We start from the raw sequence: 220,138 nt of genomic DNA on the forward strand, positions 1-220,138 counted from the left end.
CCCATCGTACCGAGAACATTTACTAACAAGTTTGATGTGAGACTGATCAAAAACGGACATGTCCCTTTTTGTAGTGTTTTTGTGAACACTCGGTTTGCAAAACCAAAAACACACTGACGTGAACAGCCCCATAGAATACAAGACATATATGTTTTTGCCATAAAAATTACAGACAGAACATGTATGTGAAAAATGGTTGTCTGAATAAGGCCTATGTCTTCCATAGGTTCCTGTATAAGACTTAATAAAGCATGGTGTGTCATTATCCAAGCATTTTCATCAGTAACCACAAATAATGATCCTCCCACTTTACAAAATAACTTACCCGACCCTCTACTAAGGCATGCCAGCATGGACTGCATTCTCTCCTTGCTGATTTTTCAGTGTATTAGACACTGATGCTATACGATTGAAAACTTCTGCTTACTCAACAGGAGCAAATGCTTTTGGGATGAGGGCAGGTTTTACATAGTGCATGATGGAGTAGGGAGCTGTGCCTCTGAGCAGTCCAGGCCCAGGACCCTTCCGCAGCCACTATGGCGGCTATGATGGTAGTTGTTACCTTCCACTATCTCTATTAAAAATAATCGAGAGCCACCATGTAAAAGCAGCTCCTGCCATCTAAACAAGGTCTTGTATTACATGGTGTCCCATTTATTTAAATGCAGTCTGTGTAATACCACACTTCCCCGGCAGCGGCTGTGGGATTTGAAGTGGTTGTCAAGAATTAGAAAAATAGGGCTGCTTTCTTCCAAAAACCTGTGAGATTTTCTCCCATAACTATGGTTCTAAACTGTGGGTGTTATGATGTATAGCGGGATTTTTAGCCACAAAGCTGGGTAGTAGAAAAGACATTCGAGCAGGTTAATCTAGACTGGTGCAAGAGTAAATTCAATATGTTTCTAATAACCAATGAGATTCCAGTCTGTTTTTCAAAGGCCCCTTAGAAAATAAAAATCAGACATCCTGAAGTCTATGGAGCTGCGTTTTCTCAACATGGCTCCATAGACTGGACAAAGAAGAAAGGGATTGCCATGGGACCTCCATATAGACTTTGGCGGACCAGTATAGATTCTTTTTTTGGGAGGGTAATAAATGGGTAAGAGGGAATTTGTTTTTTGGTTTTTTTTTACAAATAAAGGACTTTTGTGCATGTTTCTTTCAACTACAGGGTTAGTAATGAGGGTGTCTAATTGACACCTCTCCATTACAAACCACTGGGCTTGATGTCAGCAGACATTACATAGCTGATATCAACCCCAAAACCATTACCCATATTTCCAATGCACCAGGAAGAGCGGATGCTAAGGGCCAGAATTGGCACATCTAATGGAGGCGCAATTTCAGGAGCGGCTGAGGGCTGGTCTTATTAGTCTAGGAAGAGGACAATTTCCATGGAACTCCCCAGCCTATTCATATTAGCCCGCAGCTCTCTGCTTAGCCTTTGCTGGTTATTGAAAATAGAAAGGACCCCAAGTCAGTCATTTTTTAGGGTCCTCCCTTTTTAATAACCAGTAAAGGCTAAGCAGACAGTTGTGAGCAGATATTAATAGGTTGGTGTTGTGAATTCTGCTCTTGGGCTCCCTCCGGTGGTTGTTGGTGGTAGTGCAGTTGTCTTGGGGTTGTAATCCGGGCAGGTGTTTCTGCTGATTGCAGCTCCATTAGGTATTTAGGTGTGCATGATCCATGAGTCCATGCCAGTTGTCCACTGTACTTGGAGGGATTGCATCTCTCTCTGGCTCCTCATGCCCTGCTGCCAATTCAGCTAAGATAAGTGTCTGTTTTTTTGTCTCTGTGCACACATGCAGTGTGCTTTGCAATTCAGTGCAATTCATTGTGTTTTTGTCCAGCTTAGACTTTGTTTGGATTTTTCAGTCATGCTGGATTCTCAGGAGATGCAGATATACTTTCTATGTCTTTAGTTAGATGTAGAATATTTGTATTATCTGCTGTGGATATTTTTAGGATTTTAATACTGACCGCTTAGAATTCTGTCCTATCCTTTTCTGTTTAGCTAGAAGTGCCTCTTTTGCTAAATCCTGTTTTTCTGCCTGCGTGTGTTTTTCCTCTTATACTCTCAGTCAATATTTGTGGGGGGCTGCCTATCCTCTGGGGTTCTGCTCTGAGGCAAGATAGAATTCCCATTTCCATCTATAGGGGTATTTAGTCCTCCGGCTGTGTCGAGGTGTCTAGGACGTGTTAGGTACATCCCACAGCTACTTCTAGTTGCGGTGTTAGTTTAGGGTTTAGGGTTTCTCCCATGCCTTAATTGGTATGGGAGATTTGTGGATGATATTTTGTTAATTTGGCAGGGGGAGGTGACAAAATTTCCTGATTTTATGTCCTATCTCAATGACAATCAGTGTAATCTACGCTTCACCAGTGGCATTCCTTCAGATGAAGTCTCATTTTTGGATGTTCTCCTTACAGGCAGTAATACAACACAAAGGGTTAACACCTCACTCTATAGAAAAGACAACTCTGGTAACACGATCCTGATGTCCTCGAGCTCACACCCTCGCCACACCATTCATGCCATTCCTAGGGGGGAACTTACTAGAGCGAGAAGAATCTGCTCTAGCGATGAAAAGTTTCATAAAGAAAGTCGCATTATTTCTGATAGACTGCTGGACAGAGGGTACAAACAATCTAATATAAAACATGCATTCAGACAGGTTTCCAAAATTCCACGTACCAATTTGTTACATTCTGAAAACAAAAAAGTAAATGCTGCTTCTGAAGCGCACATTACATTTTCTACTGCGTACAGCAGTCAATACAACAAAATCAGACAGATTATTCTAAAATATCTTCCTGTAGTCAATCAAGATAGTTCTTTGTGCACAATTCTCCAAAATGGTTGCAGGGTAGTGGCCAAAAGAGGTTGCACACTGGGGAATATTTTATCTCCCAGTATGGTGCACCCGAAAAAAACTCCCACATCATGGCTATCAGTGAAGGGTTTCTTTAAATGTTCTGGCAATAGATGTAATGTCTGCCAATTTGCAGACAATAAGAGAACTTCTTTTTCTTCAAATCACAATGTTACTTATAATATAAAATCATTTATCAACTGTGATTCTGATCATGTTATATACTGTATAAAATGCAAAGCCTGTAATATTTGTTATATAGGTTATACCACTAGGAAAATCAAAAAGAGAATCTCTGAACATATAGCCAATGTAAGGAATAGAAATCCAGGTTATTCTGGGGCCACAAAACATTTTATCTCCGTGCACCAGGGAGATCTGTCAGATTTTTCCTTTTTTGGCATTGAAAGGGTTAGTCAGTCACCTAGAGGTGGAGATTGGAGGAAGCAATTGGCTCTGCGGGAAGCCTTTTGGATTCTAACTTTAGACACCAAATATCCACATGGTATGAATTACAAAAATGATCTTTTTTACATATATTGAACAACTAATGAAATTTTTGGTAATTTAAAATAGATATTAGTGTATTTCTAAGATATTTGATAAATAAGGTAAAGTTTTATCTCCGTGCACCAGGGAGATCTGTCAGATTTTTCCTTTTTTGGCATTGAAAGGGTTAGTCAGTCACCTAGAGGTGGAGATTGGAGGAAGCAATTAGCTCTGCGGGAAGCCTTTTGGATTCTAACTTTAGACACCAAATATCCACATGGTATGAATTACAAAAATGATCTTTTTTACTTATATTGAACAACTAATGAATTTTTTGGTAATTTAGAACAGATATTAGTGTATTTCTAAGACATTTGATAAATAAGGTAAAGTTTTATCTCTGTGCACCAGGGAGATCTGTCAGATTTTTCCTTTTTTGGCATTGAAAGGGTTAGTCAGTCACCTAGAGGTAGAGATTGGAGGAAGCGATTAGCTCTGCGGGAAGCCTTTTGGATTCTAATTTTAGACACCAAATATCCACATGGTATGAATTACAAAAATGATTTTTTTTACATATATTGAACAACTAATGAATTTTTTGGTAATTTAGAACAGATGTTAGTGTATTTCTAAGACATTTGATAAATAAGGTAAAGTTTTGTTATGTGAATTTAGCTGCAGCTTTTTCCAATGAAATTTAATTGCTATGTCTGTGATTGGTTCCTTGTCATATATAAACCTGTGTATTCATGTCATATTAGTTCCTATGACTAAGGGCGCCGTGGTGCGCCAGAAACGCGTCAGGCAAAGAGAGTTCCTCTCTCTTTCTTTTTAATGTTGTTTTTTAAAATGTTCTAAATAAATTTTGATTATTTTACTCAAACTGGATGGATGTGCTGGAAATCCCCATTTCTCCCTTCGTCATGGGACCTCCATATAGACTTTGGCGGACCAGTATAGATTCTTTTTTTGGGAGGGTAATAAATGGGTAAGAGGGAATTTGTTTTTTGGTTTTTTTTTACAAATAAAGGACTTTTGTGCATGTTTCTTTCAACTACAGGGTTAGTAATGAGGGTGTCTAATTGACACCTCTCCATTACAAACCACTGGGCTTGATGTCAGCAGACATTACATAGCTGATATCAACCCCAAAACCATTACCCATATTTCCAATGCACCAGGAAGAGCGGATGCTAAGGGCCAGAATTGGCACATCTAATGGAGGCGCAATTTCAGGAGCGGCTGAGGGCTGGTCTTATTAGTCTAGGAAGAGGACAATTTCCATGGAACTCCCCAGCCTATTCATATTAGCCCGCAGCTCTCTGCTTAGCCTTTGCTGGTTATTGAAAATAGAAAGGACCCCAAGTCAGTCATTTTTTAGGGTCCTCCCTTTTTAATAACCAGTAAAGGCTAAGCAGACAGTTGTGAGCAGATATTAATAGGTTGGTGTTGTGAATTCTGCTCTTGGGCTCCCTCCGGTGGTTGTTGGTGGTAGTGCAGTTGTCTTGGGGTTGTAATCCGGGCAGGTGTTTCTGCTGATTGCAGCTCCATTAGGTATTTAGGTGTGCATGATCCATGAGTCCATGCCAGTTGTCCACTGTACTTGGAGGGATTGCATCTCTCTCTGGCTCCTCATGCCCTGCTGCCAATTCAGCTAAGATAAGTGTCTGTTTTTTTGTCTCTGTGCACACATGCAGTGTGCTTTGCAATTCAGTGCAATTCATTGTGTTTTTGTCCAGCTTAGACTTTGTTTGGATTTTTCAGTCATGCTGGATTCTCAGGAGATGCAGATATACTTTCTATGTCTTTAGTTAGATGTAGAATATTTGTATTATCTGCTGTGGATATTTTTAGGATTTTAATACTGACCGCTTAGAATTCTGTCCTATCCTTTTCTGTTTAGCTAGAAGTGCCTCTTTTGCTAAATCCTGTTTTTCTGCCTGCGTGTGTTTTTCCTCTTATACTCTCAGTCAATATTTGTGGGGGGCTGCCTATCCTCTGGGGTTCTGCTCTGAGGCAAGATAGAATTCCCATTTCCATCTATAGGGGTATTTAGTCCTCCGGCTGTGTCGAGGTGTCTAGGACGTGTTAGGTACATCCCACAGCTACTTCTAGTTGCGGTGTTAGTTTAGGGTTTGCGGTCAGTACAGGTACCACCTACTCATGAGAAAGTCTCTCATGCGGCTCCAAGGTCACCGGATCATAACAGTACAACTGGCCAACAATGAGTTAAATGCATCTCAGAAGAAGGGAAGAAAGAGCCATTTTTTTTTCTGTAGCCTGCTTTGTCTTTTCTTCCCTCTTTTCCTCTGGGTGACTGAGGAGTCTTGTGCTAGCATGGATGTTCAGGGATTAGTTTCTCGTATAGACCAGCTTGCTGCTAGGGTACAGGGTATTTCTGATTATATTGTTCAGACTCCGCTTTTAGAGCCTAGGATTCCTACTCCTGATTTGTTTTTTGGGGACAGGTCCAAATTTTTGAGTTTTAAAAACAATTCTAAACTGTTTTTTGCTCTGAAGCCTCGTTCCTCTGGTGATCCCATTCAGCAGGTTAAAATTGTCATCTCCCTGCTGCGTGGCGACCCTCAGGATTGGGCATTTTCCCTGGAATCTGGGAATCCGGCCTTGCATAATGTAGATGCCTTTTTTCAGGCTCTAGGATTATTATATGATGAACCAAATTCTGTGGATCAAGCGGAGAAGACCTTGTTGGCCCTGTCTCAGGGTCAAGAAGCGGCAGAATTGTATTGTCAGAAATTTAGAAAATGGACTGTGCTGACTAAATGGAATGAGGATGCTTTGGCGGCAATTTTCAGAAAGGGTCTTTCTGAATCTGTTAAAGATGTTATGGTGGGGTTTCCCACGCCTGTTGGTCTGAGTGATTCTATGTCTCTGGCCATTCAGATTGATCGGCGCTTGCGGGAGCGCAGAACTGTGCGCGCTGTGGCGTCCTCAGAGCAGATGCCTGAGCCTATGCAGTGTGATAGGATTCTGTCTAGAACGGAACAACAAGGATTCAGACGTCAGAATAGGTTGTGTTTTTATTGTGGCGTTGCTTCTCATGTCATTTCAGTCTGCCCAAAGCGTACAAAGAGAATCGCTAGTTCTGTTACCATCGGAACTGTACAACCTAAATTTTTGTTATCTGTGACCTTGATCTGCTCATTGTCGTCATTTTCTGTCATGGCGTTTGTGGACTCGGGCGCCGCTTTGAATTTAATGGACTTTGAATTTGCCAGGCGTTGTGGTTTCCCCTTGTAGTCTTTGCAGAACCCTATTCCTTTAAGGGGCATTGATGCTACACCTTTGGCTAAAAATAAACCCCAGTTTTGGACACAGGTGACCATGTGCATGGCGCCAGCCCATCAGGAAGATTGTCGTTTTCTGGTGTTGCATAATTTGCATGATGCTATTGTGCTGGGTTTTCCATGGTTGCAGATACATAATCCTGTGTTGGATTGGAAGTCTATGTCTGTGATTAGTTGGGGTTGTCAGGGGGTTCATAATGATGTTCCTGTGATGTCAATCTCCTCTTCCTCCTCTTCTGAAGTTCCAGAGTTTTTGTCTGATTTTCAGGATGTATTCGATGAGCCTAAGTCCAGTTCCCTGCCACCGCATAGGGACTGTGATTGTGCTATTGACTTGATTCCAGGCTGTAAGTTTCCTAAGGGCCGACTTTTCAACCTGTCTGTGCTGGAACATACTGCCATGCGGAGTTATGTTAAGGAGTCTTTGTAGAAAGGGCATATTCGGCCATCTTCTTCACCGTTGGGAGCGGGATTTTTTTTTGTTGCTAAGAAGGATGGCTCCTTGAGACCCTGTATTGATTATCGCCTCTTGAATAAGATCACGGTCAAGTTTCAATACCCTTTACCTTTGCTTTCCGATTTGTTTGCCAGGATTAAGGGGGCTAGTTGGTTTACTAAAATTGACCTTCGGGGGGCATATAATCTTGTTCGTATTAAGCAGGGTGACGAATGGAAAACTGCGTTTAATACGCCCGAAGGCCATTTTGAATACCTTGTGATGCCATTCGGGCTCTCTAATGCTCCATCTGTTTTTCAGTCCTTCATGCATGATATCTTCCGGAATTATCTTGATAAATTTATGATTGTATATTTGGATGACATCTTAATTTTTTCCGATGATTGGGAGTCTCATGTGAAACAGGTCAGGATGGTATTTCAGATCCTTCGTGATAATGCTTTGTTTGTGAAGGGGTCTAAGTGTCTCTTTGGAGTGCAGAAGGTTTCTTTTTTGGGCTTCATTTTTTCTCCCTCATCTATAGAGATGGATCCGGTTAAGGTTCAGGCCATTCATGATTGGATTCAGCCCACATCGGTGAAGAGCCTTCAGAAATTTTTGGGCTTTGCTAATTTTTATCGCCGTTTCATTGCTAACTTCTCCAGTGTGGTTAAACCCCTGACCGATTTGACGAAGAAAGGCGCTGATGTAACGAATTGGACCCCTGTGGCTGTCTCTGCCTTTCAGGAGCTTAAACGCCGATTTACTTCTGCCCCGGTGTTGCGTCAGCCAGATGTTTCTCTTCCATTTCAGGTTGAGGTTGACGCTTCTGAGATTGGGCCAGGGGCCGTTTTGTCTCAGAGGAATTCTGATGGTTCCTTGATGAAACCGTGTGCCTTCTTTTCCCGTAAGTTTTCGCCTGCTGAACGCAATTATGATGTCGGCAATCGGGAGTTGTTGGCTATGAAGTGGGCGTTTGAGGAATGGCGACATTGGCTTGAGGGAGCCAAGCACCGTATTGTGGTCTTGACCGATCATAAAAATCTGATTTACCTCGAATCTGCCAAACGGCTGAATCCTAGACAGGCTCGATGGTCCCTGTTTTTCTCCCGTTTTGATTTCGTGGTCTCGTATCTTCCGGGTTCTAAGAATGTTAAGGCTGATGCCCTCTCTAGGAGTTTTTTGCCTGATTCTCCTGAGGTATTGGAGCCGGTCGGCATTCTGAAGGAAGGGGTGGTCCTTTCTGCCATTTCCCCTGATTTGCGACGGGTTTTGCAGGAATTTCAGGCTGACAAACCTGACCGCTGTCCAGTGGGGAAACTGTTTGTTCCTGATAGATGGACTAGTAGAGTGATTTCTGAGGTTCATTGTTCTGTGTTGGCTGGCCATCCTGGTATTTTTGGTACCAGAGATTTGGTTGGTAGGTCCTTTTGGTGGCCTTCTTTGTCGCGTGATGTGCGTTCTTTTGTGCAGTCCTGTGGGACTTGTGCGTGGGCCAAGCCTTGTTGTTCCCGTGCTAGTGGGTTGCTTTTGCCTTTGCCGGTCCCTGAGAGGCCCTGGACGCATATTTCTATGGATTTTTTTTCAGATCTTCCGGTTTCCCAGAGGATGTCGGTTATCTGGGTGGTTTGTGACCGGTTTTCTAAGATGGTTCATTTGGTGCCTTTGCCTAAATTGCCTTCCTCTTCTGAGTTGGTTCCGTTGTTTTTTCAGCATGTGGTTCGTTTGCACGGTATTCCGGAGAATATTGTGTCCGACAGAGGTTCCCAGTTTGTTTCTAGGTTTTGGCGGGCCTTTTGTGCTAGGCTGGGCATTGATTTGTCTTTTTCTTCCGCATTTCATCCTCAGACAAATGGCCAGACCTTGCGAACTAATCAGACTTTGGAGACTTATTTGAGATGCTTTGTGTCTGCTGATCAGGATGATTGGGTGGCTTTCTTGCCATTGGCCGAGTTTGCCCTTAATAATCGGGCTAGTTCGGATACCTTGGTTTCGCCCTTCTTTTGTAATTTTGGTTTTCATCCTCGTTTTTCTTCGGGGCAAGTTGAACCTTCTGATTGTCCTGGTGTGGATTCTGTGGTTGACAGGTTGCAGCAGATTTGGGCTCATGTGGTGGACAATTTGGTGTTGTCTCAGGAGGAGGCTCAGTGTTTTGCTAACCGTCGTCGGTGTGTTGGTTCCCGGCTTCGGGTTGGGGATTTGGTCTGGTTGTCTTCCCGTCATGCCTCGGTTTATTGGTCCTTATAGGATTTCTGAGATTATCAATCCTGTGTCCTTTCGTTTGGCCCTTCCGGCCTCTTTTGCCATCCATAATGTTTTCCATAGATCTTTATTACGGAAATATGTAGTGCCCGTTGTTCCCTCGGTTGATCCTCCTGCTCCTGTGTTGGTTGATGGGGAGTTGGAGTATGTGGTTGAGAAGATTTTGCATTCTCGCTTTTCGAGGCGGAGGCTTCAGTACCTTGTCAAATGGAAGGGTTATGGCCAGGAGGATAATTCTTGGGTTTTTGCCTCTGATGTCCATGCTGCTGATTTGGTCCGTGCCTTTCATCTGGCTCGTCCTGATCGGCCTGGGGGCTCTGGTGAGGGTTCGGTGACCCCTCTTCAAGGGGGGGTACTGTTGTGAATTCTGCTCTTGGGCTCCCTCCGGTGGTTGTTGGTGGTAGTGCAGTTGTCTTGGGGTTGTAATCCGGGCAGGTGTTTCTGCTGATTGCAGCTCCATTAGGTATTTAGGTGTGCATGATCCATGAGTCCATGCCAGTTGTCCACTGTACTTGGAGGGATTGCATCTCTCTCTGGCTCCTCATGCCCTGCTGCCAATTCAGCTAAGATAAGTGTCTGTTTTTTTGTCTCTGTGCACACATGCAGTGTGCTTTGCAATTCAGTGCAATTCATTGTGTTTTTGTCCAGCTTAGACTTTGTTTGGATTTTTCAGTCATGCTGGATTCTCAGGAGATGCAGATATACTTTCTATGTCTTTAGTTAGATGTAGAATATTTGTATTATCTGCTGTGGATATTTTTAGGATTTTAATACTGACCGCTTAGAATTCTGTCCTATCCTTTTCTGTTTAGCTAGAAGTGCCTCTTTTGCTAAATCCTGTTTTTCTGCCTGCGTGTGTTTTTCCTCTTATACTCTCAGTCAATATTTGTGGGGGGCTGCCTATCCTCTGGGGTTCTGCTCTGAGGCAAGATAGAATTCCCATTTCCATCTATAGGGGTATTTAGTCCTCCGGCTGTGTCGAGGTGTCTAGGACGTGTTAGGTACATCCCACAGCTACTTCTAGTTGCGGTGTTAGTTTAGGGTTTGCGGTCAGTACAGGTACCACCTACTCATGAGAAAGTCTCTCATGCGGCTCCAAGGTCACCGGATCACAACAGGTTGGGAAGCGCCATAGTTATTAGCTCCTTCCCAGACTATTAAGACCAGCTCACAGCCGTCTGCTTTCCCTTAGCTGGTTATTAAAAATAAGAAGGACCCCACGCTATTTTTTAAAAAATGTATTCCTAAAAAGCTGCCGGATAAGATCCACAGAGCTTATTATATATATGACGGCTGTCTATCTCTCTCTGTCTCTATCTAATGATCTATCTATATTTGTATATAAGATTGTTTTAATACTTCGAAAACTAGCTTTAAATTACATAAAGATTACTGTATGTAAAAGTTGATGTTAAAAACGCACTGCATACGCATGTCATATGGATGCTCGAAAAAAATTGCATTTTACTCTCATGAGACTCGTCCTACTTTTCTGATTAAAGATCGGAGCAATTTTTTTACGCAGATGAGAGCAAGCCCTAAAGGTACCTTCACACGAAGCGACGCTGCAGCGATAGCGACAACGATGCCGATCGCTGCAGCGTCGCTGTTTGATCGCTGGAGAGTTGTCACACAGACGTTGCAGCGTCCTCGCTAGCGATATCGTTTCGTTTGACACGCAGCAGCGATCAGGATCCTGCTGTGATGTCGCTGGTCGCTGAATAAAGTCCAGAACTTTATTTGGTCGTCCGATCGCTGTGTATCGTTGTGTTTGAAAGCAAAAGCAACGATACCAGCGATGTTTTACACTGGTAACCAGGGTAAACATCGGGTTACCAAGCGCAGGGCCGCGCTTAGTAACCCGATGTTTACCCTGGTTACCAGCGTAAAAGTAAAAAAAACAAACAGTACATGCTCACCTGCGCGTCCCCCAGCGTCCGCTTCCTGACACTGACTGAGCTCCGGCCCTAACAGCACAGCGGTGACGTCACCGCTGTGCTTTCACTTTCACTTTAGGGCCGGCGCTCAGTAAGTGTCAGGAAGCAGACGCTGGGGGACGCGCAGGTGAGCATGTACTGTTTGTTTTTTTTTACTTTTACGCTGGTAACCAGGGTAAACATCGGGTTACTAAGCGCGGCCCTGCGCTTGGTAACCCGATGTTTACCCTGGTTACCAGTGTAAAACATCGCTGGTATCGTTGCTTTTGCTTTCAAACACAACGATACACAGCGATCGGACGACCAAATAAAGTTCTGGACTTTATTCAGCGACCAGCGACATCACAGCAGGATCCTGATCGCTGCTGCGTGTCAAACGAAACGATATCGCTAGCCAGGACGCTGCAACGTCACGGATCGCTAGCGATGTCGTTTAGTGTGAAGGTACCTTAAGACGTAAACCGCTTTAAGTGCAGTGGCTGCAACCATATGGTACTAGTCAGCCTAATAAATACCTTTTATATGCTTATGTCACACAATTTGAATTGATAGCAACAATCAATGTGGAGTCAGTAAGTCAAGGCTATGATTCCAGCTATAGCTCAATCATAAACACACAGTTATGTTCAAAATAATAGCAGTCTAACATAACTACTTCATTACTAGGTGTAGGCGAGTAATAAGCAATCAATAGTCATGACACACATGCTGCTAATTGGGTGTAATTGATTCATTTAACTAAAGGGTGCTATAATTAGTAGAAGTGAGGAGTTAAATTAGGTCATTCATTCTGTGAAATAACAGGTGGCAAATATGGCACTTATTTAAAGGTGGGAGACAGCAAATGTTGTACCTACTGGTTTTAGTCCTTGCTCACTGAGTAAACTGGATCATTCCAGACATTGTACCAAACGAGAAAGAACTTTGATCAAGAAGTTGATTGGAGAGGGGAAATCATATAAAGAAGTGCAGAAAATAATTGGCTGCTCAGCTAAAAACATTTCCAACATTTTAAATTGTGTAATTGTTATGGAATGAAAAGCGATAATGCATTGAATGCAACTTTTATTAATTGCAGGGAAAGCGATGCAGAATTTGTTGTCCTACAGGAATAACAAAAAATCATGTTACATTTTTTATGTTTATTTCATTATACAATTGAACAATAATCGAAAAGGTTATTAAACAGACATAAAATTTAGACTCTAAGGCCACTATTTGGTCATGAAATGACATGGCAAACATCAGGACTACACAATCGTGGTCTCAGGGTGCCAATGGGGATGAAGAGGGAAAAGCCACTCTTTTAAACATTTATATGATATAGTCATTATTGATAGCAGCATCTAAGGGGTTAAACAGATGTGGACGGTGACAACTCTGATCGTGGCTGATGCAGCAAGTTGTCAGCTATAATGTACAACCGATAGCTGCTGGATTGTCACCTGTATGGGGATGCTATTCTCTTATACCTCAGGTCAGTTAAAACACGTATTGACGGTCATTAAAGGGTTAAGGTCATGGAGTGGCCTAGCCAGTCTCCAGACCTTAATCCCATAGAAAACTCATGGAGGGAGTAGAAGCTTTTTTAACACTGTCCCAAATTTCTTGAGATGTGTTGTTGCTGCTATCAATTTCTAAATAAGTTATTTTTAAAAAATGTAAATGAAAAAATGTGTAATTTTCAGCTTTTGATATGTCTTCTATAAAATGTGGCTTTAAAGAGAACTTGTCAATAGTTTTTTGGCATATAAACCCTGCCCATCACGTTCAAGATCATAAGAATGGGGTTCCTGCAACCCCTTTATATCATCAGATGTGTTTTCGTTGTCATTCTATAGTTGGCATTCTATAGTGCCTGAAGTATTGCAACTGCTCCCTGGAATTGGAGAGCCCACTGTGCCTTATTGAACAGTTAGTGATTCCACTGCACAGGCACAAGACTTTAGAGACTACAATGATGACGGAGAGATATCATTTACGTAGATGCATTTATAAGAGGCGGCGTTTGAATGGATCTTGACGGTGCTTATCTCAATTTGGAGATACCCATCGGACCCGATCGCACAATTTATCTACAATGTTGGACAACTGTAAAGCACTTTTTCTGAGATATGCAGGGGCATGTCTGAAGATATAAAAAGGGTTGCAGGAATCCAATTATGCTCTTACAGGTGATGGACAAGGTTTATAAGCCAAAAGACTGGTGAGGTTCCCTGTAAGGTATTTTCACACACACACACACACACACACACACACACACACACACACACACACACACACACACACACACACACACACACACACACACACACACACACACACAAACTAACGTGTAAAAGTTTAGGGTCACTTAGAAATGTCCTTATTTTTGAAAGAAAAGCAATTTTTTCCAATGATGCTAACACTAAATGATTCAGAAATACACTCTATATATTGTTAATGTGGTAAATGGCTATTCTAGCTGCAAAAGTCTGGTTTGTAATGCAATATCTTTATAGGTGTATAGAGACCCATTTCCAACAACCATCACGCCAGTGTTCTTATGGTACTTTGTGTTTGCTAACTGTGTAAGAAGGCTAATGTATGGTTAGAATAGCCTTGAAAACACTTGTGCAAGTATGTTAGCACAGCTGGAAACAGTTTGGCTGATTAGAGAACCTATAAACCTGACCTTCCTTTGAGCTAGTTGGGAATCTGGAGCATTACATTTGTTGGGTCCATTAAACTCTCACAATGGCCAGAAAAAAAATAACTTTCATGTGAAACTCGACAGTCTATTCTTGTTCATAGAAATGAAGGCTATACCATGCGAGAAATTGCCAAGAAACTGAAGATTTCCTACAACGGTGTGTACTACTCCCTTCAGAGGAGAGCACAAACAGGCTCTAACCAGAGTAGAAAGAGAAGTGGGAGGCCCCCCTGCACAACTGAGCAACAACAAGTACATTAGAGTCTGTAGTTTGAGAAATTGACGCCTCACAGGTCCTCAACTGGCAACTTCATTAAATAGTACACGCAAAACGCCAGTGTCAACGTCTACGGTGAAGAGGCGACTCCGGGATGCTGGCCTTCAGGGCAGAATGGCAAAGAAAAAGCCATATCTGAGATGAGCTAATAAAAGGAAAAGATTAATATGGGCAAAGAACACAGATATTGGACAGAGGAAGATTGGAAAAAAGTGTTATGGACAGACGAATCCAAGTTTGAGGTGTTTGGATCACACATAAGAACAATTGTGAGATGCAGAACAACTGAAAAGATGCTGGAAGAGTGCCTGACGCCATCTGTCAAGCATGGTGGAGGTAATGTGATGGTCTGGGGTTGCTTTGGTGCTGGAAAAGTGGGAGATTTGTACAAGGTAAAAGGGATTATGAATAAGGAAGGCTATCACTTCATTTTGCAACGCCATGCCATACCCTGTGGACAGCGCTTGATTGGAGCCAATTTCATCCAACAACAGGACAATGACCCAAAGCACGCCTCCAAATTATGTAAGAACTAATTAAGGAAGAAGCATGCAGCTGGTATTCTATCTGTAGTGGAGTGGCCAGCTCAGTCACCAGATATCAACCCCATTGAGGAGTTGTGGGAGTAGCTTGACCGTATGGTACGCAAAAAGTGCCCATCAAGCCAAATCAACTTGTGGGAGGGGCTTCTGGAAGCATAGGGTGAAATTTCTCCAGATTACCTCAGCAAATTAACTGCTAGAATGCCAAAGGTCTGCAATGCTGTAATTGCTGCAAAGGGAGCATTCTTTGACGAAAGCAAAGATTGAAAGAGAAAATTATTTCAAACAAAAATCTTTTTTTCGAACCTTGTCAATGTCGGGACTAGATTTTAAATTCATTTGGCAACTCATTTGATTAATAAAAGTATGAGTTTTCATGGAAAACACAAAATTGTCTTGGTGACCCCAAAATTTGGAACGGTAGTGTATATATAAACACTGCTCAAAAAAATAAAGGGAACACTAAAATACCACATCCTAGATATCACTGAAATATTTCAGTTGCAAATCTTTATTCATTACATGGTGGAATGTGTTGAGAACAATAAAACATAAAAATGATCAATGTAAATCAAAATGAATATCCCATGGAGGTCTGTATTTGGAATGATACTCAAAATCAAAGTGGAAAATCAAATTACAGGCTGATCCAACTTCAGTGAAAATGCCCGAAGACAAGGAAATGATGCTCAGTAGTGTGTGTGTGGCCTCCATGTGCCTGTATGACCTTTCTACAACGCTTGGGCCTGCTCTTGATGAGGTGGCGGATGGTCTCCTGAGGGATCTCCTCCCAGACCTGGACTAAAGCATCCGCCAACTCCTGGACAGTCTGTGGTGTAACGTGACGTTGGTAGATGGTGCAAGACATGATGTCCCAGATCTGTTCAATCGGATTCATGTCTGGGCAAAAGGCGGGCCAGTCCATAGCTTAAGTGCCTTCATCTTGCAGGAACTGCTGACATACTCCAGCCACATGAGGTCTGGCATTGTCCTGCATTAGGAGGAACCCAGGGCCAACCGCACCAGCATATGGTCTCACAAGGGGTCGGAGGATCTCATCTCGATACTTAATGGCAGTCAGGCTACCTCTGGCGAGAACATGGAGGGCTGTGTGGCCCTCCAAAAAAAATGCCACCCCACACCATTACTGACCCACTGCCAAACCGGTCATGCTGAAGGATGTTGCAGGCAGCAGATCGCTCTCCACGGCTTCTCCAGACTCTGTCACGTCTGTCACATGTGCTCAGTGTGAACCTGCTTTTATCTGTGAAGAGCACAGGGTGCCAGTGCCGAATTTGTCAATCCTGGTGTTCTGAGACCATCCTAATGGAGTCAGTTTCTAACCGATTGGCAGACACATGCACATTTGTGGCCTGCTGGAGGTCATTTTGCAGGGCTCTGGCAGTGCTCCTCCTGTTCCTCCTTGCACAAAGGCTGAGGTAGCTGTCCTGCTGCTTGATTTTTGCCCTCCTACGGCCCCCTCCACTTCTCCTGGTGTACTGGCCTGTCTCCTGGTAGTGCCTCCAGCCTCTGGACACTACGCTGACAGACACAGCAAACCTTCTTGCCACAGCTCGCATTGATGTGCCATCCTGGATGAGCTGCACTACCTGAGCCACCTGTGTGGGTTGTAGAGTCTGTCTCGTGCTACTACGAGTGTGAAAGCACAACCAACATTCAAAAGTGACCAAACATCAGCCAGAAAGCATTGGTACTGAGATGAGGTCTGTGGTCCCCACCTGCAGAGCCACTCCTTTTTTGAGTGTCTTGATAATTGCCAATAATTTCCATCTGTTTTCTATTCCATTTGCACAACAGCATGTGAAATTTATTGTCAGTGTTGCTTCCTAAGATACCAAATGTAATTATCAAGACCAAAGTCAGCGCAGCCGTCTACCAGGTAATTTTAGAGCACTTCATGCTTCCCTCTGCCGACAAGCTTTTGGAGATGGAAATTTCATTCTCCAGCAGGACTGGCACCTGTCCACACTGCCAAAAGTACCAATACCTAGTTAAAAACAACATTATCACTGTGGATAATTTGGATTTTAAAATCATTTTTCAGCTAGTGTTGTATTCTAATTTACTGAGATAATGACTTTTGGGGTTTCATTGGCTGTAAGCCATAACCATCAACATTAACAGGAATAAACACTTGAACTAGATCACTCTGTAATGACTCTATATATGAGATTCACTTTTTTGTATTGAAGAACTGAAATAAATTAACTTTTTAGTGATATTCTAATTTTGTGAGATGCACCTGTAGATAGGGAATATATTCATTGCTCTAAATGTGTGTATATATTCATCCTTTTTGCCTATATAAAGCCTATTACTTTATATAAAGCCTATTACTTTCTGTGCCTGATTACATATCACCCTTCTGAGTGCCTGCTCTGTAGCGGGGGTGGAATGGAGCATGTAAGAGCAGCTGAGTAATATGGCGCTGACCAGAGCACACAGCAGCGCTGCGCTCAGCGGAACTAGCAGGAGCTACTGTGTGTGGAGGCAGCAGACAGGAAGGACGGCACGGCCCTCTACTTCCGGGTGAGCTTTCACTTTCTCTTCTTTTTTTTCTTAGTGCAGGAATCACTTCCTGAGGTCAGTGCCCCCTCGGAGGACGGTGTGCTTGTGTGGCGTCAGACATTTTCTGACTGCGGGAGGTTGTTGTGTACAGAAGCTGGCAGAAGTGCCCAGACGGTAAGCGCTGGCCCGTGCGCCACCCCTCTGTATACGTGTCGGTTAGTCAGTGATATCGGTGTTCGGTCCTGACGCAGAGTTTTCTGCTCTTCTGACCAGCGGACTTTCCTACACTCGGTAGCGGCGCTGTGGGGGCCACGGCGGTGCGGGCACACGGTGCAGTGTCGGTGTGCGGCGCACATGCAGCCCTCGCCCTCGTCGTTGTGTAGTCCTGCTGACGGTTGTGGTCGGCTTCCCTTTTGCAGCCCTCTCTTTTCCTGGCTGTCCGCCCAAAACAATACAACTAGTTAGCCCGCAGCCGTTGAGCAATTCCGAAATGACGCAAAGGACAGTAAAAAAAGTCGCCTAGTGTGAAGAGTGGAGTAGTGATGTCACTGCGTGATGTCATCGGTGTGGGCAGCCAATACAGGAGAACCTGCTTTACTACCACAGTCAATAAGTTACATAAAGAGACCAAAGTACAGGCCTCAAAAAGTGAGCATAGAGGTGGTAACTGCTTGTCGGGGTCCGCCATCCGTATAGTTCCCCGTCCAGCCTGTATAACTGCTAATGCTGATCCCTCCGCCCTTGTTGGAATAGTGTTAGGTTTGGCCGATTTGTAAAGATTAGAGGATGAAAATAATAGTAATTTCACTTCTGAAAGTAATTCTTCTTAATATAAGGATATAGATCCAGACATTTGGGCCCCAGATTCACTGAGCAGTGTTTTTTTTAAATGCTGCATTGGCGTTTTCATGCGATTCCCAGCCAACTTTACCAACTTTTTGTAAGGTGGGTGGAGCTTAGATGGGGCGTGACCAAGCCCACCCAACATATTCATAATTTATTCACGCCAGCCCCTAACGGATCACATTTGTCAGTGCACGACAGCTGAAAGATGCTCCAAATTCAATAATGGGCACACACCTCATGAATTTGGCGCATCTTACTGTAGAGCACACCACCAAAACTGGCGTACAAAATACCAATCTTAATGAATCGGGGCCTTTTGTTTTTGTCTTAATTTTTAGCTGAAAAAAAAAAAATCTTTTTCCACTTGGGTTTCATAAAAAATGTAACACTGTGACTTCTACATCCTCTATATATCATAGTACCTAGCAGAATGAGCTGTGAGTCAGTGAGATGTGATGGTTCTAGTTTACCTTCTTCTCCTGGCAGTCAGTTTATGACCTGATCTGCATTGATTGGGCCATAAATCAGCTTAGAAGATGGTTCAGGAGAAGAGAGATCAGGGTTACAATCCCTGCAATCTGCTACCTCTCGGGCATCTTCGTGATTTGCTTATTTTGCAGCTATTTGCTGTGACACACTGAGGCTAAAAGAAAAACTTTGCAAAAATGCTTTCTAGCCACAAATACATGTATGTAAGTAATTATATAATACCTTAATGGTGAGCACAGCCTTTAAAGGGAATCTGTCTGCAGTTTTTGCTGTTTAATCTGAGGGCAGCATGAGGTGAGGGCTAACACCCTGATGTCAGCAATATGACACTTATTAGGCTATGTGCTGTTGGTTCAATACAATTAGTGTTTTATGGCTACCAGTGTAGCTGCCAACATGCCTCGTGGTCTCGCTCCGCCCCACCATTCATCACCTGCTCTGTCAATATGCAATGTACACAAAAAAGCTGCTATTCCGAAGTGTGGGCAGGGCCAGCATTCTGAGCTCTGCTACATCAGCAGCAGAGAAAACTGTCTATCACATTTGCACTCCAAGTGATATATCGCTGGAATCAGGGTCTCTGCCCCTACATTACTCTATCAGATGAGGTAGCAAAAATCTGGTGACAGATTCACTTTAAGGCTACGTACGCAATGTTTTATTTACTTGTCAGTGGTTTTGTCAAGGATTGCATCTGAAAAATGAGACATTAATGGATGGAGTCAATATGTGCTCTGTCGGAGATCATTTTCTGCCCATATACGCCAATGAGTCAAGCTCCAAGACGCAGTTGACTAGGTTTTGGTGCCGGCTGCATGTAGGAAAATACTGACTCCATCTTCATAATTATGAGTAATGAGCGACCGTGCTCGGATACGGCATTATCCTTTCGTGTGTTAATAGAGTATCTGTTTGACAGCGGCAACACATGCAGGGATAGCCTAACACACAGGGAATCGCTGCATGTGTTGCGGCTGTCGATCAGCCGCAGGGACTCAAACATAATATTTGAACACGCCCAAGATACTTTACTAGCACACGAGCATGCTTGCTCGTCACTAATAATAATAATGACAATGACCTCAATGGTACAAGCATCCAAATTCCATTTTGAGTTGAAACTGCAAAAAAATGAAAAAAAAAATAAAATCTATCTCTCTTAAGGTGGGCGCTTTAGTATGAATTGGTTGTCATACTTGAAAAGACCCCAGTGAAGTGCAGGCCGGATACGATTGTCCCAGGTCTCGTCTTTGGCATTCACAGCAAACATCTGTGCCCAGGGAAGCTGCTGCTCGTGTAGTTTTGCAAGTCATCCGTCTGATTGGGAACTACATGTAGAGGGACGCTCCGTTCTGAATCACAGAGGGGGTTCCTTAGCTCTCTAATGCTCCTTTTTTCTGATAGGGCATAAGGACAGGGGTTTTCTTCATGCCCTTACCTACTGCAGGTTTACAAATAACAAGTAATTTGTCAGTTGAAGCATCTCCTCAGTTTTTGCCCCTGATCTTTTACATTTACTGCAATTTTAGAGGCTGCTTTTTCTCTAAGCTGCCTGAGCCTGTCCAGGCACACCTTGCAAAGCAGATGTAGCCAGCCTCTCCCAGCCGTAAACCTGGGAGGGTTGTCAGGTGCAGCACCGAGTAGCTACCAAATCCCTGGGGAATGTCTGCATTTGTGAGAAAGATGGCAGCGTTACTAATTCTTATTAAAATATGTATTTAATCAAATATTTGGTATTTTATAAGTATTTTGTGTGCGGTATATATTTTGGTTCAGAAGCCACCTAATGTTTGGAGTCCTGTATTAGGATTTAATTTTATGGTTTCTGTACCTCATGCGCCTGTATTTATTGCACGGTGAACTCCTCAGCGAAAAAGTGTCATTGTCCTCAATAACACAAGGCTCAATATAATCCTAGGATGAGTTGGCCAAACTGCCAAAAGGATTTTTTTTTTTTTTGTGAATCAGGTTTATTAAGTTGCATATGAATATACAATGTAAATCAAGGTATTAATAAACAGATGTAAAAGGATATTTATTTTTTTAAATATCTAAGATATGCACTACTGCTTGTAAACTAAAGAGTACAGTAGACCACCTGAGTGTCAAATTCCACACCTAATGTATACTGGTTGCTCTGAACAACGAGATCACATATTACCCAGATTGTTTTGACATTAGATCCATTTTATTGCACTCGGCAAAAAAAAAAAAAAAAAAGCACTTTTTTTTTCTGCAGCAAAGCCTGATCTCTTGGCAGGAAAGAAGCTGGAGAAAAAAATCATGTTTTCCTTTGTTTTCGTCATGCTGATAAAGTTTAGTGTTGGAAAAGTCCTATTCTGTAGAATCAGGTTTTGGCCCAAAAAACGTAGCAAAACCTGATACTTGCGTTTTTGGTGCATTTTTTTTTTCACCACCCATTCATTTCAATGGATGAAAAGCGCTAAAAGAAATTACATGCTCCATTGTGCAAAAAAAACATTCAAAGCACAAAATCCTTATAAAAAATAAGCTGTGTGCATGAGATTTCTGAGATCTCATAGACTTTGCCAGTACTATAAAATGCAGCTGAAGATTTGCATAAAAAATATGGCTAAACCGCCTAGTATGAACTTGGCCTAAAGATACTTATCAGATATAATGTGTGTTTTTGAAAATTGTTACAACAAACTTTCCCCGTCTAGGTAATAGATGAGAAGAATACAAACGTGATTAATCCATCAATATGTCCCGTTAAACAGCAAATGGGACAAAATTTGTTCTTCACACACATCCTGTAAGTAATTTAAATTTTGCTAAATATAGAACACCGTTATTTATCAGTCATGCAATAGCATGACACTGTGTAGTATAAAGCCCAGATAAGGGAATATGATACAGTTGATATTAAATAATCTACTAAAGGAGGACATAGCCAGGGCTGCCACTAGGAATTTCGGCATACTGGCAAAATTTGCGGGGCCCCCTTAAGACTCTGCCCAGGCTTCACCCCAGCCCCTCCTCCACCCCTTGAACTGTCCACAGTCCCACCGCTCTCCCTTGGAAAAACTCCACTTCTTACCAATCGCACATTAACCGTTCCCATCACCAGATCACACATATAGCCAGCAGATTTTGTTTTGGCCAAAAGATTTTTCTAATCTGCCACCACAACAAGGCAGACTCTTTTGGCTGAGCTCTACTCTATCCTATAAAAAATTTGTTAAAATATGCAATACAATTTAGGAATATTTTTTTTATTTTTTAATTTTTAAAATGACCAATAATATCACATCCAAAGGGACAAATACCACCACACCATGACCGGACACCATATTACCACCACAGTGACCTATACCACCACATACAAGGAACAAATACTGCCACACCATGTCCAGATCACATATTACCACGACAGTGACCAAAGAATAGCACATACAAGGAACAAAAACCACCGCACCATGTCAAGATCACATATTACCACCACATGGTGACCAATAATACCACATACAGGGAACAAATATCGCCACACCATGACCAGACTACATATTACCACCACAGTGACTGAATAATAGCACACACAAGAGACAAATACTGCTACACCATGGCTGGACAACATATTACCACCACATAATGACTGAATACTACAATACTGATCATGAATAAAAAAAAAAAAACCCAATACTATCACCAAAAGTGCCATTATACACATGAGATCTGTACTAAGTATGCAGTGTCTGTCTACAGGTAATACAGTGATCACCGGTGACATTATACACAGAAGCTCTGTATATAGTGTCAGTGTAAAGGTAATACAGTGATCACTGGTGACATTGTACACAGGACTGCTGTATATAGTATACAGTGTATAGTGTCAGTGTACAGGTAACACAGACTCACCAGTGACGTCTCTAGGTGAAGTCCTTCAGCTTCCCTTTTCATCTTAATCCAGCGCAGACCTCCATCACGTCTTCCAGCCAGGAGTTGTCTCTGCAGGAAATAACTTATCTAGAGCTCCGCTTGCCGAACACATTACTTAATTTTACTTAGTGTTACTCTGCACAGTAACAGGACCGCCCCCCATTTAAAACAGTATCCTCAAAAAATAAAATACAGTACAGACCAAAAGTTTGGACACCCCTCATTTAATTTTTCTGTATTTTCATGACTATGAAAATTGTACATTCACACTGAAGGCATCAAAACTATGAATTAACACATGTGGAATTATATACTTAACAAAAAAGTGTGAAACAACTGAAAATATGTCTTATATTCTAGGTTCTTCAAAGTAGCCACCTTTTGCTTTGATAACTGCTTTGCACACTCTTGGCATTCTCTTGATGAGCTTCAAGAGGTAGTCACCGGAAATGGTTTTCACTTCACAGGTGTGCCCTGTCAGGTTTAATAAGTGGGATGTCTTGCCTTATAAATGGGGTTGGGACCATCAGTTGTGTTGTGCAGAAGTCTGGTGGATACACAGCTGATAGTCCTACTGAATAGACTTAGCTGCTTTTTTCTTGCCATAATACAAATTCTAAGTAAAGAAAAACGAGTGGTCATCATTACTTTAAGAAATGAAGGTCAGTCAGTCCGAAAAATTGGGAAAACTTTCAAAGTGTCCCCAAGTGCAGTTGCAAAAACCATCAAGCGCTACAAAGAAACTGTCTCACATGAGGACCGCCCCAGGAAAGGAAGACCAAGAGTCACCTCTGCTTCTGAGGATAAGTTTATCCAAGTCACCAGACTCAGAAATCTCAGGTTAGCAGCAGCTCAGATTAGAGACCAGGTCAATGCCACACAGAGTTCTAGCAGCAGACACATCTCTACAACAACTGTTAAGAGGAGACTTTGTGCAGCAGGCCTTCATGGTAAAATAGCTGCTAGGAAACCACTGTTAAAGGGCCACTGTCACCCCCCCCAGCCGTTATAAACTAAAAGAGCCACCTTGTGCAGCAGTAATGCTGCATTCTAACAAGGTGGCTCTTTTAGTTTTAGGTTCAAGTATACCCCAAATAAAGCGTTTTTATACTTAGCCACAATACCGGTCTTTAGCCAGGGAGGCGGGTCCTCACTCCCCAGCTTCAACCGCTACTCTGCCGTCACTCCAATCTTCCTGCGCTTTCGGCGCCGCCCCCTCAGCGCTGTTTACGTTTCAAAACCGGCGCCTGCGCTGTGTACTACTGTGCTGCGCAGACGCAGTAAGCTCTGGCCGTCTGACGTCCCAGCCAGGCTTGCAGACTGCGCCTGCGCGGGCATTGCGGCCAGCCACCTTTGGAATCCCCGCCCCGCACTGTTTTATGCATTATGCCTGGCCTCCAGTCTATGATGACTATGATGACCTGGCCTCCAGTCACCAGACCTGAACCCAATCGAAATGGTTTGGTATGAGCTGGACCGCAGAGTGAAGGCAAAAGGGCCAACAAGTGCTAAGCATCTCTGGGAACTCCTTCAAGATTGTTGGAAAACCATTCCCGGTGACTACCTCTTGAAGCTCATCAAGAGAATGCCAAGAGTGTGCAAAGCAGTCATCAAAGCAAAAGGTGGCTACTTTGAAGAACCTAGAATATAAGACATAATTTCAGTTGTTTCACAATTTTTTTAAGTATATATTTCCACATGTGTTCATAGTTTTGATGCTTTCAGTGTGAATGTACAATTTTCAATGAGGTGTCCAAACTTTTAGTCTGTACTGTACATCACTGCAGTAATAATATCCCTTAATTATCCCATATGTAATAATATACCCCATCCTGGCCCCATGTATCTCATTCCTGGCTCCAGCCATATGTTTTCCCATTCTGCCCTCATGAGTATTCATTCTGCCCCCCATATGATCTCCCCTACCTGCCTCATCTGTCCCTGTGATCCTGCCCCATCTATCCCATAATCTTATCGTCCAATCTGTCTCCATCGTATCAATCCTGCCCCATGATTCTGTCCCATAATCCTACTGTCTCCATCGTATCCATCCTGCACCATGATCCTGCCCCCCTGTGTCTCCCATCCTGCCCCGGGCTTTCCGCATTCAGTAAAAAAACAAACAAACACCTTTCTCCTTACCTGGCCGTGCTCCAGCGCCGACATCCATGCCAGGCATTTCAGTGCGGACTCTCCGGCGAATGACAATGCCGGTGACGTGCGTGCTGGCGTCAGCGGTCAGCCTCCAATTGGCTGGCGGCTTTAACTATTGCCTGACGGGCCCGCAAGGCAAAATAACTTGCGCCTCAGGGCCGGACCCGATGGGCAGATGAGACGGGGCCCCCTCTGCCCACCTGGTCCCATACGCCAGTCAGGGCAGTAATGAGCTGATGGCGGCCCTGGACATAGCTGTCTCTAAAGGGTCAATTAATTAATGAGGACATAGGTACTTGAAAGGGTCAAAACAGTGAAGACTGATAGGGTTTACTTCTATTGCTGCTTCTCCTGGCCTTGTCCTACTCTTTAAGCTTCATAATTTACAGGAATCCATTTTGCATGTAATACTCCAACTACATCATCATCAAGACAGCAGCACAGATATTACCATGTGTTAAGAAGCTGCACACAGTGTCCCCATCCTCCCAAGTAGTGATATCTACCTGAAGCAGGAAGTCTCACACAGATGACAAAATTGAGAGAATGCAGAGAGCCCGACTTCTACTAAAAGGCCATAGTGTTAATAAATTGGAAAGGGAATATTTTGCTTTTCCTAAAGATATATTTTATTTTCAATATCTTTTTACTTCATAAAGTTTCTTAAAGGAAACCTGTCAGCAGGATTGTGCACAGTAACCTACAGACACTGTCAGTTTGGCGCCGTTATACTTATTACAATGATACCTTGGTTGCTGAAATCCATCTTGTGGTTGTTTAATCTTTAATTTCAGTTGAGTTAAGGCCCCGTCACACTTAGCGACGCTAAAGCGATTCCGACAACGATACGACCTGTCAGGGATCGTTGCTGCGTCGCTATGTGGTCGCTGGTGAGATGTCAAACAGTGAGATCTTCCCAACGACGCAGCAGCGATGCGGCGACCTGTAGCGACCTGTACAACGATGTCACATGGCAGCTATTATGACGATTCAGACCTCGATGAGGGACGTCCTGTGTGACGTTGTAGTCAACGAGGTCGTTGGTAAGGTGTCAAACACAGCGATTGTGTGCTACCCAGCGGGACCTCAACGATCAAAAAAAGGTCCAGGCCATTCCGACACGACCAGCGATCCCACAGCAGGGGCCTGGTCGCTGCTACGTTTCAAACATAGCGAGATCGCTACTGAGGTCGCTGTTGCGTCACAAAACTTGTGACTCGGCAGCGATCTCGCTAGCGACCTCGCTTAGTGTGACGGGGGCTTTAGATATGCTCGTGCTATGGGCGGGTCTTCTTGTGGTGCTCTGCTGAGGTATTCATCAGTATGGCTTCTGACATGTCAATGATCCCCCCAGTGACCTGCCCCCTAGTTTACATAGTGTGTGTGTATATATATATATATATATATATATATATATGTATATATATGTATATATATGTATATACTCGAGTATAAGCCGAGATTTTTGGGCTGAAAGTGCCCCTCTTGGCTTATACTCGAGTCATGATCGGTGGTGGGGTCGGCGGGTGAGGGGGAGAGGGCGCTGAGGCATACTCACCTAGTCCCGGCGATCCTGTCGCTCCCCCTGCCCGTCCCACGGTCTCCGGGTGCCGCAGCCTCTTCCCCTGAGCGGTCACGTGGGACCGCTCATTAGAGAAATGAATAGGCTGCTCCACCTCCCATAGGGGTGGAGCCGCATAATTCATTTCTCTAATCAGCGGTCCCACGTGACCGCTGATAGAGGAAGAGGCTGCGGCACCGAAGACCAGCTGTCCGGGGGAAGGAGCGGGACGCCGGGAGCAGGTAAGTATCGCATATTCACCTGTCCTCGTTCCACAAGCCGGGCGTCGCGCCATCTTCCCGGCATCTCTCTGCACTGACTGTGCAGGTCAGAGGGTGCGATGACGCATATAGTGTGCGCCGCCCTCTGCCTGATTAGTCAGTGCAGAGAGACGCCGGGAAGATGGCGCCGAGGAGCTGCGGCAAGAGAGGTGAGTATGTGTTTTATTATTTTATTGCAGCAGCACAGCTATGGGGCAATAATGGACGGTGCAGAGCACTATATGGCACAGCTATGGGGCAATAACGGTGCAGAGCACTATATGGCACAGCTATGGGGCAATAACTGTGCAGAGCACTATATGGCACAGCTATGGGGCAATAATGGTGCAGAGCACTGTATGGCACAGCTATGGGGCAATGGTGCAGAGCACTATATGGCACAGCTATGGGGCAACGGTGCAGAGCACTATATGGCACAGCTATGGGGCAATAACGGTGCAGAGCACAATATGGCACAGCTATGGGGCAATAACGGTGCAGAGCACTATATGGCACAGCTATGGGGCAACGGTGCAGAGCACTATATGGCACAGCTATGGGGCAACGGTGCAGAGCACTATACATATGGCACAGCTATGGGGCAACGGTGCAGAGCACTATATATATGGCACAGCTATGGGGCAACGGTGCAGAGCATTATATATATATATGGCACAGCTATGGGGCAACGGTGCAGAGCATTATATATATGGCACAGCTTTATGTGGAGTATCTATGGGGCAATGGTGCAGAGCATTGTATATATGGCACAGCTTTATGTGGAGCATCTATGGGGCCATAATGAACGGTGCAGAGCATTATATGTGGCACAGCTTTATGTGGAGCATCTATGGGGCCATAATGAACGGTATGGAGTATCTATTTTTAATTTTGAAATTCACCGGTACCTGCTGCATTTTCCACCCTAGGCTTATACTCGAGTCAATAAGTTTTCCCAGTTTTTTGTGGCAAAATTAGGGGGGTCGGCTTATACTCGGGTCGGCTTATACTCGAGTATATACGGTATATATATCTTGGAAAAAAAATCCCTGTCTGATCGCAAATATAATGTATGTAATCCTTTTCTTTCATGTTATCCATAACTTAAAAAAAAAAAAGAAAATTTAATCTGTTAGAAGCCATACTGATGAATACCTAATTAGTGCACCACATGAAGACCCTCTGAACAGGCCACCCCGGAGCACGAACATATCATTAACTGAAAATAAAATGACAGGTTTTTAGCATGTAAAAAAAACCCATACCAGTAAGAATCATTTCAAAGTTCTCTCCACCTTTTAAAGGGGTATTCCCATCTCCAAGATCCTATCCCAATATGTAGTATTCGCTATGTCTTTCCTCGTGTGCTGGCATTGCAGGACCTTAGGTATCCATGGTTATGACCACTAGCAACAAGCTGTAACCATGGATACCTAAGGCCCTGCAATTCCTGCACATAAGGAAAGTGACGTAGCGGGTTGTCTTCTGCAATGACACCAGCTCTTATAAGACTTACATGCCCACAAGGGCTATCGCCCCATCCACTATTCAAAGACCTCATTTCCATATCATAAAAAGACTTTAGAAATACTTTTTCTAAAGATCTGTTTGTTTAATGTAATAAAGGGCCTGTTAGGCAGGGTATTTAGATAGGTAGACAACTGCTGATTGTTGTTGGGGCATGGGAGGCCTGACAGGTTCCTTTTAAGAAATAAGCTGAAATCATTTGAGTTGGAAAAACAAAAATAACATCATTACATAAGTGTGAACACCCGCTTACAATATGGAATGTGGTTGACTTAGGAAATAGACAGTCACATTTAGACTCATGTTAAACAGTAGTCCATACACAGCTGCCATCATTTAACATGATTCTGGATACCCCGTATAAAGTTTAGCTGTTCTACCGTAGTATTTTTTACTTGACATTTCCGTAGTCCTGTTTTATGGCAAATGGTCCATAAACAGCTTACAACACAGCAAAGGGATATCATGGTTGAAAGGAGAATGGTACAAAACAATTTTGAAGGCTTTAGATATACAATTGAACACTAGCTTTAATTTGGCACAACAGTGACATTGCCTAGCAATAGATGGCAAACAAAAATTGGCCTGGAAGACTGCTAAGAGGAGCTGAAGGAATTTCTCGCAAATACTGGTTGTGTACTGCATGTGACAATCTCTATTTGTCTGGCCTATGGAATAGTGGCAAGACAGAAGCCTTTTCTTACAAATAAAAATATCCAAGCCCAACTGCGTTTTGCCAAAACCTACGTAAAGTCTGCCGAAAGCATGTGGGAACATGTGTTATGGTCTGAGACCAAAGTTGAACTTTTTGTCCATATTTCCAAATGTTATGTTTGTCAGAAAGCTGAGGCTGGGGTCACACTGCGTTACGGCAGTCTGTTAACGCTGCCATTAACCCCTATTATCGGGCGCATCGCCAACGCATGCCATAATCGGCATGCGCTAGTGATGTGCCGTCATTCAGTGACGGAGCCTTGAACGCGGGCTGCAGCGTCTGAGGCTCCGTCACCCCTAGCACAGATGAATCATCTGCGCTAGCGGTATAGCATAACGCGATGGCATGTATGCTATAGCGTTAACGCAGCCCGACAACGCTATGCCTTGAATGGGATGGTTTAACGCAATGTGAACTTGGCCTAACACTGCGCATCATGGTGGAGTCTGCCTTTGGGCTGTTTTTCGGCAGCTAAAACTCGGGATTTAGTCAAGGTAGGGGGAGTTATGAGCAGTTCTAAATATCAGTCAATTTTGCATAAAAAAAATTCAGGCTTTTGTTGTACAGTAGATGAAGAGGAATTTCAGCAATAGCAAATCTGTGGGTTGACCTTAACAGCAGGGCTGTGGAATTAGTAAGCCAAACCTCTGACTCCTCAATTTCTCTTGGCTCCACAGCATTGATCACTACTGAGCATGAACATAAAGTGCAGCACAGATTCATCTCCACTAAAAGCCGAGAGCCTAACATCAGGAGCAGAACAGATTTTTATAGGACAGTACATAACTTTCTCAAATTGTTATGGAAACATTTACAGCACATCCTGCGTTGTACTACTGTACCCAATGTATTTTAGATTTTAAGGAGCCTGTCCATGTTATACTGACTCCACAGCCCTGCTGATATAGGGTGTTATACAAGGAGATGCCCTCAGTCTGATAGATTTGGAGCACTACTGCAAGGAAGAGTGGGTACAGATTGCCTATTCTAGATGTCAAAAAAGACTTAATGCTGTCATAAATTCAAATGTACTTCAGCAAAGTTTTAATTAGAAGAGTGTGCATAATTATGCAACCACGTTATATTCTTTATTTTTCTTTTTCCATCCAAAACTATTTCATTTTTTTTTATATAATTGAAACGTACAGATTATGGGTGACATTCAGGGTATGTGCACACGTCAGGATTTCTTGCAGAAATTTCCTGAAGAAAACCGGCCATTTTCTGCAAGAAATCTGCATTTTTTTTTTTTTTTTGCGTTTTTTCCCCGTTTTTTTCGCGGTTTTCTTAGCATTTTGCAAGCGTAATTAGCTTGCAGAATGCTAAAGTTTCCCAAGCGATCTGTAGCATCGCTTGGAAAACTGATTGACAGGTTGGTCACACTTGTCAAACATACTGTTTGACAAGTGTGACCAACTTTTTACTATAGATGCTGCCTATGCAGCATCTATAGTAAAAGAAAGAATGTTTAAAAATAATTAAAAAAATAAAAAAAAATGGTTATACTCACCTGCAGACAGCAGATCTCCTCAGCGGCGTCCGTTCCTATAGATGGTGTGTGCAGGACCTACGATGACGTCGCGGTCACGTGACCGCAACGTCATCGCGGTCATGTGACCGCGACGTCATCGCAGGTCCTTCACACACACCAGCTATAGGAACCGAAGCGGCAGTGTGAGAGGTGGGAAGACTGCGGGGGCCATCGAAGGTGAGTATATCACTATTTTTTATTTTAATTCTTTCTTTTTTTTTACCAATTATACGGTGCCCAGTCCGTGGAGGAGAGTCTCCTCTCCTCCACCCTGGGTACCAACCGCACATGATCTGCTTACTTCCCGCATGGTGGGCATAGCCACATGCGGAAAGTAAGCAAATCAATGCATTCCTAGGTGTGTGGAATCCCCGCAACATTTGCACAAGATATGCGGAATACACTGAAAATAATGGGAGGCATATGTAAGCGTTTTTTTCGCGTTTTTTTCCCCCCAAAAAACGCAAAAAAATACTGAACGTGTGCACATGGCCTCAAGGTGGAAAAATGATACTTCTTGTTACGAGGGTTTTTTCACTATAATGGGTGTGTAGGCTTTTTTATTTATCTCCACTGTATAGGCTATAATATATTCATGTAGTTTAAGTAATAACCTGGTGCCTCACAGGTTTGTGTCTGCTCACTATTGCTTATATGCCTGCGCTTGCTCTTATAGCAGGACCCTAACAAGCAAACACTTGTAGTTAACTAGGCAGTTCATTAGAGATATATGGTTTGGTAAAATAATAATTATGCAATATGTGTTACTAGTTAATATGTATATGTTATTTACATATTAAAGCGGTACTTCAGCGGATTTAGTGTTATTTTGCCTCTGGAGTGGTGCTTCTAATCTAAGGTCTCTGCCCCTACCCTCATACTTGCCGATCACCGTTTTCACCTTCTATCACCTCCACCCCAGTCGGTCTCCAGCAGTTTGTGACCTGCCTGCTTGCTTCAGTGTTTGCTTAGCGAGCCAGAGGTCCCTTTCAATGGAAGAATATGAATGGCTCCTGCATTTCCTGGCAAAATCGCAGTTTGCTGAGGGAGATTGTAGCAGTCCGATGATTTCCCATGTGGGTACATTCTGAAAATGCTTTTCTTCTGTTTGTAATGGTTTTTACTATGAAATCCTTCCCCTTTTAAACGGAATCGGTGACTTTAATTCCTGCTGCCCGAACACAGGCAGCATAAATCTAGAGGCCGGCCCTGTTTTTGCAGCCATGTACCGTATGTTTCTCCCTACGTCACTCACCTTGATTGTCAGGTCTTTCCCTTGCACTAGTCTTCATAGTTGCATCATTCCTGTCCTTTTATATTACGTTTTCTCTGAAATGCTGATGCGTGATGTACCAAATAATGTACTGTAAGTTGGGAAAAAAACTCCATGTTGGGTGAAATGGTAAAAAAAAAAGCTTTTTGTTTTTACAGCATGTATTGTGCAGTAAAAATGACAGCACAATATGACAATTATAGCAACACCAGTCTTATATATATTAGTTGTTAAAAATGCAGAACATTATTTAAAAAAAAAAAAAAAAAGTGCCACCATTTTGTGAGACTTGTAACTTCACTTTATTGTCCATGATCTGAGGGCTTGTTTTTTGCAGGCTGAGCTCTGCTTTTTATTGATGTCCTATTAGGGGACAAACAACATTTCTCAGGCGCTTCATTGGAGCACACTGGAACCATGGGTTGTATGCCGACACTAAGAATACGTCTTAGAAAAGAAAGGTGGCTCCTCCCCAACAAGCTTACACGTTTCCAGCTGACGCTCTGCTTTTCTGTATGGCTGGCGGTCAGGTTTCTGTAATTTCATTTCCAAAGCCTCTTTTGCTTTTCAACGGTGTTATTCTCCTTCTTCATTTTTGGCTCCTGTTTTGACCAGGGCTGACTCCCAAGGGCCAGGTTCCTACCTTAACTGTCTTTGTCCAGCGAGACCTGACTTGTAGGCCATAGGTCAGGACAGCCCTTCTGGGCAGGGAAACCTCTGGGCCACTGTATTAGACCCCCTGTTTCTGGGAAACCTCAGTCAGTCTGGCCTTGGACGCACTTCATTCCTCTCATTTGTGCCAGTCAGAGATATCTCTCAACTCCGGATTTCTGGCAGGGTGATTTTTTTTTTTTTTTTTTCCATTCTTGGCAATCTTTTTCTTGAGGCAAGATCCAAGTGATAAGCTCTTACTTTCTCCTTCTCTGGGACCGAATGATCTTGCATTCAGCTCCCCCCTTTTTCTCTACTGTGTTCTTCACCAGGAGATTGCTCTCCTTCCTTCCTTTAGGTATTTTGCTTCTCACCAGCCAATTGTGCAGCTCTACCTCTCTCGGATGCCTTGTTTGTCATTCTGGTTTGAGTTCTTACCGCCTCTGGGGCTGCGTTGGTTTCGATCTGCGATTGCAGAAGAACAGTCTAGGCTAGGGCTCTCCTACTGGGGCTCGGTCCACTTCCCCCTTGTGGTAGATGCCTCATGGCTCATACGCCTCCAGGCATATAATCTTCTCCTTCATAGGGCTGCTGCTTAGTGTTACGTCAAAATCTGTGCGGAGCTCTTACCTTTGCATCAGTGGTGCGAGTCTTAGTAGAAGGATACTGAAAGTGTCAGTTGCTCAAGTGGTAACCCATGGAATTGCTATCCTTCCTTCTGACATACTATTTATTTTGTTGACCCCAGTGATAGCTTTTAGGACATCCCATGGTTTCTGTGTTTCCCAATGAAGCACCAAAAAATTAGGATTTTTGGTACTCGCTGTAACATCTCATTCTTGAGGCCTTCATTGGCGCACACAGCACCCTCCCTTATTTGGGGGGTCTTGGTTTTGTTCCTCTTGCTGCATTTGCACTAACTGGATGTCAAAGTGGTAAGCTGTTGTGAAGAAGCTTTTTTTCTCGAAGATGTATTCTTAGTGTCAGCCTCCAGGTGGCAGCATATAACCCATGGTTCCTGACCAAAAATCCTCATTTTGAGCACTTATTACTGTGGGGGGGTTTTTTGCGTTTAACTTAGTGCATTTTATATTTTGATAGATTTGACTTTTTCAGACATAACAATAATAAATATATTTAGTTTTACATTTTATTTTTCAAATGGGGAAAAAGCGAAACTTTTTTTTTCCAATTTTTTTTTTTTTTTACATACTTGTGATCATTTATTGCTTATACTGTTCACTAGAATATAAAAATATTTCAGTTTATATTTTAATTGTAGTTCACCAGTGAAGGTCAGCTTCTGGCTGAGCTTTCCCAGGTGAACTAAATCGCTGCCACGGAGGCTCTCTGCTAATCGCGAGCTGTCATTAGATGGGTGAAACGATCGGAGCCAGTTTGTGAGCACATCAGCAAATGGGCCATTTAAATACCGCTGTCAGTGATTGACAGCAGCATCTTAGTGGTTATTTCCCTCCAGTCTCTGCTGTTAGAGATGGATGCCAGCTATGTAACACCGCCAATGTAGGTTCGGTATAGCCTGAACACACTACATACAAACGTAGCAACCTGTGATGGAAATGTGCGGGCCGGGTCGTTCACTGATTCTGCTTTTCTGTTATCTGTTCAATCAATTGCGAAAATTGCTTTGAGAGGCCTCATTGATCGTTATAGGGTCTGCTTTTAAGAATGGAGAAAAGGTCCAGCATGCAGAACTACTTCTGTTCTTAAAAATAAACCACTGACAAAGCTCATAAAAAATATTTCTGAATCAAAATTGCCGTGTGAATTTAAAAATTTGTAGCAAAAATTATTTAGGTTGCCTTCGTTGTGGATATAATGCTTGGAAATTGTGCTAAAATTATGTTGCGGAAAAATCTTCAGCAAATCTGCAAGGTTTGAATGTAACCTTATTTATTGTTGCTTTGTTATGGCGGTGCCTAGGAGTGAACAAAAAACTGCATATTGATTGCACTCTGGGGAAAACAAGACTCCCTAGGTATTACAAATTGGATTTAGTCAAGACCTTAATAACAGGTCCATTATATAAGTGCACACACATGCATATAGATGTGGGAACATCACTACACTAGTGCAATACAACTGTCTCTATGGCATCTGATTTTTTTTTTTTCTCTTTTTTTTTTTTTATCCACCATTAGACTTAAATGGGCGAGTCTCATCCAATTTACGGAAAAAACTACTGCATGCTGACTTTTTTTTTTTCCCCCACACGCAGATTCATCAGTAGGAAAAAAGAATAATCTGCACTGCTACACTGAAGCACATCGGTCTGAGAGGGCTCTGGTTTTTTTTCATAGATAGCACTCGGACTGAAAATACAGTTGTGAGAACAAGCCCTTATAACGGATACCTGATGAGATTAAAAAAAGTATTTAAATGGTGAAATGCCCCTAAAGAGCTTTCATGATTTTTTGGGGGCACACTATGTGAATTACTGTCACGCGCCTAATAATTCTGTACACAGTGTAGCTCATCTAAATGGGCCATAAAACAAAAATATAAAGATAAAAAAATGAAATGTAATCTTAGCCAAATGTAACAGGAATGCATTAGTCTTGTTGTTGTACTGTATTCTGATTGCCACATCCTGTTTCCTGCTTTATCATTGTCATACACGCGAACCTCCGTTTATATTTTGCATGATCACTGTAAAAGTTGATGTTTAGTGTTGAGCGATACTTTCCGATATCGGAAAGTATCGGTATCGGAAAGTATCGGCCGATACCGTCACAGTATCGGAATCCAATCCGATACCGATACCCGATCCCAATGCAAGTCAATGGGACGAAAATATCGGAATTAAAATAAACCCTTTATACACTTGTAGGTTCATTCTACATGAAGGAAAACAACTAAGAATATTGTAGGATGTATTGGGGGACGTGGCGGAGATATTAAAGGGACAGAGGTTTAGCCCAATGTAATAGAATAGCAGGATTTTTTATTTTTTTTTATGAAGTTCGGCGTTAGAAAGAATTTGACTATGTTTTTTTTTTTTTTTTTATGTCAGATATTGATGTTTCACTACTTCCACGCCCTTCACCTTCTTTTTTACTTCTCCCACGCTTTCTTCTTAATTATCCTCATCATCAGCTTCTTTGACATCAACTTCTTCACCTTATTCATCTTCTTCTTCATCTTCTACCTATTATTTTTTGGGTTACATTGTTCATATTCTTTTTATTTTACTATTATCTTCATCATATTCAACTTCTTCATCATATTCTTATTTGTGACAGGCATTCCCGTAGTTGTTATCTATAAAAGTTTGAAGATTACACCTTCCGTTCTGCCTGTCACAAAACAGTTACATTTGTCCGCGTTCAGTTTGGCCTGCAGCATCAGGCTTTATCCAGGGGCACCACGAGGAGGAACGGACTCACCCCCATACACTGCTTAGTCTTCTTCTGCTTATAATTTACATAATATTTTTTGCTCTGATATTTTGTGTTATGCTTAATGTCCTTCTGCTCTTTGTTCTGCAGCCTCTTGTTCTTCTGCTTCTCGGTCTTCCAGGTCGTCGTCGTCTCCAGGGTCGTCGTCTCCGGGGTCGTCGTCATCGGGGTGGTCTTCAGGGTCGTCGTCTCCGGGGTCGTCGTCATCGGGGTGGTCTTCGGGGTCATCGTCTCCAGGGTCGTCGTCATCACGGTGGTTGTCGTCTCTGGTGTCGTCGTCATCTTAGGGGTGGTCTTCTGGGTCATTGTGTTTAGTCTCTTGAACTTGGAAATGTAGCAGAAGGTACAAGAAGGCTGAGAAAATGCCGAGAACCAGCTGATGGAACTGGAACTCGGATGGCTACCCGAAGGTCCAAGAGCCAATGGAACTACCGAGGACCAGCTGACGTTACTGGAACCCGGTTACTAAGCAGGAGGTACCTGTGCTGAAAGCACTACCAAGGACCACCTGACGTTGGTGGAACTCGGATACCCAGAGGGAGGCACCTAAGCCAAAGGCTCTGCCCGGAACCAGCTGACGGTACTGGAACCAGGATGGGGAGCAGAAGGTACAAGAGCAAAAGACACTGCCGAGAACCAGCTGACGGTGCTGGAACCCGGATGGGTAGCCGAAGGTCCAAGAGCCAATGGAACTACCGAGGACCAGCTGACGTTACTGGAACCCGGTTACTAAGCAGGAGGTACCCGTGCCTGAAAGCACTACCAAGGACCACCTGACGTTGGTGGAACTCGGATACCAAAGGGAGGCACCTAAGCCAAAGGCTCTGCCCGGAACCAGCTGACGGTACTGGAACCAGGATGGGGAGCAGAAGGTACAAGAGCAAGTGTCTGCGTGGCTTTTGCAGGACACGATGCCGGCTGCACAGCAGGGGAACAGCTGGCGGTGCTGGACCCCACTGACACATTGGCGAGGTGTTTTTCTCTGTGCAGCTAGCACATCTGGGCCCCAACTGGCGGTGTGTTAGAGCCCAGGGTCAGCAGGAGGAGGAGCAGGAGGAGGAGGAGCAGGGGGAGGGGAGTGTAGGCCGAAGCCTGCACTGGCGGCAGCTTTGGGTCTGTTGTGTCTGCGTGGCTTTTGCAGGACACGTTGCCGGCTACACAGCAGGGGAACAGCTGGCGGTGCTGGACCCCACTGACACATTGGCGAGGTGTTTGGCTCTGTGCAGCCAGCACTTCCGGACAGCAACTAGCGTTGTTGGAGCCCGGGCTCTGCAGGTGGAGCAGAGTGTAGGCCGAAGCCTAATTGAACCGATTTCAAAAGTCACCTTTAACCCCCCCTCAGGGGTTACAAAGTAGAAGAGCCACAGCTTATGCAGCAGCAGTGCTGCGCAAGTCAAAGGTTGCTCTTGTAATTTTTCTCCTTGCACACGCTGAATGGAACACGTATAACATTCAGCCCTTTATACAGTCAAACTGTGTAATGGAGGCGCGAGTTCCCTTTGTAATGAGACGCAGCACAGGTGTCAAGAATCCCACCTTGGTGCTGGGTGCAGCCTCCCGAGCGTTGTTATTTGCTGTACAGGAGTCTGCGCTGTCGTGTTATCCCCTGGCCTAGCGCCGTTAGCGCTGCCCATCTTCTGGCATCATGTAATGTCGGCCAGTGCGGTTCGCGATGACCATGAATCCCAGCCCCGCAGTGTCTTAACATTGTTAAAACACTGCGGGGCTGGGATTCAGGGCCTGGCGCAGCACATATGTTGGCCTCTCACACTCGGGTCCTTACACCCGCTTCAGACTGTGCGGCGTCATCTGATCCCTTATCGCATGCCACGGCCATGAAGCCGCACAGTCCGAAGAAGGCGGAAGGAGAGGAGGGACAGGCGAACTGATGCACTGATCCTGCCCATGAATCACACCCTCGCAGTCCCAATAAATAAGACACCGAGGGGCGTTGTGTGGGTCAGGGCGGCCGCAGAGGCGCAGCCAGCCAAACAATGATGCCAGAAGACGGGCAGCGCTACCAAGGGGGTTGCAGCGTGTCATTACAAAGGAAAGTCACACCACCGGGACGGTTAACTGGTCACACAGAGGACACATTTCAGACGTGTTTTCAGTTCCACATGTGCGAGGAGAATACGTTTCTGAGCCACCTTGCACACATGCAGCATTACCGCTGTACAAGGTGGCTGGATAACGTAAAAACGCCTGGGGGAGGGGGGACAGGTTCCCTTCAATTTCAGTTCTTGTGTCTGCGTGGCTTTTGCAGGACACGTTGCCGGCTGCACAGCAGGGGAACAGCTGGCGGTGCTGGACCCCACTGACACATTGGCTGGTGTTTTTCTCTGTGCAGCTAGCACATCTGGGCCCCAACTGGCGGTGTGTTAGAGCCCAGGGTCAGCAGGAGGAGGAGCAGGAGGAGGAGGAGCAGGGGGAGGGGAGTGTAGGCCGAAGCCTGCACTGGCGGCAGCTTTGGGTCTGTTGTGTCTGCGTGGCTTTTGCAGGACACGTTGCCGGCTACACAGCAGGGGAACAGCTGGCGGTGCTGGACCCCACTGACACATTGGCGAGGTGTTTGGCTCTGTGCAGCCAGCACTTCCGGACAGCAACTAGCGTTGTTGGAGCCCGGGCTCTGCAGGTGGAGCAGAGTGTAGGCCGAAGCCTAATTGAACCGATTTCAAAAGTCACCTTTAACCCCCCCTCAGGGGTTACAAAGTAGAAGAGCCACAGCTTATGCAGCAGCAGTGCTGCGCAAGTCAAAGGTTGCTCTTGTAATTTTTCTCCTTGCACACGCTGAATGGAACACGTATAACATTCAGCCCTTTATACAGTCAAACTGTGTAATGGAGGCGCGAGTTCCCTTTGTAATGAGACGCAGCACAGGTGTCAAGAATCCCACCTTGGTGCTGGGTGCAGCCTCCCGAGCGTTATTTGCTGTACAGGAGTCTGCGCTGTCGTGTTATCCCCTGGCCTAGCGCCGTTAGCGCTGCCCATCTTCTGGCATCATGTAATGTCGGCCAGTGCGGTTCGCGATGACCATGAATCCCAGCCCCGCAGTGTCTTAACATTGTTAAAACACTGCGGGGCTGGGATTCAGGGCCTGGCGCAGCACATATGTTGGCCTCTCACACTCGGGTCCTTACACCCGCTTCAGACTGTGCGGCGTCATCTGATCCCTTATCGCATGCCACGGCCATGAAGCCGCACAGTCCGAAGAAGGCGGAAGGAGAGGAGGGACAGGCGAACTGATGCACTGATCCTGCCCATGAATCACACCCTCGCAGTCCCAATAAATAAGACACCGAGGGGCGTTGTGTGGGTCAGGGCGGCCGCAGAGGCGCAGCCAGCCAAACAATGATGCCAGAAGACGGGCAGCGCTACCAAGGGGGTTGCAGCGTGTCATTACAAAGGAAAGTCACACCACCGGGACGGTTAACTGGTCACACAGAGGACACATTTCAGACGTGTTTTCAGTTCCACATGTGCGAGGAGAATACGTTTCTGAGCCACCTTGCACACATGCAGCATTACCGCTGTACAAGGTGGCTGGATAACGTAAAAACGCCTGGGGGAGGGGGGACAGGTTCCCTTCAATTTCAGTTCTTGTGTCTGCGTGGCTTTTGCAGGACACGTTGCCGGCTGCACAGCAGGGGAACAGCTGGCGGTGCTGGACCCCACTGACACATTGGCTGGTGTTTTTCTCTGTGCAGCTAGCACATCTGGGCCCCAACTGGCGGTGTGTTAGAGCCCAGGGTCAGCAGGAGGAGGAGCAGGAGGAGGAGGAGCAGGGGGAGGGGAGTGTAGGCCGAAGCCTGCACTGGCGGCAGCTTTGGGTCTGTTGTGTGTGCGTGGCTTTTGCAGGACACGTTGCCGGCTACACAGCAGGGGAACAGCTGGCGGTGCTGGACCCCACTGACACATTGGCGAGGTGTTTTTCTCTGTGCAGCTAGCACATCTGGGCCCCAACTGGCGGTGTTAGAGCCCAGGGTCAGCAGGAGGAGCAGGGGGAGCGGAGTGTAGGCCGAAGCCTGCACTGGAGCAAGTTGAAAGGAAACCTTTAACCCCCCCCCCCCCCAGGCGTTTGTAGCTGGAAGAGCCATCGTGTACAGCACTAATGCTGGAAAAGGTAAACTTAGCTCTTTTAATTATGGTCCTTGCAGATGCTGAACCTAACACTTATGAAATGTGTCCCCTCACAGCGTTCAACCGTCCGGTCGGTGGAACTTTCCTTTGTCATGTGACGCAGCACAGCCGTCATTTTTACCCCCTTGTCGCCGTGCGCCGCCTCCTCAGCGTTGTTTGAATCTGTCCCGGAGCCTGCGCTGTTAGGTTACCCCTTGGCCATGCACACATTTTGCGCTGCCCGTCTTCTGACATCATTTGCTGTCAGGCTGGCTGCGCCTGTGCGGGTGCGCTGTCCGAGATTCAGCCTCGCGGTGTCGTCTAATGTAATCCCACCGCGGGCCTGGGAGCCGTGTCCATGCGCAGTGCATATCCTCGCCTCTCACTCCCCTCCCTACGGCTTCTAAAGACTGTGCGGTGTCACGGCCGTGGCATGCTATTAGGGACCAGCTGACACCGAACAGTCATTAGAAGCCGTAGGGAGGGGAGTGAGAGGCGAGGATATGCACTGCGCATGGACACGGATCCCAGGCCCGCGGTGGGATTACATTAGACGACACCGCGAGGCTGAATCTCGGACAGCGCACCCGCACAGGCGCAGCCAGCCTGACAGCAAATGATGTCAGAAGACGGGCGGCACAAAATGTGTGCATGGCCAAGGGGTAACCTAACAGCGCAGGCTCCGGGACAGATTCAAACAACGCTGAGGAGGCGGCGCACGGCGACAAGGGGGTAAAAATGACGGCTGTGCTGCGTCACATGACAAAGGAAAGTTCCACCTACCGGACGGTTGAACGCTGTGAGGGGACACATTTCATAAGTGTTAGGTTCAGCATATGCAAGGAGCACCACGAAAAGAGGCACTTTTTCCCTTTGCATCATTACTGCTGCACAAGGTGGCTCCTTCAGTAACAAACGCATGGGGGGGGGGGGGACACAGGTTCCCTTAAATTTAACTTGTTGTGCCTGCGTGGTGGTCGCAGTACACGTTGCCGTATACACAGCAGGGGAACAGCTGGCGGTGCTGAACCCCACTAACACATAGGCGAGGTGTTTGGCTCTGTGCGTACAGCACTTCTGGACGGCAACTGGCGGTGTTGGAGCCCAGGGACAGGTGGAGGAGGAGGAGGTTGGAGGAGGTTGGAGGAGGTAGGAGGGATTGCCACACACACAGCAGGGGAACAGCTGACGTTACTGAACCCCAATAACAGAGGAGGGACTGTTGACTGTGCGTACAGCACTTCTGGACGGCAACTGGCGGTGTTGGAGCCCAGGGACAGGTGGAGGAGGAGGAGGTTGGAGGAGGTTGGAGGAGGTAGGAGGGATTGCCACACACACAGCAGGGGAACAGCTGACGTTACTGAACCCCAATAACAGAGGAGCGACTGTTGACTGTGCGTACAGCACTTCTGGACGGCAACTGGCGGTGTTGGAGCCCAGGGACAGGTGGAGGAGGAGGAGGTTGGAGGAGGTAGGAGGGATTGCCACACACACAGCAGGGGAACAGCTGACGTTACTGAACCCCAATAACAGAGGAGGGACTGTTGACTGTGCGTACAGCACTTCTGGACGGCAACTGGCGGTGTTGGAGCCCAGGGACAGGTGGAGGAGGAGGAGGTTGGAGGAGGTTGGAGGAGGTAGGAGGGATTGCCACACACACAGCAGGGGAACAGCTGACGTTACTGAACCCCAATAACAGAGGAGGGACTGTTGACTGTGCGTACAGCACTTCTGGACGGCAACTGGCGGTGTTGGAGCCCAGGGACAGGTGGAGGAGGAGGAGGTTGGAGGAGGTTGGAGGAGGTAGGAGGGATTGCCACACACACAGCAGGGGAACAGCTGACGTTACTGAACCCCAATAACAGAGGAGGGACTGTTGACTGTGCGTACAGCACTTCTGGACGGCAACTGGCGGTGTTGGAGCCCAGGGACAGGTGGAGGAGGAGGAGGTTGGAGGAGGTAGGAGGGATTGCCACACACACAGCAGGGGAACAGCTGACGTTACTGAACCCCAATAACAGAGGAGGGACTGTTGACTGTGCGTACAGCACTTCTGGACGGCAACTGGCGGTGTTGGAGCCCAGGGACAGGTGGAGGAGGAGGAGGTTGGAGGAGGTTGGAGGAGGTAGGAGGGATTGCCACACACACAGCAGGGGAACAGCTGACGTTACTGAACCCCAATAACAGAGGAGCGACTGTTGACTGTGCGTACAGCACTTCTGGACGGCAACTGGCGGTGTTGGAGCCCAGGGACAGGTGGAGGAGGAGGAGGTTGGAGGAGGTTGGAGGAGGTAGGAGGGATTGCCACACACACAGCAGGGGAACAGCTGACGTTACTGAACCCCAATAACAGAGGAGGGACTGTTGACTGTGCGTACAGCACTTCTGGACGGCAACTGGCGGTGTTGGAGCCCAGGGACAGGTGGAGGAGGAGGAGGTTGGAGGAGGTTGGAGGAGGTAGGAGGGATTGCCACACACACAGCAGGGGAACAGCTGACGTTACTGAACCCCAATAACAGAGGAGGGACTGTTGACTGTGCGTACAGCACTTCTGGACGGCAACTGGCGGTGTTGGAGCCCAGGGACAGGTGGAGGAGGAGGAGGTTGGAGGAGGTAGGAGGGATTGCCACACACACAGCAGGGGAACAGCTGACGTTACTGAACCCCAATAACAGAGGAGCGACTGTTGACTGTGCGTACAGCACTTCTGGACGGCAACTAGCGGTGTTGGAGCCCAGGGGCAGGTGGAAAAGCAGAGGAACACAATGTAGGCCGAAGCCTGAGAAAGTCGAAAGGGAACCTTTAACCCCCCCCCCAAGGCGTTTGTAGCTGAAAGAGCCAGCTTGTGCAGCACAAAAGATGCAAAAGGAAAAGGTGGCTCTTTTCATCATGCTCCTTGCAAACACAGAACTAAACACTTATAAAATGTGTCCCCTGAAGCCGTGAAACCGTCCCGGAGGTGGGACTTTCCTTCGTAATATGACGCAGCACAGCCATCATTACTACCCCCCCGCCGCCGTGCCCCGGCTCCTCAGCGTTGTTTGATTCCGTCCCGGAGCCTGCGCTGTTATGTTATCCCGTGGCCAGGCACACTTAGCGCTGCCCATCTTCTGACATCATTTGGTGTCAGGCTGGCTGCGCCTGTGCGGCCGCGCTGGCCGAGAGCCCGCCTCGCAGTGTCTTCTGATGTAATCCCACTGGGGGCCTGGGATCCATGGCCATGCGCAGTGCATATCCTCGCCTCTCACTCCCCTCCCTACGGCTTCTTTTCCAGACTGTGCGGTGTCACGGCCGTGGCATGCTATTAGGGACCAGCTGACACCGAACAGTCTGAAGAAGCCATAGGGAGATGAGTGAGAGGTGGAGGTTCAGATATGCACTGCGCATGTCCATAGATCCCAGGCCCCCAGTGGGATTAAATCAGAAGACACTGCGAGGCGGGCTCTCGGCCAGCGTGGCCGCACAGGCGCAGCCAGCCTGACACCAAATGATGCCAGAAGACGGGCAGCGCTAAGTGTGCCTGGCCACGGGATAACATAACAGCGCAGGCTCCGGGACGGAATCAAACAACGCTGAGGAGCCGGGGCGCGGCGCCGGGGGGGTAGGAATGACGGCTGTGCTGCGTCATATTACGAAGGAAAGTCCCACCTCCGGGACGGTTTTACGGTATCAGTGGACACATTTTATAAGTGTTAAGTTTTGCGTGTGCAAGGAGCAAAACCAAAATAGCTACCTTTTTCCTTGTGCAGCATTACTGCTGCACAAGGTGGCTCTTTCAGTAACAAACGCCTTGGGGGGGGGGGGGGACAGATTCCCTTACATTTCAGTTGTTGTGTCAGCGTGGCGGTCGCATGACACATTGCCGGCTACACAGCTGGGGATCAGCTGACGTTACTGAAACCCAATAACACTGGGTCGTATGTTTTGACTGTGCAGACGGCACGTCTGAGCCTCAACTGGCGGTGTTGGAGCCCAGGAATTTAAGTTCAGGTGGTAGAAAGATGACCACAACAGGAGACCTGGATAACGTATACAGTGACCTAATTATTTAATCAGGAGGAGGAGTGGCAAATTCCTGCGAGATCCAGGCCTTGTTCATTTTCAGAAAAGTAAGCCGGTCAACGTTATCGGAGGATAGTCGCATGCGACGGTCAGTTAGTACACCACCTGCAGCACTAAAGACACGTTCCGATAATACACTGGCCGCAGGGCAAGACAGCACCTCCAATGCATACTGGCTTAGCTCTGGCCATGTATCCAGCTTTGAGACCCAAAACTTGAAAGGGGAAGAGCCGTCTGGGAGTACAGCAAGAGGGCAAGACATGTAGTCTGTCACCATCTGACGGAACCGTTGCCTCCTGCTGACTGGAGCCGTCTGTGATGGTGTAGACTTTTGTGGGGGGCACACAAAACTGTGCCACAGTTGGGCCATACTGGTCTTGCCTTGGGCAGAGGCACTGCTTCTGCTCCCTCTTTGTGCAGAGCCTCCACCACTGCCTGGACGCACTGAGCTGCTTTGGAATGCAGTAGCAGCACTTCTCTCAGTTGGAATGGAGAAGATGATGGAACTGACCAGTGTGTCTTGGTACTCCCGCATTTTTCGCTCCCGGTTCAACGGTGTGATGAGGCTTTCTACGTTGTCCCGGTAGCGAGGATCGAGGAGGGTGAACACCCAATAATCAGACATGTTGAGAATGTGGTCGATGCGGCGGTCGTTTCTCAGGCACTGCAGCATGTAATCCACCATGTGCTGCAGACTGCCAACTGCCCAAGAAACGCTGTCCCCAGCTGGAGGCGTGATCTCTGCCCGCTCGTCATCACCCCACCCTCGCTGTACACACTGAGTACTGGACAATTGTGTAACTCCCTCCTCTGGACGGATGTCTTCCTCCTCCATTGACTCCTCCTCATCCTCCTCACAAACTGTCCCCTGCCTACGCGTTTGTGAGGAACCACGTGGCGCTGACTGTCCAGAAGATGATGGAAGTGGTGAATCCTCATCCTCCACCTCTTCCACAACATCATCCCTTAGCGCTTGCAGTGATTTTTCAAGCAGGCAGATAAGGGGGACAGTCATGCTGACTAGTGCATCATCTGCACTCGCCATCCGCGTGGAATAATCAAAGGGACGCAAAACCTGGCAGACATCCTTCATAGTGGCCCACTCTGTGGTTGTGAAGTCTGTACGGCGCTGACTGCGACTTTTTTGCGCCTGATACAGCTGGTACTCCATTACAGCTTGCTGCTGCTCACACAACCGCTCCAACATATGTAACGTGGAATTCCACCTGGTAGGTAGGTCACATATGATGCGATGTTCCGGCAGGCGGTGTCGGCGCTGCAGAGCCGCAATGCGCGCTTTTGCCGTGCTGGAACGCCGCAAGTGAGCACACTCTAGGCGGACCTTGTGCAGCAGTGCATCAAGATCCGGATAGTCCCTCAAAAAACTCTGCACGACCAAATTGAGCACATGTGCCAGACATGGGATGTGAGTGAGGTTGCCGAGGCCCAGGGCTGCCACCAGATTTCGGCCATTATCACACACTACCATGCCTGGCTGGAGATTCGCTGGCTCAAACCACACATCGCTCTCCTGCTTGATGGCATTCCAGAGCTCCTGCGCTGTGTGGCTACGATTCCCCAAAAAAATTAATTTCAAGACGGCCTGTTGACGTTTGGCCACGGCTGTGCTCATGTCGGTCGTAACAGGTACACGTTCATCACGGGTCCATGTGGAGGTGGACTGTGACGGCTCCTGCAGCGATGATTCTGAGGAACTGGTGTAAGAGGAGGAGTCAATGCGTACAGAATGGATTCCTGCAATCCTTGGAGTGGGCAGGACACGTCCTGCGCCACTCGCACGGTCTGTACCCGGCTCAACTACATTAACCCAATGGGCAGTGAGGGAAAGGTATCGCCCCTGTCCATGTTGACTGGTCCACGCATCGGTGGTGAGGTGGACCTTGCTACTGACGGCGTTCAGTAGCGCGTGTTTTATGTGTCCCTCCACATGCTTGTGCAGGGCAGGGACGGCTTGCCTGCTGAAGTAAAAGCGGCTGGGCACATTGTACTGTGGGACTGCCAATGACATCAAGTCACGGAAGCTGTCAGTCTCCACCAGCCTGAATGACAGCATTTCCAGTGACAGAAGTTTGGCAATGCCTGCAGTCAGAGCCTGTGCTCGTGGGTGGTTTGACGAGAAAGGCCGCCTTTTCTCCCATGCCTGTACTACCGATGGCTGTAGACTGGGCTGGGAGTGTGTGGATGACTGGGAAAGTGGTGCTGCGGGTGGAATGACAGCGGGTCTCTGGACAACAGGGCCAGAGGTTCTTCCACGGCGATCCTGGGAGGAAGCCGAACCAGCTGCGTGTGAGCTAGAGGAAGAGGCAACACGAGCTGAAGAGGTGGTAGCTGCCGCTGTTGGTTGGCCTAGCTCTTCAGTGTGTTTGTCTAACTCCGCCGGGTGCCTGTTGCGCACATGTTTCCACATGTTGGAGGTATTGAGGTTGGCGACTTTTTGACCTCTTTTGATTTTTTGATGACACACCTTGCATCTGACATAGCAAATGTCATCTGCAACTGGGTCAAAAAAGGACCAGGCACTGCAAGTCTTGGGAGCCCCCCTTTTGACTTTTGGAAGAGACATGCTCCTTACGGGTGCCAAAGCGGAGGCTGCAGGATCCGCAGTCTTCCCCCTCCCTCTCCCTCTTTGGGCCGTACGGGGAATCTCTTCCTCAGAGCTGCTCCCACCACCTTCCTGTCCCTGACGCCAAGATGGGTCAAGGACCTCATCATCTACACTACCCTCTGCCCCCAACTGCTCCTCCTGGGTAGTCTCAGCAGCAGAGCACGCACCAGTAAGTGGCACCTGAGTGTCATCATCAGCTGATGCGGCCTGCGAGGTGGTGACCGGAGCCACTGGCCCACCCGCCTCTTCAGAGGAAGACAGAAAAAGCGGTTGGGCATCACTGCACCCTGCCTCTTCTTCCATTTCTCCAATGCTGCTTGGCTGGCCCCCTGTTTCCAAGCCAAGAGATGATTCAGAGAACAGAAGTAGAGACTGCTCCTGTCCTGGGATCTCTGTCTGCCTGGGCAATTTTGCAGGTGGTGAAGAGACAGATGGCTGCTCTCCAGTGCTCTGTGTCTGAGAGGATGTGGCACTAATGGAAGTTGATGCATTAGCTGCCATCCATCCCACAACGGCTTCAATTTGGTCTTCACGCAGCAGCGGTGTACGGCGCTCGGCGACAAAGCTGCGCATGAACGACTGTTCCCTTGTGAAAGTGGGTGCTGATGACTCACCGGTGCCCGCAGCAGGCACAGAATCCCCACGTCCCCTCCCTGCTCCGCGCCCACGCCCACGCCCACGCCCACGTGCCTTACTCACTGCCTTCTTCATCTTGGTTGACTGATAAAGATAAGCAGAAAAGTACTAACGGCTTTGTGTGCTTATTCCTGAGCAACTCCTCCTAACAGGTATAAGACACACTAATTTTCTAAAGTGTGGACTAGACTTGAATATGAGCTAATGTGGCCTACACAAATGTAAAGTGGTGTGTAACTGGTGTGTTTGGTGAACTTTATTATTTATTTATTTTTTGGGGGCTGAACTGACAACGGATAGAGCTGCAATCACACGGAGACCGTGCAGACAGCCGTAAACGGCGCTGCAAGGCCCAAAAACCCTCCTCTACTTTATCCTATGTAGTGTTTTTCCACAAATTAGCTGGAGACGGGTGGAAAGACACTAATAGGATTTTTTAAAATAAATTAGCAGCAGACTACACTACTTTGAAAAAAAAGAAAATTGATTTGGCGGTATGACGCAGTGAAAAACCCTGAGCTGGAGACAACCAGGCTATAGCTGCTCACAGATTACAGGGCGAGCTGCAGTCACACGGAGACCGTGCAGACAGCCGTAAACGGCGCTGCAAGGCCCAAAAACCCTCCTCTACTTTATCCTATGTAGTGTTTTTCCACAAATTAGCTGGAGACGGGTGGAAAGACACTAATAGGAATTTTTGGAAAAAATGTGCAGCAGCCTGCACTACTTCAAAAAAAAAAAAAAAAAAGGACAGTATGAGGCAATGAACCACCCTCCCTGAACTGAATACAACCAGCTATGGATGGCCTATGTGGCTGCACTCAGACTAGAGAGTGGGCTGCACTCACACACACACACACAGAGAGACCTTGCAGATCGCTGTGAAAACAGCGCTACAAGGCAAAAGGAAGGTGAATAGTAGGTGAACACAGCGGTTGCTAAATTAGCCTTTGGAAAGCACAAAGAAGCAAATCGCTATCTCTAAACTGTCCCTCAGTCAGCAAACAGCGTCCTGTCACTAACTGAATTCACAGCAGAGTGATCGCAAAATGGCGCCAGCGACTTTTAAACTGCATCATGACATCATTTCAGCAGCCAATCACAGCCATGCCAGTAGTTTCATGCCCTCCATGCTGAACAGGATGTGCCCACACTTGAAATCATTCTCATTGGCTGAATTTCTGCATTTTGAATCTGGGAACTTCCGATTCCGGTATCCGATACGCGGCAAGTATCGGAATCCCGGTATCGGAATTCCGATACCGCTAGTATCGGCCGATACCCGATACTTGCGGTATCGGAATGCTCAACACTATTGATGTTTATTTTGGTGGAGTCAGAATAAAATGGACCAACTCTCCCTGACTCTGACTTCACAACCCTGGTTGAAATAAATGACAAGTGCATCAATAAGTCGTACTGTGCCCCTAACCAAAGTTATTACATCTTGTGTTGCAGGTACTCCTTAAAGGGTTTGAGCAAATCTGTCAATTCCTGAAGTGGAGTATGAGAGTTCTATAGAAAATCAAATGCCTTCAAGTTCTTGAAGTAAAACAGGTAAAGTGTCTTGGTACTAATAATCTCAGGGGCAATAATTTCTGCTAATGCCCATGACAGATCAGTCAGGCCTGCAGTAGGTAGAGGAGCAATGGTTGTGCTTGCCAAGAAGGTGGTGTCGATAAACCAGACTTCAGCTGCTTCATCGACTCGCGTACAATGATCAGTACGAACAAGAGTTGATGCGAATTGATTTGCACAATCTAGTTCGTTGACCATATCGGTAATCTGAGGCCAATGAACGGGAGCCCTGAGAACCACGTCTTACCTGACTGCATCCACAGCTATTTTTCTAATTAGCCAGCCTGTCATCAAAAGAGATGTTTTACAATTAAAGCGAACCTGTCAGCGGGATTGTGCACAGTAACCTACAGACACTGTCAGGTTGGCGCCGTTATACTGATTAAAATTGAGCAGTCACTGATCCCTCAGACGGATTTCAGCAACCAAGGTATCATTTTAATCAGTATAACGGCGCCAACCTGACAGTGTATGTAGGTTACTGTGCACAATCCTGCAGACAGGTTCCCTTTAAGAAGCGTTTCTTGCAGCTCCTGTTAAGCAGACACATTGCACTGTTGTGGCCAATGGACCAGGTGTTATGAATCGATGCACACAGACTCTATACTGTGGTGAAATGAAAGTAAATATAAGGCTACTTTCACACTTGCGTTTTTCAGCTTCCATCACAATCCGTCGTTTTTTGAGAATGCAGGATGCTGCATTTTCCCATAGACTTGTATTAGCGACGGATGGTCATCCGTCGCGTCCGTTGTGCACTGGATGCGTCGTGTTTTGGTGGACCGTCGGCACGAAAAAGTTCAAGAGAACGTTTTTTCGTACGTCGGGTCCGCCATTTCCTACCGCGCATGCGTGGCCGGAACTCCGCCCCCTCCTCCCCGGGACTTTACAATGGGCAGCGGATGCGTTGAAAAATTGCATCCGCTGCCCACGTTGTGCCAAATTTTCACAACGTGCGTCGGTACGTCGCGCCGACGTTACGCGACGGACCCGTACCGACGCAAGTGTGAAAGTAGCCTTAAACAGACTTTGCATTTCATACACTAGTTATACAACATTGTTAATTACAGTAAAGGGTTTGCGTCAAGTTCAAAAGCGATCACTTAACTACAGGATAGGAGATAACAAGTGGATATGTGATAAAAGACCATTTAATATTTTTATACTGGATTTAACGTCTGTACATTTCTACAACCACTCAGCCTTGGTTTGTGATATTATCATGGTGTGTGGTGTTTTGCTCATTTAAGTAGAATACATGGTTGTCTATTTATCACTGAGCCCCTTCCCTTGTGATAAGCTTTACATTTTATCATCAGCAATGCCTTAGACAGACTTTCTTGAAGATATTTGTATATGTGCATGTAATGTACTCTGAATGTTAATATTATTATTATTATTATTAATAATAATAATAATTTTATATAGCGCCAACATATTCCACAGCGCTTTACAAATTATAGAGGGGACTTGTACAGACAATAGACATTACAGCATAACAATAATCACTGTTCAAAATAGATACCAGGAGGAATGAGGGCCCTGCTCGCAAGCTTATAATCTATGAGGAAAAGGGGAGACACGAGAGGTGGATGGTAACAATTGCTTTAGTTATTCGGACCAGCCATAGTGTAAGGCTCGGGTGTTCATGTAAAGCTGCATGAACCAGTTAACTGCCTAAGTATGTAGCAGTACAGACACAGAAGGCTATTAACTGCATAAAGTGTATGAGAACATGATACGAGGAACCTGATTATGTTTTTTTTTTTTTGTTTTTTTTTAAATAAGCCACACAGGGATAGTTAGGTTAATGCGTTGAGGCGGTAGGCCAATCTGGACAAATGAGTTTTTAAGGCACGCTTAAAACTGTGGGGATTGGGGATTAATCGTATTAACCTAGGTAGTGCATTCCAAAGAATCGGGGCAGCACGTGTAAAGTCTTGGAGACGGGAGTGGGAGGTTCTGATTATTGAGGATGCCAACCTGAGGTCATTTGCAGAGCGGAGGGCACGGGTAGGGTGGTAGACTGAGACCAGAGAGGAAATGTAGGGTGGTGCTGAGCCATGGAGTGCTTTGTGGATAAGGGTAATAGTTTTGTACTGGATTCTGGAGTGGATGGGTAGCAAGTGTAATGACTGGCACAGGGTAGAGGCATTGGTGTAACGGTTGGTGAGGAATATAATCCTGGCAGCAGCATTCAGGACAGATTGGAGGGGGGAGTTTGGTAAGAGGGAGGCCAATTAGTAGAGAGTTACAATAGTCCAGACGAGAATGAATAAGTGAAACAGTAAGAGTTTTTGCAGAGTCGAAAGTAAGTTCTAGAAATGTTTTTGAGATGCAGATAAGAAGAGCGAGCCAGTGATCGGATGTGGGGGTGAATGAAAGCTCGGAATCAAGGATGACCCCAAGGCAGCGGGCATGTTGGTTTGGAGTAATGAGGGAACCACACATGGAGATGGCAATGTCGGGCAAAGGTAGGTTAGTAGAGGGAGAGAACACGAGGAGTTCAGTTTTTGACAGGTTCAGTTTCAGATAGAGGGAGGACATGATGTTAGAGACAGCGGTAAGACAATCACTGGTGTTTTCTGAAAAGGTTGACGTGATAACAAGAGAAATGTATAATTGGGTGTCGTCAGCATAGAGATGGTACTGGAAACCAAATCTACTGATTGTTTGTCCAATAGGGGCAGTATACAAGGAGACGAGGAGGGGGTCTAGGACTGATCCTTGAGGAACCCCAACAGTAAGGGGAAGGTGAGAGGAGGAGGAACCAGCAAAAGATACAGTGAAGGATCGGTCAGAGAGATAGGAGGAGAACCAGGAGAGAACGGTGTCCTTGAGGCCGATGGAGCGGAGCATAGTGAGGAGGAGCTGATGATCCACAGTATCGAATGCTGCGGAGAGATCCAAGAGAATTAGCATGGAGTAGTGACCATTAGATTTAGCTGTTAGTAGGTCATTAGAGACTTTAGTGAGGGCAGTTTCAGTAGAGTGTAAGGAGCGGAAGCCAGATTGAAGAGGGTCAAGAAGAGAGTTATCTGAGAGATAGCGGGTAAGACGGGAGTGGACCAGGCGTTCGAGGAGTTTAGAGATGAAGGGAAGATTAGAGACAGGTCTATAATTAGCGGCACAGTTTTGGTCGAGGGATGGTTTTTTAAGTAATGGATGGTATGATGGCATGCTTAAATGAGGTGGGAAAAATACCGGAAGAGAGAGAGAGGTTGAATATTTTTGTTAGGTGAGAGGTGACAGCCGGGGAAAGGGACTGGAGGAGATGTGACGGAATGGGGTCACTGGTGCAAGTGGTCGGGCGAGAAGATGCAAGGAGCCTGCTTACTTCTTCTTCTATAACTGGTTCAAAGTCAGAGAGTGAACTAGATGCAGTGGGGGAGGGAGGACAGTGCATGGTATGAAGAGATTGGGAGATGATTTTCTGTCGAATGTGGTCAATTTTTTCTTTGAAGTAATTGGCCAGATCGTCAGCACGGAGATCCGTGGTTGGGGCCTGATCTCTTGGGTTGAGTAGGGACTGGAAAGTGTCAGAGACTTTTAGGGTTATTTGACAGTGAGGTGATGGTGTTGAAATAAGTTTGTTTGGAGTGGTGAAGGGCAGAGTTGCATGTTTTTAGCATGAACTTATAATGGATGAAATCTTCGGGTCGATTAGATTTTCTCCACAGACGTTCGGCGCACCTGGAGCACCGCTGCAGGAAACCTGTTTGCAGCGTGTGCCACGGTTGTCGCCGTCTGTGCTGAGTTGTTCTATGTATAGGAGGTGCAGCTTCATCCAGCGCACTTTGCAGGGTTTCATTGTAATGCTTCAGAGCAGAATCAGGACATGAGATGGAGGAGATTGGGGCCAATGAGGACTGCAAGTTCTTGATAAGTTTCTGGGTGTTAATGGCCTGTATGTTTCTAGAAGTGTGGAAAGTGGGGGTGACCTGAGCGGGTTGGCAGTTCTTGATAGAGAATGAAAGAAGGTTGTGGTCAGAGAGCGGGAGAGGGGAATTTGTGAAATTGTCCACTGAGCAAAGTTAATATACTAACCTAGCGCCGCCTTCTCCAGGATCCAGCAGCATTCCGCTCCTCCCAGTAATATCACCACTTGGCAGATTGTCCAGGTCACGCTGTGCTTTACGTAACTTGGAACTGACTATTACAGTGTTAGGCTATAAGCATCAGATCACGGCTCCATAGGATTGCATTATAAAAGAGACTTCCGGCTCACACATAGGTATAGAGTGAGCCGGAGAGTCTGACGAGCAGTGACGTCACTGAGCAGAACGGCGCTGGATCTCGGAGAAGGTGGCGGTAGGTGAGAATATTAATACACTACATTATGTGCACATACACACAGATTTATAATTTAAACAAATCTTTGTGGGAGTGCTTCTTTAATCTGCCAGCTTCTGAAAGGGAACCCATCCGCACGTTTTTACATATGGCACTAGTGCTGTGGGTGCTACAGCTGTGTAGACGCTTGCAGCTCAAGCCTCATATCCATGACTTGCACAGCTTCTCACAGGGCACTGATAGCCCCCAGGTCACTTCAAGCCTGATTTGCAAATTGCTTCCACTTTAGATTTTGTTATGAATGGCTCATCAATTCACTGCAAAAAAAAAAAAAAGGTATTGGTTTTATTAGATCTCAGCATGTACAGGCATAACACTCCATGTGTAAAAATGTAGGACAGATTCCATTTAATAAAGTGATTACAAAAACTGATTCCTGCTATTCACAGCACTGTCCGCAGCAGTCTATATATGTATATTCCCTTGGTCAGTGTCTGAATACATTGACAGCTGTGTCCTACAGTGTCATACTCTGCACAGACACCCTGCTGACAAGGAAAGCGCTAATATTCATTTGTCAGTTTATTCATACATTTTCAAGAGGGATAACACAAGATTGGCTAAATGCAACGGAAAGTTTAAAAAAAATAAAAATAAAAAAAATAATGGTGGCATAAACACAATTTTAGTAGTATTTTTGAAATTTCACCTTCGTTCATTCTCATTTCCTAAGTTTATAACAAACAATTCTGTGCGTATCCTTCCTGTTACGTGACCGCAACTTTTACTAATATGGCAGGAAGTTGATGAATGAGTCTGTTGACCCAGCCCAATGCTAAGCATGTGGAGAGCGAAACATGAAGCAATAATTATAGTAGTGACTCTACGTCTGCCAGAAGCAAAATAAAGATGTTGTAATGGCTTCAGCGTTTCACAAGCGCTCCTCTTCTCTCTTCCTTGTCAGACAGATGCCATAAAGGACATGGGTAAAGCCGCTGTGGGAATTCTCCGCAGCCTCTCTGCCCTAGTAACCAAATTGCTCCCACTTGTATCAATTTAAATGACAGCAGTGAATTGGGGATTTGTGATCAATTCATGTACAAATGAAGCTTTGAATGTGAAAAAGGGTTTTGTAAAAAAAGTGCTTTTATGATTCATTATGGCCAAATGTCAAGTTCATTTTCATGTTTAGAAATAGTAGTTGTGCTGATTACTTAAATCAAGCATTTATTAAAATACGGTATTTAAAAGCAATTCTGCTATATATGCAAGTTGTGATATAAGCGGAGTGTATGGTGTGTGAATTGGAAGGTAACTGTATAAAAACTTTGAAAAGGAAGGTTAGGGTATGTGTCCACGTTCAGGATTGCATCAGGATTTGGTCAGGATTTTTCATCAGTATTGTAAGCCAAAACCAGGAGTGGGTGATAAATGCAGAAGTGGTGCATGTGTTTCTCTTATACTTTTCCTCTAATTGTTCCACTCCTGGTTTTGGCTTACAAATACTGATGAAAAATCCTGACCAAATCCTGATGCAATCCTGAACGTGGACACATACCCTAAGGTTGGGGAATAAATGAGTTAACACTGCTGCACTTTCCCATTGTGTGCTAGTCAGGATTTTCAACGTAACATGCACAATATTGCCTTACAGCATGAATCCCTGCTGGAGAAAATAGTGCTGGCACATGAAAAATGTCAGCTTCACTGCCTTTTATCTAGACCAGTGGTCCCCCAACCTTTCTGACCTTGAGAGCCACATTCAGCTACTGCCCTCCTTCACAGTAGTGGCACCCAAAGCCCCCATTACGGGTATAATGGTAACCAAAACTTTTCCACACAAATCACCCTAAAGCAGTATACCAAGATCCAGGGGTTCCCACCACACCCCCATTCAGCATTCTCCCATCACGCACTCCCAGCACAGTCACATCCAGTTTCAAGCACCTCCTCTGACCGGTAGTGTCATCCTGTCTCCAGAGTACCATACTTAAATTATCTCTAAACCCTCAAGACCACTAGATGTGTACCCAGGTCTGCTCTTCTCTGCAGTGCTACTCAAAGTTCACCATTTTGAGATGTGCTCTTCATACCAGTTTACTAAATCTGGAGCTAATGCACCAAGCTGGCAGAGAGCCGCGAGCCACAATTCATGGGACCGCGAGCCACATGTGGCTCCCGAGATACAGGTTGGGGACCCCTGATCTAGACAGTGAGAACATGCAAACAAGGTGGAAAATTTTCATAAATCTGCTGCACTTGGTCTTAAAAGTGGCATCCGCTGCAGTGTTTGGGGACCATCATATATTTGGCATTCTGTATTTACTCTTGGGGCCCGATCCATCAAGACCAGTTCACGCTTGTCATGATGAGGGGGCATTTTGTAGTCGGACTCTACTGGTTCATGAAGGTGTAATGCACGCCTTTTCATAAATCTGCAGCATCCGACAAGTAGCGTAGTGTGCACTGCACCAGATATCTAACTTCAGTCAGGGAAAGGAGTGAGTTTAAGTGTAGGGAACGCCACAGCTCATCATAAATTAGCCAAGCTGGGGTGTCACACCCCAGCTATGCCCATTTTGTCTAAGCTTGGAGAACCTGGCGTGAAAACGCCAAAAGTTACCAAATTTAAACTGAGTTGCACCTAAATTTTCTGTATTTTCAAAGTTTTATGCCAGAATTCTTGCTTGAATGCTTTGATGAATCGGACCCTTTATTTTTAAACATTGTAGCCTGAAATTCGTCATTTTAGATGTTTTTTGTTTTTTTTATAAAGTCCCTTTCCTTTTTTGTTCTGTAGTATCAGTTGCCGTTTTTGGCGCCACATTAACCAATTAAATGTGCACCCAATTCATGAATTTAACGCAAAGTTCAACTTCAAGCTCCAAAAGTCTTAAATTGCAGCAAACTACAAGTGTTCCGAAAAATACGCCAGAGCTGGACTGGAGCGAAGTTGTGCTTTGTGACTTTAAAAAAAAAAAAATAAATAAATAAAAATTGGTGGATTGGGTGAAAATATCTAGAATTTCAAGACTCCGCCCACAAAGCAGAAAGGCAAAAAAGAACTTGAAAAAAGCGCAAATGGAATAATTGCGTACAAACAACAAAAAAAAGCGCAATAGCAATGATGAATCAGAGCCTTTTTTCCACCACTGCAACACAATATTCTGATATGATTATATTGTCATGTGATCAGTACTACCGTATATATAAGTGCTCAACTTCTGTGGCGTCTTATGGAATTTTTTTTTCTCACTTTTTAGGCGTAATCATATGGATTTCGCAATGGCAGGAGACTTCATAAGTCATTGCCGGTCTTCTGAAATTTAATTGTTCCGTACTTTCTGACTAACAAAGCATGCAGTTGCTGGAGGACTCTGATATGTAAGCAGTTGCTATGTTTTGTTTTATACGTACAATCCTATTTGCACCCTTAACTTTGTACAGTCCGTTTTATCCATGAAAACAGTTACATTTCACATTGGATGTGAAAAAAATGCACATAAGCGCTGTTTTATGGAGGCACTGTCTATATTGCTCCTGATGTCTTGGTTTGGGTGTGGGCAGGTAAGCCTGTGGCCTCTGGACCATAGCTGTGAACCTTACCTATACCTGCAGGCTTTGAATTATCAAAGTTTTTTCAGCATTTTAATAACACTAGCCAAGCCCTTTGACTGCATGCAGTAGACAAGGCTTCTGAAACCTGTTTTATTCACATTTAATACATTAATTAAGACATTGCATTTTACTGTATCCAAATAACTATTATCCATTGGAGCCTAAGAATATTACCATACAATGCACAAACGGACGTGCATAATACTTTTATCAGGTATCAAAGTGTTGCCAGACAGTATAGTATCACATAAACCACATATACAGAAGGGATAATAAGTATTTGACACACTGCAAATTTTGCAAGTGTTCCCACCTACAAAGAATGGAGAAGCCTGTAATTCTTATCGTAGGTACACTTCAACTGTGAGAGACAATCTAAGGCTACTGTAAGTGCACACGTTGCAGAATTGCCGCGGAAATTTCCGTGGCAATTCCGCAACTCCTGCCACGAATATATCGCATGCGGAATTGGCATGCGTATTCCCGCTAAACACTAGCGTTTTGCAAGGGTTTTTAGCTTGCTGAATGCTAGCGGTTTCCAAGTGAACTGTAACGTCGCTTGGAAAACTGATTGACAGGTTGGTCACACTTGTCAAACGTAGTGTTTGACAAGTGTGGCCAACTTTTTACTATTGATGCTGCCTATGCAGCATCAATAGTAAAAAATAGAACGTTAAAAAATAATAAAAAAAAATTAATGATATTCTCACCTTCCGGCGTCCCCGGCAGTCTTCCCGCTCCTCGCGATGCTCCGGTCCCAATAATGCATTGCGGCAATGATCTCAGATGACCTAGCGGTCTCGTGAGACCGCTACGTCATCACAGGTCATTTTCGCAATGCATTATTGAGAACTGAAGCATCACGAGGAGCGGGAAGACTGCCGGGGCCGCCGAAAGGTGAGAATATCACGATTTTTTTTTTTTTTTTTTTAACTATTATATGGTTCCCAGAGACTGGAGGAGAGTCTCCTGTCCTTCACCCTGGCTACCAACCGCACATGATCCGCTTACTTCCCACATGGTAGGCATAGCCACATGCGGAGAGTAAGCGGATCAATGCATTCCTAGGTGTGCGGAATCCCCGCGATTCCGCACAAAGCATGAACATGCTGCGTTTTTTTCCGGAATGCGATTCCGCCGCGGAAAGAGATGCAACATATGCACAAAAATTGCAGATTGCATTCTAATAGGATGCTTAATGTGTGTGGTTTTTTCGCGGTTTTATAGCGAAAAACCGTGAAAAAAACGCAAAAAATCCTGAACGTGTGCACACAGCCTAAAAATAAAAAACAGAAAATCATTGTATGACTTTTAATTAATTAAATTGTATTGTATTTTATTACATGGAATAAGTATTTGATCACCTACCAACTAGCAAGAATTCTCAGTCTTTATTTAAGAAGTCCTCCTACTCTGCACTCATTACCTGTATTAACTGCACTTGTTTGAACTGATTATCTGTATAAAAGACACCTGTCCACACAATCACATTCCAACCTCTTCACCATGGCCAGAATCAAAGAGCTGTCTAAGGACACCAGGGACGAAATTGTAGACCTGCACAAGGCTGGGATGGGCTACAGGACAATAGGAAAGCAGCTTGGTGAGAAGGCAACAACTGTTGGCACAATTATTAGAAAATGGAAGAAACCCAAGATGACTGTCAAATCATCTTCCTCGATCTGGGGTCCATGCAAGGTCTTGCCTCGTTTGGTAAGGATAATTCTGAGAAAGGTCAGGAATTAGCCCAGAACTACACGGGAGGACTCGCTCAATGACCTGAAGAGAGCTGGGACCACAGTCTCAAACATTACCATTAGTAACACACTACGCCATCATGGATTAAAACCCTGCAGGCCATGCAAGGTCAATCTGCTCACGCCAGCTCTTGTCCAGGCCCATTTAAAGTTCGCAAATGGCCATGTGGATGATCCAGAGGAGGCTTTGGAGAAGGTCAGATGAGACCAAAATAGAACTTTCTGGTATCAACACCACTGACAGTGTTTGGAGTAAGACAAAGGATAAGTACAGCACCAAGAGCACCATGCCAACCATGAAGCATGGAGGGGGGAAAAAAACATACTTTGGGGGTGCTTTTCTGCAAAGGGACAGGACGACTGAACCGTATTGAAGGGAGGATGGATGGGGGTCATGTATCGCAAGATTTTGCCCAACAACCTCCTTCCCTCAGTAAGAGCATTGAAAATGGGTCATGGCTGAGTCTTCCAGTATGACAATCATCTGAAACACACAGCTAGGGCAACTAAGGAGTGGCTCCGTAACATGCATTTTAAGGTCCTGAAGTGGCCTAGCCAGTCTCCAGACCTGAATCCAATAGGAGATCTTTGGAGGGAGCTGAAACTCATTATTGCCCAGTGACAGCCCCAAAACCTGAAAGATCTGGAGATCTGTATGGAGGAGTGGGCCAAAATCCCTGCTGCAGGGTGTGAAAACTTGTTCAAGAACTACAGGAAACATCTGACCTCTGTAATTGCAAACACAGGTTTCTGTACCAAATATTAAGTTTTATATTTATATTGTATCAAGCCCTTATTTAATGCAATAAAATGCTAATTAATTATGTAAAAATCATGTGATTTTCTGGATTTGTTTTAAGATTGTCTCACAGTTGAAGTGTACCTACAATAAAAATTATAGACCTCTCCATCCTTTGTAGGTGGGAAAACTTGCAAAATCGGCAGTGTATCAAATACTTATTTTTCCCTACTGTATAGTGCCAACATTCATTTACTAAATCATGCAGCCTTATGGTGCTCAAAGAATATGATCATACAGAGATCAAATAATAGTGCCATAAATTGCAATAAATAATGCAGACCTGAATTCCTAAAGTAATACACCACACAGAGCTAAAGTACCGTATTTTTCGGATTCTAAGACGCTCCGGATAAGACGCACCCCAAATTTTGAGGAGGGAAATAGGATTTTTTTTTAATGAAATGGTGCTTCTTATAATCCATGCGTCTTATTGCTTACCGGGGGTGGTGGCTGCGGTGAAGTGGGGTCCCAGGGTCGCTGCTGGAGGCGGCAGGAGTGGGGTGATGCTGCAGGCCTCAGGCTGGGATGAGGGGGTGTTCTGATGTGCATCGTGCTGCTGCGGGTGTCTCCGGTGCTGCGGGGGCTCTGCTAACATTTTGTGAAAGGCCAGAGGCCCTGTAGTTCCATGGTTTCCTCTGTGGTGGACTCCAGGAAAATGGCTTCTGGGGGCGGTGCAGATGGAGATCTCGGCACCAAGATCTCGGGAAATCTCGGCAGAGCTCCCGCAGCAGCTCCGGGCACCCCCTCCCTTATCCCAGCCTGCGGCCTGCAGCAACGGTACTGGTAAGGTATGTCCGCATTATAAGACGCACCCCCATTTTCCCCCCAAATTTGGGGGAGGAAGTGTGTCTTATAATCTGAAAAATACGGTAATAGCTCACACATTGCCGCTATATGGTGAGCAAGTAAACATCACTCAAATAAAATATTGAGTACCCAAATGCCATGTAATCAGTGCTTGGATATACCCAAGTAAACACCGGGTTGCTGTGTAATCATGTATGCTTGTTCTTTGGAAGATCAAATCAAATGCTGACCCTTATCTCTTCACTTGATGTTTGGAGAGAGATGGACTGGCAAGATTTTTCCAGTCCTTGTCAATGGGTCCTATACAGATAAGTTGCACCAGAGGTTTCGAGGGTTATGTTCATACTGCAGTTTTGCTAGGACAGTGACTCAATCAGGGCTTCTGTCTGAATCCTTGGGGAAAAAAGGGTAATCAAGCGTATCCACTAACTTTGATTTTCATGAGGCACTGTGTGTTGTCTCTGCCCTCTGCTTCATTAGTGTTTGTCTTCTTCATGTAGGCACCACGATAAGGTTGACTGTGCTTTTTTGTTCCCGCCTCAAGAAGGCTGATCCTGCTCAAACAAAGCACAAGTCATTGGCTCCTTCAGTGGTTGCACCTGAATGCTATTTAGAAGGAACCTCTGACTGACAGAGCCAATGACGTTTAGCAAGAACACCACATGAGCATAGCTTTCCACCTCACTTTCTGAAATGCTGACCTGTACATTCTGCAAAACCTAGTCAGCCATTTTTACATGTCATTCAAGGGCCTCTGTCGTCACAGGATGACTGTTCAGTCCAAGTACAGGTGCTCAGTGGAGGGGCCAATCATTTTACATACACCTTCCACCTGCTTGTTTTCCCTCTATCTCCACCCTTCTCTGGCCCTGTGAAGGCAGAGCTGCCAATCAAAGCATTGGGTGGAGTTTGAGGGAAAACAAGCAGGTGGAAGGTGTATATAAATGATTGGTCCCGCCATGAAGCACCAAGCGGCGGAACTTCATTTTAAGTCATTCTGTGCGGAGTCCCTTTAAGAAGAACAGTCTCTATTGATTAATTTTTGACAAGCTGATGTGTACTGTTACACAATGATAGTAAAGTATTCATTAGTTACCAAAGTTGCTATTTGAATGACTTTTGTTTTTTTTGTTATTTTTCAGGATCCAGTTAAACAATGAAGGTATGTTAGTGTTCTTTGCCTACATGTTTCATCTGTTAAATGATAATAAAAGGGCAGAATATTTATCTATGTAATTTTTTTTATTCTAGCACATTATAATGCGTGGAAAGGACAGCTATATATCCATGAGCAGTTAGTGTGCGATATTTCTTTACAGACTCCAAGTTCTTGCAGCATTCCTGCTCAACTGTGAGTGTGAATTGATATTTTTCGACTTTTTGCAGCCATTATTTTCACAATAATCCAAAATTGTTCTTGTAAATAATTACCGTAGCTGTAGTGCCATTAAAAATAAATTGAGCAGAAACTGAACTGATGGACTTCCAAACCCTGTTGAGCTGCAAGTTTAGTAGATTTTGCTCGAGGACAGCCGTATTAGAACTGCGCCATTTTGGTGAGCCATGTACAGAACTGCTCCAGGCCCTTCATAAGAGCTGCAGCCACTGCATGCTCATAATCTCCCAGTTTTGTTAGAAGACATCTCATCTTTTTATTTATTAATTTATTTTTTTTATTTTGTAGGATGAGTTTAAAACTACAAGCTTTTAATGAATATTGTGTGCAATGTTTCCTTAATTTTTTTACGACCTTTCTCTGGCAAATTAACGTGTGTTTGCTTTTGGCTGCAGTGCAAAAAAAACAGAGGCTTTGTTGTTCTACCAATTATTTAATCCGTGAGCGACAACCTCTGTACCATGAGCTATCACTACACGGAGCGGGCCCAGAAGCTGAGCCGCTCATTGGAGCGTTCCATAACACCGATACCACCCGACAGTAACCAATGTGATAACATGCTCCGATTTCACTAGTTTAACCTATTAAATGTTACTTTCGACATGGTACCCATCACTTGTGAATGTGAGGCTTAAATCTCCCCCCCCCCCTTTTTTCCCCCCAAACTTAAATAGCAAAATGTCAAAATGAACATACCGTATATATTCGTGTATAAGTCGACCAGAGGATAAGCCGAGGCACCTAATTTTGCCTAGAAAAGCTGGGTAAACTTATTGTCTCCAGTATACGCCAGGTATGCATTGTTCCCTAATCCCAGTTCTGGTATGCATGGCTCCTTATTCCCATCCTTGTATGCATGGCTCCTTATTCCCATCCTTGTTTGCATGGGATGCTTATCCCCATCCTTGTATGCATGGCCCCCATAAGAAAAGCTTTAAAAAAAAAATCCTACTTGCCTTCCCTGCGCGCCCTCGCAGCATCTCGTTTCAGTGCCAGCTGCTCCTGTGGCTGGGCGATCACGTGTCCCTGCTCATTAAGGTAATGAATATTTACCTCTCTCCATGCCTATGGGAGTGGAGAGAGGTGAAAATTCATTACCTTAATGATCGCCTGGCCTCAGGAGCTGCTGGCACTGGAATGAGATGCTGCGAGGGCACGTAGGGAAGTTAAGTAGGATGTTTTTTTTTTTTGTTTTTTTTTATACTGGAAGCCGGCAGCTGTAACTGTGCGCGTTATAAAATAAATGAATATTCATTGCCAGTGCAGTGAAAATTCATTTATTTTTAGCAGCGGGCGCAGCCACCGCCGCTCCCCTGCCGTGAACTGGGACAATGACTCAGGTATAAGCCGAGGGGGGCATTTTCAGCACAAAAAATGTGCTCAAAATCTCAGCTTATGCACGAGTATATACGATATTTGCTATTTCTGTGTCTGTAATCGCCATGTGTGACCAATAGATTGGTCCAGTGAATCGACTCACACCAACTCTGGCCCTCAGACATGTCTATAAAGAATGAAAAAAAAAAAAAGAAAAGTTTTGGAAAATGACAGCATAATTTTTTTTTATCACTAGAATAAAAAACGTTAAGCGTATGTTCCCACGGTCAGTAAACTCTGCGAGTTGGACGCTGCATACATCTGCAGCGTCCAACCCGCAGCAGCCAGATGTTACAGAATAGTGGATGGGGTTTCAAGAAATTCCATCTCCACTATGCCTGCTGGGACACCTCCGGCTTCCCTGCGGAGACAGACATGCGGTACGTCTTGCCAGACCACAGCATCTCTATTTATCTTGCGGAAGCGCTCAGTCTCCGCAAGATAAATATAACCAGTCCAGTGTATTGGGCACGGTGATTCCGCACGGTTCAATGAACATATGCGGAATCGCTGGCGTTCAAAGGCTGGCAGCTCTTTTAACGGAGCGGACATGTGCTGCGTCCAAAGCGCTGCCTAATACTGACCATGGGGACGTAGCCTTAGTTTCAGATCGATATAATTGTACTGATCTGACGAATCATGTTGCGAGGTCACTCTTACACTCTTTCTTAGTCCAAAAAACGAGCCATCATATGGATATTTACATGGAAAACTAAAATAGATACGGCTCATGGAATAAAAGAGGCATAAGCAAAAACTTAAAATCGCCTGGTCCTTTAAGGCCAAGTTCACACATTGAACCACAAATCCGCAGCAATTTACAGCACAAGTCACACGTTGCTAAATAAAACCTGGACAAAAGTGAAAGCATGGTGTGGATTTCAAATCTGCTGCATGCTCATCACTATGTGGACTTTTTTTTTTTTTTATTCTAGTCAGTGTCTTTTTTTTTTTTTTTTTCCCCCTTTTTATTATTGGAGCAGGGAAAAATCCACATGATTTTGCAGATTTATAATCCAAACCCAAAACAGAGATTTCTCCTACGCCTCATTGGGGGACACAGGACCATGGGTGTTATGCTGCTGCCACTAGGAGGACACTAAGTTAACACATAAAGAATAACTCCTCCCCTGCAGTATACACCCTCCTGCTGGCTCTCAGTGAACCAGTTCTTGCTTAGTGTCTGTAGGAGGCACTTGGGTCTGTTTCAGATCCCACCGTTTTTATTTTCTATTTTTTTATTTTTCTTTCTGATTTTCTCGTTAACGGAGTGAATGGGAGCGACGGATCCTTTCTAGGTTCCGATCTCCCCCGAATCATCAACAGGCAAGTACGTGGAGCGTTCCTCCTGTATCCTTTCCTGCGACGTTGGATGCCAGCCCTGAGCTCACCTTAAGGGCGACAGTTCCTTCGCGTTCCGATCTCCCCCCTCCATAACAGGTGACCACATGGAGTAGCCCTCCCATTTACGTCTCCTGGACCCAGGTGCATAGCCGGACTTTTATGATTGGCGTCCGTGCAGCCCCCCACTGCATCACCACTGATCCAGCGGATGACGCAAGGTGGCAGAAGCTCTCCACCCCCTCCCTGTCTACGGCGACGGTGGATTGAGCACCGGCCCACCGCACCTACTGTAAGTACACTGCGGGGGCCGAGGCGCTACGGGAGGGTCCTGGTCCCCAGGGTATGGAAGGTTCCTCACAGGGCATTAAGCCCGGGTCTGTGGGTGTCCGCAGGGCATTTTTCATTAAAATGTGCGTGGCTGAGCGATGGCACCGCTCGCGAGGTCGCAACCGCAGGCTGTTTAAAATTTACTCCCCGGCTTTTCCATTCATGCAGGCCGGAGTTGTAGCCATGCCCACCGGCATTTACCGCCGCCAACCCTTTCTAGCGCTTCTCGTTCTGTGAGAAGCGCTCTCACAAGATCTCGGTGGCCATCTTGGGACTCCCACAACTCTGATACTGCAGTGCTGCTCCAGCCCTCCTAATCAGCACTCAGGACATAGATATCGCGGACCTCCCCTGGGGACTCAAGACACAGGACCTGAGTAAGCTGCACACACACACAGCTTAACCCTTCCCCTGCCAGTAAGCGCTCTCCTCAAGGCCACGATGTCTCAATCAAGGCCTCACAAAATGTCTGGGAAAACCCACACAGTATTTTTTGCTGCATGTACTTCTTGTAAGGTCTCATTACCCCGGGGTCACAATACTGCACTGTGCACAGTCTGTGAACCGGTGCCCGTTCAGGAACCTCCTATTACTGATACCGAACCTAGTGAGCCTGGTCCCCCTGAGTGGGCAGCCTCCCTTACCCGGTCTATGGCATCCCTGACAAAAGCGTTGGAATCGTTCCGAGACCCCTCTTTCAATCAGGGCACTCTGACACACAACGCTCCTGATCCTCAGAGCCCCTCGTACTCTAGGGGTCGTACCAGCTCTCTCTCTTGCAGGAAAAGGGCTTATGCCATATCCCCAGACCGTCATCAGGTTTCGGGATCTGAGCGCTCCACTTCTCGCTCCCCTTCCATCAGGGCTAGCAGAACTCCTGTTTCAGAGGACGATTCTAACACGTCCTTAGATCAGGAATTCCATCACGATCAGGAGACTCTCGTCTCTCTCATTGAGTCAGTAAATAAGGCTTGAGGAGGCACCTTCATCTAAAGTGGATCATGCTGTCTCCTTTAAAAGAGCCAAGCGGTCCCACAGAGTGTTCGCCACTCATCCCGAATTTAAGGATATCGTTGAATCCCACAGGATCTGTCCCGATAAACGATTCACAGGGCAGAAGTCCATGGAATCAAAATATCCCTTTGCCCAGGACCTAAGAAAGAATTGGGCTCAATCTCCCCTGGTAGATCCTCCGGTATCTCGCCTGGCTACTAGGTCCATTTTATCATCCTCAGAAGGGGCCTCTATTAAGAACCCAACCGATCGTCAGATCGATAATATGGTGCGTTCAGCCTTTGAAGCTTCAGCAGTCGCACTCTTCCCATTGTTCGCGGCTACGTGGGTGGCTAAGGCCATGACCCACTGGGCAGAGGTCCTGTCTGCAGCGGTACTGGATACCGATCTCCCTCCTGAGATAGCAGACCTCGCTACTCAGATAACCAGAGCCGGAGATTTTGTGGTTACCGCGTCCCTGGACGCTGCTAACTGTGCTTCACAAGCAGCAGCAAATGCCATCACCATCCGGAGGTCCCTATGGCTCAGGGACTGGCGTGCGGATTCGGCCTCCAAGAAGTCATTGACTTCTCTCCCGTATCAGGGCGACCACCTTTTTGGCGCAAAGCTCGACCAACTAATCTCCGATGCCACTGGAGGGAAGAGTAAATTTCTTCCACAACAGAGGCCCTTTCGGAACCAACAGCAACAGGCTCGGTCCCGATTCTTCCGCTTCAACTCGAATTGGTCCTCTACTTCCACATCTTCTGCACCGGGCCGGGCACATTGAAGGGATAGAGGTCCTCAGACCTCTTACAAACCCTCCCCTTCTTGGAGAGGCAGGCCTAGGCAGTCAGGAGCCAGAGGGTCCAGACAGGGCAGGTCCCCCACACAATGGCTCCCTGCGGTATCCGGAGGACTCCCTCAAAGTAGGTGGCCGCCTGCTTTCTTTCAGCGACGCGTGGCTCTCAGTTGTTCACGACGAATGGGGCCGCAATCTAGTGTCCTCCGGATACAAGATAGAATTCTCCTCTTCCTCCAAATCGCTTCTTCCTTTCTTCTCCTCCCAGGGCAAAGACAGCAAAGTTCTTCCAGGCCATAAGTGCCGTAAAGGAAGACGGGGTTATCATCCCAGTCCCTCAAAGCGAAAGGTTTCAAAGTTTTTATTCAAACCTGTTCATTGTTCCAAAGAAGGACGGTACAGTACAGCCCATACTGGATCTAAAACTGCTGAACAGGTTTGTCAGGTTGCGACGGTTCCGGATGGAATCGCTTCGCTCTGTCATCGCCTCCATGGAAAAAGGCGAGTTCCTGGCGTCAATAGACATCCAGGACGTGTACCTCCACATTCCAATCTTCCCTTCTCACCAAAGGTTCCTTTGCTTCGCAGTTCAGGAAGATCACTTCCAGTTTGCTGCTCTGCCCTTCGGCCTCACTTCCGCCCCCAGGGTATTCACCAAGGTCATGGCGGCTGCCGTGGCCATCCTTCATACCCGAGGTGTGGTGGTGCTACCGTATCTAGACAATATCCTTATCAAAGGCCCCTCTTTCCACACCTGCAAGGAAGCCGTGTCCATCACAGTCGATACCTCCTCTCGCCTGGGTTGGAAGATAAACTTCCAAAAATCTTCCCCAGTACCAGCTCAGCGAGTTTCCTTTTTAGGAATGATACTGGACTCGTCCAGGGGTTGGTACTTCTTCCCCCGGAAAAGATCTCAGTCCTACAGCGGGAAGCTCAGAAGCTCTCCCAACCCCACTCACTCTCTATGCTTCTGCATGAGAGTCCTCGGCAGGATGGTAGCAGCTATGGAGGCGGTCCCATTCGCTCAGTTACACCTCCGGCCATTACAGCACGCTCTCCTGGCCGTGTGGGACAGGAACCCGCTCTCTCTCGATCGTCGCTTCCTCCTTCCCCTTCGAGTCACGCAGTCTCTCAGGTGGTGGAAACTGGAATCCTCCCTGAATCGAGGAAAATCCTTTCTCCCAGTTCATTGGCTTGTGGTGACAACATATGCCAGTCTTCTGGGCTGGGGTGCAGTGTTTCACCATCACACTGCCCACGGCCGCTGGTCTAGTCAGGAAACCCACCTGCCCATCAACATCCTGGAAATTCAGGCAGTCAGATTGGCCCTTCTTCAATTCCACCCCTTCCTGTCAGGCCGTCCCATCAGGACTCAGTCCGACAATGCCACAGCAGTGGCATAAATCAACCGGCAGGGGGGAACACGCAGCAAGGCAGCCATGAACGAGGTAGGTTTTCCTCGGCCCAACGGAGAATGTGGCCTATCATTGATCTCAGCGGTTCACATCCCCGGAGTGGAAAATTGGGAAGCAGACTTCCTAAGCCGTCAAGGTCTCGACTCCGGGGAGTGGTCTCTCCATCCGGAGATCTTCCACCAGATCTGCTGTCGCTGGGGAGTCCCGGACGTGGATCTGATGGCCTCATGGCTAAATTTCAAGGTTCCCGACTTCATAGCTCGTTCCCACGATCCAACAGCCATCGGGGCAGATGCACTAGTACTTCCGTGGCACCAATTCCGGCTTCTGTACATTTGTCCCCCGCTTCCCTTACTACCGAGAGTCATCAAGAAGATCAGAGCAGAGGGGATACCAGTAATCCTGATTGCGCCAGAGTGGCCGTGCAGGGCCTGGTACGCCAAACTAGTTCAACTAGTCGCCGATGTCCCTGGCGTCTACCGAATCGCGTGGACCTGTTGTCCCCGGGCCCCATTTACCACCAGAACTCCGAGGCCCTGTGTTTTACGGCATGGCTGTTGAGTCCTGGGTGCTAACTCAGGCAGGGTTCTCTCAAAGGGTCATTTCTACCATGATCAGCGCTAGGAAGCCTACATCTATGCGTATTTACCATCGCATTTGGAAGACCTTTTTTCTCATGGTGCAAAGACCGAGGACACTCTCCTCGATTTTTCCATCCCTTCCGTCCTCGAATTCCTTCTGTCGAGTTTGGATTTAGGGCTCGCCCTTAGTTCCCTCAAAGGGCAGATTTCGACCCTGTCAGTCCTGTTCCAACGGAAGATTGCCAACAGATTGCAGGTGAAGACGTTCATTCAGGGGGTTTCCCATGTGGTCCCGCCTTATAAGATGCCGTTGGAACCATGGGACCTTAATTTGGTCCTCGATGTCTTGCAGAAGGCTCCTTTTGAACCCCTGCAGGACGTTCCCCTGTCTCTTCTGTCCTGGAAGGTTGCTTTCCTGATTGCGGTCACGTCCATCCAACGAGTTTCAGAACTGGCGGCTCTGTCCTGTCAGGTTCCCTTCCTCATTTTTCATCAAGATAAGGTGGTTCTGAGAACTTCCCTGTCTTTTCTACCGAAGGTTGTCGCATCCTTCAACCTTAATAAGGAAATTTTGCCTTCTCTTTGCCCGGCACCTGTCCACCGCATCGAGAAGGCTCTTCACACACTGGATTTGGTGAGAGCTCTTCGGAGATACGTCTCAAGGACGGTGTCTTTCCGCAGGTCAGAGGCTCTGTTTGTGCTTCCGGAAGGGTCTGGCCGCTTCCAAGGCTACGATGGCAAGGTGGATTCATTCTGCTATCCAGGAGTCGTACCGAGTGAGAGGTCACCCCGTCCCAGCAGGGATTAAGGCTCACTCCACTCGGTCGGTAGGTGCGTCTTGGGCCATTCGGCATCAGGCAACGGCAGCACAAGTCTGCAGAGCTGCGACTTGGTCCAGCCTGCATTCCTTTACAAAACATTATCATATTCATTCTCAGGCCTCAGCAGATGCGACCGTCGGCAGACGAATTTTGCAGGCAGCAGTGCCGCATCTGTAACTTGTGGGTACAAGTAGCAATTGCAGTGGATTGTTTCCCACCCAGTGACTGCTTTAGGACGTCCCATGGTCCTGTGTCCCCCAATGAGGCGTAGGAGAAAAGGAGATTTTTGTGTACTCACCGTAAAATCTTTTTCTCAGAGCCAATCATTAGGGGACACAGCACCCACCCTGTTAGCCTATGGGCTTTGGTTTTTTTCTGTGTTGTCTTGGTTTTGACATAGTTCATTCTTGTTAAATGTTAAGCTCCTACTGCTTTGTTACCGAACTGGTTCACTGAGAGCCAGCAGGAGGGTGTATACTGCAGGGGAGGAGTTATTCTTTATGTGTTAACTTAGTGTCCTCCTAGTGGCAGCAGCATAAGGGTACCGTCTCACAGTGGCACTTTTGTCGCTACGACGGCACGATCCGTGACGTTCCAGCGATATCCATACGATATCGCTGTGTCTGACACGCAGCAGCGATCAGGGACCCTGCTGAGAATCGTACGTCGTAGCAGATCGTTTGGAACTTTATTTCGTCGCTGGATCTCCCGCTGTCATCGCTGGATCGGTGTGTGTGACACCGATCCAGCGATGCGTTCGCTTGTAACCAGGGTAAACATCGGGTTACTAAGCGCAGGGCCGCGCTTAGTAACCCGATGTTTACCCTGGTTACCATCGTAAATGTAAAAAAAAAAAACCGTACGTACTCACATTCCGGTGTCTGTCAGGTCCCTAGCCGTCTGCTTCCCGCACTGACTGACTGCTGGCCGGAAACTAAAAGCAGAGCACAGCGGTGACGTCACCGCTGTGCTCTGCTTTCACTTTACAGCCGGCACTCAGTCAGTGCGGGAAGCAGACGGCTAGGGACCTGACGGACACCGGAATGTGAGTATGTACGGTTTTTATTTTTTTTACATTTACGATGGTAACAAGGGTTAACATCGGGTTACTAAGCGCGGCCCTGCGCTTAGTAACCCGATGTTTACCCTGGTTACCCGGGGACTTTGGCATCGTTGGTCGCTGGAGAGCTGTCTGTGTGACAGCTCCCCAGCGACCACACAACGACTTACCAACGATCACGGCCAGGTCGTATCGCTGGTCGTGATCGTTGGTAAATCGTTTTGTGTAACGGTACCCTAACACCCATGGTCCTGTGTCCCCCAATGATTGGCTCGGAGAAAAAGATTTTACGGTGAGTACACAAAAATCTCCTTTTTCCATGACATGTGAACATAGCCTAAGGGGTTAGAAATGTTATATTTCATCACATAATTTCATTTCCTTTCTACTTGTACTTGTTTTTTTTGTTTTGTTTTTAAACTACTTTATTGCTTTATGACTTTTATTCCTGTGCTAAATTTATTGAACCAGGCCAGCAAAGCTAGATGTGAGAGAAGTCATCCAATTGTCTGAATTAAGAAAAAAGTTACCAGAAGACATATTCCAGAAGACAGATTTTACAGGTCAAGAAGGTAAAACATTTAGCAGTGGGTAACATGTTTTGTTATTTAACCCCTTCCTGACATCTGACGTACTATCCCGTCGAGGTGGGGTGGGCCCGTATGACCGCCGACGGGATAGTACGTCATACGCGATCAGCGGCGCTCACGGGGGGAGCGCCGCCGATCGCGGCCGGGTGTCAGCTGATTATCACAGCTGACATCCGGCACTATGTGCCAGGAGCGGTCACGGACCGCCCCCGGCACATTAACCCCCGGCACACCGCGATCAAACATGATCGCGATGTGCCGGCGGTGCAGGGAAGCATCGCGCAGGGAGGGGGCTCCCTGCGGGCTTCCCTGAGCCCCCCGCAGCAACGCGATGTGATCGCGTTGCTGCGAGGGTCTTACCTCCCTCCCTGCAGCTCCCAGACCCGGATCCAAGATGGCCGCGGATCCGGGTCCTGCAGGGAGGGAGGTGGCTTCACAGACGCCTGCTCAGAGCAGGCACTGTGAAGCAGCCTGCACTTTCCTCAGATCGGTGATCTGTCAGAGTGCTATGCAAACTGGCAGATCACCGATCTGTATTGTCCCCCCCCTGGGGCAAAGTAAAAAAGTTAAAAAAAAATTTTTCCAAATGTGTAAAAAAAAAAAAAAAAAAAAATATTCCAAAATAATGAAAAAAAAAATAAAATATTATTCCCATAAATACATTTCTTTATCTAAATAAAATAAAAAAAACAATAAAAGTACACATATTTAGTATCGCCGCGTCCGTAACGACCCAACCTATAAAACTGCCCCACTAGTTAACCCCTTCAGTAAACACCGTAAGAAAAAAAAAAAAAAAACGAGGCAAAAAACAACGCTTTATTACCATACCGCCGAACAAAAAGTGGAATAACACGCGATCAAAAAGACGGATATAAATAACCATGGTACCGCTGAAAACGTCATCTTGTCCCGCAAAAAACGAGCCGCCATACAGCATCATCAGCAAAAAAATAAAAAAGTTATAGTCCTGAGAATAAAGCGATACCAAAATAATTATTTTTTCTATAAAATAGTTTTTATCGTATAAAAGCGCCAAAACATAAAAAAATTATATAAATGAGATATCGCTGTAATCGTACTGACCCGACGAATAAAACTGCTTTATCAATTTTACCAAACGCGGAACGGTATAAACGCCTCTCCCAAAAGAAATTCATGAATAGCTGGTTTTTGGTCCTTCTGCCTCACAAAAATCGGAATAAAAAGTGATCAAAAATGGTCACGTGTCCGAAAATGTTACCAATAAAAACGTCAACTCGTCCCACAAAAAACAAGACCTCACATGACTCTGTGGACCAAAATGTGGAAAAATTATAGGTCTCAAAATGTGGAGACGCAAAAACTTTTTTGCTATAAAAAGCGTCTTTTAGGCTGGTTTCACACTTGCGTTTTTATCTGCATGCGTTTTTTAAAAAAACGCATGTGTGAAAAAACGCATGTAAACGTGGTAAAACGCATGCGTTTTTAGACGCATGCGTTTTTATAGAAAAACACAAGAAAACAAACAAAAAAAAAAAACCCTACCCCTAACCCTACCCCTAACCTGAAATACGTGGCACTAAAATATACGTTTATATACGTATATAAGTGCCACGATATTTCAGTGGCCACGTATATAAGTGCCACGTACTTAAGTGCCACGTACTTAAGTGCCACGTACTTAAGTGCCACGTACTTAAGTGCCACGTACTTAAGTGCCACGTACTTAAGTGCCACGTACTTAAGTGCCACGTACTTAAGTGCCACGTACTTAAGTGCCACGTACTTAAGTGCCACGTACTTAAGTGCCACGTACTTAAGTGCCACGTACTTAAGTGCCACGTACTTAAGTGCCACGTACTTAAGTGCCACGTACTTAAGTGCCACGTACTTAAGTGCCACGTACTTAAGTGCCACGTACTTAAGTGCCACGTACTTAAGTGCCACGTACTTAAGTGCCACGTACTTAAGTGCCACGTACTTAAGTGCCACGTACTTAAGTGCCACGTACTTAAGTGCCACGTACTTAAGTGCCACGTACTTAAGTGCCACGTACTTAAGTGCCACGTACTTAAGTGCCACGTACTTAAGTGCCACGTACTTAAGTGCCACGTACTTAAGTGCCACGTACTTAAGTGCCACGTACTTAAGTGCCACGTACTTAAGTGCCACGTACTTAAGTGCCACGTACTTAAGTGCCACGTACTTAAGTGCCACGTACTTAAGTGCCACGTACTTAAGTGCCACGTACTTAAGTGCCACGTACTTAAGTGCCACGTACTTAAGTGCCACGTACTTAAGTGCCACGTACTTAAGTGCCACGTACTTAAGTGCCACGTACTTAAGTGCCACGTACTTAAGTGCCACGTACTTAAGTGCCACGTACTTAAGTGCCACGTACTTAAGTGCCACGTACTTAAGTGCCACGTACTTAAGTGCCACGTACTTAAGTGCCACGTACTTAAGTGCCACGTACTTAAGTGCCACGTACTTAAGTGCCACGTACTTAAGTGCCACGTACTTAAGTGCCACGTACTTAAGTGCCACGTACTTAAGTGCCACGTACTTAAGTGCCACGTACTTAAGTGCCACGTACTTAAGTGCCACGTACTTAAGTGCCACGTACTTAAGTGCCACGTACTTAAGTGCCACGTACTTACGTGCCACGTACTTAAGTGCCACGTATTTACGTGCCACGATATTTCAGTGCCACGTATAACCACATAGTTATAGTATTTATAGTACGTGGCACTGAAATACGTGGTACTGAAATATCGTGGCACTGAAACACGTGGCACTGAAACACGTGGCACTGAAACACGTGGCACTGAAACACGTGGCACTGAAACACGTGGCACTGAAACACGTGGCACTTAAATATGTGGCACTTAAATATGTGGCACTTAAATACGTGGCACTGAAATACGTGGCACTGAAACACGTGGCACTGAAACACGTGGCACTGAAACACGTGGCACTGAAACACGTGGCACTGAAACACGTGGCACTGAAACACGTGGCACTTAAATATGTGGCACTTAAATACGTGGCACTGAAATACGTGGCACTGAAACACGTGGCACTGAAACACGTGGCACTGAAACACGTGGCACTGAAACACGTGGCACTGAAACACGTGGCACTGAAACACGTGGCACTTAAATATGTGGCACTTAAATATGTGGCACTTAAATACGTGGCACTTAAATACGTGGCACTTATGACTGTCAGAAAATGTTCATTAAACGGTTAGAGGTGAGGTTAGGGGTAGGGTTAGGGTTACCGTTGGGATTAGGGTTAGGGGTGTGTTTGGGTTAGGGTTTCAGGTAGAATTGGGGAGTTTCCACTGTTCAGGCACATCAGGGGCTCTCCAAACGCGACATGGCGTCCGATCTCAATTCCAGCCAATTCTGCGTTGAAAAAGTAAAACAGTGCTCCTTCCCTTCCGAGCTCTCCCGTGCGTCCAAAAAGGGGTTTACCCCAACATATGGGTTATCAGCGTACTTGGGACAAATTGAACAACAACTTCTGGGGTCCAAGTTCTCTTGTTATCCTTGGGAAAATAAAAATTTGGGGGGCTAAAAATCATTTTTGTGGGAAAAAAATATGTTTTATTTTCACGGCTCTGCGTTGTAAACTGTAGTGAAACACTTGGGGGTTCAAAGTTCTCACAACACATCTAGATAAGTTCCTTGGGAGGTCTAGTTTCCAATATGGGGTCACTTGTGGGGGGTTTGTACTGTTTGGGTACATCAGGGGCTCTGCAAATGCAACGTGACGCCTGCAGACCAATCCATTTAAGTCTGCATTCCAAATGGCGCTCCTTCCCTTCCGAGCTCTGTCATGTGCCCAAACAGTGGTTACCCCCCACATAGGGGGTATCAGCGTACTCAGGACAAATTGGACAACAACTTGTAGGGTCCAATGTATTCTGTTACCCTTGTAAAAATACAAAGCTGGGGGCTAAAAAATCATTTTTGTGAAAAAAAAAAATAATTTTTATTTTCACGGCTTTGCGTTACAAACTGTAGTGAAACACTTGGGGGTTCAAAGTTCTCACAACACATCTAGATAAGTTCCTTGGGAGGTCTAGTTTCCAATATGGGGTCACTTGTGGGGGGTTTGTACTGTTTGGGTACATCAGGGGCTCTGCAAATGCAACGTGACGCCTGCAGACCAATCCATTTAAGTCTGCATTCCAAATGGCGCTCCTTCCCTTCCGAGCTCTGTCATGCGCCCAAACAGTGGTTACCCTCCATATATGGGGTATCAGCGTACTCAGGACAAATTGGACAACAACTTTTGGGGTCCAGTTTATTCTGTTACTCTTGTAAAAATACAAAAGCTGGGGGCTAAAAAATCATTTTTGTGAAAAAAAAAAAAGAATTTTTATTTTCACGGCTCTGCGTTATAATCTGTAGTGAAACACTTGGGGGTGCAAAGCTCTCAAAACACATCTAGATAAGTTCCTTAGGGGGTCTAATTTCCAAAATGGTGTCATTTGTGGGGGGTTTCAATGTTTAGGCACATCAGGGGCTCTCCAAACGCAACATGGCGTCCCATCTCAATTCCAGTCAATTTTGCATTGAAAAGTCAAATGGCGCTCCTTCCCTTCCAAGCTCTGCCATGCGCCCAAACAGTGGTTTACCCCAACATATGGGGTATCTGCGTACTCAGGACAAATTGCACAACGTTTTTTGGGGACCAATTTCTTCTCTTACCCTTGGGAAAATAAAAAATTGGGGGCGAAAAGATCATTTTTGTGAAAAAATATGATTTTTTATTTTTACGGCTCTGCATTATAAACTTCTGTGAAGCACTTGGTGGGTCAAAGTGCTCACCACACATCTAGATAAGTTCCTTAGGGGGTCTACTTTCCAAAATGGTGTCACTTGTAGGAGGTTTCAATGTTTAGGCACATCAGGGGCTCTCCAAACGCAACATGGCGTCCCATCTCAATTCCAGTCAATTTTGCATTGAAAAGTCAAATGGCGCTCCTTCACTTCCGAGCTCTGCCATGCGCCCAAACAGTGGTTTACCCCAACATATGGGGTATCTGCGTACTCAGGACAAATTGCACAACATTTTTTGGGGACCAATTTCTTCTCTTACCCTTGGGAAAATAAAAAATTGGGGGCGAAAAGATCATTTTTGTGAAAAAATATGATTTTTTATTTTTACGGCTCTGCATTATAAACTTCTGTGAAGCACTTGGTGGGTCAAAGTGCTCACCACACATCTAGATAAGTTCCTTAGGGGGTCTACTTTCCAAAATGGTGTCACTTGTAGGGGGTTTCAATGTTTAGGCACATCAGGGGCTCTCCAAACGCAACATGGCGTCCCATCTCAATTCCAGTCAATTTTGCATTGAAAAGTCAAATGGCGCTCCTTCCCTTCCAAGCTCTGCCATGCGCCCAAACAGTGGTTTACCCCAACATATGGGGTATCTGCGTACTCAGGACAAATTGCACAACATTTTTTGGGGACCAATTTCTTCTCTTACCATTGGGAAAATAAAAAATTGGGGGCGAAAAGATCATTTTTGTGAAAAAATATGATTTTTTATTTTTACGGCTCTGCATTATAAACTTCTGTGAAGCACTTGGTGGGTCAAAGTGCTCACCACACATCTAGATAAGTTCCTTAGGGGGTCTACTTTCCAAAATGGTGTCACTTGTAGGGGGTTTCAATGTTTAGGCACATCAGGGGCTCTCCAAACGCAACATGGCGTCCCATCTCAATTCCAGTCAATTTTGCATTGAAAAGTCAAATGGCGCTCCTTCCCTTCCAAGCTCTGCCATGCGCCCAAACAATGGTTTACACCCACATATGGGGTATCAGCGTACTCAGGACAAATTGTACAACAACTTTTGCAGTCTATTTTCTCCTGTTACCCTTGGTAAAATAAAACAAATTGGAGCTGAAATAAATTTTGTGTGAAAAAAAATTAAATGTTCATTTTTATTTAAACATTCCAAAAATTCCTGTGAAACACCTGAAGGGTTAATAAACTTCTTGAGTGTGGTTTTGAGCACCTTGAGGGGTGCAGTTTTTAGAATGGTGTCACACTTGGGTATTTTCTATCATACAGACCCCTCAAAATGACTTCAAATGAGATGTGGTCCCTAAAAAAAAATGGTGTTGTAAAAATGAGAAATTTCTGGTCAACTTTTAACCCTTATAACTCCCTAACAAAAAAAAATTTTGGTTCCAAAATTGTGCTGATGTAAAGTAGACATGTGGGAAATGTTACTTATTAAGTATTTTGCGTGACATATGTCTGTGATTTAAGGGCATAAAAATTCAAAGTTGGAAAATTGCAAAATTTTCAAAATTTTCGCCAAATTTCCGTTTTTTTCACAAATAAACGCAAGTTATATCGAAGAAATTTTACCACTATCATGAAGTACAATATGTCACAAGAAAACAATGTCAGAATCGCCAAGATCCGTTGAAGCGTTCCAGAGTTATAACCTCCTAAAGGGACAGTGGTCAGAATTGTAAAAATTGGCCCGGTCATTAACGTGCAAACCACCCTTGGGGGTGAAGGGGTTAACATGGCTTCCTCCTTAAAACATAACCTCAAGATATAAATCCGTTAGAAAAGATGAAATATGAATAAAAACCATCTTACAGATTTGAATGTGTATCACTTTTATTTCAGTAGAGAATATTTCTGAAAATTTCTTCAAATTTTCAAAATTAGCTTAAAGGCGCATTCTTTCTTTAAAGTATTTGACGCCAATGGTGTTTCAGTAATACTCCATACTGTAAACTTTCATTGATTTATTCCTTGTAATTTGACAGTCTGCATACAGTACTCATCATGGTAGTACCATTATTCCGAATGTCAATAATGCCTAGGGATGTTTGATAATACATCCGAACCATGACTAGCCTGGGGGATGAGATTCCTTGACAGGCTAGTCTTGACTTATTCACATATGTGACGCTGCTGGAGCGAACTTCAATCTTCAAGCACTGCTTTAGAATTTACATTAAACACATCAGAATGCAGGGAAACCCATGCATACCGTTATGTTAGCAGTTGGGGAATCTGAGGACCTGACTGATTATAGTGATGTTCTTCATACAGTTTTGTTAATATTAAATAGTTTAGAGATGACCTCCCCTTTAAAGTGCCACTCTAGTTTTTTATTTTTTTTATTTTATTTATTTATTTTTTATTGCAGCTCTGGAGTGGTTCTAAGATTTATGCCCCTAGTCTCATACGTATCCCACCGCCATCCAGTCCTCTAAGGTCCAGTCCTTATGGTCTTTGGCAAACTTCAGCTGATTTTTATAAAACTGTGCAGTGGTCTCTTTTTTTTTTTTTTTTTTTTTTTTGTCAAATCTGTTTATAATGTATTATCTTGTCTTGTTTTCTTATCATGTTTGCTTTTTTCCAGTATTTTGTGAAAATGTCTACTACAGTTCTTATCCTGTAGTATCAACAAATATAGTAGAGTCTGAACTGGACAAAGTGCTGAAGTACTTGAAAGATCAGGATTTGGTAAGTAAAGGGAACAAGTTATTTTTCTCTTTCTCCTTCTCTGCACATTTATTTTAGGTGATTGACTTGGGGAAAATATAGATTTCCTGTGGTCAACATGACCAGAGTTGACAGTGTTTTGTTTGGGAGCCATAGGAACATCACATCAGTCTTGCCCACATCATTTTGTGGCTGCAACACGAGAACAATTAGCATGTGTGTCAGTGGCCATAATGAATAAAAACTTCCTGTAGTTTCAGGAAACACATGCACATAACCATAATGATCAGACCCTAAACCTATCTTTTTTGTATTGAAGCATCTAATGACCATGTGCTAAAGTGACTGGGAGGGGAGGGGACTCGGGGTCATCTGTGACAACTGCAAAAATGAAAAAAATGGAGTGCTGACTTCAATATATGATCAATATCTAAACATTATTAATTAACAACACCTTGTGTGTACACAATAGTCACTTCTATTAAAAAAGAGGTGGACATAAAGAGAATGTTTCACCCTGGGAATAACAATCAACAGTGCATGATGGTATGTAGTTATGCACCAGAAACAGTAATGTGGAAAGAGAGCAATATTTGAAGGTACAAATGCCATAATTGTCCTATCATGCAATTCCCATATGTTCTAAGCCGGAACGACTACAAATGTATCAGCAAAGTGCATGTGCATGTAAACAAACTAAAGGAGCTTACCCATCATAAAGTGACTCCCAGGAGACAGCCCCGACTTGAGTTTTGCTTTATCAGAGGGGTATTCACATAAGATCTACTGTCTGTCTTTTATATGAAATCGGACTAATCACTGGCGTATTAGCGCATGTGCCGTGCATCCCTCCACAGAAGTATTGGTCACATGATCGGCGTCTCTGGTAGAGCACACATCAGAAAGAAAACTCTCCTTTGCGTCAGACATGCGCATTACCAATTAGGCCAAATGGAACAGAACGGCAACGAGGAGACAGCACATGTGCATATCAGTTGCAATTTTTGTGCAGTCTGCCATTTTCTGTATGATCAACATAATAGTATGAACATAATCATGTCAATTAAGTTACAGCTTGAAAAGAGAATAATCTGACATCTCTTTTAATTATGGGTCTTGTGTTATCAGCTGTCTAGAGAGGTGTTACCTGTCATTGTAAAGGTACCTTCACACTAAACGATATCGCTAGCGATCCGTGACGTTGCAGCGTCCTGGATAGCGATATCGTTTAGTTTGACACGCAGCAGCGATCAGGATCCTGCTGTGATATCGCTGGTCGTTGAACAAAGTTCAGAACTTTATTTGGTCGTCAGACCGGCGTTTATCGTCGTGTTTGACACCAAAAGCAACGATACCAGCGATGTTTTACACTGGTAACCAGGGTAAACATCGGGTTACTAAGCGCAGGGCCGCGCTTAGTAACCCGATGTTTACCCTGGTTACCAGCGTAAAATGTAAAAAAAACAAACAGCACATACTTACATTCGCGTCCCCCGGCGTCCGCTTCCCACACTGACTGAGCGCCGTAAAGTGAAAGTGAAAGTACAGCACAGCGGTGACGTCACCGCTCTGCTGTTAGGGCCGGCGCTCAGTCAGTGCCGGAAGCGGACGCCGGGGGACGCGAATGTAAGTATGTAGTGTTTGTTTTTTTTACATTTTACGCTGGTAACCAGGGTAAACATCGGGTTACTAAGCGCGGCCCTGCGCTTAGTAACCCGATGTTTACCCTGGTTACCCAGGGACCTCGGCATCGTTGGTCGCTGGAGAGCGGTCTGTGTGACAGCTCTCCAGCGATCAAACAGCGACGCTGCAGCGATCGGCATCGTTGTCGCTATCGCTGCAGCATCGCTTAATGTGAAGGTACCTTAATTCTGCCTCTGATAAGGGAACTACTGAAAACTGCTCCTGAAAGGAAAGGCAGTAGCTTTTTTTTAAAAAAAAAAAAAAAAAAAAAAAAAGTTGCCAATGTAAAAATTGCACAATTACGATAGAGATATGTATATATGTATATATGTATATATGTATGTATGTATATATGTGTATATATGTGTATGTATGTGTGTATATATATATGTATATATGTATATGTGTATGTATATATATATATATATATATATATATATATATATATATATATATATATATATATATATATATATATATTTTTATTTTTTTTTTCCTTTATTTAGAAAATTTCAATAATATAGCGGAAAAGGAAAAAAGAGTAAATATTTTCCAGAAATAGTAAAAGTATAGAAAAGTAAACCACAACGATAACACTACAAGGCTGCGGATTTGCGAATCAAAATGGTTGTAAGAAGAATTTAAAAAACAAGGGGCAGTGGTAGGGAGGGACACGGGAAGAGAGTCAGAAAGTCCTGCTTAAAATATAGAGATTAACTAAGCGATTTGGGAGATCAAACTCAAATCACGGCATCAACATTACAGAACAGACTATATGTTAAGAAAAAAGAGAAAAAGGGAATAACAAAAGAAATTTGTAGGGAGACAGAAATTAAAGATTACCGGTTGTGCTTATTTGGTGATCTTCTGTGATGCGTTTTACCAGGCTATCCATGCGCGAAACGGCCGTCGTCCCTCCACTGTATCTCCCTGCCATGCTCTGCTTTTTATTGTAAAGCCACTTTAATAAAGACCGGACTCAACACACGGATGGTGAGTGCTCTTCCTTTTTCTTCTATTTGTTCATATGGATAAACTTTTTTCTGAATGAGCACCCCAGATCCGGAGTGGTAGTAATTAACGCTCCTAAGCCGAAGGGAAGTGAAACAGGAAGCTCAGGCTGAATAGTGCGCATGTCTTTTGTTTCTTTGAGTTATTTATCCATGCGTTTAGAGTCTTTAGGTTTTTAGATCCTGAAAGTCTAATTTTCTCATATACCGATTTGGTTGGATTCTTTTATCCATTCTTTGCAAGTAGGGGTCTCTACATCTTTCCAATGTCTTGCAATAGTTATTTTAGCTGCTTTGAGCAGGTGAAGTATCAGTGAGCCTTTCTCAAAGTGTAGATTTGAAGGATCCAGATTGAATAGAATGAAACGTGACGTTAATGGGATGTCTACGTTTAAGGTTTTCTTTATATGCTCTCTAACTCTCTCCCAGAAACTTTTAATTTTTGTGCATTCCAACCAAATATGAGATGGAGAACCCTTCTCTTTGGTGCATCTCCAACAAAGAGGGGAGATTGAGTTGTCTATTTTATTCAATATGTCAGGTGTTTTATACCATCTTGATATGATTTTATAGTTAAGTTCTTGGAACCTCACTGAAGATGTTAGGAAGTGGATGTTTTTGAAGATTGTATGAATTTCTTCTGGGAGAAATTTTGTGTTTACCATTACGTGTTTTTTAATATGATTGTTTTGGAGGAGTTAAGGAATAGGTAAATTGAATATTCCATGACACCTGGCAGCATCTACTGTAAATAGGGGATTCAAAAGCAAGGAGCTGCCAGCGCCATGAAGAATAAACATTCTGTGTATTTTCTCCCTAGCGATGGGGTGTAAAAAATATGCAACAGAAGGGAATGGGCCCCATACCAGGGCCACCGCACAGCAATGGAAATGCAATATTCCCTTGCCATACCTGCAATTTGATTTCCACACCAGCCACAGATATATTTGTGATTGGGGGACATCAACGCTTTTGTACGTTCAAGTGCCAGGATTTTTGGCATTAGGAAACCACAAAAACATAATGTCTTCCCAAACTATGGTTATATCACAGTTGTGTCCGAGGATGGTGAAAGTATGTTTGGAAATATGGCAGTTACAATATTCCACTAGAAAGTCCCTGTGGGAAAATGACACATTAGAATTATGTCCTTGCACCTATCTTCCGCTCACCCAACAAAGAGAAGAGGTAAGGCCTGTGGATGAGACCCTTTTTAATATTTCCTTCTGAAAAACTGATTGCCAGACCCAGGAGATAAAACATGCCTTGTACATTTGTCCAAATTTCTGTGTTTCTTGAACAGTGTGAAAATGGATCCCGCTCACACACCAGGGTGTTGATAAAAATCTTTCATTCGGCTTTATTTGGAAGAATTCTTTTTAAAATGGTACAAGATCAATTAGGACGTCTCAGACAACATTGCAAATGTAATATATTTGCAATGTTGTCTGAGACGTCCTAATTGATCTTGTACCATTTTAAAAAGAATTCTTCCAAATAAAGCCGAATGAAAGATTTTTATCAACACCCTGGTGTGTAAGCGGGATCCATTTTCTCACTTTTCAAGTTGCCGAGTGCCGTGCAGCAGCAGGATTCCTGTGCTCCTATCCTGGACTGCAATTATGTCTCGGGTGAGCTGATTTTTCACTTATTCACAAATTTCCGTGGCGCTTTGCTCCGCTACAAGGTCTCAGCTTCCAGCCATAAGACATTTCTGCATTGATCCCCTTCTTTTTTCGTTCTGTTTCTGCATTATGATTATTTAATCCTTCTGGAATTGTAAGCACTGTACTTTTTCATATATTACAAATAAAATGCAATAAGTTTGTTCCTTCCTGACCTTGATAGTAGAGGAGAGAGTATAATCTGCCCGTGACCACAAGTAGATAGATCACATACATGCAGTCGCGTGACCGCCCACGCACTCAGGGAATGCAGACACTGCAGACTTTTCTTCTTAGATGGCACAACTCCTTGTTATATGCATCACAGTACAGTCACCATCCGATATATCCAATGTGTATATCATACCTACACATTATAGTTATCTTACCTTGACATAGATGATCCTCGAAGGCACAATGTTACTTATCTGCCGGACTAGATTCAGTGTTTATTTCCCTGTTTACTTGTAATTACTTCTTGGGTTTGACGTAGATTTTTCTTCTTAGAATAGATTAGCGGAGGTGTTTACTTTCAGTTTCGGTTTAGGACAAAGAGAAAGTAAAAGTTTATCTGAAGTCTGCAACTCTTGATTTTCATTTTATACTAAGGCTTGCTTGTATTAACCTGCTCCCGACATTGGACGTACCGATACGTCCTACTTAGCAGTGCGTTCCCGTAAATGGACCATGCAATCACAGAAGCGGTGCCTGCAGATCGGCTTAAGTAATAGACCTGTTTTAAACACCCTAAGGCTATGTGCACTCGATGCGGATTTGCTGCGGATCCGCAGAGGATTTTTCCGCGCAGAAACGCTGCAGATCCGCACTGTGATTTACAGTACAATGTAAATCAATGTAAAAAAAAAAAAATTCTGTGCACATGGTGTGGAAAAACCAGTGCGGAATTGCTGCGGATTTCAAAGTGCATGTCACCTCTTTTGTGCGGATCTGCAGTGTTTCTGCACCCGTCCATGATAGAAATCCGCAGTGGCAAAATCCGCAGTGGCAAACACTGTAGAAAATCCGCATCAATTCCGCACAAAATCGACACAAAATCCGCATAAAAACCGCTGCAAATCCGCAGCTGCGGATTCTGCCAGGAGATGCGGATTTTGTGCAGAAAATTCTGCACCACATTTCCTACGTGTGCACATAGCCTTAATGCTGCAATAACAATTGCAGAATTTAGAAGGCAGTGAGAAGGGCTCCCTCTCCCATCTAATGGGTGCCCCCACATCGTCATTACGAGGGCCCGATCGTTGCTAAGGCAACTTGAGGTCAAATGATGACCTCTTCGTCTGCCATCTACGGTGCACTGTTTAGATCAGAGGTCTCAAACTGCATTCCTCAAGGGCTGAAGACAGGTCATGTTTTCAGGATTTCCTTGTACTGCACAGGTGATAATTTAATCACCTACACACAATGATTACAGCACCTTGTGCTTGTTAAGGAAATCTTGAAAACACGTATGGTTTGGGGCCCTCAAGGAATGCAGTTTGAGAGCCCTGATTTAGGGTATGTGCACACGTTGCGGATTCTCTGCGGATCCGCAGCGTTTTTTGAGGTGCAGAAACGCTGCAGATCCGCAATTGATTTACAGTACAATGTAAATCAATGAGAAAAAAAAATGCTGTGCACACTTTGCGGAAAATCCGCTGCGGAAACGCTGCGGTTTTTAAGAAATAGCATGTCAATTCTTTTTTGTGAATCTGCAGCGTTTTTGTACCCACTCCATTATAGGGGTGAAAACCGTAGCAAAAGCGCACAAAAAAACGCTGCGGAACTGCACAACATAACGCAGGTGCATTTTCTGCCAGGAGAGACAGAATCCGCACAAGAAATTCCTAAGCCTAATCCGCAACGTGTGCACATAGCCTTAGACCATCCCAGCAGCATGGTCTGTAAGTGACAGGTAGAATGCCTGGCAGAGCTAGTGAGTGTGTGTATAGAGAGAGAGAGATAGATATAGAGATATTTAAAAAAAAAATTTAACAAAAGAAAAATACCAATAATTGTGTATATTTATTGAAAAACAAACCAAAAATGCACATGTTTTTTTATTTCCACATCCAGAACGAACCGACCTATAAAACTCTCACTAGTCAGCCCCTTCAGTGAAAACATGCCGAAAAACTATGCTTTTTCATTAAACCCCTGAACGAAAAGTGAAATAAAAAGCTACCAAAAAAAACGAATGTAAATAAAATTGGTATCTCTCAAAGCTCTATCTTGTTGCACAAAAAGAGGGATTTTTGGTTCTTACCGTAAAATTTCTTTCTTGCAGCCTTCATTGGGGGACACAGGTAACCATGGGTGTATGCTGCTGTCACTAGGAGGCTGTCACTATGCAAATAAAGAAGTAACTCCTCCCCGGCAGTATACACCCTCCGACAGGCACCAGGCAACTCAGTTGGTGCAAAAGCAGTAGAAGGAACAGGTAATATAAAACTCAACCTATGTACCAACCCACAACAACGGCACATTAGCTAACACGGTACAACTTCAAGGGAGGGTGCTGTGTCCCCCAATGAAGGCTCCAAGAAAGAGATTTTACGGTAAGAACAAAAAATCCCTCTTTCTTTCTCGCTTCATTGGGGACAGAGGTAACCATGGGACGTCCAAAAGCAGTCCCTAGGGCGGGTATTGCAGAAAAAGAGGAGTTAGGTCGGCCGGTGAGAAACCGCCGCCTGCAGTATCCTCCTACCCAGGCTCGCGTACGCGGAAGCCTGAGTATGCACCCCGTAGAATTTAACAAAGGTGTGCATGGATGACCACGTAGCGGCCTTGCAAACCTGCAAGGCCGAAGCTTGGTGACGAACTGCCCAGGAAGCTCCCACTGCCCGGGTAGAGGGAGCCCTCACCCCCGAAGGAGGCTGTTTGTCCTGGGCACGGTATGCCTCCAGAACCGCCGAACGGATCCAACGAGCAATCGTGGACTTGGAGGCGGGAAGTCCCTTTCGATTCCCATACGACGAACAGAGGATCGGCCTGACGAAAAGAGGCAGTTCTGGCGAGGTAAATCCGGATAGCCCTGACCACATCCAACTTGTGAAGCGATTTCTCCAAGGGATGAACCGGGGAAGGGAAAAAGGAAGGGAGGACAATGTCCTCGTTGATGTGAAAGGATGAGACTACCTTCAGTAAGAAGGAAGGAACCGGATGAAGAACCACCTTGTCCTGATGCAGGACTAGAAAGGGAGAACGACAGGATAATGCCGCCAGTTCTGACACCCTTCTGATGGAGGTGATGGCGACCAAAAAGGATACCTTCCAGGATAGAAGCGAGAAGGAAACGTCCTGAAGCGGTTCAAAGGGCGCCCGCTGGAGGGCGTCTAAGACGAGGTTGAGATCCCAAGGCTCAACAGGAGAACGGTAAGGGGGAGCTATATGAGCAACCCCCTGGATGAAGGTCCTCACCTGAGGTAGGGAAGCTAGGTCTCTTTGAAAAAGAATGGATAGAGCGGAAATCTGACCCTTCAAGGTGCTAAGGGAAAGACCCGAATCTAGGCCCATTTGAAGGAAGCTGAGAAGGGAAGGAAGGGAAAAGGTCATAGGAAACAGATTGTTGTCCTGACACCACCGGAAAAAGGCCTTCCAACACCTGTGGTAAATACGCGAGGAAGCTGGTTTCCTCGCCCTTATCATAGTCTAGATGACGCTATGCCAAAAACCCGCGTTCTTCAGGACCGTGGCCTCGACGGCCATACCAGTAAATTCAGAGACCGAGAATTCGGGTGCGAGAGAGGCCCCTGCAAAAGAAGGTCCCGAAGCCTCCACGGAACGTCCGATAGCATGTTCACCAGTTCTGCGTACCAGGCCCTGCGAGGCCAATCTGGTGCTACCAAGAGGATAGGGACCCCTTCTGTCTTGATCTTTTTTACTACCCTTGGGATCAAGGGGAGAGGTGGGAACAGATGGGGCATCCGGAACTGGGCCCATGAGATCACGAGAGCGTCGCATCCGACGGCCATTGGATCCCGAGTTCTGGAGACTTACTGGGGAACCTTGTGGTTTGCTCGGGAGGCCAACAAGTCTACGTCTGGAACGCCCCACCGCTGGCAAATCTGGCTGAAGATTGCGGGAAGAAGAGACCACTCGCCCGCAACGATGCCCTGGCGACTTAGAAAGTCAGCCTCCCAATTGTCCACCCCTGGAATGTGGACGGCTGACAGAGAGGGGACGTGATCCTCCACCCATCTGAGAATTTTTGCCACTTCCGTCATGACTTGACTGCTGCGAGTCCCTCCCTGGTGGTTTATGTATGCCACGGCCGTGGCGTTGTCCGACTGAATGCGGACCGGCTTTCCCGAGAGGAGGGGCTCCCAGCGGATGAGGGCTAGGAAGATGGCTCTGATTTCCAAGAGGTTGATAGGGAGGCATGCCTCTTGAGCCGTCCAGCGGCCCTGGGCTGTGAGGTGGAGAAAGACCGCTCCCCAACCCTGGAGACTGGCGTCGGTGGTAATCACCTGCCAGTGGGGAGGGAGGAATGACCTCCCGCGCAGAATGGAGGTGGACAGCGTCCACCAAGAGGGACTGCCTCACCTTGTAAGAGAAGCGAAACGGACGGTCCATGGAAAACGGATTCCTGTCCCAGGCAGATAGAAGGGCCAGCTGGAGGGGACGAGAGTGGAACTGGGCATAGGGGACCGCCTCGATAGAAGCAACCATTTTCCCCAGAAACCTCATAGCGAGGCGGAGAGACGGAGGATTCGGGCCCTTTAGTGCTCTGACACCCCGACGAAGAGAAAGGAACTTCCCCTTGGGGAGGAAGACCTGAGCCTGAGAGGTGTCGAATTCCATGCCCAGGAACTCCAGACGCTGGGTTGGAATCAAGGAAGACTTCTGGTAGTTGATTAACCAGCCGAGGCGAACTAGCGTGTCCAGAGTAAGCTGGAGGCTCTGGCTGCAATCCCAATGAGACGAGCCCTTGATCAAGAGGTCGTCGAGGTATGGGATTACTAGGATCCCCTTTGAGCGCTGAATGGCCATGACAGCTGCCATGACCTTTGTGAAGACCCTGGGAGCAGACGCCAGCCCGAAAGGGAGTGCCGTGAACTGGTAATGATGCTCCTGGATCGCGAACCGGAGGAACCTCTGATGCTGTACGCAAATCGGAACGTGAAGGTACGCATCCCGAGTGTCCACTGAGCACAGAAACTCTCCCGGCTCCATGCCGAATCCGTAGATGGCGGTTCAATCGCTTGGGATCCAAAATCGGACGTAGAGAGCCTTCCTTTTTTGGAACCACGAACAGGTTTGAGTAAAAACCCGAGAACCGTTCGCAAAAAGGCACAGGTACTACGACTCCTGAGGTGAGGAGCGACTCGACGGCCTGGAGAAGCCCTTGGAGATGAGGGCTGAGTGGGAGGACGAGAGAGCATGAAACGTCTTCCTGGGGGCAAAGAAAATTCTATTTTGTAGCCTGACGTGACGATCTCCCAGGCGTCGTCGACTACTGAAAGCCAAACTTCTGAGAACAGAAGAAAGCGGCCTCCCACCCTGGAAGGGGTTCCAGGTGGGGGCGACCCGTCATTTATTAGAAAACCTGTGGCCCCGAGATCCCAATTGTTTTGCGGGGTGGCTCTTGGCTCTCCAACGCGGTGGAGGCCTGAAAGGTTTTCTTCTGTCCCCTTGTGATGAGGAACGGTCCTGGGTGGGATTTCCTGAAGAGGCAAAGGACCGAAAGGGGCGAAAGGACTGAGGGCCCCTCCTGTTGAAGGAACTTTTCGGCTTGGACTGGGGTAAGGAGGTACTCTTACCACCCGTAGCGTCCGAAAACATTTGATCTAGTTGGGTGCCGAAGAGTCCGGAACCCTGGAAAGGTAGACCAGTGAGCGATTTCTTAGAAGCGGGGACAGCGTTCCACGCCTTTAGCCAAAGAATCCGGCGAATGGCGACAATATTGCCGTTAGCCCTGGTAGAGCAGGCCGCTGCATCAAGGGAGGCATTCATGAGGTATTTTCCTGCCAGCGAAATCTGATCCGCTAATTCAGACAGTTCCTCAGCAGGAGCAGAAGCTAAAATGCCCCTGCGCAGGGTCTTGGCCCAGGCTGATACAGCCTTGGCTATCCATGACTAGGTGAAACTAGGGCAAAGGGAGGCTCCGGAGGCCTCAAATGCAGATTTTGCTAGTGCCTCGATCTGTCTGTCTGTGGGGTCCTTAAGGGAAGCCGCGTCCGGGATAGACAGAACTGTCTGAGAGGATAGCCTGGACACAGGTGGGTCGACCTTAGGAGACTCGGACCATTTGGAGACAAGGTCGGAGTGAAAAGGGTATAACACGTCAAGCAGTTTCCTGCCAGGGAAACGCTTGCCAGGGTTTTCCCAGTGTGTAGAGGTAGTGTTGTCAAACTCCTTGTGATTAGGAAAAAACCTAGAGGCACGTTTAATCCGTTTAAACGCAACGGAGACATCCTGAGAGCTCGCTTCATCCTCCTTAAGATCAAGCGTCTGAATGATAGCTGAAATAAGGCTATCGACCATCTCCTGTGTTCCGGAAGTCTGATCTGCATCAGAGTCAGATTCCGACTGGGAGGAAAGGTCAGACCCGACGCCCACCTGCGAGGAGGGGGAACGGGCAGATAGGGGAATCCCATCCAAGGAACTGGAAGAGGATCTAGATAAGGTCCGTTTTCTGTCTCTTTTGTCCGGTCTGCTTCTGTGAGGGTCTAGGACAGGTGCGAGCGAATCGCCGTGTGAAGCGTTCGTGGCACTGGTGGCATTAGAGAGAAACTGGATACGTTCAAATGCCTGGACCAGGGACTGAGAAACCTTAGTCAGGTCGGACACTGAGACATAGCAACAGCCCACACCGGGGGAGGGGGTGTGCACTCATCCCGGGACCTAGAAGCTTCCTGGGGCACTGACATGGTAGGAGGAACGCAGGACGGGCAGAAAGGAGAAGGCTGACCTGAGGCCCACTTTTTCTTACAGTGAGCGCAGGCGTAATGGATGGCCGAGGGGGCAAAGGCCGGGGTGGGGTCGGACATAGGTGGATATTACCTTGTCCACGGAGAAATACTGCCAGGTGGAGTACTTAGTAGCGCTGAGCCTGCTGACGGACAGCAACAGCGGTAGCCGCAGGTGCCTGTGTTCCCAGAGAAAATCCTGTGTCCCACGCGGTGAGCAGACGCTGACAGGGAGCAGGAAGCAGGAGAAAAGAGCGCGGAGACAGTGCGACGCTGTGGGCGTGCACAGACACCGAAGGTGGGATAGAAAGGAACGCCCCCTAAGGCCATGTTCACACGCTGCGGTTTTTACCGCGGAACCGCCGCGATTTTGATGCTGCGGGTCCGCAGCAGTTTCCATAGCGTTTACATTAACATGTAAACCCTATGGAAACCGCAAACCGCAGTGCACATGCTGCGGGAAAAACCGCGCAGAAACGCAGCGGTTTACAACCCGCAGCATGTCACTTCTTTGTGCAGAATCGCTGCGATTCTGCACCCATAGGAATGCATTGAACCGCTTACTTCCCGCATGGGGCTGTGCCCACGTTGCGGGAAGTAAGCGGATAATGTGCGGGTGGTACCCGGGGTGGAGGAGAGGAGACTCTCCTCCAGGCCCTGGGAACCATAAAATAGTGTAAAAAAAAGAATTAAAATAAAAAATGAAGCTATACTCACCTCTCAGCGCTGCCCGCGGCCGTCCGGTCTCAGTTGCTGTGCCGAACAGGACCTGTGGTGACGTCGCGGTCACATGACCGTGATGACGCCGCGGTCACATGACCGTGACGTCACGAAGGTCCTTGTCGGCACAGCCGCTTGCAGCGCTGGGGAGATCGCGACGTCAGAGGGTGAGTATAGCCAATTTTTATTATTTTTTACATTACTATTGATGCTGCATATTGCTGCATATGCAGCATCAATAGTACAGCAGTAATCCCGCAGCGGAAACCGCGGAACAAACCGCGATAAATCTGCAGGGATAACCACAGCGGTTTTGCCCTGCAGATTTTCAATTCCGCTGCGGGATTAACCCGCAGAGGAACCCGCAGCGTGTGAACATGGCCTAAGACGCTGAGAACGTCCCGGCCGCAATAACGCCGGCCGCCACAAGAGGGCGCTCAAGCACCAAAAAGAAAGAAAAAGCAGAGAGACAGGGAGACGCTGAACGTCCCGGCCGCAATAACACCAGCCGCCTCAAGAGGGTGCACAAGCGCCAAAAAGAAAGAAAAAAAGCCGGGAACAGGGAGAAATGGCGGGCGCGCGCCTGCAAGTTTGAATAAAGAGGGGGAAAAAGATGCTCAGCGTTTCTGCTCCCCTTCCTCCCGGCGCTGAGAATGCGGCCCACTTCCTCTTCGGTCCCCTTATCGGAAAGGAGGTCTGGTAAGAGGCGATCACTGCTGGGCAGGTGGTGGAGGGGAGTGGGGGGATGGTTTGTTGATTGAAGACTCCCTACCTGAAGATGAGGAAACATCAGGATCCCTGGAAGATGGAGGGTCCTGGAAAAAGTCCTCCTTCCCGTGCCGCGAACTCTCCGGCGCAGAAGACGGCGTCGACCCCTAACCAGGGGGAGAGGGTCACTGGAAGTGACCGCCGTCTTCCTCTCAGCCCTCTCCGAGGAGAGGGATGAGGAGGGGAAAACGGGCAGGACTGGCCACCGAGGAAAGAGTCACCCTGAACACCCGAATGGGTGACAGGGGACGAAGTCCTGCCCAGCGGGTCCGAGAGGGTGCGATGTCGGTGATACCACACTGCTCTCTCGGCCGCTCAAAGTGGGGAAAACAGGGTGAGAAAAACTGCACCCTGTTACCCTGAAGAAAATATCTGAAAAAGAAAGGGGAAATGATTTTAAAACAAACAACAAATCCCTGTAAAAGAAATGCGGATCTGAGGTTAGATCCAGGTCCGCCTCCTACAGACACTAAGCAAAAACTGAGTTGCCTGGTGCCTGTCGGAGGGTGTATACTGCCAGGGAGGAGTTACTACTTTATTTGCATAGTGTCAGCCTCCTAGTGACAGCAGCATACACCCATGGTTACCTGTGTCCCCCAATGAAGCGAGAAAGAAAGCAAGCCATCATACATCAGTCAGCGGAGAAATAAAAAACCTATAGCTCTCAGAATAAAGCGATGCAAAAGATTCTTTCTAGTTTCAAAGTTTATATTGCGTAAAAGCAGCAAAACATAAAAAAAAAAATACTGTAAGGTTAAGTTCACACTAAGCGTTTTTTTCAGCATGTTTTTTTTTGCAGCGGTTTTGGCATGTTACATTTCTCTTGTACATCCTGATAAAGTTTAGTATTGGAAAAAAAGTCCTATCCCATAGAATCAAGTTTTGGCATGAAAAATGCAGCAAGACCTGATACCTGTGTGTTTGGTTTTTTTTCACAACCCATTTAAGTCTATGGGTGAAAAAATTTACATGCTCTACGTCCAAAAAAACATAAACCGCATAAAATACTGATTACAAAAAACCGTGTGCTTGAGATTTCTGAAATCTCATAGGCTTTGCTGGTACTGTAAAACGCACCTGAAAATTGGCATAAAACCACAGCAATAACACCTAGTGTGAGCTAAGCCTAAAAGTGGTATCGATGTAATTGTACGGACCCGAAGAATAAAGCAGTCTTATCACTTTTACTACCCGATGAATTACGTTAAATTTTTTTTTAAAAATCCTGAATTGCTGGTATAATTAATTCCACCTCCCAAAAATGTGAATAGTAAGTGATCAAAAAACGTTGTGCCCAGAAATGCTTCCAATAATAATGTCAACTTGTCCTGCAAAAAAAAAGCCCTTACATGACACTTTTTCAGAAATATATAAAAAAAAATTATAGCTCTTAAATATGGCACTGCAAAAACTGTTTTGTAAAATTAAAAAAATATTTTTTTTTCACTGTGATAGTAGTCAAACATATATAGAAAAAAAACCCCTCCATAAATCTGGTATTAATGTAATCGCACAGACCCGAAGAATGAAGTCATCTAATCACTTATACCGCACAAGGAATGGTGTAAAAAATAAATAAAACTAACTCCTCACCTGCTGTTAATTTGTTCATTCGGCCTCCCAAAGATCACAGTATGGCTCGGCTCACGTTTATCCTGTGCGCTAAGCTGAGTGCTTACATCGGGGATTCCGTGTAAATCTATGAAATGCATAATTCAGACGAAACATGCGGCGGAAGATCCCCTATGAGGTAGATGAAGGCACTATGGACGCCATAGGACTTATGATCCAGCAGTGTCAGGCTTATTAGGCATGCATTAACCCCTTAATCCCATATGACGTACTATACCGTCGAGGTGGGGTGGGCCTTAATTCCCGGTGACGGTATAGTACGTCATACGCGATCGGCCGCGCTCACGGGGGGAGCGCGGCCGATCGCGGCCGGGTGTCGGCTGCATATCGCAGCTGACATCCGGCACTATGTGCCAGGAGCGGTCACAGACCGCCCCCTGCACATTAACCCCCGGCACACCGCGATCAAACATGATCGCGGTGTACCGGCGGTACAGGGAAGCATCGCGCAGGGAGGGGGCTCCCTGCGTGCTTCCCTGAGACGATCGGTACAAGGTGATGTACTCACCTCGTACCGAACGTCTTCTCCCTGCAGGCCCCGGATCCAAAATGGCCGAGGGGCTGTATCCGGGTCCTGCAGGGAGCACTTCCGGGTCGGAGCAGGCTGCAGATGAAAGCTGCAGCCTGCTCCGATGAAAGTATGATCGCAGATCTCATAGAGTGCTGTGCACACTATCAGATCTGCGATCTATGATGTCCCCCCCTGGGACAAAGTAAAAAAGTAAAAAAAAAAAATTCCACATGTGTAAAAAAAAAAAAAAAAAAAAAAAAAAAAAAAAAATTCCTAATTAAATAATAATAAAAAAAAATATTATTCCCATAAATACATTTCTTTATCTAAAAAAAACAAACAAAAACAATAAAAGTACACATATTTAGTATCGCCGCGTCCGTAACGACCCAACCTATAAAACTGGCCCACTAGTTAACCCCTTCAGTAAACACCGTAAGAAAAAAAAAAAAAGAGGCAAAAAACAACGCTTTATTACCATACCGCCGAACAAAAAGTGGAATAACACGCGATCAAAAAGACGGATATAAATAACCATGTTACCGCTGAAAACGTCATCTTGTCCCGCAAAAAACGAGCCGCCATACAGCATCAGCAAAAAAATAAAAAAGTTATAGTCCTCAGAATAAAGCGATGCCAAAATAATTATTTTTTCTATAAAATAGTTTTTATCGTATAAAAGCGTCAAAACATAAAAAAATGATATAAATGAGGTATCGCTGTAATCGTACTGACCCGACGAATAAAACTGCTTTATCAATTTTACCAAGCGCAGAACGGTATAAACGCCTCTCCCAAAAGAAATTCATGAATAGCTGGTTTTTGGTTATTCTGCCTCACAAAAATCGGAATAAAAAGTGATAAAAAATGGTCACGTGTCCGAAAATGTTACCAATAAAAACGTCAACTCGTCCCGCAAAAAACAAGACCTCACATGACTCTGTGGACCAAAATGTGGAAAAATTATAGGTCTCAAAATGTGGAGACGCAAAAACTTTTTTGCTATAAAAAGCGTCTTTTAGTCTGGTTTCACACTTGCGTTTTTATCTGCATGCGTTTTTTAAAAAAACCGCATGTGTGAAAAAATGCATGTAAACGCGGTAAAACACATGCGTTTTTATAGAAAAACACAAGAAAACAAGAAAAAAACAAAAAACCCTAACCCTACCCCTAACCTGAAATACGTGGCACTGAAATACGTGGCACTGAAATATACGTTTATATACGTATATACGTATATAAGTGCCACGATATTTCAGTGGCCACGTATTTAAGTGCCACGTATTTAAGTGCCACGTATTTAAGTGCCACGTATTTAAGTGCCACGTATTTAAGTGCCACGTATTTAAGTGCCACGTATTTAAGTGCCACGTATTTAAGTGCCACGTATTTACGTGCCACGTATTTACGTGCCACGTATTTACGTGCCACGTATTTACGTGCCACGTATTTACGTGCCACGTATTTACGTGCCACGTATTTACGTGCCACGTATTTACGTGCCACGTATTTACGTGCCACGTATTTTTCAGTGCCTGAAATACGTGGCACTGAAATATCGTGGCACTGAAATATCGTGGCACTGAAGTATTTACGTGCCACGTATTTTTCAGTGCCTGAAATACGTGGCACTGAAATACGTGGCACTGAAATACGTGGCACTGAAATATCGTGGCACTGAAATATCGTGGCACTGAAGTATTTACGTGCCACGTATTTTTCAGTGCCTGAAATACGTGGCACTGAAATACGTGACACTGAAATACGTGGCACTGAAATACGTGGCACTGAAATACGTGGCACTGAAATACGTGGCACTGAAATACGTGGCACTGAAATACGTGGCACTGAAATACGTGGCACTGAAATACGTGGCACTGAAATACGTGGCACTGAAATACGTGGCACTGAAATACGTGGCACTGAAATACGTGGCACTGAAATACGTGGCACTGAAATATCGTGGCACTGAAATATCTGGCACTTAAATACGTGGCACTTAAATACGTGGCACTTAAATACGTGGCACTTAAATACGTGGCACTTAAATACGTGGCACTTATATACGTGGCACTTATGACTGTCAGAAAATGTTCAGTAAACGGTTAGGGGTAGGGTTTCAGGTAGAATTGGGGAGTTTCCACTGTTCAGGCACATCAGGGGCTCTCCAAACGCGACATGGCGTCCAATCTCAATTCCAGCCAATTCTGCGTTGAAAAAGTAAAACAGTGCTCCTTCCCTTCCGAGCTCTCCCGTGCGTCCAAAAAGGGGTTTACCCCAACATATGGGGTATCAGCGTACTAGGGACAAATTGAACAACAACTTCTGGGGTCCAAGTTCTCTTGTTATCCTTGGGAAAATAAAAATTTGGGGGGCTAAAAATCATTTTTGTGGGAAAAAAAAAATGTTTTATTTTCACGGCTCTGCGTTGTAAACTGTAGTGAAACACTTGGGGGTTCAAAGTTCTCACAACACATCTAGATAAGTTCTTTGGGAGGTCTAGTTTCCAATATGGGGTCACTTGTGGGGGGTTTGTACTGTTTGGGTACATCAGGGGCTCTGCAAATGCAACGTGACGCCTGCAGACCAATCCATTTAAGTCTGCATTCCAAATGGCGCTCCTTCCCTTCCGAGCTCTGTCATGCGCCCAAACAGTGGTTCCCCCCCACATAGGGGGTATCAGCGTACTCAGGACAAATTGGACAACAACCTTTAGGGTCCAATTTATCCTGATACCCTTGTGAAAATACAAAACTGGGGGCTAAAAAATCATTTTTGTGAAAAAGAAAAATAATTTTTATTTTCACGGCTCTGCGTTATAAACTGTAGTGAAACACTTGGGGGTTCAAAGTTCTCACAACACATCTAGATAAGTTCCTTGGGGGGTCTAGTTTCCAATATGGGGTCACTTGTGGGGGGTTTGTACTGTTTGGGTACATCAGGGGCTCTGCAAATGCAACGTGACGCCTGCAGACCAATCCATTTAAGTCTGCATTCCAAATGGCGCTCCTTCCCTTCCGAGCTCTGTCATGCGCCCAAACAGTGGTCCCTCCCCACAAATGGGGTATCAGCGTACTCCAGACAAATTGGACAACAACTTTTGGGGTCCAATTTATCCTGATACCCTTGTGAAAATACAAAACTGGGGGCTAAAAAAAATCATTTTTGTGAAAAAAAAAATAATTTTTATTTTCACGGCTCTGCGTTATAAACTGTAGTGAAACACTTGGGGGTTCAAAGCTCTCAAAACACATCTAGATAAGTTCCTTAGGGGGTCTACTTTCCAAAATGGTGTAACTTGTGGGGGGGTTTAATGTTTAGGCACATCAGGGGCTCTCCAAACGCAACATGGCATCCCATCTTAATTCCAGTCAATTTTGCATTGAAAAGTAAAATAGCGCTTCTTCCCTTCTGAGCTCTGCTATGCGCCCAAACAGTGGTTTATCCCCACATATGGGGTATCGTCGTACTCAGGACAAATTGCACAACAACTTTTGTGGTCTAATTTCTTCTCTTACCCTTGGGGAAATAAAAAAATGGGGGTGAAAAGATCATTTTTGTGAAAAAATATGATTTTTTATTTTTACGGCTCTGCATTATAAACTTCTGTGAAGCACTTGTTGGGTCAAAGTGCTCAACACACATCTAGATAAGTTCCTTAAGGGGTCTACTTTCCAAAATGGTGTCACTCGTGGGGGGTTTCAATGTTTAGGCACATTAGGGGCTCTCCAAACGCAACATGGCGTCCCATCTCAATTCCAGTCAATTTTGCATTGAAAAGTCAAATGGCGCTCCTTCCCTTCTGAGCTCTGCCCTGCGCCCAAACAATGGTTTACACCCACATATGGGGTATCAGTGTACTCAGGACAAATTGCACAACAATTTTTGGGGTCCAATTTCTTCTCTTACCCTTGGGAAAATAAAAAATTGGGGGCGAAAATATCATTTTTGTGAAAAAATATGATTTTTTATTTTTACGGCTCTGCATTATAAACTTCTGTAAAGCACTTGTTGGTTCAAAGTGCTCACCACACATCTAGATAAGTTCCTTAGGGGGTCTACTTTCTAAAATGGTGTCACTTGTGGGGGGTTTCAATGTTTAGGCACATCAGGGGCTCTCCAAATGCAACATGGCGTCCCATCTCAATTCAAGTCAAATTTGCATTGAAAAGTCAAATGGCGCTCCTTTGCTTCCAAGCTCTGCCATGCGCCCAAACTGTGGTTTACCCCCACATATGGGGTATCAGCGTACTCAGGACAAATTGTACAACAACTTTTGGGGTCTATTTTCTCCTGTTACCCTTGGTAAAATAAAACAAATTGGAGCTGAAATAAATTTTGTGTGAAAAAAAGTTAAATGTTCATTTTTATTTAAACATTCCAAAAATTCCTGTGAAACACCTGAAGGGTTAATAAACTTCTTGAAAGTGGTTTTGAGTACCTTGAGGGGTGCAGTTTTTAGAATGGTGTCACACTTGGGTATTTTCTATCATATAGACCCGTCAAAATGACTTCAAATGAGATGTGGTCCCTAAAAAAAAATGGTGTTGTAAAAATGAGAAATTGCTGGTCAACTTTTAACCCTTATAACTCCGTCACAAAAAAAAATTTTGGTTCCAAAATTGTGCTGATGTAAAGTAGACATGTGGGAAATGTTATTTATTAAGTATTTTGTGTGACATATGTCTGTGATTTAAGGGCATAAAAATTCAAAGTTGGAAAATTGCGAAATTTTCAAAATTTTCGCCAAATATTCGTTTTTTTCACAAATAAACGCAAGTTATATCGAAGAAATTTTACCACTAACATGAAGTACAATATGTCACGAGAAAACAATGTCAGAATCGCCAAGATCCGTTGAAGCGTTCCAGAGTTATAACCTCATAAAGGGACAGTGGTCAGAATTGTAAAAATTGGCCCGGTCATTAACGTGCAAACCACCCTCGGGGCTTAAGGGGTTAAAGTGCGGTCAGCCACAGTTTTGTGCTCTTTTTCTGAAAAGGACATCGCTGAACAGAGGCCAGACTGAGTCCAGAGAAAGGCTGCCGTCACACTAGCAGTATTTGGTCAGTATTTTACATCAGTATTTGTAAGCCAAAACCAGGAGTGGGTGATAAATGCAGAAGTGGTGCATATGTTTCTATTATACTTTTCCTCTAATTGTTCCATTTCTGGTTTTGGCTTACAAATACTGATGTAAAATACTGACCAAATACTGCTAGTGTGACGGCAGCCTAAGGCTAAGTGCACACGTTGCGGAATTGCCGTGGAAATTTCCACGGCAATTCCGCAGCTCCTGCCGCGGGTATATCGCCTGCGGAATTGGCATGCGTATTCCCACTAAACACTAGTGTTTTACAAGCGTGATTGGCTTGCAGAATGCTAGCGTTTTCCAACCGATCTGGAGCATCGCTTGGAAAACTGATTGACAAACATAGTGTTTGACAAGTGTGACCAACTTTTTACTATTGATGCTGCCTATGCATGCCTATGTGGATAACCGAGCACAGCTGAATACCGGAATCTCCAACATGGCTAATTAACCCCTGTTCTGTTGGAAGAAATATACACATTTAACCCCTTCACGACATGCGCCGTACTGTCGTGTCGTGTCTCCCCCTTTGATGTGGGCTCCGGCGCGGAGCCTACATTAGAGTCGCGACATGTCATCTGTTTTGTACAGCTGACATGTGCGCGCAATAGTGGCAGGTGGAATCGCTATCCACTAGTTACATGCCGCTGTCAAACGTTGGCAGCGGCATTTAACTACCGCTTCCAGCCATCGGGCTGATAATGCGCGCATCGCTGACCTGGCCCCGTCACATGATCGGGGGTCAGCGATGCATCGGCATGACAACCTGAGGTCTCTTTGAGACCTCTATGGTTGTTGATGCCGTCTTGCTGTAGCGCCACCCTGTGGGCGGCGCTTATAGCAAGCCTGTAATTCAGCTACATAGGAGCAATCTGATGATCGCCGCTATGTACCAGAGCTGATCAGGCTATGCCAGCTTCTAGCCTCCCATGGAGGCTATTGAAGCATGGCAAAAGTTTTTTTTTAAAAAAGTTAAAAAATATGAAAAAAATAAAATTATAAAAGTTTAAATCGCCCCCCCCCTTTCACCCCATTCAAAGTAAAACAACAAACAAAAAAAATCAAACATACACCTATTTGGTATCGCCGTGCTCAGAATCGCCCGATCTATCAATTAAAACAAAGGATTAACCTAAAAAATTAAAAATGCCAGAATCACGTTTTTTTGGTCGCCGTGACATTGCATTAAAGTGCAATAACGGGCGATCAAAAGATCGTATCTGCACAAAAGTGGTATCATTAAAAACGTCAGTTCGGCACGCAAAAAATAAGCCCTCATTTGACCCGAGATCATGAAAAATGGAGACGCTGCGGGTATCGGAAAATGGCGCATTTTGGGTTTTTTTTAAGCAAAGTTTGGAATTTTTTTTATCACCACTTAGATAAAAAATAACCTATACATGTTTGGTGTCTCTGAACTCGTAATGACCTGGAGAATCACAATGGCAGGTCAGTTTTAGCATTTAGTGAACCTAGCAAAAAAGCCAAACTAAAAACAAGTATGGGATTGCACTTTTTTTGCAATTTCACCACACTTGGATTTTTTTTCCCGTTTTCTAGTACAAGACATGGTAAAACCAATGGTGTTCAAAAGTACAACTCGTCCCGCAAAAAATAAACCCTCACATGGCCATATTGACGGAAAAGTAAAAAAGTTATGGCTCTGGGAAGGAGGGGAGCGAAAAACGAAAACGCAAAAAACGAAAAAGGGTTGCATCTTGAAGGGGTTAATAAACCGGAGAAGTGCTTCTTCTCAGCAGCGGAGTAGGAGCAAACAGACACTGCGGTCTTCTGTCTCCTCTTCATTGCGGTAACCCCATGACATCGGGTCTGTCAATGGAAACGGGGATTCCAACGTTACTGATAGCGCTTTTCTAGCATTATTTGTGCTATACCCACAAAAAAAAAATCCAGTTAATTCTGCTCTCCCAAATCCAAGTGCAAAAGTGACTATTGGTGGAGGAGGGGGATCAGGGTCATCTTTGACAACTCCTATCTCCTATTTTTAATGGTGGGTCTTGGGTTATCAGCTGTCTAGAGAGGTGTTACCTGTCATTGTAATTCTGCCTCTGATAAGGGAACTACTGAAAACTGCTCCTGAAAGGAAAGGAAGTATCTAAAAAACATTTAAAAAATGCCCAAGTTGCCAATGTAAAAATTGCACCATTATGAGTTTTTTAATATTAAGATTAAGGAGTTTTCTTCCTGCTGTGCTTTAACCCCTTTATCCCCAAGGGTGGCTTGCACGTTAATGACCGGGCCAATTTTTACTATTCTGACCAGTGTCCCTTTGAGGTTATAACTCTGGAACGCTTCAACGGATCCTGATGATTCTGACATTGTTTTCTCATGACATATTGTACTTCATGATAGTGATAAAACGTCTTTGATATTACCTGCGTTTATTTCTGAAAAAACGGACTTTTGGCCAAAATTTTGTAAATTTCGCAGTTTTCCAACTTTGACTTTTTTTTAACTAAACTTGAAAAATTACCAATCAATTCAAAATATCCAACTCGCAAGGTAAAACTGTAGAAATATTAAAACATAACTTTTAATTTAGATAAAATCCATTGACCCCCAAAAAACTCAAACAAATATTCAACACCGTGTGGTTTGTACATCAAAAAGCATCTATTCAGAGAATGCTGCAAGTAACTGAGACAGTTTGCTAATAAGGCTCTCTTTCACAACACTATGAGCAGCCTCGAGGGTTAAATCTCACAAGAAAACCTCAAAAGAAACAACCAACACTACCAAAGGCTTAGTATATCGACCCCCAAATAACTAATGTTTGGGGGGGTGCTCCAATATATAAATAACTCTCCTTGCCCTGGTAGTTAAATAAAACAAACAATCTCACCCATTCCTATTGTTCCTTATGTTGAAAGGTTGCCACCGTTAGAGGGTATCCATATTTTCAGAGTGGGAGCTTCAAATGCGCCAACCATCATCCTACTTCCGGATCCCTTCAGAGGCTAAAACCTGTTCATCCGCGAGATTATATCTCCCAACGCGTTTCTCTTTGGCATGATCGTCAGGGGAGATGCCATTCACCATACGACAGGGAAAAACATATTGCATAGAGGCGAACATACCATTCCACGTTTGGTAAAATTGATAAAGCAGTTTTATTCTTCGGGTCAGAACGATTACAGCGATACCTCATTTATATCATTTTTTAATGTTTTGGCGCTTTTATACGATAAAAACTATTTTATATGAAAAAGTATTTTTGCATCGCTTTATTCTGAGGACTATCACTTCTTCATTATTTCGTTCATGATGCTGTATGGCGGCTCGTTTTTTACGGGACAAGATGTTTTCAGCGGTACCATGGTTATTTATATCCGTCTTTTTGATCGCATGTTATTCCACCTTTTTGTTTGGCGGTATGATAATATAGTCTAGTGTTTTGTCTCGTGTTTTTTTTTTTTTTTTTTTACGGTGTTCACTGAAGGGGTTAACTAGTGGGACAGTTTTATAGGTTGGGTCGTTACGGACGCTGCGATACTAAATATATGTACTTTTATTGTTTTTTTTTCTCTAGTCACCTTCCACGACGGCATATGGAGGTTGTCTCTTTGCCCTAATGGGGAACAGGAAACACAGAGAGGTTAAAAGGACCTCCCACTTGCCAGTGTCTTTCCTGTTCCCCATGGGACAGGGAGAGGTGTTCCATGTGCTGTAGTGGCCGGCGACTGCAGTTCCTCTTATGGGCTTTACCGGGCAGCTGGCGGTCGCTCCTTGCCTCCCCATGTGCTGCTCCCGTCGTCCTGCATGCAGGTACCTCGGGACCCCTTCCTGGCCTTCCCGGGCCCCCAAGAGGGTAAAGCAGGCCTGGGATCCCCAGCCGGGTTCCTCTCTGAGCTTCCCGGCTTCACCCCCTCCATTCAGCACGGTCGGCGTTTCCGGAAGTGACGTCCGGTCGCACGTGCGTCACTTCCGGTTTTTCGTATCTCCCTGAAGCCGGTACTTCCGGGTTTCTCCGGCCTGCGTGCCGGCGCTGTGGCGTCCCACACATGGATCCTGGAGGGGGAGTGTATGTCCGCTGGAGGCAGGTGCTGGGAGCAGAGCTCTATAAAATCCTGCTGAATCACCACTGAGGTAAGACTAATCCCTCAGTATGGACGGTTCTTTATGCCCTGCGTCTGCAGAGCCCAGCGCTGCCCCTGCTACAGTGAGTGTTGCAGGGATGGGATCCGGGAGGTAGTACCTTTAGGGTGTTAGCTGTCCTCACTCCTCTCCCTTTCTGTTTCAGGGAGAAAAGTCTGCCCCTAAAGCTGCTTATAGAAAGATGTGCCGGTCTGTACTGTTAAATTCCCTCCTAACTGGGATAAAAAAACTCTGCCAGCCATGCACAGACAGGATAATAAAAGCTGAGCAACCATCCCTGCTAGATGAAATACGCTCTTGTTAAACCTCCGCCACCACATTCCCCAGCTAAAAAGAGGAAGATTCGGGTTGTAGAATCTGATACTGATTCGGACCACTCTCATACCTCATCTGTTGGCTGGGAAGATCCAGTATCACCTAAGGCTGAGGTCAGGAAATACCTCTTTTCCTCAGATTATATTGAGGACCTAGTATCTGCTGTTCGTAACACGATGGGACTAGAAGAGGAACCTGAACCACAGTCCATACAGGATCAAATGTTTGGTGGGCTCAGATCGGAGAAGAGGGTAGGGTTCCCAGTACACGCTAACATTATTATGATTGAGGAGGAATGGGAACTGTCTGAGAAACGTCTTAGTACCCCTTCAGAGATGAAACATAGATTTCCTCTAGAGGGTGATTTTGTTAAGCTGGACATTCCCAAGGTTGATGTGCAGGTGGCCAGAGTTGCCAAAAGAACAGCGCTCCCTTTTGAGGATTCTTCACAATTGAAGGACCCTATGGATAGGAAGATTGAGGGTACGTTCACACAGGACTTTTTTGCTGCTTTTTTTTGCTGCTTTTTTTTATGCTAATTAGGTGCGTTTTTTTGGTGCGTTTTTGGTGCGTTTTTTGGGTACGTTCACACAGGACTTTTTTGCTGCAGATTTTTGCTGCAGATTTTTGCTGCTTTTTTTTATGCCAATTTTCAGCTGCTAGGACACCTCATAATGGCTCTTTACACCTTACTACCAGGAACTCCCTCACAATAGATCACAATCAGGACACCTCACAATGGCTCTTCACACCTCACAATGGCTCACAATGGCTCTTCACACCTTACTACCAGGAACTCCCTCACAATAGATCACAATCAGGACACCTCACAATGGCTCTTCACACCTCACAATGGCTCACAATGGCTCTTCACACCTCACTACCAGGAACTCCCTCACAATAGATCACAAACAGGACACCTCACAATGGCTCTTCACACCTCACAATGGCTCACAATGGCTCTTCACACCTCACTAACCACACCCCTAAGCTCTTGGCTGTGAGATCCCTTCCTGCTGGCCATGATTTTCTGCACAAAAAAAGCAGCAAATAATGCTACATGCGTTTTTTCAGCGTTTTTGCAGCGTTTTTTTCATCACCCATTCAAGTCAATGGGTGAAAAAACGCTGCAAAAACGCAGCAAAAACGCTGAAAGAAGTGACATGCCCTATGTCCAAAAAAAGCAGCAAAGCAGAAAAAACTGATCAAACAAAAAACCAACGTGTGTGCATGAGATTTCTGAAATCTCATAGGCTTTACTGGTACTGTAAAAAGCAGCTGAAAATTAGCATAAAAAAAAGCAGCAAAAAAAAGCAGCAAAAAAGTCCTGTGTGAACGTACCCTGAGTCTCCTAAAGAAGTCATGGGAAACCTCTACATCTGTCCTTAAGGCTAATATCGCCTCCACTTGTGTAGCTAGGGCTCTCTCCTGCTGGTTAGAAAAATTGGAATCTCACATATCTCAAGGTACCTCAGGTGAAATGTTGGATTCACTCCCTATTCTACATAGGGCTACTGGTTTCCTGGCGGATGCTTCTCTGGAATCTGTTAGAGTTGCCGCCAGATCCCTAGTGCTTTCCAACTCTGCCAGAAGAGCCCTCTGGCTTAAAATATGGAGCGGTGATATCACCTCTAAAGCCAAGTTGTGTGCCATACCCTTTAAAGGAGAATATGTTTTCGGTCCAGCCTTAGACGACATTCTTGACAGCTACTGACAAGAAAAAGGCGCTCCCTGAGCAAAAACAACCTAGAAAACGTTTTTTTTGTGCCCCACTGTCTCAGCCCTCTCAAGCGAGAGGTAAAGGCAAAACCGGCAGATGGAGCTACGCAAAAGGTAGATGGAAAAATATTTTTGTCCCTCAACAGCAGCAGCAATCCCAACAGGACAAACAATGACTCTGACCCGGTGGGGGAAGACTCTCAAAATATGTGGGTCAGTGGGGAAAACATCACCAGTTCCCACTGGGTCCTCAATGTTATCAAGGAGGGCCTATTGATCGAGTTAATTTCCCCTCCCCCTCAGGGTCTAAAAATTACTACCCTTTCAACAAAAGATCACAATTTATTGACATTAGGTCTCAGAGATCTTCTAAAATCAAACGTGATCTCCCTAGTTCCACAATCGGAATGGGGTCTAGGACATTCTTCCCGATTATTCCTGGTACCCAAACCATCAGGGGATGTCCGTATCATTATAAATTTAAAGGGTCTAAATCAGCATGTGAAATATCGCAAGTTCAAGATGGAGTCTGTAAAATCAGCCATTCCTTAAATAGAGCATCACTCCTTTATGGCAACCATCGACTTAAAGGATGCATATTTTCACATTCCTATTCACCCGAGACACAGAAAATATCTCAGGTTTGCGATACAGGGGAGTCGTCAAGTGGAGCACTATCAGTTTGGAGTCCTTCCCTTCGACATTTCATCAGCACTGAGAGTGTTCCCCAAGGTAATGGCAGAGGCGGTGTTATTTATCCAGAGACAAGGTGTCTGTATAGTGCCCTATCTGGACGATCTCCTGATAGTAGCTCCCACAGAGGTGACCCTGATATCCCATGTTTCAACCACTTTAGAGATATTGAGGTCTCTGGGTTGGATTCCAAATATAAAAAAATCTCAGCTTCAACCCTCAAAAACCAAGAAATTTTTGGGAGTGGTTTTGGACTCGGCAAAACAAATGTCCTTTTTTCCAGACGATCACAGACTACCATTAGTAGTAAAGATCAGAAAATTCAAAGAGATGAGATCTCCTACTCTCCGAGCTCTTAGGCTCCATGACCGCCTGCATACAGTCAGTGGCTTGGGCTCAAGCCCACTCAAGAATTCTTCAAGCCCACATTCTAGACAATTGGGATGGTCGTCCTGGCTCTCTAACCAAAAGGATTCACACACCAGGGCGAGTGAAAGCATCCTTAACATGGTGGATGAAATCCAGAAACCTCCTCAAGGGTGTGAGTTGGATTCAGTTCCCACTAACCACGATCAAGTCAGATGCCAGCAAGAGGGGCTGGGGAGCCATGATAAATCATGTTCCTTATCAGGGTCTTTGGGACCAGTCGATCAGAGGGAGATCGTCAAATTTCCGAGAACTCAAAGCCGTGGAAGAGGCTCTGTTAGCAGCAAATCGTCAGATTTCTGGACAGCATGTTCAGATATACTCAGACAACATGACCACGGTGGCTCATATCAAACACCAGGGCAGTACAAAATTCATCAGCCTAAAAATCTCTGCTCGAATTTTTGGTTGGGCCGAAAAACACTTACTGTCCCTGATGGCAATTTACCTGAAAAGTGCTGCCAATATTCAGGCAGATTATCTGAGTCACCAGGATATTCACCCCGGCGAATGGAGCCTGGATCATCAAACATTCAACATGCTAGTAAGCAAGTGGGGTCTCCCAGAAGTCGACCTCTTTGCCTCTCACCAAAACGCAAAAGTCGAAACATATTTCTCCTTGAACCCAAGAGGCAATACCAGAGCAGTAGATGCCTTAGTTCAAGATTGGCATTTTCATCTAGCCTTCGCATTTCCACCAATCCCAATTCTTGCAAAGGTGCTACGGAAAATATGGATAGAAAGGACCCCGACTATTTTGATAGCTCTATTATGGCCCAAAAGAAGTTGGTTCAACTTGATCATCCAACTACAGGTGGACAGGCCGGTAATGTTACCGGTAAAGGACAATCTCCTCTCTCAGGGACCCATTCTCCACTCAGACCCTCAGAGATGGAACTTAGCTTTGTGGTTTCTGAAGCCCAGGTATTGAAAGCAAAAGGGTTATCGAACCCTGTCATAGCTACCCTGCAAAAATCCAGGAAACCAGTAACAAACGCCATTTACAATAAAATCTGGAAAAAGTTTTCATCTTTTTGTCTACCTAACCCTCCAGACCCTCTCAAGCCGAATATACCTAGGATATTAGATTTTTTACAAAAAGGCTTGGAGATTGGTCTGAGACCCAGTACTCTGAAGGTCCAGGTCTCTGCGCTCAGTTCTGTCTTTGATCAAGATCTAGCAGGTCATCCCTGGATCAAAAGATTTATGACCTCAGCAATTAGAATGAACCCTAGAAAACAAGTCATAGTTCCTCCATGGGATCTCAATGTTGTGCTCCAAGGTCTTACAGGTCCACCTTTTGAACCTTTGTCTTCATGTTCTCCACAAAATCTTGCTTATAAAACTATTTTTTGGTAGCCATAACTTTGGCTAGAAGAGTGGGTGAATTACAGGCCTTATCGATAAGAGAACCTTATCTACTGGTTAGAGAAGATTCAATAGTGCTTCGGCTTGATCCTTCTTTCCTTCCAAAAGTGGTCTCTGAATTCCATCGTTCCCAAGAGATCGTTCTACCAACTTTTTGCAATAAGCCTGCAAACTCGGAAGAAAGAAAATTCAACACTCTTGATGTTCGGCATATTCTGCTACATTACTTAGATCAAAAACCGCTCTTAGAGTTGATCATAACCTTTTTGTCCATCTCTCAGGACAAAATAAGGGGAAGAAAGTAGCCAAAAGTACCATTGCTACATGGATCAAAAAAGCTATAACACAATCTTACCTTGCTCAAAATAAACTACCTCCAGTAGGGATCAAGGCCCACTCAACCAGATCTACATCAGTTTCCTGGGCAGAAAGAGCAGGCGCGTCTCCGGAGCAGATCTGCAGGGCAGCAACGTGGTCCTCACTCCATACCTTCTCCAAACATTATAGATTGGATGTATTATACAATAAGGACTTGGTCTTCGGCCGTAAAGTTCTCCAGGCCGTTGTCCCTCCCTAGTGCCAAATTAGTTGGTATTCCTCCATATGCCGTCGTGGAAGGTGACTAGAGAAAATAGAATTAGGCTTACCGGTATTTCGGTTTCTAGGAACCTTCCACGACGGCGCTAATTTCCCACCCTCTATATATTCCTGGATTAATTCTGGGATGCAGAAGGTAAACCGGTGCTATGGTCTTAGTTGTAAGTCACTGGCAAGTGGGAGGTCCTTTTAACCTCTCTGTGTTTCCTGTTCCCCATTAGGGCAAAGAGACAACCTCCATATGCCGTCATGAAAGGTTCCTAGAAACCGAATTACCGATAAGTTTAATTCTATTTTTTTATTTAGATAAATGTATTTATTGGAAATATATATATATATATATATATATATATTTATTTACGCATCGGGTATTCTAGAATATGTATGTAGTTGATTTATGAAGATTTTAGAATAATACATTGAATACACAGGATTCGGCCGGCCGCGACCAATTAGCGAAGCGTGGTTCAAATCCCGCGCCAATTCTCGGCCGGACTGAGCCTGACGCTGATTGTTTGCGGCCGGCCACGTAGTATATAGCACAGCCCACGTAGTATATTGCACAGCCACGTAGTATATTGCACAGCCACGTAGTATATTGCACAGCCACGTAGTATATTGCACAGCCACGTAGTATATTGCACAGCCACGTAGTATATTGCACAGCCACGTAGTATATAGCACAGCCCACGGAGTATATAGCACAGCCATGTAGTATATAACACAGCCCACGGAGTATATAGCACAGCCCACATAGCATATAACACTGCCACGTAGTTTATAACAGCCCACGTAGCATATAACACAGCTCACATAACAGCCCACGCATGCAGTGTCTAACACAGCCCACGCATGCAGTGTCTAACACAGCTCACGCGTTTACCGATGCCCCTCGCGTGCTCTGGTCCTAAGAGTGCATTGCGGTCTCGCGAGATGATGTCATTATCTCGCGAGATCGCAATGCATGGAGCGGTCACCGGAGCGTCGTGAGGAGCAGGAAAGGCCTGTTGTGGATCTGAGGGGCCGACGGACGGTGAGTATATAACTTTTTTTTTATTATTATTATTTTTAACAGTAGATCTTTTTACTATTGATGCTGCATAGGCAGCATCAATAGTAAAAAGTTGGTCACACAGGGTTAATAGCAGCGTTAACAGAGTGCGTTACACCGCGGCATAACGCGGTCCGCTAACTCTGCCATTAACTCTGTGTGAGTGCTGACTGCGGGGAGTATGGAGCGGGCACTGACTGCGGGGAGTAAGGAGCGGCCATTTTGCCGCCGGACTGTGCCCGTCGCTGATTGGTCGTGGCTGTTTTGTCGTGACCAATCAGCGACTTGGGATTTCTGTTACAGACCGATAAAGACTCTATCTATCTATATACAGGGCTGCCACTAGGAATTTCGGGGCCCCATACTTGCAATATTTTTGGGGCCCCCTTGAGACTCCACCCCTGCTCCGCCTCCATCACGCGAACCTTCCACAGTACCATTGCCCTTTCTTGCAAAAACTCCCCTCCTGCACCACGTCCTCACCATCACACATTACCAGTTCCCATACATAGCCAGTATCTTTTGTATACTATTTTGGCCGGGCTCTACTCTGCTGTAACTTATTAAACATTTGTTAAAATATCCAATACAATTTAGGTATGTTTTTGTTTTTCAATTTTTAAAATAACCAATAATACCACATACATGGGACAAATACCGCCGACCATGACCAGACACCATATTACCACCACATAGTGACCTATAATACCACATACAAGGAACAAAGACAGCACAGTGACCAATTACTACAATACTGATCATCAATAAAATAAAACACAATACTAATATCACCATAAGTGCCATTATACACAGGAGATCTGTACTTAGTATACAGTGTCAGTGTACAGGTAATACAGTGATCACCAGTGACATTGTACACAGGAGCTCTGTATATAATATACAGTGTATACTGTGTGTGTACACGTAATACACTGACTCACCAGTGACGTCTCGAGATGAAGTCTTCCATCTTTACTTTTCAGCTTCATCCAGCACAGACCGCCATCACTTCTTCCACCCAGGACTCATCTCTGCAGGAATTAACACAGTTATCTAGAGCACTGCTTGCAGAGCACATTACTTAATTTTTCCCGACTTCTACACTACACCAGATGAAGAAAAAAAGGTGACATAGTGTCGCTCAGTAGAGTAACAGGACCCCCTTCATTGAAAACAGTATCCTCTAAAACTAAAATACATCACTGCAGTAATAATAGCCCTTAATTAGCCTCTAAAGTAATGGTATTTCCCATCCTGGCTCCCTTGTGTCTCATTCTTGGCTCCAGCCATGTTCTCCCATCCTGCCTCCATATGAGCTCCCATCCTGCCTCCATATGAGCTCCCATCCTGCCTCCATATGAGCTCCAATCCTGCCCCATATGAGCTCCAATCCTGCCCCATATGAGCTCCAATTCTGCCCCATATGAGCTCCAATCCTGCCCCATCTGAGCTGCCTTGTTACCCCATCTGAGCTCCCATCCTGCCCCATATGAGCTCCCATCCTGCCCCCATATGAGCTCCCATCCTGCCCCCATATGAGCTCCCATCCTGCCCCCATATGAGCTCCCATCCTGCCCCCATATGAGCTCCCATCCTGCCCCATATGAGCTCCCATCCTGCCCCATATGAGCTCCCATCCTGCCCCCATATGAGCTCCCATCCTGCCCCCATATGAGCTCCCATCCTGCCCCCATATGAGCTCCCATCCTGCCCCCATATGAGCTCCCATCCTGCCCCCATATGAGCTCCCATCCTGCCCCCATATGAGCTCCCATCCTGCCCCCATATGAGCTCCCATCCTGCCCCCATATGAGCTCCCATCCTGCCCCCATATGAGCTCCCATCCTGTGGCTTTCAGTATAAAAAGAAAGTTAAAGAAAAATCTCCTTACCTGGCCACGGCCCAGTGGTGCCCTCTCCCTCATTTATTTGAGGTGTGGATGCGACGACGCATGACAGTAACGTTATACGCCGGCGACGTGTGCACAGATGTCAGCTGCTGACCTGTGATTGGCTGGCATCTGGTAACTATTGCTGTGCAGAAATCCGGTGGCTTTCTGTACCGCAATATATTGCAACTGAATGTGCCTCCTCAGATGCACATTTATTTGAAAATTGCGGGCCAGGAAACCAGATTGCGGCACCACTTCTTGACGGTTCGGGCAACTGCCTGTTATTTTTACAAGCAGTCAAGCAGTGTCACTGAACCGGTGAGAGCCCCCTGAATCCCACCACTGCAGACAGTGTCTTAGGGTATGTTCCCACAGTCAGTAAACACTGGTGGTTAGACGCTGCATACATCCGTCATGTCCAACCCGCCGCGTCCAGATGTTACAGCATAGTGGATGGGATCTGAAGAAATCTCATCTCCACTATGCGTTCACGGACGCCTCCGGCTTCCCTGCGTATACGCACATGCGGAGCGTCTTTCCAGACAACAGCATGTCAATTTAGCTTGCGGAGACGCTCTGTTTCTGCAAGATTAATATCACCGTCCAATGTATTGGACGCGGTGATTCCACGCGTTTCAAAGAACACAGGCGGAATCACTGGCGTTCAAAAACCGGCAGCGCTTTGGACGGAGCGGACATGTGCTGTGTCCAAAGCGCTGCTGGTTTCTGCCTGTGGAAACATACCCTTAGGGTATGTTTCCATGGTCAGTAAACACTGTGGAATGGATACTGCATACAACTGTGGTGTCCAACCCGCAGCGGCCAGATATTACAGCATAGTGGATGGTATGTCAAGAAATCCTGTCTCCACTATGCGTGCATCGGCAGCTGCAGCTTCCCTGCGGAGACAGACATGCAGCGCGTCTTTCCAGACAGCAGCTTGTCAATTTATCTTGCGGAGATGCTCAGTCTCTGCAAGATAAATGTCCCCGTACACTGTATTGGATGTGGTGATTCTACACGGTTCAATGAACACATGCGGAATCACAGCACGTACAAAAGTAGGCAGCGCTTTGCATGGAGCAGACATGCTGCGTTCAAAGCACTGCCGGTTACTGACCGTAGGAACATACCTACAGTGTGTGTGTGTGTGTGTGTGTATGTATGTATGTATGTATGTGTATATATATATATATATATATTTTATTTTTTTTTTTTTTGCAGTGCACTGTCAGATCAGCGATCTGACAGGCAGTGCAGGGAGGCTTCCCGGCGCTTGCTCTGAGCAGGCGCTTGAAAGCCACCTCCCTGCAGGACACGGAAGGCCCCCCACGGCCATTTTGGATCCGGGCCTGCAGGGATGAGGTAGGAGACCCTCTGGGCAATGAGATCACATCGTGTTGCTCCGAGGGTCTCAGAGAAGCTTCCCTGTGCCGCCGGAACGCTGCGATCATCTTTGATCACAATGTGATGGGGTTAATGCACCAGGAGCGCTTCACATGCTCTGGACGTGTCCGAGGTTGGCTACTTTCTGGCTGGTGATTATCAGTCGAATAGAGGGGGCTTATAGGATGCATGGCCCCAAGGGAACCAGGTGGTATTTGTTGGTATATGTAGAGGAAATAAGTGTAGATAACAATTTAAAGATAGCAATTGCTAGACTATTGTACATGGCTCGGAAGGTCATAGCAAGAAACTGGATAAAAGAGGATCCACCTTCGAGAGGAGAATACCTTCATTATGTGAAACATGTTATTACCCTAGAAAAGGGAGTTTACCAGAAAAGAGGGAACGTGGAGTTTTATGATAAACTGTTGATGCCTTGGCTGGAATTGGAGTAGGGGAAGAACTCTCTGGGAAGTTTTTTCCTGTTAGGATGTTTGTTTAGAAAGGGACAGTAGGAGTCATCACATAATACTAAAGTATATGCTGGTATAAGATATGCTAAGGAAAGAGCGTGAGCTGTCTAAATGGGGAGAAGGGGGGTGTGTTGGTAATGTTGGGATATATTGCGGGGAGGGGGGGAATCTTTTCAAAATCCCTGTGTTGTAAAATGTTTATTGTGATTTTATACTTAATAAAAATCTATTTGAGTTAAAATACATAAAAACCATTAAGGAGTTATGCAATAGGTAAATAAATTGGATATCACTGGACACCTGGCAGCATCTACTTAAAAAAACAAGGAGCTGCCAGTGACAGGAAGAGTACATGTCCTGTGTATTTTCTCAGTAGCAATGAGGTGTTAAAATGTGCAGAAGAGAATGGCCCCATACCAGGGCCATCCCCTGAAAATGCAATATTTCCATGCCATACTTTCAATAATCTGATTTCCACACCATCCACGGATATATTTGTGATTGGGGGACATCAAGGCTTTTGGCATTAGGCCAAAACGTAATGTCTCTGCGCTTATGGTGTTATCATAGTTGTGTTTGATGTATCTAGGATGGTGCACGTATGCCACATTTCTGTGGCACTTTGCTCCGCTTGAAGGTTTCAGCTTCCATCCATAAGACGTTTTTGCATTGATCACCTTCTGTTTTCGTACTGTTTCTGCATTGATTTTGTTGTAGTGTACTTTTTCATATATTACAAATAAAATGTAATAAGGTTGTTCATTGCTGATCTTGATAGTGGATGAGTGTAATCTGCCCGTGACCACAAGTAGATAGATCACATACATGCAGTCGCGTGACCGCCCACGCACTCAGGGAATGCAGACACTGCAGACTTTTCTTCTTAGATGGCACAACTCCTTGTTATATGCATCACAGTACAGTCACCATCCGATATATCCAATGTGTATATCATACCTACACATTATAGTTATCTTACCTTGACATAGATGATCCTCGAAGACACAATGTTACTTATCTGCGGGACGAGATTCAGCGTTTATTTCCCTGTTTACCGGTAATTGCTTCTTATGTTTGATGTAGATAAAAATAAGACTGCGTTTCTTCTTAGAATAGATTAGCAGTGGTGTTTATTTTTACTTTCGCTTTGTCTGAAAGCTGAAACTGAAAGTTTGTGAGGTCTGCAACTCTTCATTTTCATTTTATTCTAAGGCTTGCATGTACTAACCCCTTCCCGACATTAGACGTACCGTTACGTCCTACTTTACAGTGCGTTTCCGCAAATGGACATATCTGTAAATTCTGGCGATTGTACAAACACAGGGTCAGTGCCCTCATGGGGGGCTACCACTCCCTTCCAATAGGTGCCCGTCCCCATGATGTCATCGCGAGGGTCCAATCGTTATATCAACCCAAGGTCAACTGACGCTCTTTCGGTCTGCCAGCTACGGTGGCAGATTTTACGCTCCCAAATTTAAATGTCCCCTCCCTTTTTGAGGAGGCCTAAACCACATATAGCGTCCACATGTTTGTCGTCTCTGTAGAGAGCCCGCTTAATTTTCAGGTGTTTGTCTCCAGCAGCAAGAACTTGGCATAATGTACTGGGCATTACAATATACTGGGCACTTCTGTGGCAGAATTGCAGTTTTCACTCGGCAACATTCACTGCTGTTTATTTCTGGAAAACACACATGGAGTCAAAATAGTCACTACATCTGTAGATAAATTCCCGAATGGATATAATTTCCAAAATGGCGCCGCTTGAGGGGGGTTCTGCTCTTCTAGCACTTAAGGCTCTGCATATGGAGTCCGCAAACTATTCTAGGAAAATCTGCGCTCCAGGAGGCAAATAGCGCTCTGTCCCTCCCGAGTCTTGCAGTATGGCTAAGTAGTACTGTACAGCCACATATGGTGTATTGCCACGTTCAGCAGAAATCATCACAAATTTTGGTGAAATTTTTGCCCTGTGAAAATGTAAAATTTGGGACCAAGACAAAATTTTAATGTTAAAAATGTACCGTATATATTCGAGAATAAGCCGCTGGAGTCACACTGCCGTATTTCTGGTGCGATAATCGCAGCTCACTGCAGGGACTAGCCGGCACCTCTCCTGACCCGATCACGACAGCATGATGGATTACTATTCAGCTGTCAAGCTCAGGTCAGGGGAGCAGTCAGCCAGTACAAGTTTAATGTTGCGATTCTCGCAGGAGAAATACGGCAGTGTGACTCCAGTCTAAGCCGAGACCCCCAACTTTGCCACAAAAAAATGGGAAACTTAATGACTCGAGTATAAGCCTATTGCAGCAGCTACTGGTAAACTTAAAAAATAAAAATGGGTACCAATAAAAGTAAAATTGAGATATCAGTAGGTTAAGTGTTTTTGAATATCTATATTAAATCAGGATCCCCATATAATGCCCCATACAGTTCATGATGGGCCCCATAAGATGCTCCATATTAAAATATGTCCCGTATAATGCTGCACAAATGCTGATTATGGCCCCATAAGATGCTTCATAGAGATATTTGCCCCATATGCTGTTGCTGCGATTAAAAAAAAAAATAAAGAGAATGACATACTCTCCTCTCGTCGCTCGGGCCTCGGCACTTGCAATATTCACCTGTCCTCGTTCCACCGCCGGGCGCCGCTGTGTCTTCCGCATCCTCTGCACTGACATTCAGGCAGAAGCCGCGCACTAAACACGTCATCGCGCTGTCTGACCTGAGCGTCACAGCAGAGGACGCGGAAGACGGAGCGGCACCCGGCGGTGGAACGAGGAGAGGTGAATATCGCGCAGTGCTGCTCACCCTCCCCATTATACTCACCTGCTCCCGACGCGGTCCCTGGCAGCTTCCCTGATGGTCTTCTCCGGGCGCTGACAGCTTCCAGCGTTGAGCAGTCACCGGTACTGCTCATTACAGTAATGAATATGCGGCTCCACCACTATGGGAGTGGAGTCGCGGCCATATTCATTACTGTAATGAGCAGTACCATGTGACCGCTCAACGCTGGAAGAAGCTGTCAGCGCCCGGAGACCATCGAAGATGCAGGGACCGCGCCAGGAGAAGGTGAGTTGAGTATGTCACAGCTGCCGCTCCCCCTCCCCCGCCGACCCCCCTGGGACAATGACTCGAGTATAAGCCGAGAAGGGCACTTTCAGCCTAAAAAATGGTCTGAAAATCTCGGCTTATACTTAAGTATATACAGTAACGGTATACGGTATCATTTTTTCACTGCTCAATGGTATAACATTTTGTGATACTTCTGTGATGTCAGTTTGATCACATGGCTGTATGGAAGAAGCTGTACATGCATAGCCCAAGATAGAAATGGGAAAATCTTGGTGTGACAAGATCATAAAATACTGAACCTGTCAGTCATTCATTAGTTTCACAATTGTCATCTCTCTCTGTTTTAGGCACTAATTAAAGTATTAAATGATCAAGGCTTTCTTATATTGGTGAACTCTGATATACTTCCGAATCACACAGGTAACATTTATCATTTGAAGTTTTCTGTTTTATTCACTTTTTTTGTTTTATTTTTTCCCTTCTGAAACTAAAAACATATTTGCTTTTCAGGTGTCTTTGACGGAAACTCCATTCAACTTAACGCCTTGTTTCTTTTTCCACACCAAAAGTTTTTGCGTAAAAGAGGTAAAACTGAAATGGGTTTATATTGCTGTGTATCATCGTTAATTTAACAATTGAGTTTTAGGACTGCTCATAAAGTATTTAGTGCCTGAGTCAATTTAAAGAAGAGCTCCTGCTTCATTCTATAATTCTATCTTTAAAGGGAACCTGTCACCCCCAAAATCGAAGGTGAGCTAAGCCCACCAGCATCAGGGGCTTATCTACAGCATTCTGGAATGCTGTAGATAAGCCCCGATGTATCCTGAAAGATGAGAAAAAGAGTTTAGATTATACTCACCCAGGGGCGGTCCCGGTCCGATTCTGGTCCGATGGGCGTCGCTGTCTTCTTACAATGACGTCCTCTTCTTGTCTTCACGCTGCGGCTCCGGCGTACTTTGTCTGCCCTGTTGAGAGGAGAGCAGAGCAAAGTACTGCAGTGCTCAGGCGCCGGGCCTCTCTGACCTTTCCCACCAGGTTTTCTTCGAGAATGGTCCTGTATTTGGCTCCATCCATCTTCCCATCAATTTTAACCATCTTCCCTGTCCCTGCTGAAGAAAAGCAGGCCCAAACCATGATGCTGCCACCACCATGTTTGATAGTGGGGATAGTGTGTTCAGGGTGATGAGCTTGTGTTGCCTTAAGCAGTTGCCAAAAAGTTTGATTTTGGTTTCATCTGACAGAACACTTTATTCCACATGTTTGGTGTGTCTCCCAGGCTTGTTGCAAACTTTAAACACTTTTTAAGCATATCTTTGAGAAATGGCTTTCTTCTTGCCACCCTTCCATAAAGGCCAGATTTGTGCAGTGTACGACTGATTGTTGTCCTATGGACAGACTGTCCCACCTCATCTGTAGATCTCTGCAGTTCATCCAGAGTGATCATGGGCCTCTTGGCTGCATCTCTGGTCAGTCTTCTCCTTGTTTGATATGAACGTTTAGATGGACGGCCAGGTCTTGGTAGATTTGCAGTGGTATGATACTCCTTCCATTTCAATATGATCGTTTGCACAGTGCTCCTTGGGATGTTTAAAGTTTTGGAAATCATTTTGTATCCAAATCTGGCTTTAAACTTTTCCACAACAGTATCACGGACCTGCCTGTTGTGTTCCTTGGTCTTCATGATGCTCTCAGTGCTTCAAACAGAACCCTGAGACTATCACAGAGCAGGTGCATTTATACGGAGACTTGATTACACACAGGTGGATTATATTTATCATCATTAGGCATTTAGGACAACATTTGATCATTCAATCATTCAGAGATCCACAATGAACCTCTGGTGTGAGTTTGCTGCACTGAAAGTAAAGGGGACGAATAATATTGCACGCCCCACTTTTCAGTTTTTTAATTTCCGCAAAAATTTTAAATGACCAATAAATTTCATTCAACTTCACAATTGTGTTGCACTTGTTGATTCTTCACTAAAAATTTACATTTGGTATCTTTGATGCATGATATGTGGGAAAAGGTTGAAAATTTCCAGGGAGCCGAATACTTTCGCAAGGCACTGTATTCTCTGGGTGTTGGAGGATGCACAAACTGCATGCCTTTGTCATAATCCCCTACTATCTGTAATATATAAACTACGCTAAGGTTTTAGCAAATGGGAAAATAGTTTTTCCTCTTATCTCAACTAAGTGATTCATTAATCAAAAGTTTTGGACAACTGAACACTGACTTAAACCTCCCACATAGTTTTTTTTTCGATCAATATTTGCAAGTGCACCGTGCGTATGCCGCACAAATGAAGGGGATTAACATCTCTGCTGATAATCACCTCATAGTTAATACCATTGCTACTGCAGTGGATCCAAGAGGCTTAATATTTGACATATATAAAGAATTATTACCTATGTATTTAGATTAACATCAACTGACCATTGGGACAAAATGGCAGGCAGACATTGGTTGCCTATCAAAGGAAGAGTGGAATGAGATACTTGCCTAAAGGCACCACTGCATCAGTTTTTTCTATTTAACCGCTGAAGTGGTGCTGAAACTCCAAGTCCCCTATGCCATGTCTGATACTCACCTTCCAGCCTTTTCATCTGTTTTCTTCGCCGCTTCGGTTTGTCTCCTGCAGTCTTGTGATCTGCCGGCTGCTTGAGTGTTTCATGGAGTATGTCGGAGGTCACTCCTTCAATGTAAGTCTGAGAGCCTCATTCTGGCTCTCATGGACTTGCACCGAGAGCTTGTGACGTAGCTTCTGACGTCCGGCCAGTCAGAAGCTGCTCTCCCAAGACGGTGCTGCGGGACTGGAGCAGCACCAAAAAAGGTGAAGATGCTGGAGGGTGATTGTGACCGGAAGCAAGGGACTTGGGTTTAAAGTGCCTCTCCACTGGTGTGAAGAAAAAAAAATGCCTGGTGTGGTGCTTTAACACCTAAAATATCTGTCTGATTCACAAAGCGTTTTATCAGCTGTTTTTGATCCGTAGGGTGTTGAAGACTCCGAACTTCTTATATAAAATTGTAGTACAGGTAGATGAAGCATGTCCACAATGTAGACAAGGATAGTCCCACTTGATGCACATGATGTGGGAATGTGTGAACATTGGGAGTTATTAGAAGGGGTATTTCGGGTGCATTTAACGGTTGGAACCAAAGATATGCATTCTTGGCCTTCTGAAGAAGAGCGTGGATTCGCTCTCCCATTGCTAAAGCCATGTCCCGTGAGTTATTCCAAGCTAGGAAATTGTTGGCATTACATTTGAACGTAACTCATTATAATGGAGGAATTTAAATCTAAAATAATATTATAGGTGCGTGCATTAAGAGAAATGCTCTAAAAATTTTTTTCTAAAAATATGGGAAAAATAGCTAACCACCTCGGGTATACCTTCAGTTGACCTACTTGGAGTCACCATATTAGACCGCTTGTCCATAATCTCATAAACCAACTGAGTCTATAGCTGTATATAAAGGTGTGTGTGTGTGTGTGTGTGTGTGTGTGTGTGTGTATATATGTGTGTATATGTGTGTATATGTGTGTGTGTATATATATATATATATATATATATATATATATATATATATATATATATGTATATCAACAAGTTTATATATAATTTTATTTCTTCATCCCTAAGTGACTCATCATCCTGAAACTACAGTTGTATATTGTATATAGCATTGTTGAGAGGAATCTGCCAAATGTGTTTTTTTTCTTTGCTGAGTTTGTCCATTGTGGTGTTGTACCAATCTTTGTTTAAAAAATAAAAATTAAATAAAATGTTAATTGTTCACAGTAAAAAAAAAAAAATTAAAATATCAAATTAAAAAAATAAGTAGGACCAAATCTGAGCATGTTCCTCTTGTTTCCAGAGGAGGCTTTTATAGTTCTGTATAGCTTATGTAAATAGCCAATCGTCAGTTTCAGTCAGTTATACAATTTCAGTCAGTTATACAATTGCCCCTTATTGCCTATATTGCCATGTGCTAATTCACAAGTGGCATGATATAAAGAAAGTAGAGATGAGTAGCTCGATTTATACTGCCCTCATCCCGGTATGTAGGGTAATTTCACACAGGGTGTTTTTGCTGCATTTTTTTAATGCTAATTTTCAGCTGCTTTTTACAGTACCAGCAAAGCCTATGAGATCATGCACACACATTGTTTTTTTGTGTCATCAGGATTTTGTGCTTTGCTGCTTTTTTTGGACATAGAGCATGTCACTTCTTTCAGCATTTTTGCAGTGTTGGCTTGAATGTGTGGTGAAAAAAACGCCGGTACCATTATTGGCAGCGGTTTTACTGCAGAAAGTCAATGGACATTAGCATGGACAAAGACACAAAAAATGCACCAAAAAACGCACCTAAACCTGCCTTTTTGCCACAGCTTCTTTTCTGCCAAGATCATCAGGTTTTGTTGCAGAAAAAAGCAGCAAAAACACCCTGTGTGAACTTCCCCTTACAAGACCTGTGTCGTCATGATGTTGTGGTGCAATTCACATCTTTGTTACGGTGCCAAGTAAACGCCAGAGATGCTCTGAATACCTCCACAGTAGACTGAACTGGATACCAGTTCAAGGCTAAACAAATTGAATTGCTGATGTCTAAAAGGTAGCTTTTGAGTAACATAAATTGACGCAAATATATAAGTATTGAAATTGCAATGCCAAGAAGGAAAAGTCATAGATATCACAAGATCGATAGACATGTTAAAGAGATGCAAATGATGAAAATATAGAAACCAAAATTTTAATTGTCTCGATTTATTCAATATTAAGTACGAGTGCCACACGCTTGCACTCTTGACATGCTATCAGTGAGAATATCAATGGTTGAGGAATGTTGTGCAACGCTGAATGCAATTGGGCACATCTTTTGCAATTACCGACCAATGACGTCCCAGTGTTTGATAGGAGACAAGTCCGGAGACACTGCGATGGTAACACTTTTAGGCCACCCAGCTTGTAGTTGTTTTGTGTTGAAAAACTGCTCCTGGGACACTTTAAATAAATGCCGTTACCACTGGTTTCATCACCAATCATTATAGCGGAGAGTTGTTAGTTTGCTTGGAATGAAGACTAGAGATGTTGGCTACTGTTCTGTGTGCCAGCACCATAATCCTGGGCGTAAAACCGATATGCTGTTTCCTTGTGAGGGCCTCTGCATGGCGTTGTCTCTTCAGATTTAAAGAATAGCGCGTAGTGATCCATTCTGTACAATGTGACATCACATATCAAGCCTTCTCAAACAATGGTGTTTGTACAACATTAGGCTACGAGCCAGACATCCAGGTACAAGTGTCTTATTAACCTCAAACCACTGCTCTCCAAAACATTGGTCTGGAGACCTTGTGAGCAATCCTATGCAAAGGCCTTCACGAGGGAACAAGAAAGTTTCCCAGGAAGCCGCTTTTCAACACACAGCATTGGATCTTGATGCCCAAGTGCATTCATTATGGCAGAACATTCCTCAGACAAGCATTAATAATCCTCATTGATAGCATGCCAAGGAATGGGAATGCATGTATTTCTGTGTGTGGCACTGATCCTTGATACTGAGTAAATGGAGAGGATTTGAACATTGTTTCCACTTTTTCAACATTTGCAGATCATTAACATTAAAACCTGTGATTTCAACAATTCTATTGACTTTTCCTACTTGGTGATGCAATTTCAGCATTGTGGAGTATAGATATATACATATTTATGTTATTAAATAAACTGAAATGAATAATGGAGTGAAGATGCTTATGCTATTTTGTATTTTCTGTTTAGACAGAGAAGAATGGGAGGGCAAATTCATCAGAAAAGAACTTCCATTGTCCGTATCTAATCTTCTACCTGGCCTTCACTATGCCATTATAGAATCAAGCAAGTTGCAAAAGGACAAAGCTCTTTACCCTGGTCCATTGGTAGAACAGTATTTCAAGAAATATGCAGTTCTTCAAAGAAATAAAAACAGTTCATCCGAAAGAAAGTCTGAGCAATGTGAACTTCTATCTGCACTTCATAGTCCTGCTGATGACCTTCCTCAAAAATGTAGCCAACTAGCCTTTTCTTGTCTACAGTTGTACATTTCATCACCTATAAATTTCAGTGTCCCAGTCATCAAAATGAATAATATTTTAGCTGAAAATGCCTTTCTATCTAGTAACTCTGATCAGTTTGGGAAAACTGCAGGAAGCTTAATAAAGCAGGACAATCTGTCTTCACCTTCTAAGCGGGCAAAGACCGCAGAATCAAAAGCTGACAGTGACAGACGGCAAGCAAAACGTGGGGTTCATGAGAATAAAGAACAGTCTAAGAAGACCACCAAAAGGAAAAGTGTGAAGAGAAGAGAAAAGCAAAGCAAAAAGAAATCTGTCCAACGGGCTACCCTGACCACTGCAGAGACCGGTGAGAATCAGACTTCAAACAAAAGAAGGCGGCTTCTCTCTGAGGGCAAGAAACAAATTGGTTCTTCAAGTGAAGCTACTGTAAAACTTGCTAATGTTCCTTATCCTCAAAGGAGAAAAAGAGGTTGGTAATTTGGTTAGCTTATGCTGAAAAATTGTAACCCTGGTATGCCATGCGTGTACTACTGCACTTACTTTCTACCTCGATCTTCTGTATCAACGTGCAGTATAATGCCTTGCCTTCAGTTTGGTGAGCCAAAGTCAGTAGTGATAACTTTTCTGCATTTATTTGTTTAAAAAATAGCAAATCTTTGTTTAAAGGGAACCTGTCACCTCAGAATACAATTTACCTGCGGATATAGGGTTAAAATGCTGCCTGGCCTCTTTATTGAAGGTGTGATTACTGGGATTAAATGCATTTTTTTCAATCCAGGGAAGCTCAGGCTTTCAGCCTTGGGGGTGTGCACAGAGCACGATCAGCACACTGTGGCACTTTAAGGCCATGTGCACATGTTCAGTATTTTTTGCATTTTTTTCGCTGTAAAAACGTGATAAAAACGCGAAAAAAAACGCTTACATATGCCTCCTATTTACAATGTATTCCACATTTCTTGTGCAAATGTTGCATTTTTTTCTGCAAAAAAATCACATCGCGGAAAAAAAAGCAACATGTTCATTAAATTTGCGGAATTGCGGGGATTCCGCACACCTAGGAATGCATTGATCTGCTTACTTTCCGCATGTGGCTGTGCCCACCATGCGGGAAGTAAGCAGATCATGTGCGGTTGGTTCCCAGGGTGGAGGAGAGGAGACTCTCCTCCACGGACTGGGCACCATATAATTGGTTAAAAAAAAAAAGAATTAAAATAAAAAATAGTCATATACTCACCTTCGATGGCCCCGGAGTCTTCCCGCCTCTCAGCGGTGCATGCTGCCGCTTCCGTTCCTATAGATGGTGTGTGTGAAGGACCTGCGATGACGTCGCGGTCTTGTGATTGGTCGCGTGACCGCTCATGTGACCGCGACGTCATCGAAGGTGAGTATAACCATTTTTTTTTAATTATTTTTAAACATTCTATCTTTTACTATTGATGCTGCATAGGCAGCATCTATAGTAAAAAGTTGGTCACACTTGTCAAACAGTATGTTTGACAAGTGTGACCAACCTGTCAGTCAGTTTTCCAAGCGATGCTACAGATCGCTTGGAAAACTTTAGCATTCTGCAAGCTAATTTCACTTGCAAAATGCAAAAAAAAAAACCGGGGAAAAAAAGCCAAAAAAAAATGCGGGTTTCTTGCAGAAAATTTCCGGTTTTCTTCAGGAAATTTCTGCAAGAAATCCTGACGTGTGCACATACCCCAACAGCCAGCTTTACAATGTATCGATGCATATCGAGCTGTCAATCAAAGTGCCTGGGTGTACTTATAGCTGCCACTAACATTATAGGGAGTGGCAACTGTAGACGCTCTGCGCATGCGCCTATGTCTGAAAGCCAGCAGATTCCTTGAGGAAATAAGTTTTTGTCCCGATCTGTGCACTTTCAGTAAGGCAGACAGGAAGCACTGTAATGCTATTTACCTTCAGATTAACCCTGTATCTGCAGGTAAATTGTGTTATATATTTTTTTTTAAGCTTTACTGTGTAGACTTTTTAAATAAAACCGACACATCATTTTATTTCTAGGAGCTGAAGTTTTGTCAGCTGCTTTTATACAAGTTGAGAAAATCCAGACAACTGAGAAGATAACTCCAAGCAAAACAAATGAGAAGAGAATTTTGCCTGCAAGAACTAGAGCCATAAAGAGAAAACCCCAAAAAGCCTTTTCACCTGACCAGCACTTAGTTATGCCTGACAGGCGATCAAAACGGAAAATGTCTGATCCAGGTAAAGTGGAAAACAAATACCGTATATACTCGAGTATAAGCCGACCCGAGTATAAGCCGACCCCCCTAATTTTGCCACAAAAAACTGGGAAAACTTATTGACTCGAGTATAAGCCTAGGGTGGAAAATGCAGCAGCTACCGGTGAATTTCAAAAATAAAAATAGATGCTCCATACCGTTCATTATTGCCCCATAGCTGTGCCATATAGTGCTCTGCACCATTATTGCCCCATAGCTGTGCCATATAGTGCTCTGCACCGTTCATAATTGCCCCATAGCTGTGCCATATAGTGCTCTGCACCATTATTGCCCCATAGCTGTGCCATATAGTGCTCTGCACCATTATTGCCCCATAGCTGTGCCATATAGTGCTCTGCACCGTCCATTATTGCCCCATAGCTGTGCCATATAGTGCTCTGCACCATTATTGTCCCATAGCTGTGCCATATAGTGCTCTGCACCATTATTGCCCCATAGCTGTGCCATATAGTGCTCTGCACCATTATTGCCCCATAGCTGTGCCATATAGTGCTCTGCACCGTCCATTATTGCCCCATAGCTGTGCCATATAGTGCTCTGCACCGTCCATTATTGCCCCATAGCTGTGCCATATAGTGCTCTGCACCGTACATTATTGCCCCATAGCTGTTGCTGCTGCTGCAATAAAAATAATAAAACACATACTCACCTGTCTTGCCTGCAGCTCCTCGGCGCCATCTTCCCGGCGTCTCTCCGCACTGACTGATCAGGCAGAGGGCGGCGTGCACACTATATGCGTCATCGCGCCCTCTGCCTGCACAGTCAGTGCGGAGAGAGAGACGCCGGGAAGATGGAGACAGCGCCCGGCGTGTGGAACGAGGACAGGTGAATATGCGATACTTACCTGCTCCCGGCGTCCCGCTCCTTCCCCCTGCCTGTCTTCGGTGCCGCAGCCTCTTTCTCTATCAGCGGTCACCGGCACCGCTTCATTAGAGAAATGAATAGGCGGCTCCGCCCCTATGGGAGGTGGAGTAGCCTATTCATTTCTCTAATGAGCGGTCCCACGTGACCGCTCAGGGGAAGAGCTGCGGCACCCGGAGACCGTGGGACGGGCAGGGGGAGCGACAGGATCGCCGGGACTAGGTAAGTATGCCTCAGCGCCCTCTCCCCCTCACCCGCCGACCCTGCCACAGACCGTGACTCGAGTATAAGCCGAGGGGGCACTTTCAGCCCAAAAATTTGGGCTGAAAATCTCGGCTTATACTCGAGTATATACGGTAGATTTTTTGCAGCACAATTGCAAACTTTTATCAAAAGCATGGGTGATAAGTATGAGAGATTGCTGGGATCTCCACTGATCATGAGAATGAGAGCACGGTCTTCTATGGATAGTTTGTAATTGAGACAGCACCTTTTTCCATTTTTTTTAATATATATGTATATAAATTAGTACTTCCTTGACTGCACCGTAACCTGACGCTCCAAGTTAAAAGGGTTAGCCACTGTGGCTTTATGTAACCAATTGTGTTGGGGGACATGATTTTTAGTTTCTTCTTTTTTTCTTTTTTTGTACCTGTTAAGAAATAGAGTATGTATATGCATGTATATTTGTGTGTGTGTGTGTGTGTGTGTGTATGTATGTATATATATATATATATATATATATATATATATATATATATATATATATATATATATATATATATATATATATATATATATATATGTATATATATATATATGTATATATATACAGATGTGTATGTATTTGTGTGTGTATATATATGTGTATATATATATGTGTATATATATATATATATATATATATATATATATATATATATATATATATATATATATATATATATATACACATATATATATATACACATATATATATATATATATATATATACAGATGTGTATGTATTTGTGTGTGTATATATATGTGTATATATATGTGTGTGTATATATATATATATATATATATATATGTGTATATATATATATATATATATATATATATACACATATATATACACACACAAATACATACACATCTGTATATATATATATTTGTAAAAAAAATTATATATTTTTTTCAAAATAGTGAGGCAGCACACCATATTATTTAAGGTTTGAAAAAGGTGCTTTTTAATGGCCTATATGGCGACGTTTCAATCCCAGGCGTGCATCTTTCTTTGCTTGAGAAAGATCCACACCTGGGATAAAAATGTCACCATATGGGCCATTAAAAAGCACCTTTTTCAACTTTAAATATGGTGTGCTGCCTCACTTTATTTTGATATTTATTCATAAGGACTGGTATGTACCTGATAGGCTTTGCACTCTATCCCAACTGTGCTGTTCTTCTAATTTATATATAATATATTGCTCAAAAAAATATAGGGAACACTCAAATAACACATCCTAGATATCACTGAATGAAATATTCCAGTTGCAAATTTGTATTCATTCCATAGTGGAATGCGTTGAGCACAATAAAACATGAAAATAATCAATGTAAATCAAAATTAATATCCCATGGAGGCCTGGATTTGAAATGATACTCAAATACAAAGTGGAAAATCAAATTACAGGCTGATCCAACTTCAGTGGAAATACCTCAAGACAATGGAATGATGCTCAGTAGTGTGTGTAGCCTCCATGTTACTGTATGACCTCCCTACAATGCCTGGGCATAGTCCTGATAAGGTGGTGCATGGTCTCCTGAGGGATCTCCTCGCAGACCTGGACTAAAGCATCCGCCACGTCTTTGGTGCAATGTGACATTGGTGGATGGTGCGAGACATGATGTCCCAGATGTGTTCAATCTGATTCGGGTCTGGTGAGTGGGCAGGCCAGTCCATAACTTCAATGCCTTCATCTTGCAGGAACTGCTGACACACTCCAGTCACATGAGGTCTGGCATTGTCCTGCATTAGGAGGAACCCAGGGCCAATCGCACCAGCTTATTGGTCTCACAAGGGGTCTGAGGATCTCATCTCGGTACCTAAGGCAGCAGATTGCTCTCCGCGGCGTCTCCAGACTCTGTCACGTCTGTCACATGTGCTCAGTGTGAACCTGCTTTCATCTGTGAAGAACACAGGGCACCAGTGGCGAGTTTGCTAATCCTGGTGGTCTGTGGCAAATGCCTAGCGTCCTGCACGGTGTTGGGCTGTGAGCACAACCCCCATCTGTGGACGTTGGGTATTCGGACCATCCTCATGGAGTCTGTTTCTAACCGTTTGTGTAGACACATGCACATTTGTGGCCTGTTGGAGGTCATTTTGCTGGGCTCTGGCAGTGCTGTTCCTCCTTGCACAAAGGCTGAGGTAGGTAGCGGTCCTGCTGCTGGGTTTTGCCCTCCTGCGGCTCCCTCCACGTCTCCTGGCTTACTGGCCTGTCCCCTGGTAGCGCTTCCAGCCTCTGGACACTACGCTGACAGACACAACAAACCACCTTGCCACATCTCGCATTGATGTGCCATCTTGGATGAGCTGCACTACCTGAGCCACTTGTGTGGGTTGTAGAGTCCGTCTCATGTGACCACGAGTGTGAAAGCACAACCAACATTCAAGTGACCAAAACATCAGCCAGAAAGCATTGGTACTGAGATGTGTTCTGTGGTCCCCACCTGCAGAACCACTCCTTTGAGTGTCTTGATAATTGCCAATAATTTCCATCTGTTGTCTGACAATTTCACATGCTGTTGTGCAAATGGAATAGTCAGTGTTGCTTCCTAAGTGGACAGTTTGATTTCACGGAAGTTTGATTTACTTGGAGTTACCGTATATTTGTGTTTCCTTTATTTTTTTTGAGCAATATCAAAAACTTTACCATAATTTGCCAAAGGTCAGAATAATAAGAGACAATGTTTTAAGGCATTTTTCACTTTCTGCAAAGTCAAAAGTTTCCATACATTTCATTAGTATTTGGTACCATTTCCCTTAAACTGAATGACTTGGGTCAAGCGTTTGGGATATCCTTCCACAAGCTTCTCACAATAGTTGGTCAGAATTTGGGTCTGTTCCTCCTGACAAAACTGGTTTAACTGATCCAGGTTTGTAGGTCGCCTTGCTCGCACCTGCCTTTTCAGTTTTGCCCATAAATTTTCAATAGGATTGAGATCAGAGCTTTGTGATGGCCACTCAAAAACATTGACTTTATCCTGAAGCCACTTTGTTACTATTTTGGCAGTATTCTTCGGGTCATTGTCCATTTGGAAGACCCATTTCCACCAAAGCTTTAACTTCCTGGCTGAAGTCTTGAAATGTTGCTTCAGTATTGCCACATAATCTTCGTTTCTCATGATGCCATCTATTTTGTAAAGTACACCAGTCCCTCCTACAGCAAAACAACCCCACACCATGGTACTGCCACCCCTGTGTTTCACAGTTTGGGATGGGGTTCTTGGGCTTCCAAGCATCTCCCTTTTTCCTCCAAACGTAACGATGGCCATTATGCCCAAAAAGTAAACTTAATTTCATCAGACCACAGGACATATCTCAAAAAATGTAGATCTTTATTTTTGTGTGAATTTGCAAAAATTAATCTGGCTTTTTTTGTTTCTTTTGGAGTAATGGCTTCTTCCTGGCAGAGTGGGCTTTTCAGCCTGTGCTGATACAGTACTCGTTTCACTGTGGATATTGACACAATCTTACCAGCTTCCGTCATCATCTTCACAAGGTCTTTTGCTTATGTCCTTGGTTTCATATGCATATGTCGGACCAAAGCACGTTCATCTCTAGGACACAGAACCCGTCTCCTTCCTGAGCGGCATGATGGCTGGACATTCCCATCTTATTTGTACTTGGGTATAATTGTTTGTACAGATGAGCGAGACACCTTCATGTATCTTGAAATTGTACCCAAGGATGAGCGAGACTCATGCAAGTCCACAATTCTCTTCCTGATATTTTGGCTAATTTCTTTAGACTTTCTGATGATGCTACACAAAGAAGCAGTGTATTTCAGGTGTGCATTAAAATACATCCACAGGTGTCTCTAATTAACTCAGATGTTGCAAAAAAAAAAAAAACTCTTAGAAGCTTCCAAACACATGATATCATCATATGGGCCATCCAGAATTGTTTAAAGGCATAGTAAGCGTAATGTATGTAAACTTTTGACTTTGTAGTAAGTAATAAAAATGCCTTAAAGCATTCTCACATTATTCTGGCATTTGGCAAATATTAATAATTATGGTAATCCTAGTTGACCTAAAACAGGAAAGGTTTATTCTGATTTCATGTCAGATATTGAAGAAAAACAAACGTGTCTTTTTATATAGTGTATGTAATTAACTGAATTATTTTTATAACTGGAACATCAGATTTTGAGTGAACGTTTTCGGTGTTGCGACTTTCATCAAACAATTTGGTGGCCAAGCTTTCAAAATATAGAATTAGTCTGTAACAACACAGTGTATCGTGATGCAGTCTCCACTATTTGCGATTGCATTGCTGCACAAATTCCACTGAGCGTGCAGAGCATTGCATTGTATATCATACTAGCTGTTACCAGCCAGCTAACGCTCGGCACGCTCATTGCTATCTAACGCTGCTGGTGATTAAACTAAAGTAAATAATAACATTCAATAGCGCTTACGCAGGTGGTAAATTAACTTAAAATGAAGTTAATAACAATAGTGTGGTGATGTGGGGGGCGGGATTATGTGTGGTGATAGGTTGGGGGGTGGGATTATGTGTGGTGATGTAGTGGGCAGGATTGTGTGGTAATGTGGTGGGCGGGATTATGTGTGGTTATGTGGGGGGGCGGGATTGTGTGTGGTAATGTGGGGGGCGGGATTATGTGGTGATGTGGTGGGGAGCGGGATTATGTGTGGTGATGTGTTGGAGGGCGGGATTATGTGTGGTGATGTGGTGGGGGGCGGGATTATGTGTGGTGATGTGGTGGGGGGCGGGATTATGTGTGGTAATGTGGTGTGGGGCGGGATTATGTGTGGTAATGTGTTGGGGGGGCGGGATTATGTGTAGTAATGTGGTCGGATGGCGGGATTGTGTGTGGTGATGTGGGGGGGGCGGGATTGTGTGGTGATGTGGTGGGGGGCGGAGCTACTGTGCAGGGGGTGGGATTAGCGAGTAATCACGATGCCTCTTATAAATATAGATACGGGATTGGAAACCTGCCTGCTGCACCTAAACTCTGTAGAACGTCTTGTGCAAGTGTACACGGTGTGCTCAGGAGGGTGCTGAATGTGTTATACTATGGACACCCACCTAACTGTGATCTCAGTTTAAACCTTTAGATCAGTGTTTCTCAACTCCAGTCCTCAAGACCCCACAACAGGTCATGCTTTCAGGATTTCCTTAGTATTGCATAGGCGATGGAATTAATGCTTGAGCAGGTGATGAAATTATCACCTGTGCAATACTAACGAAATCCTGAAAACGTGACCTGTTGTGGAGTCTTGAGGACTGGAGTTGAGAAACACTGCTTTAGATTCTGCGTTAAGTAGCCCTGCAGCATTTATAGTTACACGGAGAGGACCCTCCTTTGCTCGTCACCCCATCACACAACTTAGGATAGCTAGGTTTACTAGATACTGTATTATTGTGGACACTACTTCATCTACATTCTTTTTTGGTACAGGCAACACAATTATGGCAGTGGAGGTTATAAATAAGTCTGAAAGCTTAAAAAAGACAAGTGAGCGAAAATATGAAAGGACTGGAAGAACCAATAAAAGGCTTGAAGAGAAAATGAAGGCGATAACAGTTGAGCAGATCAACACATCTGGGAAATCCAGAGAAAGCCTAAAAGATGCCCCAAAATGGCCTTCTCCTCCTCCTCCTCCTCCTCAGATCTCTGAAGACAATATAATGGAGAAAAGAATAAGCATGTATGAATCGCATGCCCTTAATCTATTGGCTGACTTGGCCCTAAACTCATTTGGCTCCTCAAATCTTCCTTACATACAAAGTGTGAATGTGGCATCTGCACCTGAGTTACAGGTTGAGGAGCCAGCACGTAGAGATGACCCTGTAAGTACTGAAGAGCCTCCAGCAAAGGATAGTAGTCCTCCAGCTCTGTCTGCCACGGCATACACTGAGCCTGAAAATACAATGGAAGGTGACAAGCCTAAAAATGGCTTTCATGTCTCTCCTCGCAGCATTGCATCACAGAAACGATCTGAATCCGGTGAAAAACAAATATCACAGAAAGCTCACATTGCTGCTGCCAAGGCTAAAGCACGGTATAATGCCACAAGTAAAATTTGCTTAGAGCATTCTTACTCTCAGCTTCCTCTAGGGATTATCCCAGGCAAATCTGCAAAAGAGCAACCCATTCAAGGTGTCCCTGATTCCACTACATCGGCTGATATGGTTCCGGAGTCATCAGCAAATGGTCTCTCAGAAGACGTGGTATTTACTGGTGGGAGTGAGTCCCCAGGGACTGGTAGCAAACACAGGGGAGTGTCGAAGCTCCAGGAAAATGTTGTAATTACTTTTCACTGGGAACCAAACTACAATTTTGACCTTGACAGCAAGTTTACCAGTGATCCTTTAGAAAAAACAATAAATCGTGCCCTACATGGGTAAGTATGTGATGTGAAATAATATACACGTATTCTGTTTTTAGGGTGAGCTGAACCAACCTGTCATGATTCAGTTAGCACATGTATTGCACACGTTGTGTCAGTTTTTTTACCGGACGTATTTTTCGGACTACAAGACGCACCGGACTATAAGGCGCACCCAGGTTTTAGAGGTGGAAAATAGGGAAAAAAATACTTGGAGCAAAAAAAGTGGTAAAATATTTAATAACATAAATAACATACTATTATATGTGGTGTTATTATATATAATAGTATGTTATTATGTTGGAAGCTGCGGGACCAGTGTGGTGTCTGTGAAGTACTATATGAAGATGCTGGAGGGTGAGTATAAGAATGGGGGCACAGGGCTTATATTGAAAGCACCACTCCAGCACTGCAAAATAACACTGGAGTGCTGCTTTAAAATCCCATGGGAGAACTATAACTCCCAGCATGTCCTGCAGATCCTATGACATGCTGGGAGTTATAGTTCACCAAAGGAGTGGCAGAGTGCTTTATTGTGTTTTGTAAAGACTAACCTCTTAATTGTGGCAGCCAGCCAGCCACTGTGGTGAGGTAAAAGCATCCCATGACTGCACACACAGAGCCCTCCCTCTTGTTTCCTTTCCACAGCACAGGTTATAAGAGGAAGCCTGCAGATTCTAGTGGGGAGTCTGAAGGACCTGTGATGATGTCAAGGAGAGGGAGGGCTCTGTGCTGCCATGTGATGCTCCAGCCTGCCCACTTCTGACATCACACAGGTCCTCCTTGTGCACAGCACTCAGCGTCTAGCCCAGGCAGGTATGCAGCGATCTCCTCTCCCCTGGCCCCTGCTGCTGCCTCCTCCTCCTCCGGACACACAGATCTCCCCAGCTGCTCCAGGAATCCAGCGCTGGGGAAACCATGTGTGTCCCTGCTTAAGTGCAGTATTCATTTGCTGCTCCCGCTCACAGCTCAGCTGATAGGTGGGTGGGGAAGCAGCTAATGAATATTCACTGCACTTAATCATCGGGACCACATGGTTTCCCCAGCGCTGATTCGAGGCAGCGGGGACATTTTTCTGCCTCCTGAAGTGGGATAACAGTGCGATCCCACTCGCTGCTGCCCCCCTCCACACATGCTACATCCCTATCATAAGACGCACCCACACTTTCCTCCCAAATTTGGAGGGAAAAAAGTGCGTCTTGTGGTAGGAAAAATACGGTAATTGTCAATATGAAGTAATTGATACTGCTAGAGTGCCAGAACAATAGCTGTTAAACTCCACTGAAAGCTCCTGAATTTTGTAATTTTAGGTACTGTTCACACTGCGTATGCAGTGCATATGGGGAGTTTTGTATGAATTATGAAATATGGGAATCAGGCAGAACCCCCAAATGAGAGGGCGTGTAATGACGCAAAAATTAATTTAAGTGGATTTATTTTGTGCTTTTATTTTTGGCAGTGTCCATCTTTTCAGGTGGTCACAAAAATGTATTAGACTGTTCTTGTACCAACCTGAAAAATCAGACAAAGCACAAATTGGGTCCATTTAAACTTGGCTTGTATCAATGCTGGTTATGGCTCCCATCATGGGCTCCTGAATACATGCAGTGTGAACAAGCCCTAATTTCATTTGTAGTGGCCTTTTTTTAACATGTTTTTGCAGGTATTTTATTTGTATTGATATTGAAAATGATGTAAAAATGATCTGGTAACTTTACTTTGCAGGTCAGAAAGATTAACAATATTGTATTTATATTGTTTGTGTCACCACATTCTGAGACCAATAACCTTTTATTTATGAGAGCTTGTTTTTTTACAGAGCAAGCTGTAAATTGTATTTGTATTTTAGGATACTTCCAACATTAATTGCTTTTTATTCCAATGTTACTTGTTTTGTCTATTTTGTGTTTGTTTCTAAGGCCATGTTCACACGCTGCGGTTTTTACCGCGGAACCGCCGCGATTTTGATGCTGCGGGTCCGCAGCAGTTTCCATAGCGTTTACATTAACATGTAAACCCTATGGAAACCGCAAACCGCAGTGCACATGCTGCGGGAAAAACCGCGCAGAAACGCAGCGGTTTACAACCCGCAGCATGTCACTTCTTTGTGCAGAATCGCTGCGATTCTGCACCCATAGGAATGCATTGAACCGCTTACTTCCCGCATGGGGCTGTGCCCACGTTGCGGGAAGTAAGCGGATAATGTGCGGGTGGTACCCGGGGTGGAGGAGAGGAGACTCTCCTCCAGGCCCTGGGAACCATAAAATAGTGTAAAAAAAAGAATTAAAATAAAAAATGAAGCTATACTCACCTCTCAGCGCTGCCCGCGGCGTCCAGTCTCAGTTGCTGTGCCAAACAGGACCTGTGGTGACGTCGCGGTCACATGACCGTGATGACGCCGCGGTCACATGACCGTGACGTCACGAAGGTCCTTGTCGGCACAGCCGCTTGCAGCGCCGGGGAGATCGCGACGTCAGAGGGTGAGTATAGCCAATTTTTATTATTTTTTACATTACTATTGATGCTGCATATTGCTGCATATGCAGCATCAATAGTACAGCAGTAATCCCGCAGCGTAAACCGCGGAACAAACCGCGATAAATCTGCAGGGATAACCACAGCGGTTTTGCCCTGCAGATTTTCAATTCCGCTGCGGGATTAACCCGCAGAGGAACCCGCAGCGTGTGAACATGGCCTTAAACTGTTTTCAGAACGTCTTCTTGGGACTTGTACTGCAGTCACTTTATAGCAAGTGTAGTGTACTCCTTTTCTTATGTATTGCAGTGTTGTGTAAATTTGGCAGTCTAATATGAAGCCCTACTTCATAGGAACACAAACATGGCAGACATGGGACCTTCAGTAGGTGACTAACTGCCATGGGAGCCCATCTGGATTTCCTGCCTGTTTAACCACTTGGCTGATAACTAGTGATGAGTGATTGTGCTCTGATAACATCTTATCTGAGCATTCACGTATGCTAACTGATTGACTTCAGCGTGCTCGAAGAATATGTTTGAATCCCTGGGCCTGCATGTCTTGCGGCAGGGATTGCATGTTTGTTAGGCAGTCCCTGCTTCAGTCACGAGACATGCAGGTGCGGCGACTCGAACATATTTTTCGAGCACACCGAAGTCACTCGGTTAACACACGAGCATGCTTGGAGAACACCTTATCCAACCACAGTCTCTCATCCCTACTGATAACTCTTTTGTCACCCGATGCTCAGTTGCGCAGCATACACATGTAGGGAATGAGTAAAAGCAGGTAAGTAGTATTAATGGAAGGCAGGTGCATATATACACACTCCAGTTTAAAACAGTGTGATACACATATGTATGTATATATATATATATATATGTGTGTGTGTGTATATGTATATACTGATATATATATGTGTATATGTATATACTGATATATATATATATATATATATATATATATATATATATATATATATATATATATATATATATATATATATATATATATACACACACTGTGTTCCATATCATTATGCAAACAATATTTCCTCATATTTTCTCTAAATTACCTATCTGAATTGCAGTCATTGTTATTTTCCAGTCATCTACTATTCTAGTATAATTGCAATGTTTTGGAACAAACTGCCTATGAAAACAGTATCTTTTTAAAAAAAATAAACACTCAAAATGCATGTTCCAAATTATTATGCACAGCAGAGTTTTCAACCTTATTTTTTTTATTTTGAACAAAAAAATGGTCAATTGTGAAGTTATAAGCATTATCAGCTTATTGCAAAATGAAATCAAACAGTTTTCAAGTTAAAATTTTATTCTAGGTGATGTTACATTTGCACATAGGACCCCTTGTTCGAAAGAAGCTTCTGAACTCTCTCGTCCATTGAATTTGTCAGTTTTTGGATGGTTTCTGCTTCAATTGTTTTGCATGTGGACAGAATACCCTCCCAGAGCTGTTGCTTAGATGTGAACTGCCTCCCACCATCATAGACACTCCTTTTGATGATGCTCCAAAGGTTCTCAATGGGGTTGAGGTCAGGGGAAGATGGTGGCCACACCATAAGTTTGTCCTCTTTTATAGGGCAGCACGGTGGCGCAGTGGTTAGCACAGCACGGTGGCGCAGTGGTTAGCACAGCAGCCTTGCAGCCTTGGAGTCCTGGGTTCTAATCCCACTCAGGACAACATCTGCAAAGAGTTTGTATGTTCTCTCCGTGTTTGCGTGGGTTTCCTCCGGGTTCTCCGGTTTCCTCCCACATTCAAAAAGACACCCTGATAGGGAATTTAGATTGTGAGCCCCAACGGGGACAGCGATGATAATGTGTGCAAAATTGTAAAGCGCTGCGGAATATGTTAGCGCTATATAAAAATAAAGATTATTATTATTATGGCAGCCAGAGATGCAGATGTGTTTTTTGCAGCATGAGACGGTGCATTATCATGCATGAAAATGATCTTGCTGCGGAAAGCACGGTTCTTCCTCTTGAACCATGGCAGGAAGTGTTGTTTTAGAAACTCCACATAGATTATGGAGTTCATCTTTACCCCTTCAGGGATCATAAAGGGGCTGACAATCTCTCTCCCCATGATTCCAGCCCAAAACATTACTCCACCTCCTCCTTGTTGGCGCCTTAGCCGTGTTTTCATGGGGTGTCCATCAACCAGCCATCCTCCACTCTATCCATCTGGACCATCGACCGTTGCACGGCACTCATCGGTGAACAAAACAGTTTGGAAGTCAGTCTTCATGTATCGTTTGGCCCACTGGAGCCGTTTCTGCTTGTGTGCAGTGGATAGAGTTGGTCGACAGGATGGCTTACGCACAGCTGCAAACCTCTGAAGGATCCTGCATCTTGTTGTTCTGGGGATGTTGGAGGCACCAGCAGCTTCAAAAACTTGTCTGCTGCTATGACAAGGCATTTTTGCAGCTGCTCTTTTAACCTTACGCAATTGCCTGTTGGAAAGAGTCCTCAATTTTTCCTTAGCACGCACACGTGTGTGCTGGGAATCAGCTACATACTTCTTGATTGTGCGATGATCACGATGAAGTATCTTGGCAGTGTTGATTGTAGTCATGCCTTGACCTAAATACTCCACAATTTGTTGCTTCTCAGCAGCCGACACATCCTTTTTCTTTCCCATTTTGGCAAAAAATGTAGGCTGCTGCTTAACCCCTTCCTGACATCTGACGTACTATCCCGTCGAGGTGGGGTGGGCCCGTATGACCGCCGACGGGATAGTACGTCATACGCGATCAGCGGCGCTCACGGGGGGAGCGCCGCCGATCGCGGCCGGGTGTCAGCTGATTATCACAGCTGACATCCGGCACTATGTGCCAGGAGCGGTCACGGACCGCCCCCGGCACATTAACCCCCGGCACACCGCGATCAAACATGATCGCGATGTGCCGGCGGTGCAGGGAAGCATCGCGCAGGGAGAGGGCTCCCTGCGGGCTTCCCTGAGCCCCCCGCAGCAACGCGATGTGATCGCGTTGCTGCGAGGGTCTTACCTCCCTCCCTGCAGCTCCCAGACCCGGATCCAAGATGGCCGCGGATCCGGGTCCTGCAGGGAGGGAGGTGGCTTCACAGACGCCTGCTCAGAGCAGGCATTGTGAAGCAGCCTGCACTTTCCTCAGATCGGTGATCTGTCAGAGTGCTATGCAAACTGACAGATCACCGATCTGTATTGTCCCCCCCTGGGGCAAAGTAAAAAAGTTAAAAAAAAATTTTTCCAAATGTGTAAAAAAAAAAAAAAAAAAATATTCCAAAATAATGAAAAAAAAAATAAAATATTATTCCCATAAATACATTTCTTTATCTAAATAAAATAAAAAAAACAATAAAAGTACACATATTTAGTATCGCCGCGTCCGTAACGACCCAACCTATAAAACTGCCCCACTAGTTAACCCCTTCAGTAAACACCGTAAGAAAAAAAAAAAAAAAACGAGGCAAAAAACAACGCTTTATTACCATACCGCCGAACAAAAAGTGGAATAACACGCGATCAAAAAGACGGATATAAATAACCATGGTACCGCTGAAAACGTCATCTTGTCCCGCAAAAAACGAGCCGCCATACAGCATCATCAGCAAAAAAATAAAAAAGTTATAGTCCTGAGAATAAAGCGATACCAAAATAATTATTTTTTCTATAAAATAGTTTTTATCGTATAAAAGCGCCAAAACATAAAAAAATTATATAAATGAGATATCGCTGTAATCGTACTGACCCGACGAATAAAACTGCTTTATCAATTTTACCAAACGCGGAACGGTATAAACGCCTCTCCCAAAAGAAATTCATGAATAGCTGGTTTTTGGTCATTCTGCCTCACAAAAATCGGAATAAAAAGTGATCAAAAATGGTCACGTGTCCGAAAATGTTACCAATAAAAACGTCAACTCGTCCCACAAAAAACAAGACCTCACATGACTCTGTGGACCAAAATGTGGAAAAATTATAGGTCTCAAAATGTGGAGACGCAAAAACTTTTTTGCTATAAAAAGCGTCTTTTAGTCTGGTTTCACACTTGCGTTTTTATCTGCATGCGTTTTTTAAAAAAACGCATGTGTGAAAAAACGCATGTAAACGTGGTAAAACGCATGCGTTTTTAGACGCATGCGTTTTTATAGAAAAACACAAGAAAACAAACAAAAAAAAAAAACCCTACCCCTAACCCTACCACTAACCTGAAATACGTGGCACTAAAATATACGTTTATATACGTATATAAGTGCCACGATATTTCAGTGGCCACGTATATAAGTGCCACGTATATAAGTGCCACGTATATAAGTGCCACGTATATAAGTGCCACGTACTTACGTGCCACGTATTTACGTGCCACGTATTTACGTGCCACGTATTTACGTGCCACGTATTTAAGTGCCACGTACTTAAGTGCCACGTACTTAAGTGCCACGTATTTACGTGCCACGATATTTCAGTGCCACGTATAACCACATAGTTATAGTATTTATAGTACGTGGCACTGAAATACGTGGCACTGAAATATCGTGGCACTGAAACACGTGGCACTGAAACACGTGGCACTGAAACACGTGGCACTTAAATACGTGGCACTTAAATACGTGGCACTTAAATACGTGGCACTTAAATACGTGGCACTTATGACTGTCAGAAAATGTTCATTAAACGGTTAGAGGTGAGGTTAGGGGTAGGGTTAGGGTTACCGTTGGGATTAGGGTTAGGGGTGTGTTTGGGTTAGGGTTTCAGGTAGAATTGGGGAGTTTCCACTGTCCAGGCACATCAGGGGCTCTCCAAACGCGACATGGCGTCCGATCTCAATTCCAGCCAATTCTGCGTTGAAAAAGTAAAACAGTGCTCCTTCCCTTCCGAGCTCTCCCGTGCGTCCAAAAAGGGGATTATCCCAACATATGGGTTATCAGCGTACTCGGGACAAATTGAACAACAACTTCTGGGGTCCAAGTTCTCTTGCTATCCTTGGGAAAATAAAAATTTGGGGGGCTAAAAATCATTTTTGTGGGAAAAAAATATGTTTTATTTTCACGGCTCTGCGTTGTAAACTGTAGTGAAACACTTGGGGGTTCAAAGTTCTCACAACACATCTAGATAAGTTCCTTGGGAGGTCTAGTTTCCAATATGGGGTCACTTGTGGGGGGTTTGTACTGTTTGGGTACATCAGGGGCTCTGCAAATGCAACGTGACGCCTGCAGACCAATCCATTTAAGTCTGCATTCCAAATGGCGCTCCTTCCCTTCCGAGCTCTGTCATGTGCCCAAACAGTGGTTACCCCCCACATAGGGGGTATCAGCGTACTCAGGACAAATTGGACAACAACTTGTAGGGTCCAATTTATTCTGTTACCCTTGTAAAAATACAAAGCTGGGGGCTAAAAAATCATTTTTGTGAAAAAAAAAAAGAATTTTTATTTTCACGGCTTTGCGTTACAAACTGTAGTGAAACACTTGGGGGTTCAAAGTTCTCACAACACATCTAGATAAGTTCCTTGGGAGGTCTAGTTTCCAATATGGGGTCACTTGTGGGGGGTTTGTACTGTTTGGGTACATCAGGGGCTCTGCAAATGCAACGTGACGCCTGCAGACCAATCCATTTAAGTCTGCATTCCAAATGGCGCTCCTTCCCTTCCGAGCTCTGTCATGTGCCCAAACAGTGGTTACCCCCCACATAGGGGGTATCAGCGTACTCAGGACAAATTGGAAAACAACTTTTAGGGTCCAATTTATTCTGTTACCCTTGTAAAAATACAAAGCTGGGGGCTAAAAAATCATTTTTGTGAAAAAAAAAAGAATTTTTATTTTCACGGCTTTGCGTTACAAACTGTAGTGAAACACTTGGGGGTTCAAAGTTCTCACAACACATCTAGATAAGTTCCTTGGGAGGTCTAGTTTCCAATATGGGGTCACTTGTGGGGGGTTTGTACTGTTTGGGTACATCAGGGGCTCTGCAAATGCAACGTGACGCCTGCAGACCAATCCATTTAAGTCTGCATTCCAAATGGCGCTCCTTCCCTTCCGAGCTCTGTCATGTGCCCAAACAGTGGTTACCCCCCACATAGGGGGTATCAGCGTACTCAGGACAAATTGGAAAACAACTTTTAGGGTCCAATTTATTCTGTTACCCTTGTAAAAATACAAAGCTGGGGGCTAAAAAATCATTTTTGTGAAAAAAAAAAGAATTTTTATTTTCACGGCTTTGCGTTACAAACTGTAGTGAAACACTTGGGGGTTCAAAGTTCTCACAACACATCTAGATAAGTTCCTTGGGAGGTCTAGTTTCCAATATGGGGTCACTTGTGGGGGGTTTGTACTGTTTGGGTACATCAGGGGCTCTGCAAATGCAACGTGACGCCTGCAGACCAATCCATTTAAGTCTGCATTCCAAATGGCGCTCCTTCCCTTCCGAGCTCTGTCATGCGCCCAAACAGTGGTTACCCTCCATATATGGGGTATCAGCGTACTCAGGACAAATTGGACAACAACTTTTGGGGTCCAGTTTATTCTGTTACTCTTGTAAAAATACAAAAGCTGGGGGCTAAAAAATCATTTTTGTGAAAAAAAAAAAAGAATTTTTATTTTCACGGCTCTGCGTTATAATCTGTAGTGAAACACTTGGGGGTGCAAAGCTCTCAAAACACATCTAGATAAGTTCCTTAGGGGGTCTAATTTCCAAAATGGTGTCATTTGTGGGGGGTTTCAATGTTTAGGCACATCAGGGGCTCTCCAAACGCAACATGGCGTCCCATCTCAATTCCAGTCAATTTTGCATTGAAAAGTCAAATGGCGCTCCTTCCCTTCCAAGCTCTGCCATGCGCCCAAACAGTGGTTTACCCCAACATATGGGGTATCTGCGTACTCAGGACAAATTGCACAACGTTTTTTGGGGACCAATTTCTTCTCTTACCCTTGGGAAAATAAAAAATTGGGGGCGAAAAGATCATTTTTGTGAAAAAATATGATTTTTTATTTTTACGGCTCTGCATTATAAACTTCTGTGAAGCACTTGGTGGGTCAAAGTGCTCACCACACATCTAGATAAGTTCCTTAGGGGGTCTACTTTCCAAAATGGTGTCACTTGTAGGAGGTTTCAATGTTTAGGCATATCAGGGGCTCTCCAAACGCAACATGGCGTCCCATCTCAATTCCAGTCAATTTTGCATTGAAAAGTCAAATGGCGCTCCTTCACTTCCGAGCTCTGCCATGCGCCCAAACAGTGGTTTACCCCAACATATGGGGTATCTGCGTACTCAGGACAAATTGCACAACATTTTTTGGGGACCAATTTCTTCTCTTACCCTTGGGAAAATAAAAAATTGGGGGCGAAAAGATCATTTTTGTGAAAAAATATGATTTTTTATTTTTACGGCTCTGCATTATAAACTTCTGTGAAGCACTTGGTGGGTCAAAGTGCTCACCACACATCTAGATAAGTTCCTTAGGGGGTCTACTTTCCAAAATGGTGTCACTTGTAGGGGGTTTCAATGTTTAGGCACATCAGGGGCTCTCCAAACGCAACATGGCGTCCCATCTCAATTCCAGTCAATTTTGCATTGAAAAGTCAAATGGCGCTCCTTCCCTTCCAAGCTCTGCCATGCGCCCAAACAATGGTTTACACCCACATATGGGGTATCAGCGTACTCAGGACAAATTGTACAACAACTTTTGCAGTCTATTTTCTCCTGTTACCCTTGGTAAAATAAAACAAATTGGAGCTGAAATAAATTTTGTGTGAAAAAAAATTAAATGTTCATTTTTATTTAAACATTCCAAAAATTCCTGTGAAACACCTGAAGGGTTAATAAACTTCTTGAGTGTGGTTTTGAGCACCTTGAGGGGTGCAGTTTTTAGAATGGTGTCACACTTGGGTATTTTCTATCATACAGACCCCTCAAAATGACTTCAAATGAGATGTGGTCCCTAAAAAAAAATGGTGGTGTAAAAATGAGAAATTTCTGGTCAACTTTTAACCCTTATAACTCCCTAACAAAAAAAAATTTTGGTTCCAAAATTGTGCTGATGTAAAGTAGACATGTGGGAAATGTTACTTATTAAGTATTTTGCGTGACATATGTCTGTGATTTAAGGGCATAAAAATTCAAAGTTGGAAAATTGCAAAATTTTCAAAATTTTCGCCAAATTTCCGTTTTTTTCACAAATAAACGCAAGTTATATCGAAGAAATTTTACCACTATCATGAAGTACAATATGTCACAAGAAAACAATGTCAGAATCGCCAAGATCCGTTGAAGCGTTCCAGAGTTATAACCTCCTAAAGGGACAGTGGTCAGAATTGTAAAAATTGGCCCGGTCATTAACGTGCAAACCACCCTTGGGGGTGAAGGGGTTAATAATGTGGAACAGCCTTCTTAAGTAGTCTTGCCTTTATTTGGACACACCTGCCAAACTAATTTACACAGGTATCTGCAATTGCTTTCAGTGATATAAAGAGCCCTGACACACATCACCATCAATGAGTTTAAATGACAAACAAACAAATTCTAACCTTATCACTCCTAAACTCTATGTGCATAATAATTTGGAACACAGTGTATACACACAATATATTTTGTTGCAATTCAGCAACCTGTTTGCTTACTTTATATAAACTTTCAGTGGGTTTTCTGATGTAACTGGCAATTAGGACACTGGCCCTGATATTGGACTCCTACTTCCTGTTACTCACATAGGTATTAGCAGTAATAGACTGACTCAGACCTAGATGTTTACGAAAATTGCAAAAATTATGGAATCACCGGCATTGAGGGACGTTCATTCAGTTGTTTAATTTCGTAGAAGAAAAGCAGATCGCAGACCTGGCACAAAACTAAAGTAATTTTAAATGGCAACTTTCTGGCTTTAAGAAACACTAAAAGAAATCAAGAACAAAAAATGTGGCAGCCAGTAATGGTTACTTATTTAAGCAAGCATAGGGGAAAAATTATGGACTCACTCAATTCTGAGGAAAAAATTATTGTTCTTGATTTCTTTTAGTGTTTCTTAAAGCCAGAAAGTTGCCATTTGAATTGACTTTAGTTTTGTGCCATGTCTGTGATCTGTTTTTTTCCTACAAAATAAAACTGAATGAACATCCTCCAAGGCCGGTGATTCCATAATTTTTGCCAGGGGTTGTATATAGGAGTGCTATCTAAGCATGCTTTGATCTGAAACTACACATCAGGGGGTCGGAAAACTGCAGACTATTAATGCAACTTTTTTGTTTTGTTTTAAGCTAAAGGTAACTAACCAATAACATGTAAAAAAGAAATGGTGGCTTAGGGGAGGGGAGTATCATTGTCCTATTGCAGTGCTGGGACGCTCCAGCTGCTGCAAGTTGTCCTGCTGCCGTACATGGCATGAGAGGAAGGACGAGCTCCTAGGGCACAATGAATAGATTTCTTATGGCCTTTATGTCATATTTGTCATATGTATTTGTTTGCGCCTCTATATTTTTAGACCTTGGAACCCCCATTTAAAAGAAAAAGTGGAAGATGTAAAAATCATCCTGCATATGTGGATAGCTCTATTCTACAGTAAATCCAGGAAACAGATACACTGCAGTTCACGGAAAGTGGTGGAACACAGCAATCCTGCAAAATATGTTTCTATCAACACTGTCCTTGATCCTTTTGAGTTTTATGAAATAATGGAGTCTGATGATGCTTCTACAATAAATACCAATGTAATATTACCTATGGGGAACAAATCTGAAGCTCTTCGCATTGAAACGCCAGCTAAATCGGGAAAGACTGATAGTATGAGTCTTCAGGATGAAACTCTTCCTTCTATACCAACAAAGGTGAGTCCACTGTATAGCCTAATGTAGTCCTGATGTATTAAACAGGATAAATGGTAGTGCTCACAATTATCAGCCTGGATAAGTTTCAGTGAAGTAATTTAATCTAGAATTGAAGACCTGGATGATTATTTGTTAATAATTATGTTTTTTTAATGGGTGGTGGGAAAACACAGGCGGCTGACTTGATCAGTTCCCTGTCACAGGAAATGCTACTGTATATATCGGGCCTGGAAGCAAACGTATGCATTATCGATTTTTGGTTAAAGAAACCCATAATATTGCAGGGTTGTTATAAGATGTCATCCATCACTTGGGACAAGGGAATGTTGAGAAGGTGATCTGTATAGTCCATATAGTTCTCTAGGTGTGGGCAGCTACTGTAATTATTCAATAGCTTGTATCCACTGAGACCAGTGTATAGAAGAGTGATTGATCATTGTATCCTCTCTGGCCCCAGGATTGTCATTTAAAGTGGAACATTTTTATTTCAGTAATAAGTAAGAGAGAACATGGTAAGTTGCAGAGAATGGAGATTGGGACATTAGACTGTGTGCACAAAAGGCAACTGGTTAAGTGGATGGGATGTGGGGGACAATGGCAGCACGCTATGCTTTTCTGCACATTTTTATGTGAGAAACATTTACTTAGAGTAACCCATAAATTAATAGTACACATGAAAATAAGCAACTTTGCAATGTATCTTATCAGGAAAAAAAAAGCATACAGTGGTGCCATTGTTTCCCACATCCCATCCACGTAACCAGTTGCTTTCCGTGTACATTTGAGTCTGTCTAGGGACTGTTCTGATTTCCATGCACTGCAACATGCCATGCTCTTACTCTTCATTGGTATGCTACCAGAACTAAAGGTGCTGGCATTTCCTTTCCCTCACTTCCCAGCATGCATTTCTCTTGCCAACATCCTATAGCTTGCCTTGTCTAAGCTTAAAGTCCACCAATGCTGTCCTGCTTGTATGTAGTTTGTCTCCCCATCATTGACCTGGCGTCCATGCTGCTAGCAATAGATCACACTTGCCAACGGGCAGTGGAAAGAAAGTTACACAGATGGCAGATACCTAGTGACCGGCACTTTTGGAGTGATTTTCCGGGCATAAGACAACTTTTTTTTTTTTTTTTTTTTTTTTTTAATAGTCATTTGCAAGTTGTCCATCACTGGCATCTGTCAAATAGGTGCAGACTGTCAGGAAGTGCAGTGACCATGAAGAAATGCGAGACAACTTGGCTAATAAATAGTGATTAAAATAGAGGGCAGATGTTTCTAAAACTGGGTACTGAAATAAAGTTGTAAATGGAGCTCTCTACACCTCTCCAGTGTGCTGAAATCTGGTAAATTGGATAAGAAAAAATTGTAGCATAATTCATGTCCATGTCCGCTTCAAACTGAGAAACCTATGAAACGTTCACACCTAGCATAAGGTGGCTCTAGTTTCCCGCATTAACATCCAGGTTTCCAGACGTTCTTGTATGTTGCACCCCTGCCACGCACGCAAACCCATGTGCTTTTGCTAGAGAAATCATTGGAGGGTGAGGATATGAAGTAACAGTACCAAGGTGCACCAAAGAAAAGGCCCAGGAAACTGGTGGTCAGGTTTTACACCGTAGCGAAGCAAATTGAGAAATCATTGTGTTCAATAATTCACCAATCAACTGTTAAGTAATAAAGAAATTCACTTAATTAAGATAAAGTAAGACGTCTGACAACAGCACAAAAAATTCTGCATAATGTTTCATTACAGGATTATAATATAAAATTGCCAAGTGAATTCTTCCAAATGTGTAAAGACAGTGCATTTTACAGTGATAGTCTTCAAACAAGTATGACGTGCCAAATGGCACCAACAAGCAAAGGTGCCCAAATCTCTGGTTCCAATGTCCCAACTGTGTGTTACATCGGTGACACCCACCTGTTTAACAATGAACTAACAGATAAATCAAAGAAATACATGGACATTGGTGGTTTTTCTACTAAAAAGGTAAACGATCCATGTGCGTCTCATAAGTCAGGGTATTCACTAGCCTTTCGGATATTACCTGTGCACAACATGCATTCATCAACTGTATGACGTAAGCAGGAATAAGCTCACGCACTGCTCGGTCTCTGCTGTCACAACAGAATTGTTAGGACTATTGATGAGCAAACGTGCTGCAGTAAGGAGTTATCTGAGAAAGCTCATGTGCTTACAGAGTGTCTTCGGCATGTTTGAAAAATGGGCTCGAGTCCCCACGACTGCATGTAACGCTGCTGTTCGAGATCCGCAATGCATGCAAGGATTTCCTGTTTGTTATGCAATCCCTGCATGTAATGGGCTGTCTAACAGCCAAGAGACATGCAGCCGCTGGAACTCTTAACATATTTTTCGAGCACACCGAAGTCACTCGGTTAGCACACGAGCATACTCGGATAACTCCTAAGGCTACTTTCACACTAGCGTCGTGCACTGCACGTCGCTATGCGTCGTTTTGTAGAAAAAACGCATCCTGCAAAAGTGCTTGCAGGATGCGTTTTTTCTCCATTGACTTGCATTAGCGACGCGGTGCGACGCATTGCCACACATCGCAACCGTCGTGCGACGGTTGCGTTGTGTTGTGTCGGACCGTCGCCACCAAAAAACGTTGCTTGTAACGTTTTTTGGTGCGTCGTTCCCGTCTTTTCCAACCGCGCATGCGCGGCCAGAACTCTGCCCCCGCCTCCCCGCACCTCACAATGGGGCAGCTTATGCATTGAAAAACAGCATCCGCTGCCCCCGTTATGCGGCGCATTCACTGCTAGCGTCGGTACGTCGCAACGACGCAATTCGTCGTTCGTCGTCCGACGCTAGTGTGAAAGTGGCCTAATCCAAGCATGTTCACTCATCCCTATTCTCATGGGAAGAACTAGTTGTTGAATCTGGTCTTGACCTCTGTTTATACTACCAAACTTATAAGATAAGATACCATTTTCTTGACATAAGAATAACTCTGCTGATCCTTCTCTTCCTATATTAAATTAGTTCAGTACTCTTGAATTTGTATTTCTGAGGACAGCAACACTGTAGGTTAGGGAACTTGATGGAATGTAAAACCATTCTGTCGTATATTGAAAAAGCCAGTGTCTAATCGCTAGCGCCAGCAAAAAAAATATTTGCAATAAAAAGACACAAGTGGCTGAAAAATACAGGTGAATCAAAATTTACTTTAATAAGATATATGCATCTCTACATCAGGGTAGTGCAAAAGTTCATGCATTTCGACAGTGCAAAGGTTTTACTCATGAAACAGAACAACTTTTAAAATCAAAATGGGTGTGGTTTTTATTTTAAAAGGAAGTGTGTTTTTTTAATTTAATGCTGCGATTAAAACGGTTGCACGGTTGAAACTCGTCAACTCTACCACCACCTCATTTTGGGATAAATATATGTATTAAAGTTTTTCTTAGTATTTTTTTTTTTCAGCCAACTTTTCGTCTTTTCTTTTTTTTTTTTGCAAAAAATGAGGATGCAGTTCAACTTTCAGAGCTTCATCCTGCACTCGTTTGTGAGGTAAAGGGTTTATAATCATGCAGGGAAGCAGTCTGTAGGCATGTTGTAGGAATTGTTCTCCTGTATGGATTAAAACATATTTTATTACAACTACTCCTTCATACCCTGCAATCGCCTTGGACCTATACGCTAGGGCCTTGATCAAGTTCTACGTGCACACTGTGTTCATTGACATAACCAAACTTTTACTCCAGGAAAAGCTCCCCAATGTACTGTACCGTTATCGCAAACCCCATTTATCAGATAGGTGTGTTATGGCCTCCATCTGCCCAGTATGTATATGCTGCACTTTCATATATTGAGGGTCAAATGTATACTGTACTGTGTATGTATTTGTGCCATGACTACCTCTGGTAGCCATCCACAGCATCCATCCACACTGTTTAGCATACAGTTGTTCCCAAAAGTTTGCATACCCCAGCAGAACTTTTGCTTTCTTGGTCTTTGTTCAGAGAATATGAATGATAACAACAGAATGTTTTCTCCACTCATGGTTAGTGGTTGGGTGAAGCCATTTATTGTCAAACTACTGTGTTTTCTCTTTTGAAATCATAATGACAACCCAAAACATCCAAATGACCCTGATCAAAAGTTTACATACCCTGGTGATTTTGGCCAGATAACATGCACAGAAGTTGACACAAATGGGTTTGAATGGCTACTAAAGGTAACATCCTCACCTGTGGCCTATTTGCTTGCAATCCGTGTGTGTGCATAGAAGCTGAGTGAGTTTCTTGGATCCAGAAAGACTTTTGCATCTTTCATCCCGCCACTGACATTTCTGGATTGTGAGTCATAAAGAGAGCTAAAGAATTGTCAATGGATCTATGGGAAAAGGTAGCTGAACTGTATAAAACAAAAAAGGGATACAAAAAGATATCCAAGGAATTGATAATGCCAGTCAGCAGTGTTCAATCTGTGATTAACAAATTTAAAATCATGGGCTCTGTAACAACAAAACCACTGTCAGGTAGACCAACAAAAATGTCGTCCCCAACTGCCAGGAAAATTGTTCGGGATGCAAAGAAAACCCCACAAATAACATCAGCTGAAATACAGAAAACTCTGAAAACTAGCGGTGTGGCTGTTTCAAGATGCACCTTTGAGTTGCCAAAAGAAAGCCATTACTGTGCAAATGCCACAAAGTATCTCGCCTACAATACGCAAAACCGCACAGAAACAAGTCTCATAATTTCTGGAACAAGATAATTTGGAGTGATGAGACCAAAATTGAACTTTTTGGACACCACTATGAACATATTTGGAGAGGTCAACAAGGCCTATGATGAAAGGAACACCATTCCTACTGTAAAGCACGGAAGTGGATTACTGATGTTTTGGGGATGTGTGAGCTACAAAGGCACAGGGCACTTGGTCAAAGTTGAAGGAAAGATGAATGCAGCGCATTATTAGCAAATAATGGAGGCTAATTTGCACTCAAAAGCCCGGAAGCTGCGCATTTGACGTACTTTAACATTCCAACATAACAGCGATCCAAAACACAAGGCCAAGACGACCTGTCATTGGCTACAGCAGAGCAAAGTGAAGGTTCTGGAGTGGACATCTTAGTCTCCTGACCTCAATATCATTGAGCCACTCTGGGGAGATCTCAAGCGTGCAGTTCATGCCAGACAGCCCAGGAATTTACAGAAACCTTTGTTTTGTGTGAACCTTTGCCTTGGGCATGCGCAGTGAGCGCTGCCCGTCCTCTGTCCTCATTTGCAGTCTAGCTGACTGCACCTGTGCAGCCGCTCTGCCAGACATAAGACACTGCGGGGCAGGATGTCTGGCAGGGCGGCCGCACAGACGCAGTCAGCTAGACTGCAAATGAGGACAGAGGACGGGCAGCGCTCACTGCGCATGCCCAAAGCATACGAAAAGAGCGCAGGCACCGGCTCATTTGAAAACAGCGCTGAGGAGGCGGCGCCCGGTGCGCACAAGCCCGGAGTGACGGCTGTGCTGCGTCTGATTAGCAAGGAAAGACAAGCCTTCGGGAACATTTCACGGTATGAGGGGGCGGTAAGTGATTTATATCAGCGTGTGCAGGCATCATAACTAGAAAGCCACCTTGTCAGAATGCAGCATTTGTGCTGCACAAGGTGGCTCTTTTAGTTACAAACGCCTGAGGGGGTGACAGGTTCCCTTTAAATTTCAATGAATTTATAAAAATATTTAATGCTGTTTGAATTTGGTGCTTTTTAGACTGTTTAGTCTTTTTTGCCACCTATAAGTTTGGCTTAGTTTTAGAGCAATAATTTTTAGAGAACGGCTCTGATTAATCAAAATTAGCTTTTTTCACATTGGTTTTGATGAGGGGCGAGGTGCTTGATGAGAGGTGAGATGGACTGCAAGACTCCTGATTCATTAAGAGTCACTTGCCTGTTAATGAATTGGATGAGGCTCGGAAGTGGCATGTATATCCGTGTTCTCCTCGCCCCAACCATACTCTAGTCAAGGACAGGTGTAATGCTTGTCATGCCACAGCTTACCGTGAACTTGATGTGTGCTGTCTTGAACGCCACTCTCCCACCCCAGCTCCGCCCACTTAGAGCTGGCCAAAATTGGTCTGAAAACTCAAAAGCTGCTAAATCTTTGCACAGCATTGCACAAGCATTTTGCAACTGTTTAAGCCTTTTAAATCTTTGAAACTGGGCTAAAAGCTAAAAAATAACATACTAAATGTTTTTTTTCATTGAAAAATATAGCTACATTTTGTTGTAGCTATGTCTTAGTTTCAGTTGTAGCTATACTTGTCTCTTTCAGTTGTATAAGACTGAAAGAAGTTTATAGAGCTATAAGGCTAGCTGTGTATAAATACTACCTATAACCTTATTCTAATCTGTATTTTTTTCTTAATCCTAGGCAAAGTCTAAAGAACATGAACATTTAAGAAATTTCGTTGGCATAAATGAAGCAGAGAAGTTAACTGGTTCACAAACCAATGTTAGTAAAATAGTAAGCAGCAATGTACATGACAAAGAGGGAAATGTTAGAGTGTGAATCTTAGTACTGCTGGACATACAAGCCATACTCACAGTGACCTTTTTTTGGTTCTATATTAGTTTAATGAGTGCAACCCATAAGTGTGGTCTAAGACCAGATGGGAATACACCCAAGTTTTCAAATAAATCAGAGATAATAAAAGTAAGACAAATATTGAATAAATATAGTCAAAGTGACCAACCTGAGGGCTGACGTGGATGAAGCCTTCAGGTTGGTCACTTTGACTATATTTATTCAATATTTTGTCTTTTATTATCTCTCTAATTTATTTGAAAACTTGGGTGCACTTCTGGTCTTAGACCACACTTTTTTTTTGTTTTGCTACCATTAAACTGTATTCCCCTACCTTTTTGTTTTACGGGTTGAAAGGGAATAGGTTTGACAGCAATATATTAAAAGGCCCTCATGGCCTGGATTGCACTGGGTACTCAATACTTCAATATTCCAATCAGTGACTATGTTCCGGTCTTTCAAATGCGCTCAATAGTATCTTTTTAAATCCGCCATTTGGTTGCAGAGATAAGGGCCTTTTTAGTTAGTGCTGATTTCCATGGTCTTAAAGGGCCTGTCCACTACTAGGACAACCCTTCTTAACCCCTTTACCCCCAAGGGTGGTTTGCATGTTAATGTCCGGGCCAATTTTTACAATTCTGACCACTGTCCCTTTATGAGGTTATAACTCTGGAACGCTTCAACGCATCCCGGTGATTCTGACATTGTTTTCTCGTGACATATTGTACTTCATGATAGTGATGAAATTTCTTTGATATTACCTGCGTTTATTTGTGAAAAAAATGGAAATTTGGCGAAAATTTTGAAAATTTTGCAATTTTCCAACTTTGAATTTTTATGCCCTTAAATCACAGAGATATGTCGCACAAAATACTTAATAAGTAACATTTCCCACATGTCTACTTTACATCAGCACAATTTTGGAACCAAAATTTTTTTTTGTTAGGGAGTTATAAGGGTTAAAAGTTGACCAGCAATTTCTCATTTTTACAACACCATTTTTTTTTTAGGGACCACATCTCATTTGAAGTCATTTTGAGGGGTCTATATGATAGAAAATACCCAAGTGTGACACCTTTCTAAAAACTGCACCCCTCAAGGTGCTCAAAACCACATTCAAGAAGTTTATTAACCCTTCAGGTGCTTCACAGGAATTTTTGGAATGTTTAGATAAAAATGAACATTTTAACTTTTTTTTCACAAAAAATTTACTTCAGCTCCAATTTGTTTTATTTTACCAAGGGTAACAGGACAAAAGTTGTTGTACAACTCGTCCTGAAAACGCCGATACCCCATATATGGGGATAAACCACTTTTTGTGCGCATGGCAGAGCTCGGAAGCGAAGGAGCGCCATTTGACTTTTCAATGCAAAATTGACTGGAATTGAGATGGGACGCCATGTTGCGTTTGGAGAGCCCCTGATGTGCCTAAACAGTAGAAACCCCCCACAAGTGACACCATTTTGGAAAGTAGACCCCCTAAGGAACTTATCTAGATGTGTGGTGAGCACTTTGACCCATTAAGTGATTCACAGAAGTTTAGAATGCAGAGCCGTAAAAATAAAAAATCATATTTTTTCACAAAAAATATCTTTTTGCCCCCAATTTTTTATTTTCCCAAAGGTAAGAGAAGAAATTGGACCCCAAAAGTTGTTGTACAATTTGTCCTGAGTACGCTGATACCCCATATGTAGGGTTAAACCACTGTTTGGGCGCATGGGAGAGCTCTGAAGGGAAGGAGCGTCATTTGGAATGCAGACTTAGATGGATTGGTCTGCAGGCGTCACATTGCGTTTTCAGAGCTCCTAATGTACCTAAACAGTAGAAACCCCCCCCACAACTGACCCCATATTGGAAACTAGACCCCCCAAGAAACTTTTCTAGATGTGTTTTGAGAACTTTGAACCCCCAAGTGTTTCACTACAGTTTATTACGCAGAGCCGTGAAAATAAAAAATCTTTTTTTTTTCCACAAAAATTATTTTTTAGCCCCCAGTTTTGTATTTTTCCAAGGGTAACAGTTGAAATTAGACCCCAAAAGTTGTTGTCCAATTTGTCCTGAGTACGCTGATACCCCATATGTTGGGGTAAACCCCTGTTTGGGCACACGGGAGAGCTCGGAAGGGAAGGAGCACTGTTTTACTTTTACAACGCAGAATTGGCTGGAATTGAGATCGGACGCCATGTCGCGTTTGGAGAGCCCCTGATGTGCCTAAACAGTGGAAACCCCCCAATTATAACTGAAATCCTAATCCAAACACATCCCTAACCCTAATCCCAATGGTAACCCTAACCACACCCCTAACCCTGACACACCCCTAACCCTTATCCCAACCCTATTCCCAACCGTAAATGTAATCCTAACCCTAACTTTAGCCCCAACCCTTGCCCTAGCCCTAACCCTAAAGGGAAAATGGAAATAAATACATTTTTTTATTTTTTTTATTTTTCCGCTAACTAAGGGGGTGATGAAGGGGGGTCTGATTTACTTTTATAGCGGGTTTTTTAGTGGATTTTTATGATTGGCAGCCGTCACACACGGAAAGACGCTTTTTATTGCAAATAATATTTTTTGCGTTACCACATTTTGAGACCTATAATTTTTCCATATTTTGGTCCACAGAGTAATGTGAGGTCTTGTTTTTTGCGGGACGAGTTGACATTTTTATTGGTAACATTTTCGGGCACGTGACATTTTTTGATCACTTTTTATTCCGATTTTTGTGAGGCAGAATGACCCAAAACCAGCTATTCATGAATTTCTTTTGGGGGAGGCGTTTATACCGTTCTGCATTTGGTAAAATGGATAAAGCAGTTTTATTCTTCCGGTCAGTACGATTACAGCGATACCTCATTTATATCATTTTTTTATGTTTTGGCGCTTTTATACGATAAAAACTTTTATAGAAAAAATTATTTTTGCATCGCTTTATTCTGAGGACTATAACTTTTTTTAATTTTTTCTTTGACGCTGTATTCGTTTTTTGCGGGACAAGATGACGTTTTCAGTGGTACCATGGTTATTTATATCCGTCTTTTTGATCGCGTGTTACTCCACTTGTTTGTTTGGCGGTATGAGAATAAAGCGTTGTTTTTTGCCTCGTTTTTTTTTTTTTTTTTTTTTTAACGGTGTTCACTGACGGGGTTAACTAGTAAGACCGTTTTATAGGTCGGGTCACTACGGCGATACTAAATATGTGTACTTTTATTTTTTTTTTTATTTAGATAAAGAAATGTATTTATAGGAAATATATATATATATATATATATATATATTTTTTTATATATATATTTTTGCACATGTGAATATTTTTTTTTTTTTACACTATAACATTGCCCCGGGGGGGGGGCATCATGTTATAGTGTAAGATCGGCGATCTGACATGCACAGCTCCTGGAGGCTTCCCGGCGCCTGCTCTGAGCAGGTGCAGTGAAGCCACCTCCCTGCAGGACCCGGATGCCGCGGCCATTTTGGATCCGGGCCTGCTGCAGGGAGGAGGAGGTAAGAGACCCTCGGAGCAACGCGATCACATCGCGTTGCTCCGGGGGTCTCAGGGAAGCACGCAGGGAGCCCCCTCCCTGCGCCATGCTTCCCTATACCGCCGGAACGCTGCGATCATGTTTGATCGCAATGTGCCGGGGGCGGTCCGTGACCACTCCTGGCACATAGTGCCGGATGTCAGCTGCGATAGTCAGCTGACACCCGGCCGCGATAGGCCGCGCTCCCCCCGTGAGTGCGTCCGATTGCTATGACGTACTATCCCAGATAGGTCAGATAGGCCCAGGTCACCTCGATGGGATAGTACGTCTAAGGTCAGAGAGGGGTTAAACTAAAAGTTATACCCCAATAAAATAATAGCCTATACTCGCTTCCCGTGCATGCTCTGTTCCAGTGGTGTCGGCACTCGTGGTCCCGGAGCTATGATGACACATGATTATCAGCGCCCAATCAGCGCTGACGTCACTGTCTCAGCTTTCCGACAAACTGAACATTAACCCCTTTCTGTCATTAGACGTACTATTCCGTCCATGTGGGGTGGGCCCTACTTCCCAAGGACGGAATAGTACGTCATACGCGATCGGCCGCGCTCACGGGGGGAGCGCGGCCGATCGCGGCCGGGTGTCAGCTGACTATCACAGCTGACATCCGGCACTATGTGCCAGGAGCGGTCACGGACCACCCCCGGCACATTAACCCCAGGCACACCGCGATCAAACATGATCGCGGTGTGCCGGCGGTATAGGGAAGCATCGCGCAGGGAGAGGGCTCCCTGCGGGCTTCCCTGAGACCCCCGGAGCAACGCGATGTGATCGCGTTGCTCCGAGGGTCTCCTACCTCCCTCCTCGCCGCAGGTCCCGGATCCAAGATGGCCGCGGCATCCGGGTCCTGCAGGGAGGGAGGTGGCTTACCGAGTGTCTGCTCAAAGCAGACACTTGGTAAGCCTGCAGCCCTGCACAGCAGATCGTCGATCTGACAGAGTGCTGTGCACACTGCCAGATCAATGATCTGTAATGTCCCCCCCTGGGACAAAGTAAAAAAGTTAAAAAAAAATGTCCACATGTGTAAAAAAAAAAATAAAAAAAAAAATCCTAAATAAATAAAAAAAAAATATTATTCCCATAAATACATTTCTTTATCTAAATAAAAAAAAATCAAACAATAAAAGTACACATATTTAGTATCGCCACGTCCGTAACGACCCCACCTATAAAACTATATCACTAGTTAACCCCTTCAGTGAACACCGTAAAAAAAAAAAAAAAAAAAAAAAAACGAGGCAAAAAACAACGCTTTATTCTCATACCGCCAAACAAAAAGTGGAATAACACGCGATCAAAAAGACGGATATAAATAACCATGGTACCGCTGAAAACGTCATCTTGTCCCGCAAAAAACGAGCCGCCATACACCATGTGCGAAAAAATAAAAGTTATAGTCCTCAGAATAAAGTGATGCCAAAATAATTATTTTTTCTATAAAATAGCTTTTATCGTATAAAAGCGCCAAAACAAAAAAAAATTATATAAATGAGGTATCGCTGTAATCGTACTGACCCGACGAATAAAACTGCTTTATCAATTTTACCAAACGCGGAACGGTATAAATGCCTCCCCCAAAAGAAATTCATGAATAGCTGGTTTTTGGTCATTCTGCCTCACAAAAATCGGAATAAAAAGCGATCAAAAAAATATCCCGTGCCCGAACATGTTACCAATAAAAACGTCAACTCGTCCCACAAAAAACAAGACCTCACATGACTCTGTGGTCTCAAATATGGAAAAATTATAGCTCTCAAAATGTGGTAACGCAAAAAATATTTTTTTGCAATAAAAAGCGTCTTTCATGTGTGATGGCTGCCAATCATAAAAATCCGCTAAATAACCCGCTATAAAAGTAAATCAAACCCCCCTTCATCACCCGCTTAGTTAGGGAAAAATTAAAAAAAATGTAAAAAATGTATTTATTTCCATTTTCCCATTAGGGTTAGGGCTAGAGTTGGGGCTAAAGTTAGGGTTAGGATTTGGATTACATTTACGGTTGGGATTAGGGTTGGGATTAGGGGTGTGTCTGGGTTAGAGGTGTGGTTAGGGTTACCGTTGGGATTAGGGTTAGGGGTGTGTTTGGATTAGGGTTTCAGTTATAATTGGGGGGTTTCCACTGTTTAGGCACATCAGGGGCTCTCCAAACGTGACATGGCGTCCGATTTCAATTCCAGCCAATTCTGCGTTGAAAAAGTAAAACAGTGCTTCTTCCCTTCCAAGCTCTCCCGTGCGCCCAAACAGGGGTTTACCCCAACATATGGGGTATCAGCGTACTCGGAACACATTGGAGAACAACTTTTGGGGTCCAATTTCTCCTGTTACCCTTGGGAAAATACAAAACTAGGGGCTAAAAAATAATTTTTGTGGAAAAAAAAAAAAAATTTTATTTGCATGGATCTGCGTTATAAACTGTAGTGAAACACTTGGGGGTTCAAAGCTCTCACAACACATCTAGATGAGTTCCTTAGGGGTTCTACTTTCCAAAATGGTGTCACTTGTGGGGGGTTTCTACTGTTTAGGTACATTAGGGGCTCTGCAAACGCAATGTGACGCCTGCAGACCATTCCATCTAAGTCTGCGTTCCAAATGGCGCTCCTTCCTTTCCGAGCCCTCCCATGCGCCCAAACGGTGGTTCCCCCCCACATATGGGGTATCAGCGTACTCAAGACAAATTGGACAACAACTTTTGGGGTCCAATTTCTCCTGTTACCATTGGGAAAATACAAAACTGGGGGCTAAAAAATAATTTTTTGGGGAAATTTTTTTTTTTTTTATCTTCACGGCTCTGCGTTCTAAACTGTAGTGAAACGCTTGGGGGTTCAAAGTTCTCACAACACAACTAGATAAGTTCCTTGGGGGGTCTAGTTTCCAATATTGGGTCACTTGTGGGGGGTTTATACTGTTTAGGTACTTTAGGGGCTCTGCAAACGCAATGTGACGCCTGTAGACCAATCCATCTAAGTCTGCATTGCAAATGATGATCCTTCCCTTCCGAGCTCTGCCATGCGCTCAAACGGTGGTTCACCCCCAGATATCAGGTATCAGCGTACTCAGGACAAATTGGACAACAATATATAGGGTCCAATTTCTCCTGTTACCCTTGGAAAAATACAAAACTGGGGGCTAAAATATAATTTTTGTGGAAAAAAAATATTTTTTATTTGCACGGCTCTGCGTTATAAACTGTAGTGAAACACTTGGGGGTTCAAAGCTCTCACAACACATCTAGATGAGTTCCTTAGGGGGTCTACTTTCCAAAATGGTGTCACTTGTGGGGGGGTTTTACTGTTTAGGTACATTAGGGGCTCTGCAAACGCAATGTGATGCCTGCAGACCATTCCATCTAAGTCTGCATTCCAAATGGCGCTCCATCCCTTCCGAGCCCTCCCATGCGCCCAAACGGTGGTTCCCCCCCACATATGGGGTATCAGCGTACTCAGGACAAATTGGACAACAACTATTGGGGTCCAATTTCTCCTGTTACCCTTGGGAAAATACAAAACTGGGGGCTAAAAAATAATTTTTGTGGGAAAAAAATTTTGTTTTATTTTTACGGCTCTGCATTATAAACTTCTGTGAAGCACTTGGTGGGTCAAAGTGCTCACCACAGCTCTAGATAAGTTCCTTAGGGGGTCTACTTTCCAAAATGGTGTCACTTGTGGGGGGTTTCAATGTTTAGGCACATCAGTGGCTCTCCAAACGCAACATGGCGTCCCATCTCAATTCCTGTCAATTTTGCAGTGAAAAGTCAAACGGCGCTCCTTCCCTTCCGAGCTCTCCCATGCGCCCAAACAGTGGTTTACCCCCACATATGGGGTATCAGCGTACTCAGGACAAATTGTACAACAACTTTTGGGGTCCAATTTCTTCTTACCCTTGGGAAAATAAAAAATTGGGGGCGAAAAGATCATTTTTGTGAAAAAATATGATTTTTTATTTTTACGGTTCTGCATTATAAACGTCTGTGAAGCACTTGGTGGGTCAAAGTGCTCACCACACATCTAGATAAGTTCCTTAGGGGGTCTACTTTCCAAAATAGTGTCACTTGTGGGGGGTTTCAATGTTTAGGCACATCAGTGGCTCTCCAAACGCAACATGGCGTCCCATCTCAATTCCAGTCAATTTTGCATTGAAAAGTCAAATGGCGCTCCTTCGCTTCCGAGCTCTGTCATGCCCCAAACAGTGGTTTACCCCTACATATGGAGTATCGGCGTACTCAGGACAAATTGTATAACATCTTTTAGGGTCCATTTTTTCCTGTTACCCTTGGTAAAATAAAACAAATTGGAGCTGAAGTAAATTTTGTGTGAAAAAAAGTTAAATGTTCATTTTTATTTAAACATTCCAAAAATTCCTGTGAAACACCTGAAGGGTTAATAAACTTTTTGAATGTGGTTTTGAGCACCTTGAGGGGTGCAGTTTTTAGAATGGTGTCACACTTGGGTATTTTCTATCATATAGACCCCTCAAAATGACTTCAAATGAGATGTGGTCCCTAAAAAAAAATGGTGTTGTAAACATGAGAAATTGATGGTCAACTTTTAACCCTTATAACTCCCTAACAAAAAAAAATTTTGGTTCCAAAATGGTGCTGATGTAAAGTAGACATGTGGGAAATGTTACTTATTAAGTATTTTGTGTGACATATCACTGTGATTTAATTGCATAAAAATTCAAATTTGGAAAATTGCGAAATTTTCAAAATTTTCGCCAAATTTCCATTTTTTTCACAAATAAACGCAGGTAATATCAAAGAAATTTTACCACTATCATGAAGTACAATATGTCACGAGAAAACAATGTCAGAATCACCAGGATCCGTTGAAGCGTTCCAGAGTTATAACCTCATAAAGGGACAGTGGTCAGAATTGTAAAAATTGGCCCGGTCCATAACGTGCAAACCACCCTTGGGGGTGAAGGGGTTAAGTGGAAGTCTGAGCTACAGCTGATCACTAGCTTCCACTTCATGTTCAGTTCATTCCAAGGCGAGCAAAGTTACCTGCATCACGTGGTGTCACAACACCGCATCACAGCCTCGAGGAGAGTGAGTGCAGACACTGCGGGAACGTCATCCGGCACCGGAGTATAGGCTTTATTTTATGGGGGACGAACATTTAGTTTAGAAGGGGTTGTCCTAGTAGTGGACAACCCCTTTAACATGTGGTGGTTGCTTATGGGATTCTCTGTGGGTTTGCCTTTAGGCTGTACTGGATTATTACAACACTTCCCTTGGAAAGGCCATACAAATTTGCACTAAATAAAAAAGCCCTTATCTCTGGAACTACATAGTCATTTAACCCCTTAATGACAGCCAATACGTCTTTTAACTGATCTGAGATATAAAAGAATAGCCTCCCCATAGAGGAGACAATCCAGCAGCTGTCGGCTGTACGCTATAGCTGACAACTTGCTGCATCACCCACGATCAGTGTTTGCACCTTCCAGATCTGTTTAACCCCTTAGATGCTGTTGTTAATAGTGACTACATCAATATAAATGGTTAACAGCGTGTAGGGGCTACCTCTTTATTCCAATTGGTGCCCTCAGATCATAATTTTGTGGTCCAGATGTTTGCCATGGCAATTCATGACCAAATAGCGGCCTTAGAGTCTGATGGCTGTTGTAACCTGTTCAGAAGTTAGAGGCATTTAGGTGGTAAAAATACACATTTTCATTTGTCATACCACTTTGCATTAATTCCTGAAAAGCACCTGAAGGGTTAATAAACTACCTGACAGCAGTTTTCAATATGTTAGGGGGTGCCGTTTTTAAAATGGTATCAATTTTGGGAATTTCCCAATAAATGGGACCCCTAAAGTCACTTCAAACATGGATAAATCCCTAAAAAAATAAATTTTGTTAATTTCCTTGAAAAAATGAAAAATTACTGCTACGTTTTTAAACCTCCTAAAATGCTAACAAAATAAAATGTTACAAATGGTGCTGATGTAAAGCAGACATGTGGGAAATGTTATTTATTAATGTTTTGCTTTGGTATGACTATCTGGATTAAAGGGATAATCATTCAAAGTTTGAAAATTGCTAATTTTTTAACATTTTTCTCACATTTCTGATATTTTTTTTTAGAAATACCATATATACTCGAGTATAAGCTGACCCGAGTATAAGCCGACCCCCCCTAATTTTGCCACAAAAAACTGGGAAAACTTAATGACTCGAGTATAAGCCTAGGGTGGAAAATGCTGCAGCTACTAGTAAATTTCAAAAGTAAAAATAGATACCAATAAAAGTAAAATTAATTGAGACATCAGTAGTTTAAGTGTTTGTGAATATCCATATTGAATCAGGAGCCCCATATAATGCTCCATACAGTTAATGATGGCCCCATAAGATGCTCCATATTAAAATATGCCCCATATAATGCTGCACAAAGGTTATGACCCCATAAGATGCTCCATACAGCAGACATTTGCCCCCATATCATGCTGCACATGGCCCCATATAATGCTGCACATGGCCCCATAGAGATGCTCCATACAGATATTTGCCCCATATCATGCTACACATGGCCACATAAGATGCCCCATACAGATATTTTGCCCCCATATATACACTGCACATGGCAACATAAGATGCCCCATACAGATATTTGCCCCATATCATGCTACACATGGCCACATAAGTTGCCCCATACAGATATTTGCCCCCATATGTACACTGCACAAGGCCACATACAATGCCCCATACAGATATTTGCCCCCATATATACACTGCACATGGCCACATAAGATGCTCCATACAGATATTTGCCCCATATATACACTGCACATGGCCACATAAGATGCCCCATATGCTGTTGCTGAGATTAAAAAAATAAAAAAAATCACATACTCACCTCAGGCCCTCGGCACTTGCTATAGTCACCTGCTCCCTGTTCCGCCGCTGTGTCTTCCCATCCTCTGCACCGACGATCAGGAAGAGGGCGGCGCGCACTAATCGCGTCACCGCGCCCTCTGACCTGAGCGTCACTGCGGAAGACACAGCGGCGCCGACGGTGGAACGAGGAGCAGGTGACTATAGCACACTGCCCCCGTCATACTTACCTGCTCCTGTCGCTGCCCGTCTGTTCCCCGGCGCCGCAGCTTCCTCCTGTAGTGAGCGGTCACCGTTACCGCTCGTTACAGTAATGAATATGCGGCACCGCCCCTATGGGAGGTAGAGCCGCATATTCATTACTGTAATGAGCGGTACCATGTGACCGCTCACTACAGGAAGAAACTGCAGCGCTGGGAAGCAGGGACCTGCAGGGACCGCGCCAGGAGTAGGTGAGTATAATGAGTATAATTACACAGCCCCCACTCCCCCTCCCCTGCCGACCCCTGGGTATGACTCGAGTATAAGCCGAGAGGGGGACTTTCAGCCCAAAAAAGTGGGCTGAAAATCTTGGCTTATACTCGAGTATATACCATAAACACAAAACATATCAACCTAAATTTACCATTATCATAAAGTATAATGTGCCATGAAAAAAACATTCTCAAAATCACTGGGATTTGTTGAAACGTTCCAGAGCTATTACCACATAAAGGGATACTGGTCAGATTTTAAAAATTTGGCTCCCTCACTAAGTGGTTAAAGAAAAGAAAATATTACTCTGGAGCATCAGGAATAAAAATAAATGCAGAAAGTGGCCGCTTTTGACCTGGTGACAGTTCCTCTTGGCATGGGTCTCACATATTCATCTCAATCACCATCACACATAGCTGTGATTAAAATATTGAGTGAGCATAGACTTCTCTCTCCATGTACTTTTATGCAGCCGTACTGATTGTATCTTAGTTTATAAACTATCAAATAGCATTCTGTTGTCATTTACCACAGCTGATCAGAAAAAGAGGGATTTTTAGTACTTACCATAAAATCTCTTTCTTGGAGCCTTCATTGGGGAACACAGGACAACCATGGGTGTATGCTGCTGCTGCTGGTAGGAGGCTGACACTATGCAAAAAAAGGAAAAGGCGTAGCTCCCCCGGCAGTATACACCCACCGACAGGCACCAAGCACCTCAGTTAGTGCAAAAAGCAGTAGGAGAAGCGACAGAACTCATAACAGTAAAAGTACCAACTCAACTAGGGTCTCCAGGCCCCAAACACGGTACCCGAACAAACAAGAAGGGAGGGTGCTGTGTCCCCCAATGAAGGCTCTAAGAAAGAGATTTTACGGTAAGTACCAAAAATCCCTCTTTCTTTATCGCTTCATTGGGGGACACAGGACAACCATGGGACGTCCAAAAGCAGTCCCGGAAAAGGGTGGGTAGAAAGGAAATGAGAAAAGGTCTCAGGTCGGCTGGTGTGCGACCGCTGCCTGCAGTACCTTCCTACCAAGACCTGCATCGGACGAGGCTTGGGTATGAACCCGATAGAACCTCGTAAACGTGTGCAAAGACGACCAGGTTGCGGCCTATCAAACTTGTAAGGCGGAGGCCTGGTGGCGAACAGCCCAAGAAGCTCCGACAGCTTTGGTGGAGTGAGCTCGTACCCCCGGAGGAGGACGTGCCTCATGAACACGGTACGATTCTGAAATTGCCGAGCGAATCCAGCGCAAAATGGTGGATTTAGACGCTTGAAAGCCCTTCCGACGACCCTCAGAAACGACAAGGAGAGAATCGGATTGACGGAAAGGAGCGGTTCTAGAAAGATATACCCGAATGGTCCTGACCACGTCAAGCTTGTGAAGGGACTTCTCCAAAGGATGAGCCGGAGAAGGACAAAATGATGGAAGGACAATGTCTTCGTTGATGTGGAAGGCCGAGACCACCTTGGGAAGGAACTCGGGAACCGGTCGAAGAACGACCTTATATCCTGATGAAGAATCAGGAAGGGGGAACGACATGACAGGGCTGCCAACTCGGAGACCCTCCTGATGGATGTAATGGCAATGAGGAAGGCGACCTTCCAAGAGAGAAGGGAAAAGGGCACGTCATGAAGAGGCAGCAGCCTGAAGAGCGCCAAGGACCAGGTTAAGGTTCCAAGGGAGGACGGAAAGGAGGGGCGATATGCGCAACTCCCTGTAGAAAAGTCTGAACCTGGTGAATGGAGGAAAGGTCACTCTGGAAGAGGATCGACAGAGCGGACACTTGTCCCTTGAGTGTGCTGAGGGATAAGCCCGAATCGAGACCAGACTGGAGGAAACCGAGAAGATCTGGCAGAGAAAAGGACATTGGAAAAACTTCATTGGTTTCGCACCACCGAAAGAACGCTTTCCAGTACCTGTGGTAGATACGGGAAGAAGCCGGTTTTCTGGCTCTGATCATGGTCTGTATGACCTGGGAAGAGAGACCAGAGTTTTTTAAGACTGCGGCCTCAAAGGCCATGCCATTAAACTCAGCGGCTAAGAACTCTGGTGGTAGAGAGGTCCCTGCGAGAGGAGGTCTGGCCGATCCGGGAGTCTCCAAGGAGTGTCCGCGAGCATGTTTACGAGCTCGGCGTACCACGGCCGCCTTGGCCAGTCCGGCGCTATCAGTATGACTGGAATCCCTTCCAACTTGATCTTCTTTACCACCCTTGGAATCAAGGGGAGGGGTGGGAACAGGTAGGGAAACTGAAACTGGGACCATGGAATTACCAGGGCGTCGTGGCCGACGGCAAGAGGATCCCGGGACCTGGCGACAAACTGAGGGACCTTGTGGTTCATCCGGGACGCCATAAGATCGACGTCTGGCGTACCTCAGCGGAGGCAAATTTGATTGAAGACTGCGGGGTGGAGAGACCACTCGCCCGCTGCTAGGCCCTTGCGACTGAGAAAGTCGGCTGCCCAGTTTTCAACCCCAGGGATATGAACGGCTGATAAGGCCAGAACGTGGCATTCCGCCCACTGAAGAATCTTTGCCACTTCTGCCATTACTTGGCCGCTGCGAGTCCTGCCCTGGTGGTTTAAGTATTCCACGGCCGTGGCGTTGTCCGACTGGATGCGGACGGGAAAATTCGATAGAAGAGACTGCCAGCGGATTAACGCAAGGAAGATTGCCCTGATCTCCAGAAGGTTGATGGGAAGGAGAGCTTCCTGAGTGGTCCAACGGCCCTGGGCCGTGTGTTGTCGGAAGACTGCTCCCCACCCGAGAAGGCTGGCATCGGTGGTGGTGACCTGCCACTGAAGGGTGAGAAATGATCTTCCTCTCAGGAGAGAGGAGGACAGCGTCCACCAGGTTAGGGACTGACGGACCTAGAGAGGAAGGTGGACGGGACGGTCCAGGGAGTCCAAGGACCTGTTCCAGGTGGATAGGAGGAATAGTTGGAAGGGGCGGGTGTGGAACTGGGCGAAAGGAACAGCCTCCATGGAGGCCACCATCTTTCCCAGGAATCCCATGCAGAAACGAAGTGACTGAGGGGCTGGGCGTTTGAGAAGGCAGGCCGCCTTGAGGAGTACTGAGAACTTGTCCTCTGGGAGGAAGACCCGAGCTAAGTTCGTGTCGAACACCATGCCCAGGAAGGACAGTCGTTGGGACGGAATCAGAGAGGACTTGGTCTGGTTGATAATCCAGCCGAGACGGGTCAGGGTGTCCAGGGAGACCTGGAGACTGTGGGCACAGTCTAGACGAGAGGACCCCTTGATCAATAGATCGTCCAGGTAGGGGATAACGAGGATCCCCCTGGAACGAAGGAGGGCCATGACCGCCGCCATAAATGGGACGGTTGCTTTGGGGGGGCGAGAGAGAAAGAAGAGATTTTCCGGGAGGGTAGAAAATTCGATCTTTTACCCGGAGGTGATAATCTCTCTGACCCAGGCGTCGCTGATCACTGACAGCCAGGTGTCTTTGAAGAGAAGAAGCCTGCCTCCCACCCTGGAAAGACTCCCAGGTGGGGGCGACCCATCACTTGGAACGGTATCTGTTGGAACGAGGTCCGGAAGACCTGGAAGGTGGAGCTCTGGATCTCCACATGGGAGCTGGCTTGTAAGAGGGTCTTTTACGTTCACCCGTGGTAGCGGGTCGCTCTTGTTGCGAAGAGGAATCTGAGGCTGCAAACGGACGAAAGGGGCGAAATGTTCGAGGACCCTTTGGGTTAAAGAAGCATTTCGGCTTGGACTGGGGGAGAGAGGTACTCTTGCCCCAGTTGCGTCTGAGATAATTTGATCCAGACGAGCGCCAAAAAGCCTGGAACCTTGAAACGCCAAGTTGGTGAGAGACTTGTTGGAAGTAGCATCTGCATTCCATGCTTTGAGCCAAAGAATGCGGCGAATAGCGACAATGTTGCTGCTTGCCCTAGCTAAACAGGCTGCTGCATCTAAGGAGGCAGTGAGAAGGTATTTCCCTGCGTGGTTAATCTGGTCTGCGAGGTCAGCCAGCTCAGTAGGGGAGGCCGAAGCCAAAATGCCCCGGCGGAGAATCTTGGCCCAGGCAGATATGGCCTTAGCCACCCAGGTGGAAGCAAAGCTGGGGCAGAGGGAAGCACCCGTTGTCTCAAAAGCTGATTTGGCCAGCGCCTCAATTTGTCTGTCCGATGCGTCCTTAAGCGACGCGCCGTCTGGTAAGGAAAGAACAGTCTTGGAGGAAAGACGGGAGATGGGTGGATCGACCTTGGGAGATTCAGCCCACTTGGAGTGAAGATCGGCGCTAAAGAGATAGAGCACGTCCAGATGTTTTCTACCCGAAAAACGTTTTTCAGGATGTTCCCAGTGTTTAGACAGGGTAGACTCAAACTCCTCATGGGTAGGAAAGGAGCCAGAGGGACTCTTCACCCACTTAAAGGAGACAGAGGAATCCTGGGGGGAAACCTCGTCTTGTTTTAGTTTGAGGGTTAGCGATATAGCCGAAATAAGACTATCTACGACAGCCTGCATGCTAGAAGCCTGGTCTGAATCGGAGTCAGAACCTGACTGGGAATCCACATCAGACCCAATGTCCTCCTCAGAAGAGGGGAATTGGGAAGAGGAGAGCAGCTTGAGCGCTGCGGAGGGACTTGGAGAACCAGACGAAGAGCCAGACAGTCCTCTTTCTAGAGCGGCTGGCAGATTTGTCTCCCTGTAGTTCAGGGTCAGGTGCGGCCGACTCGCCATAGAAGACGGTCGGAGCACTGGTGGCTGAAGGAGGCTGTGGAAAACATTCAAGCGCCTGGACCAGGGACTGAGATACCTTAGTCAAATCAGAGACCGACTGCGATATAGCAACGGCCCACTCAGGGGGAGGGGGAGCACCCCCTGTCCCGAGATTCGGAAGCTTCCTGCGGGGCAGACATGGCAGGAGGACTGCAGGACTGGCAGAGAGGCGACGACTGGCCTACAGACCACTTTATCTTACAACGAGCACAGGCATAGTGAGTTATGGTAGGTTTGGTAAGGAAGGCTCCAGAAGAGTTGGACATAAGGATATTCTGCAGCACTATACTACAGAAAAGTCTAAAGGGCCTACAGTGGTATGGATAATACCGAGGGAGGGGCCAATATAGCGTCGCAATCCTACCGCACCGCAGAGCAGAGTTATCTGTGACCCCCAACGCACGATGTCTCCTGTGCACGGAGCTGCTGAACCAGGAAGTGCCAGCGGAGAAGAAGGGGCGGTGCTGTACTGAGAAGAATAAGCCAAGGCTCCTGATAGGGCCGCACCAAAAGGGAAGGGCGTGCCCGAGATGTAAAAGCCCCTCTGAGTGGAGGAGGAAAAGAGCGCCGAAAAAGCGTCGGAGGGGGCGTGGCCGGCCGCAGCGGTGAAAGTGAAAGTAAAAACCGGCCGTGACTGTGTGAAAGCGCTGTACATTTAGACAGGGAAATACTGCTGCGGGGGAGCGGCTGCTGAAGCGCTGGTACCTGCATGTTCCGGTTCCACAGGTAGAGAGAGGATCGACCAGGGGCCCAATGAGAGAGGGGTCGCTGGAAACAGAATCCTTCGTCCAGAAGACGGCCTCGACCCCAAAACAAGGGGGAGGGTCACCGCTGGTGACCACAGTCTTCCTCTCAGCCCTCTCCGAGGAGAGGGGTAAGGGGGACTGTTTGGCAAGGACCGCCACCATAAAGACCCTGGAGCACCTGGAAGGGTGACAGGGGATAATGTCCTGCCGGCGGTCTGAGAGCTGCGATGCGGACGTCACCACACTGCTCGCTCAGCAGCCCTCCTGGGGAGGCAGGGTGGAAGATTGCACCCTGAATCCCTGAATGCTGTATCTGAAAAAGAAAAGCCAAAAACGTTAATAAAAACAACAAAACCTGTGAAGGAATAAAGATTAGGTGCGGATCTGAAGATCCAGGTCCGCCTCCTACAGACACTAAGCACAAACTGAGGTGCTTGGTCCCTGTCGGTGGGTGTATACTGCCGGGAGGAGCTACGCCTTTTTCCTTTTTTTGCATAGTGTCAGCCTCCTAGCAGCAGCAGCATACACCCATGGTTGTCCTCTGTCCCCCAATGAAGCGATAAAGAAATGGTATGTCTCTAATATAAAATTATAATAATAATTTTATTTATATAGCGCCAACATATTCCGCAGCACTTTACATTATAGAGGGGACTTGTACAGACTATAGACATTACAGCATAGCAATAAACACATAGATCAAAACAGATACCAAGAGGAATGAGGGCCCAGCTCGCAAGCTTACAATCTATGAGGAAAAAGGGGAGACATGAGAGGTGGATGGTAACAATTGCTTTCATTGTTCGGACCAGCCATAGTGTAAGGATCGGGTGTTCATGTAAAGCTGCATGAACCGGATTTCAGCCTAAGTATGTAACAGTACAGACACAGAGGGCTATTAATGCATAAAGCGTATGAGAACATGATGCGAGGAACCTGATTATGGTTTAAGTTTTTTGAATGGGCCACACAGGGATAGTTAATCACGACGTTCTAAGGGACAATGCCTTTAATTACTTTTGTGTTTAACTTTTACATATGATCTATAAAAACATGGAGTTACAAAGCACTGTAAGGAAACCTTTTGTTCCAGGCAGACATTTTTGTAGCCATCTCTGGGTTGTAATTATGCTACTGTACATAATTCGCCATTTATTACTTTTCGTAGTGCGTATTTGGTCCTTGCCAATTAATGTTCCTAAATGTTTTATTTCTTTTAAAGGTTGAAACCGAAAACGAAGCAAGAGAGAAACCATTCCTTTCCCTGAGCATTGCCCAGTCTCGCCTCTTTGATGACAATGCTGACTCTTCCAATGTAGCAGCCACTGATGAGGGAATAAAAGAATCGGAAACATCAAACCATGATATGAAACAGTATTTGGAGGAAAGTCTATCTGAGTCATCTACAAAAGAGGATTCTTCCACTCGTGAGAAAGCAGAGGAAATCCATGATGAAGCATGTTTAGTAAATGAACCCACATCAACTACTGTCAGATCGTTTGACTTAGATGAGACTGCAATAATTTATTCACTTAAAAACCTTGATATAAAAGACAGCAGTGAAAGTACTATGGAATGTGAAGAGCATGTTGATAAGGACATGTTAGCTGAAAGCCGAAATCTCCTGCTTATATCTCGGACACCGTGCGATATGGAAAAGATACAAAATAGCTCATGTTCGGTGGAGACTGTAAATGAGAAAGTTGACCTGTCTGGTTCAGCTGAAATGCAAATTGATGATGTATCTACAAAATCTGAATCTCCTGCATGTCAAAATGTTGTAAATGAATGTGTGCATTTAGAAACAAGCAGGGATATGCTAGAGGGAGAAACTGATGTCAGTGACTCCAATGAAACCACGCTACATTTAAACATTACAAGTTCTTTCAGTGATCAGTTAATGAAAAGATACAGTGAAATGGATTGTGTACAACAATCTGTAGAAAAGCAGCAGCTTGACCCCACCAGAGATGCCAGTTCAACTGTAAAACCAATCAGAAGTGCCAAAGACTTGACGCACAGCTGCAGGAGTTCAAGTAGTAATAAAAAGGCAATCTTGTCGAAATTAAAGCGTATATGCTTAGGGTCCATAGCTGGCCATCAGGTTAGTTTTAATTTTGAAAATGTCTTGTCTGAAGGTGAAAAGAGCACTAATGACTTCACAAGTGAAAAAAATGAAGTCCGGGATGAGGCAAAAAGTGTACTTCCACTTGATGAAAATATAAGCACTTTAAAGAATCTTGCTGTTGTCGTTGAAGAGCCTACAATGGAAAATTGTAATGTTGAGCCTGAAAAACCTGTAATGGAGAATAGCAATGTTGATGTTAAAGAACCTTCAGTAGAGAATTACAATGAGGCTGAAAAACCTGCAATGGAGAATTACAGTGTTGATGCTGAAGAACCAGCAGTGGATAATTTAATTTTTGAGGCTGAAAAACCTGTAGTGGATAATTTTAGTGTTGAGGCTGAAGAACATGGAGTGGAGAATTGCAGCGCTGAGGCTGAAGAACCTGCAGGGGAGAATGGCAGCGTTGAGGCTGAAGAAACTGTAGTGGAGAATGGCAGCGTTGAAACTGAAGAACCTGCAGTGGAGAATGGCAGCGTTGAGGCTGAAGAACCTGCAGTGGAGAATGGCAGCCTTGAGGCTGAAGAACCTGCAGTGGAGAATGGCAGCGTTGAGGCTGAAGAACCTGCAGTGGAGAATGGCAGCCTTGAGGCTGAAGAACCTGCTGTGGAGAATGGCAGCGTTGTGGCTGAAGAACCTGCAGTGGAGAATGGCAGCGTTGAGGCTGAAGAATCTGCAGTGGAGAATGGCAGCCTTGAGGCTGAAGAACCTGCAGTGGAGAATGGCAGCCTTGAGGCTGAAGAACCTGCTGTGGAGAATGGCAGCCTTGAGGCTGAAGAACCTGCTGTGGAGAATGGCAGCGTTGTGGCTGAAGAACCTGCAGTAGAGAATGACAGCGTTGAGGCTGAAGAATCTGCAGTGGAGAATGGCAGGTTTGAGGCTGAAGAACCTGCAGTGGAGAATGGCAGCATTGAGGCTGAAGAACCTGCTGTGGAGAATAGCAGCATTGTGGCTGAAGAACCTGCAGTAGAGAATGACAGCGTTGAGGCTGAAGAATCTGCAGTGGAGAATGGCAGCTTTGAGGCTGAAGAACCTGCAGTGGACAATGGCAGCTTTGAGGCTGAAGAACCTGCAGTGGACAATGGCGGCTTTGAGGCTGAAGAACCTGCAGTGGAGAATGGCAGCGTTGAGGCTGAAGAATCTGCAATGGAGAATGGCAGCGTTGAGGTTGAAGAACCTGCAATAGAGAATTGCAATATGGAAACCGAAGATGTTGAAGTCTCCACAATGGAGAATTGCATTCTTGAAGCTGAAGAAATTGCAGTTGAGAACTCCATTGTTGAGACTGAAGAATGTAGAATGCAGAATTGTGCCATAATGGCAGAAGAATCTTTAAAAGAAAATTTCGATGTAGCAGAAGAAACTATAATAGAGAATTGCGATGTAATATCGGAAGAACCTGTAATAGATAGTTCATCACCAGAAGAATTGGTAAATGAAAACTTAATTGAACCAGAGTTCCTTGAAGAAGTGATGTCTCCTCAAGATAACTGCTTAATATCGCCGTCTTTTGAAGATGTATCTGACAGCATTGAGCAGGATCCAACTCCAAAAGTTCCTGATATTTGCTTCATAGTAAATACAGGAAGTATAAGTAAAGAACAGTATGATCGCTGGTCTGTAACTTCTGATGACGATATTGAATATATACGTTCATATACAGAACCTCTCTCACATAAAAAAGATTTCCAAGAAGATATTCCTGAGCCATCCAGTTTATTACAAGAGGAAGTGCAACATCTTCAGGAGCTGACTCCCTCAAATAGGACAAAAACGTCCTTTAGAAAGCAGTCTGGTTCAAATAGGGGTCTATATGAAAGTGATGAAAATATGTCACACCATCTAAAGGATCAAGATTACAAGACAAATCATGGGAGTGTTACTGTAACTAGAAATATGAAAGACCCTGAATGTGCTACAAGGTCAGTCCGCAGAGAGATTTCTAGGTCTGACTTGGACCATGTCTTCTCTGATAACAGAACATTGTCAGATGATCTTACTCAGAACACTCTTAACATGGAAAATGTACGGTTTACTTGTAATTTAAAGGAGATTTTACGAAAGTCGTCGAAAGATAAGTACATATATGGACCTCGTTTTCAGACTTTGTTCGACTCCAGGAGGATTCCTAGCTGTTCACATTCTAGAATGAAGTGTAAAAATCCTCTTCTTATTACTGTGCGTTGCCCATACCGCAGGACAGACTTTAGGAGGCATGATGGCAGACACTCAAACACATACAATAGTTCATACTATGAGGATGAATTATGGGATGAACCCATCTATTATTCAAGGACTACAAGAAAAGTTAGAACTCGAAGATATTCTCCCTTTCACTTCAGTCGGTTAAGGTATGAAACTCCATCGGACAAATCAAATCCTGACATCTCTGTCATCCTTAATGAGTGTGTACAATCCAATCACTTAAACTTGAGTAGTGTTGGCTTGGGTAACGCTGCAGTAGATAGAACGTCAGCCAGTCAGCTGGCAGATGAAGGTGGCCAGTATGCAAGAATATCTGTACCGGTTTCCTCCAAATCCCAATCTGTTAAGAACATTATATCAAACCTGTGTACGAGTCTGCACTCAAGGTTACAAAATGTTGCAAGAGAGACTGAGCAAAAACTGTCTTTTTACATATATGAGACTGATGATGGGGATTTCATCTCATCAGCTAAGGTAATTATACAATTTTGTATCTCTTTATTATAAGCATAATACAGAGAGTTAGAGTGATTAATACAAAGTTTGTTTTGAAAGATGAACTGTGATGAAACCAAATTCCTTCTAAATGTACAGAACCTAAGTACATAAGATGACGTGAGAAGTCTTTTCTTTCACAGGGCTTACTAGTAAAGGATGGTCATATTCCTATTGATCCATGGGACTTCTTGAACAATGAACAAAGTGAATATCAGCAGCTTTTAGTCATCATAAAAAATGAAGATATAGTTTCTTGCATAAACAAGGTAAGTACAGAGTAGAATAAATTTGCATTCATCATGGGCCCAAGCCCCAAAGTATTTTTCCATGCGTGTGCTTTTCCCTCACCCCGCCACTTACAATAAAATGTATACATATATAATTGTTACTGGGCTAAGTATTGCCTACATACTAAAACACTATAAAAGATCAATATTGCCAAATTTACAATTACACAATGACCACTACCACTGCACAGTGAATAAATAATATTACCATGGGGGTCATTCCATGTCAAGTGATCCAATTCTGGATTTTTTTTTTATTTTACCCAATGTCTTGGGTAAAGTGCTACTTTAGTGAATTACAAAAAAAAAGTGTAGCATTTTTATCTTCATTAGTTCATTCTTTTATAGATTTCTAAAGTTTTTGAAAGTGTGAATTTTGGGCCTATATGATAGTTTTTATCATATCTAGGGTTAGAAATAAGATAGCGATGGGGGGAGTCATTGTTTTGTTTTGAATACTACAGGCTTTAATTTCATATGTCACAAGATTGTTGATATTTTGTTCACTCTGTCGCCTCAATGGGGGACACAGGACCATGGGTGTTATGCTGCTGTCCACTAGAAGGCGACACTATGCATAATCTGAAAAAGATTAACCGTGGCTCCTCTGCAGTATACACCCCTGGACGGCGTCAGCCTTCTCCAGTTTTTGCATAGTGTCGCATAGGAGGCACACCTAAGATTTTTTACTCCTTTTTTTTCCCCGACGGATTACAGATGAAGAAAAGTGGGTCTCCTGTGAGACTCCCGGCATGGCTCCTTCCTCGGCCCCCTATTACGGGGTGCCCGGTTGAAGTAGAGATGGCTATTCCCTATGCCGCTCCTTCCCCAGTCCCTCGGGTGCTGGTTCGAAGTCAAGACTCCCACTCCTTCCCCAATTCCTTTTGGTTTCTGGGTAGAGGTCGAGGCGAGGATAAAGCCCCCTGAAGGTGACAACAGCACCCTTCCTAATCCCCCTCTGGGGGCATTAGGTTGAGACCTCTCAGGTAGGGCCTGTGCAAGCAGCATTCTACAGCTCCCAGCAATGGGCCAGCAGACTGCGCCTGCATCCAGGGACCCCAGCCCAGCTGTGGGCTCCTGTCGGGGCCGGGGGGAGTGCAGGGAGGCATGGCACATACAGACACAGGGCTCCCTGCGCCCCTGTCTCTGCGGCAGCACTAGCTCTATACTGCCTCAGGGGGACCCCTCACAGGGTCCCCCTCCCGCTTACAGCCCCATCGCTATCCTGCCTTTAAATCCGGGGGGGTCCGGTTCAGATCCGACCCCCCCCCCCCCCCCCAGACTTCCGCGCCGGCCTGGAGCCTCTCTGGGCATCGGGCATCTAATTTAGGCTTCGGCCTAGCTGTAGCAGCCACCGCCTCTGCCCCCCGGCCCACCCCCCGGATGACACATATGACACTCTACAGTGTCATAAAGGAGGGTGGATCGAGACAGAAATGGCGCATTTTTACACAGCTTTGCCGCCTTTTTCTCAGCTCTCCGCCCCCTTCTCCCCCTGCCTCTTCTCCTCGACGGCCATTTCTACTGCAGCAAGGATTAACCCTGCATCTCCTGGTCAGCAGGACCAGGCCAGCCAGTCTCCGGGGGGCACAAAACTGTGGATCTTCGGCGCTGGACCTAGGGGCATACTGGTGGGGTAAGATCACAGCTGGGTTGTTTTACTCGGCTGTGAATCCATATTACCTATAAGGCTCCCCTACAGGTTTCTCTACCCCTGTAAGGTCCTTTGCATAGCAGCCCTTCTGCACTCTGTGCACTATGCCGGGCTCAAGGTCCAAGAGAACCAGGCAGGACTGCTATTATGCATTCTGTACAGCCTGCTGGACCGCACTCCCCAGTGGCAGCACGTAACGCGCTGCCAGGACTGCATCCAGACTACTGCGTCAGAGCCCCAAGAAGCCCCTGCCAATGCCTCGGTGTTTAATGCCACGCCGGAATGGGTCTCTCAGGTCGCAATCTAGGACGCAGTCTATAGATAACCAAACCTCCACATTGCTTCAGGCTCTGCAGGGTCATGCCTCGGCTATGACCGCTACCCAGCAAAGGGAGAGCTTGACTCAGGAACAGAACGACCTAGCACATCCACGTCTAGGTCAGGACGCAAGTGGACCCATAGGTCAAGTCCATCTGCGTCATCCCATAGCACACGGTCATCCCCTTCTAGGGAGAGACACCGTAGTTCCAAGTCATCTAGACCGTCCCCTTCCAGGGGCAGACAATGCAGATCTCCGCAGTCCCCGACCAGAGAAGGCCTCCTCCCCAGCTCACCCAGCAGGGGACGCCTCAGTGATACACAGGATTCAGAAGGCTTCTTTGACTCCGACTCAGACAGGGAAACGGAGGGGTCCCTGATCCCAATCCCCCCTAGCAATACAGCGCTAGTCGAGGACATAATCTCTTCCATCCGTCGGGTGCGATCTGCCACCAGAGGATTTCCTTTGAAGGACCTCTGACGCCGCCTAAGGTTTTCTCTAACCACCCAGAGTTTAAAGCGATCCTTATAGAGCAGCTCTCACAGCCTGAGAAAAAATTTGCTAATCGCAAATATCTGGAGGCAAGGTACCCTTTCCCACAGAAGGACACCAAGGAATGGACAGATCTACCCGAAGTGGACGCCCCAGTCTCTAGACTAGCAGCACAGACTCTCCTTTTACTGCCAGATAGCTCAACCCTCAGGGACGCAGCAGACCGGCAGTTAGAACGCATGGCTCGTTCAATTTTCGAGGCGGCAGGGGCCTCCCTGGCTCCCGCGTTCGCTTCAGTTTGCGCTGCCAAGGCCATACTGGCTTGGGCCAAAAATTTTACAAGCTGGCCTCCAAGCATCTGCTCCTGAGCTGTCGGACCAAGCGGTTCAAATAGCAGTTGTAGCAGATAACATGCTTCATGCAGCTCTGTATTCAGCAAGGGGTGTAGCAGGGATAGCATCAAACGCCATCACGATTCGGCGTATCCTCTGGTTGCGGAATGGAAAGCGGATGCAGCCTCAAAGTCCCTCATGCACCTCCCGTATCTCAGTGGGTGACCTTTCGGTGAAAAGTTGGACACAATGATATCCAACGCCACCGGGGGGGGGGGGGGGAAGAGTACCTCTCTCCCTCAACTGAAACCTATACGCACTTACAAGAAGTGTAACAAAGCCAATTCTGATCCTTTCAGAATTCCTCAGGCTGGTCTGTCTCGCGTCCAGCACAAAATCGTAACCGTTCCCCACACAGGGACATCTCATGGTCGACGCAAAGGTCGGACAAGACCTGGCAGTTAAAAGCAGGCCAGTCAAAGCTCAAAGGAGGTAAACCTCAGATTTTTTCCTCACTCACGGACCCCGGAAGACATCCCACCCGTAGGCGGCCGACTTTGCTCTTCCAGCAAGTCTAGATGCCTACTACAGAAGACAGGTGGGTCAGGGAACTATTGTCTTCCGGATACAAGATAGTGTTCAACCTCCAACCCACCGAACCGAGTCTTCCTCTCTGTTCCCCCAAAACCACCAGCCAAGGCTCGTGCCTTCCACCAAGCGGTTCCTTCGCTTCTTCAAGCAGGAGTCATAGTACCGGTTCCCACGGCTGGGCGCTTCCGAGGGTTCTACTCCAATCTATTCGTAGTCCTCAAGAAAGGAGGCAGCGTACGGCCCATACTGGACCTAAAACAACTCAACAAATATGTACGGGTTCGTCACTTCCGCTGGAGTCCCCTTCGGTCCATCATTGCGTCCATGGAGAAGGGAGAATATCTCGCCTTCATAGAAATACAAGACGCATACCTACATATACCGATTGCACCTGCTCATACCGATTGCACCTGCTCGTCAGTTTTCTCAGGTTTGCAATCGACCAGGACCACTACCAGTTCGTGGCTCTCCCATTCGGACTCGCCACGGCTCCCAGAGTGTTTACCAAGGTCATGGCAGCCACCATGGATGTCCTGCACTCCAGAGGCATAGTAGTCGTTCCATACCTGGACGATCTACTCATCAAGGCTCCTACCTTCAAGGACTGCGAGCTCAGCGTCGCAATCACAATCGACACTGAGTCGCATGGGCTGGTTAGTCAACCTACAAAGGTCATCGCCAACCCTGAGTCTGTCTCTGACCTTCCTGGGAATGCTATACAACACCTCCAGGGGTCTAGTGCTCTTTCCCAGGCACAAGGCACTGGCTCTCCACCTAGAAGTTCGCATCCTCTTCCGCAAACCCCCTCGATCTCTCCGGTCTGCCATGAGTCCTCGTCAGGATGGGGGCAGCAATAGAAGCGGTCCCAATTTGGCCCAGTTTCACCTCAGGCCTCTCCAACTAGCCATTCTCATGTCCTGGGACATGAATCCCTTTCTCTCTCGACAGGGAGTTCCGGCTAACGTAGTCAACCAAGAGGTCCCTGCACTGGTGGCTCAAGCCAACCTCGCTAGCAAAGGGGAAATCCTTTCTCAAAGGTCAGTGGAAGGTTCTGACCACCGATGCGAGCCTGACGGGTTGGGGTGCAGTGCACCTACACCACAGGGCACAGGGCAAGTGGTCCCCAGTGGAAGCGACCATGCCCATCAACTTCCTGGGAATTTGTGCCATCCTCTTAGCATTGAGGGCCTTGCATCACTTACTGGCTGCCTCTCGCATCAGAATACAATCGGACAATGCCACCACTGTGGCATATGTGAATCACCAAGGGGGGACCCGCAGTACCCAGGCGATGCGAGAATTGTCACACATCCTCCACTCGGTGGAGGACAGGCTCGGTTCTCTCGGCGGTCCACATTAAGGGTGTGGACAACTGGGAAGCAGACTTCCTTAGACGACAAGGAATAGATTCGGGAGAGTGGTCTCTCCATCCCGAAATTTTTCGTCAGATCTGCCATCGCTGGGGGACCCCAGATGTGGACCTAATGGCATCCCACTTCAATGCCAAGGTCTCCAACTTCATGGCCAGAACACACGATCCGCGGTCGCTCGGAGCAGACGCTCTGGTTCAGGACTGGACCCAGTTCCAGCCTCTGTACATTTTTCCACCTCTCCCCCTGTTATCCAGAGTGGTGAGGAAGATCAAGCAAGATGGAGTTCCAACCATCTTAATCGCAACGGTCTGGCCCAGACGTACATGGTACGACGACGTCATACAACTTTCAGCAGACGCCCCCTGGCGCCTCCCCGACCGCCCTGATCTTCTATCACAAGGCCCGTTCTACCACCAGAACTCAGGGGCTCTCAATTTGACGGCATGGCCCTTGAAACCTGGGTTCTAACCCAGGCAGGGCTCTCGACGGACGTCATTAGGACCATGATCAGGGCACGGAAGCCAGCCTCTGCCAAGATCTATGACCGTACTTGGAAAGTTCTCTTTACCTGGTGAGAATCTCACGGCCAGACCCCATTCCCTTCTTCCCTCCCCGAACTACCTGGTATTTTCTCCAATCGGGTCTGGAGGCCAGGCTGTCCCTGGGCTCGCCTAAGAGCCAGGTGTCAGCCCTCTCGGTGCCTTTTTTCAAAGGCGCATTGCTACCAAGCTGCGAGTAAGGACTTTTCTTCAGTGGGTTTCCCGATTGGTTCCCCCCTACAGACGACCACTAGAAACGTGGGACCTCAACCTGGTCCTGACAGCATTGCAGGAACCACCCTTCGAACCCCTTAAGGAGGTCCCGCTCTGCCTTCTCTCCCAGAAGGTGTTTTTTTTTCCTGGTGGCAATCGCCTCGCTACGCAGGGTGTCTGAACTGACAGCACTCTCCTGCAGACGGTCCTTCCTGGTTTTTCACCAGGACAAGGTAGTTCTCCGTACGGTCCCATCCTTCCGAAGGTTGTGTCCAACTTCCACCTCAATGAGGAAATTTCTCTGCCTTCCCTTTGTCCGTTCCCGGTTCATAGAGTGGAGATGGCTCTGCATGCGCTTGACCTTGTCAGGGCATTGCGTATATATGTGTCTAGGACTGCGTCCTTCCGGAGGTCTGATCCCTTTTCCTTCTTCCGGAAGGCGGCCGCAAGGGTCTCCCAGCTTCCAAAGCTACCCTTGCCAGGAAGATCACATCCACCATACAAGAGGCCTACCGCCTTAAGAATTCTCCTCTTCCAGCCGGTATTACGGCACACTCTACACGGGCGGTAGGGGCCTCCTGGGCCATTCGGCTCCAGGCTTCGGCACAACAAGTGTGTAAAGCGGCCACTTGGACTAGCCCACACTCGTTTACTAAACAATACAGGGTTCATACCCAGTCCTCAGCGGAAGCGAGCCTGGGTAGATGTGTTCTGCAGGCGGCGGTGCCCCAAGTATAGGGGCCTGTCTGCACAATATTCGTCCATTGCTTCCCACCCAGGGACTGCTTTAGGACGTCCCATGGTCCTGTGTCCCCCCCAATGAGGCGACAGAGTAAAGGAGATTTTTGTGTACTCACCGTAAAATCTTTCGCTTAGCCTCTAATTGGGGGACACAGCTCCCACCCGGTTGCCCTTTTCGGGCCGTTGTTACTGTTGAGTTCACATATTGTTCTTTGAGCTCGTACATAGTGGCCTTCTTATAGGCATGTCTATGTCATTCATGTTAAGTTCCTCCTACTGCTTTTGCACAAAACTGGAGAAGGCTGACGCCGTCCAGGGGTGTATACTGCAGAGGAGGAGCCACGGTTAATCTTTTTCAGATTATGCATAGTGTCGCCTCCTAGTGGACAGCAGCATAACACCCATGGTCCTGTGTCCCCCAATTAGAGGCTAAGAGAAAGAGATTTTATGGTGAGTACACAAAAATCTCCTTTTTGAGGAGTCAAATTCAAAATTTTGATGCACAATTTTGAAAAAGCAATGTTACAACATTTTCAATAAAGGCATGTTACATTTGTACAAGGATTCAAGTTGGGCTCTCCTTGGGATCATATTTTTAAGTGTGATTTTCTAAATACAGTCTCATCCTAATTATATGTTTGCTGATTTGTAGTTTTAGACCTGACAACCCCTTTAACATTGCAGCCGATAATGGGAAACTGATTATCGATATATCTAAACAGGCTGTCGATCACCCGATGCATGAGCAAAACGTTCATTCATTGGGTGAAATGAATTTTAAGCTTACTGAAGGGTAGTATGTCTCCCCAAAATGACAATTAGACTGCATAAAGATTTACATAGGGGCCGTTGCCCATACTAAAATAATGCCAGGCATATACAGGTTTGCCTAATATTTGCAGAAAAAGCGACATTTAATATGCACATGAAGTCACTTGTGTACATTTTTGCTGTGGCCTAAGCCTTGGTGCACCATTTTGACCTAACATTTGAAAACTAAAAGGAACCTGTCAACAGGCTTTCCCCATATAAAGTACGGCCAGCACCTATACGCCCTCTGTTACAGCATACTAGAATGCTGTACATATGTTTCCAATCCCCTATGCAAGGCACAGGCAGCGTGGTCCGGTCCGATGGGCGTCTCTGATATTGATCCAAAGCCTCTTCACTTGTTAAATTGTTGTCCTGCTTCATGTGGATGACGCATTTTATGTCATCATGGCGGCCCCCCAATCTCGCTCTTGCTCAGGCGCACTTCTCTGTCCTGAGAGCAAAGTACTGTAGTGTGCATGAGCCAGGAAAGGCAAAAGAGCACTGATGACACGTAGGTAAAGCTGGCGCATGCAGGGCAGAGAGAAGTGTGCCTGTGCAATGTTGATGTAGGACGCGTCATCCACATGAAGCCGGGAAGGGGATGGCAATTGTAAGAAGGGAGGAGGTGTTGGATCAAGACCAGGGACAACCATCTGGCTGGACCGTGCCATCTGTGGATGTAATAAAACCTATTTTTCATGCCTTGCATAGGCGATTGGGGACATACAGACAGCAGACTTGAATGCTATAACAGAGACTTATGGGTACTGGCTGTACTTTATATGGGAAAATCTGGAGGCAGGTTCTCTTTTAAAGCCAGTTCCTTGTCTTGACTGATAATGTGCTCTCTCTTACCAGCGGATCACTAACATCAGTTCACCTGTCTCCATTTGTGCACCCACACTGGAGGAGCCCAGCAGCACCCTCCCAAGTGTCAGTGCGAGTGTGCACACAATGGCTGTGGGTGCGTTCTGATGCCTGGATCCTGTCTGTCTGTGGCTGCCACTCTGCATCTGGAAGTAGTGAGGGAACGGCTTTGGTGAGGAGGGAACAAGACTTTGTGAGGTGTTGTCTGCTCACTTCAACTACCTTCCTCCTCATTGAGTCCTTAGCCAAAAGCAGTCAGCAACCAGGCAACAGAATGCGCTTGCAGTCACAATGTGTGCGCACCCCCACTGACACTCGGAGCCCTGCTGCGCTCCTTTAGTGTCAGGGTACATGCGCAGAAATGCAATTATTTTAGACAGCACTTACTCTTGCCAAAGGACCTCTGTCAATTATTAAAAGGGAATGGCTTTAATATGCAAATAGGAGGGTGTAACTGGGCACCAAGGCATAGGTCACGCCAAAGGTGCACAAAAGCACCCTCATTTGCATATATAAAAAAAAAAAAATATTAATGCAAGTTTAAAACTGTGTATGCCTGGGCTATGTCTTCTATATAAATGTGTATGCAGAATAATTGGCAGTTTGGGGGGTGAAAGACTCCTTGTATATCATCGTTCTCAGCAACACGTTCTCCTGTGTACACATTGTGCTGCTGTGCTCAGAATGATCGTTAACTATCGTTTTCTGCACATGAAACTGAGGCCACATCCTGTCTAAACAGGCTATTAAGGAACTTTCTATCAACTTCATATAGCAGGTCAGCGGTCGTTTATAGGTTGCAACGGACCAAATGTATAAGCACCTTGGATCCAAGTACCTGACTCCATGATGACTTCTCACATCTCGTCTCTGGAGGCTTCCATCTTCTCCGGTCTTCTGCAGCACATCCCAAAACAGTCTCTTTAAAAATAACAATGTCATTATAATTTTCCTGAATAAAAGTAACCACCCATGCTGTGCCCTGAATAAGCCCTTTGCAATGCCCTTAAATAAATAATTGTCCCTCACTATACTCCCTGCACAAAAAATGACCCCACACTCACTTATGTTACACAGTCTCCACACATTTCTCTCCTATAAAATTTTCTCACCACGCTGTCTGCTCTAGTGAAATGTCACAGCACCCCCTCATAAATGAAAACCACCACACGGTCCTCTCCATTTTCCATACCCAGCTCACCCTCATGTTCTTCATACTATTCCTCCGCCCGCCATGTTCTCCTTACCATGCTTCCCCTCTTTATGTTCTTCATACTGTGCTTTCTCCTACCTCTTGTACTCCATAGTGCCTTTTCGCACTTATTTCTTTCTATGGCTGTGTTCACATATTGCATTTTTGCTTTATCTTCCACAGGCAAAACCTGCTCTCTTGGCAGTAAAGACGTTGCTTACAAAAAGCAGGTTTTGATGCATTTTTTTTGCTGCGTTTTTGTTGGTTGTTATGCATGTTGATAAAGTTTAGCGGCCCTCAAAAAAGCATGATTTAACTTCCTTAATTTTTTTTCACCTAAAACGCAGTAAAAACTGATACCTGAATTTTTGCACTTACCCATTATTTCCTAGGGTAAAAAAACACTGTAAATACGCAGAGAGTGACATGCCACAGTTTTCCAAATCAGTCAGGAAAATAAAATCAGTGTGAGCATTAGATTTCTGAAATCTCATAGACTTTGCTGTAACAAACAGCTTAAAATTTGCATTAAAAATGCAGCATGTGAACATAGCCTTATAAAGACCCCTGACTGGCTCCTTAGCAATGTCCGTATGCCCTCTTAAAAAGTAATGTTATGAGCCTCCCCATAAAAATAATGCTCCCAAGTGTCCCAATCAAAACTAACAAGTCCACATTTAAAACTTTAAAAACTTTAAAATTTTAAGGGTCCTTTGAGCTACCTTCAAAACTAATAAATAAAACTTTAAATATAATACGATAAAATCAGCTTATATTTGCCTAATCCTGATTCCATGTCCATCCATCTTAAGCGACACGGCGCAATGAAGTGAGGTCATTGCACTGGGATGTTGACATCTTGTAGATTGCAGGCTTAAGCATGGTAGGGCCAGGTAACTTGGGATTGAACTATGTCAGCATCATGCTGATGTCTGCACAGTTCAAAGTAGTGTTCACCAGAGATCCAGGGAATTGTCACTAACGACTCCACTCGTATTGGTCATAGAAATTGCATACATCAGTTATAGTCATTGTATTAAAATTTATTTATTTAACAGCCCTTAAATATGGATAGATGAACGCTCCATCGGGAGCAGCAGGTCACAGGATGCAGGAGCCGGCTCACTGCTTAAGAGAAATGAATATTCACTGTGCTGGCAGTGAATATTAATTTCTCTTTAATAACGAGCACAATAATTGCAGCCGCCAGCTTCCTGCAGTGGCCGAGCAATCACGTGTGCTCACTACATAAGGGAATTAACATTCACTGTACTCCACTCCCATGGGCGTGGAGGGCAGTGAATATTCATTCTTTTTAGTAGCTGGCACACGTGATCGCCCAGCCGCTGCAGGAAGCCAGCGGCTGCTGCTGCTGTGCCCACTACTAAAGAGCAATGAATACTCACTGCTCTCCACGCACATAATTCCGGCATGGAGAGCAGTGAGTATTCTGGCAGCTGTCCTCTGCTTGTAAGCAGCATATGACGTCACTGCCAGCATAAATCGGCTGCTGGCATCAGAACAAGATGCTGCAAGGGAGCCCAGGAAGGATAGTGGGACGGTTTATTTTTGTTTTTCTGATGGGGGCCATGCATACCAGGATAGGAATGAGGAGCCATGCACACCAGGATAATGAGATGGCCATTCATACCAGGATGGGGATGAAGGGACAATGTATACCAGTCAATAAGTTTTCCCAGTTTTTTGTGGTAAAATTAGGTGCCTTGGTTTACATTCAGGTCGGCTTATACGCAAGTATATACGGTATGTCTTTTTGATCACTTTTTATTCAGGTTTTTTTTTTTTTTGTCGGTATGATGAAAAAGCATGCGTTTTGTTTTGTTTTTTACGGTGTTTGCTGTACGGAATAAATGAGCCATTTTTATAGATTGGATCGTTGCAGATGCGGCAATACCAATTATGTTTATTTTTTTTAACTCAAACACAGCTTAAGTTTTTTGTGAGGTGTGCTTTTTTTTGTGTATGGCTTTTTTTTCTTCTTTTTATGCAAATTGTCTCTTGAGAGAGCGGGGACTAGAGCTCTAGTGCCGCCTATAGGAAGTAGCAATCCTAGAAGTTGTTGTCGACCCTTTTAACAAGCCTTGTCACATGACTTGGGATAAAAGCCAAGCCAGAATCTCAATTTGCAGACACTGTTTCTGGGTGCTGCCCCTCGTCGGTGTAAAGTGTGAGATCTGGTTTTGCTAGGTGAGAGGCGTCTTAACAAATTTTATAGAATTTTTTTTTCACTTTGTCCCACTGTGGGACATATAAAATTTTTACTCTGATCGTTGGTCTCCTACACTGTAGTACACGTGTAGTGCAGTGCCAGAGACCTGTCATTGACTCACTGACAAAGCTGCCTGTGAGACCTGCTTATAGCAGGTTCGTACAGGCCACTGTACCCTGATGTCATCGATGACCTTAGGATACCATCTCATCTGCGATTTACGGTCACGGATGGTCGATTTTGCTATAGGGCTCTTTAAAGCACTTAAATAACGCTGTCGCAGGGGGTGCTGTTCATTTATTGTGGAATAGGTCCTCTTAATGGATTCCATTTTAATACATATTAGGCTAGGTTCACATTGCGTTAGGGCAATCCGTTTAGCACTAGCGGATTGCGCTAACGCAATGTTTTTGTAGGGGCTGCGTTTAGGGGTCGCGCTAACGTCCTCGCTCTCGCAGATCCCCGATCTGCGAGAGCGGGGAACGGACCTCGGGCGCGCCGCGGACGCTGCAAGCAGCGTCCGAGGCGCGCTACAAAAGAACGGCACATCGCTAGCGCGAGCCGAAAAAGGCACGCGCTAGCGATGCACTACAGGCGAAATTTACATTGCTGTCAATGGGTGCGCTAACGGACCCGTTGCACGGCGTTAATTGCGACATTTTCGCCGTGCAACGCTGTCCGTTAGCGATCACCCACTAACGCAATGTGAACCTAGCCTTAGCGGTTAAGAGGTTAAAGCAGTGGTTCACCATTTGTAAACTAACACTTCTGTACTAAGGAATCACTACATCAGTAATTTCCTAATTTATGTGTTACCCAAATTACTCCCTTTTACAAATTGGGGTGATATGATACGTCTGTGGCAGTTGTAATGGACTTTTTTGTAAAGAAATGAATAACAGTTACTCAATGAAGGGCTAAAAAGACACCTTTGGAGATAATGCAGAAGAGTTTTACATAAATAAAGATGTCCTAAAAAATGTACTGTATTTTTCAGACTGAGACGCACTTTTTTTCCTCCGAAAATGTGGAAGAAAATGGGGGGTGTGTCTTATAGTCCGGATGTATGGGGTCTGGCTGTGGTGGGGAGGTGGGGGAGTGTTTTCGGTGGAGCATCGGGTCACAGGAGGCTGGAACCAACGGCCATGCACACCAGGATAGGGATGAGGAGACATGCATACCAGGATAGGGATGAGGCAGCCATGCATACCAGGATAGGGATGAGGCAGCCATGCATACCAGGGTAGGGATGAGGGGGCATGCATACCGGGATAGGGATGAGGGAGCCATGCATACCAGGATAGGGATGAGGGAGCCATGCATACCAGGATAGGGATGAGGGAGCCATGGATACCAGGATAGGGATGAGAGAGCCATGGATACCAGGATAGGGATGAGGGAGCCATGCATACCAGGATAAGGATGGTGCCATGCATACCAGGATAGGGATAAGCGGGCATGCATACCAGGATAGGGATAAGGGAGCCATGCATACCAGGATAAGGATGAGGGAGCCATGCATACCAGGATAAGGATGGGGCCAATCATACCAGGATAAGGATGGGGCCAATCATACCAGGATAAGGATGGGGCCAATCATACCAGGATAGGGATGGGGCCATGCATACCAGGATAGGGATGAGGGAGCCATGCATACCAGGATAGGGATGAGGGAGCCATGCATACCAGGATAAGGATGGTGCCATGCATACCAGGATAGGGATAAGCGGGCATGCATACCAGGATAGGGATAAGGGAGCCATGCATACCAGGATAAGGATGAGGGAGCCATGCATACCAGGATAAGGATGGGGCCAATCATACCAGGATAGGGATGGGGCCATGCATACCAGGATAGGGATGAGGGAGCCATGTATACCAGGATAGGGATGAGGGAGCCATGCATACCAGGATAAGGATGGTGCCAATCATACCAGGATAAGGATGGGGCCAATCATACCAGGATAAGGATGGGGCCAATCATACCAGGATAGGGATGGGGCCATGCATACCAGGATAGGGATGAGGGAGCCATGCATACCAGGATAGGGATGAGGGAGCCATGCATACCAGGATAAGGATGGTGCCAATCATACCAGGATAAGGATGGGGCCAATCATACCAGGATAGGGATGGGGCCATGCATACCAGGATAGGGATGAGGGAGCCATGCATACCAGGATAGGGATGAGGGAGCCATGCATACCAGGATAAGGATGGTGCCAATCATACCAGGATAAGGATGGGGCCAATCATACCAGGATAGGGATGGGGCCATGCATACCAGGATAGGGATGAGGGAGCCATGTATACAAGGATAGGGATGATGGTGGCAATCATACCAGGATAAGGATGGGGCCATGCACACCGGGATAGGGATGAGGGGGCATGCATACCAGGATGAGGGAGCCATGCATACCAGGATAGGGATAAGGGAGCCATGCATCCCAGGATAAGAATGGCACCATCCTTATCCTGGTATGATTGGCAACATTGTTATCCTGGTATGCATGGCTCTCTCATCCCTATCCTGGTATGCATGGCTCCCTCATCCCTATCCTGGTATGCATGGCTCCCTCATCCCTATCCTGGTATGCATGGCTCCCTCATCCCTATCCTGGTATGCATGGCTCCCTCATCCCTATCCTGGTATGCATGGCTCCCTCATCCCTATCCCGGTATGCATGCCCCCTCATCCCTACCCTGGTATGCATGGCTGCCTAAAAAATACTCGGAGGACACCCGAGCGTGCTCAAGAAATCTCGAATAACAAGTATACTCGCTCAGCACTATTCAACACAGAGCAAGTTAATTCAGAATTAGTCGATTTTACATAATGGACTATGGTTAAGGTGATCACTAGACAAGAAACAGGATCTAGTAGTACCACACCCTGTATTTTCTGCATTTTGATCAAGAACTATACAGAACAGATAAGATCTGAAGATGCTTAAAGGGAATCTGTCACCTAATTTTGGCCCTATAAACTGCGGCCACCTCCATCAGGGGCTTATCTACAGCATTCTGTAATGCTGTAGAGAAGCCTCCGATGTAAAGGTACCTTCACACTAAACGACTTTGCAACGATAGCGATCCGTAACGTTGCAGCGTCCTGGATAGCGATATCGTTGTGTTTGACACGCAGCAGCGATCTGGATCCCGCTGTGATATCGCTGGTCGGAGCTAGAAGTCCAGAACTTTATTTGGTCGTCAGATCGGCGTGTATCGTTGTGTTTGACAGCAAAAGCAACGATGCCAGCAATGTTTTACAATGGTAACCAGGGTAAATATCGGGTTACTAAGCGCAGGGCCATGCTTAGTAACCCGATATTTACCCTGGTTACCATTGTAAAAGTAAAAATAAAAACCAGTACATACTCACCCTCTGATGTCTGTCACGTCCCCCGGCGTCCGCGCTGCTGCTCAGAGCTTCCCGCACTGACTGAGTGCCAGCCGTAAAGTAAAAGCAGAGCACAGCGGTGACGTCACCGCTGCGCTCTGCTTTTACTTTACGGCCGGAACTCAGTCAGTGCGGGAAGCAGACGGCGAGGGACGTGACACCGGAATGTGAGTATGTACTGTTTGTTTTTTTTTACATTTACGATGGTAACCAGGGTAAACATCGGGTTACTAAGCGCGGCCCTGCGCTTAGTAACCCGATGTTTACCCTGGTTACCCAGGGACTTCGGCATCATTGGTCGCTGGAGAGCTGTCTGTGTGACAGCTCCCCAGCGACCACACAACGACTTACCAACGATCACGGCCAGGTCGTATCGCTGGTCGTGATCGTTGGTAAATCGTTTAGTGTGAAGGTACCTTAAGGCGCCAGGCCTCTCTGACCTTTCCCGGCGCCTGTGCACTGCAGTACTTTGCTCTGCCCTCAACAGGGCAGATAAAGTATACCTGCGAAGGAGCCGGGCCAGGAAGCAAAGAAGAGGACGACATTGTATGAAGATGGGAGGCGCTGGACCTGGATCTGCGATGCCCATCGGACCCGGACCGCCCCTGGGTGAGTATAATCTATCTTGTTTTTCTTACCTTTCAGGTTACATCGGGGCTTATCTACAGCATTACAAAATGCTGTAGATAAGCCCCGAATGGCGGTGGCCACAGTTTATAGGGCCAAAATTAGGTGACAGATTCCCTTTAAATCTACAGCTGACTCCACAGACAAGGTGACGGCTCTGTACTGCACTGCAGGGTAGAGGAAAGGTTAATGGAATAAGGCCCAAATAAAGAACTCAACCAAACATTTGAGAACGCTCCTCCTCTATTCTTAGAACTACAATGATACTGATTGCAGCTAATGTAATAGAATAGCATTTATATCATGTTTCTACATCCTAACTTCTACTTTAGAGCCAGGTTTAAATCAAACAGCAGAGCCGCGAAAGACAACACAATAGAAAGCTATGAATTTTTGTACAGTGTGGAATTGTAATCACATTGTTTACATCTGCAGATTCCATGTTTGATGCAACTAAAGCTCCTGCATAATGTTACCTTTGCTGGTGTGGATGCCCCAGAGGATATGGCCGAGTCAGCATACGAAGAGCTCTTTCAAGCTGGTGGTTTTGTGGTTTCGGATAAAAATGTATTGGAAAGCATAACAATGGGTTAGTGTTTATGTACCAATTTATAGTTGATATGTTTCTTCTTTTCGAAGTATGGATTAAAAAGAATCTGACAGAAGGATCAACTCTGCCAAGCCATCTACGTCGACATGTAAGCTACAGAAAGTTGGTGTAAAATGATAATTTGATATCTGCAATCCAGTGCCTTAATCTAGAGAAAAACACATGCAAATGAGCTGTTAAGATTGATAGAACAGATGTCCTTGACAATCTGCCTCCAGAGCTTATTTAACCCCCTTACACCCAAGCCTGTTTTCATTTTCTTGACCAGGCCAGGTTTTACAAATCTGACCAATGTCACTTTATCAGGTAGTACAAGAGAAAACAGCCCCCAAAATTTGTTGTGTCATTTCTCCAGAGTACACCGATACCCCATATGAGGGAGAAAAGTACTTTCTGGGCGCACTGCAGGACTCTGAAGCGAAAAACCACATTTTGACTTTTTGAAAGCAAAATTGGGTGGAATAGAGAGTGAACCCCATATCGCGTTTGGAGAGGCCCTGATGTGCCTAAACAGAGGACACCCACCACAATTTAACTCCTTTTGGTAACTAGACCCCTCAAGGAATGTATCTAAATGTGTAGTAAGCATCTTGAACCCCCAGGTGTTTCACAGAAGTTTATAATGTAGAGCTGTGAAAATAAAAAAAAAAAAAACCAAATTTTTCCCTCATAAATGATCTTTTAGCCCCAAACTTTATTTTCACAATGGTTAAAGGAGAAAATGCACCGTACAATGTGCAATTTCTCCTGTATATGCAGATATTTCATATGTTAAGGAAAAATACATTTTGGGCAGTCCTCAGAAAGGAAAAAAAGTGATGTTTTAGAAAGCTGACTTTGGTGGAATGGTCTTCGGGTGCCATGTCGCATTTGGAGAGCCCATGATGTGCCTAAACACTGCAAACCCCTTTATCTGGCACGCTACACTTTGAGATTTCCTTCTAAATCTCCGTGTGATGTGATTATGATAAAACCCCAGATGGATCCATTCACTATAATGAGGAAGCAGAGTTATTCTGGACTCTGTTCAGCAGTGTTGTTCTTTTCAGTAGTGTACAAAACTGTAGCCGACGGTACTTTTATGCACGCCTAAAAAGATGGACATCACCAGATCATGGGCTAGACAGCGTCCAGTGTCCCCATCTGCCTCAATATAGGGAATGTTTTGCCAGGGGTTCCATCTGAATTGAGTATTTCAGAGATTTACAAGGAAAACCCGATAAATGTGAGCCAAGCCTTACTGCGATCTACTAATTTTTGCATCCCGATATTTTCAGAGCTATAATTTTTCCATATTTCTGCTAACAGTCATGTGAGGGCTTGTCTTTTGCAGGACAAGTTGTTCTATTTATTGGTACCATTTTTGGGCACAAGACATTTTTTGACCAGGCAGAGGCAGAATGAACAGAGACCAGCAATTCAGGAAGTGTTTTTGTGGGGGTAGTTTTATACCGTTCCGCGTGTGGTAAAATTGATCAGGCAGCTTTATCCTTCGGCTTTGTACATACCACATTTATATTGTTTGTTTTTTTTTTTTTTCATGTTATGGCGCTTTTACTATTTCTTTTTTGCATCATTGGGGGACAGAGGACCATGGGTGTAAGCTGCTGACACTAGGAGGCTGACACTAAGTGAATGCAAAAAAAGATGAGCTCTTCATCTGCAGTATACACCGCCCACTGGCTCCAGCCGAGATAAAATAATAATTTTTGCATTGCTGTATTGATAGCTATAGCTTTTTTTATTTTTCAGCTGATGTACAGTACAGACCAAAAGTTTGGACACACCTTCTCATTTAAAGATTTTTCTGTATTTTCATGACTATGAAAATTGTACATTCACACTGAAGGTATCAAAACTATGAATTAACACATGTGGAATTATATACTTAACAAAAAAGTGTGAAACAACTGAAAATATGTCTTATATTCTAGGTTCTTGAAAGTAACTACCTTTTGCTTTGATGACTGCTTTTGCACAATCTTAGCATTCTCTTGATGAGCTTCAAGAGGTAGTCACCGGGAATGGTTTTCAATTCACAGGTGTGCCCTGTTAGGTTTAATAAGTGGGATTTCTTGCCTTTTATAAATGGGGTTCGGACCATCAGTTGTGTTGTGCAGAAGTCTGTTGGATACATAGCTGATAGTCCTACTGGATAGACTGTTAGAATTTGTAGTATGGCAAGAAAAAAAGCAGCTAAGTAAACAAAAATGAGTGGCCATCATTACTTTAAGAAATGAAGGTCAGTCACTCCGAAAAATTGGGCAAACTTTGAAAGTGTCCCCAAGTGCAGTGGCAAAAACCATTAAGTGCTACAAAGAAACTGGCTCACATGAGGACCGCCCCAGGAAAGGAAGACCAAGAGTCACCTCTGCTTCTGAGGATAAGTTTATCCAAGTCACCAGCCTCAGAAATCGCAGGTTAACAGCAGCTCAGATTAGAGGCCAGGTCAATGCCAAACAGAGTTCTAGCAGCAGACACAACTCTACAACAACTGTTAAGAGGAGACTTTGTGCAGCAGGCCTTCATGGTAAAATAGCTGCTAGGAAACCACTGCTAAGGACAGGCAACAAGCAGAAGAGACTTGTTTGGGCTAAAGAACCCAAGGAATGGACATTAGACCAGTGGAAATCTGTGCTTTGGTCTGATGAGTCCAAATTTGAGATCTTTGGTTCCAACTTCCGTGTCTTTGTGTGACGCGGCAAAGGTGAACGGATGAGACTCTACATGCCTGGTTCCCACCGTGAAGCATGGAGGAGGAGGTGAGATGGTGTGGGGGTGCTTTGCTGGTGACACTGTTGGGGATTTATTAAAAATTGAAGTCATAGTGAACCAGCATGGCTACCACAGCATCTTGCAGCGGCATGCTATTCCATCCGGTTTGCGTTTAGTTGGGCCATCATTTATTTTTCAACAGGACAATGACCCTAAACACACCTCCAGGCTGTGTAAGGGCTATTTGACCAAGAAGGAGAGTGATGGGGTTATACACCAGATGACCTGGCCTCCACAGTCACCAGACATGAACCCAATCGAAATGGTTTGGGGTGAGCTGGACCGCAGAGTGAAGGCAAAAGGGCCAACAAGTGCTAAGCATCTCTGGGAACTCCTTCAAGATGGTTGGAAGACCATTCCCGGTGACTATCTCTTGAAGCTCATCAAGAGAATGCCAAGAGTGTGCAAAGCAGTCATCAAAGCAAAAGGTGGCTACTTTGTAGAACCTAGAATATAAGACATAATTTCAGTTGTTTCACATTTTTTTGTTAAGTATATAATTCCACATGTGTTAATTCATAGTTTTGATGCCTTAAGTGTGAATGTACAATTTTCATAGTCATGAAAATACAGAAAAATCTTTAAATGAGAAGGTGTGTCCAAACTTTTTGTCTGTACTGTAGCTCTATAGCTGTTTGTTTTTTTGCGGCACAAGATATTTTCAGCGGTACCATTTTTATTTACATTCATCTTTTTTTATCAGATTTTTTTTCACTTTGTTCAGCGGTATGATGAAAAAGCATAGTTTTGTTCACTGAAGTAGTTAACTAGTGGGACGGTTTTATGCAGCAAGTCATTTTGCACGCGGCAATACCAAATGTCCTTTTTTTTTTTTTTAATACAACTGTATGGGTACAATATATTTTTTTATTTTTTGTTATTTTGTGATTTTAAAAAATATAAATTACAATTATTTTTTTTTTTTACTTAGTCCCTCTATGGGACTTTCACTTTCAGCAGTCTGATCGCTGTTGTAATTGCATTGCTTCTGGGGGCATTCGTAATCGCCATTATGTACCAGGAAGTCCAAGTCAGGAAGCCATTCCCAACTAGGACATGCTGGGTACGTCCCAGGTCGTGAAGGAGTTAAATGAAAAGGGGTGTGAGGCTTATAATGACTGACACTTTGCTCTCATAATCGCCCTCAGTTCTGCAGTGAAAACACAATACCGAAGTGAAGTTTGTCTCTTTACAAAAACATTTGCCGCTGCTGTTCTTAGTGCTTCAGCTTTGGATCACATAGGCAGCCAGTATGGGGTAAGGGCAGTACAGCAGTCCTGACAGCAATGTGGACTGACCATTGCAAATGTGCGTGTTTGTAATGAGACAAGATTCAACTCTGCTGTACTGTGTTGGTTATAACAGGCACACTCTGCAGCATATTTGCCAATATTATGAAATGACTACTGTTTTTGTTTACTGTTTATTTACTGTAAATGTTTAGTGAGGCGATCTTCACTTCTGCTATACTATGTTAACTCTGATCTCAGTCCAGAGCTGTTTGTGATTATGAGACCAAAGTGTCAGTCATTATTTGTCTCACACAAGTAACACCCCCTTCTGTTTAAATTAAGCTCTGGAGGCAGATTCTCAGTCCGTCCCATAGATCTTAACAGATCGCAGGTATCAAGGTATCATTTTATCCAGCTTCCTATGACTTACATGCCCAAATAGACTGCTTTGGAGGGTTACTTCTAGCAACAAATCCCCTGTAAACTCTTTTAATTGATGGCCCATTGCATTAACTGCGACTTTTCTTGAAACTCCCTTTAGGAAAGTTGAAGGAAGTTCTTTGCCTTTTAGAAAAGATGAGCCGAACATCTCCTTGGAAATGGCTGATTCATTACAGAGAAAATCGGAAGCTCAAAGAAGATAAAAGGTTTTATTTGCATCTGTAGCATCATAGCTTTTGGAATATGCCATCATGGTGTAGAATAACACATTAGACTAGTAACTGCTCACCTGTCAGTTACTCATTGGGTTCTGTTCTTCAAATGTGAATAGCAATGTGTTTGTATTACTGGGCTCCCAGCTTGTGACTGGTTACTACATGTCGTTCCTCAACCAGCATCACATAGGCGAGGCTGCTTAGCAAAGGATTCTTAGACTGGTCTTGCAGGCACAAAGAATAAAGGGGACTCTGTTGGAACAGAATAACTGTTCAAACCAAGTCCAGGCGCTCTGTGCTTTTTGGAGTGGCCAAACACGGATATACACCTTCCACCTGCTTGTTTTCCCTCTATCTCTACGCTTCTCTGGCTTTGTGAAGCCAGAGCTGTCAATCAAAGAAGGGATTGGGAGGTGAGGGATGGAGATAGAGGGAAAACAAGCAGGTGGGAAGGTGTAATTAAATAATTGGCCCTGCATTAATGCACTGAGCGCCTGTACTTGGTTTGAACAGTCATTCAATGATCTGCCGCAAAAGACAATCTGATGAAGAGCTAATCCCCAACAGAAGACCTCGCTTTATGAACTCAGAATTCCCTAATAACATCAAATAAAAATGGGTTATAATTGTATCACTGTAAAATCTTACATTAGAGACCAAAGTGTTATTTGACAGTTGAGAAAAGTAAATCTCAGGAATAAAAACCTTTTATTTGTCCCAATACATACAGCGGGGAAAATAAGTATTTGATATACTGCTGATTTTGCAAGTTTTCTCACCTACGAAGAATGGAGAGATGTGTAATTTTTATCGTAGGTACACTTCAAATTGTGAGGGACAGAATCTAAAAATTTTAAAAATAGAAAATCACATTGTATGAATTTTAAATAATTAAATTGCATTTTATTGCATGAAATAAATATTTGATACAATAGAAAAACAGAACTTTACCCCGAAGCCTGTTTTCAACTTCCTGACCAGGCCATTTTTTTCAATTCTGACCACTGTCACTTTATGAGGTCATAACTCTGAAACGCTTCAACGGATCCTGGTGATTCTGATACTGTTTTCTTGTGAGATATTGAACTTTAGGATTGTGGTAAAATTTCTTCGATATGACTTTATTTGTGAAAAAAAAAAAAAGGAAATTTGGCGAAAAATGTGAAAATTTTGCAATTTTCAAAGTTTTTTTTAGTTTTTATGCCCTTAAATTAGAGAGTCATATCATACAAAATAGTTGATAAATAACACTACCCACTTGTCTGCTTTACATTAGCACAATTTTGGAAACATTTTTTTTTGTTAGGAAGTTGTAAGGGTTAAAAGTTGATCAGCGATTTCTCATTTTTACAACAAAATTTGCAAAACCATTTTTTTTTAGGGACCACCTCACACTTGATTTGTTTCACAAAAATGATCTTTTTGCCCCAATTTTTTTTATTTTCCCAAGGGTAACCGGAGAAATTGGGCCCCAAAAGTTGTTGTGCAATTTGTCCTGAGTACGCGGATACCCCATATGTGGGGGTAAACCACTGTTTGGGCGCATGGCAGAGCTCGGAAGGGAAGGAGCGCCATTTGACTTTTCAGTTCAAAATTGGCTGGAATTGAGATCGAACACCATGTCGCCTTTGGAGAGCCTCTGATGTGCCTAAACAGTGGAAACCCCCCACAAGTGACACCATTTTGTAAAGTAGACCCACTAAGGAACTAATCTAGATGTGTGGTGAGCACTTTGAACCCCCAGTTATTTCACTAAAGTTTATAATGTAGAGCCGTGAAAATTAAATCATTTTTTTTTCCACAAAATGATCTTTTAGCCCCCAATTTTTTATTTTCCCAAGGGTAACAGGAGAAATTAAACCCCAAAAGTCGTTGTCCAATTTGTCGTGAGTACGCTGATACCCCATATGTGGGGGGAACCACCGTTTGGGCGCATGACAGAGCTCGGAAGGGAAGGAGCGTTTTGGAATGCAGACTTTGATGGAATGGTCTGCGGGCGTCACATTGCGTTTGAAGAGCGCCTGATGTACCTAAACAGTAGAAACCCTCCCACAAGTGACCCCATACTGGAAACTAGACCCCCCCCCAGGGAACTTATCTAGATGTGTTGTGAGAACTTTAAACCCCCAAGTGTTTCACTAAAGTTTATAACGCAGAGCAGTGAAAATAAAAAAATATTTTATTTTCCACAAAAATAATTTTTTAGCCCCCAAATTTATATTTTCATAAGGGTAACATTAGAAATTGGACTGCAAAAGTTGTTGTCCAATTAGTCCTGAGTACGAAGATACCCCATATGTGTGGGTAAACCACTGTTCAGGCGCACGGCAGAGCTCGGAAGGGAAGGAGCACAGTTTTTACTTTTTCAGCGCAGAATTGGCTGCAATTGAGATTGGACGCCATGTCGCATTTGCAGAGCCCCTTATGTGCCTAAACAGTGGAAACCACCCAATTCTAACTCCAACCCTAACCCCAACACACCCCTAACCCTAATCCCAACCATAACCCTGACCACACCCCTGACGACACCCCTAACCCTGACACACCCCTAATCCCAACCCTAACCCCAACCGTAAACATAATCCAAACCCTAACTCCAACTTTAGCCCCAACACTAACCCTAACTTTAGCCCGAACCCTAACCCTAATGGGAAAATGGAAATGAATACTTTTTTTAATTTTATTATTTTTCCCTAACTAAGGGGGTGATAAAGGGGGGGTTTGATTTACTATTTATAGCAGGTTTTTATGTTTGGCAGCTGCACAAAGCTTTTTATTGCAAAAACAACTTGCATCACCACATTTTGAGAGCTATAATTTATCCGTATTTTGGTCCACAGAGTCATGTGAGGGTTTGTTTTTTGCGGGACGAGTTGATGTTTCTATTGGTACCATTTTCGGGCACATGACATTTTTTGATCGCTTTTTATTCTGATTTTTGGGAGACAGAACGAACAAAAACCAGCATTTCCTGAATTTCTTTGGGGGGGGGGGGGGGGGGGCATTTATACCGTCCCGCGTGTGGTAAAATTGATAATGTAGTCTTATTCTTCAGGTTAGTACCATTACAGCGATACCTCATTTATATCATATTTTTTTATGTTTTGGCGCTTTTACACAATAAAAATTATTTTATATAAAAAAAAATTTTTGCATCGCTTTATTCTGAGAGCTATAACTTTTATTATTTTTCTGCTGATGACGCTGTATCGCGGCTTTTTTATTGCGATTTATCGCACTTTTTGTTTTGCAGCATGATAAAGCATTGTGTTTTGCCTCGTGTTTTTTTTTTTTTTTTTTTTTTAGTGTTCACTGAAGGGGTTAACTAGTGGGACAGTTTTATAGAGCGGGTCTTTATGGACGCGGCGATGCCAAATGTGTACTTTTATATTTTTATTTATTTACATAAATGGATTTATTGGAAAATATTTCGTTTTTCTTTATTTGGGTATTTTTTTTTTTTTTTTTACTTTATAACATTGTCCCAGGTTGGGACATTACTATATAAAGTCAGATCGCTGATTTGACACTTTGCATAGCACTGTGTGTCAGATCAGTGATCTGACTGGCCGTGCAGGAGGCTTGCCGGCGCTTGCTCTCAGCAGGTGCCGGCAAGCCACCTCGGTGAAGGATCCGGAAGGAGCCCCGCGGCCATTTTGGATCCGGGGTCTCCATGGAGACCACCGGAACAATGCGATTGCATCACGTTGTTTTGGTGGGAGAGCGCAGGGAGCCCCCTGCCTGCGCGATTGTTCTCTGTGCCGCCGATCATGGGCATTGCTGCAGGGTGTCAGCTGTCACATACAGCTGACAACCGCACGTGATCTCCGCGGTGCTCACCTTGAGACGGCACGATTGTGCCGCCGTACTAGTACTGTGGTTTGCGGGGCATGTCAGGAAGGGGTTAATATTTGGTACAGAAACCTTTGTTTGCAATTAGAGGTCAGACTTTTCCTGTAGTTGTTGACACAGTTTGCAGGGATTTTGGCCCACTCCTCCATATAGATCTTCTCCAAATATTACAGGTATCGGGGCTGTTGAAGCTGTTATTCCATCACATACTTTTTTTAACTGAGGCCCATATCCTGCTTATTACTATCAGATTAGTCCGAGTTCCCCGTGTCCCCTTTGTTTCTGGGTGAATCCCTGAAAAAGCAGATTTAGATGTGCCTTCAACAATGCTGTTTGTTTCAGTTAAGCAAAGACAGTTTAAAAAAAAATTAACTTTGGACTTTCTTTTTCTGACGGTCTCAGAAAAAGAAAGCCAGACACAATAATACACCAGACTCATGGGGGGAAAAAAGAAAAGATTGAGACAAGCCCTGAGCTAGTCGGGAATGGGGGCACAGATTTGGTGTTAACCAGCTTTACCCTCACTTGAACAACAAGTGCTTTAGAAGAGACAACACTTCACCTTCACATGGTTGGATTTAGGTCTGCACCTATATGGTCATTGTCATCTTCATTGATTAATTTGTCTGATGATGTTTTCCCCTTTTTTCTAGGACTGAAGTTCTCTCTCAAGCAAAGATGACTCTACTGAAATCTTACCAACAGTCTAACATTATTGAAATCCTGCCTTATCACCAATGTGACTCCAGATCTAAGGAACCATCCGATGATCTTGCATGTCTCCTGAACCTCCAGTATCAGCATATCCATTCTAGACTTGCTGTCTATTTGACAGGTATTATTATTGAGCTTTGTAATTGCCCCGACACATCTCTGCATATTTTGTAAGCATCATTTAATCATTGAAAGGTTTTATGCTTTTACCATGCACAGTTATTTTCTCTAGCAATTCCATGAAAGGCTGGTGGGCATTACAGCTTACTAGGGCAGAACATATATGGAGTTTGTTCTCTGTGTTTGAGAGGGTTTTCTCCGAGAAAGTTTCTACCCACACAAAACCCGTAAGTGTCGGTTATTAAATGTTTGATATCAATTTATTTATACTTGACCTCAAAATGTCCTGCTAAAAAGTGCATGAAGATTAGGTTGTTTGCAATAATAGGGATTGGTCCAGAAATGGACTAATGGACCAAGTGAAGTGGAAGCTAGACAATGAATAATCAATAAGAGTACAACTGAAATTTTTTTTTTTTTTTTTTAAATGCCAAGAATGTATTTTTATAACACACGGCAATATAAACTGTGTTTTCATGCAGGCACCAACTCTACCCTTACTGACGTGTATGAGCAGAATGGAGTCCTTGTGTATGATGTGGACACTTTCCTAAGAAAAATTCAGAAAGTAGATTCACAGCTTCAGACTTTATATCGGTGAGGAAGCTTTGCACATATGTATACACTTGGTTGGGAAAGGTTGATAATGCATACACATGCTAAAAGATTTTTATTGAATATTTTACACAAATATATAGAACAACCTTCATGTCTGTATAAAGGGAAATGCTTGCCCTGACAATACCCATTAGCTGCTACTTACCAAGTAATAAGCCACAATCTGATATTTTTCTTGAGCACAAATGGGAATGTATCTTGGGATAAGGGAACACAATTAAAAAACGGACATTTCCCATTTCCAAAGAATTTCTTTCTCGTCTCTGTTACTGGCTAATAGACCAGGTAGAGATTGGAGAAATTACCCTGTGTCTTACTAGATCCAACACATTAGGCATCATTCAGTTGACCTTAATGTTGGGGACATTTTGGCATCAATGCTGCAGGTTACCACAGGTTCCTGAGTAAATGGTATTGGAGAGATCCATGATGCTGTTACTTTGGGATGGTAGATTATTAAGCAGACAATGACTTCTCGCTGTACTACAGATGCTAAAAGGTTAATTCTCGTTTCCTTAAAAGATAGCATCTCCGCATCATGAAGCATTCTCAGCAGTCTGGTGAACATTGAATTAGTCCTTTTCAGATTTCATGCTGATTACATCTAAAATCATTCAAATGGAAAATTCTAGGAATTAAACTGGTTGGTCATTCTGTTGTTAGTGCAGTTTTCCTCACAATATGACCAGCACTTCTGTCCATACAATGGCAGCTGTTGGAGGAACATGTGACCAAACCTGTCCATCATCCTTGTCCAATAGAAAAGCTGTTTTACAATTGGAGGAGACTGATGGACAGGTCTGATCAGGTTCCTCCACCAGCAGCCATTGTATGCACAGAAGTGATGATCAGTTTCTTCTGCCAAAAATGACTTATCCATGGTACCCGATATATCCAGTCTGACAATTTGAACATTTTTCATTGGTTGTAACAGGTACAAATGTTGCTGAAAGGCTTTACATAATGGAAATAATTTTTCATGTTTGTCCCTTCAATTACCCAAGTTGGAATATTGAGAGATTTTGAACTCCTGTTTGCATTGGGATCAACTTTCGTTAAGTAGATAGTTGCAAAAAAAGGAACAAAAAACTTAAGATGACAAACTGTGCAAAAAATCCTGCAGAATGATACTCATTAAACATACTGATCCAACCATCAGTTATTAAACTGTGCACAGAATCAAGAAGTGTTAAACTAATTTTTTGATAAAAAGATGTAATTTTATTAAGACATACAGAACAAAAACAATAAAACAATGCCTCAAAACCATTGGAAAATTATACACAGGCAGGTAGACGTGAGGACAATTCTATTAGTGGCAGGGAACACCTAGCAATACGTATAGTTTTAACCCCTTCGCGACATGCGCCGTACATGTACTGCGCATGTCGCATCCCCTGCTTTGATGTGCGCTCCGGCGGTGAGCGCACATCAAAGTCGCGACATGTCAGCTGTTTTGAACAGCTGACATGTGCGCGCAATAGCGGCGGGTGAAATCGCTATTCACCCGCCGCTATTAACCTGTTAAATGCCGCTGTCAAACTCAGACAGCGGCATTTAACTACCGCATCCGGCCGGGCGGCCGGATATGACGTCATCGCCGACCCCCGTCACATGATCGGGGGTCGGCGATGAGTCAGGAAGGTAACCATAGAGGTCCTTGAGACCTCTATGGTTACTGATCGCCGGTGGCTGTGAGCGCCCCCCTGTGGTCGGCGCTCACAGCACACCTGCATTTGAGCTACATAACAGCGATCTGATGATCGCTGTTATGTAGCAGAGCCGATCGGGCTGTGCCTGCTTCTAGCCTCCCATGGAGGCTATAGAAGCATGGCAAAAGTGGGAAAAAAAAGTTTTTAAAAATGTGAAAAAAATATTAAAAATATAAAAGTTTAAATCACCCCCCTTTCGCCCCATCCTAAATAAAACAATAAAAAAAAAACAAAACCTACACATATTTGGTATAGCCGCGTTCAGAATCGCCCTATCTATCAATTAAAAAAAAGCATTAACCTGATCGCTAAACAGCGTAGCGAGAAAAAAATCCGAAACGCCAGAATTACGTTTTTTTGGTCGCCGCGACATTGCGTTAAAATGCAATAACGGGCGATCAAAAGAACATATCTGCGCCAAAATGGTATCATTAAAAATGCCAGCTCAGCACGCAAAAAATAAGCCCTCACCCGACCCCAGATCACGAAAAATGGAGACGTTACGGGTATTGGAAAATGGCACTTTTTTTTTTTTTTTTTTTTAAGCAAAGTTTGGAATTTTTTTTCACCACTTGGATAAAAAATAACCTGGTCATGTTAGGTGTCTATGAACTCGTAATGACCTAGAGAATCATAATGGCAGGTCAGTTTTAGCATTTAGTGAACCTAGCAAAATAGCCAAGCAAAAAACCAGTGTGGGATTGCACTTTTTTTGCAATTTCACCGCACTTGGAATTTTTTTCCCGTTTTCTAGTACACGACATGCTAAAACCAATGATGTCGTTCAAAAGTACAACTCGTCCCGCAAAAAATAAGCCCTCACATGGCCATATTGACAGAAAAATAAAAAAGTTATGGCTCTGGGAAGGAGGGGAGCGAAAAACGAAAACACAAAAACGAAAAAGGGCCGCGACTTGAAGGGGTTAATAATTTATTACTTGTTTACGCTAAGCAGAGCATGCTAAGAAAATATCTTGATTTAGATTAGTTGCTTAATAATAGTATTACCTGTTTAAATTAATAATATAAATATCACAAGCAAAATTTTCCTGTTAATCTAGTGCTGAGCTTGAAACAATCCAATTAGAACCCATAGTCCAAGGCAATCACGATTTCAGCTGACCATATGTTGTACTAAATAAACCCGCTGTTAGTTTTGCATATAAGATGAGTATTTAAATCATTGTTCAGCTGATTCCTAAGTGCTGCCCTCGATCACAGCCACCCTACACGGAACCAAAATGTAAGGGAAAAACAAATCTAAATAACTGCAAACGTCATTCAGTGGGCTAATTGGTCCCACAGTTTAAGCATACCGACATTATATACCTCATAAATGATGGATACAAATAAATCTAATGAGCCAGACGGCAATCCAAAGTAATGCTTAAGACTATGGAGATAGTATAAACTGACACGGCATAACAATATATCCGCATCACTGCACCTATAGGTACAAACCGAGTAAAACTCCTGCAGCTACGGGCACCAGGCTATGGGAATATTAAAGTTGACACGGCTTTTAAAAAATGCACCTGCACCGTTACAGCTATAGGCGTCAGCCAGATAAAGCTCCTGCCGCTACAGGTACAAGGCTGAAAGTCATGTGAGCCAACACCGCTTGAAAACACACCTGCACCATTGCAGCTACGGGCACAGGCCAGCTGAAGATCCTGCAACCCTACAGACTATGCCATGCATGTAGCAACGGTAACTAACAAAAGACGTGAAAAACCTGTGGTATACGTATTACCTGACAATAAGGTGTTCACCGCTTACAGCCACTCGTAGCACGCCACTCACTGCCTGGAAACCCCGACGCGCGTTTCGCGTTAGCTTCCTCTTGGGGGTGTGTCTATAGTGAGGCGTCACAGAGCTTTATAGCAACCCTTAACCAATGAACAAGACCTAAACAAAGTTAGAAATCTCTGACCGCTTGAAGCATAATAGCGACAAGCCCTCCATATCTGCGGTATCTGCGCATTATAGCAGTATTACCAAGATTTAATCTACATGTGCACATAACAGTGATGATGAGTATAAACATAATATCGGTAAGTATTTCCACATCAGCGGAATATTTTTAACAGAAATATGTATAGAGGTAATGTTCACACAAAATGTAAATATACACCAACCGTGGTTTACATTAATTGATATATAAAGTGCAAAGTGCATTAGTACTCACACTAATAAGTGCAACTAACTAGGACATGGAAAACACCACATTGTAAAAACCTTGCGGTCCCTTTGATAATATCCAATAAATATCTATAAAAAACCGCATCTATCAATCTCGCAATATTTAATAGAAAAACTATGCATCAACAACCAAATCAATATCAATTATTAAAATGCTAAACTATGTATTTTAAATAGTGAGAATATCCGACGATGTGACCACATAGTCAGAATATACCCCACAGTGTATTAAAATGTATGGTGCACTCTAAACAAATAAAAATGAATCAATAGATGACAATTATATTCAATATAACGAAAAAACCACAATTACAGTGAATATTGATCAAATGCCATGAGGAGCAGCAAGTGGGCCCACCTGCAGGTTGGGACCACCAGCCAACACCTACAATGATGCAAGTGACCCCATAATACTAAAGTAAAAAGTGACCATATGTATATGGAACACCTTATTGTCAGGTAATACGTATACCACAGGTTTTTCACGTCTTTTGTTAGTTACCGTTGCTACATGCATGGCATAGTCTGTAGGGTTGCAGGATCTTCAGCTGGCCTGTGCCCGTAGCTGCAATGGTGCAGGTGTGTTTTCAAGCGGTGTTGGCTCACATGACTTTCAGCCTTGTACCTGTAGCGGCAGGAGCTTTATCTGGCTGACGCCTATAGCTGTAACGGTGCAGGTGCATTTTTTAAAAGCCGTGTCAACTTTAATATTCCCATAGCCTGGTGCCCGTAGCTGCAGGAGTTTTACTCGGTTTGTACCTATAGGTGCAGTGATGCGGATATATTGTTATGCCGTGTCAGTTTATACTATCTCCATAGTCTTAAGCATTACTTTGGATTGCCGTCTGGCTCATTAGATTTATTTGTATCCATCATTTATGAGGTATATAATGTCGGTATGCTTAAACTGTGGGACCAATTAGCCCACTGAATGACGTTTGCAGTTATTTAGATTTGTTTTTCCCTTACATTTTGGTTCCGTGTAGGGTGGCTGTGATCGAGGGCAGCACTTAGGAATCAGCTGAACAATGATTTAAATACTCATCTTATATGCAAAACTAACAGCGGGTTTATTTAGTACAACATATGGTCAGCTGAAATCGTGATTGCCTTGGACTATGGGTTCTAATTGGATTGTTTCAAGCTCAGCACTAGATTAACAGGAAAATTTTGCTTGTGATATTTATATTATTAATTTAAACAGGTAATACTATTATTAAGCAACTAATCTAAATCAAGATCTTTTCTTAGCATGCTCTGCTTAGCGTAAACAAGTAATAAATTATTAAAACTATACGTATTGCTAGGTGTTCCCTGCCACTAATAGAATTGTCCTCACGTCTACCTGCCTGTGTATAATTTTCCAATGGTTTTGAGGCATTGTTTTATTGTTTTTGTTCTGTATGTCTTAATAAAATTACATCTTTTTATCAAAAAATTAGTTTAACACTTCTTGATTCTGTGCACAGTTTAATAACTGATGGTTGGATCAGTATGTTTAATGGTTAGATAGAGTGTTTTACCCATCCCTAGTGTGTGGTAATGGGTTTGGGGCATATGTTTACAGAATGATACTCATGAAGAAAATCCTTTCCAAGTGTTAAAAGGAGCCTGTCAGCAGGATTGTGCACAGTAACCTACACACAGTTTGGTTGATGAAATCCGTCTTGTGGTGGTAGTGTAATCTTTACTTTCAGTTTTGAGTTAATGATATGCCCGTGCCCTGGGGGGAGAGGGCGTCATGGGGTGCTCTGAATACCGTATTGGGCGGGCTGCAGAGACAGCGGGTGGTCACGTGTTCCCGCTCATTAGCCTCATGTAATATTCACCGTTCATCACCTCGGTGCTGAAGCCGCATATTGCATGTGCCTGCAGTCCCCCCCTATCATGGATATGCCTCCCCCATCAGGTCACTCCATATGCCCCCTGCTGTCATTCACATGGCCCCCCCTCACTCTATATGCTGGTACGTACATGATAAAATAACACACTTAACTCGCCTTCCGATGATGGCTTCCAGCTCCCCCATGGCTCTTCCTGTGTCTGTGCCGACATCTGATCATGTGATCGGCACAGCACAGTGATGTCATCACTTTGTGACCAGGTCACATGATCCGATGCCGGGAAACAGGAAGCGCAACTGAGGAGCACGGAGCCATCATCGGAAGGTGAGTTAATTGTTTATTTTATCATGTGCCTGCCAGCAGGGGGGCATATAGTGGCCAGGGGGGCCATGTGCATGCCAGCAGATGGGCATATAGAGAGGGGGGGCCATGTGCCTGCCAGCAGGGGGGCATATAGTGACCAGGGGGGCAGCGTGCCAGCACAAGGGGGCAGTGTGCCAGGATGGAGGTTATATAGATACCAGGATGAGGGACATATAATGCAAGTGTCCATCTTACAAATCATATATAAGACAGACCCCCATTTAACATAAAAAATTCACCAAATTTGGGGGTGCGTCTTATTATCTAGGTGCCTCTTATAGAGCGAAATATACGATAGATATTCACCAGTTTGGTTTCTGACAGGACACTGATTCCTCAGTGAAATGCCTCCCTAGTTTACATAATGAATATTGTATTTAATTCTCTTCTTTGGTATCCATAGATACATAAAACAAATCAGTTTGAAAATGGCATCGTCTACGCAGTAGCAGCTATCTGCAATTTTATGGCTGCTACTGCGCAGGTGCTGGCGGCGCCATCTTGCTAGAGAAAAAAAGTCTCCTCCAAAATGGCGCCACCTGTGCAGTAGCATCTATCGGATCACCGATAGATGCTACTGGACAGGTGCTGCCGGCACCATCTTAGTGGACACAATTTTTTTTTATTATTATTATTTTAATTATTTTTTTTCTCTAGCAAGATGGCGCCTATGCAGTAGCAGCTATTGGATTGCTGATAGCTGCTACTGTGCGGCCAGCGCCATTTTCAAACTGATTTTTTTTTTTTTATGAATCCATGGATACCATCAAAGAAAATAATAAAATACATATTATAGCTGCAATCATGCTGCAGCTCAGGTGCCTGCTTGCAGAAGGTGATTATATATATATATATATATATATATCAAGCCACACCCAGTCCACAGAGCCCCGCCCACTCCGCATAGCCACAGGGAACGGTTGTGACACAGCTTGTCCTCACATATATTGCACACACAGCTCTGCTGCAAGGACCCTCTGATCCCATGAATATGGGGTTATTATACTTACCCCGGTGATCTGATATAAGCCTCTGCTCTTTGACATGAGCTGACACTTCTACTCCAGCACAGCCCTGCGCAGGTCTGACTCCTCCTCCCAAGCATGTGACTGGTCATATGGTCGTGACATCATCACAGGTCTTTAGCTGCCCAGGATCTCGCATCTAACGAGAGTTTAGTCAGGTAAGAGAGGAAAAAAGCAACAGGTGGCGTGGGGCGATGACATCCTTTCTAGCAGCAGTGACTACCCCCCTCTCTGGAGTTTCACTCTGTCTGCCACTGCTCGCCTCCGCCAATGTGCTGATTGGGACATAAAGCCTGGACCCTGGATTGGATCTGGGCACCAGCTGCTGGCCTGGCAGGAAGGAGGAAAGAAGAAACCCATCACACACCGGCGAGACCCGAGCTGTCAGTCTGCGCTGGAAAAGATCAGTGACATGAACACCAACATCATGTACGCTAGCAGGAAGAGGCGCAAAGCTGTGCAGAAGGCTCAAGTCACACCCGTGCCCTGCTGCGGGTCCCCGCGGGCCTAATAGGGGTTAACAGGAATGACCTGAGAGCAGCGGAGGCCACTGCTGGCATGGAGTGGACGGGGCAGTGCTGGCATGGAGAGGACGGGGCAGCGCTGTCTGCCCGGTGACACTGCCTGCCACTGTGTGTATATAAAAGTTGTGTTGCAGAATAATGCTGTGTATAAAGGAGGAGCAAGAGGAATAAGACCCCTTAACTGCCGCCATTATTTGTTGTAACCAGTGTTAGTTAATGCACCCAGGCAACGCCGCACTCTTCAGCCAATGTGTGTATGTATGTATGTGTATGTATGTATGTATGTGTGTGTATGTATGTGTGTGTATATGTGTGTGTATATATATATATATATATATATATATATATATATATATATATAATATATTTTGTATGTGTATGTATATTTTAAGAAATGAAGGTCAGTCAGAAAAATTGGGCAAGCTTTGAAAGTGTCCCCAAATGCAGTGGCAAAGTACATCAAGCGCTACAAAGAAACTGACTCACATGAGGACTGTCCCAGGAAAGGAAGACCAAGAGTCACCTCTGCTTCTGAGGATGTTTATCCAAGTCACCAGCCTCAGAAATCGCAGTTTAACAGCAGCTCAGATTAGAGACCAGGTCAATGCCAAACAGAGTTCTAGCAGCAAACACATATCTACAACAACTGTTAAGAGGAGACTTTGTGCAGCAGGCCTTCATGGTAAAATAGCTGCTAGGAAACCACTGCTAAGGAAAGGCAACAAGCAGAAGAGACTTGTTTTGGATAAAGAACACAAGGAATGGACATTAGACCAGTGGAAATCTGTGCTTTGGTCTGATGAGTCCAAATTTGAGATCTTTGGTTCCAACCACTGTGTCTTTGTGCGACGCAGAAAAGGTGAACAGATGGACTCTACATGCCTGGTTCCCACCGTGAAGCATGGAGGAGGAGGTGTGATGGTGTGGGGGTGTTTTGCTGGTGACACTATTGGGGATTTATTCAAAATTGAAGGCATACTGAACCAGCATGGCTACCACAGCATCTTGCAGTGTCATGCTATTCCATCCGGTTTGCGTTTAGTTGGACCATCATTTATTTTTCAACAGGACAATGACCCCAAACACACCTCCAGGCTGTGTAAGGGCTATTTGACCAAGAAGGTGAGTGATGGGGTACTACGCCAGATGACCCGGCCTCCACAGTCACCAGACCTGAACCCAATCGAGATGGTTTGGGGTGAGCTGGACGGCAGAGTGAAGGCAAAAGGGCCAACAAGTGCTAAGCATCTCTAGGAACACCTTCAAGATTGTTGGAAGACCGTTCCCGGTGACTACCTCTTGAAGCTCATCAAGAGAATTCCAAGAGTGTGCAAAGCAGTCATCAAAGCAAAAGGTGGCTACTTTGAAGAACCTAGAATATAAGACATAATTTCAGTTGTTTCACACTTTTTTGTTAAGTATATAATTCCACATGTGTCAATTCATAGTTTTGATGCCTTCAGTGTGAATGTACAATTTTCATAGTCATGAAAATACAGAAAAATCTTTAAATGAGAAGGTGTGTCCAAACTTTTGGTCTGTACTGTGTATTTATATATGTACAGTATGTATGTATGTATGTATGTGTGTGTCCCGCCCTGGGACACGAGCATATCATTAACTAAAAACTGAAAATATAGATTAAACAACCACCACAAGACGGATTTCATCAACCAAGGTATCATTTTAATCAGTATAACGTCGCCGACTTGACACTGTAGATTACTCAGCACATTCCTGCTGACAGGTTCCCTTAAACTTACTCCTGATCACTTCTATTTTGATAGGTAGATGGCTGGGGTTTACAGTAGTAACCTATTCCGCTGCAATCAGACATTAGGAGGGTGAATGGATGATCTTCTCATTCATATATAGATTTCTTTCTACATTTCTAAGTTTTTTTTTTTTTATAACAATATAAGTGAAAGTTGTATAAAGGGAAGGATGGAGTTTCTATACTTCAGATCTAACATTTTAATTGTTTTTTTTTTTTTTACCTTTTAGGTCTTGATGCATGAGAAAATAAACTTGAATCGGACTTGAGATTAATATGCTTTGTATAAATAAGCAAAACCAACATACTTGTTGGTTCTGGGCATAGGAAGGAGTGTGGTAGATGTATGCACTCTTGTTTTTGTTGTATTCACAAATTCTTCACAACTCATACTGATGTGCAGAAACTATAAAGGTGTACAGGGATAAGATTATCAGTATAGTACACAGTTAATGCATATCTATAGTAGTACACAATATTGCTCAACACTACCATTGAAAGCCATGTCTTTTTATTGTTTTTCTGGTTTTTTTTCCCCCAATTTTTAATTATTTTTAACATAACTAAATTATTCTTGTTTTTAGCTAATATAGTATCCCAATCGTTGTTTTGCAAAATATTTATAAACCAAAATATTGATGTATTTCTCAGTTTAAATACCTCTATATTCTGTCCTTGAATCTCTGTATATTATTGTATGCCCAACATTAAGCTATTGCAAACCGCTTACAGACCAGGCAACAATGTATTATAATGTATGTTACAAATCAATACTTGTACATTGATCTCTATTAATGAAATATTTAGTTTTATTTTTCCTATTTTTAAAGGTGTCCGCTTGATCATGGGGATGTAGTAGATTTTGTGTATATATGTGTATATATATAAAGGTATATAGTCCTGGGGCTCTTTCCTTGATACTGTCTTTCTTTTTTCTATGGAAAATGTACAGGAAATATAACAGATCACCTTGTTGAGCTGTTTGAAAGAGTCTTTGTAACAATTTTTTAAATAGTGTTCTGTTTCATGTTAGTATTAAAGGCATATTCATCATTATAATTTTGTTTTTTACCAAAAGTGCTTTTAACAGGTTTCAAGTCTGATTTTTAGATATGTTTAGTTGATAATACAGATTGTTCTGTATTGTCCGTTCAATGTTTAATTTACATTTAATAAAAATATTTGCAATCTATTACTCAAATGTTTTGCTACTAGGTGTTGTTGGTGGATGACAGTGAATTGCAGTTACTCCTGGTATAATTCTTTTAAGATGGCTTATAAACCCACGATATCGCCCGAACATGGCAGGAGCTCCATCTGCTGCCACCGAAATAATGTTTGTAAATGGAATCTATTTTTCCTTTAAAAAAAAAAAAAAATCACTCAGGACATTAAATATTGATTCGCCTTTAATGTCTGTCTCCAAAGTATTCACGAATAGCAGCTCTTCATGGATTTCTTCGTCCATAACAAATCGAACATAAGCCAATAATGCTTCATTACCAGGTAAAGTTGACTCGTCCAGTTGAATAGAAAAATGAGTTGTTTGCTGATAATTACACGAGAAGCTTTCAATATCAGAGCTCATTTCATCAATACATCTTTGTACAGTGTTGTTACTCAAAGGAATTCTTTTGAGTATGTCAAATGGAGGTTTGTGCAGAACAGTTTTTAAAACCTCTTCATCGGAGAACACTTAATTTTACCTGCTGTTGGTGTGTGGTTTTCCAGATTTCGCTATAAGCAATGAGACATCGTTACTTTGAGACGTTGAAGCGAACATACTGTGCACGGTGGGTCTCTTTTCATATTTTTCCGTCAATGTTTAAAAATATTTTAAATCTTTACCTATTTTATCAGGATGACAACTTCTTAGGGGTCATTCCATATCAAGTGATCCAAATATGAATATTTTTTTTTTACCTCCCGTCTTTAGATTTTTTTTATTTTTTTGTTTTTATGAAGTACAACTTTAGTTAATTACAAATTAAAAGTTTAGAATTTTTTTTCTTCATCAGTTAATTAATTACAGATTTCTAAAGTTTCATAAAAGCGCGGATTTTGGCCTGGTATGGCTTTACATTTTTTATCATATCTCGGGCTAGAATTAAGATAGAGGTGGGAGAGGCATCATTTTTCTCAGAACGGTACCGGCTTTCATTTGATATGTCACAAGACTATGTTTCTTTATATTTTGTTTTGGAGAAATCAAATTCAAAATTTTGATGCGCAATTGTAAACAAACGTATGTTTTAAAATTGTGAAAGCATGCATGTGTGTTACTTGTGTTCATGTTTATATTTGTACGGGGTTTCAACTTGGGACCTATCAAATTTTTTTTTTTTTTTTTAAGCCTTGAATCATCTGATTTTGTTTGTGAGTTTCTTCCTTTTTTCTTTTCAAATTACAACTTATTGTGTTCAACATTTATATGCAACAATAAAGAAACACAAAAAACAAATACTGAAGTGCCAGAATAAATACATCTTAGGCTATGTGCACATGTTTCGGATTTTGCTGCGGATCTGCAGCTGCGGCTATGGAAAACAGAAACCGCTGTGCCCATGCTGCGGAAAACCGTGCGGAAACGCTGCGGTTTACAATCCGCAGCATGTCAATTCTTTGTGCGGATTCCGCTGCGGTTTACACCTGCTCCATAATAAAAATCCGCAGTAAACCCGCAGGTAAAACGCAGTGCCTTTTACCTGCGGATTTATCAAATCCGCTGCGGAAAAATCCGCAGACCTCAAGAATACGTGGGCACATAGCCTTAATCATCATAACACAACTTGTTCAATGCATTCAGGTTGAAAATGCTGAGCAAGCCAAAAGAAAAAAGATGATCATATCCTCAAGTGTGATTTTCTAAATACAGTCTCATCCTAATTATGTTAAAAAACAGATTAAAAGAACCAATATTTTTACCACCTATTTATACATGGAATAATTTTTTTCTATTATATCACTAAACATGTCACTTATGAAGTGTTTAAGAATAGTGCAGTAGTTAAATCCTCGTTTTATAAAATATGAACTAATCAATAGTAGGTTTTTACACTGGCCTTTTATCAATGTGTCCCTTCTAGTGGGTGAAGTGTCATCTTGTCCATAAGCGCTCACTAGCAATGGCCATTTCCTTTTGTGTCAGAGTATGTACGGCTGTCATGGTGTTCGGCTCCACCTGAGTTAATATCTGATTTTTGTTAACTTTTAAAATGTCTGGTTTTCTTGGATACACAAAGGATGGCGCTGGACCAGAAGGTGCAGAAAAGTCACTTTTACGTCTTCATTTTCACTATCTTTGGAGAGTACAGAAGCCGCCACCAGCGCCAATCATATTCACAGGTCACATAACCAGTTATGCCATCCATTGCCAATCTTGTGCCGCCTTCTACCACTTCATGGACTTCGCCGTCTATGCTGAATGAAAAAATCCTTGTTTTTATTAGTTTCACTACATGGAATTAACCCCCTTAATGACCGCTGATACGCCTTTCAACGGCGGCAGTTAAGGGTACTTAAACCACAGCGCCGTTAATTAACGGCGCTGTGGAAAAAGTGAATAGCGCCCCCCAGAGTCAGATTTTCTCTGGGGTCTCGGTTGCCGGGGGTAGCTGAGACCCCAGAGAACATGATTCAGGGGTTTTTTACCGACCCCCGAGTTGCAATCGCCAGTAATTAACCGTTTACCGGCGATCGCAAAAAAAAAAAAAACGCGATCTCCCTTTTAATTTCTTTGTCCTCCGATGTGATCGCACATCAGAGGACAGAGAAATGGGGTCCCCGATAGCCCCCCTGTCTCCCCCGGTGCTCCTCGTGGCTCCCGATGGGCGCCGCCATCTTCCGGCAAAAAAAAAATGGCGGGCCCATGCGCAGTGCGCCCGCCGGCCGGCACCCAGAGGATCTTTGGGGTCTCAGCTGCCGGGGGTAGCCGAGACCCCAAAGAACATGATCGGGGTCTGTTCTTACCGACCCGTTTTGCGATCGCCGGTAATTAACTGTTTACCGGCAGTCGCAAAAAAAAAAAAAGCGATCGGTCATTCTCTGTCCTCTGATGTGATCACACATCAGAGGACAGAGAAATAGGGGGATTCAGGGACCCTGCTATACTTACCGGTGTCCCTGGGTCCTCCTGCGTCCCCTCCTGCCCGCTGGCTTCTTCCTATGGAAAGAAAATGGCGGGCGCATGCGCAGTGCGCCCGCTCTCTGCTGCCATCGGCCGGCAGGAGAGAGGAGTTGGGGCTAAAATTAGGGTTCGGGTTGGGGCTAAATTTAGGGTTGGGGCTAAATTTAGGGCTAGGGTTAGGCTTCTTTCACACTTGCGTCTGTACGGAGCCATCGCAATGCGTCGGCCCGACGTACCGACGCACATTGTGAAAATTGTGCACAACGTGGGCAGCGGATGCAGTTTTTCAATGCATCCGCTGCCCAGTCTATGTCCTGGGGAGGAGGGGGCAGAGTTACGGCCACGCATGAGCGGAAATGGCGGACGCGACGTACAAAAAAAAGGTTACATTGAACTTTTTTGTGACGACGGTCCGCCAAAACACAACGGATCCAGTGCACGACGGACGCGACGTGTGGCCATCCGTCGGCAATACAAGTCTATGGGCAAAAAAGCATCCTGCGGGCACAATTTGCAGGATCCGTTTTTTGTCCAAAACAACGGATTGCGACGGATGCCACACGACGCAACTGTGAAAGTAGCCTTAGGGCTAGGATTAGGGTTGGGGCTAAAGCTAGGGCTAGGGTTAAATTTAGGGTTAGGGTTGGGGCTAAATTTAGGGTTAGGGCTAAAGTTAGGGTTGGGGCTAAAATTAGGGCTAGGGTTGGGGCTAAAGTTAGGGCTAGGGTTGAGGCTAAAGTTAGGGTTAGACTTGGGATTAGGGTTTGGATTAGGATTGGTATTAGGGTTAGGGTTGGCATTAGGGTTACCTTTGGGATTAGGGGTGTATTGGGATTAGGGTTAGGTTTGAGATTAGGATTAGGGGTGTGTTGGATTTAGGGTTTTGATTAGGGTTAGGGTTGAGATTAGGGTTGTTTTGGGGTTAGGGTTGTGATTATCGTTAGGGTTGTGATTAGGGTTATGGATCGGGTTGGAATTAGGGTTAGGGGTGTGTTGGGGTTAGGGTTAAGAGTCAGAATTGGGGGGGTTTCCACTGTTTAGGTACATCAGGTGGTCTCCAAACACGACAGCCAATTTTGCGCTCAAAAAGTCAAATGGTGCTCCCTCCCTTCTGAGCTCTGCCGTGCGCCCAAACAGTGGTTTGTGAAAATAAAAACTTGGGGGATAAAAAATCTTTTTTTGTGGAAAAAAAAAATATTTTTATTTTCACGATTCTGCATTATAAACTTCTGTGAAGCTCTTGGGCATTCAAAGTTCTCACCACACATCTAGATAAGTTCCTTGGGGGTCTAGTTTCCAAAATGGGGTTACTTGTGGGGGGTTTCTACTGTTTAGGTACATCAGGGGCTCTGCAAACGCAACATAACGCCCGCAGACCATTCTATCAAAGTCTGCATTCCAAAACTGCGCTCCTTCCCTTCCGAGCTCTGCCGTGCGCCCAAACAGTGGTTTACCCCCACATATGGGGTACCAGCATACTCAAGACAAATTGGACAAAAACTTTTAGGGTCTAATTTCTCCTCTTACCCTTGTGAAAATAAAAATTTGGGGACAAAAAGATCATTTTTGTAGAAAAAGTGCGATTTTTTTTTTTTTTATTTATTTATTTTTTTATTTTCACGGCTCTACGTTATAATCTTCTGTGAAGCACTTGGGGGTTCAAAGTGCTCACCACACATCTAAATAAGTTCCTTAAAGGGTCTAGTTTCCAAAATGGTGTCACTTGTGGGGGGTTTCCACTGTTTAGGCACATCAGGGGCTCTCCAAACGCGACATGGCGTCCGATCTCAATTCCAGCCAATTCTACATTGAAAAAGTAAAACGGCACTCCTTCTCTTCCAAGCTCTGCGGTGCGCCCAAACAGTGGTTTACCCCCACATATGGGGTATCGACGTACTCAGGAGAAATTGCCCAACAACTTTTGTGGTCTAATTTCTCCTGTTACCCTTGTGAAAATAAAAATTTGGGGACAAAAATATCATTTTTGTAGAAAAAATGCGATTTTTTCTTTTTATTTTCACGGCTCTACGTTATAAACTTCTGTGAAGCACTTGGGGGTTGAAAGTGCTCACCACACATCTAGATAAGTTCCTTAAGGGGTCTAGTTTCCAAAATGGTGTCACTTGTGGGGGGTTTCCACTGTTTAGGCACATCAGGGGCTCTCCAAACGCGACATGGCATCCGATCTCACTTCCGCATTGAAAAAGTCAAACGGCGCTCCTTCACTTCCAAGCTCTGCGGTGCACCCGAACAGTGGTTTACCACCACATATGGGGTATCAGCGTATTCAGGAGAAATTGCACAACAAAATTTATGGGTAAATTTCTGTTTTTACACTTGTGAAAATAAAAAAATGGTTCTGAAGTAAAATGTTTGCAAAAAAGTTAAATGTTCATTTTTTCCTTCCACATTGTTTCAGGTCCTGTGAAGCACGTAAGGGTTAATAAACTTCTTGAATGTGGTTTTGAGCAACTTGAGGGGTGCAGTTTTTAGAATGGTGTCACACTTGGTTATTTTCTATCATATAGACCCCTCAAAATGACTTTAAATGTGATGTGGTCCCTAAAAAAAAATGGTGCTGTAAAAATGAGAAATTACTGGTCAACTTTTAACCCTTAACTCCCAAAAAAAAAAAATTTGTTTCCAAAATTGTGCTGATGAAAAGTATACATGTGGGAAATGTTATTTATTAACTGTTTTTCGTGACATATCTCTGTGATTTAAGGGCATAAAAATACAAATTTTGAAAATTGCAAGATTTTTAAAATTTTGCAATATTTCCGTTTTTTTCATAAATAATCGCAAGTAATATCGAAGAAACGTTACCACTAACATGAAGTACAATATGTCACGAAAAAACAATCTCTGGAACGCTTTAACGAATCCTGCAGATTCTGAGTTATAACCTCATAAAGTGACAGTGGTCAGAATTGTAAAAATTGGCTCTGTCATTAAGTACGAAATTGGCTCTGTCACTAAGGGGTTAAAGTGTGGTATTGCCGAGTCCCTTTGATGGGTTCTACTTCCTGTAACTGATGTTTTAACAAACTCTCCTCCTGGTAGTCCTGGTTTGTACAATACATGAACTGGATGTTAAGAATATTTTTCTCCCTCCATTTGAACAGTTGCATGGGTGTTAAGATTTGGTGTGAATATGGCCTCTGAATGCAGAGCAGATGACAGGCCAGCAGCTCGAGCCTCCACTGTCTACCCCTGCTCATTCTCAGCCCTAACAAAACTTTCTTCTCTGTCCTCTCCTGCTTCTAAGCTGTAACATAATAAAATACAGTAATATCTAAAAATCATGGATTATTTGGTAAATATAGACCCCACACTGTTAGATCACAAGCTGAACAGATCTGAATTCAAGATTTTCAAATTGACACTGTAATAGTTTTATTTTTTAAAATATGATCCCATCACGATCCTAACTTGTATTTTGGTACAGATGTGGCTAGGAGCATAGCAGGCACATGTGCAGTTTTTGACATTTTGAAATTACCGTATATACTCGAGTATAAGCCGACCCCCCTCCCCCAATTTTGCAACTAAAAACTGGGAAAATTTATTGACTCAAGTATAAGCCTAGGTTGGAAAATGCAGCAGCTACCGGTAAATGTCAAAAATAAAAATAGATACCAATAAAAGTAAAATTGAGACATCAGTAGGTTAAGTGTTTTTGAATATCCAGATTGAATCAGGAGCCCCATGTAATGCTCCATACAGTTCATGATGCTCCATATAACAATGTGCCCCCTGTAATGCTCCATGCAGTTCTTTATGGCCCCATAAGATGCTCCATATAACAATGTGCCACATGTAATGCTGCTGCTGCAATAAAAAGACATACTCGCCTCTCGTCACGTGCCTGCTGCTCCTCAGCGTCCCGTCTCTCAGCAGTGACTCTTCAGGCAGAGGGCGGCTCACACTAATACGTCATCGCGCCCTCTGACCTGAATAGTCACTGCAGAGGATGTGGAAGACAGAGCAGCGGTGGAACGAGGAAAGGTGAATATAAAATACCTGCTCCCGGCTCGGTCCCTGGCTGCTTCTCCCGGACAGATGGTCTGCGGGCGCAGCTTCTTCCTCTGTTCAGCGGTCACTGGTACCGCTCATTACAGTAATGAATATGCAGCTCAACCCCTATGGGAGTGGAGTCCACATTCATTACTTTAAAGGGAACCTGTCAACCCCAAAATCGATGGTGAGGTAAGCTCACCGTCATCAGGGGCTTATCTACAGCATTCTGTAATGCTGTAGATAAGCCCCTGATGTTACCTGAAAGAGGAGAAAAAGACGTTAGATTATACTCACCCAGGGGCGGTCCCGCTGCAGTCCGGGTCCGATGTGTGTCTCAGGTCCGGTCCGGAGCCTCCGATCTTCATTTCATGACGTCTTCTTCTGGTCTTCATGCCGCGGCTGCAGCGCAGGCGTACTTTGTCTGCCCTGTTGAGGGCAATGCAAAGTACTGCAGTGCGCAGGCGCCGGGCCTCTCTGACCTGTCCTGGTGCCTGCGCACTGCAGTACTTTGCCCTCAACAGGGCAGACAAAGTATGCCTGCGCTGCAGCCGCGGCATGAAGACCAGAAGAGGACGTCATGGAGGCTCCGGACTGGATTGTGGAAACTTCACACCAGGGCTGTGGAGTCGGTAAGCCACAGTTGCGACTCCGACTCCTGGATTTTATCAGGTTCTGGCTCCGACTCCTTCATAAATGGCCAATTCGTAACAATAAATTTACTGTTGTAAAATATTAACATCGTGCTTATTCAGTTTCTCACCATCATATAAGTAATCAGACCACTTAGAGCAAAAACTATATTTATTAGAATACAATTAGAATATAGCAAATAACTTTTATAAACTTTTCTAAACTCTTGTAAGTAAATATGCAATAAACACTGTTATGCAGTTAATAAGAAGAAATCTATAAATTTGTCAGAAAAAGTATTGCCTCTGTCAGATCCTCCTTCGTGATGTCCTCAAATCTGATCTAATTATTTTGAGAGCAAAGAACAACCTCTCTACACTAACTTGGGTTGGTGGCAAAGCAGTAACCACTCGGGCAACATCTCTGACAATGTCAGGATACAGAGGAATCGCTTGTTGCACTGTTATTTTTGATGAACGGTCAAATTTCTCAATTTCTTTTAGTGCACATGAAAAATTCTGCTGAAATGTACTGGCTGTGTTCTTTGATGGGGATGACTCTTCTATGCGGGAACGCTTTGCACGGTCCTTGTGATCCAAATATTTTTCGAAATTTAAATTCTTCATCAGTTGATGAGGGTGAAGATGTGGCAGGACGACCAAATTCTTCTTGTTCCTCCTGACTGTTCTGCAACCCTTTCATCCTTACTGCTATTTCAAACCGAGCTTCTTTTCCTTTAGTTAGCTGTTGATCATCTAGAACAGTGGTTCTCAACCTTTCTAATGCCGTGACCCCGCAATACAGTTCCTCATGTTGCGGTGACCCCCAACCCAAAAAATAATTTTGGTGGCTACTTTAAAACTGTAATTTTATTAGTTATGGCATTGACACTCACCCTGCTCGCCCGCCTGATCTGCCTTCTGCCTCCACCTGCTCATCCATCGCCCCCAGTCAGAAGAAAAGAACAGCAAAAGCGATGACCTCCAAGACCACCCAACCTGAAACAGCGAGAAGGGTTATACCACAGTGCCCACCGGATGGGGTCACACAGGGGAGAATGAGATACAGCTAATCACATGGGAGAGGATTAGATACACAGCTCAGCAGACTGTATCACACAGGAGAGGATTAGATACAGCTCAGCAGTCAGTATCACACACTATAAGATTAGATACACGGCTCAGCACAGTATCACACAGGATGGGATTAGATACAGCTCAGCAGTCAGTATCACACAGTATAAGATTAGATACACAGCTCAGCAGACAGTATCACACAGGATGGGATTAGATACTGACTGCTGAGCAGTGTATCACAGGATAGGATTAGATACAACTCAGGCAGTATCACACAGGATAAGATTAGATACAGCTCAGCAGACAGTATCACACAGGATAAGATTAGATACAGCTCAGCAGATGAGATCACAGGATAGGATTAGATACACGGCTCAGTAGTCAGTATCACACAGGATAAGATTAGATACACGGCTCAGCACACAGTATCACACAGGATAGGATTAGATACACGGCTCAGCACACAGTATCACACAGGATAGGATTAGATACACGGCTCAGCACACAGTATCACATAGGAGAGGATTAGATGTACAGCTCAGCAGACAGTATCACACAGGATAGGATTAGATACATGGCTCAGCACACAGTATCACATAGGAGAGGATTAGATACACGGCTCAGCACACAGTATCACACAGGATAGGATTAGATACACGGCTCAGCACACAGTATCACACAGGATAGGATTAGATACACGGCTCAGCACACAGTATCACACAGGATAGGATTAGATACACGGCTCAGCACACAGTATCACATAGGAGAGGATTAGATGTACAGCTCAGCAGACAGTATCACACAGGATAGGATTAGATACATGGCTCAGCAGACAGTATCACACAGGAGAGGATTAGATACATGGCTCAGCACACAGTATCACACAGGATAGGATTAGATACATGGCTCAGCAGACAGTATCACACAGGAGGGGATTAGATACATGGCTCAGCACACAGTATCGCACAGGAGAGGATTAGATACACAGCTCAGCAGACAGTATCGCACAGGAGAGGATTAGATACATGGCTCAGCAGACAGTATCGCACAGGAGAGGATTAGATACATGGCTCAGCACACAGTATCGCACAGGAGAGGATTACAAACAACTCAGCAGATGGGATCACCGGAGAGGGGAGAGACTCACCCTGCTCTTCCGTCATCTGCAGTCCACCCCCGCGTGACACACAGCACGCTGCTCTCTCTGCTCCGGAATGAGGAAGTGGAGCAGCGTGTGACGTCAGCCCTTCAAGCCGATTACCGATGCCGGCAGCCGCGTTCTTCCTGCATCCCTGGATTCCGTTGCCAGATACGTGCCACAGATTCCGGATCTGTCCTGGCTGCACCAAACAAGAAGGGGGGACGTCGGAAGTTGGTATCTCCCTAGATCCGATGCGCGATCGATTCATTTTCCTGCGGGGATCCCAAAGCTATGCCGGGAGTAAAGCTAGCAGTCCAGGCATACGGGGGAAGGTGGATGGGGAGGTGAGAGAGGTGGCGACCCCTGTGTTTTGGTCGTTCGACCCCCCTCGGGGTCGCGACCCCCAGGTTGAGAACCGCTGATCTAGAAGAATCCGATGCATAGGGTCTACATAAACAGCGGCCAAAAGAATGTTATTTTGTAATAGTAGCTCCTCTCTGTTTCATTGATGTAGCAATTCCACTTGCAATTAACCCTCCTCTTTGGGACAGGCGAAACATGAGGTTCTTCCACTCCTTTAAGAAAATACCTGGAGTTAAGTCCTCTGTTTGTAATTTTTTTAGTCCCTGTAAATGGGTGCTCCTAGCAATTTTTCCAGCTCAGTCACCTGATTCCACTGACTTTCATTTAGCGTCAGTTGAGGGTTAGCCATGTCTACAAGAAAGGTTTTCAGTTCAACCAAGCGCTAAATCATTAAGTACTGCCCTATCGTGTGGCTTGATCAATAATTGCCCCTTTTCCAGCACGTCTCTTTAAAATTGAGTCAAATTCAGGGGTTCTGGGAACAGTAGCCAATTTTATCACCTTGCCAATCAGTGCAGCAGCATGTCCTTCTTGCAGACTGTTTCTTATAGCCAGCTGTAGCGCATGCACAACACAGCACATGTGATGAATGAAAGAACGTATTGACAGTTTCAACAAGATCATCTAAACTATCATGTTGCTGTTCATCTGAAGCAACTTCAGTTTGCTCCTCAGTTACAATACTGTGTTCCTCTATTTCAAACATTTGTGTCTGTGGACCCAGAATGTTCCTCTAGCTGCTGGTCACCATCATTACGCTCATTCATAGCTTAATAGTACTTATCATATTTGAAGCATTGTCCGTTACGACAGAAAGAACTTGCCCTTTTTTAAGTACATAGTCTTGCAGAACCTTTTCCACCAAGACCTGGAGAAACTCACTGGTGTGATAAGCTTTGGTGTCTTGTACTGCCAATGTCTTGGTAACTATTTCATTTTTGTCACAAAGAAATCGGACACTTATAGCAAAATAGTTCACTCTGTGAAGTGTGCAGGCATCCATTTTAAGAAACAGAAAGCATCCCTTGAGTTTTTTTAAGTTCTTCCTTTTGTTTAAAAGCTTCTTCGATTACTAATTTTTTAATACTCTCTCTCTCCAGAGAAACACCAAGCTTGCGGGCCATTTCCCCATTCAGACACATAAAAGCTGGTCGTGAAGAAATAGGCACACTATCCTTTACAACAAGCTCTATGATCTGTTTTTTAAATGTATCTACTGTCATTGTCATAGTAACTTTGTCACTGACAAAATATCTTGCAACTGATGGCTGCAAAGTTCTCTGCTCCTTTGTTTGGCTGGAAGAGCTGGGCACTGGTTCATTGGTTTGGATGCAGTCTTTCTCATCCACTTCTTTCAGTACTTCTGGGTGAAAGCGCTGTAAATGTCTCTTTAGATTAGAAGCTCTGGTAGGAGCATTTTTATCTTTGCCTGAATATGCACTGATCTTGGCTTCACAGCATTTGTTTTCATCTGGATCATTTGTCATACACTGACAGACATAATGTTTTCTATCTTGAGTGATGGTGAAATGTTCAAATACAGCTGATTTAATGTGACGCTTCTTTGACAGTCTCAGGTTTTTTTATTCTGCATTCACAATCCAAATGACAATTGTTTTTCCTAAAAACAATTGTACAAAATTATTGCCAGGTCGTACAACTGATAGAGTGGTCAGTAATACTGTTATTCCTCATGTACTCACAATTAACTGATGCAAAGTTTGTTGAAAGGATAATACTTCTTAGGCTACTTTCACACTAGCGTCGTGCACTGCACGTCGCTATGCGTTTTTTGGTTGAAAAAAACGCATCCTGCAAAAGTGCTTGCAGGATGCGTTTTTTCAACATTGATTTGTATTAGCGCCGCATTGCGACGCTTTGCCACACGTCGTGCGACGGTTGCGCCGTGTTGTGGTGGACCGTCAGCTGCAAAAAACGTTACATGTAACGTTTTTTGCTGCCGATGGACCGCCATTTCCAACCGCGCATGCGTGGCCGGAACTCCGCCCCCACCTC

The 220,138-nt window shown here is 44.5% G+C and overlaps 1 protein-coding gene across 6 annotated transcripts; it reads left to right on the plus strand.

Moving 5' to 3' along the window:
* Nucleotides 1-17,352: 17,352 nt before the first annotated feature.
* On the plus strand, nt 17,353-208,026 carry TASOR2 (transcription activation suppressor family member 2). 6 transcript variants are annotated; one of them, XM_077264467.1, is made up of 23 exons: nt 17,353-17,519; nt 21,365-21,456; nt 48,573-48,671; nt 56,249-56,369; nt 61,112-61,131; nt 61,221-61,320; nt 70,557-70,657; nt 78,067-78,170; nt 115,595-115,667; nt 115,758-115,832; nt 121,031-121,774; nt 123,334-123,534; nt 130,128-131,073; nt 143,010-143,352; nt 145,109-145,345; nt 149,753-149,833; nt 167,470-171,051; nt 171,216-171,341; nt 187,181-187,334; nt 191,904-192,009; nt 196,524-196,705; nt 197,187-197,301; nt 206,997-208,026. In XM_077264467.1, the coding sequence occupies exons 4-23, from the start codon at nt 56,344-56,346 to the stop codon at nt 207,001-207,003; spliced, it is 7,323 nt and encodes a 2,440-aa protein (XP_077120582.1). In that variant the 5' UTR covers nt 17,353-17,519; nt 21,365-21,456; nt 48,573-48,671; nt 56,249-56,343; the 3' UTR covers nt 207,004-208,026. The 6 variants fall into 6 exon arrangements, with proteins under 6 accessions (XP_077120582.1, XP_077120579.1, XP_077120584.1 ...); XM_077264465.1 differs by lacking the exon at nt 17,353-17,519 and adding an exon at nt 17,728-17,993; XM_077264464.1 differs by lacking the exon at nt 21,365-21,456.
* Nucleotides 208,027-220,138: the final 12,112 nt, after the last annotated feature.

This window comes from Ranitomeya variabilis, chromosome 5 (genome assembly GCF_051348905.1).
Source record: "Ranitomeya variabilis isolate aRanVar5 chromosome 5, aRanVar5.hap1, whole genome shotgun sequence".
Taxonomy (NCBI): Eukaryota; Metazoa; Chordata; class Amphibia; order Anura; family Dendrobatidae; genus Ranitomeya; species Ranitomeya variabilis.

Coding starts and splice junctions, on each gene's coding strand:
- TASOR2 (XM_077264467.1), top strand. CDS start 56,344: ATGCAGTTGCTGGAGGACTCTGATAT. Junction 145,346..149,752: donor GTGGTTTTTCTACTAAAAAG/GTAAACGATCCA, acceptor TCTTAATCCTAG/GCAAAGTCTAAAGAACATGA. Junction 192,010..196,523: donor AAGCTCAAAGAAGATAAAAG/GTTTTATTTGCA, acceptor CCTTTTTTCTAG/GACTGAAGTTCTCTCTCAAG.